Below are 287,670 nucleotides of genomic sequence, written 5' to 3'. Positions count from 1 at the left end.
CCCTGTCCACACGGTACTTCCTTTGTCTTGATGTCTGAAGTTTGACTCCGGCGGCCGTTGAGCCGATGTCGCGATAATTTGCTGCACTTCGTTCGCTCCAAACGTATTAAATGAGTGGACTGTATTTTCGTTGTTGATTGTTGAGGCTCGATGGACCATTTGTTTAGGCCAAACACAGATGGTTGGTTTTAATGGTTTATTTTCGGATTACAAAGTTGCAAAAAGACAAATTATACGGTGCGCGTATGCATCGGCAGCCGGTTGAGATTTTGAGTGACGTTTTTTCACCCGCACGCCGCTCCGCCCGCTTATAGGGTTGCCCGCATCTCGGGCGCGAACAGTCGTGATATTTGACCAGTCGAATCGGCCCAATCGTGAGCCCAACAGATATTGTTGTTACGGGACATACCACTGTTAATTAAAAAAAATATGCTTTTAATTAAAGGAAGTAAAAAAATCAAACTTATCATTAGACGATTCAAACGAGCCCAAACACCGTGAGGTGGTGTTTCATTCCGAAGTTCCTATGGCTATCTTCCAGCTCTATCATCAGATCAGCACCGTGACATCATAAAATTGCTTTGTCAATTTTGGCCTAATCATAAACCGGGAAGTGGATTAAATAGTTTAAAAGATTTGATGTCTAACATCGGGACAGGTGAAACTAAATAAAAGATTGGAACTAAAACGTAACTACATTTATAACTATAGCGAACAACGTATGTTGGTATAACATAAATAGACATTTAATCCTCAGTATTTACCTAAAATCCACACTAAAACTTTGTAAATACGTGTGTGGTTTAATTTATAAACTAAACTAACGCACTTGTGGTCGCACCAAAGCGCCTAAATAAGCAACGTCTGCGGTTTGACTTCTACCTTCCGTATCCTGCTATCTCACACTATGTTAGCTTTTCTCAAATACTCGAATACTTTTTCATGTAGATATTAAATCGTCTGATATTTAACACTGATACGTGTGCAATAAAATAAAATTATTAAAAATAAAATTAATTACAATATCTGCCACAGAGGTGTTGTCACTACGCTATACTAGAAATATCTGTTCTTATAAATGAAGTCATTAAGGCAACCGTATTCATTTGTTATTCTGCAATACCCATGCATTTCAGTTACACCGGAAATGACTTAGTTACTATAATAAAAGTTTGACTACGTTATAATTATTTTGGTTTGGTTTGATTTACGTTGAAATTGTCTTGCAAGAAATGTGAATCTATATATATAAAAGAAAGTCGTGTTAGTTACACTATTTATAACTCAACAACGGCTGAATCGATTTGACTGAAAATTGGTGGGCAGGTAGCTTAGAACCAGGAATCGGACATAGGATAATTTTTACCACGTTTTCTATTTTTTATTCCGCGCGGACGGAGTCGCGGGTAAAAGTTAGTTATATATAATCTTAATATATTATCTTCCGCTAGAAAGTAAATTATTATTTACTTGATAAAATTATTATATAATTAATAATTATGTTTGGTATTGGCTGGTAAAGATTAATCTTGAGATAATCTATCTTTCCAATATTATAAGATACGACACAGTATTTTAAAAGATTGATGTTTTTACCTAAAGATATATATCTAAGACTATGCTTATCTTCAAGTGATAATCTAAAGTAATTTATCTTAAAACACTATCCAGACAAACACCGGTCTACCCGTGGGTTTCTGAGACCAAAATATCTGTATAAAACATATCGTCATCCCTCATCTTCGACAAAACGGAGATGAATATATGTTTTAAAATGAAATTTTGGTCTCAGAAAGCTACGGTAAGAATGTATCCTTATGTAACTACCAGTAAGTGTTTTAAAATCCATCTACTAGCCATGTTTATTTCAATAACGATTAAAAATATTTGCTGTTATCTCATCATTTGAAAAGTTTATATGAAGAAAAATGTTACAACAAACAAATAAAAGGTCTTTTAAAATAACTGAAGTTCATAGTAACCGTAATCTTAAACTTTTGCTTTATATGTTTTTTTTTTGTTTTTTTTTTTTTTGGGCGGCGCTATGCCGCCCTCTCGTTCCCCTAACATAGTTTAGGTCAGGGACTTGGGGTGCGAATTAATCTTTATTTATTTTATTAATAATTTAAAAACCAATTACTAATTGATATAACATTCGTTAAAACTTAAATAACTTTAAAATACAATAAAACCAATAAAATAATACATTTTAAATATCTACATATATACATTTTAAAAAATTTCCATAAAAATAATAATACATTCAAATATCTATTTAAATTTTAAAAACAATAAATACTAAATCTACTACAAAAAGGCCGTTAAAACAATAAATACTTACTACTACGAATGTGATACATAATAAATTAATTCTTATTTCTATTTATGGCTAAGAGGGCCGACGCTTTTCAGTATTCTAAAAATCTATCTCTTGTTTTTTTACTATCAATTAATTCTCTTATTGTTTCTAAATTTATTTTACTTTCCATCTCTATTTCAGCGCCGGCCCTCATCGCACCAGATACCGGGCACTCGGTGAGAAGATGCAGCACGGCTGCTTTATATGTTGGCAGAATTGCTTTGATGATGTGAAGAAAACTTTTTATTTTGTTTAACTACAGCTTTATCAGATAATATGTAGTAACAAGGCTGAAAGAATTGTCACGTAAAAAGTAATGGTGTATTAGAGTTGATTACTCTCAAGAGCTACGACGTTATTTTATAGTTCGAGAGATTGCAAATCGTTTCAGAGCTAACTCTTATAGAAGAGCATTCACACCAATAAAACCTAACAAATATTATAAATGCAGAAGTTTAGATGGTTGGTTGTTAGAAGCTATCTCCGGAACGGTAAAAAAATGTTCACATTACGAAATATGTTGTGGAAAATTTTAAATTGGTTGTTTTATCAGAATATTTTCTTTTTCCCTGAGAGCTTTTTGACATCTTGTCATTGTAAATTAATTTATTGCCTAAAAGGTGCCGAAGGCCTAGTTTTAGTCCTCTTCCCACCCTTTTCATATAAGGAAAAGATGGAAAGGGGATGTGGATTTGATGGAGGAGGAGATGCATAAGAAGACCAAATATTCTCTTTTTATGCGCCTCCTTCGTCGATTGGGGGTAGGCAACGCATCTACAATTACGAATGTCTATGGGCAGCGGTCGCTTCGCCATTTTGGCGAATTTATGTAGCCGCTTGCTCGTTTGCCACCAAAATACAAATATAAAAAAATAAGTGAATTTGTTGGACGCGGCTTTTCAATTATTTTTCGACGTTCCGAGAATGTTTATTTTACATCGACATTACCATTAGCAGCATTAAATCCTTTTAACACAAATATTTGAATTAATATTTGAACAACAGATATTATAAATCAAACAGAAATGAAAATAACTAATTTTTAAAGAATGCACGCGAACGAATGAACGTGAAATACACTTAAAGTCAATGAAAAAGAACTGTGTAAAGCTGTAAAGCTATGATTAATATATAATGGATTATGAATGATGGTCTAATTTCAACAAATGAGAAACGACTGATAGTTTAAGCGAGAACAGATTCCACAATCGATTGAAATTTCGCTCAAATTCTCTGAAATATTTGATTAAATTGTGGCTGCTTTTATATAACACATAATCAATACTTAGAATAAAGTCTTTTTGAAAACCTTGTTAATCTCAGTTAAGCGCGTCTCCCGCTCGCCTGAGATTTAGGTTTCAGATAGAGAACAGTCTTTCTGATAGAGAAATTGTCACTAGTTGCATATCTTATTTTATTTTCAAAAGTGATACTAATTCCATTATTATTATTTATTTTTAAAATTAAATGAAATGAAAAATCTTAAAATTAAAATAGACTGTAATGAAATATTATCTTTCTATAAACGATGTACTTCAGTCTACCTTCTTCATTTGCTTTTTTTTGGATGATGTTTTGTGATTTTATACAATTTCATTATTTTAGATATTTACAATTTATTTATAAATAATTTAAAATGACTATAATTTAAAAGTTTCAAATGTTTATTGATTTTAATTATAACAAAGTCCGTTTATGAATAAAATAGTTTGCAATTTATCAAGATAAACTTTAAATGGCGCAGAATTTCTGCGAGTCCAGTCTCTTCAAGTCGTTCTCGCTGGCTATGATCTTCTGCAGCTCCTCGTCGGTCGGGTTTCTATTCCGCGATATGAGCCACTTGGTGAATCCGCTCAACGAGCACTCCTCGTATATCATAAACTCATCGTTTACGTACCTAAATATGCGTATCTCATATGCCTCCGGATCTGGCTTATTGACCGGATGACTAATGAAAACTTTCGCTTCCCTGCCTCCTAACAAGAGTCCATCGAGCATTTTTTTATTTTGAAAGTCAATGTTTAACACTGAAAATGCAATGGTATCATCATCTTCGAAAGAATACGGCATATCGGTTCTATTAAAGTGGTTCTTGTAACTGTTAAGATCTTCCTCAGTCGCTCGATTGAAAGAAACTTCTCTGCATGACCTCGAAGGAGGCAAGTTGAGCCATAGGGAGAATTTGTAAACGTAGTACCATTTGCCGATCAGGAAATCATTGTTTAAATCATTTTTGTAGGTTGCCAAACAAACTCTTGTGCTGTCACTGAGCGTGTGGCCGAGAACATTTTGGGCCACGAACAGCAGCGCCACCACCGGCCACAAAGAAAACATTGCTACCGTGTTTGCTTGCACTACTAATATAATAAAAATCTAAATAATTTCCTTTTATATACAATTTCATAAGTATAGATAAACAAAAAGTTAATCATACAAATCAAATCGCAAACGTTTATGTCTATCGATTATTACTGATCTTATCATTATAAAGAGTTTTTAAGGTGTCAGAACTGATAACATACAATTTGTGGAACGTGATGCGATCACAGTGTATACGAATGTAGAGTACAGTCGAGGACGTTTATCTCCTACCCATTTCGGTGAAACGTCATTTTACCTTCACAATGTAATGAATTCAACATATGCAAAATTATAGCTCCTATGATGGCAGCTTTCTGTAAAGATTATTTATTTGTTCCTTTATGGAAAGCGAATTTAATTATCTGACTGTAGTTACATGTAAACAACACGACGTGCACATAAAAAACGATTGACCTAATTACATAAGTAATTGTTCGATTCGTGAAAATTTTACATAACAAATCCAATACTCTGCTCCTTTTAAAAACAGGAGCATAATATAATGAAGAGTTTCCTGTATGTAGGCAGAGTGTTGTGTAGTGGTGCGTGCAGTAGACTTCTACAGCTCGGTGGAGATTGCCTCGGCCGCTCTGAGAATTGATGCTATTAATACGCAATACTGCACCACTCCCATTCAGAAGAACCGGCTGCCTGCGACGTGATTATTGGCTTCACACTGAAAGATTGTTTGATCAAAGTAGAAACACAAAGATGGGAGGGGGGAACGAATTTGGAGAGAGGAGGAATGTATGAGGAGAGGGAAAAATATCTGTACAACCACTTCTCTATGCTTTAAATGTAGGTAACGCTTTCTGAATTTTTTCAGGTGTCTATGGGTAGCGGTCATTGCACCATTTTAGCAATTTCTGATGGCGTCCGCTCATTTTTTATATCATAAGGTGGCAAATGAGTGAGCGACTTTAATCGACGGAGGAAACGCACAGTAAGAGGGTATTGCCCTTTTCTGTGCATCCCCACCTCTGTCAAATCCACTTCTCCTTTCCATTCTTAGCTTATAAGAAAAGGGTGAGAAAGAAAAAGGGACTAAAAATACACCTCCGGCACGCACTCACTCACCTGGCGAAACGCGAATTTTTTTCCACTTCACGCTTGTTCTGTGGTCGTGGTATTGTACCGGTCGAACCGGCCCATTCTTGCGACAGATGTTGTTGTTGCTGGCGTCACTGTTAAATATTTCGAAAAACGAATTTGCCGTCTAAATAAATATAATGATATGACTTTAAGTACTTTAATAACAAATGGCGTAATTTTCCACCGAGCAGGTGATGTTAATGAGGTTCACGTCCCCGCGGAGGGGAACGGTTCAAATATGTTGAGCTTAATCAGTTTAAACTTCTAATAAAACAAGTTAACATTAATTTAGTGAAGGTCCTTAGATAATAAACTGTGAAGTGAATTACTGACACTTACAGTGGGTTTCTGAGGGTAAAATGTCCATTTAAAACATGTCGTTGTCTATGTTGTTTAAAGTTATTATGTTTTATAAAGAGGATTTGGACTCAGAAACCCACAGTTAGGGCGTTAAATAATTTATTGCCCAGCAAAGAAGTAAAGTTAGTAACGGCCGACCGTTAACGTTTAGAGATGAAACCTTAAAACCTATGCTTTATGTTTATGTTTGTGCGCGAACCTGCAAATACAACACATAATTCTCGTAACAAGTTTCATACTTTAAAATGACATTGGTGGCATCTTATTATATTTATAATCACTATTTGTAGCCAAATAATTAAAATCTGACGTAATCAAACAATGTAGTGGTAAATATTATTTTTAATAAATAATTTTACCAGAAGAGTGCTTAATTTGCGTCTGAGAGGCGGCACTTAATCACATAGGACATGCCTCAAGTCATAAATCTTGGCACTAAAAATGTCCTCCATAATTTTATCAACGTCGCCTCCTGTTTATTAACTTAGTTCAGATAAAGACGCTTTTCCTCATAAATTACTTCCTTTAAAAAAGTTTTTCTTTCGAAATATACTTAACTGTTTGTTCTGGATTTATGAATTTATATTTTTAAAAGCTGTTGCCCGCGACTGCGTCCACGGGGAATTGAAAAAAAAACCTTAATAATTAGCCTATATATTCTTCCAAATTATGTTCTATATCAGTGCCAAATTTCATCAAGATCCGTTGAGCCGGTCTGGTGATACCTTGTAACAAACATCCGTCCATCCTTGCATACATTCAAACATTCGCATCTATAATATTAGTAAGATGAATTAATTTACTTTTAATTAAAATTGTATTTAATTTTCTATATAAATTCATAGGAAAATTAATATTATACACAAAAGCATTTGCTAGAGAATTTGAATTTCGTACCAAATGTTATTGAACGTTGAAATGTAATCTCAATGGTAGCGGCGACATTGCCATCTGTCGGCCGACGCAGTTAATTAATTTGCTCCAGAGAACAATCAAGGTCCCAACAGTTCTATGTATAGTTTCAATTTAAAATACCACAAATGTTTTCACAATCGAATGAATGTTAATTTTAATGAATTTGCGCTGCAGCATCTATAGATCAAAAATTTTCCATTTTCCTTTGCACTCCTAAGCTATTTTGGTTGAACAAAATCCTAATAACATTTCAAAATAATTTTACATAACATGAGAAAAACAAGGATTTCCATCCGTACAAACGTCCGGAAAACAAGTGTAACTTTAACAAAAGTATTACCATATGAACGAATGAAAATATCACAGCCATTTTGAATGTCCAGTTGTAGAAAATAATTATATTTAAATCATTTGAAATGGACAAACAGTATTTCCTTAATACTTCATTACCCCGTAAAATATGGTCGGAAATGCATATAACTATTATTTTAAAAATTGTAAGTTGTAATATTTGTAAATGTTATAAAAACGGACAGCGGACTTTGGACTTAAACGTAAGATTTTAAGGTCTAACTTTACAAAGCTTTTGATCCATTCATTTAGAATCATCCTGTATATGTGAGCAGATCAGATTGGATTTAATATAGAAATGTCTGTCCGCACTCGGCTCCGCTTCGTAAAGGTCGCGAAAGCGAGACGTGAACCGTACTATTGGATTTCAATAACATCTCTAGTAACATACTATTATTACTATGTGAAAACTGTAAGAATATTTTATAGATTTCAATAAAAATATTTGACAGTTATAGAAATAAACAAGGAAAGAAATAAAATATTTATGTTAATATGTTCTGTAGTTGTGCGATGAACGATTTTGCTGGTGGTAAGAATATTATATGTATAACTAGCTTTTACCCGCGACTCCGTCTGCGCGGAATAAAAAATAGAAAACGGGGTAAAAATTATCCTATGTCCTATTCCTGGTTCTAAGCTATCTGCCCACCAATTTTCAGTCAAATCGATTCAGCCGTTCTTGAGTTATAAGTGGTGTAACTAACACGACTTTCTTTTATATATATAGATTTGAATTGTATAACGCTCATCGAACCTCCTTGGTAGCACGAAAGAGGTTGTACTACCAAGAAGGCGAGCAAACAGCAAAAAGCAACGCAAAGTTCATATCACTATATTTCAAAGCGAGTCATCATTATCTCGTTATTTTCTTAAATGAACAAACATGCTTAGAACAAAATTGTGAACAAAACTAGTTGCTACGTAAGGTTTACAAGCTTTGCCAATCACTTGAATGGTGTAAGTATCGTGTCCCAGTCCAGTATCACTTGTGTATTGGATCTGCGGCTTGTGATTTGTGTAGCCGGGCTGTCTCTGTCAATATCACTGTACGCTGCGTTGCCTAGCAACCATAACATACCTCATCACAGCTAACGTCTAATATCGTGTTCTGCAACAAAATAGACATCAGTGTTTGGAATACGTTTGCTATTTCGAAAAAATTCAATATAATAACATGAATGTGAAAGTTTGAATGGATGTTCAGATGTTTATAAGCAGTTAATCAAAATTGCTGAACAGATCTGGACGAAATCGTTCCGGATGATTTCCAACAGTACTGGGCCGATTTGGCGTTACTTTGACGGAAAGTTAGCTGATGCTTGCGGACAATTATATGCTACTTTTATTCTGCGCTGACGAATGGGCGATCGCTAGTTTGGATTAAATATAGATTACAGTCAGGAATAGCGCATAGACTAAAAACTGTTTTATTTTAATTACCCTCGCACAAGCTCGTGAGCGACAGTCAGTAGTCAACATAACAATTGATTAAATAGTTTTGTTGTAAATGAAAGTACAACATAAATGAATTTAAACAAGATTATTTAGTTTACATTTTATTTGCCCTTGTTCTTCGTGAAATGTTCAGAAAGCGTCTCATTTCAAAGAATGTTCGAAGACGATTTTAATATTTAAGAGACACCGAAATTGAAAACGTACAAATTTGAGAGAACTTTGCCCATTTGATTCAATTACGTTTAAATTTACTTTGAAATTCTGATTTCTGTATATTTGTTTTAAATTGATATTAAATTCAAAACGCAAGCCCCGGGTGATATTCAAACTTATTTGCAAACATATTGGAACTTTATATAGTTAGTCATTTAACATTTTCTTACCTAACTGATTCAAGACGATAATGTTTTTCGCCCGTATATATTTTATGTTATATACTAGGGTTTGAATGTATGTTGGGTTCTATTGTGACTTGTGGGCCTTGCAAGATTTGTGACAATCGCCTCCGTATCGTTATTGATGAATTGATGAATTGTCAAAATTAGTATAAGATTTGTAGTGCACTTTACGCCCGATAGGAGCGCTGCACACATTCTGTTGATGCCGATACGATGGCGATAATCACAAATATTCGTGCTAGGCCCACTTACCTGTACCCCAAATACTGAAGAAATTTTGATAAGTGAGATGTCTTTCCATAAGTGTTCTTTTTCTAAGAGTCAGTCTGTTTTTTTTTTTTGAATAACAAATAGTGATTTTACTTATATGACTATTATATTGCATATTTAGTAACATAGAAGTACAAAATCTATATAATCCAGTGGCATTTAATCTATATTTTGTAGGGTATTTGTAAGTATTTCGCTCCTTTGCCTTCTGAATGAGATAGGGGGCGCTGTTATGACGCTTGCAAATTGCGTAATAAAATAAAAATAAGCCTGTACTTGGTTCAATTTGCTTGGTAATTTAACGCGTTCCCGGCGCCATGGCACGGGCACGGGCACGGTACGGGAATGGGTATTTACAATCATAGTGCTTTACATAATAGTTATTATCTTGATGAAAGGTTACCTTTATCATTGGCGACATGTTTAAAGAAAAAAAAAAATAAAAAACGTTTATAACCACACAATAAAGCGCAAACTTGATACAAAAGTGTGGAAAAAGGAGATTGTGTTTCATTTAATAAGTTACGTATTTAAGTTGACAAATAAAAATGTATATAATAATATATTACAAAATATAATTTTCTCGTTTAACCAAAAGACATTTATTACAATTCATCAATTCCTGACAATTGTTTCCTTTCTCTCCAACACCTACTTAAGAAGGTACTTTTTGTTACAAAATTGTAGGAAGCACAATGCGGGCAACACTTAAGTCTACATTGTTCATGGCGTTGTGAGACGAGGGGGGAAGCGCGAGGGAGGGGGGCGAATTCCTCGGCTTAAATATCTTTTGTTAGCTCTACAATACATCCTCCGTTTGCAATTTCATCACATCAGTAGTTTCTTATTTTACAGGAATCTTTTCTTTTTCTTTAAATTTAAGAGACAAGATTTGTTATTCTGTATGTTTATAATGAATAAACTAAATACAAGTTTATACAATTTTACTAGCTGTCGTCCGTAACTTAGTTAACGCGGAATTAAAAAACCGTGTAAGCCTTTTTTTTTTTTTTTACGTGGGGCGTTACTATGTGTCGAAGAGTCGGATTATGTCGGACTCACACCGACTAAAACCCCACGATGGTCGCCACCGGCGCTAACAAGAGGAGGCGGGATCTCCGTTCGGAACACAACCGTCACCCCTTAATCGCTTAGCTAGTCCTTTCGACCTAGCTCCTTCGTCATTTTGGCCTTCTCAAGGCTGTTTGAGTGTTAAGGACCCCACCCTGAACACTCGCAACCCACTAACTCCATAAAAGGCATGAAGTGCCATTACCGGGTGGCCCGAGGAACATCGTGGGGAACAGCTGCCCCACGATGGCGTCGTCGCCGAGTGGGATCAGACCTTTCACGGGATCGCTCAGCAGCCTCCTTCGCAAGCATCGCGGATTCGCAGAAGGAGACCACAGCCCTCCACTCTGCTTTCCCACTCAGCATCGCCGACACGACTGCTGGTAAAGACAGGTTATCGCCAATCCGTTGTCTCAGGGCTTGCCGCTCCAATTCCCACGCTGGGCATACCGCAAGTGTGTGCGCAGCGGAATCTCGCTCCTCCACAAGACAATGGAAACATCTTGCCGTTTCCTCGCGTCCGATTTTATGAAGGTAAGGCTCCAAAACAGCCGTGCCCGGTGATTATCTGCGTAAGGCGGAAGGTGAGGCTTCCATGTCGTCGCTGCATCCAGGCATCGAAGACCGGCAGCACTGCTTCAACGACGCGTTTGTGCGCAGTTCGCTCATCGGAAACCGTGTAAGCCTATGTGTTTTCCAGACTATGTTCAATGTCCATGTCAAATTTCAGCGAGATCTATGCATCCGATATACCTACCTCCATTTGGAGATACCTTAAAAACATCCATCCATCCATCCAAACATTCGAATTTATAATATTAGTAGGATATATCATTGAACCTTAGACATCAAACATCAAGAACTAGAGAATAAAATTACAAACCAACAAAATCAACTAAACAGGCAAGATAGATATAATAGAAAGAAAAACGTAATTTTATATGGAGTAGCAGAAGAAGAAAAAGGATACCATCATCTAGAAAACATAGTTGTGGGATTATTAAATACCTACACTAAATACAAATTTGAGAACAACGATGTGGAAGTGGTAAAGCGACTTGGAAAAAGAACAGGGAAGACTAGACCTATATTGATTACATTTTTAACCATGGGAAAGAAGATACATCTGTTGAAAAACAAAAAATATTTAAAGGACACTATATATTATATCAAGGAAGATTTTCCGCCAGGAGTACTGGAAAAAAGAAAACAATTAAAAGAACAATTACAAATGGAAAAAGATAAAGGAAATAAAGCAATAATTCAATATGATCGCTTGGTCATATTAAACAACAACATAGAAAATAAAAAGCAAACGTACAAACGCAATATGGCACTGTCGCCAGAACAAATAGAAACAAGTGTGAAGAAAAATTCTAATGAACAAGTAGATAATAGTAATAAACGCAAGACGAAGAAAAATAAAATAAAATCATAAAAAAATGGAGAATACTCTTCTACACAAAACTTGCAGCAGAAATGTCACACTAATTATATGTAAAGAAAAAATAAGTAAGAAATACAGCAATCAGGCACGCCGCTCCATACCCATCTCCCCCAGTACGGCTTGTCACCGCGGGGGCAGTAGACTGTAACCCTCCAATAGAATAAGAGTAAAACAACTTATTATATTATGATTTTATACTGATCATTATTATAAATAACTTGAATTTCATACACCTAACGATTAAATTACACAGTTAGCAATACAGTTTTAATTTAATGGTAGAAATGTAAAAAAAAAAAAAAAAGTTATTTTAACTTAACTAGCTATTGGAGGAGGCTTTAACCGCATCAGGCGGTCCTTACAATTAAAAATAAACTAGAAACTTTATATTTAAAAATGTTGTTCATTACTTAAGTAAAGGGTTTTTGTAATGATAATGTTAATAGTGCATATTTTATATTTGGCATAATGTTTAGTCACTGTTATTAATTTTTTGCTTAGCAATTGCACATGTACTATATCTAAAAATGAAATGTTTTATAAGTATTCTATGTAAAACTTGTAAATTGTAAGGAATGAATAAAGCTTTATTTATTTATTTATTTATTTATATCATTGAACAGACATTGCATTTAGAAATATTTGGACGTTTCCGAGACGGAAAATAAATTGAAAAAAATTACTTGAAATGAGACTTTTTCACTGAAGCGAATCTTAAAGTACTTTGTAGAAAACTTCTTTAAAACGAACCGTTTACTTAATTTAATTTGTAATCGTTCATTCCCTTCTACGTTTTCTTTTTTTTTCGTTTTAACGTGCGGTTTAGCGTCGAATTTTAATATTATATTGATTTTGAATTTTAATATTGTATTTATTAATTTTTAGGTTTCTGATAAAAAAAAAACATAATCCTGACAAATATTAAAGTCTACATTGAACCTATGATCTATATGATAGATAGTTCGTCCTCGTAACGTCTACGCTATTGGCGCTTTCAATATTTAAGATTCAATTTCAACAATTTTATTTCAGATTAGGATCACATCTATTTCAAAAACCCATCTCAACGTCACTACATCTGATAACAAAATGTCAGACGACCGCGACGAGATACACGTAATCTAATAATATTGAGGACTTTGCCACAACCCTAACTTACTACAATTACAAATGTGTTGCCTAACCTTTTAGAGAGACGTGGATAATATAAAGCAACATTAGCTGAATCGCCGAAGTTAAAATAATTACAACTGCTTCTGCATGAAACTTAGATATAGCATAAATAACTAGCAGAAGCTCTAACTTTGAATGTAAACAAATAGGTTTAATTGTTGGAAAATTGTAAACTATTTATTCGTAAAAGCTGCAAAAATGCAAGTTGAAAATTGCGTACAATATTCCATCATTAACATTATAACCCTTACATTGTATTACTGATATTATCTAACCAATAAAGTAATTAATATTCTTTGATAGGAATTGATAATGCAATAATACCTGACGTCGATAGTTATCATTAAATCAATGCATTAAGTATGATGGATGTGGTGATTTACGATTATCTTGATGTAATGTGCAATTCTGATAAACGATATCAAGAAATAATGACGAATAGTAAACAGCTGTACGAAAGCGGGAGACTGGCAAAGTATTTTATAACATTAAGAGGTCTGCATCATCAGATAGCAGTAGCTTTGTTGCTCAATTACTTGATGTATAGATCTGCTCTCTCGGTGTAATACCACGTATTGGACATGCCTCAAACGGAAGTATTTCGTCCGATAACTGTTCCTCTTTCCCTTCACAACCTTTTCTAATAAGAATGGGAAGGTGAATTATATTTGGCAGGGGTGGTGAAGTATAGAAAGGGAAAATATTCATTTTTTATACGGTCCCTCTTGTGCTAACAAAGGTGGACATTGCATCAGCAACCTTTCGTGCGCAACCTTTCAGTTGTAGTTGGTATTGTCACATTTCTGTTTTAGCGACATCAGCCGCTTGCTCGTTAAGTAAGCTAAGTATTTAAATTCTTATCGATACATTGAATACAGATATTTACTTTTTGTAATAAAATGCTTTGAAAACTTTTCTCTTTATCTCAGATGTTTCCTAAATATCTAGTTTATTAAAAGCGAGTGAAACAGCAAGAGGATTACAACGGAAGCGTTATTTGGGGGCGAACTTTACCAACTTTTCTACTTAAAGTTGTACCGAACTTTGGCGAATAGGCCACAAGTTATTAAAAATACATTCTCGTTTTTTGTGGCTGCGACGCTGGTGGCGAGGGGGAGAGAAATGAAACGCGACGCCGAAAAAAAATGTTAATGGTACTTTATTATTAAATTCTTTTTCAACTTTGACTCGATTTATGTTACAGTTAAATTAAAGGGAAATAAGACTTTTGTAGCTAACTTGTCCCTTGTCATAAGTTATTGAATGAGTGACACTTGATTTGTTTTTAAGGAAACAGCGCCCACTTAATTCTATCAAAAATCGAAATGGAGGAAAAGAAACAGTAATGTCTTCTTTTTATATTCGCATTATATTGCTTGTTGTTATGTCAATTACTAATATATTTGTTTGAACAAAAAAAATAATATTTCATAACCAATAGATGTTAAATGCCTTAAAAAATCGTAGTTTTTCAGCAAAAAATTTTTAGTAATTTTCTTTACACTCAGACGACAATATCGTTCAAATCCTACGCCCTACGCCTTGAAAGGAAGCTCCGACAAGATCTCAAGTACGTGCGGATAATGTTCTTAGCTGAATTGCAAAATTAAAGAGCTTTTGGGGTAACACTTCAAGTTGAATAAAGGTATATATATGTACATAGTATATCTCGTCAATATCGCTGAATATTCCGGACGTACTATAATAACAAGCACATAGCTGGTAAATAAACTAATTTTCACTCAAAGACTTTAAGTGGTCATTAAGGCATCACCCTATTGTACATTTATGAAGACCACATTATGCAAATTTATAAGTAAAAACTAAACGTTTCTGAGTATGGAAGTGAAACTTTTATTTTGTTCTTAGAAGTTTAATAAAGGTTGCTACAAAAGAGCAGGCTTCATTAACTGTTTGATCAGACCTCATTAAGGCAATGTAAACGCATTACGGAGAGTGGCATTGAACAAGCTTTGCTTTCATTTGAATAATTTAACGGAAAAAGGAATTAAACGTTTGAATAACTTGTTACAAACATAAAAATAGAAATTTGAAAAGTGTTTGACTGTTTATTTAAAAGGTATTTTTTGCTTCTATATTTAAGTTTTAGTTGTATTCTAAAACATATTCACTATATTACGTGATAGATTTAAACCTTCAATAGGATCTCAGCGACTATCGATACATCTAAAGTTATCTTTTGTGAAAAAATCTATTTTCAATCGATGAATATGGATTGGTTTCAATCGACAGGGATTAGACTCCCAAATAGGCTTTTGATATATCACTTAAGTTACAGTCTATATAAAACTATTTCGATCTATTTTACAGGTTACCGTGGTTTGAGTATCGCGTAATAAGTTCCGATTTTCATTAGCGGACGTCAGAGGACGCTCTCAACCAATTCACTTCGATGGGGAGAAAAAATGCTTTTTGCTTTGTATTGATTTGATGTCAGCATGATCAAAATTGACAGAAGCAATAAATATACTACAGATGTAAAAATACTTCATTTAAATACAAATTATTTCCGTCAAATTTCACTCAAAAATTCAGAATAAGCAATATTTCAATATAGTTCATAAATTATTTATAACAAAAAGCTTTAAAAGGAATTTTTTTTAAATCATTAGAAAAACGTAAAAAAATGACAGATGACAGTCCACTCTTGACGCTAGCGCCACTTTCAGATTTCAGTTTTTCTACCCATTGATACATTTTCACATTCAATAGATACATATACTTTGAACACTTGAACACTTACAAATTTGACTGCAATAGAATCAAAGTGATATCTAAAATTCACACAGTAATGTGTGCAGATGTGTTTCTGCAATCAAGCTAATCTAATCTGCAAGTTGCAGCGTTGCGTCCTGCTGTTGTCGGTGCAGGCTGATTTGCATACGCCGCTCACTTCACTCAAAGGGCAGTGTTCAACAATGTGTTAAAGTTACGCGTAAATAACCTACAATTTTTGAGACACCTATTAGATACTTTTTTTGGAACACCTATTCAATTGTATCATGTCGAATTCAATGGAAATGATAAATTATAACAAAACTATCTAAACAATTTTACCTTTAGGCCTATAGTACACATTATACAACGCGATTCCCGCGACGCAACTATATAATGCGTACCCACAGCGTTGAATCGTCGACATGAGTTGTTTCTTCCGTCAGAACATAGTGGCTACATGTCAACTGAATAAATTTCATTCGGCGCCATCTTGAAAATTGCAGCGACTTTTCTGACGATGATCTTGACAAATGGGTTACGAGCGTCTGCCTTTGGCGATGACAGATAGAAATGTAAGCGACGCGCGCTGTGTACGAACCTCTATGAAATTGTACTGCGTAAGTCGCACAGAGACTAAACCGGGTTTTAAAAATTTACATTGCATTGTGTGCGAAGGGCATAATTACTTAGTCTTATTAAATTCAGATATGTTTGTAACATCAATTTAAACACTGAACCGTTCTAAAATAAATCTATTGAAAATAAAGACAGTGTAAGTATCTTAAAAGTTCCTGTAAATATATTAAAAATATAATAATTTGTAGCATTTTTATCTAAATGACTAGGTTTCTTTTTAACTCTATAAAAAGGTATACTAAAAAATTTCTAAAAATATTTCTGGGTTCCATAAACATAAGTTCTTACCTATATACAGAACACAGATTCTCTTAAAAAAAAAATGAAACGAGGGAACATGTTTGTACAGTTGTTTCGACAGTGAAAACTCAAAATAACTGAATTAAGAATGTATAAGAAAGTAGCGCAGTGCGCGCGACAGAGCGACCAAGTTGAAAGAGAATACATCAAGCACGGCCGAGGTCGCAAACAACAACTTGTTCATTTATTTATATGTATCTACATCATGCAGAAACTTTTAAATTCAATAACATCTTAATTTTAATCCGAATAATAAAAAATAATAAAACTAACCCTTGTTTCCGAACCCCGAATCACTTTTTAAAACATATCGCCATCCCTCTCATTATGTTTGACAAAACAATTTATTTTGGTAATTTTATATTATTTATATTATTTGGTAATTTTGGTAATTTTATCTCGAGAAACCTGGCGGTTACAGTGTTATTACGGAATTAACAGAACGTGAACATGAACAAAGAAAATGTCAAAAAACCACAATAATTACAACTCCACAAACTGTGCAGGCTTTCTTTTTGTAAAGAAATGTGTAATTAACAGCACGAAACCAGCTGAGTTACCTTATTCTTAATTTCAATGTGTGTGCAAAAGAAAAATCCAATTCGGTTCGGTACCCTTTCCTTTGATGTTACGTAATTGCTTGCCTCTTCTCAGAATTTTTCATGAATTCGTTAAGACCTTGACAAATGAAATCATTTTCCAACGCAATTATTTATTAATTATGAAAATATATAATTAAATCGATGATATTTGACCGTCAAAAGGGCAAAAAGTGACAGTTTTATACCCTACCCATAACATAACTATAACATAACATAACTAGCGGCCTGTATTTTGTGTTTTTAATTGGATATTTAATAATGTAATACTATTGCAAGTGAGTCAGGCCGCACGGGACATGAGTGTAGTGCGCTCGGGATTGTTGAGACGGACAGGGGATAAGAGAGGGAGAGGAGAGGAATATCAAGTTTCGTAATTTCCGTCGCGTCTCGTCCAGGCGCGTTTCACTCGCGACGATTTTTCATTCACTTAAACTTTTATTTCAAGCCCCAATATGTATATCAAACTGTGGTAGCCGTTTGTTTAGTTTCATTACATCGCTTCAAGACACCTGTCGGGGGGGGGGGGGGAGAGAAGGTGATTAGGTGGTAGGAAAAGGGGAGAAGTGACGTTCAATCAACCTGTTAATATTTTGTACACTCTCTATACTCACGAAAACTAAGATTTGTTACGAGTTTTTTTAGGCGAAGAAAGGACGAAAAAAGTCGTTTGGCTAACAGCTTTATGACAAAACACTATAGAATTATATTATTGTACGAGTATGTAACTTAAAAAACTTTTTTTTTAAAATCAAGTTTAAGTGAAGACAACGTTGTGTTAAAAAGGTATGTTTTAATAAGATTTTAATAATTTTAAAAGAAATCATAATGTTGAAAAACATTTGTCATCAAAGTGAGAAGGGTCGCAATTATCACTTGACAGTTAATTTGTCAATTACTCTTTTCATTATATAAACCTGTCTTAATTTATGAAAATTATTTCTTTTCAAAATTAAACACATTTTCTTAAATTAGAAATTGAAGAAAAAAATATTTCTCATATTTTAACAATTTTTTAAATTAATTATCGTCTCTTGTAAAAACATAAATAAGATGGGAATTTAAAAATGTCTGTGATGAAGTGTAAAATAAAATTAACAATTTAAAATGCTTACAATCTCCAGTAATTGCAATCCGGAGACTATTGTATTGTAAATTTTCCATCTGAAAGAACTTTAAACTTAGTGAGCAGAATTAAATACCTACTAATTATGTCCAACCTTCATAGCAAATAGTTTGTTAAAGTATCTTAATTACTTGTTTGTATTGCGTTTGTGTATAACGAGAAAGAATAGATTCACGTATCATCTTCACGGTCGAGTGCAAACAAATAAAGTTTTAAAAGAAAGAAGCAAAATTTCCTACTTACAAGAATTCTATTTGTGAGATAATTAAATTAACAATTGCATTTACAACTTGTTTAGTTCTTGTCTATTTCTAACATATTGGATTTCTTTTATATCATTTTTTAGTCAGTTTAATATGTATACATAAGGTATACATTAAGATATTTTTTTTAATTTTTCATTAAAATATTGTTTTATGTAACACTAAAATCAAATAATCCGAAATATATAAAATCGATATGTCCGCCTGTCCACAGTTATACATAACTCTGTAACCCGGCAACGGATGAATGTAAATATTTGTTTGCTCCGAACATAGTAAAGATTTATCGGCATATAGAGGTCAGTACACATCGAACGAATAACATATGATGATATGTACAAAGAGTCACTAACATAACTCCGTATAAAAAAGTAAGCCTGTTTCAGGCTTGTTCTTGAGTATTTTAGTAGGCAGATGACCCTTGAATATCATGTGGGGTTTTCGATCTATCGATTATGTTGTACCAATTGGTTGAGATTACGACCTAAATAATTTACAAGTACATGATTATTTTTATGTACTTTCAATATTACTTTAGTGAAATCTGATCTGGCTTAAAGAATGTATATGTAAATTGAATGTTCAGATTCTGAATAAGGAGTGTACTGTGTTTATAAAAAAATAGTATAAATAAAAATATATCTTTTGAAATAATTAATATATCCCTTGTTTTTTGTCATAAATTTCAATGTAAATTAGATCTTTTTTTCCATACAAATCATGTTTATTACAACAATTTGACAGAGAATCAAACCACCATTCTACTACTGAAACATACTGCAGTATTAGAATAAATAGCATCAATGTAACATGAAATCGTCAGTTTAATTAATATGTAACAATTTGAATTTAATTAAAGTTCTCGTATATCTAAAACTTGTTTCACAATTACAGAAAACTGAATAGTAATCTTAAAGAATTCTCAAACTAATTAGATGTTATCTCGTTCCGCTCTACGAGTTACAATAAATGCTGGCAGAATATACTCGGCTTGTGCTGAGTAATGTCAGTTGTACGTACTCAGTAATCGCTTAAAACTTTTACTGAAGTAATTTCAACTAGCTTAGGACACGTAATGAATTATTAATATAAAATAACTTTCAATACTTTTGTTGTATGAAAAATTATATGTACATTATTGTAATGTTTTGAATGACAATTGTACGCATGGTTCGTTTCAAATATTCATAGATAACTGGAGTTCTAGAACCACTATAATATCGAATCGAGCGCACCATCGCTTCACTCATTTGTTTCATCAACCACTTAATATGTATGGTTGACTAGTTGTTTAAAGTTGTATTTAAAAAAAACCCTTGTAATAACTGAAACTCAAAAGTTATAATAAATTCAGTTTCTCAAGTCTCGCACCAACATAGAAAATTCATCAGTTTATGATTTATATCTGAGTCTCGAGCCTGGCTCATGCCTCCAGACGTGAACTTATGAATAAAAGAAATCGTAACTTGCCCATGAATATGTCTTAAAGGATAACTTACAATTCCTACAGAACTATACTTTAATAGTATACAAAACGTGCTTAGTTTTTAGTGAACACTAAGTGAGGTTTTTACAAGTACTATTGACGATATAAAAGGTTGCAGATTAAGAAAAAAAATACCCTCATTTATCCCTAACATTCCAGGAAAGAATAAGAATCAAATGTCATCTCACACTTCAAATTCTGTGAAGCCGTTTAGAGTAGAGTCGTCCACCATGGACCTAGACTTACATGTAAACAGTTCATAAATCTATCCATTTGTCTGTCGGTATATTTGCTTGTATCATATTATAATTTTAATAAATAAACAATTGTCTGACGTGATGGAACTGTATGAGCTATTTATGTATCGAATTTCCTTTAAAAATGAATTGCGGTCACAAGATCAATAGAAGTGCCGCCGTCGCCGCCGCGAACCTAATTATCTGAAGGCTCTCGATGTCTCTCCAACTAACAGTGTTTTCTCAAAAGGTACCACTGAAACTTAAATATATAAATATACGAGTAGTACAAAGTTTACCTTAGAGACTTTTATCTTGTATTTTTATGGTTTGCTGTTTTTTTTTCAAACATTAAAAGCAATAAGAAATATGCAATATAACATTTTTAAACTAATGCGATTAGGATGATAAGTGTATCAGATTTTTACCTTAAGATTTTATCATTATTATCATAAAAACAAAAGGCGAGCGGCAGTAAGATGATGATAATTCGTCTGAAGATATCGTTCACTAAACCGGGTAAGTTAAAATACATACAGTTCATTTACATATAAATTTATTTAAAACGGCTTAACTCACGTGTGATCGTCCGGTGACGGCACCGACTAGTTTCGGACCCGTCAGAGGTCCATCTTCAGGGCGAGTGTTTATTTTGAGGACTTCGCGGTCGCGTCACATCTCGCACTGTCCTCAAAATAAAAAACTCACCCTGAAGATGGAGCCCCGACGGGTCCGAAACTAGTCGGTGCCGTCACCGGACGATCACACGTGAGTTAAGCCGTTCTTAATTAATTTATTATTATATCTCACGAAAGTTTAAACAATTCATTTACATATCTCTATATAGCATCATATACTCGTATGTTTACGAATAGTATCAGACAATAAACAACATACATATTATACTTGACGTCTTAACATACTGCTAACACTCACGTATAATTTTTAGTTGGCGGCACCGACTATTTTCGAACCAGTCAGGTGTTCATCTGCAGGGTTAATTTTAATTTGGCGTTACGAACTCTGAAGCGTCTGAAACTAGTAGGTCGTATAGCTTTAAAACAATGTCTCACGTTAAGTAATTTAATGCTTGCTTTATCATTTCCTTTAATAAAACATAACAGAATTAATCATAATATTGGAACGACATTTTCAAGAGTTCGTCTGTATCATCACATAACTTGTTTAATTATGCATTTTCTGATGAGTGATTCCAAACCCCTGTACAAATAAAGGGGTGTAAGGCAATAGCGAGTCTGAGCGTCATCGATCATAATGTCAGGCTGCGGAGTGGAGCCTTAATGGAGCGTAATATTTTACTCTTTAATTTAATATTTCAATATGTTGAATACTAATTTTATCACATTTGTTATTTTCTTTCATAGGATTATAACTTAGACAAATCTAAATGAAAGAATGAGTCAACAAAGGTGTAGAGCTAGAAGTTATTCTTTGACACAATCTTTAGCTTTTCTTATATTAAGACTTACACTAAACAACAAAACTTTCCTCATCATATTGATTTTTTAAAACTAAAATGTCCCAAAGAAAAATTATTTACATTATCGAAATAAATTCAGTCAAAATGAAAAAGTTTGACGAAAGTAATACGACTTAAACTTTTATATAATGGATTTTTTATCGAACCGTAAGTAATTGGCGTAAAGAATATGCTTGTGTCGAGTCCACTCGATCGAGAGTTGGGACTCGTGCGTCCAGCTAACAAGCAAAACTTATTGGAATGCTTTAAAACATTTTAGGACGAATATTATTTTTATTTTATTTGATTCAACTATAAAGTTATAATATCCAAATGGGCAAACGGTGCTCCTTTTGAAAAGCATTTGCCCAGAAAACTAGAAAGCTACTTTGAAATTGCGTTTTGATTTATTTTTTATATTTTTTAGTATAATTTTAATTTAAACACAACCTTATATCAATTTATTTTTTGTTGGAAATAAAAAGTACAATCGCGATAAATCCTGATCCACAGCGAGTCTGAATCTCCTCGCGATAATAAAAAGAAGTAATTTGATAACGAAATGCGACTTCATCTGAAGTAACTTAATAAAGCGAGAGCCGAGCGACGGCGACGATTTGCGCGAGATGTGGACTCACTTAAACTGACTACTACTAGGGCTGCTAACATTACGCAAAACGTAGATCAAAAGACTGGCTGACAAGAAAAGCGAAAGCTGACCACCCTCATTCTTTAGCGGACGACGAGAAAAAAAATTTAACTTGTTTTGACAAAACATTGATGACAAACCCGTAACACGAATTCGCAACATGACAATCATTATAATAAGGATCACACTCGACAAAGTGGCAACCCTAAGTACGACTCAAATGATGTATTTAGCTACGCTCTGTCTTAACTCGTATATCGACGTAATTGAATGGAGAAGAAAAGAAAACTTTTAATCTTAATTATGTACAACCACTACTCGTTAGAAAAATACACTACCTCGTTTAATATAGCGTCAAATCAATAGATACTCGTACATAAAGAATTAAATGACAACTTCAATGATTAGAAAAAGTCCAAACCAAAATCCAGATCTCGTACTATCATGCTTTTCCTCATATTTTCTAACTCTCCCCCTGCCATATAAGACTGGCGCTTTGATATACCTACTTATTTAGTTTCACATCATAAATGTTTTTACAATGTTATCTTTACATAGTACACATTATTTGTTTCTCTTATCTGAGAGTGCGCCACATCGCACGTGCATACATGAAAGCTTTCTCTTCAATTCTCAATCGTGTGGAAATTTCTATGCACATTGAATATTTATTTATAAAATGCGCTGCACTCTGAAAATTGAAAGGATGAGCTTTTACGTCTTGATAATATTTGTCGTTTTAATACGTTACTCTAGTATCTTTTTTATAAGACGGCAAACGAGTAAGACGCCACCTGAATACTAAAATGGCGAAGTGACCGCTGCCCATAGATAACCGCTACTGCAGATGCTTTGACTACCTTTAATTGAAGCAGGAGAAGAAAAGGAATACTTCCACTTCTCCTTCTCATCCTTTCCTTATAAGAAAAGGTTGGGAAGGGACAGAGGACTTAAATTAGCCCTCCAGAACATAAACTCATCAGACGAAAGTAAACACCTTTAATTACAACAGCAATTTAACATTTTAATAAAGAAAATGTTGTTTTCTCAGTGGTAGTAATAGTCGATGCACGTCCGCACGTAGCGCTGTTTCCGGTCCGCTGGTTACAATACAATTACGCTTTTATCGTTTCTTACTACTTCTTACTAAATAAAGAAATAAATAAAATTCATCGTTGTTTCCTACTTAATAGACTTTTGTATGTATTTTTGACTTAAACCGCTGAAGAGAATGTAAAACGTAAATTACGCTTTTATCACGATAAACGATACACATATGAATTTTGTAAGTGTTTAAGGCATTTCAAATTTTCACAGTTTTATACCTAAACGTTATGAGTGGTAAGATCAATTGGCTTCAATAAAAATGTCACTGAACCTGCCATCTTGAATTATGACCTCTTGTAATCCTGAGGTTCGAAATTTTATAAAACTGACTTTCTCTGCTACTTTTTAGTTTTATTTTCAACTCTCTAACTAGGATTGATTTGATATGATTATATCTAGGATTGATTTGATTTGTTCGAAATCGAGTCTAATATGGAATAAACTCAGCTTTTCATTTTCGATTCGTTTTCTAGTATCAGTATGCTATAGGCGTTAAGCTTTGCTTTCTCTACTGTGTGCTACAGGCATTAAGAGTTTGTTTACTCCGCTAAAGACTCTTGCGTGTGCTAGTGTAAGTAGTTACGAGAGAGCTTCAAACTTCTCAAGTAGTTGCAAGTGGACGAGACTAGCAGATGTATGCAAAGCATTAACTAAGCTAGTGTGAAAGCAATTTAAGTCGAAACGCTTTATCATAACTTACACTATTAAGTGAAGCTTTTGTTCTAAGAATAATTGCTTAATAGCATAGTAAAAAACTACTTTTGCTGTAAATAATGAAAGCCTTAAAATAATTCATTACCATAATACGCATGAGTAGCAAAGAATTTCACTCAGAAATTAATTTAGAAACTAAACGTAATTTGAAGAAAAATTTAAGTATTATTTTATCTTTTTAATTCCAGTATTTATTAAAATCTATAAAGTTTCCAATTATTTTATAACGACTGTAGCTAGTCCTCAGCATGCAGCGAACTGATATTGACGAAATAATTATTTCATTAACAAAAACGACCGACATCGAATATTAAACTAAAAGTAACGTCAAAGAGAACCTATTTAAAACCTTTAAATAGCAATTACCTTCAATTACTTGTGTGGTTTCTTTCTATAGAAAATGTTTTAACTTCAGTCTACTCGAAATACATAACTAAAATTAAAAAGATATTACTTTTGTAATATCTTTTATACGATTTCTTCGATGAAATGGTATTTGATTAATTTTTGTGATGAATTGGAATTGAAAATATATTCCAGATATAGGTAATTTTGTCGTCAAGACTGATAAAATAAAAATAAAATGCTCATTGCATAAGAGAAAAGTACGCTAGTGTATTTTGTTTCAAACAATTCAAAAAATTCTTTGCATAGCTGTCACTATTTTCCTTTACATATTGGCTTAAAATACATGTATTTTTTGGCACTGGCAAAATATAATTTTTCCTTTTGTCTACAAAAAAAAATTATGTTTGTTTATAACGATTATAATAAAAGACGAGAGTGGTATTTCGATTAAAGACAAGGTGTGGTCGGAAGGTTTCCAAAAGCTCTGTACTTAAATATAAGCCAGTCATAATGTGAAGCTTTTTACGTAAGATACCTTTCTAGGATAAGCTCTTTAAATCTGGTAGCACTTTACTTATGACGTGATAAAAAGGAAACTGTGAAAAGCATTTTGTATTTATAACCGGAATATGAGTTATAAGCTTTAGAAGTGAATGGAGAGAGTTTCAGTTTTCAATAAGACTTGAATTGCTTAGGTATTTTCAATGTACAGTTTTCTCTCTCCTATTTACTAAATCGTTAAATAAAATAGCTTATTTGTCTCATGTTTTTCTGTAGAGGCGAAGGAAATGTAAGTCATCAATTAAGTATAGCGCGTTGCATGCTCCACGGTGATTACTTAGTTGTAAGTGAAGGCTCCGGCGCATCAATCATGCTTAGCCGCAACTTGCGCTGCTCGAGCACGCCGACACTTTCTACTAATTGCTTGTTTACAGTTTTTACAAGACCGCTTACCTTCATGAAATTTTAATATCAACTGTATGACTCAGTATTTGCAGGGCAAAATTAGTTCAATTTGAGAGTAACCATGTTCGGACGACATTATGCAATTCTTGAATAAAAATTCCTTTAAATCTGCATTTTATCTGATGAACGCGGTGCTGGAGGCCTAATTTTAGTCCTCTTTACCTTCCCAACCTTTTCTTATGAAGAAAGATGGAAAAAGAATGAGGATTTGGCAGAGTAGGTGACGCATAGGAAGAGGAAATAATCTCTTTCTGTAGTCTCCTCCTCTGCCGATTGAAAGTAGGCAACGAATCTGCAATTTGTGCAGCGGTCGCTTCTCCATTTCGGCGAATCAGGTGGTCGCTTGCTCGTTTACCACATTATAATAAAAACACAATGCGTACCTACTCTTAATATTGATTGGGTATAAAAATAAAAGGCATCAATTTACAAAACACATTTATTATTTTTTTAATTATATAATAGATTTACTTTATAAGTTTTAATTCTAAGAATACATAGTCTTTATATTATGATATAATTTTGTTACAAATGTCTTTACTTTAAAAGGTCTATTTAAAAGGTATTTTTTCATAAAATGTCTGACAAAAAATAGTTATTATTAATAAATAAATTAAAAACTTTTAAATTTCCTCTATTGATTATTACTTTATCAATCAATAGTTTTAAGTTTTTTCCTTTAATTTTAAATACAGAATTTATTAATTATTCCAATACATGTAATAATAAATAATTGTGCATTTGAATTGTAATATTCTCAATGAATAATTTTACGGAGTGATTATTTTTTTTTTTTAAATAACTCCAGTTATTAAGCTATGTTATAGATATTAATATTACAGAAAAGTTTTTATGTAAAGATTTGACGTTAATATTATTTAATTATTAATGTAAATAAAATAAAATATTAATATAATCATTCAGCTATATACAGTTATGTATTTACGCATTATGCTGAATTATTAAAAATAAGGATTTCTTTATAGTTTCATACTATATACTGCTTTTACATTTCAGGATTTAATTTATATAAAACACAATTTCATTGGTTTAAATGTACTCGGATAACTTCTTGTAGCTTCTTCATAAAAGAAGGCGAGAAATAAAAGAGGTTTATGGTTTACATAACGTTAACGTCACTAGAGAAATATGTAAAAATACCAGAAAAGTTTAAAGTTAATATATGATATACTGCGATATGTTTCTATTAAAATTGTTATTTAAATATTTAAATTCAATTTAAATATAAAATAGCGTAAGTATTATTTATGGTCGCAATATTTTTTTTTATTTACAATCGATATTAGGAAAAAATTAATAGGTACTTCTACGTAGCTTTGCTTCTTCTTACTACAAGATATTCTATGATCCCATATCCAGTTGGTTATCATAAATTTGTATCTAAATAGCACTAAGGGCTACTTAGTACACTTAAGTTACCTCCTAACTTATCGAATGGTTAACTTATTTTTAAATTATTCAATTCTATTCGCATTGCGGTAAACATCTTAAAAATAATTAAAGCAGCACCTTTTTGTGAAAGAAAAATCTCCCTCCCAGCTTTAGTACAGTGTGAAATATCATTATATAGTTAAAAGATTTCTTTTAAAAAATATACGTAGAAAAGCTTCTGTGCAAAATTGGTCTATTTTGGGACGACGTCATATGTAAGGACGTAAGAGAAAACCCTTCAAATATTAATCAGTTAAGCATATTAATTAATTCATGATGTTTGAAGGAAAAATTGTTTTTATTATGACGTTTCGGAGAAAAAAGAAACCGCGCCTTAAAATAACCTAAATAAGATATGTTAACCCAAAAATATTTAACTGTTAATTATTCTATCAAATACGAATTTCTTTGCAAACAATACAATTTTTGTCAAGTTTAACGTAATAATTAAAAAGCTTTATACATTAATTATTACAAATGTGGCAGTCAAACTACACTATATTTAATATTTTGACAAATATGTTGTTCCAATATCTCATTAAAATATATGCGATGTGTGTACATTCATGTCTAAAACTAAACTAAGGTCATTTCCATAGTGTTACTAAAAACCTTTCTCAATAATTTATAAGCACATCAAAATAAAAGCATAACAGGCAATAATTTTTCTTCACTACAAAACTATTTTGTGCTCCACAAAATTCCTATTAAAGCCATTTCCATGCAGTTTTACGTAGACTTATTCCACCTCAGTGCTTATCAGTATTTCCTACAAAATATGTTATATAACTAATAACTACAGCATTCAACACATTTTGATTACAACTCAATCTTAAAACAGTTTTGACAAAAAAATACAATTGAATTTTGTATTAAAAATCTGAATAAATTTAATAATTGTCTAATATTAAATCTAAATTCATTTGATTCTATATTCTAGATGTATTATACTGGTTCTAAAATACTCATATGACTTAAAGTCATTGAACTAAAAAATATTCGTTGTTTGATATAATTTTTATTTAGTGGATTCTTAAAGTTAACGTAATGGTTAAAATGCATTTATCTTTACATCTAAATTATCTACTAGTTATAGTATTTTATATTCACATATTAAAATCAATATAATATTAAATAAAGAGATCACGAAAATTGAGCACGGCACTCGATCAGCAAGCAGAAAAAAAACTTAGTGACAACTGCCCTCAAACAACTTCGATATCACTTAGATATCAAAAGTAGTATATTTTGTCCGTTGCTTCGAAATGCACGTGCTTCTTCCTGTGCGGCGGCAGAACAACCAACAACCATCAGGCCGGGCTGCCGCGCCTGCCGTTCTTACCTTCCACATTCCCTTCGTCACCCACTTTAACTGGACTTTTCATGTCCTCGTCACTTCTATCACTTGGTTCTTTTATCTCAGGTATCTTAGGTTTGTGCAGGTCTGCAGCAGAGGGTGGCTGCGTGGCCTGGGTAAGGACCTCCTGCACGTGCACGGTGAGGTCGGAGCGCACGAGCTGTGTGAAGGGCAACAACGCACCCGCCACGTCCATCGTGTTGTTGATGTTTCTGTGCCACAGCTCGAGCACCACGCTGCGCCGCTGCTACTTGTACCGCGCCGGGCCCAGCCAACCACAACCGAACACCTATGTCCCCAAAAGTAGTTAGTTGCCACAATGCAAGTCGATAAACTACTGCTGGCACTGTTTCGAGCATACATTAAAATTTCTGGTCTGGCTAAAAATCTTGCCTAAAACAGAATTAGTTTGTTGACAAGTATGATGTAAACTGTGGTATGTTTGTGCTTCAAGATCTCTTTTGTTTAATTAATCGATTAATATAGTTGTAAAGACTTTTTTGGATGAATTTTACTGACGAGTTGATAACTTTAACTTACCTGACATATGACAAGTGTCAACAACAACAAGAAAATCAACAAAATGATTCCCCAGACGACGGCGAGCTGCGCGATGGCGAACACATACAGTGTGCGGTGGCACCACTGGTTGGGCTCAAACAGCGTAGGAGCGTAGTCTGGCCACAGAATGCCCAACGTCCAGTAGTTGCCGAACGCGAACCTTATTTCCATATATACAGAGGTCATCACACATACCTTAGACATTACACACATTCTACATAAACATATTATCTTACTAATATTATAAATGCATATGTTTAGATGGATGGATGGATGTTTGATTGAAGGTATCTCTAGAACGGCTTAACGGATTTCGATGAAAGTTGGCACAGATGTAGATCATAGTCTGGAACATAGGCTATTTTTTTTTAATAAAGCGCGGACGGAGTCGCGGACGACATCTAGTACATGAATAAAATATGAGTTGAAAAAAAAGTGAACGTGTTAGCGTATCTACAAGGGAACTGCAGATTTGTTGCTGGCCTTTAAGAAAGACCTACGCTCGCTTCTTAATTTAGCCTAAGTCACGGAGTGATCTCATTCTACTATGTGATGAGCAGTCCGGCATCGTCACTCACCATCCCATCAGAAAGACAGTGAGGGTGTAAGCCAGGACTCTTTCAGGCACGCTGGCCGGGGAGTTGGAGGTTCTACTGACGAGCTGCGCCCACAGCAGCCAGCAGATACCGGCGCCACCCGCTGCACCCCCCACGATCATGTACACCGGGATGCGCGGCTCCGCGGGGCAGTCTCGAATGTACTGCACACCTGGTGGAAACTTAAGCAATTAAAAATCCGCATTCAATTTAATTAGCTGGTGTATAATCAAAACATGATCCATATTAATTCACTGGATCGATATGTGTACGTTTACTAATACCGCACTTTCATTACTGATCAAAAGTTTGAAAGGAAAGGTTTACATTTTGCATCTTTTTTAATAATTGTGGAATTGGAACAGGTCCAAGTCGTTACAGGCAGCTGCCCAACTTATTTATATACAAATGAAAAGCAATTTAACTTCCATTAAGATAAGAGATGATATTATAAAAGTTATTAGTTGACAATAACAGCGAGAAAATAATAGAATGTGGCACTATTTCAATTTAAAAACTGATATAACTGACTCTATTTATATTTAGAACAAGATTTTTAACAAACAAAATAACGCTATTCGAATATTTGTATAAATTTCATATCGGAGGTTTGTCTTATTTATAACATGGAATCGCACTATTTCTTAAATGGTATCCGTGTAGTATAGATGTTTGGGAGTCACAAACCAAACCTTTAGAAATGAAATATTTCAATTTGTTTTATGAATTATCTTACCCATTATGAGCATAATAACTGGCAACGCAGAAAGTATGGCCAAAAATACTGTCATCAGAACTGCAACAAAAACACATTTAGATAAAACATTAAAAAATAAGAACTGCCTCGCAGATATTTACAGAAATCCAGAATACTCACTAGTTCTATTCATAATTTTAGCTGCTCTGCAAACAAAATCGACAGTACTGGAGGCTTCCATATTTGCATCTTTTAGTTGGTACGCAACTGAACCGTAAGTTGTGAGACCAACACCCAAGCCCATGCCACTTCTCTCGCTGTACTTTGCTTGTTCCCCACAAAGCCGCCTCTGTTCATCGCCGGACACCTAAAATAACATTGATACGTTACGCGTAATATTCACAGTGAAAGAATTATTCATATCTAAAATATTAAATCTTACTTGACTGACAGAACTTGAAGCTCTCCTAGAGCCAGTGTCAGAGAGAGCACCAGTTCCACTGTGTCGGCCGCTCAGTGATGCTCTGTACGGCGATACACTGCGGCCTCTTGTTGCTACAAAATGAAGATGTATGTCTGACCTTGAAGAACAATATACCGAGTGTCATATCTAAGAATATTAACAAAAAAAGTTACCTGCACATTGGCTCTCTTCACTCGGTCTTCTCTCCTTTGATACCAATGGTTCTTGAAATGTTAATGTGAGACTTCCTCTGGGGCTGACTTTAGAGGCGTCCAATTCTCCCGCCACCAAACTTCCTCTGGCACTCCTCTCCGAGGGTGCGATGCTTCCACGTGGGCTTCTCTGACATTCCGGTATCAAAGAGCCGCGAGGAGTTCTAACAAAGTCAGAACACTCGTTACTTTTAAAAGCTGTATCCTGTCCTATATTACCTCTGGGACTCGTTCGTGGACTTGGACCCAATTCTTTCTGGCTGCGCGCTGGATCAATCTGTATACATGCAACCGAATGTCTTGGACTTCTTCCCACGTCGGGGACGAGGGAATTTCTAGGTTGATTCCATGATGTGCCATCTGGTACTAAGCTACGTCGAGGGCTCCGCGCGGTTACATCTGGAGTAATACTGTTCCTTGGACTTCTGTTAAAATCCTGCGGATTGAGACTTAATCTGGAGCCGTATGCTAAATCAACTCCTAAGTTGTTTCTGGTAGGCGCTAGAGTGTTTCTGATTTGTGATGCCGTGTCCGGTACGATAGAATTTCGGGCGGATCTTGTCTCCGGTACGAGAGAGTGTCTCGGACTTCGATGGTACATGTCTAACGCGGCATCGGGCGCTAGACTCGCTCTGGGGCTTCTTTGTGGGATTGGTTCGGTTTCGTCATCAGTTTCTGTGGTAGCCAATGAGGCTCGTCGAGAGGGCTGCGCGGAAGGTCGCGGGGAGCGCGTCTGTGGGGACGTGGCTGCGCTTCTTGACGCTCTCCGCCGCCGAGATGACGATGTCCGGGGCAGCATCATGACATTTTCATTACCTCATGTAGTTAATTACAGCTCTACTTTTCGTATAACCTGAAATATCTGTAACAAACCAAATATGTACAAACTGATAAGTACACTACAGTAACAATGTGGGTAACGAATGTAATAATAATATAAAAGGTGACATTAATAAATTCATACAGAAACATAAAATTACTTGTTGATTACCCGTATACATTATCCGTAATTTGTTTTTTTTTTTTGCTTTTTCTTCACCAAAAGTCGCGGCGCCTGACGGAATGTTTTAGCGGCTGCGTGAGATCACGAAATAACATTCGGAACATAATCCGCCTCCCTCTGTTCCCTGTTACCCGAATCCCGCCCACGGCACAAATTATATTGCTCGCGAATCTGTTACGTTTTGTGTACGAGATAATTATATCTAGCTTAACATTATACAACGTGAATTATAATTTGAGATATCACTAAGTAAATGTTTCATTATTTCTTGGTACTTTTCAAATTATATTATGTTGCCCTAATTTTAATTGAATTGGAAATTGTTACCGATGTTTACTGCGAATTACTTTCACTAAAAGATAAAAAGGGACATTGTTCTAGTACTGAATCGTACCATTTATCTTTTTTAAATTACTGATGTACGTATTCGCAGCCTTACGATAGTTAAATTCGAAGGTCAGAGCGATCACGCAACTATCAACAAAGTTGTATCGCCAACTGCCAAAAACACGTTTTGCGTTTTCTAAATTACTCCCTTGATAAAATCCCTACGAAATAAAAGCTCGTGATAAAAATCTACGATTGATTGCGTAACAATACATAGCTGTAAGTCACTTAATAAAATGATAATGAGTAAATTGTGCTTAAATTTACAAGTTTATTTATATTATTTATTTATTCATAAAATGTTGTTAACTTTGGGATGTAATGATACATAACATCACAGGTCAGTAGCACACATCCGCGAAAGCGAAGCGAAATCGAAGCTACACATTTTAATCTTGTAATTTCCTTTGACACTTTTGCCATGTAATAGCTTTTAAAATCCAAAATTACGATTTTACAATATTTCAAATACGTCAATAATCAAGTCATGGCAACATTCTTTTAAAACATATAACTACATAATTTTATACAGAACAAAGAAGTGCATTCTAAATGCAATTGCAATCAATGTGTGTGTGTGCACCTCTTTTTTATATGTAGGTATATATATCTTTCCGATGCTGAAAGCGTTTGATTGGCGCTTTGTTAACTGGGTCAGAACTATAAAGTGAGCTGCTGTACAACTAATAAAAATTATATTAGCTTTTGAGAAAATGAACGGTTTTAATGACGGAATGTTTAAACAATAAACTTTATGAGATCTTCTCGATTTGCATAATGTCTTTCATAACTTTACGAATTTATAGTAAACCAGTGTTATATCCTTACAAATGTTATTTTGCTTTATTCTCTTACCGACTTAACCTTAACCTCTATAAGAAAATAACAAATTTACCAAAACCGGCCACCGGAATCAAGCCGGGAAGGTTTAACATCGCCCTGTCCTAGATATAAAAAACGAGCTTCAAATACAAACGGTGAAAAAGAATTTCCCCTTACACAGGCAAAACTAAACCTCGTTTTGATAGTATTTAAGTTCAAACTTGCATAAAGGCTTGTAGATAAGCTATCTATACCTATATGTCTGTTCGTATATACGAAAGGTTATGTCGGGCGTTTTCTTTGACAAAATCCATTATCTAGAACATCGTTAATATGTAACGACGTCGCTCACGACAAAAACAACAAGAATGTTTTTGTTTTCCTTCACAATAACGGAACAATGAAGCAGTCCTTTTCATAGATTTCGGCACAAACGAAACTTAACTCTTTTATGATACTTCAAACGAACTTTGACTATAGAAAAATGGACTAGGAAAAGAGTCGCCGTTGTTCTAAATAAATTCAGCCACTTTTCGCCAAGGCAAGGTGACACGTAAAATTGAAACTGACTCAAAAACTTACACACATACTTGTACACAAAGTGAGCACACAAGCAAGTAAGTTTAGAACTTATTGTTCGTTTTTATTTAACGGTGCGGAATGTGCTCACTTGAGAGATCCTGTCTCTTAAAAGTCAAAGTCGACGATCAACACCGATTGAAATGAAGAAACATTACCGGGTGTACCCGTCGGGCCGATTGCCCTACCAATCAATCGAACCAATGAAATACACCCACATTGCCAGCTTTTAAGAAGAACTACGCTCAACTACTCGATATACTTTCGTATACTTACAGTCGTACAACTTTTTAATACAAATAAAAAAAATACAAATGACAATGTCATTACTAAACAAAATAGTCACAACATGTACAGATTTAATGATAAAATAGATTCAATTCATTTGACTATCAAACGTCGAAGCCGCCAGGGAGGACATCGCCGTTCATTTTGAATAGCTGATTTAATTATTAACGCATTTGAAATGGAAATTGATTGAGGCCAGACATGTTGACCGCAAGCTAAACTACTACGTGAAGTTAGACCGGAGCAGAATTAACTATCACATGAAATTATACACGAGTGGTCGCTCTGGGAATCAAAGGAGATGCAGAAATGAGCTACCTGGCGCACGCCACTAACGCGATCTAGTCAAAGCCGGAATAAATATTTAATGAATTGAAATTAGCAAACTGTTTGCATACCAAAAGGTTTTCTTGTTATTATTTGTGTTTTATTTAATGCGTTTGAACAATATATTTCCCCACAGTAAAATTCATGGCGGTACTTAAACACAACAAACGATGATAAAAGTGTTTATACGTGACAAATTCCGGGTAGAGCGTGGGACGGTTCGTTGGAAAAAATATTGCCTTAATGTTTAATATTGTATTACAAATGGATGTTATATTTAGAAGATTCTCGTAGATTTAAAAAAAGAACCGACCTTTGTTTTTTATTCTAATCCAATTTTTTTTAGGCACTTTTAGTTTTAATCTGAAATTAAAATAGATAAAAAACCAAGAACAGTATAAATTCATATCTCTTATTTGCGTCAACATATCAAGTAATATTTTATTGAGACTGTGAGTGTTAAATAAAATTTTGAACTTATTTTAGTTGAAAATTAAATTAAATTAAATAAATACACTGTCCATTTATATATAGCTCAGCCTTTACAATACACTAATCAAAATCTTATCTTAATAGTCAAATCTGTGTAAAAAGCAGTTCCAAGTCTCCTAGGAAATTGTTAAGATAGAAGCACTCGCCTCGCAGTAGACATAAAATATTTTACTAAATGTATTTTTAAACATAAATAATAAATGAATATGTAAAAATATCTTGACTACCTTTTACATATTCAAGATAAATTCAGAATGAAACAATCAGTTTTATGTGTTAACTGAACTTTTTTTTAAATATGTATTCTCAGACAAACTGAAAAAGAACTAAATGTTTAATGCCTTTTATTTATATTAAAACCAACTGTACCATTGTCATCAGCTATGTAAAACATAGCCTGGAAGAAGACATAGGCTACTTTTTTATAACTTTTTTTTTTTTAATTCCGTACGGAGTTGCAGGCCACAGCTAGTAGAAAATATTGAGAAAACTTTATAAACTTCACAACTAGTTTAGGCAAAAAAATTCACCGGGACGACGATATATTAAAATCAACAAAACCTTTTTAGATAACGAGATGAAATTTTTTTAATCCACTGTATAACCTTATTATTTTGGTAAAAAATGGGATTGGTACTGAAGTATAAATGAATACAGTTATTGTACTTCTTTATGAGACTTATCATATCCTCCATCTGGATAGTTAACATTAGATTTGGTGCAACTAACTTTGTTCTAGCCAAACAATCGTTGAAACACACTTGAAATTTTCCTCAATTTAGTTATACCATGTATTACATTACATACAATTTAAAATTAAACACAAATTTTAAATAAATAAACACAAATGTAACTACAGTAAAAAACATAGCTCAATATGCCAATATTAACAGTTGCAACAGTCAATTTTATTTTCCTTTATCAGAGACTGTATAAGGGATGTAGTAAATTTTCTGCGCTATCATACTGCACGCTGTAATTTCGTTCCCTGATGGGCGAATTAGGCAGAGAGAGGGCGGTTTATTAAACGAAAGTACATCTCGCTATATTTATTCATTTAAATACCAATTCTGTAATTAATTAAAACTTAATAATCTGTAATTTCGCTAAAAGAGCGAAATGACTCTGACTCTGATAGACATCTGTTAAAAGTTTGCAGGTGCGTTGCACCTTTCTTTTTAGAAACAGAAAAGGACTAAAAAACTGGTCTCCGGGAACCACACTCATGACTGAAACGCAGAATGTCTTTTGTACAGTCATGCTATTGCAGAGGTTGATCCGGACATTCGGACTCTACCATTGTTTGATATAGACCAAACCTGTAAACTGAAGATGTCGTATCTGAAGATGTCGAAGAGCTAGTGAAAATTTGAACATAGTGCCTTTTGCAATATATAAATTCAACATTAAATAAATACAAGTTCAAGCGACTTTACACACTTTGTTACTTAGGTAAAAGCAAGAGAGGTAAATACTTATTTTAGTACACAAAAAACTCTCGGGTGAGGTTCGAATCCAGGACAAATGGAGCTATTGTTCAAGTCTGAACCATAACCTTACTAGGTGTTTGTTATTTTTAAGGTTCTTTTTTAAACCAAACTTAATTAATACTACTAAGTTTTATTTAAAAAAATTAGATGTTTTTGAAGTTGTATTGAATTCGTTTGAAATTAGAGGATAACACATATTAACTTACCAAATTATTCACTAAATCAATAGAATCACATAATCGTCGTACTAATTAAAGTTATTTCAATTTATGAACAACTGTTTCCTAAAAAATTGTTTTTACAATTTATACAAGTTTAAAAAACTTTTCAACACAACAAACTCATTTAGATTTAGTTCTAATTCGTAGTATTTTAGTTTCGTTGAAATCGGCACTTTGTAAAATTATTTACGAAGCTATAACTTGCGTAGACATCCGCTACGGTCGCGGCGAGCTTTCTTACTGACGCGTAGCGCTTGCTACGGGCGGACAACAAACGTATCTACGAGTATATACACGTTATCAACTCATTTATTTAATACTATTAAATAATCTAAATTACTACTTAATAATTAAATCCAGAGGTAGTTAAATTCAGAAATAATCTAAATTCTTTGATTTTAAATGCGACTTTATGAAACTATGACAATATTTCCATTTGTGAGCCTCAGCCGTATGACTAAAATACTGTGATGACTTGTATCTATGATATATATAATTAATATTAAACTTTTAGTACACCTTTCTTTTCTAAATTAAATCATTTTTTAAATACAACATATTTTCTTGAAAGAAGTTTTTTTTGAGTTGTAACCGCAAAATGTGTATAGGTTTGAAGCACTAATAAGATTTGCTAACATTAATCGGATTACTTTTTGTTTTATAACCTAAATGCGTATCGTTTTGTATTCTGAAGGGTTTTGGGAAAAATAACACGGATTGAGTAATATAATTGAGATTTATTATGGAACACATCTGACTTACATGGTAGAAAAAAGCAAAGAGAAAGAGTGGCAGCAATAGACACATAGATTATGCACCGGATAAACATTCATCGATTAATCGATACAAATATCATAGAGTATAATTAATTACAAATTGATTGGTTTATATAATTTCCAACACCTGCCCTTAAACTAAACAATTTGTAAACCAAGATGAGAAATACAATTACTATGTTTATCCTTACTTAAACATTTTGTCAAAACATCTGCAGGCATATATTCAGTAGCCAAATATTCTAATTTAACAATTTTATCTTTCACAATTTGTTTTACATAATGATGTCTTATATCTATGTGCTTACTTCGACTATGATTAATCTGACTATTACAAATTTTCTGTGCTGACTGACTATCATTATACAAAGTTACTGATAAATATGTACCTAAACATTCATGAACAAAACTTCTAATAAATTGAGCCTCCTTAGCTCCTTCGCACAGTGCCATGTACTCTGCCTCTGTGCTAGACAATGCCACAGTCCTTTGTTTACGGCTCTCCCATGAAACAGCGGAGTTACCTATCTTAAAGACATAACCAGTGTAAGAACGCCGGTCTAGCTGGTTAGATGCCCAATCTGCATCTACATATCCAGTAACACATAATGAAGACTTTTCATATACTATTTTATAATCTATAGTTCCCTTTAAATATCTTAAGACTCGCTTTGCTGCTTTCCAATGTGTATCCGAGTGACAATTATTGAACTGGCTCAATAAGCTTGCTGCATGTGCTATGTCAGGTCTTGTACAAACGGCAATATACATAATACATCCAACGAGGCTTCTATATTTAGAATCTAATTCGGTTTGATCTCCCTTTTCTAGTTTAAGACCACATTCCAAGGGTGTACTCACAGGCTTGCAATCAGCCATATTAAATTGCTCCAATACTTTTTCTATGTATCTTCTCTGATCAAGAGTAATTTTATTTTCTTGTTGATTCAAACGCATTCCCAATACATGTGTAGCTCGGCCAAGGTCTTTCATTTCAAATTTTTTCATTAATTCCTCTTTCAGTTTTTTCTTTGCTAATGAATCCTTGCTGAAAATGAGAATATCATCAACATACAGAGCTAATATAATGAGATTATCAGGGGCATCTGATCTAATATAGACACAAGGTTCACTGAGTGTTTTTCTAAACTGAAGGTCTGTTAGGGCGCTATCAATTTTATCATACCAGGCCTTTGATGCCTGCTTGAGTCCATATATTGCTTTATTCAGTTTGAATACATAGTTTTCTTTACCTTTTACTTTATATCCATCTGGCTGTACCATATAGACAGTCTCCCGCAAATCCCCATTCAGAAAGGCTGTCTTGACATCCATATGGTCAATATATAAGTCTAAATTGACTGCTAAGGCAATTAACGTACGTATAGTTGAGTATCGTACTACAGGTGAGTAGGTTTCCTTGTAATCAATCCCATATTCCTGTGTAAACCCTTTAGCTACAAGGCGCGCTTTATAATGAAGTAACTCACCTTCTGATCCAAGCTTCTTCTTGAAGACCCATTTACATTTTACAGCTTTCTTTCCGGCAGGTAGTAATGTAAGATTCCAAGCTTTATTCTTTTCAAATGATTTATATTCATCTGCAATGGCTTTCCTCCAGTGCTCAGCATCAGGACCAGACAGTGCATCTTGAATTGTTTGTGGTTCTCCATTGTGACATGCTGTCATCGCTACTGCAATGCTTACAGTGTCATCAGAATCACTTGATTGTTGCAAAGTCATGTCAGGATTCCAGGTGACATCATCAGGGTCATCAATGAAGCTACAACCAGAAGCACTTGTATCAGCACTGTTGGAATCAGATGATTCAATCACAGACGTTGGATTGACTTGATCATTAATATCATTACTATTTAAATCATCTTCATTACTACTTATGTTTAATTCACAATCAGAAGTTCTATTTCCTTTATTTAACACTAAATTTTTATACATTTTTCCTTCTAAGAATTGTACATCCCTGGATTTAATGCATTTAGAAGGATTTTCTGGATCAATTAACCTGTATCCTTTTGATTCACTACAGTATCCAACAAATATATATTGTTTACATTTTGCATCTAATTTCTTGCGTTTTTCATTAGGAATCATTGCATATGCAACACAGCCAAATGTTCTTAAATTAGATAAATTGACTTTATTACCTGACCATTTTTCCTCTGGTGTGGTGCCCCTCACCGCTTTGCTTGGTGATTTGTTTTTGATATAAATAGCAGTATTCAATGCCTCTGCCCAGAACCTTCGGTCCAATCCAGCTTCCTGCAACATGCATCGTCCCGCCTCTATAATTGTGCGATTGGCCCGCTCTGCCACACCATTTTGTTGTGGTGAGTATGGGACAGTCGTCTGATGCTTGATGCCATGTTCCTGTAGAAATAACTGAAAATCTTTATTGACGTACTCACGACCATTGTCTGTTCGCAGCATTTTAATTTTTAAATTGGTTTGATTTTCCACAAATTTTTTGAAAATCTTGAATACAGGCAATACTTCGCTTTTATTTCTAATAAAGTAACCAAATGTCATCCTTGTATAGTCATCAATAAATGTTAATAGATATTTAGCACCACTAAATGAATTAACTGACATTGGCCCACACAGGTCAGAATGTATAAGACCTAGCTTCTCAGTCGCTCTAGTATAAGACTGCTTTGGGAATGGTAATCTACTTTGTTTTCCTTTTAAACAAGCTACACAGGGAGTATAATCGCTAACAGTGTAATTAATACCACTTGCCATACCTTGACGGAGCAGTTCCATACTTCTCCTATTCAGATGTCCGAGCCTGCGATGCCACAGCTCCTGTGATGGTTTTATCTCACATAAATTTACAGTTTCAGCATGTTGATTGCTTTTACATTGGATTTCAGGCTGAACAATACTCACTGAATGTTGAGTTGCAGTATCCAATTGGTAGACACCATTGATCCTTGAAGCGCTGGCAACTGGGATTTTGTTGCAATAAATGTTACATTTGTTGCTGTCAAATTGCACCTCCAGTCCTTTTGAAGCCATTTTTCCAACTGAAATTAAGTTTGTTGACAGTCCAGGCACATAAATAACCTCAATTAACTTAGTAGGTTGAGTGTGTCCTTCGAGTAGTATTTCAACATCACCATGTCCCTCGCTATACATTTTATTATTGTTGGCCACTGTCACTAACTTGGGAGTATGCACACTGTAGTTTTGCAGTAAACTTTTGTTATTTGTCATATGACAAGTTGCTCCGGAGTCAATGTACCATGCATTAGAGTTTATGTCAACAGACAACGCTGTCAATAATGTTCCATTCCAGGCCTTTTCATACTTATCACATCTCTTCTCCTTTTTATTTATTTTGGTTGGACAGTTTTTGGCATAGTGATTAGGTTTTTTACATATAAAACATCTTACCTTTGAAAAATTTCTCTTTTCATTCTTTACGCGATTTGTAAACAATGCATTTTCTTCACATTTCTCGAAATCTCTGCGTAGATTTTCTTGTAATAATTTGCCCTTTACTATTTCACTGCATAATTTGATGTTTGAATTTTCTAATGCCATGATGAGCGGATCATAATCCGGCGGTAAGCCACTCAATATTACCACAGACAGAAAATCATCGTCCAATGGAGCGTTTATATCTCGTAGTTGTTGATCTAACTCCGTGATCTTCAAGAGATACGCTTCCATGTTTTCAAACTGTTCCAATTTCAATCCGAATAATGTGCGTAACAGACCTAGGCGTCTACATAGCCCTTTGTCTTCATATGCCTTCTTGAGATTATTCCATGCTTCAAACCCGGTGGTTGCATTTCGCACGTGTGCAAAAGATGATGGATGTACCATTAAACATATTTTCGCAAGTGCACGTAGTTGTTTGCGACCGTCCGTGACTTTGGGAACTCCATGCGCCGACTCTTCGATGCAATCCCATAAATCCTCGTGGACCAGATACATTCGCATCAAAAATTTCCAATTGACATAATTAGAAATCCCACTGAGCTTTTCAAAATTTGCAGCTATTCCGGAACTATTTGCCGTAGATGTAGATAATGCCGACGACGCGTCCAATGGCGTTGCAGACCTATCTTTCGGCATCTCGTTTTTTGAAATTTAACTAATTTGGCAATTAAACTATATGACGCACATTTATTTATTGTGTTTTCTGGGCCCATAACCTGAAGGGTTTTGGGAAAAATAACACGGATTGAGTAATATAATTGAGATTTATTATGGAACACATCTGACTTACATGGTAGAAAAAAGCAAAGAGAAAGAGTGGCAGCAATAGACACATAGATTATGCACCGGATAAACATTCATCGATTAATCGATACAAATATCATAGAGTATAATTAATTACAAATTGATTGGTTTATATAATTTCCAACATATTCTGTTTAAGAAACCGTAAACTACGAGATTAGAATTCACCGCTCTGAAATAAAATTCTACTCATGTACTTCGTTAATCTTAAATAAATAAGTTTAGTTTTTCTGCAATCAGCTGGTTATTTTGGAAGTCTATAATTTGACTAAGTTATTTTAAAAATTAAAAGAAAAAAAAATATCTTTGTAAAACACACAGTACTTTTTCGCAGATAACCTAAAACGCAATATAAGTATATTTCTATGTTTGGAGCAAATCGAGAACATCCTCAGATTTAGCCAATTACGCTAACCTCAATCGCAGATCACAGATACTGGGTCAAGTGTTTGCTGAAAACTTTTCATGAGCAGTTCCGCGAAAACTACTACAAATTCAATTTATTTATGAAATCCATAGAATTCAGACATTTGATATTTTAATTAGAAAATGTAAGCAGTCTTTAAAGTGAATAAGAAATTAAGTAATATTTCTTACATGAAATGTCTTAATTGAAATCTATGAACTAACGAAAATTCAATAAAATCAAAAAAATTGCGTAAATATAAAATAAAAATGTTAAACAAATTAATAAATAAAAATTACACTTATCTTTACTTTACTTAAAATAAATTAGTTTTATAAGCCTTTAATTTTAAATGCAATTTATTCTTTAAGAAGTTTTATATCATACTAGCTGTCGCCCGAGACTCTGTCCGCGAGGAATTAAATAAAAATTTTATAAGTAGCATACATGTTCTTCCATACTATGTTCTACATCTGTGACAAATTTGATCAAGATCCGTTCAGCCGTTCCGGAGATACCTTCAAAGAAACATCCATTCATCCATCCATCCCTATAAACATTCTCATTTATATTAGTAAGATGAAAAGCCTTGTAATTTTGTAAACATGTTTATAATTTAATAACTAATTAGCATTTTATCTTAACTTCTATGTATCTTCTTTGAAAACTTTTATTTACAATCCATTAACGTTTCATAACGGGTCCATTGTATACACTACCATAATGGTCTTTGTTTAAGAGTGCCTCGGGACAACGATTCCTAAGACACACGTTTTTACAACGAACGTGACATTTATGTACGTGAAAGCAATATAAATATAAATTCGCAGAAAGAATTCTCTGTTTGTTTTTCTACGTAGAGGTATCACTTCCTTACATCAGACAGTTGTGGCGTTTATTTTTGCTTAAATTACCAATGAAAAAAAATAACAAAAAATATATTCACATTTCCAAATATTACGAATTTTATATCAAAATATACCTGAATAAAATATTCAAAGATCCGAGTTTCACTTTTTGACAACTTTTACTTTTAAAGTCTATTAATTGCCGTAAAATAGCCATTTAAATATAGAGCAGTGACAAAAATATCTGTTTCTATTTGAGGAGACATGTAAATAGCCCTAAAAAGCAATCATCAGAAATACATTAGCCCACTTACAGGCATCACTTGTTGGTTTGTGTCTGTCGCAATGAACAAAAAAGCGGCTTTGGTATATTCTCAAAAATGTTATTTATTTAATTGTATTATTTTATTCTTTCCTAAATTAATACAATGATGTATCGCATGTTCCGAATAGGTAATGAATAATCAATTATTTTGCAAAACGAATCTTGATTTATTTAAATTGAGTTGTATCTGGCGTTACAGTCGATACGAGGCAGATAATAAAATGCGTAAATCATTACAAAGCGGCTGATAGGGGGCGCTACGAGCGCGGGGGACGGGGGTAGGGGGAGAAAACGTCCTACTACGACGAATAACGTCCTCGCACGATCGAGACAATCTGAATTCTAAACAACCAGACAATAATTTTTAATATAACTGCGTTTGGTTATAGTTTACTCTTAGTGTAGATTTTACTTACTAAATCTACGCTAACAGACGTTTAATTGTACTTATTATGCGTTTCTTTTGTAATACATATTTGTATAGTGCAGTTTATAACAAAGCGTTTATGTGCAAAGCTTTTGTCAGGCATTGTCTTACGTGTATAATGGCCACTCGGCAGTTAGTCTTACAAATGTACTGAATTTTTACGACTGAGACCATTCTTTTTGGGTGGTAGCGTTCTTAATGGCGGAAGAATTTGTTAATTTTTATTTTTCAAAATTAAAATAAAACGTAAGTTATAACTTATAGTTACTTAAATTCTTACTGAATTCTAAAGGGATATTGAATTATACATCTCCACCTAAGCGTAAATTGCCGATTCCTTTTTCAAATATTTGCGAGTGCAATGTTTGATGCAATTTCCCGAAAAAAAAACATTAATATCGTTGGCATCGACAATATTGGATATCCATTCACGTTGTATATCCAACACGTATCCAAACACAGCATGATTTTTATTCCATCGAGAATCCATTAAAGTTTATTTGATCATAAAACTTGTACATGATATATTTATTACACGTTCTAGTTGTAAAACACCTGTACAAAAATAATCGCAATATATATTACATTACATTACATTGAGCGTAATTTGAATTGAAATGGACTTGGAAAGTTTTCTTCTATTTTGTAAGACCCTCATTTTTCAAAGTGCGTGTCCTAAAAGCCTGTAGAGGACAGCGCAACTTTTTCACGTAAGATGGCGCCGTTACTCACCTTTATCATACAGTTTATACGAACACTTTTTAGGAAATAAATAAATCGTTCATCGCTGCCTACAGAGATTTCTGCGCCTTAAATAGGGAACTACAACACCATAAACCGATCTAAAAAAAAAATTATATATTTGGACATAATAAATTGAGTTAAAAGGGAGGAATTTATGCGTATAATTAGTAGATATTATATCTAACTTTTTAAAGTTAAAAAAGAAGGAATTATTGATGAATTGGTTCGTCTATTCGTTTAAGTGTTTTACTCAAATACGTTATTCACGAATAGAAAACAAGCGAATGCATTGTTAAGATTAATAGCGCGTTGCAAAGCGCGAGACGAAGCGGTTTAGGTTTGCAATTTGTTATCCCTTCGGAGGCGAGCTGAGCTCTAAATGTCGGCAGCTGAGTTAAGACTACAATCATTTGTCTACTTCTTTATCTACGATCTTATTTTGTTATTTTACAAGCCAAAGTAAACGAGTAAATTAAGATTGAGTGAAGATATTCTCTAAGTACTTTAGACAAATAGAATAATGTTGTTTTTTTTTTTCAAGTTGGTATATATACAGGGTGTGCCATAGTGAAAGATATTTTAATAGTATACAATTCTAGGTACGAGTAGCTTATTAGTTTGTCCTTCATTTAAGGCCAGCCTGTATAACTTAACATAATATTAAGCTTGTAAGTTTATTATCATTCATACGTATATCTTTTAAACCATTTCAAAGTTTATTTACAGATCAGGACAATTTTTCAGTTATAATATTAAAATTTATAGTATATAAGTATTTTTATATTATATACCAATGCTAAAATATGTGATAAAATCTGCCTGCGTAGCGGTTTAATAGAGCAATTTGTATTCTATTGCATGTCGGATAGTTTTATTGGCTTGGGAGATACTTCTTTCGTACTAATGCTATGTAATACACTTTCCGACGATAACATTTCAAATTGATCTTGTCCGCTGCATAGAAATTATAAAATATCGTAAATCAAAACTCCAAACCATAGAAAAACTTCAAGTTAATATAAAATACGTAAATTACAACATACGAGGGGAGGTCCAAAAGTTCGCGGAATGGAGGGGATGGAGTGGGGATAGGGTAGCTCGCTTAGTGTCATACTAATTGGGCACTCATAATTAGTATATATATAACATTTCAACCCTATAGTGCCATTCGTTTACGAGTACTCGCCTGCTGAACAAGTCAATCCGGAAGCAAACTGCAACTATGGAGAAAATTGAACATCGCGCTGTGATAAAATTCCTTACCAAGCAAGGAAAAAACGTTCAAACCATTTTAAATGAAATGGAAGCCGTTTATGGAGATCAGTGCCCTGGTAAAACAATGGTTTATAAGTGGCATGGTCTTTTTAAACATGGTCGAGATTCAATTGAAGACGACTCTCGCTCTGGGCGGCCAGCTGACGCCACCACATCAGACATCGTCGAAAAAGTCGAAAAACTTGTACTCGAAGACACACGTTTGAAGAAGAAACAATTATCTGCATTTGTTGGAGTATCAGATACAACTATTTTGCGTATCCTGCACGACCACCTGGGCATGACAAAAGTCAGTGCAAGATGGGTGCCGAGAATGCTCACGCCGCTTCAAAAACAGCAGCGCGTCGACGCGTCTAAGCACTTTTTGGAGTTGTGTGGAGACGAGCCCGTGCAGATTTTGGAGCGGATTGTTACTGGAGATGAAACATGGGTTCATCACTTTGAACCTGAGTCCAAACAGGAGTCCATGCAATGGCACAAAAAGGGTACACCACCTCCCAAAAAATTCAAGGTGTCAGAATCGGCGGGAAAGTTGATGGCCACTGTTTTTTGGGATTGTAAGGGAATATTACTCATTGATTATAAAGAAAAAGGTACCACTATAACCGGAGAATACTACGCACTCATATTAGAAAAGTTAAAGGAGTCAATTAAAAAAAAACGTCGAGGAAAATTGGCCAAGGGTGTGTTGCTTTTGCAAGACAACGCGCCGGTTCACAAGAGCCGAGTTGCCATGGCTGCTCTGCACACACATGGGTTCGAACCACTTGTTCACCCACCCTACAGTCCAGACCTGGCTCCTAGCGATTTTTATTTATTTCCAAATTTAAAAAAAGAGCTAAGGGGAAGGAAATTTTCCGACGATAATGAAGTGAAGGAGGCAATTTCGGCCCATTTTGAGGCCAAAGACAAAAAATATTTTTTCGATGGTTTAGAAAAATTAATTCATAGATCGAATAAATGTATTAGACTTAAGGGTGATTATATTGAAAAGGAAAAATAAATTTATTGTTATATTTCATTGACAACCCTTTCATTCCGCGAACTTTTGGACCTCCCCTCGTATTTGTGGTAAAAATCTTTTTCCAAATAACTGTATAACATTAGGCATCACCATTTTACAATATCACTTCACTTTATATGAAAATTTTCACAAAATAACTAATAAAAAGGTGAAATATCTTGATGGCTGTCATGTATGGAATGGCAGATGTGTTGCCTACATTTAATAGATTCAGTAGGGGACGCACAGAAAGAGAAAATTTTCCCATCTTATGCGTTTCCTCAATCAAAACCACTTCCCCTTCCCATCCTTTCCTTATAAGAAAAGGGTGGAAAGGCAAAGAGGACTGAAATGATTCCTTCGGAATGCACACTCATCTAACTATACGTGAAATTACTTCCACTTCACGCCTGTCTTCTGTGTGGTCGTGGTAATGCTCTGGTCAATTTGTGATGTTGCAGCTGGCGTATACCACTGTTAAAGTGTGTGCCTCTGTTTACCTAATTTTTAGGCTTTCAATATAAACGAAGGATAGAGCAAATCTTTTATCTACGCAATCGACCACACTTTAACATGAGCGATGTGCATTCGTCATTAAATTCTTTGTTAACTAAGATATTTTATCTTTGGTAAAAAAAAAAAAACTATACGCAGCAGCTGAAGAGACAGAGCTATCCCAACCGTAAGCAGTAGAGCTGCTATTTGAAATGCAAATATAATGACTCTCGCAGACGTTACATCATTGAGCGGCCTTACGAGACTGCGAACGAACGGTGCATAAATATTTCAGTATGCGAATTTCTTGAAAGGGTAAAGTGTTGAATAAAGTGATATTGCTTCTCTCAGTATGTGAGTCTCATTCTTATATAATGTCTACATTACGAGAAAGATTCGTGAGAAGGAACAGCTCTATATGTATCCAGTTCATTAATATCAGGTAATGATTTTAGTAAAACATATTTCAGTTATTTTTCTATACCTTATATCAATCTAAATATAATTGGCTGCTTCTAATGTTATTTAGTAGTAAATATTGTTTTAATAGTACATTGAACTACACGATGTCTAGACAAATTGAGTGCATTACTTGAAGCAAATGTTATTAAATGCTACCTACAGCTAGATGTCGTCACTTGATAAGTAAATTGTTTTAGAAAAAGTAAACACCACTCCCAATCTTCAACAATAATATTTTACTCGCAGCACAAAATTATTATCTCCAAATTTGACTCGGTTCGTTATGCTTTTAAACTCAATTTATGAAATTAAATTTTACGAAAAAAAACTTCAAAGTAAATCACATACACGTTATTATTATTATTCTGTACAAATAGTTGCATTAAGTGTATATTGTGAATGTATTCCAAGGATGTATCATTTATAAAGTAACATTGTTTTGTATTTGAAATGTAACACACACACTATACAAGTTTATAACTATTTTAATTGTTAGATGTGAACAAAAACATGTGTTCTACAGACTACTATACACTCGGTCTGGCAAGGACACTGTTTATTATTTATTTATTTATTTACATATGGATAATAACAATGTAATTCACAAGAACCATTTTATAATGATGAAAAAAACTTTTAATAATCCCATCTGATGTTAAATGGTTACGTGGTCGAAAGATAGCACGCGTATACTATATCTTGGCGCCGATCTTTCGGTGGTTAGATCCGGCTATAGGATTATTGTAGTAAACCATGTTCTAGCACAAGCTTCGAGCTTATTTGGAATGGCAACAACAAATATGTGCAAAAATATTATTTATTGTAACTTTGATGATACTTGTAAAGTGTAACTGATGTGTAAAATTGTGACAATCCCATAAAAATTATTATTATATATTTAATTTAGTAATAATATAAACTAGTTGCCAGTAAATTTAATAAAATATCACAAAAACATATTGTCGGAGTAGACGGCACTAATATCTCAACTAGTTTCATAAGTCACACAAGCGACAAATAATAAAACTGTCAATCAAAACAATGTACACAGGCAAATAACGAGAGCTACAGAAAGTATACAACAGTCAGACAATCTGTTCGCTTGTCTGTGACAATAATTAACAAACTCTCAAGAAATACAAATTGCCTGTCGAACAACAACTGGTGCAAACTGTTAAGTTACCACGAATTCTCTTCACTTCAACTTAAATTGCTTGAATTCAAACTTCATCCTACACTCTGGTGTAGGTGAAGTAGACTATGTATACATACTTAAATTTCTATACTTTCTCAAACGATGTAGTCTGTTAAATATTCTAGTTATCAATTTTATTAAATATTTAAATAAATAAGAAATTGAATAGAAATTCATTATTGATTTTTATAAAAGTGTTAGAGAAAAAAACCTTGTTTTACCTTTACTTTTTATTATTCGCAGTGCGCAATAATTTTGTAATATACAACATTGTTGTATGGGTGTGATGGATAGACGACAGTTGTATTAGGCAAAAAGCTTTACCTTATTTTGTTAAGGACCAGTTGCGTTGACATACTGAATGATTACAATGTTAACTTACATACTTTCATAATAATGAAATATAACTGTAGAGTTATGAAGCTGTTTGCATTTATGTACACATTTATGTATTCATACACGGAAATAAAAATGTAATAAAACCTTCAGATGTACAAATAAAACATAATAAATACCCGTCAATTTTACAGCTTACTGTTTATATTTAGGAGCGTAACATTTTAAGATGTCACGGCAAAGTAACTGTACTTTATATAATGTTGTTCATACAGTGGTTGTTATTACGCAATAAAATATATTTAGAAAGAAAATTACTTAAGGCGTATAGTGAAGTTCTCCTACCTAAACTCTCTTATTAAATATAACAGTGGCAAACGCTAGCAACAAAAACATCTGCACGAATGGTTCGGCTCGACCAGTGCAATACCACGACAGACACAGAAGACGAGCGTCAAGTGGAAGTAATTACGCCTTCCGTCTTATTTTAGTCATCTTTCCCTTCCTATACTTTTCCTATAAGGTAATGATGGGAAGGGGAAGTGGATTGGATGGAAGAGTGAACGCATAAGAATGAAAAATATTATTTTTTGTACGTTCCCTGCGTTGATTAAAAGTATGCAACGCATCTGCAATGGCGAGAGATAGTTGACACAATAATACAAAGCTAGATTAAGTAGAGTCAAAGTTTAACTCTGTATCCTCCAATGACTATCTGTTCCGAAGTGTATTTTGTTAGGAAATAATTTCATAACCAATAAAAATACTAAATATTCATATAAATTCAATGACTATTTACAAATAAATTACCTAGATTTATAATAATATTCATAAGCTTAGTAATATTTTAAGCAAATATATGGGGACTTTAACAAATCGTAGAGCGAACAGATTGTACTCGTAGTTTGTGACAGAGGCGATGCCCAGACTCCGGGTCCGCGACAAACAGAGCGGAATGGGACAAGGGTCGACTGACGGCCGCACTTATTTGAAAATTAAATTTTTAAAATAATACGATTTCATTACAAAATAAATAAAACTTTGTTATTGCCGCACTAAGAAACGTTAATTTTTTACACAGTCCCTTAATGTATATTTGAATAGAAAACCTACACTAACAACGATTTAACTCTGAGTAAGGTTTAACGTTTTACGTGCAAACTTATCGAGTTGAAGTAAACTCTGATTAAAAACAATAATGTAACACCTTACATTTACTTTACTTGTCAAGTTATAACAAAGTTTTGCTCATACATACAATGAAATGATCTTTGTTGACGAAGTCTCCATAAAGTTATTCATGTAAGTAGCTATTGAAATAAATTCAACTTCAAAAATACCTAAGGAATTCGGAACAATCGGTTTATTTTGAATGTTAGCTTTAATTAAAAGTTAATATTTGTAAGGAAAATGTTCCCATTCAAATGCTCAGAAGAATCATGTTCTGTCACAAGTTTCAAATATTTACGAGATATAAATTTAGTTCATTCAAATTTACCTCTTGTTACAAATGTTTCTTCGATACTAATTATAAAAAATGTACACTCGCGGTTAAATAAAGTTTTATTTTAAATTGCGTACGATACCAAAGACAAATCAACCAAATTCTTCAAGCGATCGTTTTAAAAAATCGTGATATCTAAATGATTTAACATATCCTTATAAAATTTTATTTTTAAGGTACAGTTTAAAATACTTTATTCTATGCCTTTCACAATTTAATCTCCGAAGAATAAATGGAACAAAGAATGTGAACACAATCTCACACAGAACTTCTGTTAAAACCAGAAGCTTATGTTTCCACTACGCTTGAAATAAAATAGGTACCGTTGTAAAACAGTAGAGCGAAGTGGACAGAAGGAGATTTGCTTAGAGTAATAAATGGTTAGATTATACACATGTTTAACACCAGAGACAATATTTCATTTTATTTAAATCCTCACTCACTGCTCTCTGGTATAATACAGGTTTACAATTTTAACATGCGGCTTATTTTTTACAACGTTGAACTCAAGATTTATGTGCGCACTATCTATACAATCGTTTCTAAAAATACTAAATCGCAGGTGCTTCATAATATTTATCAATCTATATATATAAAAGAAAGTAGTGTTAGTTACACTATTTATAACTCAAGATAGGTCGAACTGATTTAGCTGAAAATTGATGGGGAGGTAGCTTAGAACTAGGAGACGGACATAGGAACGTTTTTATCTTGTGTGCATTTTTTTTATTCCGCGCGGACGGAGTCGCGGGTAATAGCTAGTATATCTATATAACCCAGTTAGTGTTGTTTAAAATTAGAAATTAATTTTAAACTTAAGTCATTAAAGAAATACAAACCAAAAATGTAGTAGTAATTTGGATAAAATATTATTACAGAATTTTACATAATATAAGTAAATAAGTCGTATTTAAAAATTACATATTCGCTAGTTTATACACGTCCCCACTCTAGGTGCTCGAGCCTAACCTATAATGGGGGGCCTTAGTCAAACATTGGATTTGGTGTAGTCAACACACACAACTTTAAAATTTTTCGTAGGAAAACATTTGTACCTTCAGTTTTCAGACATGCAAGTAGTCAAGTTTCAATTGGAACATATTTACATGAGAAGCGTTACCAGTGATATAATATGGTGGATTTACTGCTCAATTCAATGCCGTTATGAATATTCAATTACTCATTTGACTTTATGCCAACATACAAAATTCATATCTGTTTGTTATACGAATACATCAAAAATTTACAATATTGTTCAATTCTACAATGTATCTATATAATAGTTATAATTAAAAGACTATAACTTTATCCGTATGTTTCAAAAGGAATTATTTTGATAAAAAATAAAAATGTACTAGACTTTTTGAAAATTTTACTAAATCAAGTCATCTCAATTCAATCCATTATTTTTAAATCAATAACTTAATCGCATTGAAACAACGAAAATCAATTTTTATAATACGTAACTGTTTGAAAGGCAAGCTACTCTTTTTGTTAAATCAGGTCAGTGAACTACCACGTCGAGGGACAACCCTATCGACTTTTATTTTTCATTATCATGCGATCTAATATATTATTAGGTAGACAAGCGCGCAGGGAAAATACATAGACAATTTAATTCCATGAACTATGCTATAACTTGTAAAAGCTTTGCAATATAATATTGAATAATAATTATAAAAAGAAAGGTAAAAAATTATAAAAGTATAAGATGGATGTGTGGTGTGACAAGAGGTGAAGTTAAAAATGTGTATATGTGTATATGTGGAGAAATTGGGAAAAGGTTAGCTTCGTATGGAAATATGCGTAGAGATGATCATCAGATGAATAAAAAAGTAATGAGATAGAAGATATGGCTACAGGTAGAGGAAGACCGAACAAATTATGAATTGTGTGAAAGGAGATATGCGTAAGAAGGGAACGAATTTAGATATGTAAGACTGATAGAGATGTATGGAAGAGTAATACACAATGTGCCGACACCCCGTAGGGACAAGGGAAGCTTGATGAATGCTTTGCAATATAAGATTTGGTTTCACCAGCATATAAATATTTTATATATATTGCTAGGACTGTTGAGGGTAGTATCACAAAAGGTTTTATAAGGAAGCGTGCGCTGCTGCTCGAGGCAGTCTCTTTCCATCGGTCATTGCGGAACGTCTGACATTTTTGTTTACTTACGTTCGGTTTGAGTTTATACTACAGCGAGGATTATTATGAAGTAGAGTTAAATTCATTATTTCGCTGTTAGTTTAATTCTTTTAAAATACTTTTGCATCAAATATCTTACATCAGAAGTGGGATAGGATCCACGTGATTCTATCCACTTTGCTCACTCTGTGTTCGTGTTTGTATTTTTGTGAAAATAAATGCAAAGAGAAAAATGTCAGATCGTTACCGTGATAATTGTTTTAGTCGTAGCAAGTTGAGTCGATATCAAAGTCGTACCAGTGTTTGCGAAACAAGGGTAGCGTGGACCAAGCCGTTTATTCTGCATGGGAATATGTGGGCAGTGAGGCTCACGCGCTGTCTGTGTATTTCACAGCAGACCGGATTGTGGACGCGATCTATTCAATTTGTACTGCGGTAAGATCGAACCAATATTTTTATATTTCAAGTTTTGATACCAAATAAGTCAACATTAGACTTTTCAATTAATTTAAAGATGTGTTCTTTACTAAAGACTGAAATTGAATACCTTGATCATTTCATTAGTGAGGGTCAGGTAAAGCCGAATCGTGGCAAGATTTAACACGTTACATGCCAACATGATTTTTTCATTTTAAAGTAAACTTGTAAGGCTAGTCGGTTGCGCCGAGCGTGTTAAGCCATTACCTGAGTCAGACGTATGTCATTATGTCGTAATAGTCATTGATGCCCTTTATGAGTTCAGTTTGCTTTGTCCATGTATTGTCGGGATGGTCTGCGTTGCATAGACTGTGGGATACCCAACTGCAGATGTGAGATAGTGAACGAACTGTGAGACGTTTTTGTATCAAGAGATGATGCTTCCAGGGTATCTTCAGGACTGAGATACTGCGGGTTGCCATTAATATCATTTAGAGGACGGACTGCGGGACGCTTCTATCGGCAACGGACTGCGGGACGCTTGTCCTACATGGTGCCACGGTGAGGGGAGTGGACTCCCGAGACATGCTCTGCTTTTTTTTAACGGTGAGACATCTTTTGTTCGTATGACACGCAAACGTCGTGCCTATGTTATACGAACGATTGTGTGATACTACTTGCGTATAATAAGCGAACGTCGTGCCTATGTTATACGAGTAGTTATGTATCTGACATGTGTGTAATAAGCGAACGTCGTGCCTATGTTATGCACATGTAGATGACACATGATATGCGAACGTCGTGCCTATGTCATGTGCTGAAGTCATTTGTGTAGATGAACTATGCAAACGTCGTGCCTATGGTTCACTATGTTGTTGTAAACGAACTATGCAAACGTCGTGCCTATGGTTCGCAAAGTTGCAAAGAAGTACAGGAGGACGAGGACGTCCTCCAGTCAGGAGAGGCCGTGTTAGGACTGTTGAGGGTAGTATCACAAAAGGTTTTATAAGGAAGCGTGCGCTGCTGCTCGAGGCAGTCTCTTTCCATCGGTCATTGCGGAACGTCTGACATTTTTGTTTACTTACGTTCGGTTTGAGTTTATACTACAGCGAGAATTATTATGAAGTAGAGTTAAATTCATTATTTCGCTGTTAGTTTAATTCTTTTAAAATACTTTTGCATCAAATATCTTACAATAGCCGTATTATAGTGTTTCAAAATACCCTGCTACGTTAAAGTTCCAAAAATATCGCTAATTTTGTATATTTTTTGTTTCATCTTTACCTACCATTATAATTATATTCTAATACAAAATCAGACATCGTACTGTTTACTTGACTAAACTATAATGAAATAACTAAGATTTATAAAGGCTTTCTCAGCTACACAATTAAAACAATGCTTTGATGGAGAAGCGAAGTAAATTATATACACAATGAAAACTAAATCAGGCAAGTCACGACTAGCAACATAACAATAGAGAATTAATAAACAATAAGAAAATATCTGAGAAACTTCAACATTTAGTAAACACAGAAACATGGGGCCTCTTCTTTTGTTGCCGGTTGCGATATGTCTCTTCAACTTTTTACAGCCAGATCATTTCATCATCATCAGTTCTATATGTCCCCACCGAGGGACTCGGAGCCAACCCCAAGGTAGGAGTCAACCACGCTGGCTTATTGCGTGATGGTTGACTTCACACATATCATTGAATTTCTTCTCAGATATGTGCAGGTTGCATCATGGTATTTTCCTTCACTGTAAGAACGTCGGATAAATGTACATGTGTAAATCGAGAATCGAAAAACACATTGTTACATGGCGGGATTCGAACTCAGGACCTGCAAATCAAGTGCTTAACCTCTGAGCCACCGACGATCTTTCAGATCATCATTTACCAAAGGCTTAATATTAGAAGAAAATACACAGCAATATTACCTAGACGAATTTGAACGTGTAAACATCACTACAAACACGGTATACGTGTGAAAACTCCAGTAATATTTTTATTTCTTCTTTCTTGGAGCTTTTAGATCAAAGCATTAAGCTTTTATTGCGTCGAAAGCTCGGCCGTTAAGCCAGGCGACGTCGTATCATTGAACTAGGTCATCGGAGCTTGCACGTAGCCACGAGTTTCCTACCTAACATAGCTGTTATTTACCTGCACTTGTAAACTTTGTACGCTAATAGTGTTTACTTGGCTTTGGATATAATAAATAACATTATGGGTTACGTGCATATTTAAATAGAAAAAATATCCGACTAAAAATTTATGTACTATCGATCGCCAATTATAAGCAGTTGCCATATCGTATGCTTGATTTACAAATCAAAAAGAATCGGAGACGCTTTTAAAACATAACGCTATAATTATTTTGAACAGTAACAGGTGACGTTTCCGAATAAAGATTAACGATGAAAAGCTTTTCATTAGAGTCGCAAAAACCTTCACGTCTTGAGTCCTCGCCGCGTCTCCCGATTCAGGTAATCAGACCGTCGTCCCGAGCCGTATTAAACGCCGGACGCAGGTCCCTCTGCATATGTAGAAAGGGGCAAATAATAAAGTTTAAGGCAGGATGCCAACTACACGAGGTACTTTTTCAATCTTATTGCTGCATATATATGCATACGTAAATACATAATATATACATAATCTTTCTGAATACAAGAAAAAAATACTAAAACAAGAAAAAAACTTTTACTAAACAAAACTGCAATAAAAGTAAAAATAATCACACAGTCTAAGTTAACGTAAAAGACATTTCACACATTAAAAATAATTTTTCGCACTAAAGTTATTTTATAACATAAGCAATGTGTGTAAGTTGCCTTAGAATCCCTAACTGTTTCAATCAATATAAAGGGCCAACTATTATGTTTTGGAAGCTTTCAAGTATCACATTTAAACGTATATGTATGTTTGTTATTTACTTGTCAACTGTATACTCAGATTAAGAATTATACTGTATATTACAAGTTGTAATTTACAAATTGAATTTACTTTCTTGTTTCGGTCATACCTAGAAGGTAAATTAGTAAAAGGCTTTAAAAATATAGTTAATGCAAATGTTTGTATTAAAACGAACATTTATTAGGTCATAAATTCTTTATGATTAGTCACATGTAAAGAAATTTTGATTAATATTTAGATTAATGTTTTTAAGGTACTTATTCTATGGCACCATCTTTTGAAGTCCAACGTCAACGACATTTTAATGCTCTTTGGTTAATGTCAAATTTTATCTGTCATTATCAAAGCGTCACGCACCCGTCAACCCGTCATCGTGTTTGACGTTAATGTAATTTTCCTCTTAAAAACTGAATAATATTTAATCATGTTTATGAAATTGTACCACTAAATATTTGAGCGCGTGAATTGTTTAATTTTATAATTTCCATCTCAACATGAGTAAGGCAAATCCGCTCGCTGGTTTAATTGGTAATTACGGCGACTCGGATGAATCGGACGATGAGATGGTTCACGTTTCATACGGTGTACCTAGTAAAAAAAATAACTATAGTGCGACTACAGTAGGCCAGGATTCTAATCCCAACTATGCTGGCATCCATCCTGCTCCAATACAACATTGTCGTGAGTTGTTAAACTTTATAGAATATCCTTGCCAATCTTAGCTAAATATCAAAGTGAAAAGGAAAATCCGAATGGAGGACAGCTCTAGTTTCTAAACTATAGATTTTCTATATTGTTATCATGTGGCTCATTGTTATAAATTGTTTAAACTTTTCTAAAAGGAATAAATGATTAACTTGTTTGTATTTCAGCTTGGTCAGCATGCTATGACGAAAGCAGTGGATTTACATATTATTGGAATCAGCAAACAAATGCAGTAACATGGGAAGCACCTCCGGAATACTTACTTGCTTTGAAGATAGCACAGCAACAGCTGCACAGTGCTGGTATATTAGTGTTAATAGTTAGCTTTTACCCAGCCTATCCATCTTTCCTAGACCTACCTCTATTGATGTATCCTTTCACATTCATATTTAAAGTTCTTTTTGCCCCAAGTCACCCTCCTTGTTAAATGCCAATTATAACATTAAAAAAAATGTATCATTAATTTAAGATGTATTAGTGAGAACTATAGAGTTGGTTTATTTATTAAAATATATATTCTTTAACGTAAAAGATAAAAAAACAGTTTTTAATTTCTGTTTACAGGTTCGGCAGAAGTGTCTGCTGAAGAGTGGCAATTGTATCAGCAGGTGCTGGCAGAGAAACAGAATACACAGAACAAAATGATAGCCAAAGCTGCAATAACTAATCTAAACAAGTCTTCCAAAAATGATAGTCTTCCAGTAAAAGATAATAATAAATCTAAACCTGGTAAAAAGAGACCCACAAGCGATGATGAAGATGAGTATGTATTCTTTATTAAATAAAAATAACAGCATGAATGGTCCGTTCAACTAGTACAATACCACTACCACACATAAAACACACATAAAATGGAAGTATCTTAAAGTTGCAACTGATGAATATTCTTGTTGTGTGATGCCTATTATTATTTCTCTATTGTCCAAAGATTTTTTTTAATTATTTATTTATTATGACTTATTACAATTTGTAAAAGACACTAGCTTTCCCGCAACCTCGTTCAAGCACAATTATAAAACAAAATTTAGTAGCCTATGTGTTCTTCCAGACTATGTTTTATATCTGAGTCAAATTTAATTGAGATCCATACAGCCGTTCTAGAGATATCTTCTAACAAACATCCATCCATCTATCCTAAAATTTACATTTACAATATTAGTAAGAGTTCTTGTCTAAATATTTTTAATTTCTACTTGTCCCATACTTTCTTGCATCACTACAAAAAAAAATCAATTATAGTCTTATATTCCAGAAAAATAGAATTAATAACATCATACCATAACTCTGACTCGGAATCTAATGATGAGGCAGAAAGTCCTACAAAGATGCAACCGATAGTACCAAATATACCAAAAAAATCTGCTGTCAAAGTACAGAAGAATGTTCACAAGAAGCAAAAGACTAAACTTCATGTAGAATATGGACCGAGTATGCCTCCTAATATGAACTACACGGTGCCCATAGGACCTGAATTACCACCAAATTTGGAGATCACACCTGAGTCAAAACCAATGGAGAAAAAATTGGAAATTGTTACAATTGAAAAAGAGGTAAAATGCATTTGTAATTATAATGCTAACATATTTAAATATCAGGCCAATGATGAATTAGCGCTACTGATATTTGCGCAAAGAATAACATTTTAGTTTTACTGGATTATAGTTTTTTTTTATCGCCTTTTGGAATAATCTTACTCGTCATGTGAGATAACTCCACATGGTTTGATTGAGATTTAATTTTTTTGCCGTACTTTTAGTTTAAATTTCTTTCCGGTAAAATTGAAATGTTACCATGCACAATGATGGTTAAGTTTTCAATCTGAGGTCCATTTTAAACTGAAGACTAAAATTTATATGTTCTGAATAGATAAAAAATTTAATTAATTCTTTTTATTCAGCCTGAGAAAAAATCACCGATATCAATGGACAATGAAGACAGTCAAGATGAAATTTCATTGCTTAAGAAGTTGAAAGACAAAGCTAAATTACTAGAAAAACTAGGTGGGGAATTACCTTCGGAACTACAGCAAATAATAAAAGATGAAAATAACTTGTCCGCAACTGCCTCACCGAGCTCCGTGGATGACATAAACAAGAAAAACATTGACATTGATGATATGTTAGAAGAGATAGAGAAGACAGAATTTCTTAAAACAAAGTCCAAAGAAACGAAATCCAATAAAAGCAGTATTAATAACTCTCCAAGAAGTGATGGCCATAGAACACCACCATTAGAAGAATTGAAAACACTGTTCCCAAGCACCAAAAACCACACCAATGAACCGATCCCTACATTATTTCCCAGTGTTGTCAATATTGAAGGGACAAGTAAACCTCCAAGTCCTGAACAAAAGCCTGTGTCGGAGAAAAAAGAAAACATGTATCTGATGGATGTCAACGAACCAATAGAGAATGTCAGCAGGAAGAAACTGAGAATCTCAAATTCAGTGTTGCCAGAAAGAAAAATTGAAAAAAGCGAACCACCAGCTTACACAACAAAATATTCGCAATATATTGAAGGATTTTCTGATCAAAGAACCGGTTTAGGGTTCAAAGAGGACGTCAAATGTGACAGTCCAAAGAACACTATATGCTACGGCAACGGATTGACATTCACAAAGGGGGAGACATTGAACGAGGGAAAACAGGAGGAAGACCTGCGAGACCTGACAGATCTCATCGGTGCCAAGCTGAAGTACCTGAACGAGCTGCAGCCGAGTGTGGTGACACCCGTGCAGGAGATGCTCATACAACTGCAGGTAAGTTGGCGAGGCCTAAGTCAGAGGAGAGGATGAGGATGATGAGACAGAGAGTGTGTGTGTTTTTTTTTTTTTATAGAGGGAAAAAATGCCTTAGGGCACCGTCAGACATGGGAGCTATATGCCTGGTGTGTCGGGCTCAGGCTCATTAGTGTTCACATAACCTGAGTCCCGTTACCGACTAAAACAACCCTCTCTATGGACTTTTTGGTACCCCTCCGGGACTACCTTCCGGTATTACTTCGGAGACGTGGTCTCAGCAGTCATGCTTTCCCTTCTAGCTCTCTGCGCTTTTTAGCTCCTTGAGTCCATTGCATTGGCTCTTCGCCGTATTTGCTCAGCCCGCCGTACCTTCTTTAGTACTGAGGCGGCGTATTCGCTAACTTTATTCCATGCTTCTTCTGTTGCAAGCATGTTATCCACCAAATTTGCGACCGTAGTAGGTCCGATACTGTTCTCGAGTTCTTCGCGCTCCTTGGAGTATGCCGGGCAGACAAAGAACACGTGTTCTGCATCCTCTGGTTCGCCGCACCCGTGTGGACAATCCAGGAGAATTTCGTGCCCAAAACGGTGTAGGTTTGGTAAGGTAACAGAGCGTGTATGTGTGTGCAGACGCTGGTGTCGGGGTGGTCGTGCGGCGGGGTGACTGCGGAGTACGTGCGGCGCTGGGCGGGGGGCGCGGGCGCGGCGCTGGCGCAGCACGAGGCGGAGGCGGCGCCGCCGGGCTGGACCTGCAGCTTCCAGAGGTACGCCGCCATCACACTTCTACACCTCGCCCTCCACATCGACGCGGAATCACTCGCGGGCTCCTTACACCGGGGCATTCGGTGCCATTTCTCACAGTGTGACAGCCCTAGGGCTCATTTTATATCCACTCATTAATTTTTTTATGAATGGCAACATTATTTATCTTTTGTGGTTGTAACCCACTCTAATGACTTAAAATAAAAAATCTTTGTTCCACTGACAATGTAAGAAGTGGCATCTCGGTTTAATATAATCTCGATATAATTAGGGTGTTTTTTTTTTTTGAAGACAGAATAATGAAAAAGTGCAATAACAGTTTAATTTTAATTATTTTGAAATTTGTCAATTGACAATTATTAAATCTTTATTATTTTTCAACTTTTAATATTGTGATATACAAATTATATATCGGTTTTTAGTGAAGTGATTTTTTTTACAATATTCTTTTTTCGTCTAATCTTCACTTGTTATATTTATATTCGTTTTAGTGATAATTTTGGAAAAAAAAAATCAACAATGAAATTTAACGGAAAATTGATGATAGTTTTGTAGTCTTTCGTATAGCAACATTATAAACGTTTTTATTGTATAATATATTATATTCTAGTAAAAACTTTTTGATAGATCGACGTGATCGTATATTTAAACTGTGATAATGAATGGTCTGTGATATTGTACATTATAATAAATATTAATGAAAATACATAGTTCGAGTTTCCTTCTGTGTTATCCTGTCCGTGTGAATGTAAGGCTAGGGTAAGAAGGACAAAGAAGATGGTGGAAGATGGCAGCAGAGCAAGACCAAGCTAACAAGAAGACGACGCACCGAGGACTTGGGTGAGGCGAATATTTTATTTGTTAACATTTCATTTTCAAGATGTTACACTTTGATCTTTTCCAGATTCGGCTTGCACCGGGTCCGAGCTTCGACAGGATGTTGACACTGTCAAAGAAGTGTTGCCATTATTAATACATTTTTCAATGTTGCAATACTTTGGTGACATTGTTTTTCATGTTAAATTTTTCCTAAAAGTATATACCGCGATAAACTTGAAATCGAAAGTAGCTACAAAATGTATATGGGTTTAGTATGCACTCCATTTAATTATGATTATACGAATTTGACTTGTTTTCAAGTGTTCTTCGTTTATTCAAAATATTTCCGTTTATAAGTACATTAAGTTCGCCTTTTATTTTTACATAATTCTGTTGGTTGTCTTAAATGTGCTTAGTTTAATCTAATTTTATGCTAACCTTATTGATATTAAATTAGTATAATATAAATTACGTTTAACTTTCGAAACAATTTGCTTCATTTGAAATCAGTTTAAGGCAACCGGATAATGTAAAATTACGGGGCAAAATCGATCTCCTTCCACTGCTGGTGTTTGTACTTGTGTCGTGTCGCAGGTCTGCGGGGAGGTACCGCTACCGGCGCGAGGCTGACGGCCTGCAGCAGTGGGAGTACCCCGCACTGGACAACACCGACATGGACATATCCACCACCCCCCCACACTCCGCCCCTACTGACAATAAGGTCGGCCTCATATGATTATACAAATCTAACTAGAATAAATCAAGATGGTTCTGTTACAACCCTGTTTTGTTCGCCTTCCCGCTATATTATCAATACTTACAACACTTTTGGATTAACATTAGATAGTCGATTCAGTCTTGCTTCATCTCTCAAACAGTACGGTAAGGAAGATTTAGTTTGTCTAGTTTAGCCTTTGAAATAAAGTTCGATATGGACCTAAGGTCAACTTATTTAACAGGGACCACTTTGATAAATAAAAGGAAATCAATGTACTAAAATCATTTTTTTACTAATTGTCTTAATTATAGCCAAAGTTTGCGTCTGATTTAGATTTATTTGTGATGTATCATTTATTTTATAATACGTTTGTTGTTTTTCAGGAGGAGGCGAGTCCACCGCAACCTTCTTCGGCGTCGCCAGCCGCGCCCCTCTCGCCGCCTGCGCCGCCCTCACCTGCGCGTGCGGCCACGCCCCCGGCCCCGCCCCCGCCGCGCTGGCACGAGCCCCCGCCCCCCGGCTGTGACGACCCGCCCCCGCCCCCGCCCCCACCACCACAGGTCACTGCACTATGTCATTGACACCCCACACATTAACAAACATAAATAACACTACGCTAGTCGCCCGCGACTCTGTCCGCGTGGAATTAAAACAAAAATATATTAGTAGCCTATGTGTTCTTTCAGACTATACTCTACATCTGTGCTAAATTTCATCGAGATCCGTTGAGAGGTTCTAGAGATATCTTCAAACAAACATACATCCATCCATCCAAATATTCGCATTTATAATATATTGCCATCCTTCAGATCCCGTCACCACATTAAAAACTATTCGCACAATAAACCCGGTCAATAAGTTGTTAATTCCTGTGTCAGGATGCAAAGGTGGAGATCTGCGAGGAGCTGATGTGCTTCTACAACGACATCGCGGAATTAGAGAAGCAGTCGGAGCCCGTCACTGAGACCTCCGAGACCTCCGAGCCCCCCTCACCTCCAGACCACACCGCAGAGGCAAGGGACAGGGCAAGGGAGAGGGACAGGGAAAGGGACGCCAGAGCCCACAGGAAGAAATCCAAGGTGAAACAACTACGACTATTTCACCTTTTCCTTAACCTAAATAAGCAAGAGTCGAAAAACTTGTGTTATTTTTATACTTATTGAGGTTTCTCATTTATCTAGGTTTGACTGTATCATGTATATATTATTCATTTCAGGTGAAAATATCAACATCTATGGGTTTGAAACACAAGTCAGTGTCGAATCTGGTGGCCAAATGGCAGCAGGTGGCAGACGAGATCCACTCCGACTGATGTCTGACTCCGCTGCCACCGAGTAGCCACAACAAAGCTGCACTCTTGTTGGAATTTGCTAACATATTTGCAACTTTATAAACATTTTGCCTGGAAATTAGTGTCTATTACACGTTGATGATTATATCTGTTTAAATGTAGTGTAAAAATTACTTTATCTGACATATTTATATGTATTTTGTGTAAAATTAACTTTTCAACATAAGAAAGTGATCATAGAATAACAAAGAATACTTAATACTGGAGTTAGATTGTTATAATCTAAAAATAAATATTACATTTATTGCTTTTGGAATGTAATTTATTGAGAATTTGTAAATAAATAAAAAATTTATTTAAATAAGTATTGTAATTTTTTTTTCTCATTGAAAAATAAATACTTAAACATTATAATGTCTTTTTTTTTACACATTTAATATGTTATTAAAAAAAAAACAATGGTTAGAACTTAAAATATTTATTATTACAATGTAAGATAGGCACACATACAAAACTATACAAAAACATAAATATAACCATATAAGGTCTTATGTACTATGTCCTTAATTAACATAACCCTTATTTAATTATGTTCATACTAAAATCTTATAAAGTAACTTTACATAAAGTAACATTGGTTTTGAGGAGAGAGATTGTCTTTTATATATAAGTAAATATTATTTAATTTAATATTTTTATTTTGTAAACGAAACAATTCAATGATTAGACTGTTCAAATAGATCGGGGTGGAAAGCAGAGCAGGTTTTTTATTGCAAATAAAATTGAGCTTTATACAATTGAAATAAGGTTTTATTTTACATTCCACTTTACCTATTATGAGCAAGCTTAAAATAGAAGTGAAAATTTAAATTATACCTTATTCCAATTAATTAAAGCTGATTTCACTTTGCGATAAAAAATATTCTCGGCTCTTCGCCCCAGTTTGTGTGAACATACGGTTTTGTACTGAGAAAACATAACTATGTTTTATAAATCTCTTATAAAAATAAAACAAATAAAATTCCTCTTAAAAATTAATTATAGATAGCTATGTATACTGTGTACTAAATCAGCTATAATATTTACAAATTCAAAAAGCACATTTGTCATGATCTCATGATGCTGTTCCCACTATGGTCTCATGCCATCAGTACATTGTTACCGTCGTACAACACAGGGCTCGCAAGTCCCCGGGATGAGGTAGACGGGGTGGCATTGAGGACAGTTGGGGTTCTCGCCGTAGCTGGACCTGCCCGGTCGCCCCACTCTCGCATCCAACGAGGTCTCCGTATCATCATATCCCGGATGTGGCTTGTCCAGGGGGAACACGTAATCAGGAACGAAGTACGAACTAATGTTGTATTCAGTGTTGAGTGGTTCAGGCGCTGCGGGCGTGGTTGTAGTCCTGGTGATGTCACTGAACGGTCTCCTGGCCGGTGATGTTCGTTTTTGTGGTGTCGCTGTTGTGTTGGTAACATTGTTCTCTTTGGGAGGCTCCAGACCGAACGCCGGCACCGCCCATTTCCATTCGTAGTATATCGGCGGTCCCATCGTTGTGGACGGTATCTTAGAATATTCGGACTTAGGAGGCAATAAGTTTACATCGGGGACTGGGACCTGACTTGTACCTGTATTTTCGTTGTTCGTCTCAATATTTGCATCAGGTTTCACGTTTACTGTATCAAATCTTGTGTTTTCTGTGGCGCCTTTCTTTTTATCGCTTCGCACTTTATTCAAAGTGTTTCCGAAGTTCTTGTTTCTACGCGGAGTTCTATCTTCTTCCGAACTGACTTGTCCTTGAGGTAATTCTTTATTAATGTCTATGATCTCGGTTTTGGTCATTGAAGTTTTATGTGAGTCTGGAACGTTTGGATCGAATCGTTTAATGAAGGTAAATACAGGATCTTCGTTTCCATCTTTGAAATTGGATTGTAATCTATCTGCGTCAGATTCTGTGGTGGTCGCCGGTGGGAATGGTGGGCTGAGCTCTCTCGAAGGAGATGGGATATTTACTTGATTGTCGTTTGGAATGTTGTAGCTAGGTGTCGGTGCAAACGTTGGCTGAACTCTTTGGGAGGCCTCGGTCACGCTGTCTCTGTCTTGTTTATTAGTCCTACTGTGTTTGGTGGCAAAGTTATTTTCTGTCACTTTCCCAATGGACCAAGAGGTCTGCGAGCGGAATCTATGTTTGTCGCTATCCAAGTCGTTGTTATCATCTGAGAGAGAGTCGGCGAGGCCTGCTATGCTGTTACCGGGATGTATCGGAAACTGAAATAATTATAACAAAGTAGATATAGACAAAAGATTCAACAAGAGGACACGAACTTTAGAAGATGTTTAAAAAGTAAATGTAAAACCTAACCTTGGTAACTTGTAACATTACCTTTGTCTCTGCCTCCCTCAGTCCATCGTAGTAGTTGTTGTTAGGCGGCACTGACAACACGTCGGGCCGAGGGGTACGCGACTTCATGTCTTCATCAGACACGAAAGGCTTGTCGCGCTGACCTGCAAAGTTTACATAATGTTTCATTTGTTGCTCGTGTTTAGACGTGTTTTTTCTGTCATCTTCTTGCAATTTTCCCTAAGTCGTTTCGACACAATATACTTGTACCACACAAGTTTATCAGTTATCACTTTTGAATTCAGTCCCTTCTTACGTATAATCTATATCCCATAACCAAACTTTGATCTGCCGTCTACTACCCTTGTCTACTACATTCCATCTCATTAATTTACATGCTCATCATCTCTCCGCACGCATATCACACATAAAACTTTATACAGGAATTAATGAGCCATAAAAATGTTATTAACCTTTATTATAATCATATCATAGGAGTTACCTTGTACTGTATAAAAGTGTGAATAAAGAAGCGCGCATCTCACCTACATTAGAGGCTGAGTTTGATGGACAAGGCAATGGGCAATTGCTGTAGAGGAATTCCGGTCGTGTGAAGGTGACTTAATTAGTTCCAAACATGTATACGTGACCGACGTATATGAACTAGGAAATATTAGGAGCAAAACTACTTCCATGTAGGGGTGTCAAACATCTGCGTTGTAATCAGTTTAGATGTCCGGTATGAGCAGTGGACTAGCATTTGTTTTAGTCTTCAAATTACAAAATAGTAGAATATTTTCGTAAACAAGTAAATTATTCTTTTGGCACGGCTCGCTGCCTATAAATTGTTGTTATTATATGTTACGCATCCACAGGGTTGTCAATTGTTAACTAAAAATTATTAATAAAATAATTTTACGCTTTAATTACCTTAACAATTTTGGTCTGTTATTTTGTTTGGTATAATTCCCAGCGATTTCGTTTCATAACCCATTTTAAGAAACTTTTATCAACAGTAGAATTACTAGTAATAAGAAACTTGTTGTAATCTCCAGTTAACATTAAAGAAAAATAAAATAATATTTTATTTGACAGCCCTAGGTCTAAGTTTGTGCTATGAGGAATGTTGTAAGACCAGTAACACACGAATTATATACCTATAATTCATCGTCCCAGTGATGTGGCATTTCATGCTTATCATACACTTGTTATGTCATACAAACATTTTGACAATGCACAATCAGTCTGATGGAATCATCCCTGTCATTATCTTTAACAAAACAGAGATAAAAATTTGTTTTAAACGAGGAATTAGGTCTCGGAAACCCACGGTTAGTCACTTGAGGAAATACTATTATTATATATGTGAACACGAAAAGAAAAAAGAGATAAGAGATCGGATATCGAGACACAAAACTTAAAAAAGTACATTCTAATTACAGTTCAAAACGCATAAAGCTTTATTAATACAACGTAACTGTATCAAAATCAATATTTGATAAATAAAGTCGATTGCAAAGTTTACTATTTATTCAAATAATTTCGATTTCATAAGAGCTTTGCAAGTAATCCGCAGTGAGCGCTTTAAGCAGAGCTTTCACTTTGCGCGTCTTCGGTAGCTGAGGTCGCATGCAAATGTTCAAGTGTTGACAGCGACCTTGTCAACAAATGGAGCTTAAATCTTAAAGTGTGTACTTAGCATATTCAATAAATCTCTACTATGACGATATAAATGCTATGCGTAAGTGACAACATGAATATCTCACCGATGAGCAGGTTGGCGTCGTAGTCGCGCTCGGCATTGGAGCAGTTCACCATGTACCAGTGATCGCAGACGAGCATGCGCTGCTGGAACAGTGTCGTGTTGGGGCACGAGTAGCTGAATTGCCGCCCCATGCCGTCGCACATGTGGTACACCTGACATACACAACACATTACACTTTAATATTTATTACAAAACGTATGATATTGATCTAATAATAATATTAAGGTAATGCCACACTAGCGTAGCGACACCGCAACTCGTGTAACATCCCTCTTAAGTTGAACTTCAAAGAGGTTGTCAAATGACTTGCAAGCTATATCAAGTTACGCCACGTATAATTTTTCATATATTCACTACTGTAACACTATATTTTCACAACCTTTACAATTTGTCGTGTATATGATAAGACGTCTGTGATGTCTGTCATGTTTAGAATATAATTATATGATAATGTAACTATAATTATTGAATATTGTGCCGTTATTGATGACGTGGGGTCGGCAGGATCAAGACTTTTATACAATACTCATTATAATAAAAATGACTGCTTTAATTGTTATGTATCGGCGACTTTATTGATTGATATAGTATTACAAGACTTTATTAAAACCGTAAAAATTCATCGCAATAATGTTCATGTTAAAACATATTGTGGTCTCATAATTCTGAAAGAAAATGAAATTGATGGCAATGGGCTACAGAAGTATTGCGACGATGAGAACCCGCAGTAATTTACTGATTACCAAACACATTAATAACTTGTAATTAAATAGACCTGTACTCTAACGAGATCAAACGATTACAGTATGTGGATATTTTCATAAAAATTAAATTAGGTGCGAGTAAAAAAATCATTAATTAAACACAGATAATAAAATGTGCAAGTATAGATTATAAAATGTAAAATCAATTAATAAATGTAATTGTACGACAAAGTTATTAGACATTATTCATATTTCATTTAGAATCTTCCGCGTAAAGTGGAATACCTTTAATTTTTAACATAAATATAGCTTGTTTTAAAAACAATATTATCTTCCTTCAGATATACGGAAGCTATGTATAATAGATAAATAATTATAAACAAACATATTTTTACTAAACTTTTCGAGAATTAGTAATTAATTTCTATTTAATTGTGGAAGTAAAAAACATAAGCCTTAAATCCTGGATAAAAGTGTTTTTTCGTATAACATTACAGTATTAAAATGTAATTATAACAAGTCTTTGTAATTTGTAATATTTGTTGTTGAATAAAATTGCCTTTTAATAACGTATCAGTCAAACTTAGCGTGTTTTTGCCTTATTATAAAACTAGCAAATAGTGAATGGTAATGCTTACGTTTGTTTTTGTGTTTGTTTACACGTGTACTATTGTGAAATATTTTTTTCTTGTTTAATTATCTATCTATGATTGCATAAATTGAAGGGTATTTACACACTACAGTCATTTCTTATGCTTCTTTAAAATCGTGACTTAAAATGTACTAATGCATTTGGATTCTATCAAATTGTTTTTTTTTATGCATTAATACATTTATATATTCCACTTTAATATATTTAAAGACGGATGTACATGATCGTTCACGAATATAGACAAGTTAAAACAAAAAAGAAATAGTGGCCGAATTAAAAAATAAGGTCAAGGTAAAGCATGAACGATAGACGAAGTACTTTATACTAATAACTCGTTAATACTGAAATTACCTGCGTTATTACTATTTTTACTGTAATTGTCGAAAAAATCTACAGTTATAAGCAGTTTATTGTTTGCAAACTTCAGTTAAGATATTTGCAATTAATGAAGATTGTTATAAAAAAACTCATGTTCACATTACTAACGTCAGCATTCGTAATGATCAATACAGTTAGTGCGCACCTTTACAACATTGTTTAAAGTGCAACAAATCAAGCGAATACGTATTGCACTAAAAAGTTACGTGTCGTGTTAGTTTTAATCGCTGCCATTCTAAAATAAAGGAGATTGTTTACGATTGCTTCCTATTTTGTAATGGATTATTCTTTTCAAATATTACATACATGCGTAACCATCTTGCATTTATAACCTTTCGTAAGTCGTTATTAATATTGAAAAGTACAAAGCTGTATTTCTATAACTACCATAGTAAAAGACTTGTTATTGTGAGGTTATTTCCAATCTAATGGCGGATTATAATTTAAAATAAATTTAATTTCGGATAACCACATACACAAAAGTATAAGTATATATTTGAATGTTTCGCAAACGCCTGCTACGTACTTTTTATACGATCTTAATATTTCTTCCCACCAGGAGGACTCTGACTTCCTCATTCCTTGCACGTTGCGTATCTGCGACAGATTATATTACATAAAAAGTAACACGAACTGAAACGACCCGGATCACTGACCTTTGCCGTCAAAGGTCAGACATAAATCTATTGATTCGCTTCATGTGACTGAAAAGATTCAAACGTAGTTTAATAGTTAAAAGTATTATACCTTTTACAGTCAAATAATTTATAAGTGTTCTAATATTTACGACTCTAACCGATTTTAGATTATAATCAAAAAAACAAACACAATGTTAATTGTAATGTAAGTCGCCTTTTCTGGGCTTGAAATGTTTCTATGTTTTATCGGATTCATTAATTTTTCACATCTATTTCTATGACTTGTTGGTAATATTCATTACGATCCATTGTTAAGTGATTATTATATTAATCAAACCTTGTTCATCTTCACAGCCAGAGTAAGGCAGCAAAAACGTTGTACATCCTACACTCGTTTTATGATTTCCTGCATTCAACAAAGTATTACTTAAGCCACTAAATCCGAAATACGTGAAGTGGTGAAAAAAATGGCAGAAAATTTTGCTACTTGTTTAATACTTAAATGGTAATTTTTAATCCGAATTTAAGTTTTAAAAATACATCATTTCGTTTGTCTATATATATATAAAAGAAAGTCGTGTTAGTTACACTATTTATAACTCAAGATCGGTAGAACTGATTTAGCTGAAAATTGATGGGGAGGTAGCTTAGAACTAGGACACGGACATAAGAACTTTTTTATCATGTGTTTTTTTTTATTCCGCGCGGACGGAGTCGCGGGTAAAAGCTAGTTTATTTATAAATATACTTGCTGTGGAACGCGACTCCGTGTTCGGGGAATTAAAAAAACTTAATAAGTAGCCTATGTGTTCTTCCAGACTACGTTCTACATCTGTGCCAAATTTCATCAAGATCCATTCACCCGTTGTGGAGATATCTTCAAACAAACAAACATCCATCCATCCATCCATCCATCATCTATACATTCGCATTTATAAAATTAGTTACATTTGCCCTCCTAAAGTCACCACATATCAGATACAGCAAGCGACGCGTTTGGCGACTGAACTTTGTCAACGCGCCGCCGCTGCCTTGACCCGCTTCTGTATATAAATGTTTGAAAGCAATATCCTAAACGAATCCTCTTTTAGGCCTTACATTAAATATTTCTAGATTAATGTTAATCTACGATCTAGGTTAATAGACAGAGGAGGAGACGCACAGAAAGAGGATATATCCTCTAAGCGTCTCCTACTCCATTAAATACACTTTCCCTTCCCATCCTTTCCTTATAAGAAAAGGGTGGGAAGTAAACGTGGACTACAATTAGGCCTCTGGCACCACACTCATCAGACGAAACGCGGAATTGCTTCCACTTCACGCCTGTCTTCTGTGTGGTCGTGGTATTTCACCACCCGGACCATTCGTACACCCAACAGATATTGTTGTTGAGGGATCTACCATTGCTCTATGGTGTCAAAGATAATTTAATCGTAACATTTTTAACCCTCCGTTAAAAAAAAAAAACTAATGAGGTTGGTATGTAGAGGGTTGGACACATCAGATTGTAACCTAACATTATTGCAATATAGTTAAAGCCTTAAACAACTATAATTTGTAAAGTCGTAGAGCGCTACATAATAATTATGTTTGAGACCGGGTTGCAAACTGAGGGAACAAACTACAATCACCGTTAAGTAATACAATGACCTAAATAAATCACGTTACACGCACCTTACTTAGGTTCGATCCCGCCATGTAACACTAATGCACACTAATGTATCAAGATCTAGGCTAGACCTTAGGGAGGGCAGGTAGAAAAAATCCTTTCTTTAATCCAAAGGCAAAGCTTGTTAGCTATGGAAAAACTGACAAATAGTTTTTGAGTGATCTTTGTAGATCTATAAGATATCATAGAATTTAAATCTAGTTTTTATATTAACTGGATTTACCCGCGACTTCGTCCGTTTGTTGTTAAATTCGATGTGCTTATTTAAAAACCATGATATTGTAAAAGACCATCGACCAAACAAACAATGTGAACAAATATTATATTTCCTTAAATGTAACTTCCCGTCGACATTGAAGGAATGTTTTTTGTCCTTTAATTTAAATAATTATTAAATTTTTTACTGAATAACATATTTTGCAGCTGAATATTTCTATGTTCTATTAAATATCAAGTTACGAACGTGTATTAAAATAGTATTACGAATTTCTATGACTTATATATATAATTTGGAAAAAAAAAATTAAACTGAAAATATATATATTTTTTATTAAAAATGCAAGTGCGAAAATGCCACTGTAATCTTTGTATAAAAAAGTAAAAGTAAAGGCGCATCGGCACACCTCCACGGTTAATTGTAACTTTGGTTACGTAAAGCGAAAGTTCAAGGTTGAGTTAGTGGTTCACTTGCTCTGAGGCAGACCGATTCTCAGCACATTAACTTAAAGCGAAGATTCCATTAAATAACATCAACAAGGTTTACTTAGCACTCTTCACTTGTCAAGAAACAATATTGTTTACTGTATATTGTATATTGTTCTCGTCTTTTTAGGACATAAGATTGTACATTTAGATAGTTTTCCCTACATAAGGTTCTCGTCTGGCAATCTATTGATACAAATCTTGTCACAGTAGGGTTCCATAGCTTGGTATATTATTTGTAACGAGATTTTAACTATATTCGAAATAGATAAAATAAAATGGTCTTGCTTCAGAATTTTATGACCGCGCCCTTCGAATATTTGAACTTTAGTACAATGAAAGCTATATTGTCTACACGTCCAATAGACATCTACCGGCGAGTATTTACACTAATTGTTTTATGCTATCATACCATGTAAATATTATATCAAAAATTACCATAATAGTTCTTACACCGCAAGGTGCAAAAAATTTAATGTTGTTACCCTTGAAATACGTCGTAAACGCCAAGACTTATTATGGCTTCATAAAATTATTCACTCTTCTGCAGATACACCTACTCTCCTAGCCGAAATCTACATAAACGTGAGGCATGTAACGCGGTCTCAAAAACCATTTCCACTTTGTACTAGTGATGCAACGGAAGTGTCTTAGCGGAACCAGAAACGGAAACAGATGTCAAAAATAAATTTTAGCAGAAACGGAAACAGAAGCGGATGCGGAAACAGAAGTGTAAATAATATGAAAAAAAATTAATTAAATTTTTTTTTTGGTAAAAACAGTTTATATTCGTTTTTAATTTATTAAGGCATTGGTTAACTCCAGCAAGAGAAACTGATTGTTTCAAACAGCAGCAGAAAAAATACGTAAACAAACAAATGCGACAAGTACCGAAAGGCCGCGCACGGACTGCGCGTCTCGCGCCGCGCATTTGGATCTCTCAGCCGTCGTAAAGTTCCGTTTTATCTCCGTTATAAAAGTTGCGGAAACAGAAGCAGAAACGGATGTTGAAAAGCGCGCGGAACTTCCGCACTTGCGGAAACGGAAACAGACATCCGTTGCATCACTACTTTGTACCTATAAAAACAATACTTCCTATTACAATCCTATAGTAAGAATGAGGCGTCTTTATAATAGCACATCCAACGATCTAGACATCTTCAATCCTAAGTATATTGTCTTCAGAAAGTCTGTCTCAAAAATATTGCAGTGACAATACCTGGTTGTTCTCATCCCTTTATTTGATGACTTTTCTAACCTCATAAATATAACTGTTAAACATAATTAATTTTTAAGTACTTAATATGCACTTTACCACTTTTTTATCACCCTTTTCATTTTGTTTTACATTGTATAATCATGTTGTGTACACTCACATTGGTTTATAACCTAGTTTCTTGAACTTACTTTATGTTATTTTTTAACTATGTAATGGTTTTAAACTGTATTGTGTAGCTATTAAAATAAATAAAATAAAATAAAAATAGGTATTTAATTTTTTTAGTATTCATTACGTAAATACGTATTCCATCCCAATTTAGTATTTTTTTTTTGTTTTTATGCGACCTTCGTTTGTTCGTCTTTTGCGACATACCTGCACGTTTATGATAAAGAGGACGTTTTTTATACTGAAATATAATTTATTACTTATTTGTTATTATTTCATATTGAAAACAAAGAAATACATATTTTGATTTAATAGTTACTTTAAGTTGACGTAGTTGAAGGAGCATTTTATATTTTGTGTTGGTTTTACTTCGCAACTTATATTAATTTCTCAAATATTTGCGTAGATATTTTGTAATATATGCTAAGAAAACATATTTAAGATTCGATGGTGTTAATGAAAACCTTAATTTGACAGCCCAATAAACTGTAACTACATCGTTAGCAACAGATTAAAAATAACCCACGCACTTATTTCGTAGTAGGACAAGGTTAGGTGTTCCATTCAAATAACTGCTCAGAATAGTTTGTTGCATGTAAACATCATTGTATAAAGGTTGCGTACACGATAAATAAGTATTTAGAAAACTTTCCTATGTAATGTCTTGATTAAGATCAACACAACTTGTATTCAGACGTGGGAATTTAAGGCTTAACATTAACTGAATTTTGCCGATTCTTGATAATTACTTATATGGCACTAACTTAGACGTTGTGTCGGATCTCAAACAGTAATGATAAACAAAAGTGAATCCTAAATTAAATGTTAAAATTGATTTATTTAACATTATGTGAGGTAGAATCTAAACATGATGGTCAATTAGCGTAATGTTTTCTTAACTGCAATAACATCTTAGCGATGTAAACAAAGATTATCTCATTGCAACATCTTTTATGAAATTGCTCGTAATAATAACAATTTAGGATCGCCTTGTTAGCGGCTACCATTTTTATATTTGTAGATTTAATCTGTGCCCGGAAGCAGCGCCATCTCGTGACCTTACCAGCACTCACGTGTTAATTCCGACATCAGAATGTCCAATGATGATAATATTATTTGATACAAAATGAATAAAATTGTTCTGACGTTCTTAAAATAAAAATAAAAAGGTTATAAACATAAACACCAAACAAATTTTACCTAAAAATGCAACCTATCTAAATTGTAAAAACGTCATGCATCAGTGTAACTTAGTATCCAAAATTAATAACTAAATATTCCTTTAAATATATCTATATATATATATAAAAGAAAGTTGTGTTAGTTACACCATTTATAACTCAAGAATGGCTGAATCGATTTGACTGAAAATTGGTGTGCAGGTAGCTTAGAACCAGGAATACGACATAGGATAATTTTTACCCCGTTTTCTTTTTTTTTTTATTCCGCGCGGACGGAGTCGCGGGTAAAAGCTAGTATTTGTATAAAGTTACAAAGCAAGTGCAAATGTACACAAGAAATTATTTGATAACCATTTATTTAATTAATCAATTTCATCCGTTTCGCAATTTTTAGTAAATTTTTCCTGCACTTTAAGATAAATTATGTCATTCGTCAATCGTTGACCTCTTAATAGCAATAAATAACGTGTTTTCACGTTGACCGCTCATTACTCCGACAGATGTTTCGAAAAAACGTCAACATCTCATAATAAATCAAGAAAAGTCACGCTCAGAGCCATCTGTTGGACATTTTTTAATTTCACCTCTACTGAGATTCAAAGGGTAAAAGAAGTTGATGTTTCTGTTCTTTAAAATATTCCGTTTTAGTTAAAGACATCGAAGGGACTCTTTGTAAGATACAACCTGGATCTAGTACATTATCAAGAGAAATACGAAATATCTAGAGAACATATTTCACAGAATACTTAGCAGTACTCGTATAGTATTCACACCACTATCATAATTATAAAAGATATACACACGCAACGTTCACTATTTTGTCGTAAGAGGAAGTCAAATAATATCAAGTCCAAAGGCGTGAAGTATTATCAACTAGAATCTAGACGCTAGATAATGAAGAGAAGCTATTATATAGTACTTCTTATTAATATTATAAATGCGACTATTTGGATAGATAGATGAATAGTTGTTTGTTTGAAGATATCTCCAGAACGGTTCAGCTGATCTCGATGAAATTCACCATAAATACATGTACAACGTAGTCTGTAAAACCACATATTTGTTTTTAATTGTTTTAATTCTGCATTCTGCGCTGATGAATTCGCCGGCAAAAGCCAGTATTTTATACAAGCTTTTACAGCAATATAAATGATTACTATGTTTACCACACATCGTATGTAGTAAAATCGAAGTTTTGCTAATGTATTTTTTCATTCATTTGATATTACATAAGGTAATATATGTAATTATGTATCAGTATGAAGTTAACTGATTCAAACAAAACAAAGCATCATTGCGCGACACTTAACCTCCTTTCGCGGAGTCAAAGTCACATAACTGACGCGCCCCACTCCCGCCTGTGTGCGTGTGTGAGGGCAAGCTGCGCGTGCGCCGGTATAGCGGTATAGCGTTTAGCGGATAATTTATGAAATATTCAAACTTTTGTCAATTTTAGTAATATGAACAGATTATTGTTGTAAGCAATTATATTGTAATAAATTGATTACTGATTATTTCATATTAATATAAATAAAATAGTTTCTTGACACAAATAAATTTCTTTATTTACAATATTATTGACAATTGTTTTATGTGCTACTTTAAGTAACAATTGAACATAACTTTGTTGTTAAAAAATTAAACCATGGCAAAATCTACATATATAAAAGAAAGTCGTGTTAGTTACACTATTTATAACTCGAGAACGGCTGAATCAATTTGACTGAAAATTGGTGGGCAGGTAGCTTAGAACCAGGAAACGGAAATAGGATAATTTTTACCCCGTTTTCTATTTTTTATTCCGCGCGGACGGAGTCGCGGGTAAAAGCTAGTTTATAATAAAACACATCCTACAGATAAATTAATACTTCAAGAATCATTCTTTTAATAATTCTCTTTAATGTTGTGTTTAAAAAACCTTGACCCTTCAATACTGATGACCCTATAGGAGCCGCAAAAGACACATCGTTGGTTGTAAACAAGAAAGTAATATTACTCACTCTGACATATCAGACATCGTCATATTTCGAAGAATATAATTGCAAATAACATCTGTCTTAAAATAAACGCTTTCATTTTCCTTCGTGTATTAATTAAAAACACAACACTAAGGCAGCCAAAGATATCGGTATTTCAGTTATAAAGAAATTTTTTCAATAAAGAAAATCTTACTAATATTATAAATGCGGTTTTTTAGATGGATGGATAGATAGATGTAACGGATCTTGATGAAATTTAGCATAGTCTGGAAGAACACATAGGCTACTAATATTTTTTTTATCATTCGGCACGGACGGAGTCCCGGCTAGTAGAATATAAAAGTACTCTGGGTTTAGAACATACTGTATAAACCTGATTAATATGAAATAGGTACAATACTATATATTTACATCTTGTCAGAGATGACAGAAAAGATGATTAATGACTTGATTACTATCATTAGAAGTTATTACAAATATAAACAATATAATTTATCAACATATATCTTATATTATTTACAGAACAGAAAACCAATGACCAAAATATAAAGATACAAAGTAAGGCTCAGTACAACGGTCAGAAATTTCCAATGTCGCACGATGCGGTAAAATGTATGTTGTGAGTGCTTGGCCTTAGACTAGTAGGGTATTACTACTATGCATGGCCAACGTAACACGATAGCATGATAGGAAATATTGAGGTGTATAATAAAGACCGAACACATGCATGATCTGTTACACCTAACTCCACAATAATTAGTCCGGATGTCTGGCTACATATTAACAGCCAAATAGCTCGCAACTTGCACCGGCCACGTTAGTGGAAGCGGAAGAATAATGTTTACGTTCAGTTAATTACTAACATAACCAACACGGAATGAACTTTTCATTTTTCATTGTTTTCTTATTTAAAAATATTTTTTTACAGAAGATTACATGTATAAATGCGCCATGCCATGACAAGAGTACACTTGTAAGTTAGAAGTTATTTTACTTATTTCACTGACCTGACATCCGGTGTCCATGTCGGCGTAGTAGCCGGCCGCGCGGCCGCGACATGTGAACCTCGTCGGTGGGGGCTTCACCACGCGTTTCTCTTCCTAAAACACAAAAATACAATAATACGTAAAATTTTTCGTGAAGAATTCTAGTGAACTAACAAAATAATTTACAAACATATTTAAAGAATTGTAAACTATAGATCGATACATATTATAAAATCAGTTTATATTACAGCTTTAGCTCCATAAATTGAACGCACGTTTTCGTAATATTTGTATAAAGTCGTCAATGGATTGTGCAATGAATATACATATTTGGTCGTAAGGTTACGCTTTACTGCCAACTGCCTATTGTTCGCCTCAACGCAACTACGAACTGGCTGAAATTATAAATAATAAAAACAAAAGCCATTTATTATAACGATGTCATCGCACGGACGATGTGAGAATTGAACATTCATATTAAATTATATCTATTGGGATTATTATAATAAGATGTTTTAAAAATTTTGTGCGGTTTTTTTTCTCTACGCCGAGACTGTCTGTCACACCTCAAGAATATTTTATAATTTTGAGGAACATCGTAAATATGTCAATAATTGAATAAGTTACCCTTCATATTTTTAATGTAATCCGCCAACTTTGAAATCATTTAATAGTTGCTTAACAGTCCCTCAGTGCAGTTTTCATACTTAACTTATCCTAAGAGGCAAAGAGCGAATCTTTGTTGGTACTTTAAAGTGCGTAAAAAGTTGCGCTTGAGTCTCGCATCTGATTGCGAACTTCAGGCAGCGATTGTGTTGCAGACTTTATTGTTTTATTATCACGCATAATTATTTGTGAATCTTGTTATCTCTGAACGTCGTATGTTAATTAATGTTTGTGAATGTTTCCATGCCAAGCGATATAGGTTTTTGTTGTGGGAAAAGTTGCTTACTATGCTATGTATTACGAAACTTATATACTACGATTTTACATTACAAACTAGTAAAATAAAAAAGCTACCTACAGAGACTAATAAACGATATTATTCTACCTTCTTAATAATAGGTACACTTTCGACCTCAGACCTCTTGCCTCAGTGAGGCAAATTTCCACGGTTACGTACAACTCAGATAAACGCGATGTGGCGCCCTCTACAATTAGAGCGGACACTTCGACCCCGGCACAGCGCGACGGCTGACGGAAACCGTTCAGCCAGTGTTGCAAACACCATTGTTAGATAATACAAAACTAGAACAACGTAAGAGTAACAATTGACTGACTGCAGTAAGAAACAGCAATTACAGACCTCATAGCTGGTAAATAAATCAACAACAACAATGAAATACATCCAGACATAATAATGTATCTGGTTACACATGTATTATGGTAACATAAAGAATTTCCCCATATTTCATACAAGTTTTATCTTACTACTTATTACTCTATTACGTTTTATATAATTCCGAGCGGACGGAGTCGCGGGCTACAACTAGTAAGGTAATAAATGTAGGAAATTCTTTTAAATAGCTACATTTATCAACATTTAACCTTCATCAATAAAGGCATTCTGACAATAAATATAGTCTCAATATTGTATGTTATATTGATAAAACACATTTATCAAATAATTAACTTATAACCTAAGATGAGGACGTCTATATCTTATCTAACACGAGAAAACCTTGGAAAAATTGGTGTTACAAGGTTTCAATACTATATATAAAAGTATAGGGTTAGGTGTATTTAAGCTACATAAGCTTTGAAAGGCTATGTACCGATATTGTGGACGACTCTTGCGCTAAAACATTCTAACCTTTGCATCTATTTGTATCTAATACATAATACATTATATATATTACGTATTGATGTTTGGTCAAATTATCAAATACTTATTGAGCTTATGTATTTAATAAACTAGAGATATATAATTATATGTTAAATCCTATTATATAAGAGGATGTGGGCTGTGATTATATATGTGTATATAGTAGGTTGGCACATAACTTGTTTTAGAGAATTGTTAGTCAAGATCATCTCGAGCGTATTGCGCGCTAAAGTTCCCAAAACCAAGTGACAGATAGCTGTAGTGAGGCGACGTAAGCGTTGATATTTGACATGTCTAGTGCTGCGCCGATACACCGGCACAGTGTTGATTTTTGTCTCTAACAGTTCGGCCATCCTGCATTTCCTTCGTCCTCGAAGGAGTATTGATCCTTGCTGCATCGTTTTACACGCTGTCCCAAGCGCCATGAAGAGCCAGAACACCTCCAAGAAAAAGGACCTAAAAGCAAATCAGCCCCGTAGGCAGAAAATATAGCCCCGTAGGCAAACCATACGCCCGGAGGCTAAACATACGCCCGGAGGCTAAACATACGCCCGGAGGCAACATATACGCCCGGAGGCTAAACATACGCCCGGAGGCAACATATACGCCCGGAGGCTAAACATACGCCCGGAGGCAACATATACGCCCGGAGGCTAAACATACGCCCGGAGGCAACATATACGCCCGGAGGCTAAACATACGCCCGGAGGCAACATATACGCCCGGAGGCTAAACATACGCCCGGAGGCAACATATACGCCCGGAGGCTAAACATACGCCCGGAGGCAACATATACGCCCGGAGGCTAAACATACGCCCCATAGGCAATCTTTGATTTTCTTTTATCAATCATGTGTCTGAAATAAAAGTTTTATTAATCATACGCCCCATAGGCAAAACATACGCCCGGAGGCAACATATACGCCCTGAGGCTAAACATACGCCCCATAGGCAATCTTTGATTTTCTTTTATCAATCATGTGTCTGAAATAAAAGTTTTATTAATCATACGCCCCATAGGCAAAACATACGCCCGGAGGCAACATATACGCCCTGAGGCTAAACATACGCCCCATAGGCATTCTTTGATTTTCTTTTATCAATCATGTGTCTGAAATAAAAGTTTTATTAATCATACGCCCCATAGGCAAAACATACGCCCGGAGGCAACATATACGCCCTGAGGCTAAACATACGCCCCATAGGCAATCTTTGATTTTCTTTTATCAATCATGTGTCTGAAATAAAAGTTTTCATTATTATTATTTTTACTACCATGTCAAATACCTGGCATTCCGTGCACCCTGTACTCCATGACGTCTATACATCAAGACTCTCCACAGGTTCGCGGCCTCGGCCTGCTCGCGACAGGCACTTCACAAGCGTACTGCTCGCGACGGGTGCTCCACAAGCGCCGTTGCTCGCGACAGGCGCTCCACAAGCGCCACTGCTAACGACAGGCACTTTACAAGCGCACTGCTCACCACACGCGTTTCAGGCGCGTTGATTGTAGACAGGCACCGCTCAGGCGCGCTGATTGTAAACAGGCACCGCTCAGGCGCGCTGATTGTAGACAGGCACCGCTCAGGCGCGCTGATCGTAAACTGGCACCGCTCAGGCGCGCTGATTGTAGACAGGCACCGCTCAGGCGCACTGATTGTAGACAGGCACTTTCACAAACGCGCTGATCTCGACACGCGCTTCAATGGCGCGCTGCTCTCGACACGCGCTTCAATGGCGCGCTGCTCTCGACACGCGCTTCAATGGCGCGCTGCTCGCGACACGCGCTTCAATGGCGCGCTGCTCGCGACACGCGCTTCAATCGCGCGCTGCTCTCGACACGCGCTTCAATCGCGCGCTGCTCTCCACACGCGCTTCGATCGCGCGCTGCTCGCGACACGCGCTTCGATCGCGCGCTGCTCGCGACACGCGCTTCAATCGCGCGCTTCTCGCGATATGCGCAGGTTCGGACCCTTAGGCGGTAACTCGATCTACACGATTTCTCTTGTCATCTCAAACACCAAGTATCTTTATGGATCTATAACATTCATCACATGACCATGTAGGGCAAGCATGTCATGACATACCAAACAATAAAATCAAGTTTTAATTCAGAAGTATCCTGGTGACACACAAATTAAAATAAACTGAACTTAGAAAGGACATCAATGACTTAAGACATAATGATATCCATCTGACTCAGGTAATGGCTTTAATTTTATCACAACTCTGCTTTACCAGACCCTCACTAATAAACTGATCTATATTCTCAATTTCAGTTGTTAGGAAAATTCTTTAAATTAATTGAAAAACCTGATCTTGTCTTATTAAACATCAACACTAAAAATATAATAAATGTTGGTTTGATCTTACCGCAGTACAAATTTAATAAGTATCCATGCCAGGACATCCGGCAGCTTATACCAATAATGGCCTTTGGTTTAACTCAATTGGCAAGTTCCCTAGTCTGAACTACTACTACTGTTCTTAACAAATGGAAACACTTGAATTAAATTTGTCATCAACTGACATAATGAATACATGGGGTCCTCCATTCATATTTTGGCAAAGTTATCTTTGCCATGCAATTGCATTGTAACATCTTTTCATGCATATTTGTCACAACTTCAAAATTATATTCCACATAATACACCACTGACTTGTATTTTAGTTTTTGTACCAACTCCTTTAATACCTCAATTTGACTGTCTTTTCTCTTTATTCCTCTTTGTGTGTCTTAAAATACAGAAAAGTATTTTTAATTATCCTGTTAAATTATAACATAACTTGTAGTCTTTAAAAGTACTGTCTTAAAGCCAACAGTATATTTAAATATTCTACACAAAACTTTTATCTATTAACCAAATTATAATCTTAATATTAAATGTATGATTCATATTATTTTACACACCACTTTTGTGTCTCAACATAAATCATACCTTGTTTTAAAATGAAAGGCACTTATAATATTTTACACAAACTTTTGTGTCTTGACAAACCATAAAACCAAACCTTTAAATCAAACATTAAAATAGAAATAAACACAACAAATCTTGATTTTGTGTTTTCAAGCCAATGGTCTTTTCATGGTCTGTTAATAAAACAATTTTCGTAATATGACTTTATGATTGTACGATTACAGACTTTAGGAAAATGTTTTCAAGTCTTTTAGAAATCATCAAATTAAGAAATCAGTAAATAATTTTGTACAGATAATTAGAAACATGGAACAATCTCACCAAATATGAAGATTTTCACGCTGGTGTGCGTTTTAAGTTTACCATTTACTCGAAGTTCTCAATATCCTTACAAATTTAAAAATCTTACTCTCCGGTAAACAATACGATTCTTTTATGCAACAAAATCACTTTGTGAGTTTGGGTAATATCTCACTTCTGAACTTTTAGAGAATTGTTAGTCAAGATCATCTCGAGCGTATTGCGCGCTAAAGTTCCCAAAACCAAGTGACAGATAGCTGTAGTGAGGCGACGTAAGCGTTGATATTTGACATGTCTAGTGCTGCGCCGATACACCGGCACAGTGTTGATTTTTGTCTCTAACACTTGTGGGAACGAACTTTGTATCTCCTCGAGGTCGACGATTTTTGTTTTAGCTACCCTTCTAATTCATTCTTGTAATTACAATAATTATTTTATAGTTATTCAATGATTTCTATTATGTTTATTTTTAATAATTATTTTTTTCTCAAATAATTAATTTAATTACATAATTATAATATAGTTTTGTTTAAGTTTTAACGTCATAAAACTACTAACAGTCCATTGGTATATGTTGGCAACCCCAACACACATATGGCAATTTTGTTCATTTATACGAGTAATATCATTCGTTCTTTCTTTTTTTCTGTTGTGTGCATATTTTTAATACATTCCTCCAATGTAAAACTAACTACGGCCATTTTTTTACTGTGTACCGCATCTTAGCAAGCGTGAATAGCGCTACATAATTCCTAGGTGTAATAAATGGTCCTTTGAGCCGGTTTTTTAGTAACCAATCACTTTCGATATCATAACATGAAACACATTGAATTGGTAAAATATTCGCGATGACCTCATTATCGAAACTGATACCAAAATAGCAAGTAAGTTAGTACATCCGCCCACAGATTCGCCGTAGGTACTACGTGACACCTTCTTAATACCTTACAAGGCAGCCTTACTCAGACGATAAACGATTTTATGTAACATATGCTAATTATTTTAGACATAAGTATCAAGAAGTTACACTCGCGGTTTATATTTTACTTCCCTAAAATCGTCAGCAAACCTGTCATCACTTAACATGTCTGAAACGTCTAATCTTGTTACTGCACCAATCAGAGTCATAAAGTTGCCAGTTAGGGAGTTTTTAGTGTACTTTTAGTAACAGTAATCTATACTAAGGATTTTTTTAATTAACTACTAAGTAACTTTGAGTACGGCACATTTTGGAACGAAGTTCCTTATCGCGCGTTGTGAAAGGGGGCTAGACGGAAAAAATTCTTACGAAAAGTTGTCACGACACTTTTTGCTATAGTAAGTATGTTAACGACGAATGAGCGCTACTTCACCATGGCAACGACGTGACAATATATAACGAAAATTCATAGAAATAAAATGTACTTCTTGTGAAGACTTAAGTTTTTTATTCATAGAATAAACATTGGTTCCTTCACTAATTAATTGAAAGGAACTTCGTTCCATCCGGGTGTCCCTTGACACCTCTCAAGTTTTATGTTTTTTTTTTATAGAAAAGACGACGAAAGTTATGTTAAAATTAAATTGAATGTGAAATCATATTGTGGTAAGTCAACTGACACACAATACTTGTCAGAACATCATATGACCTGAAAGGTCACGAGGTGAGATTTATTTTAAGTTGTCGTACGGACAGACACCTATAGACATGATAACGCTAAGAGATTTTCTTTTTTCAGATTCAAGACAAATAGTTACATATTCAAAAAACCTATATGAATTATATTATACACTAGCTTTTACCCGCGACTCCGTCCGCGCGGAATAAAAAATAGAAAACGGGATAAATATTATCCTATGTCCGTTTCCTAGTTCTAAGCTACCTGCCCACCAATTTTCAGTCAAATCGATTCAGCCGTTCTTGAGTTATAAATAGTGTAACTAACACGACTTTCTTTTATATATATAGATGTAATACAATGCTAAATTTTAATACATATATACTTAGCCAAAAATGTCAATGGTACAAAATTGTAAAAGTTAACTTATTAATGGTTTTGTTTATGTAAAAATTATCATAAAAAAATATATAAAAATCTTTATAAATTGTGCTATTTATGCGACATATTTCTTAGCTTCGCAAACGCCTCGCTTTGTGTAGCGGTACGGACTTAATTAAAAAACAAACCGGTTGAACTTGGCTTAGTACATTAAGAACCTCTTCACTTAGCATACGTATATTTATTACCTGAACACTAGCAGATTATTATTAATTAATTATAAATTACTTTTAAAAAATAATTTATTTAATTAATTAATTACTTTATACTAGCTTAATAACATTAATATTCATAAAATAAATAACAATGTAAATAAGTTATTTATCCAGTAGTTATTTTATATATCAAGATGACATTATTTTATTTTTCGCTTGATGATAAGTGATATGCCTACTGATGGAATTTTACTGTATTACTAATGATTAAGTATGAGCTTTAGCGACATGTTCCACCTTAGACCATGTGTTAGAATCCCAAACGACGGCGCTTATAAAACATAGCGAATATTTAATATTCATTAATATATTATTTAGAAAAAGAATTCATTTATAACAACATATAGGTAATATATAAAAAGATTCAAGTATTTAATAAGTTTAACAAATTAAACTAGCCACCGAGAACATCTTCGCCTAATTAAATAAAAAAAACTTAATACAAAAGCAACTATAGATTTAGGCGCGAACTGAATGCAAGATGTAATACGAACGGGATAGCAACGAAATTGATTGTGCACATGTAATTTATTGTAAACTAGCTTTTACCAGCGACTCCGTCCGCGCTGAAAAAAAAAATGCACACAGGATAAAGAAGTTCCTATGTCCGTCTCCTAGTTCTAAGCTACCTCCCCATCAATTTTCAGCTAAATCAGTTCGACCTATCTTGAGTTATAAATAGTGTAACTAACACGACTTTCTTTTTATATATAGATAGTGTGTTAAGAACTTAACAAAGAACATTAAAACAGATGGTACTAGTTTACATTTATCCACGGATTTCTAAAGTATAATAATAATTCCATACTTAATAATCGAATAGACAATCTATAGAGTTCATTATTTTTATTGGTCTATTAGATATATCTGAATCTAATTTGTTAATTAAAGAAAAACAACTTCAAAACACCGCTAGAGTTCGGGGTCAAAGTACACCTGAAGGTCGCAGGTTACGTGCTTCTAGTATTTAAAAAATGAACTCTTTCCTCAACCGCAAAAAATCTATTTCTCTAAAGGTCACAAACAAGTATTTTTATAGACCACCAATTTTTCAAACAAAAAACACACAAAGTCAAATTTGTTGTATTCGTTTCTAGAGTCGTAATTTATAAATAAATTAAATAAACATTGCTAAGACCCTTTTTAATTCAATTTAAATATATTTTTTAAAACAAGCTTACTGTCTTTGTTTTTCAACTTCGTTTTTCTTTTTAGGTATGCCTGCCAGTTACTTATGACCGCCTTTTTTTATCTATGAAGAAAAAAAAAGGATTTCACAATCTAAATAATAAACACATTACCTAGAAAATTCCAGATAAACCATGAATATCAACTGATTTGTAAACAACAGAGGCGATTTAAGATTACATTTCTGCTTCGTAATGCATTATTTATTTCACGTTACTGCCATTGTAGTGGTGGTAACAATTTCTTTTCTTCAAAAGTTCAATAGCTTTATCATTAAGGGCAGTTGCACACTGACTACACTTAGATTGTCATAAACCTATTGCGAAGCCATGATCATTGATTTTCCGTAAAATGAACCTGATTGGTCAGTCTAATAGTAATCAAATTGAAATGATCTGTCTTATATCTAACTTTTGCCTGGAACTTCGTCCACGCGGAAATAAATAAAAATCTAGTAATTAGAATAGCCTACTGTTACTCAGTGATAATGTAACTTTCTAATGGCAAAATAAGTTTTGAAATCTATCCAGTAGTTTTTGAGTTCATTCATTACATACAAATCTTTCTAAATTAACTCTAAAACTACTTACTTATTAATATATTTTGGTAAATGATAATAAAATTACAATGAAATACAAATAATCATTATTTTGTTTCTTTAAAAGTCTTTGTTTTCTTTCAGCTATAAAATAAAATTATACTCCAGTATATCGAAATAATACAAATTTCTTTCGTAACTCAAGTTCATTAATAGACATCTAAAAATATTTCCCAAAAATATTTTGTAACTTTAATTTAGATAGTGGGCGGATTAGTCTAATTTTCTTATTTATGACTTTGCAATAAATAAAATATATTTTTGTTTATAACAGAGAGTTGATGGTTGCAAAATATGGAATAGTGATGTGCAACTAACAAAGATGCAATACATCGATATCTTTTGTCAATTTTATTGAATAAATTATGATAATAATATTCGAATTACAATGATTTATCGTATTTTTCTACGTGTAATTTACTATTTACTTTTTTCATAATAACCATAAATGGTAACATAACATCAAGTTTAATTATACAGTTACGTGTAATTTTATGTTAGTATAAGGTAATTGTTTTTGGTTTAATCTTTTTCTGTGTTAATAAAAACTTTTCTTTTCTTTTTTTATCCTTTCCTCCTTTATTATTGTTTTGTGCTATCGACTTAATAATGGTCAAATACTTAAAATATTTTTAGGTTAGAAAAATAAGTACTACGAGAATTCAAATTTTGTGTCAATATATTAAAAGAAATAAAATTACATCCAATTAACCTTGAAACCTAACTACTTTAGTTAACTGAATAATTCTTTACTTTTTCCGCGACATCTCTACGGTGTTATCTAGTCGCCATTGTTACAGCTCCAACGCAACAATCCTCATTAATTACTAACTAAGATTATATATTTTTTGTCTACATCGCAACCATTGAGCAACATATACAGAGAATTGTGGGAGATCTCGTGTAACGTCACTAATATACTGACATTTTTCTTCAAATCATCAAATATTAGACATCGAGATTTACTCCAACTGAAATAATAGTAGTAGTAGTAAATGGATATTGAGTTGTTGCTAAGTGATAGACTAATAATTTTGTACATATTAATAAAATTAATATAACTTCAGTGAAAAAAAACGATAAAAATTAGCGACGATACTGGGCTGCAATTAGGTATTGCTTTAAATCCGTCTGGACGATTAAATCCGTGAATATAATCAAACAAGGATATCTGGTTTGATGAGGGGCGCTGCTATCGCAGTTAGTTCTTTCAGAACACATGAAAGCCCTAGTACGTACGCTACGGGTGCGCTAGTCAACTGTCATTATTTAGTTTTAGCCCACCGGGTCAGATAATTTTGTCTATCTTGTTTTTTTTTTTTTTTTTTTGTTGGGCGGCGCTATGCCGCCCTCTCGTTCCCCTAACATAGTTTAGGTCAGGGACTTGGGGTGCGAATTAATCTTTATTAATAATTTAAAAACCAATTACATAAATCTTAAATTAATATCACATTCGTTAAAACTTAAATAACTATAAAATACAATAAAACCAATAAATAATACATTTTAAAGATCTATATACATTTTAAAATTTCCATAAAAATAATAATACATTCAAATATCTATTTACATTTTAAAAACAATAAATACTAAATCTAGTGCAAAAAGGCCGTTAAAACAATAAATACTTACTACTACGAATGTGATACATAATAAATTAATTCTTATTTCTATTTATGGCTAAGAGGGCCGACGCTTTACAGTATTCTAAAAATCTATCTCTTGTTTTTTTATTAGCAATTAATTCTCTTATTGTTTCTAAATTTATTTTACTTTCCATCTCTATTTCAGCGCCGGCCCTCATCGCACCAGATACCGGGCACTCGGTGAGAAGATGCAGCACGGACTCTTCGGTACCCGGATCGCAAATGCACGAGGGGCTCTCCTTGCAGCGGAACCTGCACAAGTACGAGGAGAACCCCCCGTGTCCCGTAAAAACTTGGGTGAGTACCTGATCCGGGTCTATTTTTCTGAGCATGTCTATCTTGTTATGTGTATGGATTTAAAGATTTGACTAATCGATAATTGAACCGCACAATCGATGTATCGATTAGGTAATCGATATTTCATCGATGTATCGATTGAAATCGTTTGCGAATCAAAAGGTACATCGCGTGTCATCATAAGACGCACGATGAAATCACAAGACGTTGTTCACTTATCAACAATCTCAAATTACATTGGAATTTCTTCATTCTTTGCATTCGAGAAAACAAAAATATTTCCTAATATCGATACGAAATGTAAGCAATCATTTCTATAAATAACACGAACAAACATTTCGAGTTAAAGATAGAAAGCAGTAAGTTTTTTGGACACATAGTAAGATGAATTAAACAATACATATCACACACATAGGACACATAGTAAATGAACATAATAAGATGAATGATCCATATTCTGACCTCTATCGATTTAAGGTATCTGGAATATTGTAACTTGTCCCAGATGTCTATGGATAGCCGTAACTTCGCTAATTTAGCGAATTAAAGTGGCTCGTTTGTCACCTTCAACTATAAAAATGTACGTTATTTCTTGACTTGCTCTAAATGAGATCATTATTTCCAAAACTTGTAACATAACCGTAACAATGGGTTTCGTGCGAACGAATATGCAACATGTTTTATTTATGAACGAACAGTTTCGCATCACTTGATTTGCTTCACGTTGGCCAAATGCCAGGAATCGATGGCAGAATAATGATAAGTGGGCGAACGTTGCCCAACTTATTGCCACATTCAAAATAAAAAATTGCACTAAATATTGCCAACTTGAATTTACGACCAACAAGTCAAAACCTAGACCCCAAAGTTGCTAATAAGACGTTTTTGGTGTATTACATAAAATCACTTTCTAATATTTTTGGTAGATTCACGGACACGCAAGTGAATAAATTTTTTTTCAAGTATAATATAATTTGATACATTCCGTTAAATTTTATACATTATTTATCGGTCCGGGCCTTCGCAGACAAATCATCCTAAATTGAAGAAATACTCTAGGCAGTATTAGCACCCGAAATCGCCGTGCATGTATGCGTATATATAGGTATATGAATGTAGAAGAAGCGAAAGAGGTGTGTCAGGACCGTGCCAAATAGAAGTCTGTGGTCTCTATCTACCCCTTTGGGTCACGAGTATGAGTTGTGTTGTTGTTTAAAATATAATATTACAAGTTAACAGCAACCTAAATTTTGTTTCATGACTTTGGCCTTCCACTAGAGCCAGGTATATGACAAAAACTTGTAAACAAAATCTGCTATTTACATCAAACCCGTTAATGTGAATTTATAAAAAAAAAGAGTCTTTGTGTCAGTACGCTATCGTGGTTTTTGCGGCAGTTCTTGGAGCTATTGATCTGAGTGACTTTCGTAGGTCATTGCCACTGGGTCAGTGGTATTGAGGTCGTAACTAGTAACAATACATAACTTTGTCCTGACGTTTATATTTTTCTATTCGAATATAAGTTGACTGAATACTTTATTTACATAGAAATAAAATTCAAATTAATTTAAATATTAGTGAGATTAAGAAAAGCTTAGTCGTGTAACAAATTTATACAAAATTTACTCACATAAAAATTCAAATGAAAACTAATTTAATTCCGATTTGATTTTCAATGAATTCGGAATTACGTTTGTTATTCCATTGTACAATTGAATCACATCAATATTTATAATTTATAATGTATTTTAAATAAAAATAATCGATTTTAATTTATTACAGGCCTCCGATATTACTTTTTTGTACTTCATACCGACATGTAATTTTTGATCCACACAACTCTTGTAAAAATACAGAGAAATCTTTGAATTTGTAAGTATAGTAAAAAGAAACTGTGCTTTTATTTCCTCACGAAAATCGCTTGCATATTATATCTCAGTGACCGTTTCAAAAGAACAACAAAAACGATACACATCTAAGCTATAAAATACAAGTTGAACAGACTGAGTGGACACTAATTTATGTCAGAGTACATTTAAATGTCGCAAGATGAGATTAGATAACGCAAGGCACGAAAAAAAACATGAATCGAGACAGTATCAAGCTGTCGAAATATAGCTTGCATCTTACTGGCATGAAGATGTAGACTGGAATCTAAATATTAATATTTTGTACAGAATAATCCGGTGATGATATGACAAAAGACGGAACACATTAGTTTAACATTAACACGTTGACTCTTTACTTGCAATGTAATTGAATGAAAATACTGATGTTAGCAACTTATATAAACATATTTTGTTAGTAATATCCATAAAATTTAATTAAGATTTTCTTTTTGTTTCCAACGAATAAAATTACTTTGGTAATCTTTATCGATCTTGAATAACCTTTGCCTAAACTATTACATAAAAATTAATCGTAAAGGGCTTTCATAATAGTTACCATAAGATTTGCCTATCCGTGTAATAAAATCACCCACACAAATTGTAGACGAATCAAATAAAAAGGCAGAAGATAGTTTTTTTTTAGTATTATAAACAACAAGCTTATCACAAACATTAAAGATGTCGCGAGAAGAACAGGCCAAGATAAACAGGTTGCACGGGTCAAGACAGACAATTGTTTTTGTTTTGTTCTAATACTTGCTTATCAAACTTGATGCGGCGTTTTAATCAGTATTTATTATTATTTTACTTCAACCCTTATAACTTATTTATTGTTACTTACTTGTGCGTTCGTAAAGTAAACACAGGCCAACAACAGCCACATACACAGTAGCTGCTTGACATCCATGTTGACACCTGCCACTGTTATGGCACACTTCCTATGTCACTAGTGTCAATTTGTCATCACCCACTTACTAAGCGGGAATGTTATTTATATCACTTTCATTACTTTTTCTTAAAAAAAAAGTTGAAATAGTATTATAATAAATGAAATTGTATTTGTTTCTAAACAAAAAGCATGCAAAATATAACCTAAGTCAATAAACTCTATATTTATGGTAATTTTTTTTAATAATTAAATCAATTTATTTTAATGAAATTAGTTTACAAAACAAACTCATTCATATAAAGTTCGTATGTTTGACCTAATTTTTGACTAACAAAGTGATTTAATGATTATACATAAATCATTTAAATAACAAATTATAATAAATGCAAATTAAAAATACAGTATTTGAAACTATTAGACATTTTCTATATAAAAAATTACGTTTTCATTCACTTAAAATTCACTGTTCGATTTGTTAAAAATATATTACGAAAAAAATATTACAACACTAGTAAATTGAATCGTAATATTATTCGATGTGTTCGTTCGTATTCACGTACGTCGATTACCTTCGGCGGTCGAAGTAAGACTGGGCGTTTGAAGATGTATTTCGATAGTTCCTCTCAGTTCCTCCGAGTTCACCTCAGTTCCTCCCTCCCGCGGAATCCTAAACTGTCCTTGATAACTCGCACACCTATTATGAACGCATCCGATACTTTATGCACGAATTATCTCGTACCAATTCAAATTTTACGTCTATTGTTTTTATAGGATACGTCGTAAGATTTATGAATTAAGTAAGGGTCTGAAACATGCAAATCTAATATATAAAATTCTCGTGTCACAGTTTTCGTTCCCGTACTCCTCCGAAACGGCTTGACCGATTCTCATGAAATTTTGTGAGCATATTCAGTAGGTCTGAGAATCGGCCGACATCTATTTTTCATAACCCCCCCCATTTTTAACTGCGCGCGGACGGAGTCGCGGGCGACAGCTAGTAATGTTATAAAATTACTTATGACTCGGTTTCTTTGCGAGTATCGAAAGCATTCGGCATATTTACTAAACTTTCTTGGAATTTCCCTGACACATATATAGAAGGAAAAAAATCTTCATAAAACTCCAGATTTACGCTTAGTCACATGGGAATCTATGTGTATGTACGTATGTAATACAAAACAAGCTCAGACTATAAAACTACTTAGATAATAAAATATAATATGACTACTTGGAGAGAGTCTAATTGATTGGAATATTGACTTAGGATAAAATGTGTGGGAGTTTATTGGCAATCATCTAAATAGTCATGGTGACACATAAATAAAGTAGATAGAATATGACTAATCTTATGATATGCCTGAAGACCTAAATATGGCTTCATGGGAAATATAACCATTAATAACCTGGAACGATATTAATTCCATCTTCATTACATCATTGTAACATAACTCTTTTATAGATCTGTCTCATAGCTTTGAGAATATCATATATACGCATCTTTTTAATACTTTATAGTGATAAAGAAATAAATAAAATATTTGTATTTAATGCATTAGGATCTTGGGTGCTTAACTTTTTTATTTAATAGTAATTAATAAAAAGACAACAACGTAACTCACGCCCGTAACACAGTGGGATAGGTTACCTCTCTCTCTTCTTCCACATTCATACATTTACCAATTAATACCACCCTTCTTGAGTATTTCAGCAATCTGGTAAAAGTCCGTCAGACAGTCCCGAAAAACACTACGGTTCACTTTCGCATTATAAATTTCTTTTCATACATCCTTTCAATGTGTCCACATAAGCATACCTTTTTCAACTCTACACACAATGACACCTCGTATAAAGTGTAGCCTACTCTATCTGTCACCATATTTTGCTTTAATAAGCATCTATAATTAATACCAAAGAAACCGCATGTCAAGGTTTGAGTCACAACTCTTACTAAATCCACTAATGAAGTATTAATGGTTTTACCATTTGTATAATATTAATCACTAGGTTCCCAATGATTTCTGTTTTTTTTTTTATATTAAAAACCTAAAAAATGAAAATAAATAGAAATTTAAATTAATTAAAAAATCACACTTTTGTAACTGTTACACTTTTAAAAGTAGTACGAAGATCCAGTAAAAGGTATACTCAGTCATTTTCAGGTACTTTAAAGCCTTCTTTCCGTCTTTAATTAGGTTTACTATAACTCGTCTGATGAGTGTGCTTTTCGCAGGCCTAATTTTAGTCCTCTTTCCCTTTCTACCCTTTTCTTATAAGGAAAGGATGAGAAGAGGAAGGACATTTTATGGAGGAAAGAACGCATAGCAAGAGAAAATATTCTCTTTCAGTACATCTCCTCTTTCGTCGACAAAGTAGCAGTCGTTTCGCCATTTCAGCGAATTTAGGTGGCCTCTTGCTTGTTTGCCACATTATGTTATAACAAAAATGAATGGTCATCCTAATAAATTCCACAACGCATCGTAGATAGAACTTACAGCTGCAATAGATCATTATATTTATTGAAAAACTTTGCAGGAGTCTCTTTATTTCTAATTAGATATAACGTGAATTTAATTGGTTGATTCGTTTCGTTGTCTTGAAAATAAGTAATCGGTCAGACCTTTCGCACATTCTGATATGTTTGTAAAATGTTCGGATAGAAGTTAGTTCGCACAATTATTATACAGCATGTAAAATTTTCAATAGGAGTTTTAAGAACTCATAAATAAATATTTTAAAATTATAATAATACTACACAGTTTAACAATGAAATCAATACATCATTATATACAGCACAGAATATTAACCCTAAGTCAATAAGTTTTTAAATATTTATTTTCCATAACCCTTGAGTTTTACGAGATGGCAATGTGACCGGCTAGTTACAAGCTCTTCTTAAGTTTCACGAACATATGACAATAACATATGTTATTTGTTTCCCACGTACATAAGCCAATATTTGACGTATAAGCAAACACATATTAGAGATGACGATGAAAGAACTACGGCTATTGTTTTTAGTTTTTTATAACCTTTTTGTCGCGATCCCCAGGGACGTCGCAAATTCTATAATGATGCCAGAATCTCATGATTAATTTCAGTAAATATTTTGTAGATACAGCACTGGCTGATCAGACTATTGATATATGAAATTAATTTGAACTTTTGAACCAGAGATGGCGCTACGAAACCTTAGAAAAACATCATCAATCCTAGTTAATATACTATTCACTTAGTTAACTTGCATTCTGACGTACGCTATGTAGAACTGAAATAAGATTAATAAAGTTATCCTAGCTGGTTTGACTGTATCAAGTAGATTTGTACTGGTACTGTTGCAATATTTTGGAAGAATTCCCGTGTCTTTTTAATTCAACTCTAGTAGTGGATGTGACTCATGGGTTAAGCACTTGACTTGCAATCTGCAGGTTCAGATCCCGCCATATACCAATATGTTTATCGATTACCGTATGTACATTTATCCTACGTTCTTACGGTGAAGGAAAACATTATTACAACCTGCACATATCTGAGAATAAATTCAAAAAGATGTGTGAAGTCAACCAACCCGCACTTGGCCAGCGTGGTTGACTATGGCCTAGTCACCCCTAAGGTACTATTCAGACTGCACTAGCGGGTGCGGCGGCGGGCGCGGGCGCTCGGGTCTTGGCGTCTGCGTATTCACAGTGGCGATCGAGCTAGGAGTGTCATTGCACATGTGATAGGTCGTTCTCAAACTTTGCTACGTATTTAGAAGACATGGATGAAGATTTGTTTTTATTAATGGAAAATTCATACTTGAAATGGAAATTTCAATATATGAAGTTTGGCACACACGATTTAAATAAAGGAAGAGAAAATTTTGGAGAATTTTATGTATTATACGCTGATTTATTACTATTAAATGTTGCAGATGTTTGCTTTGCCAAATAGCAGTGCGATGTTGTACTGCAGATATAAATTCTTCAGTATTGATATCCATGACGATTGACGACGCTTCGGCGGGTGAATCAAAATGGTTTAGAACCACACGCGTAGTCGCCTAACAGACGCTATATCACTGTGAACGATACGGGCGGACTGAGCCATTAGAAACTCCCGCGCCACGCGCGCCCGCGCCCGCCTCATGAAGACGCGCAGCTCGCGGGAGCACTGTGAACGCAAATGGCGTCTGCATACATTTTGATTTACACGCGTCCGCGCTAGCACCCGCGCCCGCCGGCACTCTGAAAGAGTACTAACTTAGGGTAGGCTCCGAGCCCCTCGGTGGGGACATATAGTGAGCTGAGAGTTTAATATAGCATTTGCGGTCTAAACATCATCGAATAATTGTGTAATATGTTGAACATAAAATAATGCTAGTAAAACAATAATGTTGGTTAAAAATACTCCTAATACATAGTTTAAAAATAGTGACGTAAGTAGTTCAAGTTGTATGATTCAAGTCTTGTACAAAAGTCCAGATTTTGTGACCTCTGAGTCACCAAATCACTAAACAACACCGGTAATAGATTGCCCAGTACCAAAATTATAGCGAGATGTAGACGAGGTGAGATTGTCGTTTGATTTCAACAGGCGATGTCGTAAATGTCCGCTGCGAGCGCGGCAAGGGTCAAATGTCGTCGAAACTGTCGTCTTCACTAAAAATACATAATAGTAAGTATGAATAGCATAGGATAACATTACAAGGAAATTTTGTGTATCGTTGCTAAGACCATCTCTGTGTAAAAAATATTGCCATCTCTGTTTTATCTCATATAATCAGAGAGATGACAATATGTTTTATACAGGGATTTTAATCTCAGAAACCAACGATTAATAAGTTATTGTAGATCAGTAAAGTAAATAGGTTCAAGAAGATTTTTATAAAATTAAGTAGCCATTAATGAAAAATGGAACTTCAATGGGAATAGAGTTAAGTAAAAGCTGGGATACACAGAAAAACTACTCAAAAGCTCATTCATTAGATTAAATAAATATTAAATTCAAACTACTTTACTTTGTAATACATTGAAAAGTGATGTTGAAACAAACACCTTAACATTTCAAACTCAATTTAATATACATAATTACCTTTTTCTCAAGTCTTGAAAGCGGAGTTGTTAAAATGATTATCTATACGGGTCATAATAAGATGCCACAGCTGGCGGCCTAACACCTCGCGTATTGGTTTACAACAAATTATGTGGTCATATGTGTAGAGTTGGATACACACGATTTTACTACTTGTAAAATAATACTGGAGATTTTATGTTATATACCAACAATAGAACATTCATCTGATGGTTATTTATGTGATGAATTCATTTTTTACTTGGAATCTTAAATTTTACGATAAAAATTATAGTTTCTCGTATTATCTATAAGAAGACAAGATTCATGGTCTTGACTAATGTATTAAGTAAAACAATGTATTTCTTACCATCGCAAAAATAAAAAATAAATACATAAATAAACCTGTATCTTACTCGTTTAAGAATGTTATATCTTACTTCTTACTAATATTATAAATGCGAATATTTGGATGGATGGATGTTTTGTTTGAAGGTATCTCTAGAACGGCTCAACGGATGTCGATTAAATTTGGCATATATGTAGATCATAGTCTGGAAGAACACATAGGCTACTTACTTGTTTTTTTTAATGCCGCGCAGACGGTGTCGCGGGCAACAGCTAGCAATTATTCACAAGCACAATTATTATGTCTGCGAAGTCGACTCCTCCGCGTTATTTCGACAGTGAATAAATATTGATTTTGTCGTACAACATAAGTCACATGAGAGAACGTTTACATAGTCAATAATTATTTAAATTCATAGCTATTTTTAAAACAAAAATTATCTTCTAATCTTGAGTCACTATAACAGACATATAACTCTTCACATAGAAGTGTAAATAAACATCTATAGCAGACACCACTAATTTAGGAAGTATATCATTTCTACTTATTTATCTCTATACTTAAATATTTTTTTTATCTGTTTGATTGAATAGTTAGTTGCTAATAAGAGCGACATACGATATTCTACATCAAGAGCGCCCTCTATTGGTCTTTGAGTTCAAAACTTTGAAGGTAGCAGCGCACTTTTGTTCAAGAGCTAATAATAATTACGATTTCCATCTTAATAGTAAGCTTTTGGATTTGGAGTGTCTAAAAATAAATGAACTAACGCTAGGTTCTACTTTTTACCTTTCAACTGCATCAATATGTATGTACCTAAAGAAACATTACTTGATACTAAAAACTCTCTATTCGTGACGTGTAGTGTCGTGACTTCAGGTTAGCCGCTCCTGAAAGTATAAAGAACCGACACACTTTCACCTTGTCACCTTGTCTTGTCTCTGTTGTCTCTGGTACAATAGTGATAAGAATATTTCTAATATGAATCATGTATGGAAAGTATGTAGGCAAGTACTCGTTTTACAATCTGTGCAATTCATCTCACGCTTTGTACCTAACCTCTGAATACGCTTTAACATGAGACAAATCAAAATAGTACTTTTTAAATAAAAACAGACTTTATACCAACTTTTAGTAGTTAACTACTGGTCTGCTAAATCTATCTTACTTCTTATTAATCTTACAAATATTATAAATGCGAGTGTTTAGATGGATGGATGTTTGTTTGAAGGTATCTCTAGAACGTCTGCATGAATCTCGCAGAAATTCGGCATAGATGGGAATATAGCCTAGAAGAACACATAGGCTACTTTAGTACTGCTATTTTTTTTTTTAATTTTGCGCAGGCGGCCGACAGCTAGTACTGTCAATAAAATTGGACTATCTGTATGCAATATCGGGAAAAAAATCATATTTCGTGTACTTGATGTATTTGCTTTACCTATAAGGAAAAATATTTTTTTTACTTTTTTTTGTGTCTATCTTTTTGTCCGCAAGCCGCGTATTTTCCGGGTAATCTCCGATACGGCTTGACCGATTTTGACGAGAATTTCACTGACATGTAGCTAATATGTGCAGGCATATTTTATGCTAAGTTTTTTTTTTAATTGGATGCCAATTAAGTCGCGGATGACCGGTAGTATTATAATATTTTAATAGCTGTGTGTGTCAAAAGTGCAGAGAAATTGACAAATTAATTTTATTATAATGTAAATATAAATTATTCTAGAACCTAAAACTTAAAACCTTAAGATATAATAGAAAAACTAAAATATATCATTAAAAGGTGTCCCTTTAGGCAAGGTTCCGAAGATACTGACAGCGTTCTCCCTTTGAATGGCTAGACTTATTCTTTTTTCGAGGTAGCTGCCAGCTCTTTCGTCTCCTGTGATGTTATCAAGTAGAACCATAATATTAAACGCAAATGCCATTATATTACTTTTCTGGTGTGACTTAACAAAAGAAATAACAAAGATAATGCTTGTATTAACATTTTGTTGCCAAAGTACAATTGGTCAGAACAACAACAACGCCTACTATACTTTTAACCTCTCTATCTTCATTTCATAAGAGCGGTCGTCTCTGACAAAAAGGTTACACTGCCCACCTCTAAGCGATTATAGCTATTGTAACATGTCATCTCTTCAAGCCATATCTGACCGCGGGGTAGACAGCGCCGATAAATTGAATCGATAAGCTTCATGTTACATACAACTTCACACCATACATAGTTTGTTAAAATAAGTATTTTATTTGAATTCAAATTTATCTGTTTGGCTTGTTTTGTCTATTATGTACATCTGACGGCGTTATTGTTATTTTTATTTCTGACGTACGATTTTATAAACATGTCCTTTAAAATGGTGTTAAGATTCTAAACAATGACCTTAGTTTTATATTAACACCACGTGAATAGGACAATCGTGGCGCTAGTTGTCGTGTGAATTCAACACAATAAGTAATAATTAGATTAAAAGCGCGGGAATCTTGCAAGGAATTATTTCAAATCACAAAAAACATCGCAAATTAAATTTTCCGAACACAATAAAACGTTGTTTAATTGCACACTATTTCAGTTTGCAAATAAAATAGATACGAGGGCCACACTGAAAGTTTTTAGAACTGGCTACTTTTTAAGAATATATTAAAAAATAAGATTAAATTTTGAAAATAGAACTCTTTGCAAATATTATTGAGTACTAATTTAATTCGTTTGTCATTTGTTTTACGATTTGGCGGCAAATTGAAAGTTGTTGGTGTCAGGCCAGTATGAATTTAACGCGAGAAAATTTTCGTACCATGATTTTGTATGACTTTCGGTGTCATTTAAGTCAACAAGAATGTTATGACAGACTTCGATTGGCCTTTCACGATGAAGACCCTTCTCGGGCCACTGTTTATAAATGGTTTAATGAGTTTAAATGTGGTCGCACCAATCTCAACGATGCTCTGCGTCAAGGACAGCCTTCTGCGGCGACGACTGAAGTTAACATCAGTGTTGTGCGATGTATGAAAGAGACTGATCCAAGAGTAACCTATCAACAGATTCGGACAAGCTTAGGCATCGATATGACTCAAGTGCAAAAAATCCTCCACAAACAATTAGCCATTAGGAAGCTTTGTGCCCGGTGGGTACCCCATTAGTTGACCGAGGCCCAAAAACTCCGTCGTGTTGATTGGTGCCATGAAATGATACAAATATTTAACGGAGGTGACTCAAAAGCTGTGTTCGACATGCTTACGGGTGACGAAAGCTGGATTTATTGCTATGATCCGGAAACCAAGAGACAATCTGCTCAGGAGGTGTTTCCTTCCAAGGAGTTGCCAACTAAATTGAAGAAAGGTCGAAGTGTAGGAAAAAAGATGGTGGCCTCATTCTTCGGAAGGACCGGTCATTATGCGACAATTGTTTTAGAAGATTAAAAGTTACTTACTGCAGAGTGGTATACTAACAAATGTTTGCCACTTGTCTTGGAAAAAGATCGAGAAAAACGACCTTGATGTAGGATCCTCCTTCATCACGATAACGCCTGTTCGCACACCTGCGGGCGAACGATCGACTATTTGGCGTCGTCAGACGTGGAATTGCTTGGTCACCCGCCATTTAGCCCCGACCTCGCACCTTGCTATATTTATTTATTCCCGAAAATAAAAGAAAACTTCGAGGAAAAAATTTTATGGACGCCAAACAACCAGTGGGTGCGTTCCAGAAGGCCATCGAAGAGACCCCTAAGGACGATTGGGCAAAGTGGTTTCTCGGTGGTTCTATCGAATGCAGCGATGTATTAATGTTAACAGTAATATTCTGAAAAGATATAATATAAATAACAACTTGCTAGTTTGCTCAGTTTTTGATTTTCTAAGAACTTTCAGTGTGACCCTCGTAAAAACACAGACCACAAAAGAATTTTCTTTAATTGTGCTAAAAAAATATAATCGAATCTAGTCATAAGTTACCAGGATATTTGTCAAGTTTGTTCGTTTCTTAAGATTTCGTCAATAAAATAAAACGTTCACGTTTCGTTAAAACCGGTTATTTGCAATTCCAATTTATTTGTAAAATTAGTCATCATTCATGTGGAATCTCTAAAAACATAATATATACATGTATATCTTAAACTTAATCAGTTACTGAGTGCGCTAGCTAACGTCAGAATGTATTTAAAATTCTATGAGTAAAGTCTATCTCTAGACGAATTATTTTATGCCGAAATCCTTTTATAACAAGTAGCAACGTACATATTCTCACTATGGTTTGTTCACATTATAGTTAGTTTTGCGATTTCAATTTATTTCTAGTCGGTCATTTAAAATATATTTGAAACACTAGTCATTTTCTTCAGTAGCGAATTGTACACTTCGTCCACAACATACGAGCTGAGTGATTTTTTTAATCGAAACTAAATGTCGGTAACCAATTTAATTAAAAACGGCATCGTTTCCTTTTTTATTAATTGTTTTAAAGAATCCAGTAATTAACAATTCCGTTTAATTTTAAAATTCTCATTTAATATTGCCAGTAAAAAAATATATTTTTTATGTCTAATTTATTTGCCTTACCTATATGTATAAATTATTATATAAAATATAAAAACATATATTATTAACAACGAATGTTATACGAAAAATATAAAACCAAAAAATATATTTTAAACGTTCTTCTACCATGGGATTTATAGAATCTCAAGAGAAAAAAAGAAAGCGAATATGTTCTAATTATTCGCTATTCGTATTAAGATTTCTTAATGTGTCTTTGATATTTATATTCCAAGATATTGTGGTTTTGAAATCTAGTACAGAAAATTTTGACAAAAACTTTGATGGACATTCGAGTTCCGTTAGATAAGTTTAACAATATGTTCCGAATAAACAAAAGGCAATTAAATTGGTGTCCATTGTGCGGTCGACGGTCGCGGAGTGAGTTGTGCAACTCTCTAATTGTTCTACCAGATTTGGAGGATATTGGCAAAGGCTTTGTTTCAGCAGCGCTCTGTTTGCTGTGGCCAGAAGCGGCCGATGTAACTGCTTGTTTATCTGTCATTAATAGACGTCTTCATTGGTCGTAATCCCTGCGTTCGTAAACAAGTCGGTCAATGTCATGGTTGTTAATTTGTAAATTTTGATTTTCAATTAATCCAGTGATTGTTAGTTTTTTTTGCTATTGCAAATTACTACTTTTTCTAAAAGATCTCCCTTCAAGGTTTTTTCATCTGTTATAACAATGGTTGTAACAACAAAGCCCGGGTTCAGTTCCCGGTCAAGGCTCGCCGCTACCAAAGTGGACGGGTTGTACGAATTAGGAATCGACAGTGACCTTTGTACCAAATTAATTCGCGTTAAGCCTACATTTAAACATACTACTTCATGGTAAATTACTTGTGTCAATTTTAAGAACGATGATTGTTATAAATAACCGTATCCTATAAGGTCAAAATTTCTATTATAAAAAGTTGTGAGGAAGACTGTTTTCTGTATAAATTTAGATGTTTTTTTCCTCCTTAAGTATTGATGAGATAAGTAGTAAAATATTTTGCAGTAAAATTAAATTTTAGTCACCTGTTCCATATTTGAAAAACCCCTTCGTTCATTAGTCATCTAAATATTTGGCATCACCTGATCGGAATTATCTTTGTTAATCATGTGTTCTCATGACACACTGCAATTTGTAAGTCATGCGTCATGTTAATCTATAACAGATGTTGTAATTGAGCATATCCTGTGACTTAAATATCACATACACATTTCACACGTCAAAAATAAATTAATTATTACATGTAATTATTATTCTACGGAACATTAGTCCATAAAGTTATTCAAAATTACAAGGGCAGCAAAAAAGGCAGTTGCGAATGGCGGTTTCTTATTGACCCTATTCCTAATTTTAACCTTATGCTGTGATCCACTTTCTATTCGTAATTCAAAGATTGTCAACGCCTGATCTTTTGACTTTATTTTGATTCTGCCAAGTAAATGGTCAATGTGTATCACACCGTACCAGTTTTTAGAGACTAAAGAATTACGCAAATAATAATTAAAGCTAAACGCCGCGTGCGAGCGTACTGATGCATCCTGCTCGCTCGGTGTAATATACGGTCATTTTGACATGTTTTTTACGGCTACTGTCACAGAATAACTTAATAATAAGGCTAAACGTTTAAAGAAGCAAGAATAGATTTTAGTGAACGGAAAGGCAAACTCTCGCAGACTATGAATGGAATTGAGAAAGGTCTATGTTCGGCAGTGGACTGACACAGACTGATGGTGTTGAAATAAATACTAACTGCAAGGTACAATGTAAAATTATGAATCTAATAAGGTAAGGTCTGCTAGGCAAGCTGGTACATCATCACTATATAGTTATTTTGCAGTGAATGTCATAATATTTTAGACATTGATGATGCAGGCGTGGGAATCAGATGCCAGCAACGACCGATAACATTTGTTACAAGGCAATAATCAGTGTTTGTGGCCGACTTTCACAGCGCCAGATAATATCTTACCAATATGTACTCACGATACTCGCATCTATTTCATTAGTGAAGCAAATTAAGCATTTAACAAAGCAAAAATAAATTAACATATTCACTCGATAGATGTCCCTGTCATCGAATACCAAAAGAAAGATTTAAAATGGTAACAAAATTCATAAAAAAATATAATTTAACAAGGTAGCATAGATGAGTTTAAATTTATTTTTTCTCGTCGAGCTTCAATAAACTCCGTAAGTGACAGAGGAAAACCTGATGTAAAAATTATATTAAAATGTAGTCTCCACAACAAGACATGCAGCAAAATAATGAAGTAATTTATATACATGTTTGATATGCGTGTCATCTAAGTATATTAACTATAAAATAAGCTATTAAGCTTATCTGACTAAATAAAGTAAGCAGAAGAAACAATTGTTTCGACTTGGTTACTTTTAGGATAAATATAAGCTACTAGTTGTCGGCCGCGACGCAGTCCGTGCGGAATTTAAAAAAAAAAATCTTAATAAATAGCCTTTGTTCCAAGCTATGTTCTAAATCTGTGCCAAATTTCATCAAGATCCGTTCAACCGTTCCGGAGATTACTTCAAATAAACATCCATCCATCTAATCTTTTAGCATTTATAATTTTAGTAAGGATAAAGTACATGATGTGTGCAAAGTCCTTGTAGAGTAAAACAGTCGGAAGCAAAGTAACTATAACTTATGTTGTTTATCAGTCAGAATAACTACACAGAACCGGCGACTAATGGATCTAAAAAAACGTCACGTTTAGATAATAAAAATGTATGATGTACTAAGAATTCGTCGTGATCGAAATCAAGAAATTATACCATAAGAGTTGACCAACAAACTACAATAATTATACGTTTGCAAAGTTTGAACTGAATTAGTCACGCTTTTCTCGCGTGTCTCAGATCATCTCAAAGTGTGCATTGTATAAGGCGTGGGGCACAATCGGAGAAACGCATACATAGATATAATTTTAATAATCAAATTAAAATCAAACTATAACACGAATTATAATATAGAAAACAAAGACTCTCCCCTTACAGAAAATAAACAAAATAGTTAATTTAATTGTTCTATCAAATTCTCAAATTAAATTAACTAATCCATCCATTGTTTAATAACTGATCACTTAAATTATATTACGACAACACTGCTAATCCATGACGAAATAAAACAAAAAAAACTGTAATTGTAATAAAAATTATAAAGTTAAATATAATGATGTGAATAGTGTGTCGTTTAGTTATAAACTCTTTTACTTACTCCACCCATTGTGTCTCCAGCCTTACAATTGCAAGAGATCGCATTAACGTGATCTCATCAGAGGCTCCATTAAACAAAAGACGCATTAGACACTATTCGTACGATGCCACAATTAAACATGTTTCGTGAACAGTTTTATCTTACGCAAGATAGACCAAATGTTTATGATTCATGTCCTCTAAAAAAATTAAAATTCATTGGTGATTTTCTTTTCATTTTTAACGAAACCAAAACAATGTTGCTAATAGAACTGTATAAAAATGGTTGGCTTTTGCGAAACATAAGAGTTAATTGTGAAGTAACTGCAATATCTAATATATAAAATTCTCGTGTCACAGTTTTCGTTCCCGTACTCCTCCGAAACGGCTTGACCGATTCTCATGAAATTTTGTGAGCATATTCAGTAGGTCTGAGAATCGGCCAACATCTATTTTTCATAACCCCCCATTTAGTTTTTTTTTTTTAACTGCGCGCGGACGGATTCGCGGGCAACGGCTAGTAAATATATGTATTTAGACCTAAGATCTTCCCTTAGTGTGCCAAAAAAACTAACCTGCACAGATTATTTTCCTGTTTTATTGTCTTAAACTACGTTTTATAAAGCAACTCAAATTAAAACTAGAATTTTAAATGGCCAATTACTGTGATATACAAAAAAAACTACATTGAAACACTTCCGTAATTCTTTTAATTTGATTATAACGATTTTGGATTAACGATATTGTAAAGGCATGGTGGTGTAGTCAACAAGGTCGGTCATTGAAGTCAGTTCTTGTCTGTGACATTTGAACCCTGACACACCTTTATTCGCCACTGCAGAGTGCAATAGTCTGGCAAATTAAACTGGCCCGCTCAGAGAGGCTATCTTATAGAGGTTAGTTCTGTCCCAGAATATGTAAAACCTACGTCATCAAACTGTCCTTTTCCCAATGAGGGATCGCCACAGCATCTACTACTCTTCCATACATCTCTATCAGTCGTCATATCCGATGTCCCTTACGTGTATCCTCTTTCAAACAATCCATCCATACTTTTTTCCGTCTTTCTATATGTAGCCATCTACATTCAAAAGATATGTAAAATCTACGCAAACATATAAAATGAAACACAACATAAAGTCTGACAACAAAATAGTGGTAATTTTTGAAATTACATTTTTTTTATAGGAGATGGGAGCAAACGAGCAACGGACTGCCAAAAATTATTTGATCCGACGCCCATGGAACCTTTAATGACATATTATAGTCCTATTATACTGGCCTGTACTAATGACCTATTATAATTTAGTTTCACTTATGCCCACCGGGTCAGATAACTATATCGGACTGTACGTGAGTCACGCACCAAAATACCATAGATACTAGATATCATTTGAATATTGATAGGACAAGTTATAATGAATTCTAGTTCCGTATAAAAGCTTTGAGAGATATTTCATTGAACATTCAAATTGTATACGAATTGAAATAACTATGAAGTGAATGAAATCATATAATCTAAATTTCAAAACAAGGTGAAAAAGCACAATAACTACAATTATACTTATAGAAATAATTAAATTAATAGTTTGATATAATGATGCTGTATTGTATATCATCTGACCCCGCAATGAAAAAGAATTTGATTTGACGAGTACCATCTTGACCTAAATATTCACGAACATCTATTGTGGACCCAAACTGCGCCCTTGCGGTAACCAAACATAAATTCCTTTGCGTCAATAATATCAAAGTTCGATTCTTTTTTCTAGTGCAATACATTATTAAATACATCATTTGTCTATCAAAATAGTTTATTAAAGATTTTATAATTATCTAACAGATATATTTGATATTTTCAATCATAAAGAACTTTATTTTAAATATAAATTCCTTTGAGATAACTTTGTAAAGGTCAATATTTAAAAATGCAAATTAATTACATTGTAGACAGTTTTAACAGAGTAACAACAGCATCAGTTGTCTATACGGAAATTATCCTTGTAGCTGACGTCTTTTGTTACTGAGATTTATTGTTATAATAACAACAATTAATGAACTTTGAACTAATATAAAACAGCCGAAACCAATAATCGATACTTAAGATCGATCCGAACTTTATTTTACTTATTACTAGCTGTCACGACTCCGTCCGCGCGCAATTAAAAAAACTTAATAAGTGTATGAAAAATAGATAGTAGCCGATTCTCAGACCTACTGAATATAAAATTTGGTAAAAATCGGTACGGAGTACGGTAACTGACATTGTGACATGGAAATTTTATATATTAGATGTATGGTGTACACAAATGGTATTTTAAGTAGTTCTTCGATTGTTATTTCGTCGTTTGATCAGTTTAATTTCAAGGGAATGAATCAAAAATGTTGATTTAAAATACCTTGCATAATCTACAATGGATAGAGATAGATTATTGGGTTCGGTTGTTAGTCAGGTGTGAAAAACAACACATATAAGAAGGCGGATGCAATTATTCTAATACTTTCTCACGTACTATTAATAATAGTGGTTATTATCATAATAAGCTATTTAATAAGCTATGTTAATATTTCCTTCATAGGTTATTTCAATCCAATAACAAAGGTAACACTTTATGTTTACGAAGATTATCTTACTAATATTATAAACGAGAAAGTTTAGATGTATGTATGTTTGTTTGTAGTTATCTCCGGAACGACTGAACGGATCTTAATGAAATTTATCACAGATTTAGAACATAGTCTGGAAGAACACATAGGCTATTTATGAGATTGCCTTTTTAATTCTGCGCGGACGGAGTCGCGGGCAAATTCTAGTAACATTATAAATGGTACTGTAACTCGTAATATCATTATGCGGAGTATTATTCTGTTACTTGAATATTATGTTTCATTTCGTTATATTAATTGCAATCCTTACTAATATTATAAATGCGAAAGTAACTCTGTCTGTCTGTCTGTCTCGCTTTCACGCCAAAACTACTGAACCGTTTTAAATGAAATTTGGTACACAGATAGTCTAGAGCCTGAGGATGGACATAGGCTATATTTTAACGCGAAAAAGGGGTTGTAAGGGGTTGAAAGTGGGGGTGAAAGTTTGTATGGAAGTGTCGCCTACTATTGTTTACTGAACCGATTTAAATGAAATTTGGTACACAGATATTCTAGAGCCTCAGAATGAACATAGGCTACTTTTGAACGCGAAAACAGGGTTGTAAGGGGTTGAAAGTGGGGGTGGTAATTTGTATGGAAGTATCGTCATTTTTACAGTTAGAAGCATGAAACTTCTGTCTAAGGCTGCTAATTTGATAGAAATAAATATGAAATTAAATTTTTGTAAAAATGTTACCCTCAAGGGTGCTAAATAACTATAGGGGATGAAATTTTGTTTGGGAATATTTTAGACTTTGGTGAATGTTTTGTTTAGTATGTTTTGCTGTTACCCTTACCAATATTTAGTCTAGGGCCTCAGAAAGAACATAGTCTATTTTTAAACGCGAAAAAAGGGTTGTAAGGGTTTGAAAGTAGGGGTGGTGATTTGTATCGAAGTATCGTCATTTTTACAGTTAGAAGCATGAAACTTCTGTCTAAGGCTGCTAATTTGATATAAATAAATATGAAATTCAATTTCTGTAAAAATTTTACCCTGAAGGGTGCTAAATAACAATAGGGGATGAAAATTTGTTTGGGAATATGTGAGGTTTAGGTGAATGTTTTATTTAATATGTTTTGCAGTTACCGTTACTGATATTTAGTCTAGAGCCCGAGAAAGAACAAAGACTACTTTTTAACGCGAAAAAAGGGTTGTAAGGGGTTGAATGTGGGGGTGGTAATTTGTATGGAAGTATCGTCATTTTTACAGTAAGAAGCTTGAAACTTCTTTCTAATGGTGCTAATTTGATATAAATAAGTAAGAATTTCGATTTTTGTAAAAATTTTACCCGTAAGGGTGCTAAATAACAATAGGGGATGAAAATTTGTTTCGCAATATGTGAGGTTTTAATGAATATTTTGTTTAATATGTTTTACTATTATACTTACTGATATTTAGCTTAGAGCCTGAGAAAGGACAAAGATTAATTTTTATCGTGAAAGAGGGTTTATAAGAGGGTAAAAATTTGTATGGACGTATCGTCATTTTTATGGTCGTCATTTAAAGTTTTACCCTTAATGTTGCAATATAATAAGGGAATAGGGGATGAAAATTTGCATAAGAGTAAATGAATATTTTGTAAGTTCCATTTGTTTTGTTGTAATTTTTTATAAGTTTAAATAAAATACCTCAACAACAGCAACTAAATTCACGCCCGTAACCCAGAGGGATAGGTAGAGACCAAACACCTACATTTGGTGCGGTCGTGGCACACCTATCTCTATGTCTACATCCATACATCAACGCATAGCACGTCGGTCAAGTAAAATAATAATCCTTAAAAAAAATGCTTAACGAAAACAGTATTTCACGCGGACGAAGTCGCGGGCACAGCTAGTATGTTATATACGTTATTAAAAAATACGTATATACGAATTCCAAACAGATTATTAAAAATATTATAATTTTGAAGCATAACCTGTAACTTGAAAATTAATTAAATTAGTTAATGTCATTACACAACGACGTGAAAAGAAACGCTTTTTAATTTTACTGGCGAAAACCAGTACAATATCATTGTCTCTGAAAAATATAGATTATAAATATTCTCTGTACTTTGACAGTTGAAGCACAGTGTAATAGTGACAATATGTTAAATCGAGGGTAGACAGTAAATATCTATTAGATGCGGGTAACCTATGTTTATTGACTGACAACCGACGAGACAAGTGACTGTAATTAACTGCTACTAAAACGCCTGATAAAATAATGGTACTTTATTTATTTTATCATATTAATTAATGTGATATGAATATATACGTGTTGTTAAAATGTGTTAATATCTTACAGTACAAGAATTAAAAGCGATGAGAATTGTGAGTACTAAAAGATTTAGAGAATTAAAAGATATTTAATCTAAGATTAGCCTATACGTTATTATCCTTTAAAAGTATACTATGTTATACTTACTTTATATTTAGATACTGTCAGCGCCTTCAGAATAATAAACTTAATCGCAAACATCTTGTAAAACAACTCATGAAGTTGAGAAGGCGTCTCTCGTCATGTAAACATATTAATTTATTTACATTAAAGTGCCATATAGAAAAAAAATTGGACTCATGATGTATTTGTGCAGCTAATAACAAAATATCAGTTTTCTACATTTTTTTCTGTCTGTCCGTCTGTATACCAATCCACAAGGCCGCGTTTGTTCCGTGTAATCTCTGGAACAGTTAGACCAATTTTGACGGAACTTGGACGGGAAGGTAGCTGATGCAAATGAGCATATTAGGCTGACCCCCGACGGGTCCGAAACTAGTCGGTGCCGTCACCGGACGATCACATATGAGTTAAGCCGTTCTTAATTAGTTAATATTATATAGACAACTTTATTTTTATATCTGCGCTGACGAAGTCGCGGGTGACCGCTAGTCTTAAATAATATTAATCATAAATATTTTCAATTACTATGGATTATTATATTTCATAATTATTACTTGTTATGAGGAAATAAATTTTGTTTATATTTATTACATACGTAGCATATATATTAGATTAACTAAGAAAATAGTCATTTGCAAAACAATTCAAGGAATAAACAGTCTAAGAATGAATATCTAATATTTAATTTAAAAATATGTAAAATTCTAACCAAACAGTTTTATAGAAATTAGTTTTTTTGTGGTATTTGTAAATCGTCTTATAGAGCACTATTATGTCGGCTGTATAAAGGTGTTCGCGTAATCAACTGTTATCAGTGGCGATAAGAGATGTCTTATCTATATCACACATATCAGGAGAGTCGCTCATTTGGCAGTCATCCGCCGCACCTCGCAGTCATGGAAACTCGCACCTGAAAATGGTTAGTTTTCAATATTTTTTATTAAAAAATCTATTTAATAATTAATTAAAACGATTAATTCTTAAACTGCGTTAACTTACAAAACTACAATTTGTTGCCTGATAACGTTAATTAACGAGTTTTTATGCGTCAATATAGCGACTGTTATCAAAAGTGTTTTGTCGAGTGTAAACACATTTCAGTTTTTAAGTGAACAATAAATTAGTTTTTTTTAAATTCAATTAAAAATATTAACTGTGCTACGTGGCTTTTAGTATGATCTTTCAAATTTTCAACACAATTCGTTGTTCTATTTCTAACTAACTAAACTAAACTTAATTTTTTTTAAATAAATTTAATTTGAAATTAGAATTCTTAGCCAAACAAAAATAATTTTCATTTGAAATGGCCAGTACTGCAGAACGGCAATTACTTATTAGTAGTTAAACGCTATTTGTTCATTAAAAAAAGAAAAACCCAACCGACTTTATGATCAAACAACTCACTCGTCAAAATTGGTTTAATTGTAACTTGTAACTTATACAGAAATTCAGAATTAAATTGACATACATACAAACCGATATATGTACATAAATACATACATAAGTCTGAAAAATAAGAACTCTCAACAACCCTTAACAACCAGTGTCAGTAAAAAACTGGCGGAATAAAAAACTAAATATATTTTTCCTAGGACTCTCATCCATCTGACAAAATACCAAATGCATTTGTTTATATATAGTTTCAGCTTTTCTAATTTAATTTCTTGGAAAACGAATTGTTTTTGTTTTTTAGTGATGTTTCCTTGTTACACATATTAACAAAAGCTATCTATTTAAGACCAGCTGTCGCCAGCGACACCGTTCGCGCGGAATTTAAAAAAAAAACTTTTTAAGAAGCCTATGTAATCTTCCAGACTATGTTCCTCATCTGTACCAAATTTCATCAAGATCCGTTATGCCCTTTCGGAAATACCTTCAAACAAACATCCATCTAAACATTCGCATTTATAATATTAGTAAGCTTACCCATCACAATATAGATGTGTATTTTTACAATGTCTATTGTTTTGATTAGAAAGATTACGGATACTGATGCTGTTTTTCTTTTAATTAAACAGAATATTTATGTTATGTATCTTTGTATAATCCATACTTAAACACATTAAAAATAACTTTAGCTGTTAAACAATGTTAATTTAATTGAGTAAAAAATATAACCAAAATATACTATATCTAAAATACTGTAATAACTATCTTACCATGAGTCTCTGAGTTTTATTTGGTTGATATAGTGTTAAAGAATTTGCTATCGTTATTATTCTCCTAGTTGTTCGACACCGTCTAATAATTAAGCGTTTAGCTCCTAGAGTAGATTTAAAATAAATATTATCAGATAATGAAAGAATTCCGATATTAGTTCTATGAAAAGATAAATTATTTATGATAACTTCCAAAAATACGTTTAATATTATTTATAACTTTTCAATAGTAGCTATAAATGACGTTATTATGTTGTTAATTTCACTTGAAACTGTTAACAAAGGACTCGACTCCATGAAAAATTCGTTGTTATATTTTATTTTTATTCAAAAAGAATAAGACAGAAGACGATCTATTTAAATACTCTAAAAATCATTTGGCAGTGGAATTATTTTGTTGATTGTTGTTTAAAGTTTTCAGGGGTCGTCAACCCTTTGAAAAATTTGTTGAATCTTACTTTGAAGTAATCATCAATAAATTTACTGGTGACTTCATTGCATATAAACCTCGAAACAATAGACACATTAGGATAAACAGCGAGTTAAACATTCAGATCAAGTAATGGTTTTATAAAATTCTTGAGATAAATGTGGGCCGGCTTATCGAGTGTTATCAGGTGACGCGGCTGAGTGCTGCGTGCTCTAGTATACACTAAACGCCAGATAAATGGGTTAACTTTAAAACGTTAGTAAATAAACTAAGCATCTTGACATCTTAGCATGTTCATCTGAACACCCTATTTCTGCTTTAAATCTGTCTTCTAAATCGAATCTTGTATAAAGAATTAATTAGTGAAATATCTGAATGTAGATGAGAATTTAACATTAAAAAGGGGCGCGTCACGTTCTTGTCAAATTTCATTACACGAGTGAGATAATAGGAGAAAGACATATTCTATGATGGATGATCTAGTTACAATTCTTGCCCTCTGTAGAAGATCGCTACTGGAGTTGTATTAATCTAAATTCTCTACAAATTACGTGTTCTTAATTGCTCTAGTAATGTGTGTTTAATGATACAACTTCTGACTCATTGAAACTACTTAATATGAGTGTTGTTTATGCACTTATGTATACTTGTGATGTAGATAAAATATAACTAGGTTTCTCTTTGTTGACTACAGACATGAAGAATATAGAAACATACCAATAGAGATGAATACTAAAGGTTAAATTTTAATTCGTGTGTGTTCCAGGAGACAGAGACAATAATAATAGTAAGCGTGTTCGGTGGGGCGTGGCTGTTGCTGCTGCTGTTGGTAGTGGTGCTGTTCGTGCAGGTCGCCAGTCTGCGCAAGAGGCTGGCTGACATGCAGGCCACCGGTCGTCTCAGGGTCCAGTGAGTCGCGCTATATGTACACTATAGGTCTTGTAGTTACAGAGCTGTGACTCATGCGTAAAAAGCTGAGCACCAAATCCTTCCCTTACCCTACTCAGATCATATTTACATACTAGTTTACTTAACTAGCGTGTATCATCTTTAGACCTTCACTTAACATTAGATGAGATCGTGCAAAAGCCAATTCCAACTAATAGACTAAGTTGTTTTTTTTTTTCAGAAAGCTGAAGATGAACCCCGATAAGAATTACGCATTCAACAACCCATCGCTAGTGCCTGATGAGGAGCTGTCGCGACGCGGGTACTCCATGTATGTGGGCGCTGAAGATGACGTAGAGAGCGGCCGCCCTGCAGAGCGGTACGTATCGCAATACATATCTCAACTGCATACCATAGACTATAGTTTATCTTAATACGTATAGTCAACGTCCTGAATGTAGACACCATCATAAGTTCGCATTAAGCACAGATTACGAATACAAAACTTTGAAACTATGTCGTATACAGTTTTGTAATAATTATTTAGAAACGAATTAGATTCTACCTAAAGGGATTCGCAAAGTCCGGAAGAATTTGGTCGACTGTGTTTTTATCAGTGTCCAATAGGCATCAAGGGTAATGAGCAAATGTAATTGCGGAATCACTTGACAACTTACGACTGTGCTGGACATGTTATAAGCCCTTGATTTCCTTCAGGCAGACGGGCGGGCAGTTCGTAGAAGAGCTGACGCGCGAGCTGGACCACAGACAGCAGCGGAGAGCCAACGCGCCGCCCTTCCTGCTACACAGCATAGAGGATAGCAAGAACAGGGCCTTCAGCAATCCTGTGGCGTCGCGCGGCAAGCAGAGCGATACCAACCCTAACTTTATATACTAAAACTGACTTAATTCCAATCAGGGATATAAAAATGTTCTATTTGTTTTTCTACCACACCCAGAATCATGAAATGGTCTCTAAGGAAGTCTCTTAAAGTAAATTAAATATGAGTAATATTCCTATACCGACGGTTTACATGATTCTGAGTGGCAGTTAGGCATGGTTTTCATTTTGATTGTAATCGTTTATGAAAATAATTTTAAAAAAGTGACATGCTGTGACTTTGGACCTAGTTTATCCTAAATTCGAAAACTCTATGGTACATAAACTATTACGAATTGTAGATTATGTGTCATAGACAAATGAAAGTTTTAAATTATCTAAGATTTGAACACTGAGGACGCATAATAGTGTTCATTTACTAGATAATAAGAAAAAGTTGAATTTAGGATAAACTATGGTTTAATATATTTGTTAATAACAAGTTAGGGTTGAAGTTGCAAGAAATTACGAAAGTTGTCGAACAATAATGGAATTATCGGTCGCGCATACAAAACAATAAACCAAAGCCGCGTGTGATAATGCAACAAAATGTTTTCCTTAATTTTCAGTTTGTAAAATTATGCCGAAAATAATTAGCTTTAAGTTGCATTAGTGTAAGTTTATGTTATTTATTAAATTAATTACTTAAGTATTTTTTTTATTTCTCAATTCATAATCCAATATAACGAAGTTTTACCAATTTTTCAAGATTAAGTAAAATCAAGATAAGTTCACTTGCAATCTGCAGGTCCTGGGTTCGAATCCCGCCATGTACCAATGTGTTTTTCGATTTTCGATTTACATATATACATTTATCCGACGTTCTTACGGTGAAGGAAAACATCGTGATGCAACCTGCACATATCTGAGAAGAAATTCAATGATATGTGTGAAGTCAACCAACCCGCACTTGGCCAGCGTGGTTGACTATGGCCTAGTCACTCCTAAATTGGGGTAGGCTCCGAGCCCCTCGGTGGGGACATATAGTGAGCTGATGATGATGATGATGATGAAGATAAGTTCGATGAAGTAAGTTGTGGCAATCGATAGGGGAGACCTCCAGCAGTGGATGAATTCTGGCTGATAATGGTAATTAAGAAAAATTTAAAATTTATTACGTAAGAAAAAAAAAAAAAAGTAATAGCCCTCAGCAAGAATTTAATATTATAAATACTAGTCTACTATATAAAAAATAAATACTTAGTATAAAATAAAAAGATTCGAAAAGCGAAGAAGATTAGTATACAACTATTCTTTTAATCTTCTTAACTGGTCTTGAATAAATTCTTTTGGCATTTTTCGATATCTTCCTACAAATTGCCGGCGGACATTTTGTTCGGGAGTCAAATGTGTTCACTTTGTACTGTCTCACTTTATTTCTAGCTAAATCACGGTATATTCTATTATCTTCTGCGATCACTTCTCCAGCACCAATATTCCTTTCTGTGCTTAAAATATTTTGTATATTCGTGTAACCGTTTTCTCCATACCCGTTAAAATAAGGCTGGAAACTTTGCAGATTTATTTTGGAAGAAAGATCAATATTTTGATTTCCTCGTTGTGGTGTTTGGTTTAAATATTTATTATTTTGCAGATCAGTGTTTTGTTTTATTACATTGGATTCAGAATAACTGAAATAATTAACACTGTGTTCTGGTTTTATTGTTTGTTTATAGTTTTTTTGATCAAAATAAGAGTATGTTGAACCGGATTGGTCAATGTCACTAGCTTTGTAACTTCCTGTATGCTCTAAAACAATATCGTTTCGTTGAGTAGTCGCTGCCTTATATATCACAGCAGGCGGTAAACTTTCTCCATACAAATCTTTGTCTGATGTTTTCCCATACAAATGTAAAACTTCCTTGTAATCCTTCTCCCAGTACTTCGAAAGATCTATAAAAAAAGAAAAAAGATTAAATAAGAAATTGATCCACCATTCAAGTTACCAAAATTCATATGTAAAATGTTAAATTAACAAAAAAATATTGTCCACCTATCAGATATGTAAAAAAAAAGATGTGAAAGTTAAATAATGTAAATTTATTTATGTAGTTTTTTCAGATGTCACAATTAAATCAGATCGATACCAGTATTACGTAATGTTTTGTTCACAAACGTAGATGTATGTAAATAAAACAAGTTTGTACAAACTCTCCAGAGGCATTACTTTGTGGGGAGAAAGCTACAGATATGAATGTGTAACTGTGGACACTAAAATTGTTTGTCTTCGCTTTCGATTACTCGTAATATTCTAATTAGGGTTGCCACACACAGTGTGATAATTGATTTTTTATCGTATTTACTAGCTGCAACACCGATCGCGCGAAATTAAAAAAAACATAATTAGTAGCTTATGTGTTTTTCCAAACTATATTCTACATCTATGCCAAATTCCATCATGATCAGTTGAGCCGTTCTGCAGATTCCTTCTTACAAACAAACATCCATCCATCCATCTAAACTTTCGCATTTATAACATTAGTAAAAAGTAAGATAGAATACAAGGATCATGTCCATTTTTACATTTCGTCTGATGATTACTTATACCATTGTCCTAAATTCGCATCTCGTTTTATTTTGCATACTACAAAATAAATACAGATTTGAAGAAAAAATTCAACAATTTACCGGACGCTTCATCAATTTTAATTGGTGTCAAACGTCAACCCTAGTAACGGATGTGACAAATAATATCATTTGCGCTAAACCGCTGTTGTCGACTCATCGTCTTAAACCAATTCCAATCGCATAAACTTCGCTACTTTTTACCAATCCATTAGTTTTATTCTATCATCGCATAATGATAACTGCATTACTTATGTGACATTTTAAAAGTATACAAAAAACCAACTTTCTCTTTTCATACTGAACTTCCTAAACAAATATTTACTTGATAGCAGGAAAAATTTTACTTGACAATATTAAATAATACGTGCTATAAAGTAACTCATTTACATGCTATAAGAAGAGTGAAATTATTGGACTTTTTATGTAACGTAGATATGCGAAGCGGAGGACCGGTGTCGTGAACTACACCTCTGTTACTGTAGTCACGAATTGTCTACTCTGAATATACGTATCGCAATCTCTGTCTGCCTTGTTTTATAACATTCAGCCAAAGTGAGTAAAACATTACCCTCCATAATGAAAATATTCTAATGTTAACAGGAGAAAAATGTTGCTAGTTCAAATACTTAGTTTTTTACCTAACTAATTCGCGTGCGTTCGCGACAACCGGATAGTTCGGAAGGTCCTGGAAAAGATCCTATTTTTACGATTAATAGGGCTAGTATAAAAGCGCTTAACTAGCGCTTTATATAAATTAATACAAAGATCTTAACTAGCGCTTTATATCCTGCTTAACATCAACTATTAGGAAGCAAATTAGCACCAACTTCCATTGATTTTCTCCGGTACTAAAAACTATAAACAGTGATAGTTACTACGCTCTTGTAATTATGTGATTCTGCTCTTTGCACTTCTAGTGATTATCCTTCGCTCTATATTGTAATTGGCTAAAGATCGCCTCAATAATTATTTTCCATTTTATCCTACTTTCCTTTCAAGTCGTCTTATACTCTTCCCAATTTACACTTCAGATCATGCGATTAAACCGCAGCAGAAACTATTGAATTTCTAGTATAATAGTTCAAGTTATTTAAAATCACGACTCACCATCGTTAATCCCAGCGCCGCGAGCGCCATCCCACAGTAACACAACAAGCAACAGCATTGACATCATCTGTAAATAGGTTCACAATTAACAATTATGTAGTTTTTTTACACAAATAGATTTAGATGTTATAATGAAACATTGCAGATTTTTTTCTACATCAAAATATCTTTTGGGTATATTTACATTGCAATATAATAAGAAATCTTAGTGGATTACTATTTTATTTTTTAAAAATCTATTATTGGGATCGCTAAGCTTAAAATCTTTTCTAAAAATCGATAGTCAACGACGTGAAAACTAATCCATACAGAAAAAAAATTAACTAGACTTTTTTTTAAATCACAATATTAAGTAATATAAGACATTTTGACAGCGATTTCAAAACTTAACCCAATTGAAATTTAGGTCCTAAATTTATTTAAAAACCTTTAAGTTTACCTTAAGACAGTTTGAAATCCAAGAACATATCGCCTTAGTACCGAGGTCCTCTCAACGTGAGCGCCGGATGAAAGTAAGCTGTTGAGATCACAGACAGCGTATATAATCCCGCACGCACCGCTACTGTCTGTATTACTTGCACTCATATAGCCTTTCTAAAGCTAATATTAATTCGGCAACATTTGTCATTTAAATTAATTTACTATTGTAATCTTTTTTTATACGAACCTGAGAGTTAATGAGAGTAATATGAAAGCTAAAAATCATTGAGATTCTACCGAACAAATGTACTGTTTTGGATGAAAATTGGGAGAATTCAACCTTAAACTGTTACCCGATCACCAAAAGGTTATCAATTCGTCTTTACGTTCGTTTTTTTTTCTCGCGTACTCAATCTCTTTTGTATGTATGACTATAGAATTGTATGGACATTCTACCGTGAAATACCAATTCCCAATGAAGGAGGTTCAAATTTCTCTGTAGTTATTTCACTTTTTCTTTGCTTTTATTACTTCGTAACTCCGCCCCCCGGGTGTACGATTTTCATGATTTGTTTCCAAAAGTTTTAGACAAGTGTGTCAACAGTGAAAACTCAAGGCAAACAAATTGCGCACCATCTTGATAACATCACCGCTTAAAATCGGCTGAGGTTGTTAAGGATGGAATATGTATACTATATAAACTAGCTTTTTCCCGCGACTCTGTCCGCGCGGAATAATAAAAAATAGAAAACGGGGTAAAAATTATCCTATGTCCGTTTCCTGGTTCTAAGCTACCTGCCCACCAATTTTCAGTCGAATCGATTCAGCCGTTCTTGAGTTATAAATAGTGTAACTAACACGACTTTCTTTTATATATATAAAATGTAAATGTTTAGATAGATGGATGGATGTTTGTTACAAGATATCTCCAGAACGGCCGATTGAAATTTGGCACAGAAAAACAAATACGCTACTTATTAAGTATTTTTTTCCGGGGAGACAGAGTCGCGGGCGACATCTAGTTAGTATATACGAAAAAAAAAAACAAAAAAAAAACTTGCAAAACTTTTGTATTTCCACTTGCAAACACATTCCAATACAGCAAAGTGAAAAACACCTTCGTAAAAATGTCAGACAAACCTCAAATGAATTCCAACATACAAAACATCTATCAACTAATATTACAACAAAATCACAGAGTTAATAATCACATACAATTATTTTTTCATACAGTCTTTTTCTAGCGAGCTCTTGTAAAAAACAGTCTCACATTACGAGTTTAAAAAACTTTTTTTTTTACACAATATTTTATGTAACATTTGGCACTGTTTTATTTTGTGTTATTTCTATTTTTATTGCACATAGACTACTGCCGCTTGTATCTATATCTATCTTTAGATCATCTGACTTATATCCAGGCTTATCACGTCTCAACACCTCCATTTCCTCCTGTTTAACTAACTTAACACCTGATAACTTTTGCAACTTCATCAATTTCCTAATAAAGTTTTTATTTTTTATTATCTCATCAGAATCTTCCTCAATTTCATTAAACTTCTTCGTAAGACCTTTCAATACGTTTAATTCTTTTACCATTTCTTTTTCACTGGCAATTTTTTCTTCTATAACTTGAATATTACTATCTTCATGGCTTACATTGAAACATTTAACTTCGTTTGGTATTTCTAAATAATTTCTATCTATATCTGGCCAACTTTTCAGAGATGTAGATTTCTGTCTCATTTCAAAGTCATCGTCCTCTTCTTTAATAATTTTGAAATCATTGTAACCAAATGGATATTCACATCTTACATTTTCACACATTAATATCTTTTCATCTATTGCCAAATAGAAAAATCTAACACGATTGTTGCATAAGGGACACATCTGTAACAATATACAATAATTTAAAATTAAAAAGTTTCAATTTTGCAGTGTTGAGTGCAACTTATTTTGACAAACCAAGCAGGTTACTTAGTTCAACTCTTATCAATACAACCATAATTTTTTAATTTTTTGTTTTTTAGCAAATGTAAGTTCTTACCTTACAGAATTCTACATTATTTGCATTATTGTCCTGCATGTTTTTGACTGAAAAAGAAAATTAAATTATAATAGAAATTAAATTTCATCATTCAATCTTATAAATGTGATAAAATTTTAAATATATACCTATTGTGTTCATTTCAATCATAAGATTTATTTACAATAAATATTGCTATTAAAATAAAACGAAATTACTTTTACAAGTAACTTCAAACACAAAATAGGACCATAATCTTTCAAGCAATCTATATTTCTGTCTACCCCTCTTGGCAGATACTTGTGTTTGTTTGTCAGAAGTGACTATGGTCTTTGTTTATCTTTTATAAACTTTGCAAGATGTTTCACTTCTAATGTTATATTTTATATAAGTTTAATGATACTAGCTAAATAAAAGCCATAATTAATCTAGTCTTGTCTTCTCTGCCTGTTTTATTTTCTTCTCAGGTTAAGGTAGTGATTTTTCTTATAGTCCCAGAGGAAAATTCAGTGTTCTATGCCAGCTAAATACTTGCAACACTGTGGATGAAATTGAGTAGGATTACAAAAAAAAGACAAACATGTAGGTGGGGCATTCAAACATTAAATTGGTATTTTTTTTTTATAAAATAACTTAAATATAATTCAATAACCATCAAGTAAATAATTAATTTCATGTTTGGTCTGTGCAACTCTGTTGTGCCTATTCCATCATGAATCTGTATGTAATAGCTAAGTATGTATTATCTAAGTATTTGCTAAGTCATAACGAAATGTAACAGAATAAAATATATAACATTTCATGTTATGGAAGAACGGGGCATCCTGACACAAGTACGTACTTACTTAAAAGGATGCCTCAACCTAAAATATGTTTATAATAATTGTGTTTGGAAATAATTAAAATTTCTAATTATTATTATTCATACCATAATGTAAAAACTTACGTGTTCACCAAAATCTATTTATCAAAAAATAAACCTTTTCTTCTTCTACATACATTAAACTCACCCATGCTTACAACCAAATGGTTGTATGCTACTATGTATGTCTCGGGAAGGAATCGAACCCGGCTTCCGTAACTTATAAGGCAGATAATTTGACTAATACGTTCTTTGGTTAGTAAATATCGCATAATTTTTAAAACTTACAGTTTTTTTGTAACCAAGAATGAGAAAACACCAGAATTCAAACAATTTTCTGAATGACAACACAAATGTGACTATTTAAATCTCGAATCTTTTGAGATTCAGTTGTTTTGAAAACGCTTAACAACAGGTTATTAAGTTTAAAGGATTTAAACAATAAATTTAATTTAAAAATACCTTTTTCTACCGAAGTATTAAAATAACTTCCCTTGATAATTATACTTTAGGATAATTATTGTAATTTTCTATCATTTCAAATAATTCCTATTTTGTTTTTGACAAGCATGGCATGGCAAAGAGTAGAGAAAACAAAGAACATATCAAAACCGTAAACACGATTTTTTTTTTTGTTTTATGACCTGGTAACATAGACCTTTGGATGATACCGTATTGTTATCTCTGTTTTGTGAAGATAATGACAGGTGACAGGTGTGGCGATATGTTTTATACAGAGACTTTGGTCTTAGAAACCAACGGTTAAAAGCCCACCGAACTAGATTATTTAAGTTTGACGTTTGTCGAATGGTAGCAAGTAACACAAAATATTTACACTGGCAACTTCCCACAAATGTCACACAAAAATTCTAGAACTAAATATTACCGGATTCTACTCATTCCTACTCACTACTACTGTTGTAATATTATTATTATTCTTATCTCATTGACTTTACCACAGACAGAGCTATTCTATTCCATAATTGCGCAAAGCGTTGAAGTAGTAGTCATACCAAAAGTTTTTCCACATTTTCATTTTTAAAAACATTAGTGCTGCACTAATAAAACGCTAGTATTTATAATTATTACTAATATCCAAAATGCCGACAAAAGCAGTATGCGTATTGAATGGAGATGTTAAAGGCACTGTTTTCTTCACCCAAGAGGTATGTATACCTACCTACCTATTTACTACTTGAAAATGGAAAAACGTAAGACCTTGAAAAGTATACCTTTGAATAGGTGACCGGGTTCAAGATTTATATAGTTATTCGGATGACTGGCACATTTTACTCCTCAATTCCTATACTATAGATAGAAACTATAGGTAGAACCGCACCACATACAAATTTCATGCATTTATCCTTGTAATGCACTCAGAATGCACTTGATTTTGCAGTTTAAAAATACATTGAATAGCTGTTGTATAACACTGGCTACTTTATTGTATAACATTTGTTGAACATAGTATATAAATGTTAAATTTAATGCACCTTAATTTCTAGTTTATGGCTCTCCCTTATTGGACAGCCAACTTTAATAAATATGAGTATCTAACACTTTTAAACAAATAATTAGATGTCTTCTATATACTTAATTTACTAAAATCAGTCCTAAAATCAATAAAAATAAAAATAATTAAGTGTTTACATAGGCCACCACATATCCATATTCTTTACTTAATAAATACTAGCTTTTACCTGCGACTCTGTCCGCGCGGAATAAAAAAATAGAAAACGGGGTAAAAATTATCCTATGTCCGTTTCCTGGTTCTAAGCTACCTGCCCACCAATTTTCAGTCAAATTGATTCAGCCGTTCTTGAGTTATAAATAGTGTAACTAACACGACTTTCTTTTATATATATAGATAACTAGCTTTTACCCGCGACTCCGTCCGCGCGGAATAAAAAATAGAAAATGGGGTAAAAATTATCCTATGTCCGTTTCCTGGTTCTAAGCTACCTGCCCACCAATTTTCAGTCAAATCGATTCAGCCGTTCTTGAGTTATAAATAGTGTAACTAACACGACTTTCTTTTATATATATAGATTATTTACAAATGCAACACACAGTCACTGACTAGCAACGATTTGGCATAGTTTTCATTACAATACTGCACTAAGTGACACCCTTAGTGATGATTAAGAGACTGATTGTTGCAATCTTACATGTCAAAACTATATTATCCTGTAGCAATACAATGTATTTATTTTTAAAACATAATTTTCCAGAATGACAAAGCCCCAGTAGTGGTGACAGGAGAGGTGTCAGGATTGGCAAAGGTTAGTATAAATAAATATTGAATTTACTGTTGTCTTACTTCATATTTACTTTATTTATCATATGAAATAGTTAACAAGTGCCCTTGATATTAATTGATTATTCTTATGTACTAAGTACCAGGTTGTTATGTATTTTTCCACAACCTGTTATAAATTCAATTTAAACTGTTGTTTGTTGTTTCTTTTTTAAACTGTATTTCATATAGATACTAGCTGTCGCCCGCGACTCCGTCCGCGCGCAGTTAAAAAAAAACCACTAAATGGGGGGATTATAAAAATAGATGGCCGATTCTCAGACCTACTGAATATGCTCACAAAATTTCATAAGAATTTGTCAGGCCGTTTCGGAGGAGTTCAAGTTTGAACCCCATGACACAAGAATTTTATATATAAGATGAGATCTTAAGTATGAAGTTGTTACTTTTGATTAAAATTTTGAAAAAATCCTGTAAGAATGTGAACTCAATACATTTTGCATATAGTATTAACTAGCTTTTACCCGCGACTCCGTCCGCGCGGAATAAAAAAAATGCACATAAGATAAAAAAGTTCCTATGTCCGTCTCCTAGTTCTAAGCTACCTCCCCATCAATTTTCAGTTAAATCAGTTCGACCGATCTTGAGTTATAAATAGTGTAACTAACAAGACTTTCTTTTATATATATATATAGATAAAAAAATAGATAGGCTGTAGGGGATTGAAGTGAATGGAGTGGGAGTATGTGGTCATTGCAGCTTTATATATAGAATGTGTGGAAGGGGGAAAATATTGCAATTGTATCTGATATTTGTATTGATATCAACCAATAATTATGGTTTTGTTTTTTTTTCCACTTAATTTACAAAATAACCATGTATGTATATAATACTAAAAACTAAATTAAAAAAACAAGGAATTTCATGTTTAAACTCAAGTGTCCAGTTGTACTTTGTTCAAAATACAATATCACAGTAAATATTGCTGAGTAATAATGTAATCGAGAAGTTACGAAATCGATCGTACAAGGTCAGGCGACCCATAGTGACGCACGATACAAACTTTAATACATACCTAAATACATAATGATAAGTATAAGACTGTTGCTATCTTTGTCTTTTTATTATTTAGACATACAAGTGGTCATATTTACATGCAGTCTGTATAATTCTTAGATACTGCAATAGAATGTGGGACCCTCTGCATTTATTTCCACATATACTCAGAATTTTATTTTAATATATCCCATTGCCTGTCTTTTGGGAAAAAAACTACAAATGTACGAGCTAAATTAAAAGCCGAATAAAACACTGAGTAGACTATGAGCCATTCTGTGAACAATCTCCGTTTCAAATTTCATCCTGATCCGTGAAACTGATTGCGAAGTAAGATGCTAACAAATATCTATACATCCAAACAATTGCATTGATAATATTAGTAAGATATATCCAGTTTGTATCCTATTTTAAATTGACTATTGTTGTTTGCAGGGTAAACACGGTTTTCACGTGCACGAGTTTGGTGACAACACAAATGGTTGCACATCTGCAGGCGCCCACTTTAACCCCAACAAGCAGGAGCATGGCGCCCCCAACGCCGCTGTGCGTCACGTCGGCGACCTCGGCAACATTGAAGCCACTGCTGACGGCGGAGTCACTAAGGTACGTCCCTGACTTCCTTACAATCTTTTTCAAGTGTCAAGCCTGTCAAAACCTAGTTATACTTATGTTACACTGTCTTTCTCAAATTTTAATGGGTATTTAAAATGTCTCTTAGTGACCAATAAATGATTGTTAGAGATGCAATTTTAGCATTAACAACATAGATAAAATGGAACTTTTGAAGATAATTTGAAGCGTTAAAAAAGAAACCTAAAGGCTCATGAGAAACTTGTTTTAACATATTCTATGCTACTAAGATTTTTTATGTTACAAGTGAACTTGCTAGAATCTTGGCAGCACTAAAAATGTCAAAGAATTTTGTCGTAATTTAATGAATTGACGTTTTTGTTGCAGGTTTGCATCCAAGATTCTCAGATCTCCCTGTGTGGACCCAACAGCATCATTGGCCGCACTCTGGTAGTGCACGCCGATCCCGACGACCTCGGCATCGGTGGCCACGAGCTCAGCAAGACCACTGGCAACGCAGGTGCCCGCATTGCCTGCGGTGTCATTGGCCTGGCCAAGTCTTAATTTGCACAAACCCTATCTCTTTATGTATTTTGGTCCAAATATTTGTTATAGAGTTTGCCAAACAAAAGCTGAAAAGTAAATTCAATAATTGTTGTTGAAATTGTCTATTTATTCACTCGTATATAATATTTGGACCATTGTAGATATTAAACCTGTCATTATAAATGAATATGCTAAAATAGATTTGTGCATTCCTAAAAGGCAATAATCCAGTGTTGGTGTCCTCCAGTGAGGTGTAGGGAACATTGTTGTTTGAACTGTATGCTTATTTTTGTTTTTAATAAATATTTATAACTAGAATTGATAGTTTTATTTTAAAAAAATCATAAAAATACAGAAGTATTGATTACAAAAATAAATTTAGTAATTTCAAGTCAATATTACCCAGTTGTTCAAGATATGATCTGGATTTAAACCTTAATCAGTCCCCATGTGCACTGGCATTAAAACATATTTTTAAATATAGTGTGTTCTTAATTTTTACCTGTACAATGTATACCTAAGATCTGTTTTTTTTTTTTAATATATAAATTAAGACAAAAAAGTCGTATTATGCACTATGCCTGTTATGAAGCTCTCTGTTGTTTTATAATTTGTTTCCATTATCCCTATTTTTAATTAGGAACTTCATAGTTTGAACTTAGTTCTCTTTACTGGTAACCGGCAATGAGCATTGTTTATTATAATAATTTGTAATATCAAAGTCAATCTGTCATTGTATATGACACTGAACATATTATCGTATCGTAGTATCGCTACTAAAAGAATGTTATTTTTGTTATAAACCTAATCATTTATAATTATATTTTTATTTTAAAATCATCTCTTATATAATGGAAACTAGTGATGCAACGGAAGTGTCTTACCGGAACCAGAAACGGAAACAGATGTCAAAAATAAATTTTAGCAGAAACGGAAACGGATGCGGAAACAGAAGTGTAAATAATAAAATAAAACATATTTACAAAAATATTTTTTTCGGTAAAAACAGTTTGTATTCGTTTTTAATTTATTAAGGCATTGGATATCGGTGTCCTTTAGCCTTCAATGTATGTATTTTTACTGCGCTGCAATAAGTTAAAATACGCGTTTTTTTTTAATTTATTTTCAGGAAACAAAATTACACTATTTACAAATTAAAGTTCGCCAAACCACTCGTGTTGACAAACGACAAATATATTTCTAATTATATAATGATGATATATTACATGGTTAACACTTATTAAAAAGTACATTTAATAACTCGTAAGTATGAAATAGTCACATTTTGCCAGTTGTCAAATTTTATATGGACAACAACTAGACAGTTTACTCCAGCAAGAGAAACTGATTGTTTCAAACAGCAGCAGAAAATATTATGCGCTTAAATTCACAAAATAGTACGTAAACAAACAAATGCGACAAGTGCCGAAAGGCCGCGCACGGACTGCGCGTCTCTCGCCGCGCATTTAGATCTCTCAGCCGTCGTAAAGTTCCGTTTTATCTCCGTTATAAAAGTTGCGGAAACAGAAACAGAAACGGATGTTGAAAAGCACGCGGAACTTCCGCACTTGCGGAAACGGAAACAGACATCCGTTGCATCACTAATGGAAACAGTGTCCATATCATATTTCCATAGGGTATATAATGACCACTTCCTTTGAATAATGATTTTTCCCAAAATTGTTTAGCTTCATACGAAAAATACAAATATTGGTAATCAAATAAACTGTTTTATGAATGAAAAAAAAACAAAGAACACTATAAAACTCCAATTGCCTAAGTGGTTGATAAATTGTACTATGCCTGATTAAGGGTTAAAGTGTAAAGTACCAACCAACAAGATACCTAATAAGGTAGGCTGCTACTGATGTAAATAAACTAAAGTAGTATTGTTTTCTTGTTGTTGTCTTCCACTTTAATGTATAAGATAAATTATATTCCTATTAGCCTATTAAATACATTTTCTAACATTTTGCAGAAGTAAATGACATTGTCTTTGTAAATCCAGTTGAAAAGCAGGACATAAAAATATTAGTTGTGGAATTACTGATTACATTGTAGATTGTTAACAAGCAGGAAAAAAATAAACCAATAATTTATGAATATTTTAATTGACCAATTGAATATGTAATATGTCCTTCTTGTGTAAAAAACATATTATCAGAAGTATTGTGAGGCAAAAACATTCTAGGTGTGCAGTAGTTCCACCGTCGCAGAGTATCCTCACTCTGTACGCTGAGACAGGCCCAGTAGTTGCTCAATGATCTGCTTGAAACATATTCTGATAGTTTGTTACACAATTCTACAATGAGTGTAGATGTTAAAAATCCTCTAACAACTAGCAGAGCTATTCTACTTGTTTCTAATGGAGTACTGCACTCTGGTTCACTGTAAGTACTAATGTAAGCTTCATCTGGATTCAAATTAGCATTGTGACACAACATTCCTACCCATTCTACAATTTCCTCAATTTCCACATCTTCCAGAGAGGGTACTCGAGTTATTTGTGGAGATAACTTCTTCGTTTTAAGAGAGCAAAGTGTTACATCTACATTCTTGTCATGGAAATATCTTGCAACAGTTGACGGACAAACATCTTCTGAATTTGGTTCCCAATATATGTTAAAATCAAAGGTACCCAATTTCCGTAAACCTTGTTTGACTCTGTCAATATTCCTGATATTTTTTAAATCAATGCTAATCTCGTAATAATTGTGAGGACGCTTTGATCCTTCAAGACCAAGAGTCTGGTATGTATACTCTAAAACATGTATGGTTAGAATTCCATCTGGTGTGATAGCTGCACAGTTTTTAACAATGCAGTTCCTGTCGGCTGATAAACAGTACAAATTTCCATTTTTAACAAAACTTTCAATAAACACGTTATCTACAAATTCTGTAAGGGGACAACCACTTAACTTGTAAGAATCGCTGTCTTCGGTAATTATTTCCTCAAGAGAACTCGGGACATTTATCTCATCCGGACAAGTAATGATGACGCTTTTATAGAAACTATTTACTTTAATAGCTTCGGTAACGGAGTCTGTATTTTGGTTAGTTTTGTGAACAGTAATTACTTTGGGTGCAGGAAAATTGCTTATTTCTGGAGAGAGCATATTGAAGACAAGTTTATGTTTTAAGAAATTTGTTTAGTACATATGTAAGTATAATTCCTTTGAAACGAAAAGTAAAAAACTGCAAAAAACACTTAAAATTACAGATTCAAACAACACAATATTGACAACATAACATTTTATTATAGCGACAAATGTCAAAGTCAGCCAATGTCAATGTTATTTCTTTTTAACTTTTTTTTTTAATTTTATGGCCTGGCTAAGAGACTTTTAGGCCAATTTCTAAGGTTTCCAAAAAAATTGATGTTTGTCTACGGCCTACTTTTTTTTAAATACTTTATGGCCTGGTCTAACTATTTTCCCTGGTAGGTGGGAAATCATGTCTAAATTTGGGTAGTATACAGTATCAAAGGGTAAAATAAAAGTTGAACCTTTTTTTATAAGATTTTTATGTGATTGCTTTATCAGCAACCGAAACTTAACCTACCATCACAAATCGCTGTACAATACTATTTACAATAACCTAACGTGATTTAACTGTAAAATCTTCAAGGGATGTATAGTTCATCGGCGGGTACTGCCTTGTAGAGGGCTTCAATTTCCTTGAAGACGGAGGCGATGATCGTGTGGACGATCGGCGGCGCTATTTCTTGCATAACATCGTTCCAATTTGTATTTGCGAATTCTATCACTGGATCGGCTGTAAATATATTCCAGCAGGTTATTACCAAACTCAACTCCGATAAATCACCAAAGTTGAAGATAAATGTAAAGAGTATTAATTTGAACATTTTGAAAATAAACACCGTTAAAAAGTCTTCAGGATTAATGTTCCTGTATATAAAAAAAAACATTTTTTACGTAGCCTAAAGTAATGAATAGTCACAGCTATATTTACCTAGAACTTTGTTTCCATTGAAAAGATTGTCGAAATGGAACTTAACCCCGGTCTTGACCTGGAAGGAGTCGCGCCACTTGACAATCTTCCAGTGCTCCTTGCCGTCTGGGCCCTGCTCTGTCGTCAGGTCCGTTACCGTCTTTATTACGATGTCACCTGGGAAATGTCAAAAACGTCAATTACGTCATATTAGATGCACAACCTGGTTCTGATTTCAACCATACATTACAAAATGTAACAAAGCTAACTCCTAAAGCCCCCTCTCACAAAATTTATTTCGTTGTGTACATAGTATTGCATTACCACTTGCATTTACTGAATACAGACAAAAGTACTCACGGATGTCAATCTTGTACCGGCCCTTGCCCTGCACGGGCAGGATGAGTAGCTGCCCGTCTAGTACGTAGTCACCATCCAGCACCATGTCGCAGCGCAACAGCAACGTCTGCTTGCCCTTTATGCGGTCGTGTCTACATAAAAACATTGTCTTTTAAAAATCTCAATAAAACCTTTTACATAGTTGAAGATGTTGGCTTTATAGTGTATCACAAACAGTGCATATAAATAGCTAGTCATATGGATATCGGCAACATTTAAAGTTGAACAACAGAAAGATAATAACATCTAAAAAATATCTAAGAAAGAAAATATAGCCATATTTCTTTTCTCCATTGCTGACTTGAAGGGTAAAATAGGAAAGTTTTAGCTTGTAATTTGTTACCTATTGCAATTAGTGTCAGACTTATAAATCTTCAGTTCCGTAATAGTTATAATTAAGTAGCGATCTGCAACCTCCGTGAAGTTGGCCCCCTCACTTTAATTTTTTTAAGTTTTTTTTACGCAAATCGTTTGAGAATCGTTTGAGAGGGTTTGAGAGAAAAGAAATATCGTTTGAGAGTTTCTACTTTCTCCGTAAAAACAATTTCAAATTCTAGTGTGAAGTTGGCCCCCTCACTTTACTTTTTTTCATTTTTTTCAATGCGAATCGTTAGAGAGTCGTTTGAGAGACATTAAGAGAAAAGAAATATCGTTTGAGAGTTTTTACTTTTTCTGTAATAAATATTTTAATTCTGGGCATCGAAAGTTACAAATCGATTTTCCTTTTTTTCCGAATTAAATATGGCAATCATGCACTTGGAGGTTTCAAATTTATTGTGTAGGTAGAGAATGGTAAGAGAGTGATTGAGAGAAAAGAGAAATCGTTTGAGAGTTAATACTTTTTCTGAAATATATATTTCAATTTCTGAATCGAAAGTAACAAATCGATTTTCCTTTTTTCCGAATTAAATATGGCAATCATGCACTTAGACGATTTAAATTTATGGGGTAGGTAGGGAATGGTAATAGAGTGATTGAGAGAAAAGAGAAATCGTTTGAGAGTTAATACCTGAATCGAAAGTAACAAATCGATTTTCCTTTTTTCCGAATTAAATATGGCAATCATGCATTTAGACGATTCAAATTTATGTTGTAGGTAGAGAATGGTAATAGAGTGATTGAGAGAAAAGAGAAATCGTTTGAGAGTTAATACTTTTCCGGAAATAAATATTTCAATGTCGGAATCGAAAGTTACAAATCGATTTATTTTATTTCGAATTAAATATGGCAATCATGCACTTAGACGATTCAAATTTATGGTGTAGGTAGAGAATGGTAATAGAGTGATTGAGAGAAAACAGAAATCGTTTGAGAGTTAATACTTTTTTTGAAATAAATATTTCAATGTCGGAATCGAAAGTTACTAATCGATTTTCCTTTTTTTCCGAAATAATTATGGCAATCATGCACTTAGACGTTTCAAATTTATTGTGTAGGTAGAGAATGGTAAGAGAGTGATTGAGAGAAAAGAGAAATCGTTTGAGAGTTAATACTTTTTCTGAAATATATATTTCAATGTCGGAATCGAAAGTTACTAATCGATTTTCCTTTTATTTCGAATTAAATATGGCAATCATGCACTAAGACGTTTCAAATTTTTTGTGTAGGTAGAGAATGGTAAGAGAGTGATTGAGAGAAAAGAGAAATCGTTTGAGTGTTAATACTTTTTCTGAAATATATATTTCAATGTCGGAATCGAAAGTTACTAATCGATTTTCCTTTTTTTCCGAAATAATTATGGCAATCATGCACTTAGACGTTTCAAATTTTTTGTATAGGTAGAGAATGATTAGGCAGTGATTGAGAGAAAAGAGAAATCGTTTGAGAGTAGATACTTTTCCTGAAATAAATATTTCAATTTCGGAATCGTAAGTAACAAATCGATTTTCAAAAACTTACAAATCTCAAAAATTGAAATATTTATTTCAGAAAAAGTATTAACTCTCAAACGATTTCTCTTTTCTCTCAATCACTCTCTTACCATTCTCTACCTACACAATAAATTTGAAACGTCTAAGTGCATGATTGCCATAATTATTTCGGAAAAAAAGGAAAATCGATTAGTAACTTTCGATTCCGACATTGAAATATTTATTTCAAAAAAAGTATTAACTCTCAAACGATTTCTCTTTTCTCTCAATCACTCTCTTACCATTCTCTACCTACACAAAAAATTTGAAACGTCTTAGTGCATGATTGCCATATTTAATTCGAAATAAAAGGAAAATCGATTAGTAACTTTCGATTCCGACATTGAAATATATATTTCAGAAAAAGTATTAACTCTCAAACGATTTCTCTTTTCTCTCAATCACTCTCTTACCATTCTCTACCTACACAATAAATTTGAAACGTCTAAGTGCATGATTGCCATAATTATTTCGGAAAAAAAGGAAAATCGATTAGTAACTTTCGATTCCGACATTGAAATATTTATTTCAAAAAAAGTATTAACTCTCAAACGATTTCTGTTTTCTCTCAATCACTCTATTACCATTCTCTACCTACACCATAAATTTGAATCGTCTAAGTGCATGATTGCCATATTTAATTCGGAAAAAAGGAAAATCGATTTGTTACTTTCGATTCAGAAATTGAAATATTTATTTCAGGAAAAGTATTAACTCTCAAACGATTTCTCTTTTCTCTCAATCACTCTCTTACCATTCTCTGTCTACACCATAAATTTGAATCGTCTAAGTGCATGATTGCCATATTTAATTCGGAAAAAAGGAAAATCGATTTGTTACTTTCGATTCAGAAATTGAAATATTTATTTCAGGAAAAGTATTAACTCTCAAACGATTTCTCTTTTCTCTCAATCACTCTCTTACCATTCTCTACCTACACAAAAAATTTGAAACGTCTTAGTGCATGATTGCCATATTTAATTCGAAATAAAAGGAAAATCGATTAGTAACTTTCGATTCCGACATTGAAATATATATTTCAGAAAAAGTATTAACTCTCAAACGATTTCTCTTTTCTCTCAATCACTCTCTTACCATTCTCTACCTACACAATAAATTTGAAACGTCTAAGTGCATGATTGCCATAATTATTTCGGAAAAAAAGGAAAATCGATTAGTAACTTTCGATTCCGACATTGAAATATTTATTTCAAAAAAAGTATTAACTCTCAAACGATTTCTGTTTTCTCTCAATCACTCTATTACCATTCTCTACCTACACCATAAATTTGAATCGTCTAAGTGCATGATTGCCATATTTAATTCGGAAAAAAGGAAAATCGATTTGTTACTTTCGATTCAGAAATTGAAATATTTATTTCAGGAAAAGTATTAACTCTCAAACGATTTCTCTTTTCTCTCAATCACTCTCTTACCATTCTCTGTCTACACCATAAATTTGAATCGTCTAAGTGCATGATTGCCATATTTAATTCGGAAAAAAGGAAAATCGATTTGTTACTTTCGATTCAGAAATTGAAATATTTATTTCAGGAAAAGTATTAACTCTCAAACGATTTCTCTTTTCTCTCAATCACTCTCTTACTATTCTCTACCTACACAATAAATTTGAAACCTCCAAGTGCATGATTGCCATATTTAATTCGGAAAAAAAGGAAAATCGATTTGTAACTTTCGATGCCCAGAATTAAAATATTTATTACAGAAAAAGTAAAAACTCTCAAACGATATTTCTTTTCTCTTAATGTCTCTCAAACGACTCTCTAACGATTCGCATTGAAAAAAATAAAAAAAAGTAAAGTGAGGGGGCCAACTTCACACTAGAATTTGAAATTGTTTTTACGGAGAAAGTAGGAACTCTCAAACGATATTTCTTTTCTCTCAAACCCTCTCAAACGATTCTCAAACGATTTGCGTAAAAAAAAGTTAAAAAAATTAAAGTGAGGGGGCCAACTTCACGGAGGTCGATCTGCATAATCTGTAATAATTGTGTGTTGATCTTTGACCTTGAGACTCAGCAAAGAATAGCAGTTTAATAAGAATAAAATTATCTGCAGTTTTATTGTCCTCGTTGTAATAAAAAAAGTTAACACATTTATGATTAACAACGGATGAATGACTTACTGCAATAACATTCAATTTTCCATATTAAGGAACATGATAAATAATAAAAAATAAAATCATTTCATTAATATAATAAAATAAATTACATTAATTTAAAATGTAGTTTGTTGACGCTATTTTTAATGCCGTGTTTACATTGAAAATATTATATATATTTTTATAATCGAGTAGCCAGTTCTTTAGGCATTTATAAAATGCCATCGTTAATCTTTCGCATCCTTAAAGGGGTAAAGGAATTGCAATGTGTTTATGTAAGACCAGGAAGATCGTAGTGAAGGTGAACGCGATGAGATCAAGAGGAAGTGCTTCGGAAAACAACAACTAGTGCTCATACATTCATACAGATTTGAGTTATTTCTCATTTATTAAAGTAAATCTATCTATTAGAGACAAATTGATTCCAATAACAAGGTTTGATTCTACAAACATCAAGACATTGATAAAAGAACACAGAAATCTTTCGTTTCCTCACAATTTTTTTTGCTAATCTATATTAATAATACAAAGAGGACTAACTTGTATTTTTGTATGTATTGATAAACGAAAACTACTGGACCGATTTCTAAAATTATTTTGTATTTATTTAATTACAAGATTTTTTTAAGTACGCACGGAAGAAGTCGCTGGCAAAAGCTAACGTAACGTAAGTTCCTGAACATGCACTACCACTAATAACTAGCCGAAAAAATGTGGGAGAGTGTTTGTATGTGTTTTGTTCGTCGTGACAAACAAGTAAGAAGTCACCTCGTATCGCTATATAATAGAGTGACCACTGCGCAGACATAATAAATTAATGGAAAAAGGAGAGGATTTACAGAAAATGTATGAGAGATGGAGAGCTTGTACATACTTGATGCTTTCAATTTTGCAGCCCTTGAGTCCAGTTAACACAGTGTCGGTGAAAGTGAGCTTGAGGGAGCCCTGGTTGCTGGTGATGCGCGGCACTTTGAGCGGGTCCAGAGGCTGGACGCCGAGCTCAGGAACACCAGGTGCCAGTACCGGGATCACCGCTTGACTGGACGCCAGGATGCACGCGTTGTCGCCATCTTTGCACGGCTTTATGAACGGCGCTAAGGGATAAAGATTTAATTTAAAACGTGACCTCTAGCCCTCTAACTTTATAATTTTATTAAATAATACACCGCGATTCTCCTTTTGTGCCATTCCAACGTACTAATTTTCTATCGTCCCATTTAATTTACTACGATTATTTAAAGAATATGTTTAATTTTCTTATGCATGTGTTCTACTTATATTATAATCTTAAAGGATCTCAAGACACAAAGTATGTAGTTAATTTATTAAAAGACTCTATAATATATAAATCTGTGTACAGCAAAGTAAATTGCTTATTGTATGTTAAACAATACATCACATTATTTAATTATTACAACCGCTATTAATTATAATTAAGTCGATCTCGAAGCAATGTCAAGTTAACCGGAAACCGGTTACGTAATATTTCTATGAACTTGTAACCAATACGCTTAGAAATATTTACAAAAAAAAAATACTGTGTTATTTTCCATCTGGCTGCGGTTGTAGCGCAAACTTGGCATAATTTTATAGTTTTGTTTCCATAACATTACGTGTTTACTGCTTTTCAACACCTTTTCAATGTTTGAGGTTTTTATTTTTTTTATTGATTTTACAAATAAAATGTTTTATAGGTTTTTACTTTATTTTACTTTTGTATTGTGTAAGAGTACATAAATCAAATCACTATCCGTACCCATGATATTTAAAAAAAAACTGTTAAAAATTTCAATATAAATAAGTTTTTACGTCTTTTATTTTTGCTTACTCAGACAGAATTTACCATAATTTACCTGTTTAGCAATACATTGAAGCTTCACTCATGTAAATAAGTAGAAAAAAAACAACTATGATCTTAGATCAGTTCTTAATAAAAGATAAGCAGCAATGCGTAAAAAAAGCTCACGTAAATCAAACAAATTAAAATTAAATAATAATTATAACCATACTGAAACCAAACGAGTCGGCGATGAAACTTGTTCTGGTTTATTTCGTCTACACTGACCTTTGTATTGTTGAAACCTAATATTAACAATAATATCCTATACATATAAATAAAATTGAAGTGCTGTGATATTTTTTACAAATGATGTATTTGCCTTTGTGATATAAAACCAATTTTCAAAATATTTATCTGCCTGTCCGCGACAGGACTTTGAAGGGCATAGGCTACCTTTTTTTCAAATTCTACGCTGACGAAGTCGATGGCGACCGCTATATTATATGCAATAGCGGAAACAAAGTGACATGTTTACTTTGAAATAAGTTCTTATCTTTCAACATGGGTTATTAATTCCGTATCCCAATGTTTTGATACTTTAATATATTCAGCATTTAATTTAATAATTAAGTAGTTATTCAAATGTTTTGTTGATCACTTTTTTACATAGTAACAACAGTAAAAGGTCATTTAATTTCGTGCTTCCATTTGTCTTTTTGTTGACCTTATTTTATTTCCTTGTTTACGTTAGAATTGCCCTGAATACGTGCTTGCGCATTCGTTATAAAAATATATATTACAACTTCTTAATATTATAACATTTTACATCTATTAGAATAAATAAATATAAAAAAGCAATAAAAAACTGTACCGAACCCATGATGTTATATGACTATAAATAATATTTTATAAGAATATAGGAATGTTTATCTGCAAACTTTATCAACCAGGGTTGATTTAAAAATATTTATTTCTTTTTACTATATGCTTAATGCACGATAATCAGTTAGCAAGAATGTTCTGCATACTTAAAACACAAATCATTAAGCTTTATATGGAAAAGATTGTTAGACGGAGGTTAATTAACTTGGTAGGAATTTTAATATGTCGTTTTTGTTCTTAAAGTTTGCATATTTTATTTTTAATAATTAACATTTTGCAATTTTAATAAAAGATATTGTTAATAGAAAAACAATTATAAAAACTCGATATATTTATGTGACCTAGAATAAATGTTAATAGTAAAGTCTCTAGAATTATCTAGAATTTAAATGAATGCAAATTTTGTTTATTTGCTTAACGAATCCGGCTGGCTGTCTGGTTGGTTATTCCTGGCCAATAAAACGTGTATAGGATTTTTAAACTATACAGGATTTTAAAAAAGTCAAGAATGGGATAGAAGTTGGCTTTTAAATCCAGTATCATTATCACACTAATATAATACTGTGATTTAAATACTGTGAATTACTGTAAATACTGTGATTTCGTTCTTCAGATTGATCTGTTTTTCTTACTACATATACTTACCTATTTATCTACTATTGAATCTTGAACTAGTTATATAGTAACATAGTTTAATACTAAATATGTAGCTATGTATGTATACTTTGAAATATTAACCTATAATAATATAGTTTATATTTAAATATTTATTATCCAAGTCAGGTTGGAGAGAGACAGGCGACCGGCCGTAAGAAATTAATCCAAATCTTTATGGTTTACCTTGTACGCCGACCCCAAGTGAGTAGGATAAGGCCAGAGAGATGATGACTAAATAGTTATCTAGTTATATAAATTTTAATCGTCGCATAAAATTAAAGGAAAACATCGTGATGCAACCTGCACATATCTGAGAAAAAATTCAATGATATGTGTGAAGTCAACCCGCACTGGGCTATGGTTGACTATGGCCTAGTCACCCCAAACTTGGGGTAGGCTCCGAGCACCTCAGTGGGGACGTATAGTGAGCTGATGATGATAATATAATTTACGTCAACGGTCCAGAATTCAAATCAATATCGGATCGGAATTGGTTTTCAATATATCAAGGGTGTCATGACTACTTACGTTCATTTTTAATTAAAAACAATTTATATACAATATAAATTAATGTAAGTTATCTATAACATCTTTTATTACGTTAATCATTACATTGTTTAATTGTCTAGACTATTGTGATCTTTGTTTTTATTTAATTTAATTATAATAATAAAGGCAGTCGTGTTCACTCAATTAGAAATAATGAAAATGGCAAATAATCAAGTCTAATGATTGCAAAGTGCTTTTATGTACATATAGTTATATATACCTAAATGTTATATTATTGTTGCTATAGCCTACACAATACCAAAAGAAATCTGACTTCAATAACATAATAAACAATGGCTCTTAGTTTTTCATACTAAATCTATACTTAGGGGTCAGTTAACAACACTTGGAAGTGGTAGATATATGAATTTTCAGTCGTACATCGGTATATCTTCTGAATACCAGGTTCAATGCCATTTGAAATAATATAGGACACACTTGTGTCTCTATATAAGAAAAAAAGACAAATGTCGAAGTTCAGGGGTAATAAACATTTAAAAATACATATTTACAAACTAATTTAGAAACCGTTTGGCAGTGAGTCACGGTCGCAACACTTTTTATAACAATTGTCTTTGAAAATATTCATAAAATAAATTCCTTCAAAATAATTTGAATACCAAACTGTTTTTTTTTAATATTCTACTGTACCTTTCGGATCGAAATTTAAATTACTAGATTTGAAGCAAATAAATATGTATTATAGTGGAATTTCATGGTTAGTTGAAATCAATCAAGTGTACATACCCGATGCGGACTTTACGTTCAAGAACAGAGCAAGAAAGCAGAAGTAACGCAGCATGGTGATCCTCTAGAAGTTGAAGTCAGCAACAACAGCAGTAGTAGCGGCCGTACACAGCACAGCCGCAGTGGATGTGAGCAGCCAACAGTTAACACAACCTTATATGAGGAAGCGCAGCGCTTGAGTGTAGGGTCACCATATACTGAGTATGAAATCACGGACAGTAAATTAAAAAAGTAAGATGTTTATACATGAGACATTTTCTTTTATGCTAACTTAATATCCATATTATGAATCAATATTGAAAAAAAAAATTAATAGCTCACTTAAATAAATTATAGAAAAACTTTGAATGGATTGTAACATTGCGACATCTTTCTAAAATAAAAGTATGAAATGTATTATTTTTGATTGTACATATTTTTATGCCGCATTTTGTGGTCACCTCAATATAATGTCGTCGGTAAGGTTGGCCGGATTACAAGCGGATGCATTTTACATCCAATTTGTTTATCGATATAGTGATTACTAATTAATTATAACTCTTATTAATCAAGAAGATGAAGATGACTTCTGTTCGCCCATGAAGGTGATGTTTATCATGTCCCAAAAATATCTCATCATCAACCGTCCGTCCGTTTAACAGAAAACTTTAAAATCCCACTTGTTTCTGAAACTAAAACCCCCGTTTAAATCATATTGTTCTCTCTGTTTTGTCCGAAATAATGACAGGAATGACGATATGTTATAAAAAAAGGTTTTTGTCTCAGACACCAACGGTTTTTTTTTCAGAAAACATGCAAATTTTTTTTATGATTTGATGCTTTGAATATTTGCAGCTTTTAACCCAATAAAAAAAACTTGAGAGGTGTCAAGGGACACCCGGATGGAACGAAGTTCCTTTCAATTAATTAATGAAGGAACCAATGTTTATTCTATGAAAAAAAAAACTTAAGTCTTCACAAGAAGTACATTTTATTTCTATGAATTTTCGTTATATATTGTCACGTCGTTGCCATGGTGAAGTAGCGCTCATTCGTCTGTAGCAAAAAGTGTCGTGACAACTTTTCGTAAGAATTTTTTCCGTCTAGCCCCCTTTCACAACGCGCGATAAGGAACTTCGTTCCAATTAAATATTGAAGCTAAAATAATTGGCATAGAGTTGAAAGTTGAGAGGAATGTTTAGAACGCCGTTATATGTTGACCATTAAAAGTTCCCATCGATCATGTATGTGTAAAAAAATATATTCGTATTCTTTTATAGGTCATTTTATGATCTACATCTCAGTCTATGGTCATTTTTTGATAAAATTTACCATTTCGCCATCAAACACGAAAAACCCTTTGACCTTGATTTTTTTTTTCAAATTCGGTATAGATGGAATCTTTTCAATAATTGTGTTGAACAACAAACAATAGCGCGTCGGTGGCTCAGGGGTTATTAAGCAGTTGACTTGCAATCTGCATGTCCTGGGTTCGAATCCCGCCATGTACCAATGTGTTTTTCGATTTTAGATTTACATATATAAATTTATCCGACGTTTTTACGGTGAAGGAAAACATCGTGATGCAAACTGAACATATCTGAGAAGAAATTCAATGATATGTGTGAAGTCAACCAACTCGCAGTGGACCAGCGTGGTTGAATATGGCCTAGTCACCACTAACTTAGGGAAAGCTCCGAGCCCCTCGGTGGGGAAGTTTAGTGAGCTGATGAACAATCCTGCCAATTTTTAGCTCTATGCCCATTATTGTTTCTTCTTCCCTTAATTTCGCTTAAATTAACTATGGTATTTATGTTAAACTAGCTTTTACCCGCGACTCCGTCCGTGCGGAATAAAAAATAGAAAACGGGGTAAAAATTATCCTATGTCCGTTTCCTTGTTCTAAGCTACCTGCCCACCAATTTTCAGTCAAATCGATTCAGCCGTTCTTTAGTTATAAATAGTGTAACTAACACGACTTTCTTTTATATATATAGATATCAGATCAGGAACATATCCTTTGCATACATGGTTATTCCTCTGTTTACATCAACCAGTATTTGGAGAAATTAAACCTAGTCAACTAATCTGCTACTACAATTAATTACTTTATGGCCTTTCATTATTCATACATTACAATTTCATTGCGAAATTCCCATTTAATAATTACATGACAGTCAATTCTCAAATATGTAACGAATAATTAATTAATTGTTATAAATTGCTTAATTTATCTATAATACTGAACATTTATCAACTACTAGCTGTCGCCTGCGACCTCGTCCACCTGGTATTTAAAAAAACTTAACAAGTATGTGTTCTTCCAGGCTATGTTCTACATCTATGCCAAATTTCATTACAATCTGTTGAGCCGTTCCGGAGATACCTTCAAACAAACATCCATCCATCCATCCTCCATCCATCTAAACATTCGCATTTATAATATTAGTAAGATTGTATGTTGACTTGTCATTGACCTGTGGGTTTTGATATTCCTGTTTTTTTTTCAAAGAGAGTCTGAGAGGTAATCATTGGTAGAGACATTTGTTGCACGAATGGGTTGTTTCGACTGATGCAATACTACGACTACAGAGAAGACACGGGTCAAGTGGAAATTATTCCGAGAGATGTGCATGCCGGAGCCCTAATTTTAATCCTCTTTCACTTCCAACCTTTTTCTCATACAGTAATAATGGGCAGAGAAAGTGGATTTGACGGAAGAATGAACGCATAGGAAAGGGATATATCCTCTTTCTGTACGTCCACTCCTCCGTCGATTTAGGGTAGACAACGCAATTCCTGATATCTATGGACAACGGTCACTTCGCAAATTTGGCATATTCTGGTGGTCGATTGTACGTTTGCCTTTGTCTGCCTGTCTGTCTGCCCAAAATCTCTGAAACGGCTGGACTGTTTTTGACCTGACTTTTAAGGGATGTTTACTGATTTATGTTGGAGATTAACAAAGTCTGATTTTCTATAGCTACGGACGAAGTCATGGGCAACAGCTATTTTACAATATATATGATGCGCTTGCATCAATATTTCTTGGAACTAGCATAGGAAGCTTTTTATAAAATAAATCCTGCAATATCTATATATATAAAAGAAAGTTGTGTTAGTTACACCATTTGTAACTCAAGAATGGCTGAATCGATTCGACTGAAAATTGGTGGGCAGGTAGCTTAGAACCAGGAAACGGAAATAGGATAATTTTTACCCCGTTTTTTATTTCTTTATTTTTTATTCCGCGCGGACGGAGTCGCGGGAAAAAGCTAGTTTAAAATAAATGTACCGTACAACTATAGGACTTAACAAATATTGGTTCAATTATTGGTACTCAATAGCGACGTTTCTAATGAATTTCCTTATTTATTTAGATAAAAAATATGAAAAAGAACTAGAATTTTGTCTTATTTAAACGTACAATTTTTATCACAGACATTAATACAGATGGAAGAACACATAGGCTACAAACTATTTTTTTAATTTAGCGCGGAAGGCAAGTCAATGTGTAGAAGCCATCGTAGGATTAACCTAAAGTAGTAGACATTCTTTAGACGTTTTAATAATAATACGAGGTACTTTGCCTTTTTTATAATCTATTTAACTCTAAGCTTATTTACACTGTTAAATATCATGGAAAAATTTATTGGACTATGATTTGATACAGGATGAGAAAAAAAAACATAGTTAAGTGATCCGTCCGCTTATGTTTTTGTTTTAAACGATTACTACGTTATAAAAACTTTAATGTTACATTTTATTGACATGTAATTACTGACTTCTTGATCTTTTATATTATTTATATTATAAAATTATCATTATACAATTATATTAGCTTTTGCCAGTGCGATTTCGTTAACGTGGAATAAAGAAAAACTTGGTCATGCATTCTTCCAGACTATGTTCTACTTTTGTACCAAATTTCATCGAGATCCGTTAAGCCCTTTTGAAGATACGTAATACTAAACATTCATCCATCCATCTAAATATTCGTATTTATAATATTAGTAAGATTCGTAAAAATACGAAAGCGAAGCGTCATTAGATTGTGCTTCGCTGTCGTATTCAATGTCGTTACGACTTGCTCTCTTTTATTTTTGTTTATAACTGCTCGTCTCAATTTTATAACTACCTCGAGCTCTATAGAGAACGACCTTCTCTATTACCAAAGAAGTTTTTTTTTTATATATATCACAAGATGGCAAACGAGCAAACGGCCACCTGAATTCGCCGAAATAGCTAGGCGACCGTTGCCCATAGACACTAATTGCAGATGCGTTGCCCACCTTTAATCAACGAAGAAGGGGTTAAATAATATCTGATTTACATAAAAAATCTGCTTAAATATAACTACAGTAATAGATTTTATAGTGTACATAATTCCTTCCTATTATGTCGTCTTTTTGATTTACGAGTATTATAGTCACTTGTACCTTCAAGTATTATTTTAAAGTCATAAGAGTATAAAACTAATAGGTATTCTGTTAGAGTTGATTACCGCCGGAGCATCAAGTCATAGAGCACTGTAAATTATTATTTATGTAAATTAATTGACGTAATTATGAGATATAAGTACAATATTTATTTATCTACAAGTCTTAATTAACATAACATAGTTATTAGCAACAACAATAAATCGGATTAGCAAAAAGTGCTGAAAAATTAGAAACAAAATATAAAATTAAAATTATGTGGTATCGTAGGAAGGTATCTAAATAATTAATTATAATTAATTCGAAATAATAAAACCATAGAGCACGACTAGCATAGACTAGATTCTTTGACTTTTAATTTAGGTAATATAACATAATGGCGGACAAGTCTTTTATAACTCTTTGCTTTGGTTAAAATATATTATGAAATATCAAATAGACTATTTTGTTTAATCACAAACTAATCTTCGGTCAACTAATTAACTAATCAAAATCTCTGTATTAAAAATATCATCATCCCTCTCATTATATTTGACAAAACAGAGATAATATTATGTTTTAAACGGGGTTTCGGTCTCAGAAACTTACGGTAAGTCAGTAATAATATATGTATAACACGACAACAATCATAGTAAAACGATGCCCACGTCATTCCTAACTAATTTAACATCAGTAGAGTTTTATTTTATAACACGATAATAACAGCAATTAACATGTTGTGTTCGTTGGACTTCCAATTTTAAACAAAGAATAAAATACTTCAGTATTTTTTATATTTAAACAAATAATAAAAATACTTCAGTATTATTTATATTTTAAACAAATAATGAAAATACTTAAGTATTATTTATTTTCTGATTATGATCATCAGCTTGAAATGTAGAGTGTGATGTCTAAATAAATGATTTGAAACTATGTTGGAACGTTAAATATTTTCAAGTTCTGTGTTCTGCTCGGAGCCCTTTATTCCACCAGCCTAGGTAGTTGTTTGCTAGTCAGTCTAAAACCTTTTATAAAACTCACATACAATTTATGATATATATTTAAGACTCCTTTACTTTTTTAATCATATTTTTATAACATATTGAAACATGACGACAATACAAGTATTCCGACTGTGGTAACCCACAGTAGACTGGTACTTTGTTAAGACCTTTTAACTTACTTACATTTTAAACTGTTCTAACATTAAAGATAGAAAACAAAGATGTCGTCAGCAAAGTGGTAGATGGATTCAAAGAATCGAGTTCGCGGATACACAAGTAGAAATAGTAAACAAGTGGTATTGGTACTGCTAAGTGATGCTCGTAAACTCTTGTGTTTTGATAACTTATAAAAGGTATAGGTTTTTGCTATCTTTATATTAAAAGCTACATGTTTTAACACTCGATTAGTAGTGTTAACGAAATAAGCTAAATGAAAAATGATAAGCTGTTGAGTTGGTCATTACAAGACATTTGCAGAACAAAGAAAGAACGACACAAAAAAGTATAAAAATTGTGTACCATCTGCAAGGATACTGTCAACCAGGAAATGGAAGCTCGGAAGAGTTGGATAATTGTTTCCATATGACGTAGGAACATCATACAAGCTTTTTAATCGATTATATTCCGTGTTAACATGTGATGAAGTCATCATTAATCTCAGTTTAAATCGTTTAAATTTGCCGGAGTTATTTTTATAAACTAATAAAAAACAAGCTTCTATTATTCTCGTTCATACAAGAAAGATCGTCAAGACGAATAAAACGATTCCAAACTCGATAAGGTTGTGTTATTTCACTGCGAAGCTCCTATGGCCAACTTCTACCTCCATCATCAGATCAGCATCATGATATCATATTACTGCATTGTCACGCGATTTATACATTTTCGCAAAATTTCAGCTCAATCAATAACCGCGAAATGATTTAAATTCAATTTTGCAAAATTTGATGACAAACATCGAGACAGGTGAAAAAAAAAGCTTGTAAAATCCATGAGTATGCCTGTTTTTTAACTAGTCTTAGTTTATTTTTAAACGTTACTGGCCACGTTTATTTTATGTATTTATTTTCTTTTTAAATTTAAAATTTACGATCAAGTCATTGACAAACTATGACCTTACCTCTTGACCGAGTGCAGAGCATTAAGACCAGAGGTTATCGCTTTTTTAATCAATACACCTTATTCATTTAATTAGGTGCTACTACGAAACTATTTAATGTTTTAAAGGTTATTTCTACATTTGCCAAATTGACCAAGATTTAAAGAAAAATAATTTTTTTAACTTAAAATGAGACGCATAGTTTTCTGAATAACGCTTCTTTAAGTATCTGCATATTGTCACTACAAGTAATGACTCAAGAAAGCATAAAACTAGGTATTACTTCTTATTTTTCTAGTTTTGCAGTATTTGTGGGGTTTGGCTTTGTTCAGCAACTCTTTCCAATTTGGTCTAGTCTGGTTTAGAATCTAGATTTATGTTTTTTTATTCTACGTGTTCACAAATCAAGTACAATATGTTAAATGGGTACTAAATGTGTATTTATAATGTCACAGTTGGATTGTCAGCTGGGTCAAGAGCCACTAAGCCTTGCCATCATTTCGATACTTAGGTAATGATGATGGTAGGTTTGACAGTTAACTGCAATCTTGTTTTTGCCATGGAAGTGAGCACAAAATTATAGAATTTAATATTAACTACTAGGAGTTTTATTTGACTGAATATTTTAAAATACAAAAAAGTTTTTTTTTTTTTTTGTATAATGATCATAATATCAAGCTGCAAAAGGCGCGTAAAAAATCACGTTCGAGGTCAAAATTAAATATGTATATAGTTTTATTAATTGTTGGCGTAATATAAATTTTCTATGCTTGCTTGCTTTTGACATTGAAGAAGTCAATGATTCAAGGTCGTCTGTCCTGTCTGTCAAATTACATATACCTACCTCTATTTCTGTTTCAAGAGAAATCTTGTAAGTATTAGGTTAGAATGCATGCCATGAAATAATATTAGCAACATGACTGGCCAATGAATACAATCGTTATATTTTTTTTAGGTACATCTTTTTAACCATTCTTCGATTAGTAAAAATTTGTTTGCACTTTTGACCTGCTATAAAATATCTTATCATCTCTTTTAACTTATAATCTCTTTTAATAAAAACCCAACAGTGTTACGCGGTAATGTAGTTTCCATGACAAATATTTTTGTCAACATTATTGAAAAAAAAAAACAACTACATCAAAGCGTTAGAGTTTAAAATGCAGTTTATTTGGAACACAAAGGAAACAAACAATGATTCATGGAGCACTTCAGTCGAGGCTGAGGTCACTGATGGGCACGGCGTCGAACAGTTTGCGCACCTCACTCACTATCTTGGACACGATCACCTCCACGATAGGTGGCGACACTTCCGCGAAGATGTCGCGCCAGTTGCTGTTCGCGTAGTCTAACACTGCGTTAGCTGCAACAAGGATCAAGATATGATATAAAAAAAAAGGATCCATTTAATAAAATAAAAAAAAACAGACTAGTCATTCCCAATGAAAAAAAAAACAGTGTGTTTCAGAACATGTGAATGTTGTCTTGAATGGCTTTTGTGTTATTTCAGAGCAATATATAAATTGAATGACACAATATCTGAATTAAACACTGAATACCTTCGAAAATCGTATTCTCCTTTTAGACCGACAAAAGAGTAAACTAGTTATAATGTCCATCTCACCCAGCTGTGTATTGCCGCCAAACAAGTTCTGGAAGCGGAACTCAGCGCCAGTGAGGACCTCAGAAGAGTGCCGCCAGTTCTCCACGGTCCAGTAGCGCTGGCCTTGCCGCTCGCGCTCGCCTACCGCGAACTCCATCTTCACCAGGATATCACCTGCGAGATAACAACTGGGATATAAATCTGAACACGAGAAATTATTACATGCTTGAAGAAGATACTTAAATATTCAAATAAATGATCCAATTTAGTCGAATGAACATTTCGTTTCGGTATTTTAAAGACCTATTTCATTATCTGACTCTGACGATCGCGGCTAGGAAAATAGCAGCCTCGTACGCGTGGAAAAGGGCTGTTAGTGACAACCACCATTATGTCAGAAAAACTTCATTGTTGCATTTTACGATTTAACTCAAAAATTACTAATCGTTTAGTGAGATTACTTATTAGCGTGTGACTTACGTATTTTGATCTTGTATCTGCCGTGGCCCTCGATTGGCATGATGAGTAGTAGCCCACCCAGCTGGTAGTCGCCCACCAGCGTCACCGAGCACTTCACGTCAAGTTGTGTGCGCTGAGAGTAACGTCTGACAATGAAAACACACGTGAAATTATTAAATGTACTCTTTATATGATTCAGATCAATTGGATGGCACTAAAAAGATTTCTGAACTGAACATCTTCTACAAAAACTACACTAACTCTTAACACAGGGCTTCCACCGCATCTTCTGCTTTGATCCGAATTCTCTGGGTTTGAACGGTGCCCATTCGGGCTCCGGTTGGCGACTGCCAAGGACTTTACGTTAACAAACGGTCCTCTTCTTTTATTCGCGATAAGTCTTGGTCTACCCTTATAGAATTTTGGCATCCCTAAACACAGTACCCTTATGCTACGTAAAATACTTAACTGCCGAACTTTAGGTGTGTACTTACTTAACTCTCATCACCTCGCAGTTCCTTAAGCCCTTAACTACGGTGTTCCTAAATTCCATGTGCAGGCCGGACTGGTCCGCCACGATCCCGTCCAGGGTCATGGGGTCCAGGGGCTCCATCCCCAGTTCCGGAAGCCCCGCCGCCACCACCGGCACCGCGCGCTGCGTCGACGCCCGCAAGCACTGCGAGTCCCGAGCGTAACATGGCGTGATAAACGGAGCTGCAATACAATTGTTAGTTTACACCCTCAAAACACTTGTATACAGTAATAATATTGTCATATTCTTGAACAAAATAGTGTAGTAGTGAATGTCTCACAGTGGAATTTCACTGTTTATTTAATTATGTATGTATAAAAATATACAGAAGAATCTAGAACCTCCTGCATTTGAGAATCGGTTAAAAACAAACAAATTCTAACTTTACATTTCTTATAAAAGTCGGTAAAACTTGGCGAGTTATTTACCAATTTAATATTTATTTCACGATGAGTAAAGAAACTCGTAAAATTAACATACAAAACTACATTTTAAAAGCTATTTGCAATATTCTCTTAAAAAGTATCTAAACAATTATTTGCATATTTCAGAATTAGTTCAATTTTCCTTATTAACCAATAAAAGAAATATGATATAACTCGAAATTTTCGTGTAAGTATAATATAATATTAATTTTTTGTCCTTAAGATTAATAGTGTAGTAAATTCAAGGGCCAAGGGTGACCAGGAAACGCCAGCGAGTAGCTGCGGCATGTCACCAACCTTTTGAATAAACAAGGAAAGTTCATGGGGCATTGACACTACCTTTTTGGAAGAACATAAATAACTTTATGTCTATATACACTGAGAGATAATATTTAGTTAGGACCTTTAAGAACGATACGATTAACAACAAAAATGAATTACTTAAACAAAGCCATGCATTTTTTTATATCATGAGGTGGCAAACGAGTAAACGGTCACCTGAATCCGCCTTAATAGCGAAGCGACCGCTGAACAGATGCGTTGCCTACCTTTAATTGATAGAGGAGGAGACGCAGAGAAAGAAGATACTTATATTCTCTTCCTATGCGTCCCCTCCTTCGTCAAAACCACTTCCCCTTCCCATCATTTCCTTATAAGAAAAGGGTAGGAAGGGAACATGGACTAAAATTAGGCCTCCGGCACGCACACTCATCAGACGAAACGCGGAACACTTCACGCCTGTTTTCTGTGTGGTCGATTGCACCGGTCGATCCGGCCCATTCGTACACCCAACAAATATTGTTATTGCGGGAACTACAACTATTAATAAAGGTAGCTTACCAAGGCTGGCTTCCACCGCGCACAACGACCCAACAATAGCTACCACCAACAACCTCATTGTTACAATCTACTATACACAAAGACTAACAACGAACAAAGAAACATTACATATATAGACCTATCGATGTCTATAAATACACCAGTAATCGATTGTAAACGTTTATTTAATTGAAGAAAGATTTCAATTAAATATACATTTTTCATGACGTACACACTTTCATTTGAATATGTGATCAGCGTCAGGTCAATAAAAATTCTCGCCTCGAACCCACGGATTTACAGCCAAATTAGGTGTAACTAGGCTCTCTAGTCAACTACGCTGGGCCAGTGTAGATTAGTTGACTTTTACATCTTTGAATATCGGCGAAGATATGTGCAGATTGACAGTGATGGACGCCAGAAACAATACCATCTATAGTTCGAATGGGCCGGCTCGACCGGTGAAATAAGAAGACCGCCCACAAGTCAGGAATGATAAGTGTGCATGCTGGAAGCCTAATTTTAGTCCCCTATCCCTTCTCACCCTTTTCTTATAAGGAATAGGTGAGAAGAGGAAGTTGATTTGTCATACGATAGGAAGCATAGAAAGGGAAAATATCCTCTTCCTGTGCGTCCCCTGCGTTGCTTGAAGGTATAGGCAACGTATCTGTAATTGCGGATGTCTATGGGCAGCGGTCTCTTCGCTATTTCGGCGAATCAAAGTGGGCACCTGCTCGTTTTACAACTTATGATATAAAAAAAAGTTTGCGTCATCTTTTTTTCTGCTAGAACATTTGATAAATATACATTATGAAATTGGAAAATTAAAAAACACATTAGTACATGGCGGGCATCGTACCCAAGACCAGTTGTGTACAAGGCCAGTGCGTAACCGAAGCTTAGATCAAAAAACTCTGCAACAACAAATTAGTCTATCTTCGAGTATAGGAAAATTTGTGGTTTATATCTATTGAGGTAATTGTTTCTGAATAACTAAATAGATCAGAGTATGATGCGTGCAATTACATCGTAACATTAAATCGCTTTACATCAGTATTACATTATAATATTCGATAGAGGGAAGAAAAGATAATGATGCTTTTTAGTTTTATTTACTAGTTAAGCGTTGGTTTTCACCGCTGGAATATGTGTACCAAAACATATTATACATAATATATTGTTGTAAGGTCAGACCTGTTCTCGATACACCACTTGTAGAAAAATTACCTTGTTCTTTTTACCTTTACAAAATCCTTCCCTTTTGATAAATAAATAATAAGGTAGCAGTGAGTTGCGAACTCTGTTCGTACGGACACATTTCACACAGACACACGTCCTATTAGTAAATTTTTCCGCGTCATCATCTCCATGCGTACGAAATATTCAAACGACTCTCGCTTTTAAAGTGGAATATTGACAGAATCCCCGATAGTACATGCATCTTAGCTTTGGAAAAGATTGTAAATTTCTAGCTATCTATATATCTAAGTAGGTATATGGCATTTTCAAATTAGATTTTCGTCAATTACCAATAATTCTTGCTACACATAATCTTACGAAGTTCCCAATTGGTAATATGAAATTAGATTCTAGTGGTGATTCACAAAACGTTGTATTTGTCATAGTTTCAATCACTTTGAACAATCGGACTGTGGTTTTTCCATCAACTTATTTGAAATAAGTAAAAAAACATATATTTACGTTAAAATCTATCAAAATAACGGTCCCATTGTTCTGAAAGTGCTAAAAGGTCATGTCTCACCGCAAAACATAGCATGACATTCTCATAAGGTGTCAAAACACATCTCTATACCTCTCGCCTTATTAAAAATAAAAGGTATCAATGTTATGTTTCAACAGTGGAAAGCTATTGTTAAGTTACACTTGTTTGATCTGTCACCCTAATGAATGAGTAATTTAGGAATGTTCCTACCAACGTGTACGAAATAATCTCTGTTTTAATTAAGAAAAATTGAGATTACAATTACAAGGTCGACGACGCGTGAAATATGATTGAGGAGCAAAATAACAGTTTGAAAAAATAATAAATGTAGGCGTATAATATATTAGCAGTCGCCCTATTAGACATCGTTAAAACAATACTTATAATGTAGTCTATGTGTTCTTACAGACTATGTTCTATCCATCTAAACATTCGTATTTGGAAGATATATAATATGGATAAGATATGGATTTGTACCGTGTGATATTATACTCTTTAACAATGTACCTTTTTGTTTTAAAGAGCATCGATTCAGAACTGTTTTACATTGCTATTATATTTCAAAAGTCGCTTTGTTTCTTGTGGTAATGATACAGACTGTCATAATAGACACGGTAATTTAGAAAAGTTAGGAAAAATCATGCTATCGTGGGCCATATATCACAAATCTATAAAATATTAATGGAATATTTTAGTTAACTATAAATGTTATCGACGTTATATAGCTAAAAATTTAAAAACAAAGCCAGCGACCTCAAATTGTCCTTAAGAATTGCAGTATTTTAGCCTTAAACTTAGACGAGAAACATTTTATTATATTTCATTCCTCTGCGTATTTCTTTGTTTTCTTCGGAAAAGGTCAAATGAAGTTGACACAACGCTCAAGTGTAATGAACTTTTACTGCAAACTTGCTTAAAAAAATCATGAATGTCTTTACAATTTTCTTTTGTCCAAAATTGATGATTGACGCAAATACTTATCAGTTATTGATTTTTACGTAAAATAAGACACGAAGTTACAAGGTTTAAATGTCATAAGTATGTCCATACTCGTTGATATCCAATAAACTATTAAATTTCTTTAAAATGCTCCAGATGTCAATTATTCGATGACATCTGGTCAATAAGCAAAAAATATTGACATTACGGTAACACAGTCATGTTAATATCTGTTAATTTATAATCATTATGCAAAATTAATGATAAATGTTGACATTGTACAAGTCCTGTCCCAACAGACGCCTTTTTTATTTAAATACTAGCTGTCGCCCGCGACTCCGTCCGCGCGCAGTTAAAAAAAAAACTTAATAGCGGTATGAAAAATAGATGTTGGCCGATTCTCAGACCTACTGAATATGCTCACAAAATTTCATGAGAATCGGTCAAGCCGTTTCGGAGGAGTTTAACCACAAACACCGCGACACGAGAATTTTATATATTAGACTAGCTTTTACCCGCGACTCCGTCCGCGCGGAATAAAAAAACGCACACAAGATAAAAAAGTTCCTATGTCCGTCTCCTAGTTCTAAGCTACCTCCCCATCAATTTTCAGCTAAATCAGTTCGACCGATCTTGAGTTATAAATAGTGTAACTAACACGACTTTCTTTTATATATATAGATTATCGATTTCCACACATACGGAAATGCAATGCTGCGAAACCATAATACCTCAAATCAATATATCCATTATAAAAAGGTGTTAACTTAATTTTCAATTCACGGAGTAACCATAGTCCATGTTTAAAATTAATAACTTCATGTGACATTTCATTAAATTGATGAATGCGTCATTATACCCAGTACTTAATCTTTGAAAAATATTTATTTAGTCATATATTTGCTTGTACAGATTGTTTTTTTTTTACCTTTCAAAATGACAAATATATTGTTTAATGTGTATTATTTTGTATATGGAAATAATTTCATCGACAAAAATGTATTTAATGGTATGGTTTAGGAAATAATACAATGTACCGGACCTTGGCCGGCATGACCAAGTTAAATTGGATAAATGTAAACTAGTACCATCTGTTTTAGTAATCTTTATTTCTTTGTTATAAACACTATTTACAGTAAATTACAAGAGCACATACAATTTTGTTCTTATATTGTTACTATCTTGCATTCCACTTCGCGCCTAAATCTGTCGTTTTTCTTTTTATTGTCCTTTTACTTGATAAGGTGTAGGTATTCTCGGTGGTCAGTTATTACGTCAAAAATATTACATAATTAAATAATTATATTTTCATAAATAATCTAATTAACATAAAATATATTATGACCCTTGCGCTTGTTTTGTTAGCGCCATCTGTCGGTCTAATTATTGACTGACCAGTAATAATAAAAATTATCATCCTGTCTTCACCATCATCTTGACAACCATGGTGAAGTTATTGTCATCATTAACCTTGCCGAAGTAACCGGTTTATTTCGCGCAGCCTCAGTCAATCCAGTCAATTATTGTTGGAATTTAAACTGCATTGACCTGTGCGTTGAAATTGTTTGACTACACAAATCATTTAAATATTCTATAATTATTCGTGTCCTGTATACATAACAGCTTTAAATTTTTTTTGTTAATTACGTAAAAAATATATAAAAGAATGTTAATAAGTGAGACCGTAATTATGAGCTATTTTATGAATTCGAGAAGCGACAATTTTTTTCCTATTTTTTAGTATGAAAAAATCTGTTATGTTAATTCGATGTACTTCGTAATAAAATAATTGCCACTACTTCCGCCGTTGAAGAAAATCTGTGCGACTTCCCGCGCAAACTGACATTTCAACTACCTCAAAGACCAAATTAATTGGACCTGCAATTCCATTGTATTGCCGAAATAAACGGTGTCTTTAATTATAGTCTCATTAAATGAAGTAAATTTGTCAATTATTTATCGAACATTGGGTTCTGCATTAATGTTTAGAGAAATACATGTTAATATTGCCTCTTAGGCGTGCCTCTTTTAATGCCGAATGTGGCCTATGGAGAGAAATTAGCATATGAAATTAATTTCACTTGCAATATAAGCTATATTCATGCTGTTTGCTTAAAGAATAACAAAATTAAATCTAATCTAATCACACTAGATATATAAACCACCTTCAAATGTTATTGCATCGTTCTTAAGAATAACTCGACAAACCAAGAACATTGATTTATTAAATTAAAAAAATTCCCGCCTTTTGTAAGGATTTTCAATAGTTTTTAGTAACATGTCACATAGAAAAAGAAGTAAATTATAATTTTTGTAAATGTTAATGTCAAATATGTTTTCTTTGTCTTTTATTTTTCTATGTACCTATACAGTGTAGCAGTTACGAGGATAATCTTTCTTCTAATATAATATTATAAATGCGAATGTTTAGTTGGATGGATGGATGTTTATTTGAAGGTTCAACGGATCTTGATGTGTAAATCTTGATTTGTAGATATCTTCTACCCCTTATTTTTATCATCAATCCGCTCAACAATTTTCTTATAATGAATGTCGCCGTAAAATTGAATATGTAGTTATTTTCCAATCTCACTAGTTTTGATTTATAGGATGTATACATGGGGATTTAAATGATTACTTCATTTCACAACTTTCTGTCGTTTAACGGTGAACGATAAAAATCTGGTAAATTGTCGCACAAATATAATTTTGAACCCTAAAAATTTGCTATTATCAGAATGCGACATACCAACTTTTAAAGTATGTTATACTATATCAAACAAAGCCTTGGTCAACAAAAACTTGTCCTCTTATAACAGTTTTTTATTCGAACATAATAGCGTAGCGTCTAATGCTAGCAATTTTAAAATTCATTCAAAATAAAACTACGCTATTATAGATTAATGAATAGAGTAATTTTGTCATTACTGTCACAATTTTTCACAATGTTAGAATTTGAAATACATATACATAGCTATTACACTTTTTTACTCGACTTACCGTGGGTTTCTGAAAGTTAAATCGCCGTTTTAAACATATCTCTATTTTGTCAAAGGTAATGAGAGAGTGAGAAGGATAACGACATGTTTTATATATAGAGATTTTTGTCTCAGAAACCAACGGTCACACTTACAAAAGTAATGTTTTTCGCGTCTATGCAAATATGTTTTTTTGTATATTGTGGAATTTAATGTATGTAAATTCTATTGCGACAGCTTAGAGCCCAAACAACTGAACCTATTTTGATGAATGAGGTGGCATATGGTTCGTCTTATTCCCCTGAGTCTATAGTGTAAAAAAAATTAAAAAATGCTATGTCTCTTAAGAAATGCTTACAATTTTTTGCAGAATAGTTTGACAACTAACTTGCTACCACATTTTTTAATACAACAGAACATTATAGTGTTTTAAACACGTTTGTTTCGTATAAAAATTTACCTATGACGTATGTTTTCTTTTTTCGTACAGCAACTGAACCTGTTTTTAAATTTATTAGTTTCCGAACCTGTTTTATATAATTCTAGGTGAACGTACGTAGGAAAGAAGAAGACAAAATCACTTCAAGAGTCTGTAAAAATAATATTAAATGTCATAGTGCACGCAAAATGTTTCACTAAACCTGTTAAACTCCTTTTTTAAATATTTTTATGGGTTACTAACTAAAGTTTGAAACAGCTTTCAAAATGGACAAGCAAGTATTTTTATTAACATTGATTTGAAGGATTTCGGATAGTATTAATTGCCATCTTCTTAATTAATATCATAAATGCGAATGTTTGGATGGATGGATGTTTGTTTGATTGTATCTCCGGAACGGCTCAACAGATTTCGATGAAATTTGACACAGATGTAGAACATAATCTGTTCTGTTATTCTATTACGTCTATTTTTTTATTCCGCGCAGACGGAGTCGCGGGCGACAGCTAGTGTAGCTGTAAAATTTTCGATTCTTAACCACAATAATAAAATGATTTTTTTTGATCTTTTCTAATTAGTAGGTTTTACGGAAAGTTCGTGCTATTTTCAATAGGTAAAACAGACTTGTCTAAAACAGGAACACTTTAGCTACATCTGGAAAAAAATCGTTTGGATACGATACGTTAAATTTTATCACTGTTATACGCCTAGAATATGGTGGAAAAAAGGGCCGAAAACCCAAAAAAATAAGACGCGTTTATGTTCGGTTACAATCACTCCGGTCACGAATTGTTTATTTTATTTTTTTATTGTGGTTACTAACATTAGTTTTTAAGCCTTAATTAACCCTAGAATAACAATTTTATATGAATTATTATTATTATTATTAAATTCTTCGTAAAAATCGGCACTGATTTCCCGGATGACATAATAATATGTGTTCAGAGTTCAATTTTCCTTCCGAAGTTAAGAAAGTAAGATTGAAATAAATTTAGTATGAATTTCCACTCATACAAAAACTTGTATCTGTTTTGTACACTGGTCAACACAAGAACACGCATGTGAACTTCACATGCGTATTCAGCACCGCTTACTGTACTACACCTTTTTGTACATTTTCGTAAGATATAAAAGACAGGCGCGGTAAAAACACAGCGCAGTGTAGAATACAGAGTCGTATAAGTTGGCTTTAAGTTAATTATTAATTTATATAACTTTTAAATTAACAATGGGTGTGTCAGTGTACATTTTGGCGGCTGTTTATTTTGCGGTGGGCGTTATGGCGGGAATCCTTCGTGAGTTTTTTTTTTTTTTAAACAAGCAAAGCTTTAAGCATGCATATATAAAGTATACATCAAAAGAAATTCGTTGTTAAATGAAATGTAAATAAGTAATGTTTCATAAAAATCTAAATCACATGAATTCGCGGAAACTCATAGGAACAGGGTATTTCCCCTTCTTACGCGTCCCTTACTCCGTCAAATCCACTTCCTCTTGTAGGATAGGAAGAAGAGGACTAAAATTAATCCTCCGGCACTCACACTTATTAGACGAAAATGATATCCGTTCTTTGACTTATTAATTTAAATAGTTAAACAGCCTATCTGTCTCGATCGAAATATAACAGCGGCCAGACTAGAAGGTCATTTTTACCCTTAAATTAATAATTAAATTGAAAAAAAAAACTCGTTCACTTCTTTATTATAATATGTCTACTTGACACTCCGCTATCTATGAGTTAAAATAATTTGCCTATTTGTGGGACTTTCGGATATAAAAGTTGGATTTAAGCGTTAGCTTCCACAGCCAAATCACCTGTTTAAAAATACAGCTACATTTTTTTTTTCAAAACAAAAGAGAGGGATGACAAAATGTTTTATGCTGGTATTTCGGGAGTGGATACTCACGAAAATATGTGCTTAAACAATGTGCAGGGGACCTAGTACGAATATTTGTGACAATCGTCATCGTATCGTCATATCGTCAATTATGTCTAAATTAGTATAAGATTTTTGATGTACTTTATAAGCGATACACTGCACAAGTTTTAATCAAAATTTTGTCGGTGACGAAACGATGGTGTTTGTCACAAATATTCATACTAGGCCCACAGAACAGTGTTTAAGTTAGCAAATGATACAACGTGTTTTTGTATTTGTCAAGTACAGTCGTAAAGAAAGATGATACGTTACGTGTACATAATGATACTTTAGTTTTATTTCAAATCATACATTACGTGAACACATAATACATATGTTGAACATACTCCATTATTTACTTTACTCTTTGATTGTATTTGTCGTTATAAATATTATGATGTAAGTTTGCATACATCGTAATGGAATATTGAACAGAATTGCACAAATATCTAATTTTAATACTTGAATATTTGGCATTTCATAGATATTGTAAGCCGAAAGCTTAGCATAGCTATAAGGCTCCAAATATCAATTATAAGTCTCTAGCAATTTTACAATAAATTAACGGAATATCTTCAGTAATTGGACTGTCGTAATACCACTACTACTAGTGCCCATTTACTACTAGTCTACTATCGTTACTAGCGAGAACTGGAAGACCTCTATAAGTGAGAAAAAAATTGCAGTCCCTTGTAAAATAATTACAAAAAAGTATATAATATATCTATATATATATATATATATATATATATATATATCTCTATATATATAAAAGAAAGTTGTGTTAGTTACACCATTTATAACTCAAGAACGGCTGAATCGATTTGACTGAAAATTGGTGGGCAGGTAGCTTAGAACCAGGAATAGGACATAGGATAATTTTTACCCCGTTTTCTATTATTTTTTTTTATTCCGCGCGGACGGAGTCGCGGGAAAAAGCTAGTATATATATATATATATAAAAGAAGGTCGTGTTAGTTACACTATTTATAACTCAAGAACGGCTGAATCGATTTGACTGAAAATTGGTGGGCAGGTAGCTTAGAACCAGGAAACGGACATAGGATGATTTTTACTCCATTTTCTATTTTTTATTCCGCGCGGACGGAGTCGCGGGTAAAAGCTAGTTACATATAAAATCCCCGATGTTCAAATACTTCAAATACCTTTCTCAACGCACTTAAGAACGACCGTCAACTAACTAACAGAAGGCCATTTCATATTATTCTATTCTTCCTTCTTTCTCTGATATGATAACTTTTTAAGATTAGAGAATGGAAAAAATCATGGAAAGAGGGAGTAGAAATATCTTAAACTGTCTTGTTCTCGGTAATCGTTATAAAAATGCTCTTTCTCAGTAAGCTGAATAATGAACTTAAGAAATGCTTATCGCTAAAATTGCTAAAAATATGACCTTTATTATTTTCCATTAATATTTTACATAATCATATCTAGTCTAAAGCAATCTTAATAATATTTTAAATGCGAAAGTTTAGATGGATGGATGGATGGATGTATGTTTGTTTCAAGGTATCTACGTAACGGCTCAACCGATCTGGATGAAATTTAACGCAAATGTAGAACATAATCTGGAAGAAAACATCGGCTACTTATTAGATTTTTTTAACTCCGCGTGGATAGAGTCGCGGTCGACAGCTAGTGGACTCTTAAATCTTATTATGCAAGTATGTTAAAAGGAAATAGAGGTTAGTTATGTAAGGTTGTAAAGGTTGAAGACTCAATGTCACCGCCGTGGCTGCCCTTCTCACGTGATACCAAGTTGTTAAGATGTTTATTGTAAGATTAGCTTAATAAATGTACTCTATGTTATGTGACTTTGTATGCGATAAGCACAATATAACTTAATAGTTTTAAAGTCCACTATAAATTTAACTTATCGATTATGGCTATAGATGGGACATTTTAATAGGTGGTCATATTTGACACTTCGTCAAAATCCAACAACGTAACCTTGTACCGGCGGACATAAATATTATTATTTTTTTGAATTTAGAACTGCACAATTGCTTACGCGAATTATGTTCGCTAATGAAAATGAATGCCATGCATTGATGCGATTGATCAAAAGCGATTGTTCTCTGGAATATATATATTTTTCTTTTTTTTATCTTGAATATACAAATACTGTCAGTGTTCCATTATGTGTTCATTAACGCGATCGTATCGGTATCAAGTTTAAGGCGGTATTTCGAGTGTGACAACACCGGTCAGTACTAGGGCGACATTGCACAAGTGTTGACACACCGAGACTTTTTTCTACATTTCAAAATCGTTAATAATGTTAAGAAGACTTTTTAAAAAGACATAAATTGTTGATCAGTATCAATAGTGACGAAATCGTGTAAGCGAGTAAAATTTATGGAATGTTTTAACGAATGCTACAGAATATCGTGTATGTCTTGGTCTGTAAACTATTTAAATAAAATTATTAAAACTATTAAATAATATTAGTAAAACTATGCTATATAAGTATGTAAATGGTTCAATGTGTAGGCTGCAACATCCCGCGTTGCGGTACAAAGGAAGACAGTTGCAACGAATAAATACAACTGTTCAATGACTATAACGTTGACGAAACGGACGCCGGACACACGATCTTATGCAACACATGCAATAAACAAATGTTCTTTCAAGCGACAGCAATTTTTACAAATCCCAAAATTAAGTCTAAATCTAGAAACACCAAAAATGACAAAGTTTAAAAAAGTTTGGAATAGCAACTTACTACCCGTGGAACCACGGCCTTCGTCAGCCCATGATCTAGATAAGATATAGGGGACCCTAGTAGGAAAAATCTTTTTTTTTTTATTCCAAAGGAGCGCTATGTGTGATCTAATTTTAATGCCCATGCGTGTATAATTTATTTCCTTACCAATATTTTCTTTCCAGCACCCTTCATCAAGCCTTGTTCGATCAGCGATCCAAACTTGAACCAGTGCATAGAGAAGTCCATAGAGTTGGCGGGGCCAAAGTTCGCTGACGGGATCCCGGAGCTAGGCATCGCGCCGCTTGACCCCGTGCAGCTGGGAACCGTAGTGGTCGACAACCCAGCACTCAAGCTTACCTTCAGTGATACCGTTGTTACTGGCCTCAGGGACTTCAAAGTTAACTCTTACAAGTCAGTAGTCTACCTTGATCAATTCTGAGATGAGCCACTTTAATTATACACATATAAATGAATGGCTAACAATGTTCTTTTCCAGAATGAACACGGACAAAGGCAAAGCGGTGCTGGACTTCACCGCGAACGTGACGCTGAAGGCCAACTACGTGATGGATGGCCAGGTGCTCATCCTGCCCATCAGGGGAGACGGACAAGCCAAGATTAAGATAAGTGAGTAAACATTAGAACTTCGAAACATTAAACCTGACATTAAGCCAGTACAAATAGTAGCGCTGGCTTAGCACTGGTTCACCGGCGCCAGTTTAAATTATGCCAGTTGTATGCCAGCTCTGATTTTGAGCCCTACTGTCCTACTGTATTGACGTAATGTAAACCAGGCATAAAATAACACAAATTTTAGATAGTTACTCTTAGAAGTTAGTGATATTTATTCGGGTTAACTAGATCTTTGCAATACTATGGTTATGTTATGTGGAAAAAAACTTTCTAGCCAATCTGAACATCGTAATCAAGTACGACTACGCGACAACTGACGGTCACTGGGTGGTCTCCGGATACAAAGACAGCTACAAGATGGACCGCGCACAGTTCAAGTTCACCAACCTCTTCGGTGGGAATAAGGAGCTGGGTAAGAAAACTTCATCACGTATACTCGTGAACCTTAGATTTAGGCTAAGAACTAATCTTATAATTTATATTAAATCAGGAATATCTACTTATTTCAAAACTTAATCAAATCCTAACTATACACTAGTTTGGAATTGTTCAAGGACAAAATATTTTCAAAGTTTTAAACAAGATGAGCTGACTTAGGTCTATATTCTGTCAAAAAACAATTGTTTTACAATACATAACAAACATACAACACAACTACTTACATACGAAGTCTATTTCAGCGGACACGACTCTTAGATTCGTGAACGAAAACTGGAGTATCATAATGTCAGAGATCGCGCCGCCGGCGATCAAGGAGATTATAAGGAACTGCGTGGAGGAGGTCAAGAAACTGTTCGCAGGCGTCCCCGCTTCGGAGCTAGTACTTCTCTGAATGGTTCGGGATGTTTGCTCAACGCTCAAAGTCATCAGTGCATGAAGGATCGCTCCATTCGTTACCTTCTAGAACATTTGATTAACATCGTAGTTGTATTCGAGATCTTTCTCACCATTCTGTCAGCTGGTTTTGTAGTTCATTTTTCTGCATCATCTTTTCTTAGGAGACTTGTCTTTATTCCTCACATTTTTTACCTCTTATGGCTTTTTGGCAGATACATCTAGTTATAATCTTTATAAATAATTTTCTGCTGATAAATACAGGAGGCTCTAAAAATAATTCTATTATTCTCAAGTTGTTACTTTTGTTTCTTTATGAATTTATTCAACAATAGCTTTTGCCGACGACTTTGTCCCCACAAATTAAAAAAAAAACTATTAATAAATATAGCCTATGTCATTCAGTGATGTAGCTTTCTAATGGCAAAAGAATTTATGAAATCGATTCAGTAGTTGTTGAGTTTATTCGTTTCATACACAATAATAAAAATCTTTCCTCTTTACTCTTTAAATTAGTATGTATTACTATAGATAGACGCTATTTCTAATGGTATTTTCACGTACGCTCATTTTCATGCAGAACATTATGATCACATACTTACCATACCTATGTTATTAAACCTAACAACAACATAATTTATTTTAATTCTTAGCATGGTCATATAATAAGTTCAAATCCACTACTCACGAAAGAAAACTCTCAGGGTGAGTCAGTGGCGTGGTGCGTGTTAAATAATATATTATTAAATATAGACGATGAGGAAAATATTTTTTTTTCCAGCAAACACTATCGGAAATGTGATCAACGCAAACTGGGAGCCCGTCATCCGAGACATCGCACCGGTCGCATTCCAAAACATCATCGCCGCCTGCGTGAACGAAGCCAAAAAACTCTTTGCCGCCGTTCCCGCCAACCAGTTGCTTTTACCTTGAACCATAGACAAAATCGTAGCTGACAACCCTAAGCCCATAGATTATATTACAAGATTCAATATAAAATTGCAAACCACATGCATTATGCAATTTCAAATTTGCAACATAACATGTGCACATTTGCAAGGGCAAACTGCAATTAATAAAATCGTTGCTCAAATTAAAACTCGATTTCGTGCTCTTTCGTAAATATTCATTCATTTCAGAAAGTTGTCTTTATGAGTCTTGTAAAAATATTATATTCAAGTGTTTTGTTTGAAATACCTCATAGTTTCTTTGCCAACTGTTGTTAATTTATTTGAGCTTTTTTTTTCAAGTTCTACAAAACGCAAAACTCCCAGAATTATGCCTACCCCAGATAACAACTAACAAAACTAGTTGCATCACATCATGTTTTTTTCTTTAATTTTTAAAAAGATTTAAAATATTTGGCATGGGTGTAAGATATAAATAGTTAGGTGAAAGTGATAATACTGTTTAGAATTTTGTGATAATTATAGTTAAGTTGTAATTGGAATAAAAAGAATTTTAATTGAAATTTCTTTTTCATTTTATACATAAGATACATAAATATGCATTGTTTGTCAGCATCAAAAGCAAGATTTAACCAGAACAGTAAAGATGTTTATTAAGATAAGTCAACTATAAAGTGCATCTCAGTTCAGTCATCAATCTTTGTTCTGATTTAAAATAAATTACTAGAATGTGTTAACATACTTAAGGCAATAAATATTGCCCCAGCACATATCCCAAAAAACCGAAAAGGATGTGTGAAGAACATAGTGACAAGAAGTCAGCAAAAATTAAAAGAGAATAGTAACAATGTATGCTTTTTATTTTCAAAAAAAAATAACAAAATGTATATGGCAGTATATAAAAATCCCCAGTTATTCTTAAATGCTAAGTACAATCAAATTGCTCAAAATAGTTGTATATTGTTTGTGAAACATATTCTTCAGTTAAGTCATAAGTCCTATCGGGGGCACATTGCATGGCGGCCACCATCCACTGGCAAGCTGGCTCCAGTGATATTGGATGCCAAGTCACTTGCAAGGAAAGCAATTGTAGCAGCAACTTCTTCTGGCTTCCCTGGACGTCCTAATGCATGGGTATCCTTTGTGCGCTCCAAAAAGGCTGCATATTGTTCCTCGGTCAAACCCCCACGTTTTTGTAACTCTGTCAAAATGACTCCTGGGTTGACACAGTTCACTCTAACACCCTTTGGTGCCAGTTCCAAAGCAACACAGCGTGTGAACTGATCTACTGAGGCTTTAGATATATTGTATGCTAACACTCCAGGAAATGATCTAATGCCATTCACACTAGATACATTTACAATATTACCTTTGGATTTTATCAAGTGTGGAACTGCTAGCATTGTCAAGTAGTAAATCGAGCGTACATTAGTGTTCATTAGACGATCGTATTGTGCGAGACTTGTCGTCTCTATGGTACCAGTTTCAATAATACCGGCGTTGTTCACCAATACATCAATTTGTCCGTAATGATCTACAGTACTCTTGACAATTTTCTCTATATCGCTTTCTTTATTCAAATCGGCAGGAACTACAAACGTGGGTGTGGATTTTTCGCAATCGCTGTTCACTTTCTTGAGGTTCTCGACATTTCTACCGGTCAGTGAGAGCTTCGCGCCAAGTCTTGACAAGAATACTGCCGTAGCTGCGCCAATGCCAGAACTGGCGCCAGTAACGATTACAACTTTTCCAGCAAAATTCATCTTAACTTTTAGAGAAAACCCTTCACAAAATAATCCAAATGTCTTATCAAAACTATTTATAGAACAACTTATCAGCTTGTTTGTTCTCGATTCTTGATCCGTTACATTTGACAGTGACACTGAAACACAGACTGCTTACTTTATGTTGACAACTTATTTTTTACGCCCTCAGATTAAGAATTTACGCCTAAATTTGGCCCAAATACTTTTCAGACTTTCAGCATTCTTTCCTACGCAAATGTGAATAAATAAAATGATTAATGAAAAATGTGAGGACGTTTTAATTGTTTATCTTCTTCTCTTAAAGTAATCTTATTTTTTTCTAGGTGTGTGAACGTACACCATATACGCCTTTTAAAGCTAAAAAATGGCCTTTCTTGTAAATTCCTTTGTTTGTCACATATATCAACACAAAAGACAGAAACATGTCACGCACTTGTCTCATACGATCGTCAACTTAATCAAAATTACAAAATGTAAACAATAATAAACAGTAAATATTTCGGCAATACATTCAAAATTTTGGTATCAGTTTTAAGAAAATGTCAAAAGTAACAACAGAACTGTAATTATTCTGCTAATTATAAGTAAGAAACACTCTCCCCATTATAGTAATTTGTTTACAGAAAGAAGTGATTCACATACATATTGGCCAGGCTGGTGTACAAATAGCAAACGCTTGTTGGGAACTGTATTGCCTGGAGCACGGCATACGACCTGATGGATTTTTAGCTTATGCAGATGACCAAGCTAGCTACGGTTCATTTTTTAATGAAATTGGAGCCGGTAAACTTATCCCAAGAGTTGTCATGATCGACTTGGAACCAACTCCCATCGGTAAGTTAATAAATACATTTTTGATCCATGTTCTTGAAACTAATCATCAATTTTTTTTTGTAGACGAAATTAGAACTGGAACATACAGACAGCTATTTAATCCAACATCTCTACTCACTGCTAAAGAAGATGCGGCGAGTAACTTTGCACGTGGATATTTTAGTATCGGCAGGGAAATGATCGATTTGGCCTTAAATCGCATCAGAATTGCAGCTGAAGATTGTAATTCTCTTCAAGGCTTTATTATATTTCGATCATTTGGAGGAGGCACTGGCTCAGGGTTCACCGCTCTGTTATTAGAGGGATTAGTAAGAGATTACGGAAAATTAACAAAAGTAGAATATGCCGTTTATCCGGCTCCAAGGATTTCGCCGATCATAGTTGAACCATATAACGCTGTCCTCACATCGCACGCGTGCATGGACACAGAAGACGTTTGTTTCATTTTTGATAACGAAGCCTTATATGATATTTTAGCAAGATCTCTAGATGTACCAAGACCTACATATACAAACTTAAATAGGCTCATTGCACAGGTGAGTGGGTCAATAAATTTATTTGATACGATATCATATTAGTTTAATGCAAATCACGATGTTTATTTTAGGTGGTATCGTGTATGACAGCTTCTATGAGATTTGAAGGTTCCTTAAATGTGGAGTTGGTGGAATTTCGGACAAATTTAATACCTTATCCGCGGATACACTTCCCTCTAATTACATTTGCACCATTCTTGTCTGCGTCTCGAGCTATGCACGAAGCCAATTCAACGAGTCAACTCATAATGTCTTGTTTCGAACCAGCCAATCAAATGGTTAAATGCGACCCACGGCAAGGAAATTACATGTCTTGTTGCTTGCTCTTCAGGGGTGATATTAATCAAAATGATATAAACGCGGCCATTAATCAAATAAAAAGTACTAGAACTATAAAGTTTGTTTCATGGTCACCTACAGGATTCAAGGTATAAGCTTACCCACAGTACTAGTTTTTATTACAAATAAACATGTTTTCTCATAACGATAAAGGCTATTGTCAGTATTCTCGGTAAGAGAATTTTCTAAATTTGTTTAATACGAAGATGCTACCAATCAAACATTACCGTATTTGCTTATAACTGGAAGCATAGTTTATTTTTTTATCACTTTTAGATTGGTGTAAACTATCAACCCCCACTAACGGTACCCGGAGGAGATTTGGGCGCCTTGCAAAGAGCTGTTGTAATGGTATCTAACTCTTCGGCAATACGCGTTGCGTGGGAGCGGTTGTGCAAAAAGTTTCATCTAATGTACGCTAAAAGAGCTTTTGTTCACCACTATGTTGGAGAGGGTATGGAAGAAGGGGAATTCACTAGCGCATATAGAAACATAAGAGCATTGTCTAATGATTATAAGGAAATGGAAACATAAGCCTCGTGATTTACATATTTATTTCTTTTATAAATTTACAAATGTAGTTAAGTAAAAACACAAATAAATCTTCATTTTTAATTTCTGGCTTATCGTAGTTTTTCTTGGAGAGTATGGCAACGAAAATAAAACCATAAACTGCTTATTTCTGCTAGAAACATTGCTGTTTTATGTCAATGTCAAAATTAGTGATTTCAAATGTCACATTTCACAATAAACGTCAGTTAAATTCATCTCAAAGTCAGAAACTTCCCAAGACAATTTTAATTGAATTCGAAAAAGAATAAAAGTTGATATATGAATGCGACCGGGATTCAAACAAATTCATGTTAGATTAATGCCTATACAATCAATTGTAAATAAAAAGAATTGAACTCCGTGACTTGTTAACACAGTTTCACAATATAATTGCTTAGGTTATTTTGTTATCTTTATTTTGGCACCCTTAATTAAATGCTGTAGGAGTCAATCACTTGAAAGTAAGTACCATATAATTGAAGTACACTACCTCGATATAATAAATAAATTAATGTGACTGTTTCTTTCAATATTGCAGCACGATTTCGTAATGTGGAGTTTGGCGCATATTTGTCGTTGTTCTCAGCCAGTGCGAGTCGCACAGAACAAAATACTTAGTAATGTAGGACCGCGATTAATTAGCAGAGAGCTGACTATTCCGACTCGCTTCAATGTAGTAAGCTTAAGAAATACAAAAGGTTTTAGGGTAAGAAACTTATTTTTACTGATCAGGTATAGAAATTTATTATGAATTTTTTTTTCTCCAAAAGTTTGTCAGAGTGATTTTTAAATAATATATTTCTGCTTGGCTCATCTATTTTCATCTCCGTTGATTATTATTATATACATAAATATACAATTCTTCATTGGGTATGAATTAAGAAATAATAACATATTGCTATAATCAACACTACAATGCATAAGAAGGAAGTGAGTTTTGGTATGATCCCTTAAAGTATATACACGCTGGGCTTTTATAGAGGCAGGATGATGATGTTCTAAATAATTCTAACTAGATAAATGTTATTACAATTTTCAGATAACTGAAGTAATCAAATCAAATGGTATCATAGGCCGGTTCTGTGCAAGTGGTCCTCAGCAGAAGCCTTCAAAGGCTGTGGGGTATTGGCTTCTCGGCTGCAGCGGGATGGTGTTCACAGCTGTAGTGCTAGGTATGGTAGTGGGCTATATACTACTGCTATATAGTGTTTGTTATGTTATTAATGTTATTGTGAGTACAACAAATGGAAAGAAGTGAAAAAAGTGTGAAATACCACTGCTGTATCAGTTTAAATATTGTTTATTTTTGTCTCTGTTATTTTTAAAGTTAATAAGAGAGATAGCATGTTACTGTGTTTTATGGCAGTAATTAATTTTTAAGTCTTTTGTCAATGGTCATTGTTAATTTGTATACAAGGAAAATATAAGTCAAATAGTTATAAATGTAAAATAAATAAAGGATTGTTTTGTTTTGCTTTTTGTCTATTTTATTAACATTCCTTTACTAATTAATTAAGAAACGGCTTAACTCACGTTTGATCGTCCGGTGAAGGCACTGACTAGTTTCCTCGGATTAAACACTCACCCTGAAGATGGACCCCCGATGGGTCCGAAACTAGTCGGTTCCATCACCAGACTATCAAACGTGAGTTAAGCCATTTCTTAATGAATTATGATTCTCATGAAAGTTTAAACAATTTAAGTCTTTTACTACCTGAATTTATTTGTTTTTACAATATCTAACTTCTATTCTTGCTTGGTTCATTGCATTTTCAAATTTGTGATTTAAAAATTGGCTTTTATTTCCATGTATTATGGATAATGTAATCAAAAATTATTATAAAGATTAATGAATTATAATATATAAGGCAATTTATTACTTATTACTAAAAATTAAAGCATTTAAAGTGTTAAAGGTATTGTACATACCTTTAACACTTTTGCATGTGTCTTTAATACTGAGTGTGTTAACAAGCAAAATGTTTGTTATCAGGAGGTGTGACTCGTCTGACAGAGTCGGGACTGTCAATGGTGACATGGCGGCTACTGGGGGAGTCCCTGCCCACTACAGAAGAGCAGTGGCAGCAGGAGTTCGACAAGTACAAACAGTTCCCGGAATATAAATAGTGAGTTGTTACATATTGATATGCTTTTTAAATATAAAGAAAAAATTACTTTTTTACTTGGAAACCTAAGAAGTGATTATGATTTTTTTAGGACCAGAATTTAAGAAAACTTAATGAGTTCTCTGTGTGCTATTCCAGATAGTAATCTGTCACTTTGCCAAATTTGATCCAGATCTTTTTCGCACATATTCCTTATGCTAAATGACAATAGAGGTTTTTACATATAATATTTTTAATTTAATTTTTTTTTTGTTGTCTCTATTTTGTTTTATTTACATAAATAGAGTAACCTATTAACATCCATCCATCCATTTATGATAACAATGTGATATATCCGGTCCGCAGTAAAAACCAGAGCATGACACTGTCAGAGTTCAAGTGGATCTGGTGGATGGAGTACCTGCACCGCACCTGGGGACGCTGCATCGGAGCCGCGGTCTTCCTCCCCGCAGCCTACTTCTGGCGCAGAGGCTTCCTCGACATACATATGAAGCGACGTGTCTCCGTCTACTGCGCACTCGTTGCTGCTCAGGTAACAAATAAACATGGCAACATATTTATAATAATAATAATAATAATAATGTTTATTTAATTCAGACTACAAAGATCCATATTATTATACTAGGGTTAGTAAAGACTTAATAAGTAATGTTAGTAACAAAAATAAAGAGAAAAAATAAATAAAACAAAATAAACTATAAACTATTCGTGACAGGATATTGTTGTTACTCAGCGATACAAGAATACGCTATTCTACATGTATATTTATCCAGCGAGCCAGCATCACTGAGTCCCACCTATCCAACAATGCCTTCAGGATAACGTTATGGCTGTCACGCATTCGGCACAGTAAGGAGGCGCAGCGCTTTCGCATGATGGCATCGAACCCATCTGTACGAGCCTCCGCGAACATGCCGGAGGCGCTGCAGTAACGTGGCAGCCCCATTAACACCCTGAACGCGTTGTTATACTGAACCCGCAGATCGCTGTATGCCCTCCGCGTATAGTCAACCCACAGACCGCAGGCATAGAAAGATTGACAGTATGCCTTAAAAAGAGTCAACTTAACATGTTTGGTACATTTGGCAAATCTGCGGGCCAACATATTGCAGCGAACAGACAACGATCTACGTTCCTTTTCAATATCTAGATTATCTTTCATATCCTCAGTGATCCAGTGACCCAAATACTTAAATTTGTCCACCTTTTTTAATTGATTTATGTTTTGGACAGCTGTTATAAATAAACTGAGAAACATTCATATGTGACTTGACTTGAAAACTTTTTCAGATAATACCACTATTCGATGGCTCCTACAAATAAGAGTTAAAATGCAAATTGACAACTTTTCAGCAGAGGCTTTCAAAGTTTCAATCATATAGGAAAATAGGTCACATAGATTCATTTACTTCGGCAAAAAATAATATATACACCTGTAAATGTGTATTTGTGTTTAATGTATGTTAACTAAACTAAGAGGTAGCTTTTAACATAAAAAAATAAAAATCGTCAATTTGTTACTTAGACCCTTATACATAGGACTCATCGTTATATTATAACTAGCTGTCGCCCGCGACTCCGTCCGCGTGCAGTTAAAAAATTGGGGAGGGGGTATGAAAAATAGATGTTTCTCGATTCTCAGACCTACTGAATATGCTCACAAAATTTCATGAGAATGGGTCAAGCCGTTTCGGAGGAGTACGGGAACGAAAACTGTGACACGAGAATTTTATATATTATAATGGGTCTGTTTCACGATGTCCAAGTAAAGTGCTGGATAACGAATAAATTAAATAAAACTGCTTCCTGTTAAAATAGTTTCACAGCTTAATTGCATTAGCTTTCTTCAACACTTAATTCCAGGGTGTGATGGGCTGGTACATGGTGAAGTCTGGTCTGGAGGACCGCTTCCAGGGTCCCTCGGACGTACCCCGTGTCTCTCAGTACCGGCTGGCAGCTCACCTCAGTCTCGCCTTCATCTTGTACACGGGTCTGCTCGGTGGAGCTCTGCGGGTGCTCCGCCCCTTCCCCGCCGCAGCCACCTTGCAGAAGATCAAGGAGTTGAAAAGTGTGACAGCCTTGGCACACACTGTTAAAGCTTTGGCTTTCTTTACTGCGATGTCGGGTGAGTATATTAAAATATATAAATTAGTTTTTTTTTTAAAGATTTAATGCATAATAATAGAGAAAAATAAAGATTGTTTAAAAAATAAGTCGGCTTTATTGGTTTTTGATATTTTTTTTTATTAAAAATTAATAAAACAAATTTTTTTCTTTGCTGATTAAAGTACAATTTAAAATAATATATAATGTGAGTGTTATAACATTTCAGCTATTTAAAGATAGACATAAATAAGTCAGTTTTATTTATCAGGTGCATTTGTAGCGGGTCTGGATGCAGGTCTGGTGTACAACTCGTTCCCTAAGATGGGTGAGAGTTGGTTGCCGGAGGACATCATGTCCTTCAGTCCAGTGTTACGTAACTTGACTGAGAACCCGACGACTGTACAGTTTGACCACCGCGTGTTGGGGATCACCACACTGCTGACTGCCTCCGCACTCACACTCACAGCTCGCTGCAAACCACTCTCACCCGCAGCCCGCACACTGGCTCATGCTGTTGGAGCTATGGCCTGGATGCAGGTCAATGTTCATTTTATTATATACTAGCTATTGCACGTGATTCTGTCTAAATTGATAGACTATGGAGATATCTAACATATTCATCCATACATCCATATATTCTTATTTGTATTAGTAAAATAGTATGTATTTGTATTTTAAATGGATATATTGACTTATTATTTATTTATTTATGGATTAAATTAGGAATGCAAGATTAATAGGAAGTCTGGTGACGTCACACTAGTCATATAAAAAAATTTGTTTCTTGCAAAAGTAAAGCTATTTAACAGTGAGAAAACGAGCTCAGAACATGTTTATATCTCTCTTTTATAAGGTGGCAAAAAAACAAGCGGCCACCTAAATTCGCCGAAATGGCGAGATACGTTACCTACTTTTAATTGAAAGGAACTTAAAGAAAGATTTCTTCTTCCAATGCGACTTTCATCAAATCCACTTCTCTAAGAAGGAAGAGAAAAAAGAGGTGGAATTATATAACTTCAAACTTTCGTGGTTTTTACTAATATACTGTTCGTAAGAAAAGGTATTCTAGCCAAGATTAGGTTGTTTGAGCTCGAAGGTGGAATTATGTTGTATGTGGTCATACAACACAAATGTATGTATGTTACAGGTAGGTCTGGGTGTAGCGACACTGCTGACGTATGTACCAACACCACTGGCCGCCAGTCACCAAGCTGGATCACTGGCGCTGCTCACACTCGCCGTCTGCCTCACACATGAGATCAAACTCCTCAAGTACATACCCAAGTGAAATACATCAACTTCTACACAAACTGCACTCGTTCTCAAACTAATAACAATGTATCATCATCATCATCAGCTCATTATACGTCTCCATTGAGGATCTTGGAGTCTACCCCAAGTTAGAGGTGACTAGGACATAGTCAACCATAGCCAAGTGCGGGTTGACTTCACATATATCATTGAATTTCTTCTCAGATATGTGCAGCATCACGATGTTTTCCTTCATAGTAAGGTCGGATAAATGTACATATGAAAAACACATTGGTACATGGCGGGATTCGAACCCAGGACATACAGATTGCAAGTCAAGTGTTTAACCCCTGAGCCATTAATGCTCTCAAGAATGTATAAAATATATTTTTATTGTCATTTATGTCGAAATTAGTATATTTTTGGTGTACTTCACGCCCGGTAGAGGCGGTAGGGGGCACTGCACAAGTTTTAATACAAATTTAATTAAATCCACTTTGTATAGAATCAGCGCATTTGATATCGCCAAATAATGTACTAATTCGATGTGAGTTAAATATGTACGCATTTAAAATGTTACAGTTGTTATTTTAACTATAGCAGTTAAAATAGAACTACAGTATAACTTGAGTTCAGTTGAGACAGTATTCTTCTAAGTTATTTAAAAATAAAACTTTTTTATAAGTTTGCAAGTAACATTATAAGTTGCAAGTACATTTGTCTGCCTTTAATTGATTGATGTAGTAATGGAAAGGAATAATTCCTCTTCCGTTAAATTCACTTCCCTTTCACATACTTTGTTTGTGAAAATTTTTCGCCCAAATATCGAAACTAAGGTTATTCTTCACAGTAATATTATAAGTACGTCATATAGACCTGCAACACGACGAAATAGACTGCTTTTAGTGTAATTATCGAATATTTAAATAAATGGTTTTTGTTTTAATATGTTGTTTTTTTTATTTTTTCCTTCATTAACTATCACGATCAGTCAAACCGTTTAAGATATACAGAGTAGAATAAATACATAAAAAAGTACCCAACTATCAGCTCAAAATATCACTAATTCAGAAAGTCGCGAATTTGAAATCTAAACCCCTTCTATTTCATTAGTTATATACTAGTTGTCGCCCGCGACTCCGTCCGAGCAGGATAAAAAAAAACTTAATTAGAACCCGATGTGTTCTTCCCGTCTATGTTCTACATCTGTGCAAAATTTCAGCCACATCCTTGCAAGCCAATCTACAGATACCTTCTAATAAACATCCTTCTATCCATACATACATACATTCAAACATTCGCATCTATATATATATAAAAGAAAGTCGTGTTAGTTACACTATTTATAACTCAAGAACGGCTGAATCGATTTGACTGAAAATTGGTGGGCAGGTAGCTTAGAACCAGGAAACGGACATAGGATAATTTTTACCCCGTTTTCTATTTTTTATTCCGCGCGGACGGAGTCGCGGGCAAGAGCTAGTATATAATATTAGTAAGATTTAAACATTCCCCAGGTACTAAATACATAAATGAAATAAAATATATTTCTCTTAATCGATTTTATTTAAACATATTTTACAGCAATGGATTAGACAAGAACAAAACCAATTCTTGTACGAAAACGCAACACAAAATACACATTTGCATTTCAATAGATTTAATGAGTTACGATACAAGTATTTTTTGACAGAAGACTATGTATATTACATGTGCGGTGAATTTTAAATACAAGGAAAACAGATTGCAACTTGAATACAATAAGATAATGTATAACTTGGAATTTATACACGACTTGTGAGTGTATCTTTATATAAAAAACTCAATATAGTGAGAAATAATCAATTCCATGTAGAAATTAAAATGAATTTTAAAAATTTTTTCCACGAAAATTCACAATGTAGCATTAATTATCTGTTAAATGTATACAAATGGTATTTAAAGAAGCGTATTGAAGTGAGCAAAAGAATTAATTTTAAAATACAGTGAAACTTTTGGAATTTACCCGTATGTGTCAATTAGGGAACAGCAAATCGACGAGCCCCGTTCAAATGCTTTAAATATACAGCGTATACATTTAATATAACATGTATACTATCCATATAAGTTGTATACTTTACTTAAAATATCAATTGCGATATAATTTTACAATAAAATTCTAAGCGAACATATAAAGTACAGATAAACATTATATTTACTGAGCAAATTTTTATTTTAATTCTTGGGATTCTGGAAAAAGGGGCTCCGTGAAAATTTAAATTAGCACCACATAATATTTCTTCAAAGCGAAAAGATAAGACTATAAACAATTTAAAAAGATAAAATTTAACCGCACGAATTTTGAGACCAGAGTTTATTAAAATATATTTTTTGAAATAAAATCCAAGAGTAGTTTTATTTTATGTTACGAAAATTGAGACGTTGCTTTATTTCTACATATAAATATACACAATATGGCATGCGATACGAACACAAATGAAATGGTTCAGTATTATACAGGATGTTCAGTTTCGAAACATTCTACACGTACTCGTGTTGTGAAGAACAGAATTTTTTTTAAAACTTTCAGCTAATAAATGATGTTGATAGAGATTTTTATTTTCAAATTATTGTCAGTGAATTTTCTATTAAGATAATTTCGAGCACTGAAACATCGACATTTATTTTATTATTAAATTTGATGTAATTATAAAATAGACAGAGTTACACAAGTTATTCACTTGTCTATGTATTTTTCAAACTTTATATGCTTTATTATCTATGGTAACCGGAGGCAGCAATAAACAAAAACTGTTACAAAACTAAGCCTCATCCAAATTTAACATTAGCGTATAAATATACATATATCTTTAGCCTATATGTTAATTTTTATATTTATTTATATTTTACATATATTATTATTATATTAGACCATTATAATACATTTCCACTGCCGAAACATCTGTATAAAACATATTATCTCGTTTTTTTTTATAGATTATGAGGGAGATGTAAATTTGTTTGTATACATGTGTTCTGTCAGTGAAAACAAACAAAGCTAAACAATAAACATCGAGAAACTTGTACAAATACATCGATATATGGTATATATGTAAAGTTTATTCAGTTATTAATTACAATATATTAGGCGAAAATACACATATAAATATAAAATTATATATAGTTTACTATCAATAATTATATTAATCAGAAATTATTTATAGGCCACCAAAAAAACATAAATTTATATGAATTTTCTTGCGTTTTAAAACAAAAACACTATTTACAACATGTATACACTCTAGATGCGTAGTATACATCCGATATTAGTTTCAGATAGAGCGTAAACTATCAATGTATACATATACATTAAAAAGCAAAAACAAAACGACTAATAAAAGTAGGAATTTATTTATAATTTTATCAAATAAGGAAAAGGAAAGTAACTAATTTTTCAAAATTTTGTGATTTTCATGTATACAAATAATATGCAAAATATACATGTATTTATTTAAAATATAATATGTAAGTAGTTATCACTGCATATGTTTTCATTTAATATATAAAGAAATGTAGTGAATAAATTAATATAGTGTAAAATAAATTTTCTAGGCGTAAAGAGATGAAACATTTTCTAGGCGGTATGTTTTGAGTATATTGCCTCTTAAGAACATTATGTACTTGACGAATATATAATGTGTATTTAAAATTTAAATATAGTTAATAAACCAAGCATTTATGTCCCAGAAAACAAGATAAAACTTTGTTCGGATGTTTTGAATGCAAATAAAGTTTTAAGCATTAAAAAAATAATAATTACAAACAAAAAAATATTTCTCGTTTTTAATGAAATTTTTTGCTCGTTTTTTCAAATATTTTTAATAATAAAAATAATATTGCTTCTTTTTACATTCAATATTTAATTAAAAAATAATTTAAAAATCAATTTGAAAATATTTGATATTGTAAATATTGTTTATTATTTTGTAATTAATAATTTTAAATAATAATTTATTGAGCAATATTTAATAATGAGATTATTTGCCGTATACAAGAGGGATATTATGAATTTGGTTTTTTATTTTACTAAAATATTAATTAAAATTACGTATTATTTGATTCTATATAAATTCATGTCTCAATTATTAAAGAAAAATTACATTCAAAATTTAATTGGATTAATTATTTAAAATTTTACGAAAGAATAAAAGAAATGTATTGAAAACATTAGTAAATAGTATCACTAACATGAGGAAAATAAGGCATTATCCTTTGAATACTATAATTAGTTAAGATATATATTTAAATAAACTTATTGATTTTACAAAACAAATCTTAATTTCCATAAAAAAAAATCAATTGAATATATATTTATTATATACTTTTATATGTTAATTATCGATTTATTTACAATTATTTAGGCATATGTGTACTATGAGTATGCAAAATCTGAAATTAAATTGTTACAGAAATAATTAACACTCAGAAAACATATAACTTTAAACTTTCGTGATATTTACTAATATACTGTTCGTAAAAAACGGTATTCTTACCACGATTAGGTTGTTTGATCGTTGCAGTCAAACCGTGAACATGGCGAATGCAACTGTGTCGAAATATCGGGACCTCAAATAGCCTAATTGTGGTAAGAATCCCGTAATTTACGAACAGTATACTCAGAAAACAGTTATTATAAGATACATAAGTATGTAAAAATGCAAAATTTACACAACTTTATATTTTCCATGTTATAAAATATTTTTTAGATTACGTAAAAATTTTGTATTTTATAAATAAAAATGGCAGTAAATGTAATCCAGTTCCAAGTATATTAAGAATATAATAATAAATGCAATAATTCAATTTAAATATAAATAAAGAAATAATAAAAATAATCTCATTAGAAATGTAGCGCTGAAATACGCGCCATTTATACCTTTCTATTCAATCAAGTAAGAAAAATCAAATAAATTTGTTTTAATATTAAAATAATTTCTCCTTTGTTCCATAAACAAAATCATACTTTTTAATACCATAATTTAGTTTAATAATACTTTTTTTTTTACATAAAAATAATTTTGTAATCGTTGAATAATTTCAACAAAGGATTTTGATAAATATAAAAAAAAACAAGGAACACATCGATTTCTGAACGCAAAGCGATTACGATTAATTTTATCGATTTTATGAAATAAAAAAAAATATTTAAAGTAAGTTATACTGATATAATATATACAAGTTTAGGATATGTACGTTTTGATGAAAAACTATTTTATTATTAGAACTAAACATAACAAATGAAACATAATTACATTCAAAATAAATAAAATTATCAAAAGTTGAGCTCCGTTTAAAAATAAAATTAAAAAAAAGAACAACTCAAACAATCAAACCAAGCATAAAATCGATATTGTTGTTTATAATCGGCCACAGAATGCGAGAATCGATGTGTAGTTATCGGGAATTTCAAATGTCCGTCACACTTGTAACAACACTATTGCGAGAGGAACACCAATATTGTAATACAAGTGTCACTACATTGAATATTCACCGTTACATCCAGTTTACATTATTCCAGTGAAATTGCAACTGGAATGCTGTGTGGGTTCCAGTGTGGGCGTTGTCGCTGGATTGTAACAATGTAAACTGTGTGTAAGACCCTAGTTGCAGTAGCGGCGTGTGTTACCGTGCGGGGCTGGCGGGGCTGACGGGGGCGAAGCTCCTAGCTGGGGGGGCGCGGCTCGGTGCTGACGATGACCTGCACCACGTAGCCGGGCGTGATGCGCGCCTCCTCCACAAGCAGCCGGTCGCCCAGCAGCTTGCCACCGTAGAACCAGCGCTGGCGCCACGGCTCTATGCCTTCCAGCGCCTAAACACATATACATAAACCATTTATCCACATTTAGTAGGAATTTAAAAAAAAATCTAGAAAAAAAATTACAAAAAAATCTTTAACTCTTTTAAAAATGGTACTTAAACCTTACTTACTAAGCATATCTTTCGACTTCATCACCATTTAACATCAGGTGGGATAAAGAAACCAACGCTTGAGGTTTATTGATATAAAAAAGATCCATATTTCAATATTACAAAAGAAAGTGTTTGCTAATCTTTAATTTTTCTTCTTTATTTACACACACACACTACGACACTAGCTGTCGCACGCAACTCCGTCCTCGCGGAATTAAAAAAACTTAATAAGTACCCTATGTGTTCTTCCAGACTATGTTCTACATCTGTGCCAAATTCCATCAAGATCCATCTAAGCTTTCGCATTTATATTAGTAAGATTAGTTTGTGGTTAACGGTCAAGTGAGAACAGGAAAATGACGCGTGCATTAGCAGTCAAGTCGCGGCGATCATTCAATTTATCATTAAAATTAAGCTCGTTGGGGGCAGACATTGTTATTGGTTTCTCAATACATGAGTCACGTTTCATTTCATGCCACCAACATAATGACACAAGCTTATATAAACACTATCATGTCTACTTGTAAAGAAACACGTCAATTTTCAATTTCTAACAGAAGCAAAATTTGTTCTACGAGAAATATGCTTTCACAATCATCATCATCAGCTCACTATACGTCCCCACCGAGGGGCTCGGAGCCTACCCCAAGTTAGGGGTGACTAGGCCATAGTCAACCACGCTGGCCAAGTGCGGGTTGGTTGACTTCACACATATCATTGAATTTCTTCTCAGATATGTGCAGGTTGCATCACGATGTTTTCCTTCACCGTAAGAACGTCGGATAAATGTACATATGTAAATCGAAAATCGAAAAACACATTGGTACATGGCGGGATTCGAACCCAGGGCCTGCAGATTGCAAGTCATGTGCTTAACCCCTGAGCCACCGACGCTCCTTCGCTGACGCTTTCACAATAACTGTCTTTTATTACAAGTTAACGAACGTAACTTCGGATTAAACACTCGCCCTGAAGATGGACCCCCGATGGGTCCGAAACTAGTCGGTGCCGCCACCGGACGATCAAAACGTGAGTTAAGCCGTTTCTTAATTAATTAATTATGATGTCTCACGAAAGTTTAAACAATTTAATTGCTAACCGTTACGGCGAGGTAGGGCAAACGCGAGTAAAAAAGTTCGCTTCTCTTCGGATTAAACACTCGCCCTGAAGATGGACCCCCGATGGGTCCGAAACTAGTCGGTGCCGCCACCGGACGACCAAAACGTGAGTTAAGCCGTTTCTTAATTAATTAATTAATGAACGTAATTTGCACTTAATATACAATTAATAATTATAAGGAAAATTGTACCAATGCGTTTAATTTGTTATTTATGCATCACTAGTTGTCCGTTACTCCTTCAATGCAGAATAAAATAAAAATAAAACTTAATTTGTAGCCTATGTGTTCTTCCAGGCTATGTTCTATATCTATGCCAAATATAGTGATATCCATGCAGACATTCTGGAAAGTACCTTCTAACAAACATCCATCCATCCATACATCAAACCTTCGCATTAAGTAAGAATTAATATAAAAGATATATTTAAGGAAGTTATTGATTTCATTTGCTGGCTAAGGACAATATTTAAAATATAAATATAGTAAATAATCAATAATAAGGAACATACATGCAGCTCAGTCTTGCAGTGTGCGATGGTGTGCCGGGCGCCTACTCGCAGCTCGAGGTCACGGCATGTGGTTGAAAGCCGCAGCCGGAGCGCCAAAGCAGCGCCTCCATCTGCAGGCTCCGACCACTCAGCTGGCGAGTCGCGCCCGCACGCCTCCTTCACCATGTTGATGGGCGGGGACAGGCAATATATTGGTACCTGTACAACAAACATTGTCATGTTATTAGTAATATCCAAGGTAGAATAACATTGGAAACATCCATCCATCATCCATACAAAAACATATAAGCTCAATTTTTTTTAGAGAGAAATTACATCATCATTGTCCATAAATGACAACTTTTGACAGAAGTGGAACCTAATGACAAGGGATTTACATCATTAATGTAATCTGGAATTTGTTTTGTTCATTTCAGACATTTTTAAAAGTTTTGTACACATTGCTTAAAGTTATTATTTAGTTTTTAAGATAATTAAATTCATTAAAAGCCAATTTAATGTAAAATATAATCTTTAAATATTTATTATATCTACTTATGTTAAAAGATATACTATTTCCTTATATATATTTATTTGTTCTCTCTTGTCCGTGCGGACAGAATCGCAGGCGACAGTTAGTTCAGCACATTTAACCATTTCATTACAAGTATCTTAATTCATTATTACTTATCAAGCTTAAGTATATATCATGACTTAACATTTAAGCATTTAATCATAAATGTGTTCCAAATTATGTGACTCATAGGATAAATTGTTTTAATTTAAAAATTTTAAGATGTCTGTCAGAAGTCAACATATCTCTGTCAGAAGTCAACTTATCCCTGTCATACTATCTATTACATTTCCATTTGACAACAGGAAGTTTTTGATAAGATGCAGTGCAGCTGCTGCGTAACACAACATTTACACTTACACAATAAATACTACTAACACTTCTATGGCCAAAAATTAATTCCAAATGTCCAATATGACCCTATAATATACATAAAGATATTGCTATATGACATGAAGCAATTAATTTTATTAGTTGTGTAAGAAAATAATTTTGTACACATTTAATATGTATCAACAAAGGTAAAAAGGATTTACAAAACATAAGGCATAAATCAGTACCTGATATCTAGTTCCCCATTCATCATAGCACTCTGTGAGGTAGCCATTCGGCACGGATACACTCGCGCCGTCAAGTATTGCCTGCGCCAACTGGAAGTCCATGGCCTCAGCGGCCACGGCGGCTGCACGCAGCGCGTCCCAGATCTCCTTCCGGCCCTCGAACGCCGGCGCCGTGTCCCAGAACTCATCACGTTTACTACGCAGCTGGCCTTCTGTTAATGGTACATCAGACTTCCACCGAATCGTTTCATGACACAGGGATTGATTTTTCCTCAGAGCACCTATAACAAAAACTTAATCAGCCCAAGAAGTCGTCTCCACGGTGACGGTCAAGCATTCACATACCGGAATTAGGCCGCGACACAGTTCCCGACGACCCTTCCATAGGGCCGCTTCTGCTTCTAGTTAATCCGATGCAACCTCCCATTATAATCACATTCTATGATCTCACTTCATTAATTTAGTACAAAAAAATATTAACAAATAACATTTTCATTGCCTGTCCATTTCTGTCAAAAGATAGCTGTACACATTCTGTATTTGCATTGTGAACAAATGTTTCAATTCCGAAGTATATTATGTATTTCAAAAATGTACACACGTCCGTGTTATATACCAGAAAGAATCGTATTTTTAAACATCAGTATTAACATTAGCAACAGATTTATCCAGAATTTAATTTATTTTTATTGTATCAATTGGTTCTTCTAATCATCTAACTAGAAAAAAAAGTACAACACGCGACATTTGACAAAACGAAACGTAAAACGCCGAATTGTTCCGAAGTGAGATGAACCGAAAATTATCAAAATATAAATTACATATTTTATTAATAGATATTTTATGACTTCAACAATTTTAATTAATATTAATTTTGCAGTTTAGTACTATTCAATTTTTATTTTATGTCGAATAATTGAAATTTATTTTTACTTTTAGAAGTTCTTGGTATTGAATACCATCTATTTATTCAGTCCAATTTTTACATAATAATCCCCATAAAACCCTTATTTACAAAAATAATTCTTAAAAAAGCTTAAAAAATTCTTGCTACATCACTTGTCAGGTTGACATTGTCATTTTTATCAATCGAAAATGTAAACATGTCATCGTCAGTCGTCATCGCAGATTTAAAATTGTGTTTTATTTTTTTGGGTATTTCTATTGTAAATAATTTATGAATACTGATAAGAAGTAATAAGCTATTTCTGTAATGGAAAATAATATAAACTTCAAGTCGATCCAGGATTATAAAGTCACCAATGTAAGCTTTGCAATCCCTCGTTAAATTTAAATTTAATATAATTTCATATATCAACATTGTGAAGATGATTATCTATTTTATATTGCAGGTTGACGCGACTGCTTTTTACATATCAGAGTTTCTATCGGATAGCGAAGAGCAATATATCTTATCGAATATTTATTCGGCGCCGAAACCAAAATGGACTCAACTTTCGAACAGAAGACTTCAAAACTGGGGTGGTATTCCCCACAACAAGGGCATGATAGCCGAAACTATCCCTGAATGGCTGCAGAATTATCTAAACAGGATAGATGAATTGAATTTGATGGGTGGAAATAAACCAAATCATGTTTTAGTTAATGAATACACACCAGGGCAGGGCATCCTGCCACACGTAGATGGTTCATTATTTTATCCTACTATAACAACAATTTCTGTGGGGTCACATATTGTTTTAAAATTTTGGGACCCACTCCCTGATGCCAATGAGAATGCTTTAGATATGAAACCAGTTTTTTCATTCTTACTAGAGCCGAGAAGTCTATTGGTATTGCAGGATAAACTATTCCATCACTATTTGCATAGCATTGAGGAAATAAATAAGGATGTTCTTGATGAATCAATAAAGAATTTACACATGTGTTCAGATAAATATGTGAAAGGTAGTACAGTCTGCCGCAGCACAAGGATTTCACTGACAATTAGACATGTACCTAAAACAAGTTCATTTAAAATTAATATTGGTAATAAAAGATGATATTACTTGAGCATTTTAATATATTAATATTAAGTTAAAATTCCTTATAGCAGTTTCTAGAACACATAAAAATGCAACTTTAAAAAAATACAATATTTTAAAATTGATACAATGACCATTCATCCATTCAATTTTCCTTTTTGCAATCGACTCTGCTGGCTGTATCTACAATGGTTGCTTTGCATTATTATTGATATAAAGTAATCTTAAAAAAAAGTAATAAACATTCCATTTCTAAATAGCATATTTTTTATATAAATCCATGTGGCTATGGAATAAATATTTTTGATGATTAATTTTATTATTTGTAAATAATATTGTTTTTTAAAATGAGATTATCAAAATTATTTTTGAGTGCATTTTTTCGGCGAATTACGTACAGCAAGACAACAGTTAGATGGGCGAGTGGGAAACCAGCTGCGGAACACGCCCAAACATGCGGCTCTGATAAAGTAAAGGTCAAAGAAGTTAAATCTAATGAAAACGAAAAGGTTAAGTAAATATATTGATTTAATTGTTTCCAAGACTAATTACAGTGGCGGGATCTAACCAATTTAAGCCTTAACCTCTTATAACAAGTCTAGGTCTTCGTCGTGCGTCATCTCCGCCAGTCAAGACTTGGAACTCTTATCCCCGTCAAGATCTCTCTCCACATTATGCTTCCAGCCATAGATTTTGCATTTCGTAATTTAAACAGCCAGTTTGTTGTCCCACTAAATTTTTTTTATATTATTAAGTGGCAATAGACATCTGTAATTAGAGATGCGTTGCCTACCTTTAATCACCGGAGTTGGGACCCATAGAAATATTTCCTCTCATTCTATTTTTTATATAAAAAGGGTGGGAAGGAATAGAGACTAAAATTAGGCCTTTGTCACGCACACTAATCAAACGCGAAATTATTTCTACTTCACGCCTCTCTTGTGTGGTCGCAGTATTTCACAGGTCGAATGGCGAGATTCGAACCACGACCACGTGATCGGATGTCCGTATACTTAATGGAATGTCTCGAGTGTCTGGTTACTTGTTATAATGTAGTGCATGTTTTATAACAATAAAAGCAATCATTATTGCGTTATTATTGCAGAAAGGCGTAGTGGTTGGTGTGTTTGACAACGGCAAAGAACTAGAGCTGACATGTGCGGGCCGCGAGATCGACCAGCGCAGCGGCGGCAAACTTGCGCGGCAACTCAACGAGTTCGTTATTTATTCCGTAACGATTAACACTTGATTTTAAATAGCCATTGTTTACTAGTTATACCTTAAACTTTGACTTTGTTTTTTTACATAATGCCACAGTTCGTCTAAGAGCCCGTGAACCCCAGACCTTCGTTATTTTATAAAAGCTGAAAGTTTGTCAGCGCATGCTCCCAACACAGGTAAGAACGATGGACTATTATGAAGTTTGGGTTACCGTGGCTTTGGCAGGTAAACGGTACTAAAGGTGTGTAAAATACCGATCTAAATTCATCAAATAATAAAGTGTGATTTTTTGGTATTACCTTCAGAATATTATTAAAAATCACGTTATTGATTGCCAGACACTTAACATCGTGGCAACCCCTTGCCAGACACCCCTAATGTTCATGAAATTATAATTCTACTTATGTTATAGTATAAAAGCTGATTTTTATATATAATACTTAGGTAATAATTAGATGATGTTTCCTCATCAGCCAGACATTTTTGATAGTTCCAACCCCTTGCCAGACAATGATGTAGGGTCGCTGTAGGAGCGAGCGCGAGACAGTATATGTATGGTGGGTGCGAGTGAGATGGCGAGATAGGTCTATCGCGATCCCTCAATAACAGATTATAAAAAAAAAAAACAATTAAATAATACTCAAAAATTTTATTAAAAATATATTAATAACATTACAAGTTATTATAGAGCAAGAGCCCGTGAACCCCAGACCTTTATTATTAGTAGTAGTAAAAGTAGTATCCATTTCAATGGAATTCTCTGCATATATTCTCTCCAATGAATCAGTATATAATTCATGTAAATGAATCAATAAATGACAGCGGCCATTGTTGATAATATCTTCTTCTATGATGCTACAAATTTCATTGAAAGATTCTTGGTGGTACTCTCGATAATGATGCCAATCACTTTTAACAGATATTTTCGCCAATGAAGATATTTTATTATTAAACTGAATCCTACAGTCAGTGTGATAGTATATTTTCGGACTTGCAATACTTTCCAATCTACTTAACAAATTTTTGCAAAATAAACAAATTTTTTTACTTATATCAACACTGGTATCACTTTGAATCGAACTATTTACTTCTGTGGTTGCATTAGCATTTTCACTCACTTCTTCAAGTCCGCGAATGTCCACAGCTGCCTGGGAAGGTTGAAGTTCTGTTGATTGAGAAGCTGAAGGTGGGTGTGATACAGTTAACTCAGACAAATGCGATGAACCTGGTATTGAATCGTCTGTTGATATATTTACGTCTTTAGATGGCTCTTTTTCTTGCTCTGTTTCAACAGTCTTTTTAGAATTTTTAGGTTCTGGGGTAAAATATTTTTTCATCAGTCATAAGTCATAAGTCATTTTAATCAGTATAAGTAAAAAAATTTGTTTATTTTGCAATAACAAAAAGAGACAAGTGAGATCAAAAATGCTTCCACTCCATGAAGGTGATAAAAACCAATTTCAGTCTCGTATAATGTCTAGCATTGAAAATCAAAAAGAGTATAATGAGTTGTTAAGTAGATTGGAAAGTATTGCAAATCCGAAAATATACTATCACACTGACTGTAGGATTCAGTTTAATAATAAAATATCTTCATTGGCGAAAATATCTGTTAAAAGTGATTGGCATCATTATCGAGAGTACCACCAAGAATCTTTCAATGAAATTTGTAGCATCATAGAAGAAGATATTATCAACAATGGCCGCTGTCATTTATTGATTCATTTACATGAATTATATACTGATTCATTGGAGAGAATATATGCAGAGAATTCCATTGAAATGGATACTACTTTTACTACTACTAATAATGAAGGTCTGGGGTTCACGGGCTCTTGCTCTATAATAACTTGTAATGTTATTAATATATTTTTAATAAAATTTTTGAGTATTATTTAATTGTTTTTTTTTTTATAATCTGTTATTGAGGGATCGCGATAGACCTATCTCGCCATCTCACTCGCACCCACCATACATATACTGTATACATACATGTACTGTCTCGCGCTCGCTCCTACAGCGACCCTACATCATTGTCTGGCAAGGGGTTGGAACTATCAAAAATGTCTGGCTGATGAGGAAACATCATCTAATTATTACCTAAGTATTATATATAAAAATCAGCTTTTATACTATAACATAAGTAGAATTATAATTTCATGAACATTAGGGGTGTCTGGCAAGGGGTTGCCACGATGTTAAGTGTCTGGCAATCAATAACGTGATTTTTAATAATATTCTGAAGGTAATACCAAAAAATCACACTTTATTATTTGATGAATTTAGATCGGTATTTTACACACCTTTAGTACCGTTTACCTGCCAAAGCCACGGTAACCCAAACTTCATAATAGTCCATCGTTCTTACCTGTGTTGGGAGCATGCGCTGACAAACTTTCAGCTTTTATAAAATAACGAAGGTCTGGGGTTCACGGGCTCTTGCTCTATATAGTGTTAACAATATTTTCCTAAAATATGACGAACTCTTAAATAGATAAGCTTTTAATATTTCGTATCGTTTTCGTTTCCAGAGTGTCTTGTCAGCTGAAGCTGGGGCACGCGCTGGTGGTGACGGACGTTGGCGAGGAGGGCGACGTGGCTCTGGCTTGTTGCGGCCTCAAGCACGCCGGTTACAACAAGCTGGAGGAACTCGATGAGAAACGGGTCTGCAAATCTCACTCATTATACCTTGAAGAACTATAGAGTTATCACTCACTGTTATGAGCAATAGTACACGTTCACTGTACGCATTGACTCTTTTCTAATAAGGTATGAGAGGAAAGAAGAATTGACGATTTTTTTTGTTTATTCATGCATCAATATGTTTCGACTTTTGAGACATAGCGTTTGCAATCCAATATCTTATTGGATACCGGTTTTCTTGCTATATTTAATAAGAAAGCCAACCAACACGACACAAATGTTGATGTGTCAGCATCGTGTTATAGGAGAACGTACGCTGGGGCATTGGAGCGGGCGTGCGCGCGCTGCAGGCGCGGGGCTGCGCGCGCGTGCTGGTGGACAGCTCCGTAGCGCCCGACGCCGCCGCGGAGGCAGCACACCTCGCCGCCTGGAGGTACACCCACCTCCTACATCTTTATACCATAAGGAGCACTAGCAAAGAAACCTTTAAGTAATGAAGGAGCTCGAAGGACCATAAGCGACATAATATACATATACATTTATTGTGTTAAAATATATAAATCTATTGTTTTCGTTGGAAAGTTTTTTTATTTTCTTGTATAAGAGCTAGTAACGCTTAGATTTTGTTCAGGTTTCAAGAGTTCAAGTCGAGCGTAGACCGGCAGACCGTCACCAGCGTCGCGATGTATGAATGCAAGCAGCCGAGCGAGCAGTCTGGCGAGAAAGCCGGCGAGCAAGTTGGTGAGCAAGCTGGCGCGCAGGGCGGGGAGGAGTGCGCGGCGCTGTGGGCGCGCGGCGCGGTGATGGGCGAGGCCCAGAACTGGGCGCGCTACTTGTCCGACATGCCAGCCAACAAGATGACTCCTATAGGAATAGCGCAGGTCTTTACAGATATTAGTTCAGGTAGTCAAGTGGTGCGGAGTGGGGTTTAGTGATACATTAGTGAATGTTGTGTGTGGGCAGGCGGCGCTGGACACGCTGTGTCCGCTGGGCGTGCAGGTGTGGGCGCGGGACGGGCAGTGGGCGGCGGCGCAGCGCATGGAGGCCTTCCTGGCGGTGGCGCGGGGCTCCTGCGAGCCGCCGTACTTCCTCGACTGCAGCTACAACGGCGCCTCCTCCGACACGCCCCCGGTGCTGCTCGCCGCCAAGGGAGTCACCTTCGACTCGTGAGGGCTTTACTTAGATTTGTTGATTGTGCTTTAGATACTCTCTCGAGGTTTTAATTTCAAATTTTTATCGTGTATACGGTCGTATAATACATTTAAATATAATGTGTGCGGTGTTTAGCGGAGGTCTTTGCTTGAAGCCGCCGGAGCACATGCGTGAGAACCGCGGCAGTATGTCGGGCGCCGCCGTCGTGCTCGCTGCCATCAAGGCCATCGCTGAACTCAAGGTAAATTAATCAACTTACGCAGTATTCTAGCTCTAATAGTAACCTAGGTGAGATTTCTTCAGTGCCCTCTTTTACCATGCTTTTAAGATATGTGAAACTGTGTAATTCGCAAATCTGTGACACTCCTTTCTATCCAGCGCCCTATCCTAACTCCGGCCGTGAACTTGACAAGACACAGAGGACAGTTCTATATCTTTACATGAGTAGTAAAGTGCGACAAGTTGTCATATTGGTGACTTTTAATAAGATAATGTTAAAATCGGAAGCTGAGTAAAAGGTTAGCTTCACTGAGCTAAGTTTCACTTCAGATGAGAAAGATTTCTTAAGCAAAAATCACTTTTAGAGCGACAACCTTAATAAATCCAATATTTTTACATTATGTCAATTTGTATAACAGTATGTTGGTATAACAGATCCCTATCAACATCCGGGCGGTGATACCTTTGTGTGAGAACTTGGTGAGCGGGCAGTGTATGAAGGTGGGGGACGTCGTGCGCGCGCTCAACGGCACCTCCATACAGGTCACAATATATACTTTATATATAATATCAACAGTAAACTATCTCAGCTCATATGATAGTACGGGAAGAAAATAATATTCTTCAAAATGGATCACAATAAAACTGACATAATCGTGGGCGACGAAAAAGAAAGGTCCCCTTTGAAGAATGACTGCTAAATTATCAATTTATTAGGTGGCCACTTTTAATTCATTCTGACTTTAAAATGCCTGCTAATATTATTGACAGTTTTTATATCTGTGAAATCTTGGATCTCACTACAGTTACAATCAGCGCCAAAATAATTTAAATCAAATAGGCACAAAATACTACATCATATAGCCTATAAATGTATAGAGGTCATTGTAGACGGGTAATAAACAATTCTGTTTTAATTTTTTATTGACTTTCACAGGTGATTATGAACATGTAATGGTTTGTTTTCTTTAAAAATATTTTGTACATAGTTATTATATGTCGTGTACATGTGAACAGATCGAGGACACAGACATGGAAGGTCGGCTGCTGCTGGCGGACGCGCTGGTGTACGGCCAGGCCGCGTACCGCCCCGCACTCGTTGTAGACGTCGCCACACTTACACGTCAGTACTAAACAATACTAAATAGTAAACTTATCCGAAATCAAAGGTAATTTCACTGTCAAGATAAATGTAAAATAAAATAAAAATATTCGAAATTAAATGCATAAATATATATATTTCTGTGTTGTTGTGTCAGGGGGCGTGTTGCTGGCGACGGGGGGCGGGGCCTTCGGGTGTTTCAGCAACGTGGAGGGGGCGTGGCTTGCGCTGAGGTCTGCCGGCGCCAGCAGCGGGGACAGACCCTGGCGCTTCCCGCTCTGGAACTACTACCATGCGCAGATCACAGGCATGACACTATATATTACAATTATCTTTAAATTTCAGTCTCTGCCTATTCTTTTGTGTAAAGGAGGTGACTTGTTGATGTTTGTCTTATTCATGTAATATTTAGAAACATAAATTTATTAGGTACTTATTTACACATTTTCAGATGATCCATCAGTGGATTTGAGAAATAAGGGATCCGGTAAAGCTACACCTTGTATTGGCGCAGCTTTTCTAAGGGTACTTTTGTTGCATTCATATTTAACAAAGAAACTTGTATTTAACCACGATGTGGGCTTAGTAGTAACGTAGTTGTAAGCGCTAATTATTAATTGGTGTCTATTTCAATGTATTACTGAGCCTCAGTGGCTCAAGGGTTAAGCAGTTGACTTACAATCTGCAGGTCCTGGGTTCGAATCCCGCCATGTACCTATGTGTTTTTCGATTTTCATATGTACATTTATCTGACGTTTTTACGGTGAAGGAAAACATCCTTCCAACGTAATGCAATCTGCACATATCTGAAGAAATTTAAAGATATGTGTGAAGTCAACCTGCACTGGGCTATAGTTGACTATGTCCTTGTAACCCCTAACTTGGGGTAGGCTCCGAGCTCCTCAGTGAGCTGATGATGACTGTAGTTTTAAACTGTTCAACTCCTTTGTGGTGACACTTGTATAGTTTTGAGTTTTGTTTCAAAGATAATAATAATCAATTTGTATGAATACAAGTATAAAACTAGTGGAAACTGAGTGAAATACAATTGTCAGAACTTTGTGTGCGGCGAGTGGGTACACCTAGACGTGACGGGTGTGGGCAAGTTGGCGCACGCGGCCGCACCTCCCTACCTGCGCAGGCGTCGCATGAGTGGCCGCCCCGCGCGCACGCTCGCCTACTTCCTGGCCCAGCTGCCCAACTACGCAGCGACACACAGCGGACAACACTAGCACTGAGCACTGCGCACTGCGCACTGCGCACGACGTACACTAACAAATGTCATTTACAGATAATCACTTTATTGGTTTACTACTCGTTTGTTAATCTTTTCTAAAAAAAAGTAATATTGGTAAATAAATGTCAATGATTCGTTTGTACTCTTCTGTTTTAGATCACATTATATAATGTAATTTAGGAAGTAACGATTTCTATAAAATTTATGTTTTTTATTGTTTATGCTTTATTTGCGATTAATTACAATAAAGATGTAAAAATGACAAATCTGTAGTTTTTGAAATTTCATCAATGATGTGTGAACACATTTTGACCGTTTTTTTAAATAAAGTGAGTATCTTTAAATCTTTATTTTTCCAATGATTGCCGTAATATGAAGCTTTAATATTAACGATGAGCTGTTCAAAAATTCGTAGAGTAATAGAATATTGGTATAAAAGCTTTAACAAGTTGTGTAATGATGCGATAAACAATTAGTCAAGTCTGATAAGTCATTACATCACTCGATGACTTCAGCGTCTATAAACAGCAGTTATATTTTTAGCGAGCCTCACACAATGATGGCTGGTTATCAGACTGATTCATCCACCTTGTACAGACTGTAGACATGTCATCATCACATCGTTAATATGTAAAGACCTAACCGTGGGTTTCCGAGACCAAATCTCCCTTTAAAATATATTGTTGTCTCTGTTTTGACAAAGATAATGACAGGGATAACAATATGGTTTATATATCTTCAGAAACTCACTGTAAGTCACTAATTTGGTCTTTTTTAGAGTTCCGTATAGGAAAAACACGGAACCCTTATAGGATTACTTTGTTGTCGGTGCATCTGTCAAGACCATTTTTTCTCAGGAACGCGTGAAGGTATCGAGCTGGAATTTATATAAAACTAGCTGTCGCCCGCGACTCCGTCCGCGCGCAGTTAAAAAAAACTTAATAGCTGTATGAAAAATAGATGTTGGCCGATTCTCAGACCTACTGAATATGCTCATAAAATTTCATGAAAATCGGTCAAGCCATTTCGGAGGAGTTTAACCACAAACACCGCGACACGAGAATTTTATATATTAGGCTAGCTGTCGCCCGCGACTCCGTCCGCGCGCAGTTAATAAAAATGGGGGGGGGGGGGTATGAAAAATAAATGTTGGCCGATTCTCAGACCTACTGAATATGCTCACAAAATTTCATGAGAATCGGTCAAGCCGTTTCGGAGGAGTACGGTGACGAAAACTGTGACACTAGAATTTTATATATTAGATACTCAGGTCTACTGTTCCTTGGAGGACTGTTTCTACAGAACTCTCGGTGCTTGAGTTCGACTCGCACTTGACTTTTTTTTATGTAACAATAGCAAACGCTTATCTAATTTGGCTAAAATAGTAAAGTGACCTTTGCCCGAAATTCTTCATGTTGCAGAAGTTTTACCGACTTTAAGTTAATTAAGGCCAAACTGACATTAATTTTTAGAATGCCGCAACATTCGTTCAAAAGTAAATTGTTCATTAATTTTTTCTCAAAACACAGCAATAATAATATTATATTTATCTCATACACATTTTACCGTTAGAAACACAGGTTAACAGTTAAACTACAAACAAAATAAGACGGTATTTAACATGGGGGCAACAAAATACCAGGGGGGCTAGCCTCTATATATCCATAGATAACTTAAAAACTACTTATCAATGTTTTCATTAAAACACATCTTACTAATATTATAAATGTGAATGTTTAGATGGATGGTTGTCAGTTTGAAGATATCTACAGAACGGCTGAACAGATCTTGATGAAATTTGGGACATATGTAGAACATAGTCTGGAAGAACACAAAGGCTACCCATTTTTATTTATTTCGCGCGGATGTAGTCGTGGGCGATAGCTAATATTGGATAATTACTACTTGGCTCCCCATCTAGATCATAAGCTGGTAACGTTCTTGTTTAAAATACAATATTTCTATACACAGGATGTTCCAGTTCTTGTGATATACATTTTAGTATCGTACTCCAAGTAAAATTTTTTTAATGATAAATTAACAGTTCTAGTTTGTAATAAGACCCATGTAACTCAATATAATCACCAAATAAGTATTTTTTTTTATAATTTAACGTAATTTTGTTTGACGCTATATAATTTAAGTACTTAAACCAAACTTTATTATATTGTTCTTATAATGTTGTTATGCACATGTTGGCTAAATTATCGATTTGAAGTATGTTTATTTTTTCTTTTATATTGCGATTATTGCTGTTAAGTATACTTTTATACAAATAATTACACAAATAAAAATAAACAATAATTTATATATAAAAATATGACATAATTAATAAAATTGAAGTGTATGTATGTAATATCGAAAAAAATCTTTTTTCGTGAACATAATGCATTTGCGGAGTTTATAACTAGACACCAATAACAAACCTTTAAAATTAGGCTTTTCTCATATCTGCGTTTGTTCCGTGTAATCTCCCAACCAGCTGGACGGATTTTGAAGGGTCTTTTACTACAAAATAGCTAATATGTGCTAGTCACTTGGCTATTTTTTTTTCCCTAAATTTCGCAGCAATCGCTAGTAATACTAAATTTAGATAATTTACATCACACATATGTTTTAATGTCGATTTTTTTAAATTTCAATTATCAAAAATGACCACCACAAATCTATCATTCCTTGTGTTATGTCTACATAATGATCCCATACAAGTAAAGGAAGGGTGGACAGAAATGAAACACTGATACTTATTGACCTAAAAATGAAGAAACATTTATTTTCAGTATGTCTTTTGTAAAATTTAATAACAGAATGAGTCAAATATGGTAAGAGTTAACAGAGCGGAGACTTCCATTCGATAGAATTACTTTCACCAACAATAGAAATATAATATTTATCAAGTAATTACCAATAAATCTAATTTATTCGTTTACTGAGACAGTTAATTTTAAACATTCATGATCAATGTACAGGGAGCGACGCGCGATGCGCGCTAGCTACGGCCAAAGAATAATAAGTTTTTTTTTTTGGATTTTCGATTTTAATCTTCACGTACTTTATAAATATCTCATACTTGAAAAAAATTTACATTAAATTGTATCGGAAAGTGCGGACTCTAGCACCGCAAAGAGCCGGGCGCGACGCGACGCAACACGCACGCACGCACACATACATAATTAATTATACACGTCGACGTCGACGTCGCGACGCCGACGGAAATATACACAAATATAAATTATGAGCCGACACGAACCCGAGATATACCACCGCGGCACACGACCACCAGCTTACAGTTACATTAACGGAATACTTTAAGTCTAACAGAGGGGGCGCGCGGGGCGCGGGGTGCGTGCGGGGTGCGGGGCGGCACGGGGCGGAGCGCACCCCGCACCCACCCAGCACGCACCCCGCACCCACCCCGCACGCACCCCGCGCCCGCGCCGCTACAACACGATACGATTATACCATTAAACTGAAACGATGACAATATTTAATTTATCGCAAACACTAGAGAAATGCAGGTCCAATAACGATGGTAATATTGTGTGTCATGAAACAAAATGTATATTTAAATTCTCTGCTTTTTACACACACACTAACCGGCGGCTCACTTCGACGTCATCATGGTGACGAATTCTGGAAACAAACAGAAAACAGAGGATTAGAGAGCGTTCACAACATCATTTCTCCCTCGAAAACACGTCTAAGTATACGTGAGAACATTAATATTGACACAAAACACTAGTAACCGAGAGAGAGATAGACAGAGATGCACTATTGAACAGATATACCTGTTAGACAGAGCGACCACTAGGTTAACACATCGAGCAGACGCCTCTGCGCTCGGGCGAGGCGTGTGCTCGACGCCACACTGACACAAGAAACCGTCGTCATGCCACTACAAGGGTTGAGGCGAAATACCACCCCCCGCGTGTCGAGGGCGCGCTGACGTTTGCTGCTCGTTAGTCAGGAAACACAAAGCTATGTACAATACAATACAATGGAGATCGAGGCGGTAAGAGCAAGCGGGAGATCGCCAGGTGGTATTTCAGTACTCCTATACAGATATTAGACACATGCACCAATCTACAGGAGAAGCTCCTGCGGATGGAGCGGGCGCAACGCGTCGCGACGGCCTTGCGTCCGCTCCGGAAGAGAGAAAAACGAGAGTTGAACGGTGACCGTAGGGGTGTGAGAAGAGGTAACCGAGGTGGGGTGGGGACGGAGGGGGCGCTAACATGTCCAAGGAACAGTTAATAACGAGCAGCAAACCATTCAGAAACACTGTCAGTACCTAGTGGTGACCGCGCTCGACGTGGGCCTTTACACTACTAGGGGAAACGTTTCGAGATCACAGCGCTATCGCAGAGTCTTTTCTTATTGTTAGTTAAGGTACTAGGAAAGCGCACGGCCGCTGCCGCGGGCTAGCGGCTACCGTCGCCGCGCGCGAATATGATTTGCGCGAGGGCGTGGAAGTCTGCAAGAGAAACGCGCGGTCGGTTGAGACTGGCACTGGCCGGGTCGCCTCGCCTCGCCTGGCGTCGCCACTCGCTGCCTCTAACACCACACTACATACCATTTCAACATTTACGATTACTTTACAACTTATTACAAAAACGGTCGCAGTTTAGTGTACATTTAAAAGGTACCAATTTTGTAACCGTAAATTCAATAAGTGTGAATATTTTTATAGGGTGTTTTATATAAGCGAGCTGGCGACCCCGTGCGCGCGGCGAATGCAATTAGTTAGAGAAATGAAACTGTTACATCTATAGTGTTGCGGAGCATTCTGTACGAACTACACTATGGACTCCTTCCCCGGACTTGCATGCAAGCATTACACCATCACCAGATGCCCCTGACCCTGACAGGTCTGAGATCTATCCGACATGGACATTTTATTTACGCATGCAAAGCTATGGATTCCCCCTCCTCTTCTAATAAACATAAAATACGCTGTAATCTAACCTAGACCATAGTAAAACCGACACCAATAAATTCTGCTATGTTGTAGAAATTCTTAACTTATTACGTTTAGAGCGCAATAGAAAACCAGACTTTCGCTTACTTGTGATGAAGCGAAAAGCTGTAGGGGCCGGTTTGAAAGTAAGACGTCGCTATCTCTGCGACCGTGCATATCATTAATATAAGTTTTCCACATAATTTTCTAAACATTTTCTTTTGTTATAATAATCTGTTGGTATTTTTTTTTATAATGACGTCTAATAGTTTAAATTCTATCCAAACATTGATATGACAAACAGAGCAATTTGCGTAATTTGTCTGCATCTAATGCCACTACCGGTATTTTGATCTTGTCAAGTTTGATCAAGATTACGGTAGCCTTGACGGCGTCTTTGCCATTTCATAAATTGCTTGTGCACATGAGGCTTGTTTACCTAATGTAAAGCCCAGCATAAATGTATATATGAATTTCCTTAAAAAACTATTTACTTATGTGATTCTTTTTGGTAAATACTTTACTTAAAAAAAAAACAAGTCCTCGTTTGTTTTATATATCTGTAGGTAATTGCATTGTCTTGAGTCAAACATGCATTGTAATAAATTTTTTAGGCCTTACCAATAGCTTCTTACAAAAAAAAATAACGCCGGCCATATGTTCTATTGTTAAATGTTTCATGTTAACTAACATTCATTATTCTAAAAACAAAACTATGCCACATATGGCTGCCAAAAGACGTAAACAGGTAAATATAATAAGATTGATGAATTTTTGGTGTGTGCAAGAGTTTAAAATAACTTTGCTGATGTAATTCACTTCTACTCCTTTTCCTTGTTCAAACTGACAACTGACAGAGTTGCTGTCAGCAAAGTACATTCAAACCCAGATATGAAGGACCAGAAATGGTGCATACAGAAGCTAGTATGAATATTTATCATGTGTGTAATGTGTACACTCACCCTCGTAATTGACCTGTCCGTCGCCGTCGATGTCAGCCTCGCGGATCATCTCGTCGACCTCCTCATCCGTGAGCTTCTCGCCGAGGTTGGTCATCACGTGGCGCAGCTCGGCGGCCGAAATGAACCCGTTGCCGTCCTTGTCAAAGACACGGAACGCCTCGCGAATCTCCTCCTCGCTGTCCGTGTCCTTCATCTTGCGCGCCATCATCGTCAGGAACTCGGGGAAGTCTATCGTGCCGTTGCCTGGAAATCGACAAACACAACAGCATTAGCATATGATATTGAACGACATTTTCATTCACACACAGCATTCTTTTAGAGGAAGGCTGCCATTAAAATCAAGCGTTTTTTTTAAATTCTTAATATATGTTTTAGGCATTAGTTTCTTTCAATAGTATAAATTGCGTTACAATCAAACCTAATACAAATACGATAAATAAGAAAGATAGCTGCTTGTTTGCCTCCTTTAGATGTAAAAAAAACTAAGAAAAAACATAAATTCATCTAGATATTGTATAACAAAAAGTATGTAGTAATAAATCGTAAGATTCTCAGATCACAAACAGTGACATGTGCGCGGGTGAAATTTTGCAGGTGCGAGCCACGCTTCCCAGAATAATGGACGCGTTCAAAAGAAGCGGCGTGTTTACATCAGCTTCAAAGACGAGACGCCTTCGTGAGTACCCACATTTATAGCTACGCCGCATAACACCCCGCCCCATCTTGCCTGTCTTTTGAAACATTGACACCACTCTTCTATTGTCCATACCTAATAATTTAATGTTAACAATTTCTATCTAGTCTATACTATAAACCTTCTACACTCATTTTACACAGTTGAAGGTTTATTTTATTAAAAAAAAACCACGATACAAGGTTACCTTGAATTCAGAGTGATTTGATAGTAAATAATTCTAGTAAATACAACCACCGACTTGAAATGGCTCATTTTCAATGAGACATAAACAATAAATAATGAAATACAATGACGTTAAATCGATTGGCTCCGTCTAACGCACACAATAATAATAATGTTTGATATATAATTCAACATCGTAATCAAAACTACTTATTTCTGATTCAGATTCTACAATGACATAGAAAATATGCAGGTAAATAATATTTCAATTTTACGATGATGTCAACCAAATGCAAATTGCTTACTGTTGTTATTGTATTTTACTATCACTGGTTTAGATGGATGGATGGACGTTTGTTTGAAAGTATCTCGGGAACGGCTAAACGCATCTTGACAAAATTTAATATTCGATTTAGAGCATAGACTGGAAGAACACATAGTCTACAAAAAAGTTGTTTTTTCTCTCCGTGCGGACGGAGTCGCGGAAGACAGCTTGTAAATAATAATTGTTCGACATCAGCAGGGTATTACAGATCGAAGGTCGGTCAATTTACAATGGACCAATACCAGTGGAGCCTTGGACAGATCAGGCGTAAACGCGTAAACAATGATTCACAATAATATGCACCGCTCCAAATTAATTTTCCGCAAACACAGGCAACGCGGCCAAAACCGTAAAATATTACGACCCCGCGCTATCGTGTCACCGGCTAAAAGATTTACGCCTTCTCTTAAACGTTTTATTGTTGCTAGTAATAATTCACTGTCGCCTTATTTTAGTAAAATATCTCCAAAATACCGTACCATAATTTATTTGCAAAAAGTTGGACTTTAACAATTTATCGGTCGACAAAGGTTAAGTAACAGTTAAAGAACAAAAACACATCAATTTAGCATCTGTTGTAGGAGCTTCCTCGTTGTGATATGATATAGAGGTGAACGCACCTCGGATGAGATGCAAAAATAAGTACGGGTTAAGTTTGTCGGATCTAAATCGGGCGCAACCTTTCGCAGCCGCTATTTATACGTGCGCGGTCAGCTCTGGGCTGGCCCACTTGCCATCGCTGACCACCTGGGTACTGCCACTCTACATCTGCCAGACCTCGTACATGGCCTATTGTTAGACACAAGTTGTCAACAAGATTTAGGTACTCTACTAGGCATTCGAACATTTCTTTGTTGGTAATTTAGAAAAACCAGTGACATATATTAAGATTCAAATTGTTAACCATTATCCATTCGAAACCATACATACACCACATTTTACGCTATGCGCCTTGACCCCAGAGCGAGAACGTCTCGACACTTTTGCACACCGCGGGGTGTCGGGCGTCGAGCCGACTGCGAATAAAAACCAGTTACGATTCCAGGAAATAATTTGTTTTATTAACCATGTCGTTTTAAAAGATAGAAGAAAAAAAACTAGTTTTGCGTTTTCCACTCTCACTTTTATATCAATTTCAATGAACCAGTTTTGTTACAGTGACTACATATGATAAAGTAGTGAATAATGGGACTGGTTCTTAATCGATTACTTCTCAGTAGAACTTCAAAAGGCCTCTAATAATACTCACGAGCTGCCGAATTAAGTGCATTAATAATAGCATCGCGTCATACAAACCGGCAGTTAGTTAGCTTGTGCCGAGTTCTGCACACCTCAGCTGATACAATGTTAAACATTGTTGGCTAAATATAGACAAACTCACTCCGCCGGATGCACTTAACTTGCAACAAACTGAACATTCAAAATACAAATGGATTTTATTTGAAAATTTAAAACCTTCAAATAGATCGAAACTAACCTAAACTTTCAGTTAGCAATGCATTTCATGCATTTATTAGTACCATGAGTAGAAGAAAAAAATGTCAAAATCTATCTACACTTTTTGAATAGATTATTTGGTATGTGTGCCATAATTTATCGTTAGTTGAATATGATTCATAGGGCATGCCACACGAACACGAATGTGGCAACGACCGGGCTCGGCGAATGAGCTACGCGGTTTTGCGGTGTCGGTTCCTATTCCACCACCCACACCATCGAAAGAATTGCACGAAAACAAGCTATAAAACAGAATTAATTATTTTCATGAATTCTAACAAGATTGTTCAGACTGCAAGACGATTTACTGTTTATTGATAGAGTTTCACTCATTGACTATATATTATAGTTCTTGGGAACAGTTGTAGTTATTTTTCTGTGTAAATGTTTAACTTTTTAAACAAAATTTCCGCTTGCCAGCAATAAAAATATATGAATCGGTTTATATGAGAATCATGTAAAGTTAATCTGAGTCACAATAAGAGAAGGCCAATCAATTATCATAAGGAACGGGGCCTCCTGCGCCTGCGCACTATGACATCATCTCACGCTTACTAATTCACTCACATCGAAATCGTTTAATGGTTAAACAATGAAACGTACAGATATGACGGATAAAAACCTCGTATAAACATGTTCCTCAACCGTACAATGATTAAAGGCATGTGCCATTGGATTCTTTTATCCATCGTACGTTTTTATAAACTTTAAAGACATTTTTATGTATTTTCAGTGAAGGGCAATAAATTAAGCTTCTTGTCTCGAAGGCCTTGGATATAATTAAATAGGGATCATGGATCGGCTGTAGACGAAGCCATACATTGAAGATTGTCACGTCACTAGGCTGTCTACATTATACTCCATACTATAGTTAAACTGAAAACCTACATATAATCAACCAATTTGAAGACGTTTGAAAAAGGAATACCATGGATACATGATTATACTCATATTAGGCTTATTTTAATTCTTAAATGTTAACTATTTAAATCTAAAGTTTAAAGACATAAAATGAGTTAGTAGGTCTTTACGATTTACACTTCATCTCCAATATTTAACAAGGTCAATTATTCGTATAAAAACTGTACCAATTTTCTAATTGTTTATTTTAATTATATATTAAATCTGTGGCTAAAGGAACAAACCAGTATTAGAGATAGAAGGAACTAGTATACAATACTCGCTGTCACACGTTGTTCGAGTGGAATAAAAAAAAACTAGCCTATGCTCTATTCTCCACTATAACATCACTGTTCCAAATTTCAGCTACAGATGTTCTGGAGATACGTAGTAACAAGCCTCCATACATCCAACAAGACTTTCGAATCTTACATATATAAAAGAAAGTCGTGTTAGTTACACTATTTATAACTCAAGATCGGTAGAACTGATTTAGCTGAAATTGATGGGGAGGTAGCTTAGAACTAGGAGACGGACATAGGAACTTTTTTATCATGTGTTTTTTTTTATTCCGCGCGGACGGAGTCGCGGGGAAAAGCTAGTTTATAATATTAGTTAGATGCATCAGAGACTCAATATCCAAATCAACGGACTAGAATGTAAGGATCCCAAGTCTGCGTTGTTCGCTATGAAGTACAAATCGCTTGTCAGCGGTCGGAGCGGATATTTACAATCGTTCTCAATCGACGCGGCCCGCAATAGACTTGGCGCACGTAAAAACAGGCAAAACCCACTCAGTGTACTTTTACGTTGCAATATTACATTCCTTAACAACGGGAGAGAACTCAAAACGAAGAAAGATATAAATTTTAAATTAAAAAAATAAAGGCAAAAGAAAACAATTACAATAAAAAAAAATAATTGTAGCAAGGTGTTACAGACGATAAAGTAAATAATTGTGTTGTGGATGCAAACGAAATGCCAGCGCCCACGCGGCGCGGCGTTACATTGTGCGGCAGATATGGCGGGACAGCTTGCCAACTCGGTTACTACGAGATAATCGCAAAAACATTGATACAAATGTACGGCAAATATCATATACCTAAACCGTTTTTCTTTTAATTTTAGCTTATACAGTTTAGTGCTTTAAATCTGGGATGCAATTAGATCAGTTACCGTTGTCTGAGACCAAAATCTCTGTATAAAACATACCGTCATCCCAGTCATGATCTTTGACACAACAGAGATGTTTTAAACCAACCAACATACATCATCATGTTCTGTATCTTTATTTTAATTCTAGTTTTGCAGATGTTAACGATGAACCATAGACGCAGCAAACATGTATCAAATAAACCTACAATTGAAGCGTGTCTCATAGTACCGTTGTGCACAAAAACCCACCTAGACAAACGCATTGGCAATAATCCAGATAATTATGCAAACTCATTTGTAGCCAGTACAACACGGCAGCCGCTGTCAACGCCCCGCAAACCTGTGCCCAGCATCAATGTGATTTATTCTACAGTACACCTACATTTAGTTACGACAAACACGACAACAAAAGTTATTCCTAATACTAACCAACCAAATCCCATTCAGATGTCAGACGCGTGTTCTGCGATTTTTCTAAATAAAACTGCGAAAAATAAATTCCCATAATAAAATCCGATGCTTCAATAAATATGAAACTAAACAATAACAATATCAAATAACAAACAAAGTTTATGCGATCGGATTTTGTTAACTAACACTTCTCGGCGACATATCTGACATGGTTCAAAGTTTTACGCCACAATTTCCTTCCCTGTTCATTAACCATTTTTGTGGTCACAAAAACGGATAAACTAAGAATTGTAATTAAGAGGAAAAAATATTCAATAAATTATCCTTCATTTTCTTATGTATATAGAAGAGAGAGATTACAAAAGAATTTTTTTTTTCAAAACATTTAGCACTAATACAATCTTGATATCATCATGTTTCTATTTCATTCCACAACTTTTATATTCTTAAAATATGAATATACGAAACTGTTAAGATTTAATTAAACCAGTATTGGCATCAGGCGGTGACATAAATCATGAATGTAATAAATAAATCGGCGCCGCACACACACATCGATATAGACTCAGTGGAGGGGGAACACTATTTACGCGCATGATTCAGTCTCTGAAAGGACACCGAGCAACTAACACGACATCGTTTACTCTGATCGCATAACAGGAAATGTTAATTTAAACAATTTGAAATTAATAAAATACATTTTCAAAAACCACAAGGAAATTTGAACGGGACGTGCTTAAAAACTTTTATCCGTTTAATATTCACTTAAATTACACACGCCATCAAGAGTAAAAGCGAAAGCAATTCCAGGAATCCGACTACAGGAGCGGGCAGAGTGCAAACAGCAATAAAAGTCGACTAACAACGCTTTTAGGGCTATTATCACGAACGAGGAAACTCGCGTCACCGCTTATTGCAAGGGCCTGAAATAACTGAACCGCACGACACGAGGAAAACAAACGACCGGCTGCGGCAGGGACGTAACCAAATGATAATAGGATCCCCAGGAAGGTCGTGCTAATGTTAACGCCATAATAAATTCAATACGCGTGGCTCTATAAGAACGCCTAGTTCACGAGAATGAGAAACACTTTCTAGACCTAATAGACAATTTTTATCACATACCACAAACCTATTTGGAATTACGGACGCGCTGGAAAGTGTCTATTGTTATCAAAGACAATGGGCGTCGTTGCTTAGTCCGAATGTCATCTAGTACTCCTAAAAAGTCTCATTGATTTCGAAATCAATATATTATGTTGCCTTCATAAAAGGAAACCTATTTTCTGTAAAGAAACGAATAACATCTCAGTTTACGTATTAGAAAAGTTAAGTAATTCCTAGGATTAATACAAACTGGAAAATTGAGCTAACATAAAACGTTCCCCTAACCATATCAAGTTTTATTCCAATTTAATTAAATAGATTCAATGACGATGTAATAATTACCATCGACACACAACACTAACAGGATAGTCAATTGCAACGACTCAATGTAACGGACATAAATGACTAATGTTGATGATGACTACATTATAAAAGAAATTTTCACACTATATTACCCTTTTAAAATCAGAATAACAAAAATGAAAAAATTAGATATTTACAAAATAAATCTCGATACGTATCCATCGGATTAATTCAGATTGCTGATTTTGTAAACGAGTTTTGCTCAACGGCGCGCCAAATCGGTTACCCTTTACACGTGTCACCCGTATCGATCGCTTTGTCACCCCCCGACCTCGGCAGACGGGGAGATAACTCCCTCAGCTGACAACTCTCTCTGACCACCCTGAAAATATTTAAGCAGGTTTCTCGGCATGAAACACGACAGCATCATTCCTACATGTCCTCTCAGTTATATCGACATATGTTACTTGTTAAAAAAATATTTCAAATAAATAAATATCTTAGTAGAGTAATTTGTACCTTACATTACTCATGTAGCTGTCGTTGTCTACTTTCATAGAAAAGAATTTAGTCATAACTTTTCAAGGAATAGAATTATTCATGTGTTAGAATAATTATCACTATTACGAACAAACATAAGGACGATTAGATATCTGAAATAATAGGAGACAATCGTAGATTAAAACATGCTTAGGACTGACAATTGACCATTAAAATAATTCATCAAATATTCCGAATACGATGTTACACAAGAGTTAATATCGAGGCCGATATTCAGGGTATTTTGTGGTATGATCTAAGTCGTATAATTAGATATAGGGAAGAGCGTTAATACTTTCTATTTGGAGGTCATTATCGCGATACAAGTGATCGTATCAACGCCTGCGCCAAGTCCAGCTCGCGGGGGTATTGTGCCGCAAATAGCGTTAGAGCGGTTCAGACATATAGCAACGCTTTCGCTCTGAGTGAACGACACGTTATCTATGACATCAGTTTTAAAATTGTTGTTTGATGGACACGTAAAAATTCCTACAACACATCGTACACGTAAACACCAACGATCGTGAACACTATTGGTTTTGTCACTAATCTTAAATTGTATTGTACAATTAAGTCTCTTGAATCTTAAACTAATGTAAACAGAACGTAAATTTATAATATATTAAGTAAAAGTTTAGGAATAGATTTTAACATTTTGGGTCACAATTTACATAAAGTTAACATAAGTTTTTACAATGCTCATTACGCATAACATAATGTTGCCCTTAGTTCATTTGGGAGTCTTGCGGCAATAGACATGTGAGGCAGCCTTAGCAGACATGTTTGTATTTGCTCGGATTTATTATCGGCGCGGCGCTATGATTTAACCGAGCCGTTTCATTTTATCCCACCGTAAACCTATTTCCAGTTGAAATATATCTCCGCAATAAATCATTCTTTTTTTTTGTATTAATTAGAAATGATACACGGCAAAGCTTAATGGATAAATATTTTTCTTTTGTTAAATTATCATTTTAAAAAAAATTATTTATCAGTTGCCATTGAATACTTATAAATTTATAATAGTTATTTTATCAAGTGGCGTGTACACTTGTAGGTTGTGACAATACAGCCGCAGTGTTATCACACCTCAGATATCACACAACATATTATCTACATATCTCGAAGATTACTCAAGATTGTAAAATGACTAACTATATACTAAGAACTAATATGGTAACCAATTTTTGTTACTGTACTTGGTTTTTATCTTTTGAACTAATATGTCGACTACGTCAAATGTAAACACATCGTGACACAGTAGGCAATCAAAAATTTAAAAGGAAAACCTCAGCGTTTATCAAATTTCAATGGAAAAACAATAAATCGATTTATTTGGCAGTTCGGCGTCTCTTGCCGGCAGTAAATCCCCAATCGGAAAGCTATAAAGGCGTTGCGAATGGCGGGGTCAATGTAACCGGAGTACGGCGCCTGCGACCGCAAACTGCATCTCGGCTTCTGGACATTACACTGTGAATCAATACCACACTGTACCAGGACCAAGGTTATACATTTGCTATGGGCATTTAATCGGGAGGAACGTTTCCTTTGAAATTTCAACATTTTTTTTTGTAAAAGGTGCCCCAAAGATTATCAAACATTGCAATTGTCGCTATCAAAAAGTCGTTAAAGGCTTTAGCAGTCCCTTACACATTATTTATTTTCATGAAACCCATGTCTCATTTACCCATTATAAGATAAACGTGTTGGCGTGTTTTCCACACTATCAATGAGAGGATGACAAAACAAATAATTTTGATAAATTAACTTCAATAAACCTTATTAGTTTATAAGTATAATCGGCTATTTCAGCATTTATCATTATTAAAACTCAGGAATATAACGAGCTTAATGTGCGACCTGGTAACACCGACAGACTAAAATAAACAGAGAAAGACGTCGTTGTCGAGCAGACCGGCGTGTCCCGAGTCACAATGACCCGGGAATTACTACACACAAATACTTTCTCTTCGTCCCGTCCGGGCGGAGTTGATCACAAATACTAGGTGTCTAACCTATTTGTTATGGAATTTGAGTAAGATAGAAGCAACTTTCTTACTTAAATTTCACTCAAACGGTGACTTTTGCACGTGATATCGAGTTTTGGTAAATAGAAAAAAAAAAACGGCGATTTTAAACATAAATATTTTGGATAATCTCATTTATATGTGTAAATTTTAGTATATTGGCGTTGTAGTTTTTAAATTTAGAGATTGGTGTAAAATAAATAAAAACTGTTTGTACATAACGTGCACATTAAAAACAACAGTTTGATTCACATTCAACATAAGTTACTAAATAATCCATATTTAAAAAAAATGCTATGTTTACATTATAATATTAAGCTGGTCGTGACTTTGTTAAAATGTTTATTGAAACGATTTATCAAACCGTCCGACCTTGTGACAAAAAACCACGCTGGTGTATATTTTGCGCCTAAACACAATCATAGTTTGCAAAATAAACATGGCAAAAAATTTGTTTCTTCTTAAAACATTCGCTTTTAACATACTGAATACATTAGAACCAAAGAAGGTGTTGTTACTAAACTTAGTATGATCTAAATGTAGTAAATATTATGTTGTTAGGATTAATAGTTTCCTTAAAATATAAACGACAATCAGTAAATTTGAAATTAGTAGAGTCTCATTATCCTTGCCCGATACACAATAGGTGAGATTTAATAACAATTCCAGTAAACACTGGATGTATTTACCTCAATACTAAGAATAACCAGAGAGTTACCGACTTGATATAGGTAAAACGAGCAGTACATAAACGTAGTTATATAAAATACTAGCTTTTACTCGCGACTCCGTCCGCGCTGAATAAAAAATAGAAAACCGGGTAAAAATTATCCTATGTCCGTTTCCTGGTTCTAAGCTACCTGCCCATCAATTTTCAGTCAAATCGATTCAGCCGTTCTTGAGTTATAAATAGTGTAACTAACACGACTTTCTTTTATATATATAGATACCAACAACAAAATCAAAACATTTTTGAACTGGGTCATCGCGTTTTGATTTAAAGTGCATTTTTAATATTATTTATCAATTCAATTTACGATAGTAATTAATAATAAAAAACTTATTATTACAATACACACGATTAAATTTCGACTTATGATTCATAGGTCAAATCTATTAAAACTTAACTATGCGGCGTCTGGTAGCGTACATTGAAATCATTATAAATTGAAATGTATTAAAGATTACTGTATTATAATGGCTTTAGTAAGTGCAATAGTCTGTGCCCACCAGTGGGCTATCGCTGTCAGCAGTCGCAGGAAGCGGCGCTGTTTATCGTTGACATCCTGCGCCGCACGGCTCGACACGGCTAATCCGCAAAACTGGACGGATGCGGGACGATTGTTGACCGACTTGCAACGGACAAATGTTACATTTGTAATGGCCAAACATAACATGTTTACACACATTATTGTGCTTAGTTTTGTGTATGGCCTCATATACAAGCTCAGAACACTACATTTAGCAATAACATTATCTTCCTATGGATTTTAATAAACATATAATATAGTTATTCAAATTAGGAACTTTGTTATACCAACAAAAAAAAATTAAAAACCGTGAATTGGTCCTTCGAGCCAGATCAAGGCGTTTCCTAGCGGGTGTAACGTCATCATTTCCGCGAACTCGTCACCGGCGGACAGACAGGCGTGCAATTGTTGTGTTAATTGCGAGCCGCTCCCACGGCCCTGGCGATGTACCACCATCTGTGCGAAGTACTCGAGTTGAGGCCGTGAACGATGAGCTCAATCACAACTGGTTTTTTATTTGCAAACTATATATCTTGGTCCTTTACCCGAAATAAACGACATTCTGTGATAAGATGAAATTCAGTCAGATTATTCTATCAGGAACTGAAGTGATACCAAGCATTGAAGAACGATTCAGCAAATATGATATAGGAAAGAATCTTACCAATATTATAAATGCGAATGTTAAGATGGATGGATGGATGGTTGAATTTTTGTTTAAACGTATCTCCAAACCAGATCATCGGATCATAGTCTGGAAGAACAGATATACTACTAGTTCAGTTTTTCGCACGAACGAAGTCGCAGGCGACAGCTATTTAGTGATATAAATTAACACGATACTAAGCTGACAATGATAAATGTTAACTTGATAGGAGGACAGTTAATTAATTGTGGGACAAATTGCATGTTGAAAAACAAATACGCGCCATACGATATGCGACATCTCATTTAACATACAGCGTGTTTTTATTTATTTATAAGTCACGAAAAGGGAATAGAAATTGTCTGTGCCTAATTATATATTTTATTAATGAGCGTCAGGTATTTGTGGATTAAGTCATCAGCAGCCATTTCCTCGAGCGGTACATTCCTGGCACGGCGCTCTGGCACGACAGACGGCGCCCCCGTCTTACAGTGGGGACACGGGTGTAAGTACGAGCACCACCCTATCCTCGTACGCTTATAATTTGCATATTTAATCCAAATGTTCGCCAAATATTACGATATGGGAATCCTGGAATGTTTGCAAACATTTGAGTATTGACCAATCTTTCGTTCGTTGCAAAGGTCGTTCTTTTGAATATTCAAATAGACGTGTCCGAATTATGAATTGCTAGTAGGACAAGCCATATATTCTCTCATTTGTAGTCTGTGGCTGTCAATGACACATGACTTTTGGCACGCTTACAGAATTATTTCTTGTGTACTAAGTGTATTATTTTCCTTCAGTTTTTTTTTTTCATCGCATAGACCAACAACATAAAATCAAACATAAAGGTTTTTATATTTGGCATTTTTACTTATCTTTTGTAACTTAATCGAACATTAAAATTTATAATGTATAAATTACTTTTACGTCACTTCCATAGCTTTCAAATTATATAAATATCTATTGCCGTGGTGGGTGTCAGGGTCGCAGCGAGTGTAAACAAACGCGGTGCACAAGTCGTTTCGGCTCGATGTCACTCTCCTACTATCAACACTTATTTATATAGCCATTTATATATCACCGCTGGCGCAAAAAAAGTTACGATTTTTCTAGCGTTACATTCGATACAATCTTCTATATAACTATCGAATTATTTATCTGCCGTCAAAAATAAATTTACATTTGAAATAAAAACGGTCCATTACTGTCTGATGGATTGAAAAAATGAAGAAATGAATTGAAGAAATGAAAAAACAAGACCTTTACATATTACTTTGAGATCCATAATTTTATAACACGGCACTTTTCTAGAAATTTATATTTTAATATCTTTACAAAAACAAACAACTGGAGCGTGCTAATGTTTTAGGTCTCACAAAAGATTGATAAGTGTTTATTTACACTAACAAAAAATCCGCTATCTTCTACCGCGATACATATCACGAGTTAGTTTCGAATTGTTGACCAAGAGACCAGAGGTATGACTGCATGGTTATAGACCTCTCGTGATACCGCACGTGACGCTCTTATGTGTTCCTATGTATGTATATTTGAACCATTTACTAACATAAAGAACGTACGCCGCGAGATATGGTCCTACCAAATATTTGCCAGCGATATCTTGCCAAACCAATTCTGTGTGTAATTTTTACGAATTTATAAAACACGGCCTCAAAAATATTGTCAAGTTTATCTTTTTCAACTTTAAAAACTTATGATAACTAAACAAAGTGCAAAACTTCACAGCTTTGGTCAGTACTTACAAGAACAATGGTACTTTCGTTTTGTATAACAAGGGGATCCTAAACAAATATTGGTCGTTAACATTGAATTTTTGGCTTCGAAGCAAACGTTCTGTAGAAAAATATTTACAGTGGTATAAAGTGCGATGTAAACGACCACGCCCACGCGGCGTACTGCAAGACAAACATCAATACATCATAGTTAGCGGCCGCCGCGCCGCCCGCGCCGCCCGGTCCGCAACACTGAACAAACCTGCGCCCGCATTGTTTATTTTGGGGACCAATTAAAAACTAGTCTTTTACATCAATACTAGTGTGGTAAACCAGGTAAAATATCTAGACGTCCAAAAAGTATCGAAAAATATGGATCATTATACTTTCAAATTATCCGACTTGCATTTTAAAGACAATCGGTTTTCGTTTTCCATAATTGCCGTGGTTGAAGACAATGTGCAAACTTTCAAATATTTAAAAATATTTTAATACTTTTAATTTTTTTTTTTTCAAATATTGTTTTAATAATAATTTTACGGCTCTGGATTCTTGCCTATTGGCACAACAATTTAAAATTTTAATCTTTTTCATTTATAATCAAAGATTTCAAACAATATTTTGCAATTGCACATAAATATTATTCAAATGTAAGCTTAATTTTTAAAAATTATTCTGCCAGCGTTCGTTCATTATCTCTATTTTTACTACATAAAAAATGAACATAGTGCCTGGAGCGAACGCTAATCATAGCGTCGACATATTGATAAAATATACATCATTGATAATATCGTAATATACTATCGTTCCTAATAATAGCGGTGTATTTAATGTCCGCAATAATACTGTGTACAACCAATTTCCTTATATTTAGTTTATGATTATGTATGTTTAACACGTTCATCGCCATGGTGGGTCAAAATGACCGGCACTTGATCTAGCCATTTGGGCCATGGGGGTCAAAATGACCGGCACGCCAGACCTACCTTTGCGAAGCCCGTTCGCGCCGCAGAATGCAAAAGCTGTGTATTCAACCATACAATGTGACCGGCGCGGCCCCAATGAACACCTGTAACTACTTGGTTTTTTGATTTTTTGATGGCATACCTGTTTTTAGGACTTAGAGAAAAAAGTTAATGAAAAAACATAGGATTTCGAATCATATATTTTTATTTCTGTTATAAGTTGCATTTATGCATAAAAATGAAAAGACAATAGAATATTATTAATTTTAGGCATGTTTTTATCAAATCAAAGACAATAGAACAAAAAATATTAGGAACGTTTTTTATCAAACCACAATTACAAATCGTCATACGAACAACAATCAAACTAAAGATTAATTCAACTCTAAATGGATATTCAAACATTTTAGTGGCATTTGTCAAAACATTGACGACATAAATGGGGATTGCCGGGACAAATAGTGCAAAACCAAGAAACCTTCTTTGTTTTGTTCTTGGCCACATTTCTTCCATGCAACTCAACATTTGATTTGTAACAATCACGACAAAATTTTCTTGTTGATACTGCTGCACCTTCTTTTTTCTTAAGCTCGTGTTTTTGTCTTCTGGGTCGTGGTGTGGTCAATCCCGTATTTTCTTGACTACCCTCAATCAACTGCTTTGCCAACAGTCGCCTAAAATCGACGACAGATATCTTCTTCTTCGTTGTACTCTCATATAGTACTCTTGCATTTACTACAGCAGTATTGAGTAATAATTCGATACCGAGCTTCTTATACCACTTTAACGTCTTTCGCAATGGACTCGAATAAGCACTCATTTGGTCAGACAAGTCAACGGCTGCTTTGGCTTTATTATAATCAATCACAATTTTCGGTTTAATTGTTTCAACCCCTCTTTTGTTCTTTTTTTTTGTAAAACCAATTGAATGTTTGGTTGACAACAAACACACGTCCCTCTTATCCTTCCACTTCATAACCGTGACTCCGTTTTTGTTTTCTTTTGCCATAAACTCACCCGGTTTCAGATTTCCAGTCATGACGTCCTTTGGTAAGTTCTTCCTGTTTTTTCGTAGGGTCCCTACTAAATGAGTATCGTGTTGAACGCGCTAGCATCCATTAGGCGCGCGGTACCCGTGCGTAGTAGACGTGTCTATAACGTTTGTCTATGTCTCATCGATCGAAAATTACGCGTACGTAAGTACGCTGACCGGCATTGTGACCGGCACGGCCTGAATGTAATAATTATTCCGTTTAGGCCGCGCCGGGTCATAATGACCGGCACTTAAAAAAACCCTAAAATAAAGCCAAAATAAACAAATATCACTGTAAAACTTTTATATATGAACAAATAAACCTATAAATAATCATAAAAACCAATGACATTTTTTTATGATTTTGTAAAATAATAGTCGGCGATGAACGTGTTAAATTGTACCAAGTTATCTAATTCAAAGCTTATTACTTAGATTTTAGAGTGAATAAAACATTAATTTATAAATATTTTTGCTTGTAAATAAGTAAGAATTTCTCTATTATTGTTACTACTTGTAAACAAAATAAAAATCAGTATATATTAATTCAACAAGGCTCCAATAGGTCGACTATTAGATGCTAATTTTATTGACTAGTGTATAATTCCCAACACAGAATAAACAATCTTGTCGAAAAATAACTTGTTTCCGTTAAACTGTTCTGTGTCTAAAACATCATATATAACCAATTCTAAACCCAAATCAAGTAAATCGTATTAAAAAATTCACATATATTTCTGATACTCGTGTCGCATTACAGCTGCTTTCAAAATCGAGCTACGCAAATAGGTATTTGCGATAAGTACGCTTATCGGCTTGGAATTCAGCCGGTACGGTAACGGTATGTATCCCTTGGAGGCCGCACATTGTACACCACGATAGTAATTCTGCCTGGTTTACATTATGACAGTACAGTAGCGCTTACATAGCAGGTACTGTATGGGGTCTATTCCAGAGCGGATATTGAACGCTACTGTCCTACTGTACTGGATTAATGTATACCAGACATTACTTTCTTAACTTATTCAATAACGCCACGAATCATTTTTATACCCCAAAGTATGGTTTATAATCTTGTTTCGCGCACTCACTGAATCTATTCAACCTACTCGATTTTTCGGTAACAGTAACAACTAGAAAAAAATAATATATTGGTACAAAATCGAATCTCCTTTCCTCTCCTTTCGTTAAGGTTCACCTTGAACTTTGCGGGCAACAAGGCCGATCTTTATTGCCTTATATTTTTAGATCGGGAAAGAAATGTTTTTATATCAAGAGTTATCGACACCAAACTTCTTTGTATTATCGACTTAGTATCTCAGTTCGTAGTCTATTGTAACTGCTATCCACTCGAGTTTTACATTCACAGTAAGAAAGCTCTGTAGCTCAGTGGTTAGTGCACTGTAATGTTGGTCACAGATACAATTTCTGACTTAATAGCAACTAGTACTCATGTAGAGTGGAGGAGAACCACCCTTCGCGAGAGGGTCAAAAGGTAAGGTCCCGACCCTCAGGAGTGAGGAAACGATGCGCAGAGAGAAAGAAAGAGTACTCATGTTAAAAGAAGGTAGACAATATTCTTATCGTCTTATATGCATGGAAACAAGTGATAAAAAGGCCTTAATGTACTACGACACAAACTTATCACGAAATGTAATTTACATTTAATAGCGTGTCATAAAAACGAGAACTTCATTACAAAGTCGATTTTTTTCCAATCAGTTAAATTCAATTTTATATTATAACTAGTATATATCAGTCTGAAAGCACATCTAATATATAAAATTCTCGTGTCACAGTTTTCGTTCCCGTACTCCTCCGAAACGGCTTGACCGATTCTCATGAAATTTTATGAGCATATTAAGTAGGTCTGAGAATCGGCCAACATCTATTTTTCATACCCCCCCCATTTTTTTTTAAATGCGCGCGGACGGAGTCGCGGGCGACAGCTAGTGACTATATAAGTAACCGTAATTACAGTTATATTTAATGCCAACAAACTAATTTACTTAGTGATTTAAAACATGTTTGATAATTGCTGATATCAACTTCCTATATTCATATCAAAAAAGCAAATAATTAAATATCTGGTACATTTTTTTAATATTGTAAAACAAACAAATCGACAGATTTAACACGGAAATAGAATTTTTAAAACGAAAACATGAAATTCAACAAAGAAATACTAGTAAATAAAAATCATTTTGATACATTAAAATGTGTGCACAATAAACTGATAGACATTTTTAATTCCGTATGACATAGCAAACTGAAAAAGGTGGGTATTCCAATAATCACTAGTATATTCTAGTTTTTCTATCACCAAATCATTTGATATACAGAATCTGTGGTGATATTATGTCATTACTTCAGTGGGAAGTGACACTTTCCAAATAAAGTGGCTTAAAACCGAATTCATTTCGAGTATAGAAGAACTCATGGTTATTTAGTTAGTTATCTATTCAAGTGTAGAATCTACTCTACACTGTACATATCTAATATATAAAATTCTCGTGTCGCGGTGTTTGTGGTTAAACACCTCCGAAACGGCTTGACCGATTCTCATGAAATTTTGTGAGCATATTCAGTAGGTCTGAGAATCGGCCAACATCTATTTTCCATACCCAAAAAACTAAATGGGGGGGCCATTTAGTTTTTTTTAAATGCGCGCGGACGGAGTCGCGGGCGACAGCTAGTTTGTTACTATAATTTTCAGGACCCACACCTTATTCTTTTCGCACTCATATTTCGGGAACATCTGTAATTGAGCATAACAATAAAGTATCTAGCATGGATTACTTACCGTCTGCGTCAACTTCGTTGATCATATCTTGCAGCTCAGCCTCTGTAGGGTTCTGTCCCAGCGAGCGCATCACGGTGCCCAACTCCTTGGTGGTGATGGTGCCATCACCATCCTTGTCAAACAGTGAGAACGCCTCTTTGAATTCGGCAATCTGTTCCTCTGTCAGTTGGTCCGCCTAGAGAAGAAAAAACAATAATTAGATGTGTCACATTTGATGCTTTCAACTTTTTTTATATAAATCTATATTAATTTCTATAAAGTTAATAGAAACTTATAAAACTAATATATTTCTCGTCTACGAAATCTTCAAAATTTGAACAAGATTATTAATCATTCCAAGATATAGATTTATATCTAAATCCAAATATCATTTAAATTACGATCTTTCATATCTGCTAATAGTAACCGATAGATTTATACAAAACTAAGAATACAGTCATATTAAATACATAAAAAAAAAGATTCATACACTTGAAACCACCATTTTGTAGCACTAATTTCAATATCAGCAATGTACGAAGACCAAACAGTAAATGGTAGATTGTAAGATTGCTGAGCGGCTTGTCTGATAAGATACATATATAATTACATACACCACGTCACAATGCGGACTACGCGATACCAAATGCTGCATTATAATAAACTTTATCACAATCAAGATATAAGATATACCATACAATTAGAATTAATTTACATTTAATATAAAATTGATTTGTTTTTTATCAATATATGTCATGTCATGTTTTAATTTGGATCGCTCTTTTAATACCTGAATACAAATAAAATCAGACTAAGATCAGATGATTTCTTTCAATTAAAAAAAAAAAACTTACTTTATAAATGCAGTATTTGTTATATAATATTTGATCATTGTTGGTTATTTAAAAAATAATTTTAATATTTTATGTTACACTTTTGTTTGTAATTGTACTTGTGCTATTCTAGGCATTTATAAAATAAACAATAACCTGCTCGCTCTAAAGACTACAGATTCTAAATTACTAATTACCTTCAATTGCAATTAAAAAAATTCCAACTAGATTTTAAGGTAGATATAAAATATTATACATTATCATATATATTTATTGTTTATATATAATGTTTATTATATAATATTTGTTGTTGGCAACTTAGCATATCTATTCAATAAAATATGTAGTTGCAAAGATTTTTTCAACTTAATTCAAAATTACTTGAAGAATACTTTAAAATGCTTTCAAATAAATTATTTTCTGTTTAAAAATATGTAAAGCAGAAGGCTTTTGTTTCATAAACTGCATTTTATTACTTCAAACTCACTGAAAGTAGAAATTTTTGTGCCTACTATAACCTTTAGACCAGGGATCACCAAACTATTTTGGACAAGTGACCCCCTTTTCCAAAATGAACCGTTACACAACTACCATGGCCAAATTATCTACTTTTAAGATCAATTATTATTATTATTCATTCTGACTTAGGTCAATAGAAGACAGAGTGAGAATTAGCTATGCTTTAAGTTCAATATCGACCCCTTTGGAAATCCCTGGTTTAGACAATGCTATAAGAAAAAAAATATACACAATACTATTTCAATACAAAAGATGTCTCTGAAACAATACAGCATTTAAACCTAAATAGCTCAATTATGATGCATTGTTTCAAAATCTTTGTATTTATGCTAGTAGTAGTGTTCTATAGAAAATTTATAGTTTACTGAAACTGACAAATATACAGAAAGAATAATATAGTATATATAGTTTTACACATTTAAATGATTTTTAACAATTTGAAGCGGTTAATACATCCAGTGCTACAACTGGGCCTGTCAGTTCACTGTCGCTCGGGACTTGATTCACATGGACTTAAAAACTTTAAAAAGATTTAAGTAATCTATGTGCTCTTCCAAACTATGTAGATTACCAAAGTTCTACATAGTTTGGAAAAACACATAGATCTATGCCAATTTCTGCAACATCCATTTACCTTCTAAACTTGCACATTAATAATAGTAAAAGGTAATATTTGGTTATTTATTTCTTAGATGATATTTATACATTTGTTTTTAAAACAAACACATGTATTTAAAGCTTTAGCTCCATGTGAAAAAAAAGTTTATAATAGATAGAATTCTATTATCTTTTACTTGATCTGATACATCATTGCGTTTATAATTTTATTTTTCGCTCATAAACTACTAAAATGTTATCCGTTATAGAGACATTAGTGGGCATCTGCAGTTCTAGGCAGGTCAATAATTAAGTAGTGCGCAAACTTCGTACTTTACCATTTCTCGACGCCACAACCTCGTAACCGACGGAGTAATCAATCGGAACTAGTTTATTGAATTGCGTATGTAAAATAAAAGCTCGGGTTGCGATGACGATGAGTCAACGGGCATTTGACAGGTGCGCCGGTCGATCGATCCACCGTCAACAGGGCGCGACGCGGCTCCGGGCGCCCTGCACCGTGAAAACAACTACAAAACGCTCTAACAATCGCTCTGCGCCATTTTTAAAGCGTCATCGAACGTTCGGCTTCATCCAGGCAAACGTCATTTGACCGGCAACACCTAACAAACTATGGCGACGGATGTTTCTCGATACACTATAACGGTCGTTTCACAAAATCCGACCGTTGACGCCCATCTCGACCCCACTATTGTCTCCATTACGTTTATTCTTCTTCGTTGTTCGGACTTTGGCGACGTCGACGATCCGCATTGCGGTAAAAAACGGCCATCACAATAATATAATGGAGACCGTCATCACTATAAACACCGATGCACTAAAAACCCGAAATATACAAGGAATACGATGCAGAAAGTCCTCCCTAATGCACTGGAGAAATTTTCTTTGCAAAATATCACTCACCATCGTAGATTAAGTTGGATTATCTGGAGCTACACTAAAAATCACAGACTACGCCGCAAAAGCGACCGCACAGACCGACGGTTGAAACGATACTGCCGCCCTCACTCGCGCGAGCGGCCGGGCCGGGAAACTCGCGCTCGCGATTCGTTCCGAGTTCGGCCGCGCGAATCGTTCGAGTGGTTCAATCGAATCGCTGCGTGCTCATGTCCGTTTTTCGATTCTCGCACTCGGTTAGGCTCGCACTTTACTATATTTTCGATTCAGACGCGAAAGTCTCGGACGTTCAAGTCCATGTCTCGGGACGCACGACACGGGATTAGATTTAATCCGCAAAGGATAGTCGGTTTTATATCGGGCGGGTGCGGCGGCGTAGAGCGGTGTGGAGCGGCGGCCGGCGCGCGCCGATTGGCCACCGCGCACCTGCAATGCGTCACCGCGCGGCGCAGAGCCGAGCGCCGCCGAGCGCCGCGCCGGTGCCGGTGCCCCACTTCTACACATGGGCTTCCTAGCGATTTTTACTGAGCCAATGCTCGCTGCACGCTGCCCGCTCTCAACGGTCGAAACAAAGACCAGCTAAACAAACAATCCCATGATACTGCATCTATATCTTCTAAAAGCCATCATTCCGCTATATTTCTATACCTTCTTATTTATCATATCCTTTGTTATGAATCTAAGAAAACCAATGAAAGAGCAAAATTTTATATAAACGAGAAATGTACACAGATAGGGTGGCATGCATGTCACATATTTTTATTTGTGGGGCGGGTGGTTACAGGGACGCCCTAGGGTGCCGGGCCGCAGTCATAGCCCGCAGCGGCGGCGCCCTGTAAGATACGGTGGCTCGCAGTGCGCAGGCCTCCAACGCGCACTCCACTGAGAGATACGCACCACTCGCTAGCGTAAATCTTGCCATTACATTGGATATAGTAAAATTTTGCTCTAGAAAATATAACGAAAAAACATGCTATGTTTACTAAACAGGCCTAGCATGAAAATTTGTGACGACCACCATGGTATTGTCATCGACAACATTTATTAATTGAAATTTAGGCAGCGTTCCCTAGCGCCCCTATCGGTCGTAAAGTATATCAAAATCTCATACTAATTACGACTTAATTGACGATGACGATACGAAGGGGATAGTTATAAATATTTGCTAGACACAAAGAAGTGAGTACATAATCAAATTGATACGGTTATTTCGGCGCTTAGAATCGATTGTTTTGCGTTACACACCTATGCACATCTCCATCTAAATTGTTGACGGATAAGAACTTGTTAGGACTTTTTTGTTTATAATAAGTTCTTCAAGACTATGTTCTACCGTGCCAAATTTCATCGAGATCCGATGAGCCGTTCCAGAGGTACCTTCAAACAAACATCCATCCATTCATCTCAACATTCGCATTTATAATATTAGTAAGATTAAGTATGATTATACAGATGTATGTCTCTAATTATGGATTTAAATGTATTTCCGAGTCAGTGTTAACAGTGGTAGACCGCAACAACAATATTTGTTGGGTGCACGAATGGGCCGGATCGACCGGTGCAATATCACGACCACACAGAAGATAAAAGTGGAAGTGGAAGCAACTCTGCGTTTCGTCTGATGAGTGTGGTCCCGGAGGCCTAATTTTAGTCCTCTTTCTTTAGTCCCCACCTTTTTCCTATTAGGAAAGGATGGGAAGGGGAAGTCGATTTTGCGGAAGAGGGAACGCATAGGAAGGGGAAATATCCTCTTTCTGTGCGTCCCCTTCTCCGTTGATTAAAGGCAGGGAACGCATCTGCATTTGCGGATGTCTATGGGCAACGGTGCGGTCAGAAAATATTGTAGACCAAGAAACTTAAAGCTACAATAGCCACTATAAAATTTAATAAAAAAAAATACGTTTTGCAAATTACTTCGTATATAAAACGATTAAAAAAATTAAAGCCACAACCGTTAGCTGTGTTTTGTAGTTCGCATAACGGTGCAGCTTTGCCTGCTTGTGAGGACAAAACTGTCAAAACCGAACGTGTGTGGCCTGCTTTATCAACACATAACAGATTCATAGATAACTTATAATGCGGCACTAAGCAACACAAGGGCTGAGTGAAGACGCAGTGCGGATGAATGTAAACGCAGCAGCCTTGGCACTCGCTACTCTGTGTAAGCCTCCCCCTACACGTGTTTTTGTTTGTTTGTTAATTACTGCCAACAGTAGAGGTATAAAAAGGTCGCAAGAAGTGTTTACACTTCGTAATTATACCGCAATTCCGAAAACACAACGGTATTGGATTTTTTTAATGCAGTATTTTTTACAATAGTGGTTTTGTATGGAGCATGTAATTTATGTAATTTAAAGAAACGTAACGTTGTTATATAAGATCGGCGAGGTACGATTTATGTGTTGGTTATGTACATTATTTTACAAGTAAATAACTACGTTTATATACATACTTTGTACGATAAAATATCGGTCTCGGATTCCTATATCATCACCATCATCATCATCATCAGCTCACTATACTTCCCCACCGACGAGCTCGGAGCCTACCCCAAGTTAGGGGTGACTAGGCCATAGTCAACCACGCTGGCCAAGTGCGGGTTGGTTGACTTCACACATATCATTGAATTTCTTCTCAGATATGTGCAGGTTGCATCACGATGTTTTCCTTCACCGTAAGAACGTCGGATAAATGTACATATGTAAATCGAAAATCTGTTCATATGTACATCGAAAATCCTATATAAAGACATCGAATTCCAAATGTACATAATTATTAATTAATCATCATTAATAACCACACAAGCGTCGCGGAGACACAAACTGAGGAGGTCAATGACACGAGGCAATCAATCGATGTCTCTCTGACGCTGACGTGACGCTCAGTCCCTGATTATTTCGCGTCAAATAAATGAACCGTAACGTTTTGTGGATTCCCTTGACGTTTGACGACTGAAGCCCAGAATAACTGAGTGTTCTCACTTCCCAAACAATTGTATTTTATTATTCCTCTTTGAAAATGATACAACCTTTTCTTTTAAGTATTACCGTAGCGGAATTTCACTTATTCTTATTTTGAAATTGCATCTAAACATTTATTTTATGTATTACTAGCTTTTACCCGCGACTCCGTCCGCGCGGAATAAAAAATAGAAAACGGGGTAAAAATTATCCTATGTCCTATTCCTGGTTCTAAGCTACATGCACACCAATTTTCAGTCAAATTGATTCAGCCGTTCTTGAGTTATAAATAGTGTAACTAACAGGACTTTCTTTTATATATATAGATATAAATGTTTCCCCGGGTTTCGTGTAACATTCGTAGCATCGTCGTAGATTATTACGCCACTACGTAGCACCCAGTCCGTAGCACCGGTAATAGTCGGCCCTGATTAAGTTCCGGAGACAGAACTCAATCAATTTCAGTCTTTAAAATGTCGCTGCAGGATAATTTCTGATAAATTGAAGATAATAACTTTATATTAATTTTTAGTAGCGATGTTTATGTTATATTTTGTTTGTTACTAAAATCCATATCTTATACTTCTAGTATTTTTTTTACTTTATTATTTTGAAGTGTAACGTTTTATAAATTAATTTATTAAATTATAATATAAAAGAACACAGTTACATATAAAAAAATGACAGCTAAAAGGAATTAACAATTGTTGTTTTGCTTATCTATTTTACTTGTATTTTAACTTAATGTTTAAAATAACGCTCAAATTGCTTATCATTCTAAAAGTTCCATTATCATAATCCCCTCGTAAAACCGAACAAGTTCTATATTGTTCAAAAGTTAGAAATATTAGGTATTTTGTCCCCGAAACTTGTGCGGATCCTATCTTTCGAGAAAAAAAAATTACATTACAGATTAAAAAGATACAAGTTATACTGAGATGTAAACTCTTTGTTTAACTATTTAATGTATGAATAATTTAGTTGTAAAGGTTATGACACAGACAGACATCAGACATTTTAAGAAATACCTAAATTGATATATTGAAAGTGGTTAATCTCGAACATGAGTAATTTATCTGAATTTAACATCTTATTTGTATGGATCTCATATTTTCTAGGAATTTGCATATATTATGTCAAATAATAATTCATGTCTTTGTATGCTTGTTGGTTACCAGTTTGAATATGAGAAGGAAATTGAATTATTGAAAGGTCAGCTTAGTCTGTAACTAATTGTTCATATATATTACATCATAACGGAATTTTCTAAAACAAAAATGTTAACAGAAATCCCCATCCATTTTCACACATCGCACAGGGGTAATAAAATGTTGTATTTTATTTTCCCTCCAGGTGGCGTAGCACTGGATATCCGTCGACATTATCTGTTTATATGTACACCATGTGACATTATTAACATCGACGTAGAGGTCAATGACTTGTTCGTTTGAATTTGAAAAAAAAATGTTCTATATATTAGTGTTACAAGCTGTTTAAATTACATTGCCAAAATTATTGTTATAAAAAGAAAAAAGGCAGAGATGCGGAAAAAACAAATTCTACGTAAAATACTTTAAAACCTTTGCCAGTTGTAAAAAGCATACATGCGAATAAAACGATAAACGCACAACAAAAGTTACGAATGAAATATGATATTCCCGGAAAAAATAACGTAAGCAAATTAAAAGTTAATTGTCCTGAACGAGGAACAAAAAAAAGAATTTGTGAGCTGCCCCCGGGGGTAGGGTGGCTTGAGGTGGGTGAAGGCGTGGGGGGAGGGTGGCGGTCTTGTAATGAAGTAAAGCCAGGCTCATCCTACACAACCTTCGTAACTTATATTAAACAGAACATTTTCTTGTCTTAAATGAAAAAGTTGTAAATTGCAAACTTTATTACAGGTACGCTTAGTTCTTAGTTCTATTTTTTAGTTCAAATTATAAGTTTCATTTAGAATAAATAATTATGTACATTCTTTGTCTGAAAGTATCCTGTATAGTATTTAAACTTATGTGACACAGATCAGGTAAGATGTAAAAAGCTCAACAATTTTAAACTTTGTTTTATGTTACGTAATTATGCAATTTTTCTCAACGTTAATTTTATCATAGTGTAATAGTGATAATCTTACTAATAAAAATGCGAATGTTTGGATGGATGTATGTTTGTGTGAAGGTGTTTCCAGAACGGCTGAATAAATCTCGATGAAATTTGGCATAAATGTAGAACATAGTCTTGAAGAACAAATATGTAGGTTACTAATTAAGATTATTTTTTAATTCTGCGCGGACGGATTCGCGGTCGACAGTTAGTAATTCAACAATCATAACGCTGCTCTTAATTCAGATACATAAAATCTTTCGAACATAAATTCTTGTAACACAACTCGTAATACCAGATTTTATGCAAAGAATTTAAAGATAAGCCCAACCAACGTCCCATCTAACATTATAAGGAAAATTCCCTATATATCGTATTACTGAAAGCGATATCGACTTCCCTACATCCCCCGGACAGCTAAACGGCCAGAGTTTTTCAAACTTTGAGCCATATTAAAATGAATATCAAATCGAATGGAAATGTGCAAGTAAATTCAGTCGAAACTTCATCGGAAATGAACTTAACTATGCATATTTATGACTTACAGTTATATAAGAAGTTAAATTTAACTTAGAAATAATGTAAGGCCTTTTTGGTTAGTCATGGTACATCTTAGAATAATTTCTTGGGTTTGACATGGTTAGCCAATTTGACTTAACTATAGCTACCTTTTAATTTAAGTTAGCTACATGTAAACTTGATTATTTTCGTGTAAGTTTTAATAAAATATCTCGTATTTTTCTAAAACCCAAAATAAACATAAAGTACATGTTAATGAATAATATAAATCTAAACCGCATTGGGTAAGCTTTTGCAAGTTTAATTAATTTAAATTTAACAAACATGTTCATGGAATAACCCTTATCTATTCCGGATCACTAACATTTCATGATTACGTAATAACAGGGAACTAATCCAGCATTCAAGTTACGAGTACTACGTGCGTATTCAATTTTTGTATAAAGATATTTATGCGAAATCTAACGTAAATTTTTACATTGGTTTGTTGGTTCCTTATTGACTTTTTTAGCAGTTTTCGTAACTGATACCAAATTTCGTTATGGCAGCAGTTTTACTGGATAGAAGATATGTTTTATTTAAAATATAACAATATATACAATGGTTTAAGAGAATACGAAATACATTGTTACATTTGAAAGTCGCCGTGGTAAAACTATACTAAAAAATTACCCTTTAAATGAAATAAAGGAACTGAGTCGCTATTATGGTAATTTCATTTCTTAATACTTAAATTTACTTATTGTAATTCATAGCGAGTGACGCTTTTGTGTTAGTCCTGAAGCAGCCATTATACTTATGTAGTTTAATTAACCGCCACATAATTAATATTCAGAGCTGCCATCTAGCGACACATTTACATATTCAGGGTTAATACTACAATAAGAAAAAGATTTTATTTTCTTTAATAATTACTTAATAATATATTTTTATTATTTATACTAGCTGTCGCCTGCGACTTCATCCGCTCGGAATCAAAAAAAAACTTTACAAGTAGCCTATGTGTTTTTCCAGACTGTCTTTTGTAATTTCATCAAGATCCGTTCAGGTGTTTTGGAGATATCTTCAAACAAGCATCCATCTATCCATCTAAACATTCGCATTTATAATATTAGTATGAAGTATGATTAAATCAGATAATCATCGCCAGTCTGGCCAACTGGACGCAGACTAGTTATTATTCGAGTCGAGTGCGGTTAATCGCTTAGTGGAAATAGGGTCTAAAACACCACTTAGATCGTGCGCTTGGCTTTCAATATACTTTGAGCTCGACTCTCATGTTTTATTTAAAGGAACGACGTCGCGTGTTATTCAAATAACAGTTAAAGCGACGAGACATGGCGTCAACTGCTTACACTAATTTATACATATTACAATTGTTTATTAAAATATGTCTTGAATTTTTCATATCGATTTACGTTTTCTTGTGTTAAATTTTAAAACACTCTGAAATTATTTTACATTAAAAACAGTCTTAGTAATTTATTATTAAAAAATTTCTAAACTATGGTTTCGGTGGTATTTAATTTGATACCGAATTTGAAAGTCTAAAAATTTCTAAAGTTTTTCTGTTGCGTGATTTTTACTATTAGAATATTTTTCTTAATGATTAAAGTAATTAATTTAGTTATAAAACGATGCGTTATCAAATACGATTACGAACAAAATGACGGTTGTTACATTAATTAGTTGTAACGATGTAATATTTAAACGACATCAATTAGTAATGACGTCATTGGTCTCAGATCAATCAAGTTAAGAAGCACATTTTTATTCTATTTAATTTTATCATCATCTCCCAGTCCTTGTCCTAATTACGTAGGGTCGGTGCACCATCTTTTCGTCCTCCAATCAATTCTTCTACCGTCATTTCAGTCACTCCTTTCTTGATCATGTCATGTCACTTTTGACTGAATCCACTCATATAAGAACAATTTTCAAAAGTAAATAAGTAATTACATATCAAATTACTTTTTTATTTCTTTTGTATTTAATATTAATATAAGATATTTTTGTAGTTGAAAATAATCTAAATACGTTACAAACAAAATAAAGAGAAATGTATTCAGCTACTTGAAAATAATACATTTAAGTCAATATTAAATACTAGCTGTCACTCGCGACTCCATCATCATCATCATCATCATCAACAGCCTTTATCTGCCCACTGCTGGGCATAGGCCTTTCCCAATGCCTTCCACAGTACGCGGTCCTCCGCCTTTCGCATCCAACAACTTCCCGCCGTGCGGATTATGTCGTCGGTCCACCTGGAAGGAGGACGCCCCACACTCCTAGTCCCCTGCCGTGGCCGTGGACTCGCGACTCCGTCCACGCAGAATTAAAAAAAAAGTATTGTGTATTCGTCCAGTCTATGATCTACATCTATGCCGAATTTTATCGAGATCCGTTGAGCCGTTCTGAAGATACCTTCAAACAAACATCCATACATCCATCAAAACATTCACATCTATATATATAAAAGAAAGTTGTGTTAGTTACACTATTTATAATTAAAGATCGAACTGATTTAGCTGAAAATTAATGGGGAGGTAGCTTAGAACTAGGAGACGGACATAGGAACTTTTTTATCTTGTGTGCACTTTTTTTACACGCGCGGACGGAGTCGCGGGTAAAAGCTAGTTTATAATATTAGTAAGATAAGATAAACAAATAATAATAATAATAAGTATTCATACAAATTAATACGAATAATTTAATTTCAACTGACATGAATGCAACAGAAGTGCGGACAGTAAAATCGATAGCATGCGGCACGGCGCCGCAGAGCGCGCGGTAATCCTGTTAGCCGCTGCGGGTTCGAAGCCGCGCGGTCACAACGTCCCTTGTATGGCTGCTCTCTGTTAAATACTCTGTGACAATTGTTGACTATACAGTTGAATTACAATAACTTGTCTTGACACTCGTGGAATAGGGAGACAAGTAAAAGATGTGTCTTGATAGGTTCGGAGAATATAAAAATTACCCTTAAAATCTAGTAATAGTGTTAATTATCTCAAACTACCCTTAGATATTATATTAGTAATTATGAAATCTATAAAACTATGGATGAAGAAATGGACCTGGAAGTTAACATGATAACTTCTCAGTACAATATAATATTTTGGGCTTTGAGTAAAATCCCGCACTCAGACAAGATCGCTGGCGAAAGCAAGTCTGCATACTACAGAGCCAAGCCACGTCATATTATATTTATAGTATGTCGTGGCTTACTTAATTGTTTTTGTGAGGGTGGAATGTATTAAATTTGTATGAATATAAACACATCTAATATGTATTATGTAGTAAAGCCATAACCACTCACTTATAAGAATCTCGATCAATATTTGCGGTAATTAGTTTTATGTAGGAAATGTTTGTAAATATCTTTAATCTTTGGGGGCCTTTAAGAGTTGAGTGAATAGACATTTACAAAGCTAGCGCGTACCATCTTTAGACCACATTATCACTTCATCAGGTGGGATCGATTTAGATCGAAACATGCAGACAGGCAAAAGAAGCCCTGCCGAAGATCAACACGAGGATAACCAGGAGGTTGCTTCAATTAAACAAGGCACAACTACGGACAGTTGTGGCTGCCATCACTGGACATGGATATTTTAATAAACATTTGTTTAATACAGGTATAACGGACAGCTCCCTATGCTGAGCTTGCATGGGTGAAGAAACAGCATCTCACGTGATACTGCACTGCCCAGCAGTGCAAGAGTACAGGGTAAAACATCTCGGATCACCGAGAACACTTCCAGAGATCACCGACAACATCAAAGGGTTGCTGGGATTCTTTGGAGAGTTGGGTTGGCTGGAGTGAATCCAGGTCCTGCTCACACGCAAAATACGCCAGTCGGGGAGTTGCAGAAATCGAGCCCTTACAACTAACAGGTGGGATCGTGGTTAAGTGCTAGCTTATTCAATATAAAAAAAATCTTTCGATTTTTTACAAGAGAGAAGATTCACGTTTTAATTTGAAAAAAAATCTACAATATATAATAACAGTTTGCAATTAGCATTAGGAAACTAATAGAAAAGTTGTCTTTACCGTGGGTTTCTAAGACCAAAATCTATGTAATAACAATATGTTTTAAACCGAGATTATGAGCTTAGAAATCCACAGTTATAGTGTTATTAAAGTGTTAAAATGTACCGACATTACTAACAGAACTTTCTCGAATTCCATTCGTAATTCTCGTGTGATCAATAACGAAACAAAACAACTACACAAAGGTAGTCACACCTTTGTAGCGACACGCCACTAACGAAAGCTCCTCACACACAAAAGCTCTCTCCAGCTTTCTGTAGCGCTGAGGAGCGCTTTAACGCTGCAGCTAAACGGTGCGCTCACTTGAAACGAAACTGCGCTACGGATAGATTAGTAAGCTATGGCTTTTCGCTTGCAGTTTTATGTATTGTAGGTATTTATGTAATGATATTCATTTTTTTTATTTGTATATATGTGTGCCATACACTACGATATCCATGAAGATTTTAATGAAAAGTCTATAAACAGCGTTAAACAAACACAAGTCTATAGGATTATTGCACGTTTTCATTCTTCTAAAATAACGAATTAAGTATTTTTTATTTGTTTACTTATTTCTGGAGAACTATAAGTTGAAAATTATATTGCAACCACATACATACATACATACATATATATCTTACTAATATTATAAAAGCGATTGTTTTGATGGATGGATGTTTGTTTGAAGATATCTCCGGAACGGCTAAACGGATCTTGATGAGATTTGGCAAAGATGTAGCATATAGTCTGGAAGAACACATAAGCTACTCATTGAGGTTTTTTTTAATTCCGCTCAGACGGAGTTGCGGGCAGCTAATTATGTTAACGTATTGCGACTAATAAATCAATGATACTTATTCGATAATAGATGAATGACAGCGACGGTTTGAATTAAATCAGTTAGTGCGATGGCGACCTCGCTCGCGTGACCCAGTTGCCGGTGCGGCGCTTCCGGGTCACCGGCTTCCACTCTTAGTCCGGACATAATGAGAATATATTATACATTAAAAATGGCAGCAGAAAATGCAATTTATATAGTTTTTTTTTACTTCAATATCAGCACTTCCTATGAGTTTCTAATAATTATGGTTAAAATACCCAATAGTACCTAATTAATTTGCTATAATCTTCACTATCTATGTGCTGTTAAATTTATTCGTATGATTTAATTTTAATTTCCAGTTTGTAAGTTCCATACTGAATAACATGGCGTGCATTTGAATGTCATAAATAAAGTTTTAAAAAGGCAGTAAAATAAGGTAAACGCCATTTTCATGTTTCGTTTCCGAAGGCTCGTAAAAAGTGTCGTTGTTGTTGCATGTGCGGTGCATTTCAATGTGTGTATTGCACGCCATGTTTACATGTACCTCAAATATATACTTTAAATATTCAACTCATGACGTCATAGGTTCGTTTAACTCTTAGAAGAATGCTGTCAGAATATATATTCCACTATGTTTCGTGAGTTAATTCAATGTCATAATAAATGTGCAAATTTAATTAAAATATATTGAAGACTTTCTTGTAAAGTACGATCTCGTTTAGTGTTAGCTTAATAAGCAAATCTAAGCTAATATTATAGATAGAAAAGATTTGGTTGTTTGTTCGTATTGAATAGGTTCCGAAACTACTGAACCGATTTGAAAAATTATTTCACTGTTGGGAAGCTACATTATTCTCGGGTGACTTAGGCTATATTTATTATTAGATTTTTTTAATTTCGCGTAAATGAAGTCACGGGAAACTGCTAGTAGTAGATAATATAAAGCAGCTAAGTAACTTTAATATTAAAATTGTAATAATACAGAAATGTCCCCTTACATTGCAAAATGGTAACTACAAATATATTTGCAATTGAAAACAGTTTTCCTGAATTAAACATTTAAATGAAACTTAAATAAAATCAGGAATAAAAGTCGGAGGAGATTTATCAGAAGACTTGAGGCAGCGACCGCGGCGTGCGGCAATTTCCGATGCAGCGCGCTACGACCCGACAGTTACGTTGCGCTCATCTTCTACGCCAACCGCGCTACGCCTCGACATCCACTTGGCGAATAAAATGCAAATTTACGGTGAAAAAGCGATCCAACGGAAGTATTGCTTCTAATTTTTTTTCTTATTTAATGAGATAAAATGTTATTTAATGCATTTTTAATAAAAATTTCATTACAAGTGTTTAGACCTCGTCTTATTTTCTTGGGAGAGCCCGTAGTCAGCTTAAAGAGTTAATAAGATGCCACCAAATGTTATCAAATTAATCATATTAGTATGCGTTATTTAATTATACGCAATGCTGTATTATGCTAATAAAATAAACTTATAAATAGAAACAAAGGCTGTAATTTATAAAAGTCATTTTTTGTGTTTTAGTCAGTGATAAATTATAGTCGGTGACTTAAAGGGGCTTTCCGCTAATGCCATTTGCTAATTGAGGCTAGTGTACACAAGCAACAGATGCTTAGCGCGCACTCGACCCGACCCGGGCCGGGTATCGATCGCCCGGCTGCCGGGTGCCGGGTGCCCGGGTGGCTGGGCATCCGGGTTGCGCCGCGCCCGGGTAATTACCGGTCGCTACGTGCCGTGTACACTGCATATAAATCATGTTAGCATGCTCGCAACTTGATTTATTGTAATGCATATGAAAAAATACGTCTCTAAAATGATAACACAAGCTTGTATAATGCAACAGTTCCATTTTGTGGCACTATCTCTGCTTGAGGCGAATAATTACTTTTCATCCTTGTCATATTTAGAAAATGAATTTACTAATTTCCAAGCAATGTGAAACAAATTTCACTTATCGTTGTATACATGTAATAATGAGTTTTGTTGATATGACTTGTTATTGTCAGTTATGTCGAAATTATGAAAGAATATTTTTATTCGATCTGTTTAAATATGTTTGCGAATATTTGCTTGAATCTTATAAATAATACATTTAAAGATTAACATAACAATCGACGCTTAAAAATGCAATGTTATCGTGAAAGCAGCCAAGATGGCGGCCGCCGTATAATGGCGCCGCATTTGACTATAGAGAAAGGGACTAGGCAAGGAGCAGGCGTAGTACTAAATAAATTGTGTTCCATTTTGGGATTTGTAATGTAAAGATGACAATCGTACACAATAACGCAGGTTTAAAACTTATCATTTGTTTTTATATCACAGAGAGAAATACGCGTGCTTGATATGTCCTGTCTCTTAAAAGTCAAAGTTCGGCACAAAGACGCGGTCGTTAATTGGCACGCGGCGGCTGTTTACAATCGCATTTATGCAAATTGTAATGCAACCTGCAATGCGTCGCGACCGGCTTTTTACCGTTTTCAGCCGGAAACTGATGCTTGAGGTTTTTTTCAGTAAACAACTTTCCCGCCCCAGTGTGATTCGTGATGTTTGTAACATTACTTCCGATTCTTGCATTGAATATGCATTTGTGGAGGTATATAATGAGAGAACTTTTTACATTCAAATCGAATACCATTTTTTACTTGTTAATTTAAAAGTACTAAGTAAAGTTACATATTGTTTAACTGATGAACTGGTGAACTGATTGAATAATATAAAATAACCTTTTTTAAATTTTTATTATTAATTATTATGGTAAGTAGAATTATAAGAAAGTTACAAAAAATAAGGATATAACCTCATTCAGTACATACAAGCTATTTGCTCTGCTCTCGTGTATTTAATTTGTAACGTTTGCATCAGGGTACAGTTGATGGCTTGCGGAGGGTAGACATTAAATTTTTACGTGTTCCCGCAGTAGACAGTAACTGAAGACGTTAAAGTGTCAGTTAACAGCAGTCGTAAAACAGCCGCGTGAGGCAGTCGCAATTGTGACATTGTCAATTAATTTAAGATGAAGTAAATATTTTATTTGCTTACTGTATACGGAAGGTTCTTACGGCGAAGGAAAATCACGATGCGAAGAAATTCAAAGATATGTATGAAGTCAACCAAAACGCACTTGGCCAGCGTTGTTGACTATGGTCTCGTCACACCTAACATAGGTTAGGCTCCGAGCCCCTCAGTAGGACGTATAGTATCTTATTAAGTGAGATATTTCATTTGCATTGTCTTCTCAGAAACTAACCTAGAAATTCTTTTCCTTTTTTGTATTGTACAAATACTTTTATACTTAAAATGGAATAAAAATGTCACTTTGAACAAATTTATATTCATAAATTCGAGTGGCGCTTCAACACTTGGCAAGTTATATGAAAAGTGAGTAATTCCGTTGATTATAAAAAAGGGGCTGGCAAGTGCGGGTGGCACTGCTGCCAGACTGGCGTGCCAGGGGTCATCGTGTGCAATGGCACTGGGTAAGTCAACTGCAGAATTTGGTGTTGGTCGATTAATTGATACAACATTGTTTAGCAATATTAATCCTCAGCTTATGATCTAAAAAAAATAGGAAAAATTAGTCCTTTTACAGAACCAACATATTTATACATCAACCCTTACGCAGCGCTACCTACACGTAAAGGTCTGTACATAGTTCCACTTCCGGTTCCAAACGTCTCCGGGGGTCCGGACAATCTTCGCGCAATATCTTTCATCCCGGGTGTGCGGCAAACCTTCCTATTACCCCATTACAATGGAGGCTTTAATAAAAGGGTGCCCGCATTTTAGTGATTTATTTCCTTCTCAAATCTTTTATGAAAATAACATAACAATTTTTTGTTAAAAGAAAATTCTAACCTCAAATTTCTTATTATCCATTCTGTATTTACTTTTAATTTATGTATTTTTCAAAAGTATTTAAGAAATAATGCAATATAGATTACACATATCTAATAAATTCGAAATATAAGTTATTAAAACTTTGACGATATAAAACTTGACATGTCCAAGGTCAATTTTCTTTCCAATTTCATATTTCTTAAAAGATAAAGAAATATAACTGAGCCAACCTGTCGTGTCGGAGAGTTCAAGAAGTGATTTCTTTTATTAACAAAGTTTTCATTGTATCGTTCAAGTTCGTGAAGTTGTAAAAGTTAATGACTTTATTCTTTTTACAAAGCCTGTATTTGGGCCTTTTATACTTAAAACTTTTATATTGTATCATATTTAAAGTACAATACTTATAATGTTTCTTCATTTTCTTTTATTCATTTTATAACTAGCTGTCGCTCGCGACTCCGTTCGCGCGGAATTAAAACAAACGTGATAAGTATCCTATGTTTTCTTCCAGACTATGTTCAATATCCATGCCAAATTTCAACGTGATCCATGCAGCCTTTCAAGAGATACCTTCAAACATCCATCCAAACATTCGCATTTATAATATTAGTAAGATTGGAGAGAACCTAATATATAAAAGAAAGTCGTGTTAGTTACACTATTTATAACTCAAGATCGGTCGAACTGATTTAGCTGAAAATTGATGGGGAGGTAGCTTAGAACTAGGAGACGGACATAGGAACTTTTTTATCTTGTGTGCATTTTTTTTATTCCGCGCGGACGGAGTCGCAGGTTAAAGCTAGTAAGAGATAAAATACATTTTATTTAATACACAGTAAAGTCATTTTTTCTTAAAGCACGTACAAAAAACAGCTGAAACACGTTGAAAATATGAATGAAAAGCCACAAATAACATTAAACTTAACAAGATCGTAAATAACAAGAAATTCTTTAACAAAGACCATGTAAAAAAAGAAGAATAAGTTTTCAATCATTTTATGAGATTTTTTTTAGCCGACTTCAAAAAGACTTATTCTATCTAAAATTTATATTGATAAAAAGCACCACCGATGAGTCCTACGTATAAGGGCCAAAGTAACAAATTGATGATTTTTACTTTTTTGTGTTAAAATCCATTCAGCCTCGTAACGCCCACTGCTGGGCATAGGCCTCCCCCAAAGATCGCCACGATGATCGGTCCTGTGAAACCCGCATCCAGGATACTCCCGCAACCTTGACCAGATCATCGGTCCATCTTGCGGGAGGCCTGCCCACGCTGCGTCGACCTGTACGTGGCCGCCATTCCAGCACTTTGCGGCCCCATCGGCCGTCCGTTCTGCGGGCAATATGGCCGGCCCATCGCCACTTAAGGTTTACAATTCTTTGGGCAATGTCGGTTACTTTGGTTCTGCTGCGGATCACATCATTTCTGATGCGATCACGCAGAGAGATTCCGAGCATTGCCCTCTCCATTGCCCTTTCTGTGACTTTGAGCCGCCTAATGTTGCCCGCAGTGAGGGGCAGTGAGGGGCAGTGAGGGGCAGTGAGGGGCAGTGAGGGGCAGTGAGGGGCAGTGAGGGGCAGTGAGGGGCAGTGAGGGGCAGTGAGGGGCAGTGAGGGGCAGTGAGGGGCAGTGAGGGGCAGTGAGGGGCAGTGAGGGGCTTGTGATAAAAGCTACCTCTTAATTTAGTTAACAACATGCACTAAACAAAATACACATTTACAGGTGTAAATTTTATTTTTTGCTGAAGTTAAAGGACGTATGCGACCTATTTTCATATATGGTTGAAACTTTGAGAACCTCTCCTAAAAAGTTGACAATTTACACATTGTTCCTTATTCATAGAAGTCATAGTAATATATGATATTTATTTGTAGAGCATGCGATCGGATTGTTGTTTTTATTATAAACTAGCTTTTACCCGCGACTCCGTCCGCGCGGAATAAAAAAAAAAAAAAAAACGGGGTAAAAATTATCCTATGTCCTATTCCTGGTTCTAAGCTACCTGCCCACCAATTTTCAGTCAAATCGATTCGACCGATCTTGAGTTATAAATGGCGTAACTAACACGACTTTCTTTTATATATATATAGCTTTTACCCGCGACTCCGTCCGCGCGGAATAAAAAAAAAAAAAAAACGGGGTAAAAATTATCCTATGTCCTATTCCTGGTTCTAAGCTACCTGCCCACCAATTTTCAGTCAAATCGATTCAGCCGTTCTTGACTTATAAATGGTGTAACTAACACAACTTTCTTTTATATATATAGATATATAGACTAGCTTTTACCCGCGACTCCGTCCGCGCGGAATAAAAAAAAATATAAAACGGGGTAAAAACTATCCTATGTCCTTTTCCTGGTTCTAAGCTACCTCCCCATCAATTTTCAGTCAAATCGATTCGACCGATCTTGAGTTATAAATAGTGTAACTAACACGACTTTCTTTTATATATATAAGATGTTCGAGTACATGTAAAATAATTTCTCTGGAATTTTTAATATATATTCAATATCAAGCGATAGCAAATTCCATTTTGGAATAGTTTTATTATACTTGAAAACCTCTCAGAATGCCACGTTCCAGAATACCAGTCTCCCGTAAATAACGCAACCCGTACACAATCCAATATATTTGTTACGTATTTTTGGTAAGAATTCATTCTAGAAAAAAAAAACATAAATAAAAAAATATCCCATCAGTTGCTAAGTCAACATTCGTATGATTGCAATATTAAAAGTAATTCAATTTTTTTTTATTTAGAAACATATCCATACATAGTACCGCATTCCGTAGTAACTTTGCGGTACATTTAAGTTGACACAAGAATTACTTACGATCCAATTACTGATGACGTGAGTCGTGCGATGTCGACACACCTGTCCCACTAACGCGACACATAATAACGCGTAACTGCACAATAATTACTACACACATTATATTAATGGCAAACAAATTGTTACCTTTATCTTGTCGTTGAATAGTCAAGTTAACAATAGGTTACAATTGCATCATCTTATATATTCACTTAAGTATATTTCTAAAAGTTCTACTTCCAAAAAGATATAGGGTTGAAAATTCTGAAACGCGCTCGCTAATTGCGTTTGAAAATTAATCATATAGTAGAATTGCGTTCCTGTTATTTATTTATATACTTATTTATGTTCATTGTTACATAAATAACAAAGGACAAACAAACAGTCGCTTCATAATTGGTTTTATTCAAACAAAAATGTTATGAAGACATCCGTGAGGTCTCAGGTGTTCTGCGCAACGCTGTGTTTGGCTAAAAGCTAGAAAGTAAAATTGAGTTAGCAAAAAGGCTCTTTGAAGAAAGTTGAATTCGCGATAAAGTTTGGAAAGATGGAAGAATTTTAGCTCACCGCCTTACTCCTCCCCCTCAAACCGTGCCTTAGACAGCGCGGGCTGTAGGGCGCGGTGTACGGTTGCTGGGCGCGGGGTGTAAGGCGTGGATGCGGAGATCGGGGTGTGACTACGGGGCTGCGGTGCTCGTAAATTTGTCGTATTATGAGTTTATGAGTCAGTTTTAGTATTTCTTAGTGATGTGGAGGCAAAATGTCGACGTAATCGGTTTAAATTTTACTTTACCTCATTTTTAAATATCGTATGTCGATATTTTTTTTTTTTGCTTTTGCCATGTACATATTTTAGTGAGTTTCAAAGGACTCGCCGTAATCCAATCTCAATGGACTGGAAGGTACTAACTTAAGGGAATAACTTAGGCTAATTTTTTAATACGACGTTGATGAAGTCGCGGGCGACCGCTAGTCTACATAATATAAAGTTATTGTATTAATAGAATACATTTGGTGCTCGTGCCAGTAGCGCTGGTCCCGCGTTTCAACTTTCAACGTTCACTTAATAATTTACATAGGCTCGTTCACTGGCAACGCTTTACTTTATCATTATTTTTGTATATAGCATAATTAAATATCCCATAAGATGAACTGGCGTACGAATTTCGTATTCATTGTCACTATAGTGAAAATTTCACAGTCGACAAATTTATAACTAAGTAAAGAAAAATGACGGAAAATGTATTTTTCTTGAGTGGTAATATGTCATATTCTTATGTCTTAGTCATTTTTTGTAAGTATTTTTTGCGACATCAAGTTGAAACAATGAGGTAGATGGCGAGGCGGTACTGAGGCGCGGGGTGCAGGGCGCGGTGCGGGGCGGGGGCGGGGGTTCGCGGGCTGCGGTACATCATGCTAATTGAATTACGGCCGTAATTTTCTTCTACTGCGCTATTTACAGTACATAACATTCAACACGCAACTCCTTTGTTTGTCCGACTCGTTTGTAGGTTTACTTGTATGGGTTTTCATTAGTTAAAAACACGTAATTACCGACTGTCTCATGGGTACAGCCGTGTGTTATTTTAATTAAAAATTACTAACAATTTACTTAATAAGCATACAAAAACTATGAACATAAATATGTACAATACGCAGTACAAAACGCAGTGAAACATTTAAAGGGCTGTTATTATTAAGTTAACTTTAAGTTAATAAATAAAACAAGTAAAAAACATCTTTTGTCTCTGATTTTTCGAAAAAAATGAGAGAACGACCATATGTACTTCAACAAGTGTTAGTACATTGTTAACATGCTAAATACTAAAAATACTGTTTTAAATATGTACATTTTTCTACGTTAAATTATAAACAAACCAATAGCTAGTTGTTATAAAAATTACAGAAAATTTTGATGGTAACTAGTTCATAATAAGTAAGACAGAAACATACAAAAGCCACTGATTTATTTGCCCTCAATTACTTATAATATTCAAAGATAGCATCGCGGTCGTTCTCTGTTTGCTTTTGGAACAAAGGACTCGGTTTCAACAATTTATTGCCCCGCGGGGATCGAACTCACTGTCTATATCTACACTGGTATGTAAACCTAGCTTAATATTACATTGTTGAACTTTACTTAATTAAATCTTATTTATACTAGCTGTTTATTTAATGTAACTCTTGGTTTAAATTATCTACATGGCTATCTAGTTATTAAGTTATGATCGTCGTGGGAGTTTTATTATATAGGTTTCATTATAAAGTTATATGTTTTTTTATAATTAATGTTACATATATGTTTTTTGTATCTAAATGTCGATGATCTAGCGATTAACCAAACTAAATTCAAGTGCCAGCAAAATCAACGTGACTGTAGTTTGTATGTGAAAAATTAATCTTCAATAATATACTTAATTGCGTTTTGAATATAAATCTGCACGAACCCGATGTACATTGTGACGTAATAGCTGTCAATCAAAATAAATAGGTAAAGTTGTATGTGTAGTACACGTGCAATGTGTTTTCATCAAATATGTTCATTTATAAAGTTCATATAACTTTATCATAAGCTATTTTTTAAATGTCGAGCTTTATCCCTGTTAGTTGATGAGCTTTTAAAGTTGCAAGTGAGGTTGGGATTAGGGTGCGGGGATGAGGCGAGCCGGCGACAGCGGGGACTCTATCAAAAATCTAGTTAACTGACTGTCTGACAACTCGGATTAACACTATTTGATCCGACGTCGTTATATTAATGTAAGGATAGTGAAATATTTCATTAACCGTGGGTTTCTGAGACCAAAATCGTCATTTAAAACATATTATTATCTCTGTGTTGTCAAAGATGAACAGAGATTATCCGACAGTTAAACGGACCTTTTTAATAAGATATCGCATTGATTTACAACTAAAATCTACCTAATTTTAGGAAGAGAAATTTCATTGAATATTACATTATATGTTATATAAGTATACGTATATTGAATGAGATTTATGCTTATGTTTAATTTCCATATTTTAATTGAAGTCCTTAAAGTACTTGACGATGTCCATTTTTTCTTTGGACTAAATTGTGAACTTCTGAGACGTTACTTCTAAAATTTTATATTCGAGTAGGTACAGATGTAGGTGACATGAGTAGGAGATAAAAAGCAGTGTCTTTAAAACTAGTGATGCAACGGAAGTGTCTTACCGGAACCAGAAACGGAAACAGATGTCAAAAATAAATTTTAGCAGAAACGGAAACGGAAACGGAAGCGGAAACAGAAGTGTAAATAATAATAAAAAAACATATTTACAAAATTTTTTTTGGTAAGAACAGTTTGTATTCGTTTTTAATTTATTAAGGCATTGGATATCGGTGTCCTTTAGCCTTCAATGTATGTATTTTTACTGTGCTGCAATAAGTTAAAATACGTTTTTTTTTAATTTATTTTCAGGAAACAAAATTACACTATTTACAAATTAATGTTCGCCAAACCACTCGTGTTGATAAACGACAAATATATTTCTTTATTAATACATTCACTGCTGACCACTCGGATCCGAGTGGGCAGAGCTATTAGTAGCGGCGCCTCTCCCTCGGATCCGAGCGAGAGGCCCGTTCACTTTGTAGTAGCCAGTAAGCCGCCGGCGTTTGAAGCGAGTCCATGTTGCTTTGTGTGGCCACTCTGGCAATATAGTCAACTAACGAAAAAGAGTATTAGTTCCATTCTTACAGTGTTGTAGTGACCACGTTCGTACGGAGGCAAACATACAAATATCTTGAATCACATGAAGCTAAGGCTGAACTTTATGTTATGTATGTATATTTTTTAAATATATGTATGTCCTGTATGTGTATGTACGTGTGTGTGTATACGTGTGTGTATGTATGGTGTGTATGAAATGTTACAAGATCTTGAACCGAGAAGATAAAAGCTGGTTTTGATTAGTATCCTTACATGTTTTACTCAATATTCTGGAATTTGATGAAAAACTTGACTTTGTCAAAATCTTGTAACATATGAACAGAAATGCAATCGTGGAACAAATATCTACATATTAGTGAACTAAACCATTGCCATCCCTAGCGCTCAAATACAAAAAACATTATTAATTTATCTATATGTTCAAACACTCCCAGATATACTAAATAAAAATTCACCGTAAAAAGTTTTGGCTCCCAGCAGTTACATTTTTTATTTTGTAAACAGTGAATGTGTTAAGTATCAAAAACACCAAATCTAGATTAGAAAAAGATATAATTATTAGGCACTTGACTTGCAATCTGCAGGGCCTGGGTTCGAATCCCGCTATGTACCAATGTGTTTTTCGATTTAGATATTTACATTTATCCGACGTTCCTACGGTGAAGGAAAACATAGTGATGCTGCCGGCACATATCTGAGAAAAAAATTTAATGATATGTGTGAAGTCAACCCGCTCTGGACCAGCGTGGTTGACTATGGCCTAGTCACCCCTAATTTGGGGTAGGCTCCGAGCCCCTAAGTGGGGATGTATAGTGAGCTGATGATAATAATGTATACATATATTACATGGTTATCACTTATTCAAAAGTACATTTAATAACTCGTAAGTATGAAATAGGAACATTTTGCCAGTTGTCAAATTTTATATGGACAACTACTAGACAGTTTACTCCAGCAAGAGAAACTGATTGTTTCAAACAGCAGCAGAAAATATTACGCGCTTAAATTCACGAAAAAGTACGTAAACAAACAAATGCGACAAGTGCCGAAAGGCCGCGCACGGACTGCGTGTCTCGCGCCGCGCATTTGGATCTCTCAGCCGTCGTAAAGTTCCGTTTTATCTCCGTTATAAAAGTTGCGGAAACAGAAGCAGAAACGGATGTTGAAAAGCATGCGGAACTTCCGCACTTGCGGAAACGGAAACAGACATCCGTTGCATCACTATTTAAAACACACCGACGCAAGAAAGAACAGTTAAACTTGACCCCCACAGCCTTTGAGCGTCTTTCATTTTACGGCTCACAACACAGCATTCTAGTGTCGAGTGTCACTGCTTTGCAATTTTCATTCTTTATGCTTGTTTTTTGTGATTTTTATTTGCAGTTCTCGCTTCCGGAGATATTATGTCAAATAACAAAGGTCACGTACATTTCATAGAGCGTAAATTATACATTTAGCTTTACTGGATTTTTTTTTAAATCTTAAAACAAGATATAAATCTTATTAAAATTATTCTGGTTAATGATTCTATCTAGATATAGGTAATCCTGTGTTTCTAGAACATTTTTGCCATCTGTTTTTACACTATACTCTCGCGTATTACTTACATACCACACATTATAAAGTCAAACTTCAAATTGCCGTTCTATATTTCCGTCGACCGCGCCCATTAATATTTAGCCTCAGTTGTGAAGCTATCTGTTACGTAATGATTTACGTAACAGATACAAACTCTAAGTAAAATGTTTTTAAAATAGAGTAGTTTTTAATTAAACTGAATATTAATTTAATCACTCTACGCTACGGTGAGCGGACACACGTTCCCAAACTTTTTAAAAGTCGTTAAAAGCGAACTAGCCGTGTCGGAACGAGGTCGGAACGGTTCGTTATGTAGACGTCTCTTGTCCTCAGGGACGTCTAATGCTGAGTACATTAGACCCGCCTTTTTAACGAGTAACATAGTCCACTAATGAACTTAGATAAATCAACTTTAATGGAATTTTTTACTTCTTATGTGAGAATAACTTACTCAATTGCTGAATATCAAGTATGTCCTAAAGCACTGCATACGGATATCCATTTACGAATTTAATTGTAGGAATTAGAGAACTAAGATTTTGATAATACAATTGCCTACTCTTTGTCTGCCTCATATGAAAAAAAAAAATAGACTTAATTAGTTATTCTATACTTTTGATTTACGATAATTCAAACTGAATTGAGGCATCTTAAACTAGCCAAGTTTGCGGTTGTAAACAAATATGTAATGCTTAGTTTAAGTATATTAACTTACTGTTAACTTTAACTTACACTGTGGATTACGTGTATAGTTGTGAAGTTGATGTGTAGGGGGCGCTGCACGCTACCGCTCTAATCATTATCGATTACTCGTTCTGTAACTTTAAAGTATTTCTGTGTTACTGTTGTACTTTTATAACGTTACTAGGTGTAGCCCGCGACTCTGTCTGAAAACTTAATAAGTAGCTTATGTGGCCTTTCAGAATATGTTCTGCATCTGTGAAATTTGTTCATCAAGGTCCGTTGAGCACTTCCGAAGATATCTTCAAACAAACATCCATCCGTCCGTCCATCCATCCATCTAAATATTCGCATTTATAATGTTAGTAAGTACTGAGATATATTCTACTTTGAAATACAAAACAGACTGACGTAAGTATCAATACAATTCTTACAAATGCTAAGCAGTTAAAAAAAACAAAAACCTCTGATAGGTTTTTGTTATTGTAGTTGTGAATTCCAGTGAACGTAAACTTATTAAAACTATTCGATTAATATAATAGACAATACGTTATAGCAACATCGAAAAGCTTTTAGTACAAAAAGCAGTTTAATATTTGCCTAACCAGTATGTAGTACAATAAAGTTTCTATAGTATTTATTACTAGCTGTCGCTCGCAACTTCGTCCGCGCGGAAGAAAAAAAAAACTTAATTAGCCTATGTGTTCTTTCAGACTATGGTCTACATCTATGTCAAATTTCATCGAGATCCGTTGTGTCCTTTCTGGAGACACCTTCTAACAAACATCCATCCATCCATACATCTATACATTCGCATTTATAATATAAGTAAGATTAGACAATTACCTACATCAATATACCTAATACAAATAACCTAATCTTAATTTTAAAACATCAAAAGTCCGACTGACTTTTATAATGGATGAAACAGTGCCATCTATTGACTGAATTTTAAAACAAAGATTTTAAAATAGTATTTTTTTAACTTTAATGTTATAATTAACACTTTATTATGTATATGTAGAATACACTCAAAAACATCGAAAAAGTTCTTTAGCAATGAAAAAATAAGTATGATGACTGAGATAAGAACTCGTTTCTCGAATTTTATTTCTTAGGTCCACAGGAATTTATTACATACAAACCCACATATATAAAAAGAAACTTACATACGCGCGAAAAACATTTCCCTCTTTATCAGTCGGGTAAAGTATCAAACTATGGCCGTACGTTTACGCTGAAATACCACTTGAATACTTAAAAAGCAAAGTACTGATTGTTTCTAGTCTTGAACAAAGGTATATTAAAAAAGAAAGTTTCAAGGTAAGTTCCACTTTCATTAAACTGCCTCGAACAATGTATACTGTATACTATATACATACTTACATAGCTGTACAGACGAACAAAAGACGCTTGCTAGTATATCGGCCGCGCCGCCAGCACCAGTGCCAAAACTCATTGAGTATGCAGATGCAGACACCCCCCAGGGTTGGGGGTGGTGGAGGGGGTATTCCTACCCCCCACCCACAGTACGACGCTATCTTGTCGATCGCTTGATGTACGATAAAATTATTTCTACAAATTATAGAGTCGGTTTTAATACACATGTTGAAAATGCAAGTAAATGATATGTATATTATGTATTAGGTACTTCGAATTAAATTGGGTGTGTCAAAGACCTCTTTTAACACATTCTTTAGTCTCCAGTGAAGTCAAATGTAATGTGTCTGATAGAGATATTTGATAAAGTATTGCATTATGAGCCAAATTTCTGAAGACAATGGTGCTATGGGCACGATGAAGATGTTTTAAATTTTACCAATATTATAAATGCGAAACTTTAGATGGATGGTTGGATGTTTGTGTGAAAGTATCTCCGCTCCACTCAACGGATCTTGATGAAATTTGGCACAGATGTAGAAAATAGTCTGGAAGGACACATAGGCTACTTATTAAATTTTTTATATAATACCGCGTGGACGAAGCCTCGGGCGACAGCTAGTTATGTTATCAATAATCTAATATTTCAACAATTGTAATGTATTTTAAAACTAAGGCTTGTAATAAAATACTGAAGCTTGTGAAAACTGAAGCCAAGAAAAGTCGTTGTTGGAGCAAACTGGTCGGACGAATATAGAAATAATACAAAGTTCCAGCAAAAGGGAAAACTTATTGCGTAAACTGTTACTTGAAATAATAAGAAAATTCAAATTCCTCGATTACATTTAGTTAACTTTGATTCAATTACACTTTTGTAGCTAAAGTTTTAACAAACGACGATAAAATTAAGTTAATTCACATGAAATAAAAGTTTGGTAATTGTAAGAACAGCTATTTAATAAGTACAGTATATTGAAAATAAAGTTATCTATATTATAGTATAGGTAAAGAGAAAAGATTTGATTGTTTGTTTCTTTGTTGCGGTTTCTATTTAACACATTTTATTAATTATTTCACTGTTGGGAAGCTACTCTGTCCTCGGGTGCTATAGGTTATTTTTTTTAAATTTCAGTTTTTAATTTTCTCGTCCACGAGGATGAATTCTCGGGCACCAGCTAGTGGTCTAATTTAATTAATGTAAAAGTCAAATTGTTAATTTAAAAAAAACTATTTATTAATACTTTTTTTGTAAAAGAACAATACCCGAATGTGTAGAAACAGTTAACTATACTTCAAATGTAGGAATATGTAGTAAAACAATCATTCAAACAAATCTGAAAATTTCTGATTGAAGCGTTGAGGTGGGCATTTATTATGGGGTGCAAAAAATCAATGGTGTCGACACACGCGCCGCCGCCGGAAACGCAGGCGGGTGGCGTGACGATTCAACCCTCCAGCCCATGGCGCGACTATTTTTTGTTTGTTAAGTTATCATGGTGGTTCAAATCGTTTACTTTAACTTCAACCAACAATAAACACTATGGCATTTCACTCAAATGCTTTATCCATAGAAATAGTTTCTTTAATACTGCCCATATTTTTCTGACAAAAAGTATATACTCGTACAATTCAAAGCTTAAAAAAACGTATTTAACTGTTGCCGTCTCATTGTGTCTTACGAAAAGCTGAAGAATATAAAAGCAAAAAAAGATGTACAAAAAATGTTAGATGTGTAGTATAATAACAACGTTGTTTATCTTCCAGAGGGCGCTGGCGATGTGCCAGAAATGACATTAGGAATCGCCAATGGCGCGGACTAATCTGTCAAATAGCTGCGGCAACTTTGATGTAAGCCAGTGAAGTCGAGCTAAACTAAGCCAAGCCAGCTTTGTAATCGAGGGTCGGGTTCGGATTCGATTAGCTAATGAGTCAAGAAGTTTCTAAAGCAATTACAAATTGATTCACACTACAAATTGGATAATTTGATCCGACGTCTAAACTTGTTGGTTCGTCAGTAGTTGAGTTATTATTGGATTTGCTACTATTGAATCAACAAGCAGGTCAACAAGCGTAGCTTTTAAACATGGAAAGAAATTACCATACTAATAGTAGAAGGGTAAGAAGAATAAGAGAATAACAATAAAAGATGTCAAAATACTACACAGCAGTCAAAAAAAGTCACTTACAATATTCTTGGATGTACTAAATTAAATGAAACTCATAAAACCATTAATTATGAAACCAGACGGTGAAATAAAAACAAAATATAAAGGATACAAAAGATTAAAAGATCATACTTGCGATAGTGAATAGATATATTAGGCAGTAAAAAGTGTACACGCGCGCAAAGGGCCCGATAACTCCCCGCTAAAATATTTATATGACAAAGGAATTGCCCAAATAGAACGATCTTGATTTATTGTTGCGACATTGTATTATATAAAATAAAAACCTACATAAAGCTTTTCGGGCTTTTTCACACTATGGTTTAAATTATTGTTGATATAAAATGTTTGTAAATTAAAATAAATAAATGAAAAAAATCGGGTTAAGTCATGAAAATTGGTAGTACTTATTAAATATTGCAAGAGGCTCGGAATCTTCATTTAATATCTTTATGTAGCATTAAACTTGTCATCAAGTCACGTTTTTGAATTCTGAGAAGGCATTTTCCTGCGCACAAAGCGTACAAGGAGATCTTGAATAAGGCAGAACCTATGAAATATTCTCGCTTCGGGAGGCAAATGGCGTCATTGCTCAACATGTCATCAAGGCAAGGCTTTTGCCTCTTTTAATATTTGATTAACTGCCTTGTGTTACGTCGTAACGAGCATTCAATTTGCAGTTCATTCTGGTTTGTTTTACGACAAACGAAATGAGACATACGTTATTTTTTTTTCACACAGAATACAATGCGTTATTTATGTAGAGCTCTTTACAGATTAAGCTAGTGTAGCCAGGAATGTATAGTATGTATGAAGGAATTATTGACTGTAGGGTGTGGCGGGTTGCGGTGGGGTGCGGCGGAGAGGGGCTTGCTTTCACATCACGTGGCCCGGCCAGATCAATACGTACGCGACAACTGTTGCGCTAGTGCATCCTTCTCTCTCACCCTGCACACGGTATACGAGATAAAAAGGACAGCAGCATTCACTACGGGAATATAGTGACCAGATCGCTCTGGAAAGTACCGGACAGCGTGAGGGGGAGCCGGGAACCTGGAGGGGGCGATACGACGCCCGGACTGGCTGCCAGGATAATGACTGATAAATTGCTTTCGTTTAGACATGCACACAGAAATATAACAAAGTATAGAAATTATAAATTTTGCTTTTACTTTTTTCACTAGTTTACTAATTTACTCGCAACATAGAATGCTAATTCCTTCACCAACTCATATTGAAAGCAGTGCAGAGTAACTTGATGAAGATATTTCAAGAATTATACCAAAAGTTGTTAATACCTGCATTTATAATGAAAAAAAAAACGATTCTAACTTTCAATTAGTATTAGTATATACATAACGAAAGCTAATTATATATGCAATCTTTTTTATTACTCTATATCTCCATAATATAAGTTTTGTAGCAAACAAATTATAATTTTCCGGACAATCCGCAAAACTGCCGCATCCCCGAGAGCTTCGCGCGCATGGCGCAAACTCACGCACCACGTCTCCCGTCACACTCGCACTTATTCATATTGTAATGTGTATGAACGGGTAAGTAGATGCGGCATCGTAACTTCGCAAATGTCAGAAAGGAGGTCGGGCGATGAATAACAATGCGGACTGCGGGACGGATGTCCTCGCCAGACCTTTGCAGCTCTTCCCTCATTCTCATGTTAATCTTGTTATGGTAATTTGAGCTAAGTGTCTTAAGATACAAGGGTCATTGTCCTTTTTGATGTATGCTATGACTATAAATTACATCGTGACAGGCAAAAAGAGTTTGTCGTAAACATTAGCGTAATTTCAAATAGTTATTGAATAGAAAGAATTCGCTGTAACCTATATTACATGATAATTCCGGAAATAGAACATTTTGAACGGTTGCATTAAAAAACAATTGTAAATTATTAAGTAATGGCTATCACGCTCGACGTATAAAAGAAAACTTAATTTGTAGCCAATGTTTTCATCCAGACTATGTTCATTATTGATGCAAAATTTCATAGAGATCAGTTGACCTGTCCTGGAGATACCTTCTAACAAAAATTCGATGGATACATCCAAACTTTCTCATTTATTATTAGTAAGATATGCGCAACACATACATTTAATATTGTGCGAAAGTTTTCTGTAGGGTTTGTAGCAATAAGTAGAAATCTGTTAAAGTTTTAAAATATAATTTTAATACAATCTCACTAGAAACAGGGGCTACAAACAATACTTTTTGAATTACGACTCAGTTAAACCGAAAACAATCAACTTGAACGGCCAACGAAAAAACATTAACTTTAACAGCTTCTGGAAGTTTTACAATAACATAAAAGTTAGCAAATATAGGAAATTGCTTAGAACTCTCTGTAAATAATAATTGTTTTTTTTTTAATTTAGAATACAGTCAAGTTTTACAACCATTATTATGAATTTCGATAAGTTCTGAATGTTCGTCGTTTTTATTTCATCATTTGTAGAGGTATCAAGACATGACAAATGATTGGTCGTTTTAGTTTGACGTCAATATTAAGGTCTTAGCAGTTGGCGGAGCTAGGGCGCAGGGCGGCGTCTGCAACATTCCTAAGGTGTCCTTTGCTCACTAGGCGCATTCCCGTCCCACAGTGCAGTGCGGCGCAGCGTGCCAAGGTCGTTCGAAGTTCCGCCACCGCCTCATCGAACACATTCTGTTCGTTTTAATACACTATGTTCACTCTATCTCACAGCACTTTTAGCTGAATTTTATAGGTTTCCATTTTATCTTTAAAGTTTTGGTCTTAAATCTTTCCAGCTAAGATTATGAATAAGTACGCCTTTATAGCTCCTATTTTACAGTTATCAATTCGTTTAAAAGAACGCCATTTCATTCTTTACAGCACACATTGTCATCCCTGCCATTGTCTTTGATAAAACAGAGATAAACATATGCTTTAAACGAGATTTTGGTCTAAGAAACCCACTCGAACTAAAAGAATAAATGCTTGAAGTTCCCGCCCTTGTCTATGAATTTCAAAATGGCGGCAAACGCTTTCGCTACGTCTCGCTTTCCCCGCCCGTTGGCATGATAAAGTTTCATAGCAACGTAATGTATTCGTGCGCGCTCAGAGCTCACCTGTGTTCGATGATAATGGATTTTCTTTACAAGTTATGTTATTTTTATTCCACGCCACTATCAAAAACTTCGCTGAGAATGCGATGTTTCTTTTACGGTGTAGTTTTACTTACTTATTTATAACGCAATTTGACACTTGATACAAATATTAAAAATCAAAACCAGTTTTACGACATTGAAGGAACCGACATTGCAATGTTTATTTAACATATGGCAATTTGTATCTACGGTTTGTGTACCATAACAGATATTTATGCGGTTTTCTATTTTAGTAACCCTATATCTGTGACCTGCGTTGCCTCGTCATATCGTGTACTGAACAATACTACACTTAGAGCCGTTGTACAAGGAAAGTCGATAGCGGATGCTTGAAGCTATCCATTTAGCCACTTTGTTATTCTTTTACATGAATATTCACAGGTGATACAGATTCGCTGGAGGTGTATTAACAAGCCGCATAGTAATGTGTGGCCGGAGCACCGGGCGGGGGGTCCGTATCGACCGCGGGGCGCGTCCTTGTACCTCAACTAACCTACATCCGTAGTTATATAACGGGATGCACGCTGGGGTCTGACCCCACCTCAATGGGACCGACAAGGTAAACGATAAACATTGCACTACGATGAACAGTCGTAGAACAACCACCAGGGTAATAAGGGAAAATATGATATTTCTGTGCGGTCCTTCCCCTATCGATTAAAAGTCTATGAGTAGCGGTCGCTACGTCGTTTTGGCGAATTTAGGTAGCTGCTTGCTCAACCTCATAAAATACCAAAAACAGGGGTCGCTTTTGTTATGGATCAACGTTTATTAACATCTACATAACCTAAGAAAATTTTTAGACATCCACGACCTTTATATCTTAATCTTATATATAATTACCATACTCAGAGTCATTAAGTGGCTACTATGCAGCTGTTTTAAGTAACTATTAATCGATTCTTAATGCGACAATCTTTAAACCAAACTTTGTTTACTAGTACTTCTCGTTTAATTTCCTTGATATAAATAGTAAAATGCAAAAGATATGCACTAGAATAATGTAAATTATTTTAGTATATTAGTTGTCTAGTATTCAGTAAATTAAAATTTGAGTCTGAGGAAATTTCTTTTTAATGTCCAGGCTAGGACGAGACATGTAGGCGGTGTGTAATTTTGTCCCGCACGGCGCGGCTTGTTGCTCACAAAGCGGCAATCACACTTGTCACTCGCTAGATTGGACTGCCCACGCCAAGTTAGCTTTAATCAACTATTTCTTGTAACAAAGTTTAACATATATTATCTGAGTAATCTTGAATTGGTAAGAAAACAGCAGTAGCTTTCATAATCCTAAAGGTCGGTACTACACTATTATGTTACTGGCTGCATATAAACTTTTAACGAAATATTAATTAAACAATGTACAATATTGACCTTGAATATAATCTAATGTTAAGTGATGATATAGTCAAATAGTAAACTTACCAGACGTTAAAATTGAATTTATAAAATGCCGTACTAGTTTATTAGTTAACTAGCTTTTACCCGCGACTCCGTCCGCGCGGAATAAAAAAAAATAGAAAACGGGGTAAAAATTATCCTATGTCCTTTTCCTGGTTCTAAGCTACCTGCCCACAAATTTTCAGTCAAATCGATTCAGCCGTTCTTGAGTTATAAATGGTGTGACTAACACAACTTTCTTTTATATATATAGATTAGGAACTCAGACAGATTTCTAATAATAAATCTGTACTAAAGGACTACTTAAGTAATGTACGTTTATTTATTTACTAGCTGTCGCCTGCGACTCCTTCCGCGACGAATTAAAAAAACCTTAATAAGTAGCCTATGTGTTCTTCCAGAATATTGAAAACATGGCTTTGTAAATAATATTATTGTTAAATACAAGGTTACAATGAAATCTAATTAAATACTGTTACTGGATCCCACGGTGTTTGCTTCTAAGCCATTCTATTTTATATCTTGTGAATTAAGTATTTGTTACCTCCCCATAGTATTTAGTTACCCTTATTGTAACATATTGTCACTCCATTACCCGTTTAGTTTTGTGTTTATTGGTTACTTAAATTCCCAAATTATTATTTTTTGCTATATATTTTTAATAAGCTACTCTGACTGAGGTATCAACGTGGGTTACTGAAACCAAAATCCCTGTTTAAAACATTTTATTATCTATGTTTTGTCAAAGATAACAGAAATTTTGATCTTAGAAACCAACGGTGAGACGTTTTGACGAGTTACATCATAGCTACAACTCTGCTACGCCGTAGCTCTTGCCGTAGATCTTGGCAGTGGCGAGTGAAAAATATCCTTTATCCCTTGTATTGCGATGCAACTGAAGGCGTGGGGTCGCGGGGTGGTCGCGGTGCGGCGGGCGGGGGGTATGAATGACGCACCTGTGCATTGCGGGTCAATGTCGGAGCGCGCGCCCCCTGCCACCGCCCCTGGTACTGCCGGAGTATGGTGGGGGGTCCAGAAATTGGTTTACCTTATATAACCGCTAGGAAGCGCTCGGGCAGCGCTTTCCAATTTGCGCAAGTATTGACATGCTCGTGATCGTATTGACCTGTGTTACATATATTATTGGGTCTTTGGAGGTGGATAAAAAATGGCATACTTTCATTTTAGGTTAGACGAATTAATTAACCAAACAAAAAATACTATCCCTATACACTCTACTACATTTTAAAGAACTAAACACAACAGTGATAAATATTTTACAATCATTCACATTGCTAATATTCTCTTATACTATAACTGGCAAATGAAGATACAATCCACATTATTCACGATCCAATTTACGCATCTGAACAGTTTGTGCAAAGTCTACCAAGTTTTATTCAAACGAATACAAGTTTGGACTCAGTTATTGTAATTAAAATGATAACTATTTTATGCATAATTAAAATTTGTATTTTAATTTATCTTTTGTGAAAAAATATTTACTACGTCTAATTAAGCTATGTTTGAACATGGAATTCCAATATGACTGTATTAATGTGTATTTTTTAAAAGACATTTTTTTTACGTTTTAAGGTTAGGTTACTTTTATTAATTACTAGCTTTTACCCACGACTCCGTCCGCGCGGAATAAAAAAAATAGAAAACGGGGTAAAAATTATCCTATGTCCGTTTCCTGGTTCTAAGCTACCTGCCCACCAATTTTCAGTCAAATCGATTTAGCCCTTCTTGAGTTATAAATAGTGTAACTAACACGACTTTCTTTTATATATATAGATTACAGACACGACAGGTATTAAAAACAGTTATTACTTTATTTCACAGTTTTTCGTATTCGTACAATAATTTTCAAAATATTTCTATGTCAAACAAGTCTGAAGGTCGGTGGAAGATCAGCGCCATGCTAAGCCTCTTACATATACTTAGAGAAAAGGAATTGAAATAAGGCTTCTATATCGACGATTGAAGGGACAGACATAAATTATATTAGGCGATTGGAAGGTAACTTTAACTATTGTTGCTGTTATTTTATAACGAAATAACTGTTATTGATTGACCTTAATAAAACAATAGTTTGCCTTGGCCTACCCTATTTTATATATTATCTTTTGTAGAATTGTCTATATGAACCCAAAGAAGTGATCTTTAGAAACATAAACGACAATGGTAGATTACGTTGCAACATCACATATTGGACAAAAACACCGACTGAAGGATTGTTATTGTGAGTGTTGCGTTTCTTCTGTTGAAATCTCATGTCTCAGATCCTTTTCGCAATCCTGTATGCAATAATTCCTTCCAAAATATATTATATATGTTTTTATAACGGTAGAACCTACGCCAGTGGTTTGAAAAATCCATTCGCTTTTCAGAGCCGCAGTGTCAAGAGTGCAAGTTGCCTTAGTGATCGCCGACCTTCGAAAGAAGATGGCATTATAAGAAGACATTTAACGATGGTTAAATTAATTTTAGTAAGCAGCATGCTTGTTTGACTCTTTGTTACGAAATAAACATATTATTATTCGACAGTATATTATCTATTTTAACGATGTGAAAGTCGATAATGATGTGACAGTAATGTCTCAGCATTTTGTCAGTGTCAGGTGGTAAAGGTTAGAGCGGCCTTGCGCGTCGGTGCCACCCGCTGCCACCCGATGCCACGCGATGCTACCCACTGCCACCGTCACCAGCCGTCACCGACAGCCGCTCACGGTGTCTGCCAACGACTGGCAACATGCTAAATGTCAAACAGTCACACTATATTTAGATTAGCCAGTTATGGTATTCCGTTTCACATAATTTTCGTCGCATGTCGTCGCACAAGTTATCGAGTTTGAATTCTTAAATTATTTCCTTTTTTTTGTTAAGAACCAATACCTCAGTGTTTATTTATTATTTTCGCATATGGAAGACATACAGCTAACTCTATACCACTTGAATCCAATAACGAATTAAGGTCTTTTAGCGCCCTGGGCATAATAGAGAATCGACCGCTGTCTATAGACATCTTCAATTGCAGATGCGTTGCCTACCTTTAATTGACGGAGGAGGAAACGTACAGAAAGACGATATTTCCCCTTCCTTGGTGCCCCCTTCTCAGAAAAGCTAGGAAAAGAGGACTAAAATTAGGCCTCTGACAAGCACACTCATCAAACGAAACGCGGAATTGCTTCTACTTACTGGTTTTCCAATTGCGAGTAGTAAATTGTTGACCTAAATATGTGAGAATAACTAATCGCTCTTGTACTAGGTATTACAATTTTACAAAGCAATTTTGTAGAAGAAATCTTACTTCTTACTAATATTATAAATGCAAATGTTTAGATGAACAGATGGATTTTTGTTTAAAGCTATCTCCGGAACGACTCAACAGATCTTGATAAAATTTAAAGAATATACTATGAAAAAACACATAGTCTACTTATTAATTTTTTTCAATTAGCGCACGAGTCCCGGGCGACAGCTAGTTTTGTATAAATAGGTGAAATTGAAAAAAGCACGTCATGTCTATTCCAAACTTTTGTGGGAACAACGCCATCTAATTTGTAATACGCACAACTGACAATTTTTAAATAGAATGTAACTTCTATAAGAATTTTGTATTTTTACAAATAAAGTATTATATTTTACTGAACAGTTTTCTTTTCAGAATAAATAATTAATAGGAAAAACAAATATTGCTATATGTGATAAATTGCGTTTTATAGATAGCAACCTTGACAACTGAAAACGTCTATCGACGGACGACGGGATGTCATCATCTGTCAAGTTTGGCCTTCAATGCTTAGGGATTCTCTTGCGATTTTTGAGGGTTTTGCAATGTCCGAGTGCATTGTTACCAACTAAATCAATGGTTTGACGACTGGGCGGGTGTGCCCTCATGATAAAATGACATCGAGAAGCAAAAACTCTGTCCGAAGCTATGAAACCGAGATAGAAAAGAATCGCGAAGAGTCTAATTGGAAGAAGGTTGTGGAATTGGCCCAACAACTGAAATCAAGATCACCACAACATGGTAAGATCTGAAATTATCTACCCGCCAATTGTTATTTCTCCAACTAAAACATAAAATTATACAAATAAAGATTAATTAAAAGTTTCCATAACATCTAGAATTTGTAGTGTAAATTGCTACAAATTAATTAGAGTATGACTTGTGTAATACGAGAACTTATTGCTTAAGTAATCGTCTGATTGGTCATTTAATTTAGGTGTAAAAATTTATATAAAATTTAGTTTATTTGAGTGTGATGAAGTAATATGTCTAATACTGTAAATAATCATATTGTTTAGAAATAAGATAAATGTTTTGCTTAGGTTTTAATTGATTACTTAAAACATGTATATGATATTTTATGTTATAGAAACATTTATTGGTCATATTGGTAAAGTTTGTGCTATGAATGTTTTTTTATATTCCATAGATGAAGGTTATTCATCCACTGATTGTATTAATAATTATTCTTTACAAAGTCATTGAATTGTGGGAACTTAAATTCTGATCTAAAGTTATGATTAAATACAATTTTTACAAATATGTATCAACACTGACTTCTATAAATGGACTGGCTATAAGACATAGTATTTTGTGCCTAATTGACTTTTGCCATTTTAGGGTTGTTGGTAGGGGTTTGTAGCGGTGGTGTTGATTCAAACTAATAACATAGATAGAATTAACATTTCATGTAACATTGAGCATGTTTAAATCGGAACAAAACAAATGTTGTAATTTTCAAGCAATCACCTATTCATTGTAATGTAACATTGTTAGTTTATGGGAAATGTTTTGTTATATTTTATTGTTTAATTTAGTTGAAAACTATTTGAAAAAATGTTTATTTAATTAATTAAAATATATGTTGAAAGTTTGAACAATTTCTTCATAATATTTTATTTATTCTTCAACAGAAAGTCTCGCTCACTTTCTCATTGGTGAGGGTAAACTGGAAGCATACTTTGAAGAGTGGCCTCCCATTAAAGAGAATATAGAAAGAGCTCAGAGGGAACTCTCTGAAGCTCGGGGATACCTCACTCTTGCTACGGATGAGGCGGGAAAGAAAGCTGGAGTTGCCTTAGATGCTCATCTTCTATTGGGGAAGCTGAACTATGCTTGTGGTGCTTATGATGAGGCACTGAAGCAGTACAATTTAGCGGAATTGAGCACTTTAACGGAGAAAGAATTACCTGTGTGAGTTTTGACTTTAAATTTCTTGCTTACATATATAGAAATACCAAATTGATGTTTGGAATTTTAACTAATTAATAACTTTGATGAAAAAACTTATTTGAACTTATGTAACAGTAGGCAAGAAAAATATTTTATTCATCGCATCCTTAGAAAGATTCCTTGTGATACTTTGTATGTAGCGTTGCCAGGCGTTTGGATAAAGCCGGACACAGGTAGGCTTTTTGATTGCGTGTCCGGCCAAAATAAATCGTTTTTCAGCTTTTGTTAGGCTTTTTATATTTCTCAAACGGTATCGGTATACGGTCATAGGTACACCCTGTACCTATTAATACTGAGGCAAAATCCTAAATAATATAGTGTGTCCGACCTTTCTACCCAAATGTCCGGCCAAACTGGCTGGTCTGCCGGGCTAGTAGGTTTGGCGACCTGGCAACCCTATTTGTATATGATTTAAAAAAAAATTCATTGTGTAAGTTTTTAACTTGTCTTGATTATTTGAGTTTAGAAGAAAATATGCAAATCATTCAAACTAGTTATTCAATATGAGTCATTTTGTCTGAAGTAATATCTCAGTGATGTAATGTTTTTATATACTCTGTGCTAAATGTAGAATAGCAACAACTGTTATATTTAATCTTTCATATGATTACTATCAATGAAAAAAATTAAAAAAAACCTTTTCATAGAAATCCATAGAAAAAATGTATTAATTCAAACTTTATATTTTTTGAAGCACAAATTAATTTGAAGGTTAAAGACTAAAGTTACTAGAATATAATGAAATAATGATTTTTTTTTTCGGATTTTTGTTTAAAATTTTTTGATCATATTTTGTGTGTTAATCTTTCAGCCGCAGTCTCCGTATTGTTGCAGAATCGTACGCTATAAAAGGACTATGTTTGGAACAGAACGCTATTCCCAGCTCAACAAGTCGATATAAACAAGCCGAGAGGGAAACTGAAATGGTTAGTCACTCACAATCATTCTTCTAATTAGACTAGGATCTTTTGAGAAACTTGTAGTAGTTTTTAACACTACATTAGTTCAACTTGTTTTATTTCATCGTCAATTCACTACGTTTCTACTGAGGGGTTCTTAGCCTACCCTAAGTTAGGAGTGACTAGGCCATAGTCAACCATGCTGGTCAAGTGCGGGTTGGTTGTTTACACATATCTTTGAATTTCTTTACAGACATGTGTAGGTTGCATCATGATGTTTTTCTTTACTGTAAGAAAGTCGAATAGATGTACATATGTATGATGTCAAATGACCTGCAGATTACAAGTCAAGTGCTTAACTTCTGAGCCACCAACGTGGGTTGTATGTGTTTCTTGTTGTATCCATCATAATCCCATCATAAGCGTACCGTATGCGTTAACCAACAACAGGCAGAATACGTGTGTGGTGCGTGCGAGCTCCAGTTTCAACATACTGTGCAAGAAGCATGATATAGACTCATTTGCAACTAGTGTGTCCTCAGCGAGGAGTTGCCTTAGCCGAGATTTTTTCAAATAACTTGAGCAGTAAATTTAATTACTTACTTTTATATTTCCTGTGCTGACTGACAAATTAACTAAACCAATGCTATAAGTGTGGACTTGTAATTAGCTGTATGTTAACTATCTTGTTTATGATACTGTTGTTTTCTAACTGTAAGTCTGCCATGTAAATAAATAAATAAATAAATAAATAAATAACTATTGGTTGTGATATCAGATCCGCAGCTTCGAGGTGTCATCGGAGCTGACGTTGCTGTACCTGCAGCGGGCGCAGGCGGCGCGCGCGGGCGTAGTGCTGGAGACAGCTCTGCAGCGGGCGCCGCTGTTGCACATCCGCGCTGGACGTCTGCACTGTGCTATAGATAGGTCACCTAAATACGTTTTAAATTTTAAAAATGTCCCGTTTCTATATCTCTGATGTGATTTGCGTTGTGTACGAATTGTGTAATGTTTCATGCTACTAAAGGCTATATATTTGTATGTATGGTACAGGTATCGTGAGATGCTGACTGCTGTGGAGGCGGCGTCGACGCAGGCGTTGCGACTCACGCTGGCCCGACAGCTGGCCGAGGTCCTCATGCGCGGCGTCACCGGACAGGTAACAAATTCACACCATTGAATCTCTTAGTATGAAAATTCAATATTTTTATAAAAAGAGATTCAATAAATTAGTTATAGAGAAAGCATACGATGCATTTTCTTACAAATACCTTAATAACAATCTTGATTAGTTCATATTTCATGTATGTGTAGGTGTATAAAGCCCCAGAGAAGGTGGTGGTGCTGCCGGCGCAGGGCACGCTGACTCGCCGCAGAGAAGACCACGTCTCTGAAGGTCCCTGGAAACCCAAGAAGTACGCCGCCATTAACCAGGTAACTTATCAAATTTAGCATTGATATGGGAGACTATCGTGAAGACTTGTTTAATGATATGTAAATGCGTGTTTTGTGCAGTTTGTGCCGTGCAATGAGTACGAGGAGGTGATGCTGCTGGTGCTGGTGGGGGAGGCGATGGCGGCGCGCGATGCTGTACTTTCCCAGAGTGCGGAGTTCGAGGCTGCGCGCGCGCACGCCCTACGTAACGCCATAGCCGTGCTCGACCTGCTCGCGCTCGCCGCCGTACGCTGGGGCCAGCTCGCCCTACTGCTGGAGGTACGCCCCGCCCATCGACACTCACGCCCCTCCCATTACCACGCCCCATCTCACTCATGCATCTGCAATTTGCAGTCTCTGGAGCGCGCGATGAAGTTCTCCTTCGGTTGCGCACACATTTGGCGAGCGCGTGCACTTGCCGCCGCAGCCGCAGCGCGCCCGCACGCAGCCGCGCACTACCCCCCCGCACACCCCCCACATCCAGGTACTTCATATACGATACATCTCGTACTTGTGCCGGCTGTTGTATGTGTGTACAAATGTGTGTACTGTGTGTAGGCAGCAGCGCGCACAGTGCCCACGTGCGCTCGCTGTGTGTGTCTCGCCGTGCGGCGCTGCTGTGTGCGGAGGACGCGCCGCTGCGTCTGCTCTCCGCCGCCAACTGCTACCGCGCTGGCTGGGTCGGTACTTCTATATGTCTTGAAACTACATAACATTAGTTATTGTACAGTTTTTGTTTTTTTATCTTTAGATCTTGTTATTCCTTTTGGCGAGTTTAAATACAATGAAAATTGTTCATAGATAGAGGAAGGTATAGAGATGGCGGAGGAGGCGCTGGCGATAGAGACGGAGAAGGACGGGCCTATGTTGGCGCGATGCCATCTCTACGTCGGCATCGGGCACCAGATGCGCTCGCAGGTGTGTAATCTCCTTCCCCATTCCCCCACTCCTGCAGTGATGAAAAGACGCTCACGATGTCATCAATAATGTTGACAGAAGGTAAATGGTCGCCTGGACAAGGAGGCGGCGAGCGAGACGAGCCTGCGACACCTGGTGCAGGCGGCGAGACTCGACGACAACGACCATCTCGCGCTGTACCACCTCGCGCTGCAGTTCATGCACCTCGGCATGCTCAACGAGGCCATGGTACGTAACACCTCTCCCCCCTCCCCCCTACTTAGTATGGACAAAGTGAGACAGACGTATGTGGTCAGGACGCGACGCGGTCGTGCCTGAGCGTGCGCGCGGAGTGCGGGGGCGCGCTGCGGCTGGCGGCGGCGCTGTGGGCGTGCGCGGGGGCGGGGCGGAGAGCTGCGCGCGCATTGCACGCCGCACGTCTCGCGAGACATCACTATCCCAACGCGGAGTGGCCGCTGTGGGCGCTCTCCGCGCTGCAGCTCGTCTGGGAGAGCGGGGATGTGAGTACATACCACCTCTCATACACACATATCGTATGTAAGTTATGGAGTGAACTGTGTGTGTGTGTGTCAGGCTGCGCTGGCGACGGGCAAGGAGCTGCTGCGGCTGCTGAACAGCGCGGAGGCGGAGGCGGAGGCGGCGGCGGAGGAGCGCGTGGCGTACGCCGAGCTGGACGCGCTCTCCGACTCGCAGCACGACGATACACTGAGCAACAGGGACGCCGGTCGGTGCACGTTGTCATCACATGGTGACATGTTGTTGTGTATGCGGCGGTGTGTGTACTGAGATAGCGTGTGATTGCAGCCTCTATCCGCGCGGAGTCTGCGGGCGCGTTCCGTGCGGAGCGCGCGCTGTCCGAGGCGGGGGGCACGAGCGTGGCGGGGGGTGCGGCGGGGGGTGTGGCGGGGGGCTCGGGGGGCGCGCACTCGCCGCTGCAGGCGCATAGAGCGCACGCCTGGCTGCTGCTCGCCGACCTCTGCCTCAGGTACTGTGTGCACGCGCACATGTACGTGTACACATGACAGAGCTAGTGGTAATGTATGTGTTGTATGTATTGGTACACAGACTGGACCGCACGCACGCGGCTGCGGGCTGCGTGGCGGAGGCGGCCGCGCTCACACCGCACAGCCATCTCGTACTGTACACGGTGATTATATTTTCTTTATTTCTTTTCCTATAACATTATGTATGGACACGGTGTAATGTATGTATGATGTAGCGCGGGTTGGTGCACGCGGCTAACTGCGAGTGGGAGGAGGCGCGAGCTTGTTTCCAGAACGCGCTCGCCATACATCCCACACATCTCGACAGTATGGTGCAGCTCGGTCAGTGATGTATTCTCCAACCTTCTTTTCAATGTGTACTTTGTACCATAATGGTCTATTTAACAATGCGACATGTCCTACATCGTACAGGGTCAGCATACTACGAGCTGGGCTGGCTGCGGCTGGCGGAGCGTGCGCTGCGCGAAGCTGGCGCGCTGGGCCCGCTTCGTGCTGACACGTGGCGGCGGCTGGCGCTGGTGCTGGCCGCGCTGGGAGACCCTGCTGCTGCTGCGGATGCGGCGGCGGCGGCGCTGGCGTTGCACCCCGCCACGCCCCTCGCCCCGCCCTTAGCCCCGCCCCTCGCGGCACATCTCGCACTCTGACCACATCTCACTGCCATCAACCACCATCATCTACGTATGTAAGTCCATCTGTTGACATCACTTCTATATATTGTTCTATCAAATAACATCTTCTTATGTAACTGTGGCATTTGAACACAGCAATAATGTATGCAGAAATAAACTTTAAAATTGACATAACACAGCTTGTATCAAATTATGTCGTTATCATTTTTTATTAGTACAAAAAAAAACAATGTTACCGATGCAACATATTTATGGAATTACTTGTTACGTATATATTTTTCATTACAACGAACATCACAGTTGTCTATTTAACTTAGTTTGTTGGTTGTTATCTGTTATTTTCATATCCAGAGATAATTACATAGTTTTTTTTTTAAATCACGTTAATATAACATAAAACATGCAGCACACAACTGGCATATGCTAGATAAAAACGAGTTAAAGTGCCAAAGTGTTGCCATCAATAAAAGAACGTCAACGCTTTTGTGAATATAAATATTTATCTTTTTGCATAACTTATTAAAAACTTATTCAGTAATATTAAATATTTTATTTTGCAAAATACTTATCCATTAAAATATTAATATTACTAATATTATCAAATATTTCTTTATTAAGATGTTGTTGTTCCCTTTATATAACGTATTGTGTATAAAATATATAAAATTAATTAAATATAATAAATAAAAAAAATTTATATCTTCTGTATGTAAATTGTATAAATGTAGACACATTTAGATACTGTTTTAGTATTGACACTGTTTACCTGTTCTTGACTGAATATATCTAGAATTGTTCTAGACTTTATCTAGACTCTGCTTCGGAATTGAGCGCGTTTGTATCCTAATATATAAGGTATATTTGAAATGTTCTATACTATCATACTTATATGTCAAATAATTTTTAGAGATATAAGACAATAAAACCCACCCCCTTTTTTAATTATTTTTTTTACCCACATGTTATTCACCGTTTATTTCTGAGACCAAAATCTCTGTATAAAACATAACGCCATCCCCATTATCTTTGACAAAATAGTGATATATATGTTTTAAACCAGTGGTTCCCAAAGTGGGCGATAACGCCCCCTTGGGGGCGTTTGAAACCTAAGAGGGGGCAATAAGGAGCTCCAAAAAATGGGGGGCATTGAAATTAATTAAAGTAATGAAATTGTGGTTTTTAAGTTTTAGGGCTGAATAAAAATTAGGGGGCTCTGAAATATAATTGATTTTCAAAGGGGGGCGGTGAAAGAAATACGTTTGACAATCACTGTTTTAACTGGAGATTTCGATCTCAGAAACCAACGGTTAGTGAATATTTGAACAAGCGCATTTAATAAATAATGCAACACTGTCACAGCTGTGGACTCGTATGCCCAGTTCAATTTAAAACAAATAAATCTTTGTGGCATGGAACGTGTTAAAAATAAATCTATAACTGAACCACAAACAAAGAATATTGATCGAAAAACATCACAGTAGGATATAAATACCCTCCTATCAGTCGGGCAAAATTTCATTGTTAAAGTAGTGGGGGGTGGGTCCTAGTATTGTAGAAAATCATCGGAGTATCTCGTGTTTGCATTAATATGATAAAATGTTTATTAACCGTTATGTCTCGTGGTTAAAACAAAGTTTAGTATAGTAGTTGTCGGCTCTTAAGTTCGCGCAAGTCCTTGCGCAGAACATTATGTTATGTGTGTTGGGACGAAGCAGTATTGTGCAGCGCACATCACCTTGGGCTGACAAGATATTTGAAAAGAACTATATATAACTAACAAATATAGTGAGATTTATATTATATAAAGTGGTTTAGAGGTTATGTACAGTTGCTCCCTGATACTGACGTGAAGTTGCTGCGGTTTATGAATCTACAATCATACTTCATACTGATATAAATGCGAATCTTTATGGATGGATGGATGAATGGATATTTGTTTGAAGGTATCTCCGAAACAGCTTAACGGAACTTGACGAAATTTCTCACAGATGTAGAACATAGTATGGAAGAATACATAAGCTACTTATTACGTTTTTATTTAATTCCGCGCGCGACAGCTAGTCTCAAACAAAGGAAAATATTAAATTGATTCTAGCATTTAAAGTCCTTGTTACATTATACCAATCATCAAAACTGAACTAACTTCACACCGGTCAACTATATTAAGGCGTGTTATACAACGCCATAATATAATTTCAAGTTTCATCTCTTTCTAATTGATTTACAAAAGAGTGAGACAAAGAGATGTTTGTGTGTCCATTTTACATGTGCTTTTTTCATTTTACTCGTTAAATAGTCGACTAGAACTCTACATATTTTATTAATTTTTTTTTTGAAGAGGATGTGAGGGTTAAATGGTATCAGTTTTACAATTATTTCTTTTTCAAAGCGTTAATAAACTAACAATCGGGGTTTTTTTAGTGTAAGGGAGTTTTATTTTAAGGTTGATTTAGTATTGTATATTTATTATTTCAGTATATAACTTTGCAAGTTGTTTAATATTAAATTTTTTAATAGAAAGTGTATTGTTTATTAACTAAAAATGGACATTTTGAAAATATGTAAAAGTAAAATAGTTTTTTTCCCCTGAATATTTTCCAATCATTCCTAAATAATCGATTTATATTTCGAATTCAAATATTGATAAGAAATCGATTAAATATTTATAATTGTAAATATGTTAAGTTTCATCTTAAGATAATATTGAAATATTAACAAATGCCATTTTATTTTCTAACAAATGTTTTTTATTTACCTCATAAATATTAAGAATAAAATATAATACAAAAAGTAAATAAAAAATTTCTAACTATTGTAACATTTTCGCATGCATTTTTTTATTTTATTTTAATATATTTATTAAAAAAATATAATCTACAGATTTTGGTGTTGTTTCTTTAATATATTTCACGATTGTTTCTTTAGTATATTTTGAACTATAAAATAATTAAAAAAAATATTTATCTAAAATACACGTCCCAAGTTTAATAATAAATATAGAATATTTCACATTAATATCAATAATTTTAATTCATAAATATTTAATTATAAATAAAATTAATATGGATTATTACCACACTTCATAATGTTTTCTTCTCTGCCATATGAGTATTCAATCTATATATGTATATAATATATGTTTTGTAAAAATAAAGTCACCCCTAACTTAGGGTAGGCACCGAGCCCTTCGGTGGGGACATATAGTGCAATAAATTTTATATCATAGTAAATGCAGTATCCAAAGTTATACCTCCCGTGTATATATGTATTTAATTGTTTTTTTTTGTATGACAAAAAGCAAACTAAACAATGTACACAATAGATATATGAAAGTGTATGTAAACGCATTCCTTTTGTATGTTCACTAAAGTGTTGTACTCACTTGTTATTGACTACTCTATGTACTATATAATGTATATAAGCTATGTACGTATATAAATATGTTTATTAACCTGTTGTTTCACTGTAGTTGTTTAGCATTCGATGTTGACTGTACATAATAGAGTTTGAAAAGATAAATGTAATAAATATAATGTTACTCAATATATGTGTTTTATTTATACTTATTTTAAATAAGTGAAAAATTTAAAAATGATGAATATAAAATATCTACGTATGATAAAATTTGAACCAAATTGATTAAAAATTTAATGAAAAAGTGCAACGGATAAGCGAACATGATTCGAGGTTAAATATTTGGTAGTAATTAAAATTTCGGTTCGTTTAACAAATAACATTTTTAAAAATAAAGAACATTTTATCAAAAACTGTGGCAACTTGTTTCTTATATGCTCGTATTGCGAATTTTAAGAGCGTTACGTTGTCAGCGTCATTTTTTTGCGAGACGAAAGCGTATACGGATGTTATCCGAAAGCGGCAAAACAGAAATGTCTCGGCCAGTTATCAATCGGGCTGCGCGCGCGTCGGTCCGCTCGTGCGGTTTTCAAGATGACCGCAAAAAAGACCATAGATTTAGACCATATCCTCACAGAAGTGGGGGAGTTCGGTACTTATCAATTAAGGGTACTTGCATTAGTTTTGGCCACGATTATTTTTTCTGCAATTTATAATAGTCAATATATTTTCGCTGTCTCTGATTTACAATATAGGTAAGTTATTATTTAATATATGTTTTTTTTATATTAAATCTCGATTGTGTCTTATTGTTGCATTAGGCACTGCCTATCTGTCTAAGTTTTAAAACTTTTAATTTGATCATCGACATGCAGCCTAAGCCAAATTTCAGCGATATCAATGCAGCCATTCTAATGATACCTTCTAACAAACATCCATCCATCCATACATACATCCGCATTTATAAAATTAGTAAGATGTTCTAGCATTTTTTATCGAACATTTGAAGGCATCGTTTCGATGAAAAACGGTATCCAGTAATCAAATGGATTAAATAGATATAAAAAGCTAAGATAATCGTACGATATTGACATATCACAATTTAGGTGACTGGCTATAGTTGGAAAAATATTAAAATGAATTTTTAATCGTATATATATTGCCTGCTTTAATGATATAAAGCAAAAACACCTTATATACTGTTAGTATCTCAGATCAACATCACTGTATAAAACAAGTCATCCCTGTCATTATCATTGACAGAGATAACAATACGATTTAAGTGGGGATTTCGGTCTCAGAAACCTACAGTTAATAATTAATTAATAACAGGTACAGTTTATGAAAGAAGTTAAGTCAACTTCTTCAGCTTCAACTGAAATCTGTACGTTTAAAATTGAAGGAAGAAGCCGACTTTATTTTCAGACATCATTTCAGCGTTCAGTCAACTTGAGGCATCTATATTGTTATCAATTAGCTAAATTCAGTATTCATTGCCATTAGTTACAAATTGCAATGCCAAATCCGGAATAATGTTCCTGGTTTCACCATAACAGTCGTACCTGGAGAAGCGAGAGTCGAAAAGACCGCGATATTTTTTCTACCGTATTTTGCTATTTTGCTTAAATTATCAAGCAATTTATAAAAAAAGGTTCATTCGATTGTTAGTCTAATTTGTTGGATGGATTGTGACGTTAAAGGTGACATGATTTAGAAGGTAGTGGTGACAGGAATGACAAAAGATGAACCTGAAGGCCTAGCACAAAAATATTCCTGAGAATGTATTCGTAACGTCATCAACAAAATTTGAAATAACATTTCAAAGAAATATTCGTACTAGGTCCTCTGAGCGGAACAAGGACAGGGAGATGATAATGTTCTAAATTATAAACTATCAAAAATGAAGGGTCCAAGGAAAAGTGAATCTATGATTCACTTTTACGATAGCAGAGCTTACACTTCAGTTGAATATTGTACCTATATCTTATCTAACATTATATATTTATGTTAGCGTTACTAAAAATAATTATTATAACAAAAATTTAGACTTCTTTTAAAGTTGTAACTATGGTATTTATGTATATTTTTATTATTTTTTTGCCAATGCCATTTTTGGCAATTGCATCAGACGACAATCTGATCAAACAGGTTGTTTACATTTTAAAAAGACAGAGGTGACCTCAGTGAGGTCACTATTAAGGTTGTCGAAAAGTAATCCAACTTCATACTAAGTATATTAAGCGTCTATCGGACATCTTAAAAATAATGTCGGAAAAAAACTTCGCAATGAATGTCGACTCGGTCGACTTTATTAAGGAAAACTGTGGACTTTTAAAGAATTTACAATATGTCTCCGATTAGCAATAACGTTAGCAATTAATAATTGAAGTAATAGGTGCACTTAAGTGAAGAATAATTAACAATTTAAATATAAAGCGTGTATGTAATAGGTAGTTAGTTGTTATTAAAACATAGCTAGTGGTTTGCTAATAATACGTCATTATATCCACAACCACGTGCATACACATATATGTAAACTAGCTGTCGCCCGCGACTCCGTCCGCGCGCAGTTAAAAAAAAAATGAAAAATAGATGTTGGCCGATTCACAGACCTACTGAATATGCTCACAAAATTTCATGAGAATCGGTCAAGCCGTTTCGGAGGAGTAAGGCAACGAAAACTGTGACACGAGAATTTTATATATTAGATATCTAAATATTATTATAAATGGACGAATGGATGGATGTTTGTTTGAAGGTACCTCCGGAACGGCTCAACGGATCTTGATGAAATTTGGCACATATGTAGAACATAGTCTGGAAGAACACATAGGTTAATTATTATGTTTTTTTTTATTCGAAAATGTGGTTCACCTGATGATATAGGACAAAGAAACCATTAAAAACAAAAGAGTTAATCGTCAGTAAGTTTTTTAAAGAAAAAAATTGACACTTGTTTCTAAGAAATCTTCAAAATTAAAAACAAACACTACAATCTTTTGTCTTTTATTTTCAAACACAATACAGTATCTTAAAGATAACTTTTTGTTATCTGTAATATTATACATATCTCGTATCTAACAAATATAATGTTAGAAAAAAATATGATTGTTCAAACAAAAATTGTAATCTAACAATTCGCTGTACGATCCTATTATCTTATCAAACTTTTGTACATTGACAATGAGAGTGGAGGAAGCGACACATTTTTCATTCATCGACATTCTTCATTCGTACGCTACATTGATTTATAAAAGATTTCCTGCTGAATACAAATCATAGGCCAAAGCAAATAGCAGTAGTGAATGAGGTTACGTTATAGTTTGGTTAGATATAAGAGTTTAACTTAAAATACTAGATTTTATTTCAGTCTATAATCTATTTAGAGCGTCGGTAGCTTAGGGATTAAGCACTTGACTTTTAATCTACTGGTCCTAGTTTCGAATCTAACCATGTACCCATGTGTTTTTTTCAATTTTCGATTTACATATATACTTATCCGACGTGATACAACCTATAATCTGCAAAAAATTTCAAATATATGTGTGAAATTAACCAACCTAGTCACTCCTAACTTAAGGTAAACTTCGAACCCATTACTGGGGTCGTATAGTGAGCTGATGATCACCTATTTTGCGTAATATAAATCACGCAGATGTACCACTAATTTTAATACGTCACCTTTCAAACTTGAGTACTACCTTTAGTAATTTCTTATTTGATTAAAACAGCCTAACAAATTATCTAAGGCTTCGTAAACATCGCGCACTTCGCTTGCGGCTGACTTTGCACTTGTCTACAACCAGACAGACGGTCAATAAACACATAAGCTACTAGATAGAATTGACTTAACTTCTTTATCATTATTTCATCATTATCTGGATAATTTGATAAACTTATAGAATTTAATAAATGTTACTTGAATAATTTTTAAATATTTAAATCCAAGTAATATAAAAAGTACATTATTATATTCCGCATAACGAATTATTGACAGTTGAGGTTTATTAATGGTCGATAGAACAAAAAGCAATCATATATTTATCGTTTTTCTATTGTTCTTATTGTTTATTGTAAACAATGTATGTACTTACAATGTATTAGCGTAGATTTCCACTGACCAAACACTTGTAAAAAAAACATCATCATCATATTAGTAAGATATTATTTTACTTTTAACTTTATACATAATTAAATCTTATTACATAATGATTACAAAATACATAATTAATTAAAAAGAAATAGAAAATATTTCTTATTTATTGGAGATATAAAAATTGTATTTAATAATACTGTAAAATACTTTTTAAATAAATTTAAAGCTGTCGCTGTTAGTTAATTAGTTAAATACAAGTAAATAGTTAAGTTAATTTAGGTTAAGTACTTCATTAAAATTATCTTAACCTCAAGGAATGTATAGGACTTGGTTTGTGCTTGTAGGGGTTTTCTAATAAGTTCTATATTTTACTACATTTACTATGACAACATTTTGGTCATTTATTATAGGCTCATTCACATCCCCTTACGAGCCTACTTTAAGTTAGGATTGACTACGATTTAGTTAGTAAACTGCTCTGAATAAACTTTCCACTCGAACCGTAACTATTACTCTGGCTCTGAATAAACTTTCCACTCGAACCGTAACTATTACTCTGGCTCTGAATAAACTTTCCACTCGAACCGTAACTATTTCAGGGATCAAAGGTATCCTATATGTTCGTCCAGACTGTGTTCTACATCAATGCTAAATTTCATCTAGATTCATGCAGCTGTTCTGGGGATACCTTCTAACAAACATCCATCCATCGCTCCATCTAAACATTCGCATTTATAATATTAAGTAAGGTAAATTATAGAGGTTAATATTTTCAGCATTTTGTGTATCAAATAAGTTAATAGACCTTCGTTGATATAATTACGATATATTGGAGTAAAAAGAAACGTCTACATTAAAATGACATTGAATTTACACGACTGCTGTCAGAAAAATAACTATTCAATATAATGTTAAATGGACGTGTTTTATTATACAAAATATAGCACGTTCAACTAAAACTATAGTTATTATTAACTTAGTTACTACTAACGTTTATTTGTATTGTTTGTTTAATGCTTTCTGTGTATGTTCATTCATAGTGTGCGAAAAAGGTACAAAGTGGTATGCGGACATCATAGATTTGAGTGAAAGCCAGACATAATACTAGCCAGTCCTCGTATGTTAATTTTAGCATCACGGACTTAATTTAACAACATTAACAGACAGCTATAACAGGAGTTTGTGCACATAATGTAATGTAGGGTCAAAGACTTAACGTGTGTGTACGAAATTACTCTCGAAACTGCAGTCAACTGTTGCGTGCATAGCTTAAATTGAAATGGCTTTTACCCGTGATGGGTCAAAACAAGAACATAGAAGCGGGCAAACTTCTCGAAGAGGTGGGCCCGGTGGGGCGTTATCAGCTAAGGATGGTGTTAATCATCATGGTGCCGATACTTTGGTGCGGCACCATCAGCACCCAATACGTGTTCAATGCTATGGTCGCCAAAAATAGGTGAGCACTTGACATCACACATTTCACCGTGAATCTGTAAACTTCGTCAGTTTGAAATCTGACTAGTAATATTTTAAAATGTTGTTGCTATATGAACTGTCTACAATCCTAACGAAACCAACACCTAATACGCATGCGCAAATAGGTACTTTAACTATTCATACTAATATTATAAATGCGAATGTTTAGATGGATGGATGGATATTTGTTTGAAGGTATCTCCAGAACAGCTCAAATGAAAATTGGCATAGATATAGAACATAGTTTGGAAGAACACATAGGATACTTATTGAGTTTTTTTTCATTTCGCGCGGACGGAGTCACGGGCAACGGCTAGTTTTGTACATGTTTATTTTGATCTTTGCTTAGCTTTATTTTTATCATTTTATTTACCTTGTAACAATGTACAAGATAATTATTTGTATTTGCAGTAGTTTGGTGGCATTTATAAAATCCCTGATAAGAGATATCAAATGCCTACTTGATTAAATATTTAATTACTTAAAGTCACTAAGTTATATGTAAAGTCATAGTCATCGTAAAGTTATTAATTAAGTAGCCCGAAAACATATCCTGAAAAATTAAGTTTCCGCCATCTTAGCTGAGTTAAAAAGTTTCTAGGTGGGCTCGGAGTCGTCTACCCTATGTTAGGGGTGACTAAATAAGGTTTATGCGTGACTTCGTAGATATGTGCAACAACAAGAAGTTGATAGAACATGTTCATAATGAATTATAAACTTCAAAAACAAATTATTACATAGCGGGGATTGAACCTAGGCTTGATTCAAGGCTTAACCACTGCGCCACCGACGCTTAACTAATGTGGGAAAATATAATCAGTAATGTAGCTCTGGTAGTTCTCATCTCGAGCAACATTGTAATCTATCTTATCCTCGAGAGAGGCATGGATTAGTGAACAGTACAAGTCATTGAGAGTTGACAGTATTGTGCCGACAGCGAACTGATTACCAATATCGACATATCAAATACTTCACCTTTGAAAAACACGTGTAAGTTTGTTTATGTTTAAGTTTTTCACTACTTTTTTTTAATCCGTGAAACAAAAACGGCTTTAACACGTATGAGTTTTTTTTATTATAAGGTGGCAAGCGAGCAAGCGGTCTCCTAGATTCACCAAAAAAACGAAGCATCCGCATGGCAGATGCATTGCCTACCTTTAATCGACAGAAGAGGAGACGCACAGAAAAAGTATGTTTCCCCTTCTTATGCGTCCCTACCTCCGTCGAACCCCTTTTCTATAAAAAAGGGTGGGAAAGGAAGAAGAATAAAATTAGTTATCATAGGTGGTGCCGACACTCTGACTGTACGCGAAATTGCTTCCACTTGAGGAGTGTCTTCAGCCGCGTTATTTCACGGGGCGAACCGGCCAATTCGTGCAACAGATGTTGTTGCTGGCGTCTACGCGTACAAAGTTTGTTGTGAATCGTGAGTTTGCTTTGCTGAAACGCATACAAAACATCATCAATCTTTGCAAAGCGATGGATAACAATACGTAATAAATATGTAACGTGACGACTTGACCGATTTGTAAAGAGAGGTGTTATTCCAATTTGTATTATTTCTCAACTATTTGAGCCACTTAACAGCAATAGATAAAATAACCTTAAGATGTACTTACGTGTTAGATGTAATCTGTTCAAGTGTTAGGATGTCCAACTGATTACCAAAGCTAAAGATAGCGTCAAACATGTGAACGGTTAGAGCTCTTAAATACGATGTTGAATTGATGAATTGTCATCACCTTAAATGTTGAAATTTTAATAAATTAATACTGAACTTTTTGTAACATCCAAACAAGCATGCTTCCACCAAGTTTGCTGACTATTTTGTATAGCAATTGAAAGTGCCACTGGAATTAAAAAAATATGATTTAGTTTAATAGTGCAGTGCAATAGGTTCGACAAACATTGGCAATTGACTTTTCGTACTAACTCTATAGGTTACGAAGCGTCAATAACAGGGTTAAGGGTACGGTTATCCACGTGGTCGTGTGTTCGAAACAAGCTTATAGCAATGGTTACAAGAAATATTAGTACATGTCATGTGATCTATTACTATTTGTAAAAAGTTTTATAACATCTTGATTCTTGATATGCAAAGAACATCGAGAGCCTTGATACCTTGATAAAGGACGTGTTAATTTTCATTAACACTTCCTTTCGCGACGATGACGAGCCACTTACAAGGAAAAGGATTACGACTCGCCTTGACATAGTCGCCTGTGCGGGCGTATCCTGCTATGAAACACTTTATACGCTATTCATATTACTTGTTTAAAAATGTTTAACTTGTTACTATGCACTAACTAGTGTATTTGTCCGATGTCTGGCACCTATATATATTAGTTCAAACATCCATCCATCCATCTATCCCTCCATCTTAACTTTCGCATTTATAATAGTAGGATTACTTAATGAAAATACAGTTAGACACATGTTTTGACTCTTTGAAATCCGGGCGCTAGAGTCACGGTATAAAAGGGTTGACGTATGTATGTTTATGCCTAATGTATTTTAAACACATCTAAGTTTTTTATGGTAAGACCCATAACATTTAACATGTGAAATTAGATATGTTTCTATCGCCCTATCTAAAAAAATGAGAGTACAATGTGATTTTAGGTCAATGTTTCGTAAGAGCCAGGTGGCGTAGCACGGTGTGCTATACGTCCCTATGCACTAAAAGTGTGTAGAAAATGTGAAAATGTAAAGCTTTATTACAATATTGATTGTTTGTTTGTAAGATGTATGGTGCCACAATGCGAGACGTGGCCGGCGGAGGTGACGCCGGGCGCGTGGGGCGCTTGGGCGCTGACCGATGATAAGTGTCGCCGCAAGCAGCCCGTGGCCGACACCTGCAGCGCAAACAGCTTTCACGCCACGAACACGCAGCGATGCGACAAGTTCGTCTACGAGCATAACAACACCATCGTTGCTGAGGTGATAATTTATTTCCCATTCTTGTCACGATAAGTTTTTTGTGGTTTTTACAGCAATTGGGATTTTTGAGCTCCCTCTTTGGAAACTTCGAAAATTTAAAAATATATAAATTTGATGTACCTAGTCTTCGTACCCCTGTGACTTAAACGGATTGTAATTGGCTTTGCTCTTACACGGAGTATTGTGTAGATATAAATTCAGTAAGACTTTTTCTTTTAATTTGTTATTACTATATTTTTAGCCGTTGATGAAATATGGAAGCATTTAATTTATCTACTTGTATTAAATGTGTATAAAATATAATTTCTGATTGCTGTTTACTTTCAGTTCAACCTCGGCTGCCAGGAATGGAAGCGCACTCTGGTGGGCACGATCCACAGCGCAGGGATATTCGTCGCGCTGCCTTTAACAGCCTATGTGTCTGACACGTGAGTATAACAGATGCTGTATAGACCTCTTACAGACAGATAACAATCTAAGAAAATATTAATGTTATGCCGATAGATACGGCCACTACATCCAGCAATGGACATCTTTGAAATTGAATTAAACATTTATAGTAGCTAATAAATAATAAATACATTACAAGTAAATGTTAAAAAATTGGCATCTTATAACTTTAATTGGTGAACACCGATATGATTGCAAAAGAACTTGACATTGTTTTATGTTGAAAACAATTTCAGATTCGGGCGACGCGTGGCATTCATAGTGACGGCGGTGTTACCCGGCGTGGTGGGCCTGGCGCGCTCCTTCACGCAAGACTATATCTCCTATATCACCTTGGAGTTCCTAGACGCGGTGGTCGGCGCTGGTGTCTACTCCTCCGGCTTTGTTCTTGGTAACTCTTTATTATTTAAATAGCCGAGAACATTTGTAAGAGCTAACCACGACTAATTTTGAATCATGACAACAGCTTATACTGATTTTTTATTATAATGTACTATTTGAAGTAATTTTAAAGTCGAATTCTATCCTTTTCCAGCTCTAGAAATGGTTGGTATAAACAGACGAGTTCTTTGCGGCAATATAATTTCGAGCACGTTTGCCTTGGGTCAGGCACTCATCGCGCTCATAGCTTGGGCAGTGCCCAACTGGCGGACGTTGACAAGAATTATATACGCGCCCTCTCCTTTCTTCATAATTTACTATTTCCTCATCGAAGAGAGCGTGCGATGGCTGCTCACAAAGGGGAAGAAGAAGAAGGCGGCCAAAATAATCTTTAAAGCGGCAGAGGTCAATAAAAAGAAATTATCTCCGGAGACAATAAGGCTGCTAACTGAAGAAACGCCGGTCGAAATAAAACAGACAGATCCTGTAAATCCTAATTCAGAAACTTTAGATCCGGAAAAGATGCGTGCAGAAAATTCAAATCCAGATAAGAAAGTTCCGGAGAATTTTGAGCCTCCGTCGGTGATGCTGGCAGTGCTAAAGTCTAGGGTGTTGATGACCCGCCTGTGCATATGCGCCTTCTGGTGGGTGACGGTCACCTTCATTTACTACGGCCTGTCCATCAACTCCGTATCGCTGGCTGGAAACAGCTACATCAACTATATCTTGACCTCTCTCATCGAAATCCCCGGCTACGGTCTGAGCGTCATCACGTTGGATCGATTCGGGAGAAAGAAGTCAATCATAACTGCCTATTTTATTTGCGGGGTTTCTCTAATTGCACTGCCTTTTATTCCGACGTGTAAGTACCTATAAATGTATTAATGTATTTTCGAACATTTCTTTAATTAATTCAGTAGATAAAATACGACTTCTAGATCTTCCATTGAATTCTGTCCCAAATGGTACGTTTTCGAGATTGAAGGACACTTGTGTGACGATATGCATTGTTTACAGCAATGGTGTGGCTGCAGACGTCGCTGAACCTGTTCGGCAAGCTGTGCATCAGCATGGTGTTCAGCAGCATCTACGTGTACACGGGCGAGCTGTACCCGACGGGGCTGCGGCACCGCATGCTGGCAGCTTGCTCCATGACCGGCCGCATCGGACAGATGATCGCGCCGCAAACCCCGCTACTAGTAATATAACAATTTTAATCACTATCCATCCCCAGAATTAGTCACTTTCAAATTATCAATTTGGTATTTTATTTACCTTAAAGATGTCATACATGGAGTCGCTGCCGTACATCCTGTTCGGGCTGATGGCGGGTGCGTCGGGGCTATTGATGCTGCTCACACCAGAGACGCTGCGAGTGGAGCTGCCCGACACTATCGAGCAGGCGGAGACCATCTCCCCTGTAAAGCAGCGACCTGTCCATCTCGAGTGATGAATACCCTTGTTGTTACCTACTGTTAAGTGATCTTTCATAGCTCTAAAGACACATTTGTTCCAATGCTTTATTTACATATATATACATAGCATCACCTTACTAGCTAGCTGTCGAGTTCTAACTGAATGACATATTATCCGCCTATCATCGGACATGCGCAGTTAGCATGCGCAGTGGGGAAACGCCACAGCTCATATATGTTCCCACTGGAACGCTCGAGCTATCCTAGTTTAAAAGTGTTCGTCGCTGCCTAATATTCACAAAACTGGTAGAACTGCATAACTACCACCTTAAGGAATATCGTTTCTTATGAAGGACCCAAAATCGTTTTAGTTTGGGGATACCACGTAAAGAAATAACCTATTTCAGTCGATTACAGGAGGCAGAAAGTTATGTTTAAATCTTTGGATTTGTATATAACAAACATCGAGGTGTGGGTGGAATTTTTAACTGTACCATTTTAAGTGATTGCGAAACTCAAGCGGCAACTATTGATTGTATAAACGTACTTAGTTATTTATGTTTACGTATACACTAGACTAATTAATGTAAAATATTACGTTAGTACAATTTTTATAAAATAAGTACTTTGCTGTCGAGAAAGTACAAATTTGTATAACAATGCAATTATTAGTTTATCTCCGATACCTTTGTTTATTTATTTCCATATCAGTTTACAACAAAATCATGAATAAAAGTACGAAGTATCAAAGAAACCCGATCCTGCTTAGTCGTGCTTATCGTTAATGCTCACTCCTTTAACGCCTATTGGAATATTAAAAGCAAATTAAACCCTGTAAGTGATTGCTCAAACATTTTTGGCAGGATTTTTTAGAACTCTATTATTTGACTACGAATATGTTAATCATCGCTTAACTAATTGTACATAATACTAAGCTTATTTATTGTTAATTGTAAATAAATAAATTTTGTTTTAAATAAAATTTCAATACCTTTACCAATACTTATACTGACTAATTATATTATACCTTACGTAAGTACAACAGAACTTATTATAGACTTCATATATGTATCAGGCACATATAGAAGAAAAACAGCTATCTCTATTTTTTTAAAGGAAAGAAGAGGGGTGAAAATATTGTTGTATAAAGTTATAGCAAGTCAACAGTCATCGTTATTATATAGGTACTAGCTGTCGCCCGCGAATCCGTCCGCGCACATTTAAAAAAAAAATGAAAAATAGATGTTGGCCGATTCTCAGACCTACTGAATATGCTCACAAAATTTCATGAGAATCGGTCAAGCCGTTTCGGAGGATTACGGGAACGAAAACTGTGACACGAGAATTTTATATATTAGATGAAACACGTGTACTGAATGCACGTGTTTGCTTGCGTTTATCGCATCGTTGACATAATTTAATCTTTTTATTATAACGCTAAATGCTAATCTTAAAACCAAACATATTAATAATGATAATAATGCCTATTGTTTTAAATTATTGATTAAATAAAAAATAATTGTATTTATAATTGATACTAGTGGTAACCTGCGACTTCGTCAGGGCAGAATTGAAAAAATAGATAATAATATGCCCGCGTGCATCTACATCCCCGTGTTAGTCAAAATCTTTCGAAATAGACAAAAAATTTATAAATCTGTTAAAAAATCTTTCTTCATCAGCAACTCAAATACATCATGTGTACGAAATATTTTTTTAGATGATATAAACATTCTACTTTTATTAATATGTAGAGTTTTATTTTATTGTGTTCTTTATGCCACCAACTGTTATGGTTTTGGGTTGTCTTTGTTTATTTTCATAAAAAACGTTTCTAATGTTTCGAAGCATCTGAATCCCATTGATTCTTTTTGTTTTCTTTCGTTCCTCTTTTCTCTTATCTCTTAATGCCACTGAACTCTTATTATCAGCCTAGATTTAATTGTCAAGTAGATACTATTAGAATTGTTTGCCATATATGTATAGCTCTGGTTCGTCATATCGGTATGTTCGTCGGTATATTCGTCATATGTATAGCTCTGGTTTATATTGTTACGAGTATATATCATTTTATACGGAGAATGTGAGGTTTGAAAACATGTTTCGGTAGTGGAAATTCGCGGTATATTTGTACGAAAAAATGTTTATTATTATTTTTTTATTGGTAAAATGTTTTTATTAAATGACCTTGATTTCATTCGTTAATACATTATCAGGTAAAGTCAATGCTATTTAGATAAGATATAAAACATAATCCATTAATGATAATGTGAATCCAGGATATAGAAATTTTGAATGAAGTTTACGACACCTGTTATTTCTAGTTTTTGAACTAAGTAGGTACTAAGAGTGACTTACTCTAAAATCACATAGAGCAATTGCAGTTCGCATATTGTTAAATAAAATGAACTTAATTTGTGGTAATTGAATAAAACTAAAAGTAAAAAAGCACTCCTTGAAATACTACGAATTAGGCTACAGTCGCGTACTAAAATGTTATCACCTTTCTTTCGGGAAAAATGAAATTTCTGTTGGAATTATTTTTTCATTAGCTAGAGTCAGTTAAACTGCACTTAATCCAAAAAACGAAGTAAAGCATAATAAAATCGTAACTGTTCTAAACTGCCACTTTTTTCGTTATATTTCCTACTAACTGTCGCCCATGCTTCCATCCGCAAGGAATTAAAAAAAAACGTAATAAGTAGCCTATGTGTTCTTCCAGACTATGTATTATATTTGTACTAAATTTCATCAAGATTCGTTGAGCCGTTCCGGAGATACCTTTAAACAAATATCCATCCATCCATCCATCCAAACATTCGCATTTATTAGTAATATATATTACCTTTATAGGTATACGCATAGTTTTAAAAGACAAAGCAGTCTATCTAAATTTTTTTTAGCCTTGATCTGATATTTTAATGAGTAATTTGATATTAACTTATCAATTAACCTTATAAAATTTATGATTGATAAAAGTAATTTGCGTTTTATCGAATTTTATCGCGTCCGAAGGATTTGTAAGCATAAAAATCATTAAAAAGTGTTCTCATAGCATTTTATATCTCCAATATATCTGCGTAGTACTTTGTATCAAATGTAAAGTTATGTTATCGTCATATTAGTTAACAAATTGCAATAGTAATTAGATATCTCATTTTAAAACGGCTCGTCGACTGGTAAAGTCTTCGGTCAATTACCTAGAGTTACAGTAGGCATAGTTAATAATGGCTGATAATATAAATATAGTAGAACCTCCTCCTAGAAAAGAAAGCGAAGGAGAAGTTAAAAGGAAGAGTGTGGCTGGCAAACCGTTGGAGTTAGATGATGTTCTGGTCAACGAATTGGGACAATTCGGGTTGTTTCAACTGAGGAATATTCTATTGGTTTCTTTGCCTATCATCGCCTCGGCTTTTATGAGTGAATACATATTCTCGGCGGCTGCAATTCCACATAGGTAAGAAGTTGTTAAATTATCTTTATAGCCGATTATTTAGTATTTTATTTTCCTCTCATGGAAAATAATAACAATTAGCAACATTACATAGGAAATTATACACATTATTAGTAATTTTCGAAATCTTATAATTTTGTACTTTTAATTTTCATTGTTGCAATTTGCTGTATCTTTCTTTGTTGCAGAAATGCATTTCATATGCCTATTGTGTATTATTTTATATATTTGGTTTGATACTTTGTAGATGTCAGATACCAGAATGCGGTGAAACCGGAAAAGATTTTGAATACGAACCACATTGGATTCTGAACGCGGTTCCCGAAACCAGCTCTGGATTTTCAAGCTGTGAAAGATTCGCTCCCACACAGGGCACAGGACTCAATGGGAGTCTGCTCTCCTGTCCCGCTAATCTCTTCGATCGGCCGAACACCGTTGCCTGTGATGGCTTCGTTTACGCAAGAGATAATTCTGTTGTTTATGATGTAAGTGTAGATTAAAAAGCATTTAATAATCAATTAAAATTCAGTGTATTCAATCGTTAAGTCAAACTTCTTGCTCTTCAAACGTATGAAGTCTTCATAACTAATTAAGTACCTCTAGCTTCAACGTATTTGGGATGAAATATAAAGACACTCTTTATATTAGTATTTTTGTTCCAAATTTCTTGGACAAACTGCAAAAGTACACTTCAATGACACTAAGATGTTTTTTAAAGTTTTTGTACCCGCCTATTAATCAGTAATTAACCTTTCCAGTTCGACCTTGGTTGTCAAGAATGGTTGCGGGCTTTGGCGGGCACACTGAGCAGCGTGGGCACTCTCCTCGTCTTGCCCATCACTGGGTTCATCTCCGATAAGTATGGGCGACGCTTGGCGCTCATTATCAGCGTCTTCAACCTAGCTCTTTTGGGCCTCATCCGCGCCTTCTCCGTTAACTACACTATGTACCTTGTACTACAACTATTGCAGACTACCTTAGGGGCTGGAACTTTTAGCTCCGCTTATATCTTTGGTAAGTTTGCAATATCTTAAAAATTCTCTGTTCTCTAGTCCCTAACTAGTTTCTTGAGGAAAACATTTAGCGACTTGTTATCTCCATATGTTACCGAAATGATCAGTACCCTAACATCTCGTATATTAGCAATCCGACAAAAATGAATTTATTAATGATTTCAGCGGCGGAACTGGTGGGTCCCAAGTATCGTGTGATCACAAGTGCAACGTCGTCGTCTATGTTCGCGGTGGGGCAAGTTGTGCTGGGAGGTGTGGCGTGGGTGGTACAGCCTTGGCGCTACATGATCATGGCTCTACACATCCCCTGCTTCCTCATCATAGTCTACTACTGGATCCTCACGGAGAGTGTGCGCTGGCTACTCTCAAAACGCAAATACGTGGAGGCACGCGCCGTCCTCGAGAATGTTGCCAGGGTCAACAAGACTTTTATCAGTGATAAGTCTATGGAAGCCTTAATGAATCCACCAGCTGTCACTCAAAAGGTTTGTTGGAAATTAACATATATATTTATAAACCCCTACACTGTAAGATTTTATCTGCCAAAATAACTACTAACCGAAGAAACGAAAAAAAAAAACGGTTTGTAACAAGGTGCGGTACGCGATATTATTATAATTCCTCAATTCTTCTTGTTCCTTTCAAATAGTGATTTATGTCATAAACATGATGGAAATTTTACTCAAAAACAGTTATGTTTCAGGTCGAATCAAATATAATACAAGCAATCTTCAAATCAAGAGTGCTGTTACGTCGAGTATGCACAACTCCTATCTGGTGGATTACGACTACATTTGTCTACTATGGCCTCTCTATCAATTCTACTAGTCTTTCAGACACAATGTATCTGAACTTTATTCTGACTTGCGCTATCGAAATCCCTGGCTACGCCACCGCTGTTCTTATCCTTGACAGGATCGGCAGAAAGGCCACGCTTTCTGGTGGTTTCTTCATAAGTGCGGCCTGCAACATCGCATTTGCTTTTATACCAGCAGGTAAGTCCATAAAAATCATCAAATTTTCTATCATTTCACTTATTTTTCCTACTTTTAAAAATAATACTCAAATATTTTTGATATCGTATCATAATTAGTATGTTATGTGATTCAGATTAAAAAATATCAAGAAGTTTATCTATTCGAGACAACGTAAAAAATGTTAAGCTTTACTTAATAAGTTATGTTCGTATCCTAACTTCTTTTAACTAAATGTCAATAATTTATTTCAGAACTGAACATCCTTCGGTTGGTAATCTACCTACTGGGTAAGTTCGGTATATCTGTGGTGATGACGTCACTGTATTTGTTCACCTCCGAGCTGTACCCGACCGAGTACCGGCACACGCTGCTCGCCTTCTCCTCCATGATCGGAAGGATCGGCTCCATCAGCGCGCCGCTTACACCCGTACTGGTGAGTGACGACATCAATTTAATTTTAGAAGAAGGAAATGAGCATTTATTTAACAGAAGGTTAAATAATAGTTACCTCGGCATCTACTGCGGCAGATGCAGGAATACTAGTGTTGAATCTCTTGAGAAAGCTTGAAATATCTTCTTGATCTTATATATATAAAAGAAAGTTGTGTTAGTTACACTATTTATAACTCAAGAACGGCTGAATCGATTTGACTGAAAATTGGTGGGCAAGTAGCTTAGAACCAGGAAACGGACATAGGATAATTTTTACCCCTTTTCCTATTTTTTATTCCGGCGGACGGAGTCGCGGGTAAAAGCTAGTTTATAATAAAATTGAGAAGTCAATACATCACCTGTCTCTCTATATTGAGTGTCATGTTTTCGATTAGTTCAAATCGTTGTAACTCATTGTAAGTCTCACTCCAGAAGCTTGATATGCTTATTAATTAAATCATTTCTTATAGTACCTCTATTACATTGATTTATCCCTCCATATTCACAATAACGACAATGCTTGATACATTCTTCTTCTTCTGAATTCATAACTAAGTACAGTTCCTACTAAGAGATCATACGAAACGCAATAACAACTTTATTGTATTTTCCAGATGCAGCATTTTTTTGTTTTTGTTTTTTTTTTTTGGCGGCGCTATGCCACCTTTTCGTTCCCCTAACATGGATAGGTCAGGGACGTTGGGTACTATCTTTCTTTATTTCTTTTACCCAGATGGAGTATTGGAATGGTATACCGTCCATGATGTTCGGTGTGATGGGTCTGCTGTCAGGTCTGTTGGTGTTGACTCAACCAGAGACCCTGGGCACCAAAATGCCCGACACTCTCGCGGAGGCGGAGGCCCTCGGCAGACCTGAGTCCAAGTTACAAGGGAATTAACTTATGGATCTGACTAGAAGATAGTTTTAAAGATAATTATGAGAAGATGATTGAAAATATGGTCTTAGATACCAGATAAACATAGTAAATGCTGTTACAAATTTTATTTATTATAAATTGAATAAAAGTCATTCAACGTACTTTGTTTTGACCTTGGCATTAAGATCACGCTTTGTATTTCTAATATTTAAATGAATTAGTTTTGTTATTAGTGAACATTTTTTATTATTTACTTATTGTTATCATGTTTGTTAATCTTTTTTAATATTAAGTTATATAAATAAATTATTTTTCCAAACAATTTCTTTTTTTTTATAATTCTAATTGTATTTTAATTAAGATAAGAACCCTTGGTAAAAGAAAACTTCTAACTAAATTTACTTATCTTTTGCGCGCGACTACGTCGCACTGTGGTCTCAAATCGGATTTGAGGGACTTAGGGTCAAAGTGTTCGTTACCAGTTTTTTCTTTATGCCAATGAGTAGAGGACATCAACCCAAATAATAGTTGTCATGTACGTTTTTTGCCTAAAGGTTATAGTTTGGACAGAAAAAAATAATCATCGTTTTTTTTTTTTGTATGAAACGCATCAAAAAATGTTAAATTGTAGCGAATCCCTGTTTGATCCCGCCTTCAAACCTTTTTTTTCTTAATCCCTGTCTAGTCTACTATCATTACACATAGTAAACATGCGCAACTAGCTGCTACTCTTCGAGATTAAAAGATTTAAAAATTTGCAAAATCAGGATTATTTCTAAAATATTTATTTTGTATTTATATATTTTAGTTGCACCTACTTTATAAAGAACTGAATAAAAATGTATTTAAACTATGATGATAATGTCAATATCAAACATAATATCAAAAACTAGTGTCTAAACTTACTCACTATCGCTATCAATATGTTGCAATTGCAATGTACGAGTATCTTCATCTAGAAATTTGATTTCTGACTCTGTCGAAGAAGGTAGCAGAAGCTCTTTGGCTCTTGGCGATAGAACCATTGCATTTTGATTTCTCATACGAGGTCTTAGCGCTGAAATCTTCGGATCAGACGACAACCTTTACTTACTTCAACCTTTAAGCATTATTTGTTTCCTTAAAACTATCGAAGTGGCAATACATCAATTTTAGAGAGGCAGTGGGCGAAATTGGCTCTGAGCTGTATCCGTCAAATTACAAGCTTAAGCAAGCCAAATTACAGTGTTATCCAGACAAAGAAGACAAGACAATTACTGATGAAGAAGCATCCATTAAACTCCAAGCCCCTGCTGAACTTGACAGTATCATGACTTCTGGATGTACTTGCTCTTGACTTGGACTCTACTGCAGAATTACAGCTTATTAGTAAATGGATGGAGACTATATATAGATGGAGCTTCCCGTCAAAGTAACTACAAACAGAAGTCAGATGAAGAATTTGATGACTAGTATTTTTATGGCTAGTCTAGTTCCAATAAGGCTGCAGAAATCTGATGGAACTATTGTTTGGGAAAATGACAGACCGTCTTCAACGTTCTATTGTCGTCCTATTTAATTTACAAAAGAAACAAAATCAACAGTGGCAGCTATAAGAACTAGTATAAGAGGTGAAATAGAAACACTCGAGCCATCAAAATTCAAAAAGGTTGAAGTAAGTAAAGGTTGTCGTCTGATCCGAAGATTTCAGCGCTAAGACCTTGTATGAGAAATTAAAATGCAATGGTTCTCTCCAAGAGCCAAAGAGCTTCTGCTACCTTCTTCGACAGAGTCAGAAATCAAATTTCTAGATGAAGATACATTGCAATTGCAACATATTGATAGCGATAGTGAGTAAGTTTAGACACTAGTTTTTGATATTATGTTTGATATTGACATTATCATCATAGTTTAAATACATTTTTATTCAGTTCTTTATAAAGTAGGTGCAACTAAAATATATAAATACAAAATTAATATTTTAGAAATAATCCTGATTTTGCAAATTTTTAAATCTTTTAATCTCGAAGAGTAGCAGCTAGTTGCGCATGTTTACTATGTGTAATGATAGTAGACTAGACAGGGATTAAGACAGATTTAGAAAAAAAAGGTTTGAAGGCGGGATCAAACAGGGATTCGCTACAATTTAACATTTTTTGATGCGTTTCATACAAAAAAAAAAACGATGATTATTTTTTTCTGTCCAAACTATAACCTTTAGGCAAAAAACGTACATGACAACTATTATTTGGGTTGATGTCCTCTACTCATGTGCATAAAGAAAAAACTGGTAACGAACACTTTGACCCTAAGTCCCTCAAATCCGATTTGAAACCACAGTGCGTCGGTACGTAAACGTAAAAAAAACTTAATTAGTAGCATATCTCGTAGTACATCTATGACAAATTTCGTCGAGATCTATTTAGCCGCTCAGGAGACCTTATCACAAATAGTGTCTATTTGCTTACCTTAGGTGCAAAGGTGATCATTAACTCATTAATCCGTTAATTGTTAATTAACGAAGTTAACATTTTGCTTAACGGATTAACTTTTAAGTAAACTTCAAAAAGTGTAAACGCTTTTGTTAACTTCGTAACGTAAACTCAACTTCCGTTAATCAAGTCCGTTAATCGTTACATTATAAACTTGGAGACGTGTTGTCATTTTGTTGAAATAACGCGCCACGCCACGCTCCTAAGTTTAGCTATGTTCGGCGACCTTCAGCAAGTCGAATAGTGAACGAACGAGTTGATAATGAATATATGTTTAATTACGTGCAAGTGTGATTCATCAGAGCGTCCGAGAAAGACGTGAACAACAGGACAAAATCAAAAGAAGGTTCGATAACACTTTACTGCATTTATACTTTTACACTGTCTAATATTTGAGATATGAATATCACTAACTGACTCCAGGTTCAATTGCACTCAAAATAATCAAGTGTGAAAAGATCGAATAAATTTGTTAGAGAATATATTGTGAAACAAGTGTCGCCACAATAAGTGTGAAATTGTAAATTCAATTTATAAAAGTGTGTGCAATTTGTGCATATTATCAAAAATTATCAAAAGATCTTCTTTTCACTTGTTTTATCTATTTCTTTCGGCCCCAAAAGCAGTATAATGTTGGTATGGTTAACTTTTAACGACTAACTTTAACTTTTAAATTTCGAGAATTTAACGCTTTAACGAATAACGAAGTTAACTTTTTAATTAACGAATCAACGATTAACGAAGTTAACTTTTCGATTAACTGTGCCCACCTGTACTTAGGTGTATAAATTTTGGCGAAAGAGATGTGTCAGGACAGAGTAGTATGTCATTATTATACTAATAGATGGCAAACGAACAAGCAGTCGTATGGAATCTTTGGTCTTGAAATCAGCAATCTCTCCGTATATGAGTTGAAGTGAATGCTTTATAACTTATTTAATATCAGTCTTTTTCTATGAATACTATTAAAGGAAAATATATTTATACTTACTTAACAAGAAGACTTCTTGAAAGAGCAAGCTGCTGTAATGGACTGACACTTCCTTCTTACCTTCAAGTGGCGAATTCCATTTGATACTTTATCAAATTGATGGATAGTAAACCTTTGTGATTTTTATCTTAATCATTAAAAAACAAATGACTAACGTCAGAATTAAGATTGCTGGGGTGTTAATTGTTTTGAAATTTAATGGATTAATTTACAAGCCTACTGATTTGCCTTTGAATGATAATCAACATAAAATATTTATTTCATGTGAGAGTGAGAGAGATAACAATATGTTTTTTGCATGTATTTGATGTGTCAAAATGAAGATCTAAATCTATCTATCTATATATATAAAAGAAAGTTGTGTTAGTTACACCATTTATAACTCAAGAACGGCTGAATCGATTTGACTGAAAATTGGTGTGCAGGTAGGTAGCTTAGAACCAGGAATAGGACATAGGATAATTTTTACCCCGTTTTTTTTTTTTTTATTCCGCGCGGACGGAGTCGCGGGTAAAAGCTAGTTGTTAAATAAAAGGCAACTTTGTTTTGCTGTAATAGAAAGATATTCACAGATTAAAATGATCACTTGCGATTCTTGAATCTTATTGCATTCTTTTTAAAATCACTCTAGTATAGATTATTAGATATGTGTCATAAAAAAAAGTTACCAAATATAAATCCGATGATGCTAGATTCCTACATAGGTAAATATTTATATTTTTCATCGACAGATTTCATCGATACCAATCAAAGTACTGCCACACAAACACGATAAATTAAATTAAGCTGTTTGCAGATAATAATTATCTGATATTATTTTCGTTTCATTAATTTTTTAAAATTACATTTCAGACACCTGCTGCAGTTTTAATAATTCAGGCTGTTAGTTAGTACACGTCTTAATAGCATCAATAAATATGTTAAAATCTAATAAAGATGCACCCGAGCATTTGCAGGACAAACCAGTTGATTTGGACAGTGTCCTTGTCAACGAACTTGGTCAATTTGGTAGATTTCAATTCAAAAACATACTTCTTGTATCACTTCCTATCATCATGTCTGGATTTATGAGTGAATATATTTTTTCGGCTGCTGCTATTCCTCACAGGTAAGCATATTAATATGCCTTTATTAAACACCAGATGTCGCCAAGGACTCCGTCTTTGAAGAAAAAACTTGACTTATTGCCTATGTGTTCCTTCAGACTATGTTCTACATCTGTGCCAAATTTCGTCAGGATCCGTTGAGCCGTTCTGGAGCTAGCTTCTAACACACATGCATCCATCTAAACTTTCGCATTTATAATATTAGTAACATGTAATTTTTTTTTAGCTCAGTTACTGGATATATAGGAGTTTGACTGTACAAGTTTTTACAAATTCCTTAAATAATTTTGTCAGAAATATTTATTTTAAATGAAATTGCTTTATTTTCATTCCATACATAAATATGGAGGGCAGTTTTATTTTAGAAATGGACTATAATACTTAGTAAATAGATTTTTAGTACACATTTTAAAGATTTTTGGATGAAAATATACTATCGTTTTCAGATGTCAAATACCGGAATGCGGAGAGAATAGTAGCAATGTTGTTTTCGAGCCTGAATGGATATCGAATGCGATTCCCGAGACTAGTTCAGGATGGTCCAGCTGCGAGCGGTTTGCCCCCACAGGGTTCGACGGCTCCCTCGACTACTGCCCCAGTGAGATGTTTAACAGGGACGTTGTCGTAGCCTGTGATAACTTCGTCTATGAAAGGGATAACTCAGTTGTCTATGATGTATGTGTGTAAAAAACTTGTAACTAACTATTACTAAAATAAGTCTGTACCTCTTTAAAATAACTTGGACGTTGAATAGCAGCAAAATATATATTTTAATAAAATAGCAAAAGGTGGCCAACGAGCAAGCGATCACTAAAGTTCGCCAAAGTAGCGAAGTAACCGATGCTCTTAGACATCTGCATTAGTAGATGCATTGCCTGTCTTAAATCAACAGAGGATACGACGCAAAGATAGAGATTCCCCCTTACTATGCGTCTTCTCCTCTGCAAAATATACCTCTTCATACCAAGGGCAAAATGACCTAATTTTAGGCCTCCGACATGCGCACTCATCAGACGAAACGCGGAATTTCTTTCCATTCATGCATGTCTTCAATATGGTCGTAGTATTACACCGATCGAGCGAGACTTTTGTGCAAAAATCTTTTATACCAGAGTCCGAAATAATATCGCTGTTAATGATTGCCAAATTTGCTAACGACGATTAAAAATCAAGTAATGTGTATGTTGCATTAAATTGACCAGGATGGGTACCTTATATTCTTACCATTCTTATATTCACGTATTCTTATTAAAACGCCATTGTACTTAGTGACCCCAACATATGATAAATGGATATAATTTTTGTTTTAATATAAATTAATCGTCTTTAGTGATTGCAACCATTAAAGATAAGTAAATTTCCAGAATGTGATATTTAACCATAGCTATTTTCGGTTGTATTAACATCTATATATCTCCATTATTTCATTGTTACATTTTAATAATTAACTAATAGTTAATTTTTTTAAAGTCGTAAAATTAACTCTAACCAACAAAAGTACTGTAATTCTTTTACGCCGCGTTTCTTATTTTTCATTGATTATTTTTATTGTTACGGGTTTTTTTTCGTTTTCTAGTTCGACCTAGGCTGCCAGGAGTGGATGCGCGCGCTGGCTGGCACACTAAGTAGCGTTGGCACACTCCTCGTACTGCCCATCACCGGCTACTTCTCAGATCGCTACGGCCGCCGTCTTGCACTTGTCGTCAGCGTCTTTAACTTGGCACTCTTCGGCCTCATCAGAGCCTTCTCTGTCAACTACGTCATGTATTTAGTGCTACAGCTCTTACAGACAACCTTAGGGGCTGGCACTTTTAGTTCTGCTTACATTTTTGGTCAGTAACAACATGAAGAAAGTTAACATAATTACAAACTACACCTGTTCTTCCGGCATAGCAATGTTTTTTGTAATTAGATAGAAATAAGAGAGAGTATAAAATATATTAGTAAAACTATAAACACACTTTTAGGCGCCGAATTGGTTGGACCGAAGTATCGAGTACTGATCGGTGCGTTCACAACGTCGATGTTCGCGGTGGGTCTGATGGTGATAGGCGCCGTGTCCTGGGCGATTCACTCGTGGCGGCACATGATCCTGGCCCTTCACGTGCCCTGCTTCCTTATTATCTCCTACTACTGGTTCCTGGGAGAGAGCGTGCGATGGCTGCTCTCCAAAAAGAAGTTTACAGAAGCACGGGCCGCTTTAGAAGAAGTCGCAAAAGTAAATAGAACACAAATTAGTGAAAAATCAATGGAAGCATTACTCACTCCACCACCAACTCAAGAAACTCCTACTTCGGTAAGTATTTTAGCAGTTTTGGGCGTAAGAATCATTTATTAGCTGGGGGCATTGAATACCTCTTATAAAGGTGGAATGCAATTTTCTTTTTACAATGTAAAATATTCACAGGACGGTCCAGGATTGATTGGGTACATCTTCAGCTCTCGCGTACTCTTGCGTCGCGTTTGCACCACACCTATCTGGTGGATCACCACCACACTGGTCTACTACGGTCTCTCCATCAACTCCACCAGCTTATCCGGTTCTATGTATGTCAACTTTATCCTGACCTGCGCCATCGAAATCCCCGGAAACTTCGCTGCCGTACTCATTCTCGATAGAGTCGGAAGAAAACCTACTTTGTCGGTAGGATACTTCTTAAGTGCTGCATGTAATATCACTTTTGCCTTCCTTCCGAGTGGTAAGTGAATTAAACACAATGTACCTAATTATTTTTTAACTAACACAGCTTTATTTATGGTATGCTATGATTGAAAGTATCTTCTTTTTGTTCCCAGACCTTAGTGTTTTGCGGCTAGTAATATACCTTTTGGGAAAGTTTGGGATCTCTGTGGTGATGACGTCAATGTACGTGTATACATCAGAGCTGTATCCGACTGAGTTCCGTCACAGTTTCCTTGCCTTCTCCTCCATGATTGGTAGGGTAGGGTCTATCTGCGCACCGCTCACGCCTGCTTTGGTTAGTATCATAGAAAACGAAATATATTTCATTATACCAAGATATTCACCATCAAAGTAGCTGTAATATTTGTAGTTCCAGTCAGCGAAAGAGCAAGTACCATAAATGCTGTTATGAAGTCAAGGAATTTTACATTCTACATTCCGTATGATGCATGAAGTAATAACAAAGAATTCTTCTAAAATGTCCTTTTTATCTTAGATGGTGTACTGGGCGGGCATTCCTTCAGTGATGTTCGGGGCCATGGGTCTACTGGCGGGTCTACTAGTGTTGACGCAGCCGGAGACACTTGGCTCCAAGCTGCCAGACACGCTGGCTGAGGCGGAGGCACTTGGGACGCCGGAATCTAAATTGTCCAAGTAGTATTTAATCGACTTATAATTAAGTGAATTAGTTAAGAACGATAAAGAAGCTTGACGAAAGTATGCAAATAGTGTTTCCTGAAAAATGTAAAAAAAACATCATCTATGATCTATTTACATATTAAGGACCTGTACACGTATAAAAATAAAGTTTCGGCAAACACGAGGCGAAGAATCTGGCGAGTTCGTTCTTAAATCTTAAAGACATATGACCAATATTGCGATCACTTTATTTTATTAGTTAGTATAGAAAATAAATATTTATTTATTATATATAAAATGTTTTTTCATTTAATTACAAGACCATTTAGAAAATTTCCATCACATCGTATAATCAGCTTAATTATACGATTATCTTAAATATTAACATCTTTGTGCCATTACTTGATTATTATTTTCATCTAGTGAATATAGAAGATTATTCCTTTTGACTAGCTATTGGAGGTCACTCCGTTCGCATGTAATTAATAAAAAACTTCATTGTTATTCCAGATTGTAACATATCTATATATATTTCATAAGAATTCATTCAGTCATTCAGGAGTTTTGTGATAAAAAACATGCACCGAAACATTCCCATTTATAATCCTTACTACATAACTTTTTTATCATAGAAACGAATATCTGTCTGTCGCTCTTTCACGTCAAAACTGCTAAATTTAGAACACAGATAATCTAGAGCCTGTATTACATTAGCATATATTAATATATTAGTATTTTGTGAGAAGATAAAGAACTATAATAATTTCACGGGGGCTTGAGCATCTTATCATTGCTGCATCCTTCAATCTGTTAACTAAACGACACACCTGAGATTATTATTAAAACATAGCATTGAAATAAAAAAAAATAACTTAATCAATCATTTATACACACAATCAGTAGTCACGTGTGAGACGTGCACTAAATTATTATCTAGCCCAGCTGATATGTTTTAATGTAATCTATTATTTATACATGTATGTAAATACTAGCTGTGTCGTTCGCGCGGAATTAAAAAAGCTTAAGTAGCCTATGTGTTCTTCCATTGTCTACATCTGTTCCATTTTTTATGAAGATTCGTTGAGCAGTTCCGGAGATACCTTGATCAAACATCCATCCATCTAAACATTCACATTTATAATATTAGTAAGATTATGTTTAAACTAGCTTTTGCCCGCGACTCAGTCCGCGCGGTATTAAAAAAATCATAATAAGTAGCCTATGTATTCTTCCAGACCATGATCTATATCTGTACCTTTTATCAAGATCCGTTGAGCCGTTCTGGAGATACGTTCAAACAAATATCCATCCATATATGTAAACAATTCACATTTATATTTTTAAATCTGTAACTTATTCAAACGAGGTACTAATTAAGATTTTCTAATTTTCACGGATTCAAGTGTCCATGAAATTATCTTGCTGTCAAACATTTTACGAAATAATACAAATCACAAGACGAATTTAATCAAAATAAATACTTTATTTGGTACAAGAAATAACATATTTCACAAGATCTTTTTAATTACACTTAAACTGCCAG

At 34.7% G+C, this 287,670-nt stretch overlaps 23 protein-coding genes across 31 annotated transcripts; 12 read left to right on the top strand and 11 right to left on the bottom strand.

Moving 5' to 3' along the window:
- Positions 1-4,021: 4,021 nt before the first annotated feature.
- On the bottom strand, positions 4,022-4,707 carry LOC123721389. The gene has a single exon (XM_045680012.1). The coding sequence runs from the start codon at positions 4,691-4,693 to the stop codon at positions 4,091-4,093; it is 603 nt and encodes a 200-aa protein (XP_045535968.1). The 5' UTR covers positions 4,694-4,707; the 3' UTR covers positions 4,022-4,090.
- A 23,854-nt stretch (positions 4,708-28,561) lies between these two features.
- LOC106709718 lies at positions 28,562-32,083 on the bottom strand. The gene is made up of 7 exons (XM_014501571.2): positions 31,204-32,083; positions 31,010-31,122; positions 30,748-30,934; positions 30,607-30,666; positions 29,853-30,042; positions 29,254-29,434; positions 28,562-29,002 (listed from the first exon to the last, which is right to left on the bottom strand). The coding sequence occupies exons 1-7, from the start codon at positions 32,042-32,044 to the stop codon at positions 28,961-28,963; spliced, it is 1,614 nt and encodes a 537-aa protein (XP_014357057.2). The 5' UTR covers positions 32,045-32,083; the 3' UTR covers positions 28,562-28,960.
- A 24,664-nt stretch (positions 32,084-56,747) lies between these two features.
- LOC106709748 (formin-binding protein 4-like) lies at positions 56,748-63,677 on the top strand. Its single transcript, XM_045680110.1, has 10 exons — positions 56,748-57,079; positions 57,271-57,405; positions 57,668-57,866; positions 58,356-58,653; positions 59,001-59,861; positions 60,474-60,607; positions 62,019-62,145; positions 62,526-62,702; positions 63,009-63,221; positions 63,359-63,677. The coding sequence occupies exons 1-10, from the start codon at positions 56,893-56,895 to the stop codon at positions 63,452-63,454; spliced, it is 2,427 nt and encodes an 808-aa protein (XP_045536066.1). The 5' UTR covers positions 56,748-56,892; the 3' UTR covers positions 63,455-63,677.
- An 874-nt stretch (positions 63,678-64,551) lies between these two features.
- LOC106709694 lies at positions 64,552-92,215 on the bottom strand. Of its 5 annotated transcripts, none has more exons than XM_045679992.1 (6): positions 92,189-92,215; positions 91,572-91,744; positions 77,837-77,929; positions 67,541-67,691; positions 65,817-65,938; positions 64,552-65,701 (listed from the first exon to the last, which is right to left on the bottom strand). In XM_045679992.1, exons 2-6 carry the CDS (start codon positions 91,635-91,637, stop codon positions 64,592-64,594), a joined length of 1,542 nt encoding a protein of 513 aa, XP_045535948.1. In that variant the 5' UTR covers positions 91,638-91,744; positions 92,189-92,215; the 3' UTR covers positions 64,552-64,591. The 5 variants fall into 5 exon arrangements, with proteins under 5 accessions (XP_045535948.1, XP_045535947.1, XP_045535946.1 ...); XM_045679991.1 differs by having other exon boundaries at positions 92,180-92,207; XM_045679990.1 differs by having other exon boundaries at positions 92,129-92,199.
- Positions 92,216-110,618: 18,403 nt separating this feature from the next.
- Positions 110,619-114,807, top strand: LOC106709709. The gene is made up of 4 exons (XM_045679997.1): positions 110,619-110,712; positions 113,149-113,291; positions 113,512-113,649; positions 113,988-114,807. Exons 1-4 carry the CDS (start codon positions 110,710-110,712, stop codon positions 114,166-114,168), a joined length of 465 nt encoding a protein of 154 aa, XP_045535953.1. The 5' UTR covers positions 110,619-110,709; the 3' UTR covers positions 114,169-114,807.
- Positions 114,808-115,369: 562 nt separating this feature from the next.
- Positions 115,370-118,377, bottom strand: LOC106709717. Its single transcript, XM_014501570.2, has 3 exons — positions 118,265-118,377; positions 117,826-117,892; positions 115,370-116,043 (listed from the first exon to the last, which is right to left on the bottom strand). The coding sequence occupies exons 2-3, from the start codon at positions 117,890-117,892 to the stop codon at positions 115,388-115,390; spliced, it is 723 nt and encodes a 240-aa protein (XP_014357056.2). The 5' UTR covers positions 118,265-118,377; the 3' UTR covers positions 115,370-115,387.
- A 1,108-nt stretch (positions 118,378-119,485) lies between these two features.
- On the bottom strand, positions 119,486-120,801 carry LOC106709734. The gene is made up of 4 exons (XM_045680109.1): positions 120,418-120,801; positions 120,290-120,336; positions 119,579-120,132; positions 119,486-119,495 (listed from the first exon to the last, which is right to left on the bottom strand). Exons 1-4 carry the CDS (start codon positions 120,437-120,439, stop codon positions 119,486-119,488), a joined length of 633 nt encoding a protein of 210 aa, XP_045536065.1. The 5' UTR covers positions 120,440-120,801.
- Positions 120,802-122,072: 1,271 nt separating this feature from the next.
- On the top strand, positions 122,073-125,767 carry LOC106709735 (superoxide dismutase [Cu-Zn]). The gene is made up of 4 exons (XM_014501589.2): positions 122,073-122,296; positions 123,362-123,412; positions 124,879-125,049; positions 125,404-125,767. Exons 1-4 carry the CDS (start codon positions 122,231-122,233, stop codon positions 125,578-125,580), a joined length of 465 nt encoding a protein of 154 aa, XP_014357075.1. The 5' UTR covers positions 122,073-122,230; the 3' UTR covers positions 125,581-125,767.
- A 1,887-nt stretch (positions 125,768-127,654) lies between these two features.
- Positions 127,655-128,794, bottom strand: LOC106709729. Its single transcript, XM_014501582.2, has one exon. The coding sequence runs from the start codon at positions 128,676-128,678 to the stop codon at positions 127,659-127,661; it is 1,020 nt and encodes a 339-aa protein (XP_014357068.2). The 5' UTR covers positions 128,679-128,794; the 3' UTR covers positions 127,655-127,658.
- A 302-nt stretch (positions 128,795-129,096) lies between these two features.
- LOC106709731 (protein takeout) lies at positions 129,097-138,696 on the bottom strand. The gene is made up of 5 exons (XM_045679994.1): positions 138,559-138,696; positions 134,818-135,037; positions 129,874-130,004; positions 129,535-129,690; positions 129,097-129,336 (listed from the first exon to the last, which is right to left on the bottom strand). Exons 1-5 carry the CDS (start codon positions 138,611-138,613, stop codon positions 129,185-129,187), a joined length of 714 nt encoding a protein of 237 aa, XP_045535950.1. The 5' UTR covers positions 138,614-138,696; the 3' UTR covers positions 129,097-129,184.
- A 7,573-nt stretch (positions 138,697-146,269) lies between these two features.
- LOC106709732 (protein takeout) lies at positions 146,270-160,981 on the bottom strand. Its single transcript, XM_014501587.2, has 5 exons — positions 160,921-160,981; positions 147,618-147,837; positions 147,145-147,269; positions 146,686-146,838; positions 146,270-146,424 (listed from the first exon to the last, which is right to left on the bottom strand). The coding sequence occupies exons 1-5, from the start codon at positions 160,979-160,981 to the stop codon at positions 146,273-146,275; spliced, it is 711 nt and encodes a 236-aa protein (XP_014357073.1). The 3' UTR covers positions 146,270-146,272.
- Positions 156,189-162,151, top strand: LOC106709730 (circadian clock-controlled protein daywake). Of its 2 annotated transcripts, none has more exons than XM_014501583.2 (6): positions 156,189-156,273; positions 159,808-160,036; positions 160,122-160,252; positions 160,533-160,670; positions 160,939-161,093; positions 161,874-162,151. In XM_014501583.2, exons 1-5 carry the CDS (start codon positions 156,207-156,209, stop codon positions 161,088-161,090), a joined length of 717 nt encoding a protein of 238 aa, XP_014357069.2. In that variant the 5' UTR covers positions 156,189-156,206; the 3' UTR covers positions 161,091-161,093; positions 161,874-162,151. The 2 variants fall into 2 exon arrangements, with proteins under 2 accessions (XP_014357069.2, XP_014357070.2); XM_014501584.2 differs by lacking the exon at positions 156,189-156,273 and adding an exon at positions 159,262-159,310.
- Positions 162,152-162,854: 703 nt separating this feature from the next.
- On the bottom strand, positions 162,855-163,876 carry LOC106709727 (3-oxoacyl-[acyl-carrier-protein] reductase FabG). The gene has a single exon (XM_014501580.2). The coding sequence runs from the start codon at positions 163,761-163,763 to the stop codon at positions 162,999-163,001; it is 765 nt and encodes a 254-aa protein (XP_014357066.1). The 5' UTR covers positions 163,764-163,876; the 3' UTR covers positions 162,855-162,998.
- Positions 163,877-164,224: 348 nt separating this feature from the next.
- On the top strand, positions 164,225-166,009 carry LOC106709678 (tubulin alpha-1 chain-like). Its single transcript, XM_014501527.2, has 5 exons — positions 164,225-164,314; positions 164,390-164,600; positions 164,664-165,136; positions 165,208-165,564; positions 165,752-166,009. The coding sequence occupies exons 1-5, from the start codon at positions 164,306-164,308 to the stop codon at positions 166,007-166,009; spliced, it is 1,308 nt and encodes a 435-aa protein (XP_014357013.2). The 5' UTR covers positions 164,225-164,305.
- A 208-nt stretch (positions 166,010-166,217) lies between these two features.
- LOC106709728 (cytochrome c oxidase assembly protein COX15 homolog) lies at positions 166,218-171,606 on the top strand. Its single transcript, XM_045679993.1, has 8 exons — positions 166,218-166,488; positions 166,566-166,733; positions 167,067-167,199; positions 168,021-168,153; positions 168,499-168,685; positions 170,017-170,278; positions 170,528-170,796; positions 171,407-171,606. Exons 2-8 carry the CDS (start codon positions 166,578-166,580, stop codon positions 171,545-171,547), a joined length of 1,281 nt encoding a protein of 426 aa, XP_045535949.1. The 5' UTR covers positions 166,218-166,488; positions 166,566-166,577; the 3' UTR covers positions 171,548-171,606.
- Positions 171,607-176,838: 5,232 nt separating this feature from the next.
- LOC106709679 (ubiquitin domain-containing protein 2) lies at positions 176,839-180,906 on the bottom strand. The gene is made up of 4 exons (XM_045679996.1): positions 180,547-180,906; positions 180,202-180,482; positions 179,089-179,286; positions 176,839-177,358 (listed from the first exon to the last, which is right to left on the bottom strand). The coding sequence occupies exons 1-4, from the start codon at positions 180,626-180,628 to the stop codon at positions 177,212-177,214; spliced, it is 708 nt and encodes a 235-aa protein (XP_045535952.1). The 5' UTR covers positions 180,629-180,906; the 3' UTR covers positions 176,839-177,211.
- A 478-nt stretch (positions 180,907-181,384) lies between these two features.
- On the top strand, positions 181,385-182,261 carry LOC106709736 (alpha-ketoglutarate-dependent dioxygenase alkB homolog 6). The gene is made up of 2 exons (XM_014501591.2): positions 181,385-181,465; positions 181,554-182,261. The coding sequence occupies exons 1-2, from the start codon at positions 181,415-181,417 to the stop codon at positions 182,202-182,204; spliced, it is 702 nt and encodes a 233-aa protein (XP_014357077.2). The 5' UTR covers positions 181,385-181,414; the 3' UTR covers positions 182,205-182,261.
- Positions 182,262-183,207: 946 nt separating this feature from the next.
- Positions 183,208-189,788, top strand: LOC106709738 (cytosol aminopeptidase-like). Its single transcript, XM_045680108.1, has 12 exons — positions 183,208-183,223; positions 183,266-183,401; positions 185,939-186,071; positions 186,356-186,483; positions 186,682-186,931; positions 187,014-187,216; positions 187,338-187,443; positions 187,857-187,964; positions 188,439-188,544; positions 188,681-188,830; positions 188,975-189,048; positions 189,579-189,788. Exons 1-12 carry the CDS (start codon positions 183,208-183,210, stop codon positions 189,753-189,755), a joined length of 1,587 nt encoding a protein of 528 aa, XP_045536064.1. The 3' UTR covers positions 189,756-189,788.
- Positions 189,789-193,190: 3,402 nt separating this feature from the next.
- Positions 193,191-216,421, bottom strand: LOC106709737 (calmodulin). 3 transcript variants are annotated; one of them, XM_045679999.1, is made up of 4 exons: positions 216,092-216,421; positions 213,240-213,414; positions 195,680-195,922; positions 193,191-193,393 (listed from the first exon to the last, which is right to left on the bottom strand). In XM_045679999.1, exons 1-4 carry the CDS (start codon positions 216,092-216,094, stop codon positions 193,365-193,367), a joined length of 450 nt encoding a protein of 149 aa, XP_045535955.1. In that variant the 5' UTR covers positions 216,095-216,421; the 3' UTR covers positions 193,191-193,364. The 3 variants fall into 3 exon arrangements, with proteins under 3 accessions (XP_045535955.1, XP_045535956.1, XP_045535954.1); XM_045680000.1 differs by lacking the exon at positions 216,092-216,421 and adding an exon at positions 215,506-215,527; XM_045679998.1 differs by lacking the exon at positions 216,092-216,421 and adding an exon at positions 213,709-213,786.
- Positions 216,422-251,005: 34,584 nt separating this feature from the next.
- On the top strand, positions 251,006-257,387 carry LOC106709680 (tetratricopeptide repeat protein 7B). Its single transcript, XM_045680107.1, has 17 exons — positions 251,006-251,276; positions 252,170-252,449; positions 253,300-253,414; positions 254,166-254,314; positions 254,441-254,546; positions 254,702-254,821; positions 254,903-255,100; positions 255,176-255,305; positions 255,380-255,501; positions 255,623-255,739; positions 255,818-255,967; positions 256,036-256,239; positions 256,313-256,463; positions 256,544-256,724; positions 256,805-256,886; positions 256,959-257,064; positions 257,155-257,387. The coding sequence occupies exons 1-17, from the start codon at positions 251,150-251,152 to the stop codon at positions 257,385-257,387; spliced, it is 2,571 nt and encodes an 856-aa protein (XP_045536063.1). The 5' UTR covers positions 251,006-251,149.
- A 3,898-nt stretch (positions 257,388-261,285) lies between these two features.
- LOC106709745 (organic cation transporter protein) lies at positions 261,286-272,410 on the top strand. Of its 2 annotated transcripts, none has more exons than XM_045679931.1 (8): positions 261,286-261,481; positions 269,043-269,238; positions 269,566-269,666; positions 269,925-270,079; positions 270,224-270,931; positions 271,087-271,268; positions 271,352-271,560; positions 271,711-272,409. In XM_045679931.1, exons 1-7 carry the CDS (start codon positions 261,321-261,323, stop codon positions 271,517-271,519), a joined length of 1,671 nt encoding a protein of 556 aa, XP_045535887.1. In that variant the 5' UTR covers positions 261,286-261,320; the 3' UTR covers positions 271,520-271,560; positions 271,711-272,409. The 2 variants fall into 2 exon arrangements, with proteins under 2 accessions (XP_045535887.1, XP_045535888.1); XM_045679932.1 differs by lacking the exon at positions 261,286-261,481 and adding an exon at positions 267,043-267,288 and having other exon boundaries at positions 271,711-272,410.
- Positions 272,411-274,635: 2,225 nt separating this feature from the next.
- Positions 274,636-278,423, top strand: LOC106709707 (organic cation transporter protein). Its single transcript, XM_045679894.1, has 7 exons — positions 274,636-274,941; positions 275,186-275,423; positions 275,697-275,952; positions 276,117-276,436; positions 276,655-276,946; positions 277,180-277,361; positions 278,094-278,423. Exons 1-7 carry the CDS (start codon positions 274,712-274,714, stop codon positions 278,256-278,258), a joined length of 1,683 nt encoding a protein of 560 aa, XP_045535850.1. The 5' UTR covers positions 274,636-274,711; the 3' UTR covers positions 278,259-278,423.
- Positions 278,424-282,551: 4,128 nt separating this feature from the next.
- LOC106709681 (organic cation transporter protein) lies at positions 282,552-286,364 on the top strand. Its single transcript, XM_045679896.1, has 7 exons — positions 282,552-282,807; positions 283,252-283,480; positions 284,382-284,637; positions 284,773-285,101; positions 285,213-285,504; positions 285,602-285,783; positions 285,985-286,364. The coding sequence occupies exons 1-7, from the start codon at positions 282,617-282,619 to the stop codon at positions 286,144-286,146; spliced, it is 1,641 nt and encodes a 546-aa protein (XP_045535852.1). The 5' UTR covers positions 282,552-282,616; the 3' UTR covers positions 286,147-286,364.
- Positions 286,365-287,670: the final 1,306 nt, after the last annotated feature.

Source organism: Papilio machaon, chromosome 11 (genome assembly GCF_912999745.1).
Source record: "Papilio machaon chromosome 11, ilPapMach1.1, whole genome shotgun sequence".
In the NCBI taxonomy this organism is placed as follows: domain Eukaryota; kingdom Metazoa; phylum Arthropoda; class Insecta; order Lepidoptera; family Papilionidae; genus Papilio; species Papilio machaon.
The sequence above is the reverse complement of the archived record's forward strand: the minus strand, read 5'-3'. Positions and strand labels throughout refer to the sequence as shown.

What these genes read in the sequence shown, in the direction of transcription:
- LOC106709735 (XM_014501589.2), top strand. Translation starts at nt 122,231, where the DNA reads ATGCCGACAAAAGCAGTATGCGTATTGAATGGAGATGTTAAAGGCACT. An exon ending in AGGTGTCAGGATTGGCAAAG is followed by an intron (nt 123,413 to 124,878) that starts GTTAGTATAAAT and finishes TGTTGTTTGCAG; the next exon opens with GGTAAACACGGTTTTCACGT. An exon ending in CTGACGGCGGAGTCACTAAG is followed by an intron (nt 125,050 to 125,403) that starts GTACGTCCCTGA and finishes TTTTTGTTGCAG; the next exon opens with GTTTGCATCCAAGATTCTCA.
- LOC106709718 (XM_014501571.2), bottom strand. Translation starts at nt 32,044, where the DNA reads ATGATGCTGCCCCGGACATCGTCATCTCGGCGGCGGAGAGCGTCAAGA. An exon ending in CTTCAAGTTCTGTCAGTCAA is followed by an intron (nt 30,935 to 31,009) that starts GTAAGATTTAAT and finishes ATGTTATTTTAG; the next exon opens with GTGTCCGGCGATGAACAGAG. An exon ending in TGACACTTGTCATATGTCAG is followed by an intron (nt 29,003 to 29,253) that starts GTAAGTTAAAGT and finishes TTGGGGACATAG; the next exon opens with GTGTTCGGTTGTGGTTGGCT.
- LOC106709680 (XM_045680107.1), top strand. Translation starts at nt 251,150, where the DNA reads ATGACATCGAGAAGCAAAAACTCTGTCCGAAGCTATGAAACCGAGATA. An exon ending in ATCAAGATCACCACAACATG is followed by an intron (nt 251,277 to 252,169) that starts GTAAGATCTGAA and finishes ATTCTTCAACAG; the next exon opens with AAAGTCTCGCTCACTTTCTC. An exon ending in ACTGCTACCGCGCTGGCTGG is followed by an intron (nt 255,502 to 255,622) that starts GTCGGTACTTCT and finishes AATTGTTCATAG; the next exon opens with ATAGAGGAAGGTATAGAGAT.
- LOC106709694 (XM_045679992.1), bottom strand. Translation starts at nt 91,637, where the DNA reads ATGGATGTCAAGCAGCTACTGTGTATGTGGCTGTTGTTGGCCTGTGTT. An exon ending in ACATGGACACCGGATGTCAG is followed by an intron (nt 67,692 to 77,836) that starts GTCAGTGAAATA and finishes TGTGTATGTCAG; the next exon opens with GTGTACCACATGTGCGACGG. An exon ending in TGAGGGAGGCAGAGACAAAG is followed by an intron (nt 65,702 to 65,816) that starts GTAATGTTACAA and finishes TAATTATTTCAG; the next exon opens with TTTCCGATACATCCCGGTAA.
- LOC106709681 (XM_045679896.1), top strand. Translation starts at nt 282,617, where the DNA reads ATGTTAAAATCTAATAAAGATGCACCCGAGCATTTGCAGGACAAACCA. An exon ending in ATAACTCAGTTGTCTATGAT is followed by an intron (nt 283,481 to 284,381) that starts GTATGTGTGTAA and finishes TTCGTTTTCTAG; the next exon opens with TTCGACCTAGGCTGCCAGGA. An exon ending in CACCGCTCACGCCTGCTTTG is followed by an intron (nt 285,784 to 285,984) that starts GTTAGTATCATA and finishes TTTTTATCTTAG; the next exon opens with ATGGTGTACTGGGCGGGCAT.
- LOC106709729 (XM_014501582.2), bottom strand. Translation starts at nt 128,678, where the DNA reads ATGCTCTCTCCAGAAATAAGCAATTTTCCTGCACCCAAAGTAATTACT.
- LOC106709732 (XM_014501587.2), bottom strand. Translation starts at nt 160,981, where the DNA reads ATGATACTCCAGTTTTCGTTCACGAATCTAAGAGTCGTGTCCGCTGAA. An exon ending in CAGATACAAGATCAAAATAC is followed by an intron (nt 146,839 to 147,144) that starts GTAAGTCACACG and finishes GTTATCTCGCAG; the next exon opens with GTGATATCCTGGTGAAGATG. An exon ending in TGGCGGCAATACACAGCTGG is followed by an intron (nt 146,425 to 146,685) that starts GTGAGATGGACA and finishes TCCTTGTTGCAG; the next exon opens with CTAACGCAGTGTTAGACTAC.
- LOC106709730 (XM_014501583.2), top strand. Translation starts at nt 156,207, where the DNA reads ATGGGTGTGTCAGTGTACATTTTGGCGGCTGTTTATTTTGCGGTGGGC. An exon ending in CGTTATGGCGGGAATCCTTC is followed by an intron (nt 156,274 to 159,807) that starts GTGAGTTTTTTT and finishes TTTTCTTTCCAG; the next exon opens with CACCCTTCATCAAGCCTTGT. An exon ending in ACAAGCCAAGATTAAGATAA is followed by an intron (nt 160,253 to 160,532) that starts GTGAGTAAACAT and finishes AAAACTTTCTAG; the next exon opens with CCAATCTGAACATCGTAATC.
- LOC106709736 (XM_014501591.2), top strand. Translation starts at nt 181,415, where the DNA reads ATGGAAAATAATATAAACTTCAAGTCGATCCAGGATTATAAAGTCACC. An exon ending in AGGATTATAAAGTCACCAAT is followed by an intron (nt 181,466 to 181,553) that starts GTAAGCTTTGCA and finishes TTTATATTGCAG; the next exon opens with GTTGACGCGACTGCTTTTTA.
- LOC106709679 (XM_045679996.1), bottom strand. Translation starts at nt 180,628, where the DNA reads ATGGGAGGTTGCATCGGATTAACTAGAAGCAGAAGCGGCCCTATGGAA. An exon ending in TGTGTCGCGGCCTAATTCCG is followed by an intron (nt 180,483 to 180,546) that starts GTATGTGAATGC and finishes TTTTTGTTATAG; the next exon opens with GTGCTCTGAGGAAAAATCAA. An exon ending in ACTGCAAGACTGAGCTGCAT is followed by an intron (nt 177,359 to 179,088) that starts GTATGTTCCTTA and finishes ATATGTGTTTAG; the next exon opens with GCGCTGGAAGGCATAGAGCC.
- LOC106709709 (XM_045679997.1), top strand. An exon ending in ACCGGTCGTCTCAGGGTCCA is followed by an intron (nt 113,292 to 113,511) that starts GTGAGTCGCGCT and finishes TTTTTTTTTCAG; the next exon opens with AAAGCTGAAGATGAACCCCG. An exon ending in AGCGGCCGCCCTGCAGAGCG is followed by an intron (nt 113,650 to 113,987) that starts GTACGTATCGCA and finishes GATTTCCTTCAG; the next exon opens with GCAGACGGGCGGGCAGTTCG.
- LOC106709745 (XM_045679931.1), top strand. Translation starts at nt 261,321, where the DNA reads ATGACCGCAAAAAAGACCATAGATTTAGACCATATCCTCACAGAAGTG. An exon ending in GTCTCTGATTTACAATATAG is followed by an intron (nt 261,482 to 269,042) that starts GTAAGTTATTAT and finishes TTTGTTTGTAAG; the next exon opens with ATGTATGGTGCCACAATGCG. An exon ending in ACTGCCTTTTATTCCGACGT is followed by an intron (nt 270,932 to 271,086) that starts GTAAGTACCTAT and finishes CATTGTTTACAG; the next exon opens with CAATGGTGTGGCTGCAGACG.
- LOC106709678 (XM_014501527.2), top strand. An exon ending in CTTGGAACCAACTCCCATCG is followed by an intron (nt 164,601 to 164,663) that starts GTAAGTTAATAA and finishes TTTTTTTTGTAG; the next exon opens with ACGAAATTAGAACTGGAACA. An exon ending in TAAATAGGCTCATTGCACAG is followed by an intron (nt 165,137 to 165,207) that starts GTGAGTGGGTCA and finishes TGTTTATTTTAG; the next exon opens with GTGGTATCGTGTATGACAGC.
- LOC106709748 (XM_045680110.1), top strand. Translation starts at nt 56,893, where the DNA reads ATGAGTAAGGCAAATCCGCTCGCTGGTTTAATTGGTAATTACGGCGAC. An exon ending in TGCTCCAATACAACATTGTC is followed by an intron (nt 57,080 to 57,270) that starts GTGAGTTGTTAA and finishes TTTGTATTTCAG; the next exon opens with CTTGGTCAGCATGCTATGAC. An exon ending in ACAAGCGATGATGAAGATGA is followed by an intron (nt 57,867 to 58,355) that starts GTATGTATTCTT and finishes CTTATATTCCAG; the next exon opens with AAAAATAGAATTAATAACAT.
- LOC106709737 (XM_045679998.1), bottom strand. An exon ending in CAACGAAGTTGACGCAGACG is followed by an intron (nt 195,923 to 213,239) that starts GTAAGTAATCCA and finishes GTCGATTTCCAG; the next exon opens with GCAACGGCACGATAGACTTC. An exon ending in CGGACAGGTCAATTACGAGG is followed by an intron (nt 193,394 to 195,679) that starts GTGAGTGTACAC and finishes GTTTGTTTCCAG; the next exon opens with AATTCGTCACCATGATGACG.
- LOC106709738 (XM_045680108.1), top strand. An exon ending in AGGAACTCGATGAGAAACGG is followed by an intron (nt 186,072 to 186,355) that starts GTCTGCAAATCT and finishes ATCGTGTTATAG; the next exon opens with GAGAACGTACGCTGGGGCAT. An exon ending in TCAACGGCACCTCCATACAG is followed by an intron (nt 187,965 to 188,438) that starts GTCACAATATAT and finishes ACATGTGAACAG; the next exon opens with ATCGAGGACACAGACATGGA.
- LOC123721389 (XM_045680012.1), bottom strand. Translation starts at nt 4,693, where the DNA reads ATGTTTTCTTTGTGGCCGGTGGTGGCGCTGCTGTTCGTGGCCCAAAAT.
- LOC106709707 (XM_045679894.1), top strand. Translation starts at nt 274,712, where the DNA reads ATGGCTGATAATATAAATATAGTAGAACCTCCTCCTAGAAAAGAAAGC. An exon ending in GCGGCTGCAATTCCACATAG is followed by an intron (nt 274,942 to 275,185) that starts GTAAGAAGTTGT and finishes GATACTTTGTAG; the next exon opens with ATGTCAGATACCAGAATGCG. An exon ending in CGCCGCTTACACCCGTACTG is followed by an intron (nt 277,362 to 278,093) that starts GTGAGTGACGAC and finishes TCTTTTACCCAG; the next exon opens with ATGGAGTATTGGAATGGTAT.
- LOC106709728 (XM_045679993.1), top strand. Translation starts at nt 166,578, where the DNA reads ATGTGGAGTTTGGCGCATATTTGTCGTTGTTCTCAGCCAGTGCGAGTC. An exon ending in CAGTTCCCGGAATATAAATA is followed by an intron (nt 168,154 to 168,498) that starts GTGAGTTGTTAC and finishes TCCGGTCCGCAG; the next exon opens with TAAAAACCAGAGCATGACAC. An exon ending in TTTCTTTACTGCGATGTCGG is followed by an intron (nt 170,279 to 170,527) that starts GTGAGTATATTA and finishes TTTATTTATCAG; the next exon opens with GTGCATTTGTAGCGGGTCTG.
- LOC106709727 (XM_014501580.2), bottom strand. Translation starts at nt 163,763, where the DNA reads ATGAATTTTGCTGGAAAAGTTGTAATCGTTACTGGCGCCAGTTCTGGC.
- LOC106709734 (XM_045680109.1), bottom strand. Translation starts at nt 120,439, where the DNA reads ATGATTGAAATGAACACAATAG. An exon ending in GATTGAAATGAACACAATAG is followed by an intron (nt 120,337 to 120,417) that starts GTATATATTTAA and finishes TTTCTTTTTCAG; the next exon opens with TCAAAAACATGCAGGACAAT. An exon ending in ATAATGTAGAATTCTGTAAG is followed by an intron (nt 120,133 to 120,289) that starts GTAAGAACTTAC and finishes ATATTGTTACAG; the next exon opens with ATGTGTCCCTTATGCAACAA.
- LOC106709731 (XM_045679994.1), bottom strand. Translation starts at nt 138,613, where the DNA reads ATGCTGCGTTACTTCTGCTTTCTTGCTCTGTTCTTGAACGTAAAGTCC. An exon ending in TGCAAAATTGAAAGCATCAA is followed by an intron (nt 130,005 to 134,817) that starts GTATGTACAAGC and finishes GTTTTTATGTAG; the next exon opens with ACACGACCGCATAAAGGGCA. An exon ending in CAATGGAAACAAAGTTCTAG is followed by an intron (nt 129,337 to 129,534) that starts GTAAATATAGCT and finishes ATATATTTACAG; the next exon opens with CCGATCCAGTGATAGAATTC.
- LOC106709717 (XM_014501570.2), bottom strand. Translation starts at nt 117,892, where the DNA reads ATGATGTCAATGCTGTTGCTTGTTGTGTTACTGTGGGATGGCGCTCGC. An exon ending in CGGCGCTGGGATTAACGATG is followed by an intron (nt 116,044 to 117,825) that starts GTGAGTCGTGAT and finishes CTTTTTTTATAG; the next exon opens with ATCTTTCGAAGTACTGGGAG.